General features: G+C 41.9%; 1 protein-coding gene across 1 annotated transcript; it reads left to right on the top strand.

The window, feature by feature from the left end:
- Positions 1-90,402: 90,402 nt before the first annotated feature.
- Positions 90,403-214,572, top strand: CREB5 (cAMP responsive element binding protein 5). Its single transcript, XM_090287072.1, has 7 exons — positions 90,403-90,453; positions 118,835-118,961; positions 124,517-124,627; positions 200,929-201,252; positions 205,212-205,439; positions 212,933-213,041; positions 214,001-214,572. Exons 1-7 carry the CDS (start codon positions 90,407-90,409, stop codon positions 214,162-214,164), a joined length of 1,110 nt encoding a protein of 369 aa, XP_090143198.1. The 5' UTR covers positions 90,403-90,406; the 3' UTR covers positions 214,165-214,572.
- The last annotated feature ends 73,786 nt before the right edge of the window (positions 214,573-288,358 follow it).

Below are 288,358 nucleotides of genomic sequence, written 5' to 3'. Positions count from 1 at the left end.
TGTTGCTATGAAAACCTCTCAGAGAGGAGGTTAACTTTGTTACACAGGTCAGGGAAGATCTTCCAGAGAAACTTTGGAAGCTGGGGGTATCACAACAGCTTTAAGGATGGTATTGGATGGTGTTGTGTATGTGTATGCATGTATGTGTGTGAGATATATATACATCTCCAATCAATGATCTAATTTGAAATAAACTTTAAGTAGTTCAATTTCTTTTGGCTCATACCTCATGTCCCATGGCATACACATTTTCTTTGGGGGGGGGGCTTCTATTTCTATCTTACACTCTATATAGCAAGCACCCAGCTGTGCAAAAAGGATAAATCACTTTTAACTTCAGCCAAAGTCTGAGCAGAAAAGAGCCCTCCTCTTTCTCCTTTTCAGCCCTTCCCACCAACATGGTGTTAATTTCAAAGCTGGTGATGAAGATTGAACGTGGAAAAGGGTCTGGCTTATGGCTCTTTCTTTTGGCAGCAGCAACTTGGGGAATAATTTAGAGATCACATTTCAGACCCATTTTGCACACCATCAAAGTGAAGGGGATGGGAACCGATGCTTTTGAAATTAGAGGGCCAGGCCAGTCTTCCTGTGACTCCAGTTGAAGTTCTCTGGCGTCACAAGTTCAGCAGACGGATATCATACGCCCACCTCTGGTATGGTGTTCGGGGTTCCTTGGGAAATATGATCCTTGACCTCACTTTCATCATGCCTACCACAGCGCTGTAGGCCAAGACCTCCTAAATCACCCGGGGGACCTAAATGTGGGGATTTCAGGGACCCCTCCCAAAGTCTTTCAGCCTAGAAGGTTCTTCTCAGAGATGATATGGTGTACTTTTTATGAGATTGTGGTGTGTGGTGGCAGCTCCATAGAATATGATGAGTGAATATTCCCTCAAATGAAACACAATGAGTGAGTGCGCCCCAAAATCACCTTTACTAAATATTTGTGCAGCCAGGCCAATGGGGACCAAGATAAAGGCTAATTATTTCAAAAGTCAGAGATGCTCTGAATGAAACAAACTGAAATTTGACTCATTCCAAAGGAAGGAGAAGAAAGGCGCCAACAACCACAAATACCTTAGAACTGAATCTCCCGCATTGCATATATTGGGAGAAAAGTATGCCCAAGCTGCAACTTATTTCCATAACAGCACTATGAGATCCAAAAGAACTGAATCACTGATGCTTAGAAGCATCTCAGTTTGTCACTCTGAACAGTTCATATTAAATTATTGAAAGGAGAATGCACTAGAATAGTCTCTTTCCATTTTTCTATACAAAGAAAACAAGTTCCTTTTGCCATATGTGAACTCTTTTGAATGGGTTAAGGGCATGAACTTGTAGCCAGATAGACCTGGGTCTAAGTTTCGGCCCGACTGAGTGCTATAGCGTGCCCAACTGTTATGTGACCTTGGCCTTGCTTACCTTCTCCATGCCTCAGCTACATCACCCCTGAAGTGTGGATAATAGCAATCAACACGCAGAGCTCTCATCAGAAATAAATGAGGTAATACATATGTAAAGTATATAGCATTGTGTACCTTATACAGATGCAAAGGTATTAACTATTATCATTGCTCTTGTTTAACTATTATTATTGCTCTTGTTACTAGCAGCACATGATAGTGATTTTCGAGAGTGAAAAGAATCCAGTTTGTCTAATTACTTGTGAGCCTTGGGGTCAAAATAGGACCACATGATATTGGTCAAAACACATTCACTGCTTAACTTTGCACTGGGACCAAGCCCATGATTTAGTATAAAATTTGAAATGCTTGATATTCTAGCTTGAACTCAAGAGTGTGGCTAATGGATATTCAAACCTTCCTGAGGCAAACTTAGAAATTACTGACTCCACTCTCTTCTTGGCAGGATAAGCAGTGCAGGTCTTTCCTTTCCCAGCTACAAAATGCACGTTGACAGGACAATCCTGGAACCCAAGGGTTGGATCAGTACGAGTTGCAGGAGGCCTCCCATTTGATCCTCTGTTATTGCTTTCTGATGAAGTGTAGACATTTGACCACCAGAAAGGGGCATTCTCTCAGGAGCAATACAGGAGGAGAGCACACCTCTTCGCAAATGGAAAGCCAATCTTTTGGTCCTGCTTACTCTACTACAACAGTTTTCAGATGTCCATTGGAGACTTCGAATGATGTGACATTTCTAGTGTACTATCCACCAATAAAATGTGATAACAGCGGCCTTGGGAATGCTTAGAGAGACTTGATTCCAGGTCAGGAAAGATAAATCGTGGATCTGGAAGGCCTGGCCTAGGTGAAAGTCATATTTCATGCAAATAATCCCTGAAAGGATCCAATGTCAGTTTGGATGCTTCTTTTAATTTAGTGTAGAACCAGATTGAAGGGGAGTGGATAACCTATCCTTAGTGCCACCCTAGGACCTCATTAACGTCTTCCTCAACTCTGGGGCCTCCTCAGCCTCCTGACTTTGGGAACCTGATGAGCCACAGCCTGGCTGAATCTCTCTGGTTCTGCTTGAGGTGGGTTCCAGCCCATATGAGAGTAAGAATGGCCTACAAGGCATGCTAGTTTGACCACCTTCCACTGGAGGGAAAGAGATGAGACTTGTTCACTACATTTGAATTCTAAGAAGGTGGGAATACAGACCTGGAATTATCCATCTTTGGCAAACAAAGGTTGATTTCCTATCGAAGGGAAAGGGAAGAAAGGAAGGTAGGACTAAGATTAATTTATTTATAAAGTTAGCTCTTAAATATGTTATCTCATTTAAGAGAAGAAGATGTGTGAAAAAGATGGGTAACCATTCTGGGGGCTAGAAGGATCTTTCGTATGTGGTGGGAAGCTTTAAAGCTACCCTTGAGCAGCATTAGACACTTGGCCTGTGAATTATTTCTGTGATCATTAGACTTAATTGAAGAATTATAACAACTTCTCATGATGCATTTGGCCATTCCTTGCGTCCCGGGTTAATTAGCACTGACAAGTCCATTAAGCTAGTGTAATATCACTCACCCCTAACCCAGAACTAGTGATTGAGCATCTTTGGGCCAAACTCCTTCTTTACCTCACTCTATCCATCATTACTTTATCTAAATACTGCTCTGTTGAGTTGGTCTTGCGCAATTTGCATTCTGGGTGGATGACCTGATGGTGTGAAGCTCAATGCAGGTATAACCGGTGAGTTTCTCCTACAGAGTTTAAAGGGAGTGTTCGTTTAAAGAAGGCCAAGATTATTTTTGTGCTCTGTGGTATATTTTAATGGAAGGAAGTTTTGTTATTTTTTATAAATGAGGTAAGTGAGGGGTACTTCACTTTTTTATTTCTTGTTTGTTTGTTTGTTTGTTTTTGTTGGTACTTTAAGTAACCTAGGAAAGGCAAAATGAGACTCATAGCTTTTCTGACTCAGTAGTGTCTGATACACAACCTCAACCCTCCTCCTGTTTCATTGGCTGACAGATTTTGATGTGAATTTTCTGTAAGAAAAAGAAACTTGCTTTTGTACAGTAAATTACAGAGATTAGAAACATACCCTTTTCTTAAAATTGTGTTGGCAATTTGATCTGTGGGAAGTGATTGAAGCTCCAACTTTGAACTAAATTACTGTAGCTTAAGTCTTTCAAAGTTCCATTTTAAGTTCATTTGAAGTATATACAGGAAAGAGAGAGAGAGAGGGATTGAGATTGTAATGAATATGTTATATTATCTCAGGTCTTATTTGGGATTTTCTTTCTTAAACAATGCTAATTATAAAAGATGTGAAAATAAGCTTATGAATATATATTCTTAGGTTTTAGCCTTACCCACTCATTAAAACTTAATCTATGAGAATGTCTGGAAATAGTAAAATAATTTTACAAGATTATATTTTCAAGCGTTTTAATCTGCTATTAATATGAGACTGTATATTGGGGAGATGAAGGCAATACGTTCACAAAATCTTTTACAGATACCTCATTTAGCTGAAGTAGACACCCCATTTCATAGCAGAGCATCTATAAATGATGGATCCCAAAGTGCATAATGAAAGATGTCCATAGCTCTGCACTATTGCAAATCAGTAAAATTCTGAAATCTATTTCTATCTTACAAATAAGGAAACTTTGGTTCTTACAGTTCCAGGTCAGTCCCAGTTTTTTAAAACAATTGTTTTAGCTAGAACTTTATTCCTTCATCATGATATTGCCCTTGTCAGCCATCTAACAAGTCAGGAATATTTAGTCAAGGCCTGGATATGAGACTCACACAATGACCTTTAAGATACCTGTTGTCCATTCATCTGTGAGCTGACCTGCCTTTAGAGAAATGCCACCTGTGACTTGATTTCTGCTTCTTGTGACGTTCACGGGGGATCAATAATTGAGTTACTAAAAAGAATCATGCCAGGTAGAGAGGGCGGGGCCTGAGGTGTCTGTGGCATAGGCGTGGGCTTTGGTGAGGAGTATTGGTGGCACTTCTGTGGTAGTGACTCCCAACCCCTTCCTTCCTTTCTTCCCACCTCCGGTTCCACACCCCTGTCTCTTACATCCCTGAGTCCCTAGACCTGCCTCGTATCCTCTCTTCCTTAACACTCGTCTCTCCCTAACGTCCCAAAGGTGCACTGGTCTTTTGGAAAGAAAATCTTATTTGAATCCAGGAACAGGAAGTGGAGGGGCAGGGCAAAAACGATCTTGTCATATCCTCAACGTGTCTAGCCAAGCGCTCAGGCACAGGCCTTAACATTAATCAAAGCAGCCGTGTGAAGATCAGACATGGGCCTCGTGAGTAATTTCATATAGGCAAAGTCTTTTTAGCATGGTTTTCCTGAGACTCCCTTTTGAGATAAAACTCACTGTAACAGGCAAGTGCCTGTGTTTGTTTAATTTAATTACATGAGAACCAAGAATGGTAGGGAGAGGATGGAAGGAGAAAGAGATGGCTAATGCACAATTTATGTGAGAGAGAAAATTTTGCAGGCCAGATGTCTTTTGAAGCTTTTTGTTTGCTTCAAGATTTGGTGGGAGGCAAAGGCAAACTTTTCCCATTATTTACCTTCTACTGTAAATGAAATGTAAAATGTGGAAGAATTGTACCACCAATAATGTCCTTGTATAAAAGCTGAGGCTGTGAGGGACAGAAATGGGAGCTATCAAAAAAATATTTTCAATCTGTATTCTAGGGTCTTAAAATATGTGCTCTCCTGCTTGGTAACCACACAGACAAATAAATAGCTCAACCCAAATTAATATGTTTCAGCTAAGAGTTGTAACGGCCTCTTCGCCCCTGCCCCCCCCCCCCAACTCTTTAGGCCTTCGGGGTTTCTGTAAAAGGTTGTTTTAACCAAGATGAGTTTCATGTTCTTTCATTTCCCTCTGTCCACTTTCTAGTTGGGACTATTCAGTCCACAACAAGGCACCTGAAGGAAGGGAATGTGTAAACTCCCAAGAATAGGTTATCTCTCTTCAAATAATTGCCATGTTGGATTTAATCTCGGGAGAACTTTGGGCCTTCCTTCGTCTCTCTCTCTTTTCAGGGGAAGCGGGGAGTGAAACCTACATGTACATAGTATTAACTTCAGTAGACTCTTTCTATTTTAGTGTATGGGGATGGGTGTGTAAAATAACAATTGCTCTAGAAACATAAGATAACAAGAGAAAAAGAGTGGAAGTAGGAACAATGCAGAACAAAAATGGGAGGAGTGGTCTGAAAATGAAGAGCATTTAGCCAACCAGACCAGCTGGGACACACTCTTTGAAGGGGGGCAAAGTTGGTGGGAGCACAGTGTTAAAGGCACAGGTGCTAGAACCAGACCCTGTGTGACCAAGAAAAAGGCAACTCAACCACTCTGGGCCTCAGTTTCCTCATCTGTGAAATGGTAATAATGATAGATGCAATTCCAAAGGATATTTATAACTGTATTGTGTAAAGGAGTTAACACACAAGCATTGGGCACATGGCAAGTGCTTACCATATGTTTGCTATTACGTGTGGTGTCTTAAGAGCTTAAAATGACAGAAAAGGAAAAACTACACTTAGAACTTTTAATTGCAGCGGGAATGTTTCAGTGTATAAAATGGCTGGAAAGTTAGGCCAGGCAGATCAAAATCACTCAGGAGCCTTGGAAATTGTTAATTCTTCTGTGTGGAAAAAAAAAAAAAAAGATCTCACTTAAATTTCTGGGCTCTATGGAGGCCCTTGAAGCATCTACTGCAGTTAAATTACCAAGTAAAAGTCTAGAATAAAAAAATGTGTGTTTGTGAAGAAAGTTTTTGCTGGAGGCTTTTTTAAAGTACAATAAAATTAGGGCATATTAAGAACTTTATTTTTTTTAAAGACTTTATTTATTTATTTTTAGAGAGAGGGGAAGGGAGGGAGAAAGAGGGGGAGAGATACGTCAATGTGTGGTTGCCTCTCACACACCCCCAACTGGGGACCTGGCCCACAACTCAGGCATGTGCACTGACTGGGAATCGAACTGACGACCTTTAAGTTCAGAGGCCGGTGCTCCATCCACTGAGTCACACCAGCCAGAGCTATTAAGAACTTTAGATGTTGACCAAAAGGTAAAACCCATATTGAATGTATATTACTATGTAATCAATTTGTGAATGGATTATGGTATGGCATATTTTCTTCCAGTAAAGAAAATCTTTTCTTTTTATGCTACTAATTTGATCTGTGTCAGAATGTAAAAACTTGGACTGTTTAAAAATGCAGGTATGTTTCCAAATGGAGAAGCTTGAGGTGGCCATGAAGGGTAGCATGAATAAATCCCTACAGGGATGGACCAGTTCTGTGTCTCGATTGTTGTAGCGACTACACAAATCTACACAAATTAAGTTTCACAGAACTAAACACGTACACACACATATAGGCACACATAAAATGAATGCACGTGAAATTGGTGAAATAAGCTCTGTGGATTGTACCGATGTTCATTCTCTGGTTTTGATATATTACAATAATTAAGCAAGATGTTACCATTGGAGGAAACTGGATGACGAGTACACAGCACCTCCCTGTACACTTATATGTAGCTTTTTGTGAATCTATAATTATTTCAAAATGAAAACTTGAAAAATCACAGATATGCTTATTTTGAATTGAATTTTAAATTAGTTGATTTCCACAATCTGACAACAAGATAACATAAGTTCCTTTCAGGCACTCATGATAATCAATTAAAAGACTGACTGCTCTTCGAATGTGAGCAACTTCATCTTACCCCCAAATTCATAAATTCACAATATTCCATTGCTACCAGATGACGTTTCAATGACAGAAACCTTTATGTGTAATTTGTGAGCTCTAAGACACATGCAGCATAATTTTTCCACAGCCTTTGAGAACTTCGCCTACAGGAACTAATATGCTTTTGTTTTGATCACCGCCTATCTTCGGAGGCCTTGTGATCACATTTAAAGAGGAATCGGCAGTCACTCATCAGAATCCTTGTTCCATGTAGTACCAGTGCCCTTATCACTATTCCTGTGACCTTCCTATCTCAACCAGATGCAGACAGGGAGGCAATGCATTTGGCGTATAGCAGACTCTTCAGCACTTGAGCACCCCAACCAGGTGGAAGCTGTCTCAAAGAAGGTCTTTGTTAGCAGTGGCTGCTAATGAGCAATGACTGCAGTCTGAATGTGTGTGACATCCTGGTGTGGGAGTATTTAGCTTGTAGATCTTCCAACGAGTGTGTTGTTTTTGAGGAATAACAACTAATTTGTCTGAAACCCTTTTATGACCATCTTTTAGATTTAGATTTTTTTTTTTTCCCTTCTGCTTCAAAACCTGGAAAACTTACTGAACATGCTGCTTTATGTCCCTGTGTTTTAGTTTGTTAGTTGGTTGATTGGTTAGTTAGCTGGTAAGTTACAGCCAGCTGTGCTTTTAGGTTAGGAAATAGAATGTGGAAGATTTTGCTGTAGACTTAAGGGTCTTTAGAAAAGTTGTAAATGTATTCACAGAGGTCTCTCCATTGTTGATGTGAGGAAGAATGTGTCCTCAGGAGATCTGTGGCTGAGAGCTAGATTGTTTCACAAGCTCAAGAGCGGTGCTTACATAAGAATAAGAATACGTGCAATGGACAGTATTTAGAGAGATGGCATGCATAAAAAAGTGGTAATCCTCCACACTTTGGGGACACAAAGTAGTCAAACCACTTCATGTGACTCTTTCTCTTATCTCAATCCAGGTAGGGTGGGAACAGCCTCCACTGACATTTTTTTAAGCAAAAAATGAAGGAGACTAGAGGGGTCTTGACTTTTTGATGGTCTTCACCACAAAAAAATGAGAAATCAAGGGCTAGTCACAAAATTTTTATTTTGGTGCTCTTTTGACTAGAGCCCATTGCCTCTGCGCAGACCCTTGATACCAAAGAAATATGACAAATCTTGTCTCTCCTTTATATTGACTTTAGATATTTGAAATTATCTATGTTTATGGTGAGACCTGGATTTATTTTTTGCCATTAGATGCTTATGTAAGTGAGATATTAGCACTGAGAAATGTCAGTGAAGGGATCATATTTATGGCCATTAATCTTTTGAATATAATGGTTTAAAAAGCTTATTTATAAACCTTTTTTTCCTGTAGAACTACATAGAATAAGGCAAGAATACCTACTCAGTAATGCCTTACCACTCAGAGAAATGAAGTCTTTCTTCTTTTAAACATTCATTCTACTTTAGAGGACTTCTGGTCAAGATGGTGACGTAGGCAAACATGGCTCACCTCCTCGCACAACCGCATCACAATTACCACTAAACTATAGAACAACCATCGCTCAGAACTGTCAGAAATTGAGTTGAATGGAAGTCCAACAAAAATGGAACTGAAGAAATCACATCCATCCAGACAGGTAGGAGGGGTGGAGTTGTGGAATGGGCTTGTCCCACGTCCACGTGTGGTGGATAAAACTTTGGGAGGGATACCTCAGGAGCGAGGAGTCCCAGCCCCACACCAGTTCGCCCAGCCCAGGACTGCAGAGCCAGGAAGATAAGCCCCCATAACTTCTGGCTGTAAAAACCGCTGGGTTTGAGGCAGTGAAAGGAACTACTGGAGCCCCAAGCAGTTCCTCTTAAAGAGCTCACATGTGTTTTACTCAGGCTCACCCCCTCTGAGCTCCAGCACCAGGATGGCACTTGAAAGGCACCTATGGCGTACGGGGAGGAACTCAAGTGTCTAGCATCAGGGCAAGAGCTGGGGGACAGCTTTCTTCTGGACAGAAAGGCAGAGAGAGGCCTTTGTTCCATTTCCTAGGCCCCCCACCCCCCACAGAACCAGCAGGTGGGTGCCATATCTGAGACTCCAACCTAGCTCACATGGTTTGCTCCACCCTGGGGAACCCCTGAGGCTCTGCCCCACCCAAATTAGAGCCCTCCCAGGCTGTTAACAGTGGCTTTTACATATGAATGACTGGTCTCAGCTCTGGCTTCATATTTTCCTAAATCTTCTCAAACAAGCAAGAACCAACCTCAGTGAGCCTCCAGCCCTTGTACCCCTGGCGAAGAGGCCCGAGGCCTGGCACTGGCGGAAGTTAGCTTTGGATCAGTTTGGCTTTACCTGGGAGTCTCCAAGCCCAGCACAAGTAGCAGCCATCTCAGATTGCTAGGTAGCGCATGTTAGGTGGATCCAGGCAGAACACAGATGGTAGTTGAGCCTGTCCTACACCACCCAGGAAACTCCAGAGTCTGTTTTCCCAGTGGACAGCTACAGACCATGTCGGAGCACCACCACCCTGCCCCTGCATAGCTGATCCTCCACGGAGGGCGGAGGTTGGTGGTCAGTGGTCACAGTCAGTCCTTGCAGCTGACGGGCCTGGGTAAATTCCTCCCATTGACCTGCCAACAGCAATCAAGGCTCAAATGAGGAGACAGAAACATGGCCCAAATGGAAGAATAGAGCAAAACTTGAAAAGAAAACTAAACAAAATGGAGATGAGCAATCTATCAGATACAGATTTCAAAATACTAGTTATAAGGACGCTCATGGAACTTGGTGAGGACCTCAACAGCATAAAAAAGATCCAGGCAGAAATGAAGGATACACTAATAGAAAGAGAGAACAATTTATAGGGAATCAACAGTAGAGTGGATGAAGCCAAGAATCGAATCGGTGATATGCAACATAAGGAAGCAAAAAACAACCAATCAAAATAACAAGAAGGAAATATAATTAAAAAAATGAGGATAGTGTAAGGAGCCTCTGGGATAACTTCAAGTATACCAACATTCATATCTTACAGGTACTAGAAGTAAGAGTGTAAGAGCAAGAAATTGGAAATCTATTTGAAAAAACAATGAAAGAAAATGTCCCTAATTTGGTGAAGGAAGTAGATATGCAAGTCCAGGAAGCACAGAGAGTCCCAAACAAGATGGAGTCCCAAACAACACCAAGATACATCATAATTAAAAAGCCAAAGGTTAAAGATAAAGAGAGAACCTTCAAAGCAGCAAGAGAAAAGCAGTTAATTACCTACAGGGGAGTCCCCATAAGACTGTCAGTTGATTTCTCAAAAGAAACTCTGCAGGCTAAAAGGGATTGGCAGGAAGTATTCAAAGTCATGAAAAGCAGAGACCTACAGCCAAGATTGCTCTTCTTAGCAAAGCTATCATTTGGAATTGGAGGGCAGATAAAGAGCTTTCCAGACAAGAAAAAGCTAAAGGCATTTATCATCACAAAACCTTTATTATATGAAATATTAAAGGGACTTATTTAAGAAAAAGAAGAAGGTCAAAACTATGAACAATAAAATGGCAATAAATAGAAATCTATCAACAATTGAATAAAAAAAACCAAACTAAGCAAACAAAATGAACAGAGACAGAATCTTGGATTCAAAGAACGTTTTGATGGTTGTCAGATGGGAGGGGGATTTGGGGGAATGGGTGAGGAAGTGAGGGCATTAAGAAGTACTAATGGGTAGTCACAGAACAGCCATGGGGATGTAAAGTACAGCGCAGGAAATGGAGTAGCCAAAGAACATATATGCATGACCCATGGACATGAACAATGGTATAGGATTGCCTGAGGGAGTGAGGGGTACTAAGTGGAGGAGGACAAAGGGGGAAAAATTGGGACAACTGTAACAGCATAATTAATAAAATATAATTTAAGCAATAAAAAAAAACTGATAAATACAAACAAAAAAATAAACATTCATTCTACTTTAGAAGTTTGATCAACCTACTCATTGGTTCTTTCATTGGTCAGATAATCTCTCCACTCAAGGAAGTATTGCCCTGTCTAAGCCAGAATGCAGCAAATAATATCTCCTTAAATGATAGCATAATAAAGAATAAAAACAAGAAGATGATAAGAGTCATGAGCACAGCCATCTCTGTCTTTCTTCCTGACATACATCATGCCTGTTAGTTGTCTTCTATTTTGTGCCTTAGATTTTTGTTTTCATTTATTACAATACCAATAGATTAAAACAGTCTGATTGTTAGGATACCTATGACAAACATTACTCTTAAATAAATTATTTTAAACTAATTTATCCCTTTGCTTTATTTTTAAAAATTATAAAAATTGATTTATTACTTTCATTATATTCCAGGCTCTGGAAAAATTACTATATTCTCTTCCAATCATTATGTGACAGCAGCTTGAAGAAAAATAGAACCAGGAGCTTATGTTTCTATGAAGGCAGGGCACAGAACAATTTATGACTTTTCTCATTAAAAAAAAAAGTTCAGTCACACAGGAAGGTCTGAAAGGACATCAGGAAACAGATTCACCTAATGATTTTGATAATTTGGATCCTTCTGACCCTGGGATGCTTTATATAGAGAGTAACAGGCCCATGAAAAACTGGATATCACACAACCAAAAATAACCTTGCCTGATCCTAAGAAGGAAAAGAAAGTATTAATGTTTGGTGTGAAGTGGGTTGGCAAGTGACAATTTCTAATATGTAACCCCCCCCCCCAAATTCTACTTTGAGTGAGAAGAATATTGTTAAATTCAGGGATGAGTAATCTATATAGCTTTGTACTTTTGTGCTTCGCACAAATCCTTCTAGATATTATGAGAAATCCCCTCTCTACCCCCAATTTCATGTCAGGCATTTATCTTGCATTTATCTTTTTGGCCAAAGGCATAACACTTAAAGGCGTGGGCAGTAAAGAGGATCCAAAGGGTCTTCTTGTCTATTTTTGGCCTTCATGCTTGGAATTCCCTTATTCCAAAAATACCTTTTTGGGGAAACCCAAACAATGTGCTAAAATTAATACCCCAAAAGGAAATGAACTGGAATTGACCTTTGCTGCTTCCTGCTCCTTGTTTCCTGCTATTTTAGCGACTTTCTCAAAAATGGCACTCGTCCATCTCTGGTCTTGCTATCAGTATTGAAGCTGATTTCCTGGCCACGAGACACAGGAGTGAGGGGCACAGGGCTTTGAGCAAAATGGGGTGGGGGCGGCGGGCTTGCAAAATGAGATTAGAGGTGCCAGATACAGAAGAATGCATTTGGTATGATTCTATGTCCATGAAATTCTAGACCAGGCAAAATGCTATGTACAGAGAGCAAGTCAGTGGAGGCTCAGGAAGTAACAGGAGAAAACTTTTCAGATGATGAAAATGTCTCAGATCCTGATTGTGTTTGTGGTGACACAGATGTAGACACTTGCCAAAACTCAAAGACTGTCCACTTGAAATGGATATATTTTATGATATGTAATTTATGTCTCAGTAAAGTCCCTTTAAAAACTGTGATTAGAATACAATTTGAAAAGCATTATTGCCAACTACCTGCTTGTCCTTTAATCTTCAGTGCAGAGGAAATGACAATATTTGGAGATATTTTGATAGCAGCAACCTACTTTTTACAGTTCATAAGGTAAAAATGTCCATACAATCCCACTAAGAGATCATTTGTCTCACAAAGCAGGGCTCTACTTAATTAGAGATGTTTACATTCTGTTCTTCAAGATATTCCTTACCTGTGGGTAGAACTATTATTTTGACTTAAAAATTGATGTGTTAATTTCACTATAGCCCTGCTAAGAAAGTATGAATAATTGCCTAATGAGTTACCCCCATGTCCTCTTGGTTCAAATCCCACACACCTTTGTATGAGCTTCCTGACAGACATCTTTGGTGTACCTGCCTGGCGTTGGTGCAAGAACAGCCACTCACCCCTGGAAAAGGCCCTCAGCAGATAAAAGTGACCAATATTAATTTGCCCTCTGTTTCTTGGTTACAAAATGCTCCTAATCAGAGCTGGTTCCCGGTAAGCTGTTCAAACTTTGTTAGGGATAGCATGGCTTTTTCTTGTCTGTACGCCCCTTTTGCTCTGTCTCTTTTTAAATAATGGTCTCAAGAATACCATCTGACATTACTCATATAAGGTGGTCAGAAACAAAGATTTATCTGGTAACAAATTTAATGAGTCTTTGAAAAACTGGATTATGATGTCTCTAGTTAGACTTTAGAGACAAATACAAAAATTGTGATTTTCTGATGATCTTTTAAGACCCATTTCAGAGAGATTCGAGCTCAGTGGTAACCCTTTAGTATGTAAAATATCTGCGCTTCAAAAGAGTATCTACACCCCCATGTTCATTGCAGCTTTATTTATAGTAGCCAAGAGGTGGAAACCACCTAAGGGTCCATTGAAAGACGATGTATAAGATGTGATCTACATACAAACGGTGGAATATTATTCAGCCACAGCAAAGAAGGAACCCCTGCCATTTGCGAGAACATGGATGAGCCTTGAGAGCATTATGCTGAGTGAAATAAGTCAGACAGAGAAAGACAAATAGTATATGATGTCACTTACAAATACAATCTAAAAAATATCTCATAGATACAGAGAATTAATGGCAGAGGCGGGGTAGGGATCAGAGTGGATGAGGGCGGCCAAAATAAGTGAAGGTGGTAAATAAATAAATATATATATATATAAAATATAGGAGCTTTAAGATAAAAGCAATCCACAGTATAAAATGTGGGGACACAAGACTAAATGCAAGGGGAAATAGGGAGGAGGAAGACCTTGCACAGTGGGAGCAAAGCTGTGTGTACACCTGTGCACTGGGGCCGTATGAGGCCTCTCGGGGACTGAAAAGTACAAGCGAGTGTCTTAACAGGCTGAATTCACCTTGCTGCCAGATGAGAAAACTGCATCCATTTCAACTGCTGTTTATGGATCTGAAAAATCCTAAACCAGGTAGGACCTCAGAGTCTTAACACAGTGCACAACTCTGAGTTAGTTAGTATAGGACCAAACTCTGGAATGATGGCGCATTGGAAGGAAAGAGGCTTAAGGCCTTTTTATTGGTAAAACCATGAAATGATAAGGCCACTGAGTTAACCAGTGCCCATAGTTTGTTTTTTTCTTTTTAATCATGTACATATTTGAAAAGATATTCTGACAATAAAAAAGCCAGACTTGAAATTTGGATTGCGTTTAGAGCTCACAGCAGTACAGTTAAACTGAATTTCTCTTCCTCCCCCCCGCCCCGGCTTCCTTTGTTTGCCCCCAGACTTTGTCCTTTGAAACAAACACTGAACAGCACAGGACATTGTATTTCCTGGGTAATGTCACTGGCTGTGAGCTTTGTTTATTAGTCATGACATTAGGGCACCAAGAAATCTTATATGGCTTCCTCCTGACCATACAGATTTCTCACACACATGAACGGACACACACTCACACTCCTGCTCCTCTTGCCCTTAGCTTTGCTCTGTGTCTTTTCTCACTCCTTAAGAGAAGGCAGGACAAGGAATATTTTTCCTCCTTATGTGTGCTCACAGATTTTATACATTTCCGTTTTCTTTCGGTTGTGGTATTTTTTATAGCAGTGGGAATAGGAGAGTGTAGATGGAAAGATAGGACTTCAGCAGTAAATTGCTAGAAAGATCCTTTTGGCAATAACAGAAAACCTATATTCTCGTTATTCTTTAAAACAAAGGGGGCGAATGTTAATGGGGGAACAGTATGTCAGTGAAACTGCTAACTAGCCTATGGTCAGAGCCAGGCAGAATTTGGTTGTTCAGGATGCTACTCTAAAAGTTTTTTTTACATCTATGCCAGTTTTCCTGCCTCCCAGGCTCCTGCCTGTCCTCCCTCCCCTACATCCCAGCACATTGGACAGCCTCAAATCCAGGGAAGGCATAAGGACTGATATAGATAACCCTAAAAGTATTTTGGAAAATCAGATTTCATTGTTCACTCCTTCAGAAATCATTACTGCTTTTCTCAAAGCCAGGGCTCTGAAGTTTCTCAGGGTGTAGGGCAGCTTGATGGTCTGACATATGATGATAAATGAGGAATCTTTAAGTCAGTAAGTTTAGTAATGGGGACTGTCGGTTATATGGAAGCTGAACTATTATCTGTCTCAAATGTGAGAAAAATAGGAGTTCTGCACTTCTTGAATTGCCTACCTTAATTTCAAAGGGGGATTTTGAAATTATTAGCATAACATTAATCAATAGCAATTAACCAGAGTTTGTTCATCATCTATGGCCTACTTGTATTTCCTGCTGTATCTGTAGTTATAATAACTGAAGCATAGAACTCCTCTTGGATCTTACCATCTAAAGCAGGAAGTCAGAGGTGTGACTTTAAATAGTCATACAGATACATTTTTTTTCTAAAAATGTAGTCCTGAGATAGTTCTGCAACCATGGTCAGTGGTATGCAGCAATAATTTGAATTAGCGCCATCATTCTTGAGTAGTAAGTTATGTGTTTAATTTTTGAGAAATGCGCGCTCTCCTGACTCATGCATTTTAGACGTGGCTTTTGAATTTCTAACCCCTGGCTGCATCCACTTCTAGGTTCCTGAGCTCTAGGAGCACATTTTCAGTAGAATTTGCTCTTGGGTTGTGGTTGAGCCTAAAGTGCTTTCTCCATCCTTTGCATAATGTATAGGATGGGCTTATGCACGCAAAGAGGCCAGGTACCCCTGTTACATTTAGCAAGTGCCCATTTAGAATAATATTTACTGGATGAGTGCAGTGCCTGGGTGGCATACAAAATGTATCACTGTCCCTTAGCCTAATGAAACAGGTAGGTTTTTTATTTTATTTTATTTTATTATTATTTTTTCAATGTAGAATTTTTATTTTGTTTTTCACAGTTGTCCCATTTTCCCCCCATTGCTCCCCTCCACCCAGCCCACCCCTTCTCCCACAATCATACCCTCCACCCCGACTGGCCATGTCCATGAGTCATTTATGCATGTTCTTAGGTAGTTTTTAAATAGAACAATCCCCTTGCATTCGGTTTTGTCCTTCGTTTAGGAAGGGCTGTACGGCAGGATCTTCCCTTTCCTCCCGTCATGACCCCATTCAATGAGCTAGTTTTCTCCTTTTGTTTCACATCTGTCAGGACCCACAGCTGCCTTGTTGAGTTTGGTGCCCTAGGGATTGTGGCAGTAGTTTGGTTTCCTGCGGGCAACAGTGGGTGCTGAGCTGTGAAGGCTGGGTGCTTGTTGGCCGAAGCCCACAGCCGTCCTGCGCACCAGGCGGTGGCTGACCGGGCTCCGGCCCCAGTGCCAGGGAGAGAGATGGCAGAGATGGGCACGTGGGGTCAGAGGAGGCAGGAAGAAAGGTCAGCTCCCGGACTGTGGATTGTCTGAGGTTACCGCTGCGAAGGGGCCCTTGCGGGGCTGGAACCTGTGCCCCTAGTGTCAGACCACGTTGATTGGAATGGCTAGAATGGCTAAGTGTTAACATTGTTCTAAGAGATGGAAACCTTCCAAGGGCGTCTTAGAGGACCTCTGGGCTGCTTCTTCTTCACTGGTGTCCCAAGGTTGTAACTCCTTCTGTCAGGTCTTCAGCTCTGTCCTTCCAGACACTGCACCCGTGTTTACGTGAATGTTTCAGTGCTGTAGCAGTGTCTCCTGTGCATTAGTTTGGGGTTTCTTTCTGCGTCCCGCTCTGCCAGCCGAGTGAACAGGGGAGCTGGCAGCAAGGGGAAGGGGCAGGGGGCAGGGGCAGCCCTGTGGTGAAAGGCATGCTCGGAGGTATCTGGCTTTGGGTTTGTACAGAAGTTGATAGCGTTCGGCTTAGTGACCACAATTCAATTATAAGCACCGCACAGCCATTCTGAGCGACTCTATTCTTGCCAAAAACTGCCGTGTAAAGGCGGCTGCATTTTTGTTAGCCTTGCCTGATGGATTTTTAAGTATATTAACCACATACAGTCACATGAAGGGGAAAATTTACTGCCTAAACAGAGGGACCTAAATCCCCCAGGCTAAATAAACCCAATGAAAACACAAGAACTGCATTTACAGGCCTCCCGAAGATAAGAATTCAACCTCTAAAAAGGTTCCTTCAAATGAAAAATGGATGGCTGAGCTGCTAATGGCCCAGTAACCAGGAATTTAACTCTTCCCTAATGTGCAAGGACCTCGGGTCAGCTCTAGCATCGTGGGATGCATGATTTGTACCCCACGTTTCTGCACAGTTCTGGGCCTGGATGGCCCAGCGGTGGCCTTGGAGAGTTAGCACCCACCTTGGAGGACGTCTTGGCTGTTGTGTTGCCTGTTTCTTTGTGTGTGTGTGTGTGTGTGTGTGTGTGTGTATGTGCATGTAAAAGAGTGTTGTTATACATGTGTGATTCTGTGGGCCAAGTAGGGAGGAGTGTGTCCCAACTTTTCTCAGTTAAAATTTGGCTGAGATGAGAGACTAAAGGAAGCAGCCTTCTCCTTACACCTAGAGAGAGATATAAATCTTCCTCTTAAGTTAGAGAGAGAGTTAGGTTGCTAAGCATTTACCTAGTGGAACTGCTCCTGTGTGTGTTTCTCTGCAGAAAGAGGTTCTCCATTAGGGTAAATGTGAGGCAATATGTCTCCCCCACCTTCTGGTGGTATTGAGGGTCCCCAGAGCTCATCACCAATAAATCCTGCCACTATATTAAGGACAAGTTACTAGGATGTCCATGAATTAACCTGCACATGGATTCATGTGTTCATTATAAATCATTGGAATATTATTTAAAAATAAATATGGTGGGTAGGGAGAGGGGTTAACTACTAAGGGGGTGAGGGAAGTTTTTGGGGTGGTGAAATTCTTCTATATCTTGGTTCTATATCAATCAATCAGTCAATCAATATTTCTTGCACTTGTCCCCTGTCTGCTTTGTCAGCCAGTGAGCCATTTATTTTTTTATTTTTTTCATTTTTTTATTGTTGTTCTATTACCATTGCAGTGAGCCATTTAGACAATGCCACCCTTTCAAAGGAAGGACACCACGTAGTCAGACCTACCTATGAGTTCATGGTACTACTAAAGCTATTCCAGAAGAAGCAGAGATGGTGTGTATTTCCTTCTGGGGCAGATGATATAACCTTCCAGGTAGTGATGCCCTTATATGGTTAGCACAGGTAGGGAAATACCTAGCTTCATACTGACTCACCAAGTAAAGAATCATTTCTCTGAGTGAGTCAGAATCACAACTATGTCCTGAACAGTCTCCTATATCCTGCATTGTTGAAAGCACCAATCAAGGTGTCGGCTGCAGACCTTGCTGGCCCGCTGTGGATACACCACCAACCTGCTGCTCTCTCATTTCCTGGCAGGATCCTGTTAAATGCAAGCCCTCTAGCTCACTCCATCACATAGCCAGTTAGAAATAGGAGATCCTTATTTAAATGGGTGCTCTACTAATGTTGCCACTTATTTAGTTAGAGGTAAACTTAATAATTGCCAAATAAAATGCTTCAGTGTTAAGTGTATTTCTGGACATTGGGAGAGGAGGGCTGTGTGTGTGTGTGTGTGTGTGTAAGGATACAGAGTTAAAACAGACTTGGGCAATGTAAAATACCACAGAAAGTAGGGGTTTCCAAGGAAAACATGGGGAAATGCTGTATGAGAATCTAATGTATGCCATAGCTTTTAAAAGGAAACATTAATAGCGAAACATGCCCTCAAAGGGCAAGCCAGTAATAAATTTCATGTCAGAAATTACCTGTCAGTGGGATTATGTTAAATAATGTTGAATTGTTATTAGTCGGAGGGGAAAGAGGAGAGCAACTTTCTCAAAAATGTTCAAAGAGTGTAATGTTTCACATACAAATTCCAATATTGTTTAATGGGATTTCTGTACTTAACCCTTCTCGTAGATGTATTGAAAAATCTGGCCATTTCAGTTCATTCCCCAAATGCAATCATTATAGGAAAAGAAGCTGAACTCTTTCTGTGTAGGAATTCAGAATTACCCAGAGGGCCAGTGTCTCTTCTTAGATGTCCCTCGTTGAACATCCTCATTGGTAAAGATTGGCCTGCCCACTGGAGCTACCAAGGAAAATGCCATCACTTCTATGCCTTAGCAAAGCAGCGATGAAATAGTGGAAGCCCCACTATTTTGAGCATTTTGATTGTTTTGACCAAATAACTAAAAGTGTAGCTTTTCCCTTATAAAAAGGTCCCTTGCAGTACATTGGGTCTGCAACTGAGGACTCCCATGGAGCCAGGGCCCGGAGTCCTGCCCGCGATGCAGAGAAGATGAAGGACTAAGGAGAATGTTGTGTGAAACACAGCTGAGGCTTAAATGTGTGCCAGTGCATGGTCCTGAGCCCTTTCCGAAGGGCCTTTCATGACTCATAGGTGTCAGATCATCAAGCCATTATTCCCAGAAGGAAAGATCACTCTCATTTGGTGTGAACTGAATGAAGAACTATTGCTGCATTGGATTTGGGCTTTTGAAGGGCAAAGTTAGTGGTAAGCGGTGGGATCGCTTCATGTACTTTGATTTAACTTGTTGATGACTGGTTATTACCTGTCCTGAATCCCTGTTGGAAATTATTATATTTGATGACATATTTCATTTCATGACATTTGGACAAGGTCTTGCCAGGGAGTGTCTGCACAAGTGCATTAGGCATTTGTGGAAATTTATATTTCTTCAGGCTGTCAAATCTCAATTTTTGTAATGACCCCAGAAGTCATTTACACATGGTCTTGGGGTGCTTTAGAGTCATAGATGACCTTTCCAAAGTGCAAGTCAGTGCATCCTTTCAGGGGCAGCTTGCAGTCCTGAGAGGCTTCTCACCAACCTGGAGCGTTTGGATCTGCTTCAGGAATGCTATGCCTTGGGGGTAGGTGTAATGGTGTTTTAAAGCTTGTTCAGGTGCAGCTATTTGTGCTATCCATTTGGGATTGGATCTCATGGTTATGGAATGATCTTTTCATTACATTGCAAAATATATAGCTTTACAACGCCCTGTTATAAGTTAGTTAAAATAGACAGAGTATAGGCTGCTGTTGTCACCCATGCTTAGATAGAGGCCACTACTCAGTCAGTGAAATCATGCATTTCCCATGAGACACGACCTTTGCCACCACCAGGTCCCCTATCCTGCTCTAGTTTAGCTTCAGTGAAAACAGGTTAGATAACTCTTGTTGTCATTTGTGAGAGATTCCTCATGCCTCATGTCCCACTCATAATGAGAGTCCCTTAAATTTGCAAAAGCTTCTTACCTTCATGTGAAATCTATTTATGGCATTTAGCCTTTCTTTAACAGCTGAAGAAAATATCTTTTGTTACAATTGTGAACAAAACTTCTTAAGAATTTTTTATTATGAAAAATTCCAAACAGAGATTAGTCTCTGAACATGGAGGCAGTCACCTTGCCAGAGCATTGTGAGACTTCCTTGTCTTATTTCCCCATAGTGCCCCATGGTGACTACCTAAGGCTCTTCCCCACACAGTTTACAGGTGCCTTTTCTACAATAGGCCATGCTACTAAGACAGAGAGTCAAAGCAGCTCTACCTAATACATGGAATCAAAAACAGGGAGGCTGCCAAATTGAGGAGATAAAGAAATGTGACCCAAATGAAAGAACAGAACTAAACCACAGAAAAAGAACTAAATGAAATGGAGATAACCAACCTATCAGATGCAGAGTTCAAAACATTGGTGATCAGGATGCTCAAAGAACTCACTGAGTATGGCAATAATACTAAGTGAAATAAAGAAAAATCTACAGGGACCCAACAGTGAAGAGGAGGAAGTATGGATTCAAATCAACAAGGAACATAAAGAAGAAATAAGCATTCAACCATAACAGTAAGAAGAAACAAGAATTAAAAAGAAAAAAAAAAAAGAATGAGTTTCTTATAAGCTGTTAGGGAAGAAGCCTCTGGGACATCTCCAAACATACTAACATCCAAATTATAAGGGTGCCAGAAGGAGAAGAGGAGGAGCAAGGAATTGAAAACTTACTTTAAAAAATAATGAAAGAAAACTTCCCTAATTTGGTGAAGGAAATAGACATGCAAGTCCAGGAAGCACAGAGAGTCCCAAACAAGCTAGACTCAAAGAGGACCACACTAAGACACATCATAATTAAAAGGCCAAAGGTTAAAAATAAAGAGAGACTCTTAAAAGCAACAAGAGAAAAGCAGAGACTTTCCTACAAAGGGGTACCTATAAAACTATCAGCAGATTTCTCAGAAGAAACTTTGCAGCAAGAAGGTACTGGCAAGAAGTATTCAGAGGGATGAAAAGCAAGGACCTACAACCTAGATTACCCTATCCAGCAAAGCTATCATTTGAAATGGAAGGGCAGATAAAGTGCTTCCCAGACAAGGTAAAGCTAAAGGAGTTCATCATCACCAAGCCATTATTATAGGAAATGTTGAAGGGACTTATTTAAGATAAAGAATATGAAAACTATGAACATTAAAATGACAACAAACTCACAACTATCAACAACTGAATCTAAAATATAAAAACAAAAACAAACTAAGCAAATAAGCAGAACAGGAACAGAATCACAGGTATGGAAATCATTTGAAGGGTTACCATCTGGGAGAGGGGAGGGGTAAGATGGGAGAAATGTGAAGGGATTAAGAAGCGTAATTGGTAGGAACAAAATAGACAGGGGGATGTTAAGAATAGTATAGGAAATGGAGAAGCCAAGAACTTATATGCATGATCCATGGACATGAGCTAGGGGGAAGGGATTGCTGGAGGAAAAGAGGCACTGGGCAGAAGAGGGAAAATTGGGACAACTGTAATAGCATAATCAATAAAATATAATTTAGGAAAAGAAAAAAGAAATGTGGGCTCTGCTTTCTCAATGGATGAGCCTTGTACCCCACTCTGGATACAGGTATTAAAAGTGGCTCAGGTCAAGGGGATAAATAGGGGAGAAAAACAGAAAACAGAATCCCCAAATCCACCACTTGTATCACACTGGCTTGTGACAGAGACAGCATGAAAAAAAGTCAACAGTTCTTGCCTCTGAAAATGAGGAGCAAATAGGGGCTTCCCTTTATCACAGTTTCACCCAGGATTTAATCACAGAAGGTGCTGCTGCTCCCCTGGCACTTAATGCTTTAATAATAGGAGTAGTTCCTGACAGGAGATGTTATGAAACAAGCTTCAGAGTAATAGGGGAGAAGAAGAGCAATTCTCCATTCAACCAATCCTGAGCCTTTTTTGGAGGTCATGAAGTTCTCACTTCCAATTAATTATCACCAACAAATATTTATTTATTCACTTGATGAATATTCATTGAGTGGCTCCTTTGAGCAGCATGCGGTAGAGGTGTCACCATGACCCAGGTAACAAGAAGCGCTTCCTTATAAGCTGCCAGGGCAGAGACAGTTGGCACAATTCATTATGAAACAAGGCAAACTTTGATGGCACTAAATGTACACAAATGAAAGCTTTGCGAGCATCTGGTAGAAGGAGATTAGTTCTAGGTGGAGGACTGAGAGGCAGCTTAGTAAAGGGGATGGCTTTGAAGTTCAGCAATGGAAAGCTGGGTAGAAACTCACCAGGAGAAGCCAGCAGGGAGGGGACAGTCAGAGGGACACACAGGGAGCCAGGAAAGAGCTTGGGGAACAGCTGTCCCCACTTGGCATTCCTGTCTGTGCCCTCCTTAAAGACTTCAGAGTTTAGAATCAATGTGTGTGTCACCGGGTAAGATCATGATGCTAAAGAAAGATACTTTTCAAGTTTTTCTCATTTATATCAACTGTATTCCTAATAGCATGTCACCTCAAACTCTGGAGAACTCAGTTGTATTCTATTTCTGACCCTGCATCAACACATCTGTTTCTCAGTTGAAGCTCTGATTTTTAAACTGATGTTGCCCCAGGCAACCCTGCATAGACACCCACACAGTAAGTGGGTGTCCCAGTTTTCAAGCTCCAGGGAAGCCTGCAGGACTGGAAGAGCTCTCCAATCCTAGATCTATCCATAGATATAGCCCCATGCAGCTGGGACAGGCATCCCTTCCTGAGAGGTGGAGGCCCACCAGCCTTGAGCAAGCTCCCACCGCTGGTAGACAACACCGCCAGTCCCTTGTCTCTTGCCTAACACGCTGCTACTGGGCTTAGCCTAGAGATCAGAATATAATAAATGATGTTCTTTCTCACTTGATTTGATGAGAAAGGAGAAATCCTTACAATAGAAGGTGGGTATAGTTCAGACATTACAACTTTTTCTTCAAGTCATCCTCTAGATCATTATATGATTTATAAAGATCTTTTAAAAGCAGGATCTAATTTGGTTCTTTTTATCATTTTATTTTATTTTTAAAAAAAATTCTTTATTAAATGTATTGGCGTGACATTGGTAAATAAAACTATACAGATTTCATGTGTACAGTTCTAAAGTACATCATCTGTATATTGCAGTGTGTGCCACCCAAAGTCAGGTCTCCTTCTGTCACCATATATTCGGCCCCCCTTATCCTCTTCCTTTTTCCTCCACCTCCCTTCCTCTCTTGTAACCACCATGCCATTGTCTGTGTCTGTGAGGGCTTGTTTGTTTGTTTGTTGCTTTCTGTTTTATGCGTCACACGTGAGTGAAATTGTATGGTTCTCGTTTGATTCCATCTGACTTTATTTCTCTTAGCGTGATACTTTCAAGATCCGTTCATGTTGTCACAAATGGCAGTGTTTCTTTTTAAAAAAATTTTTTATGGCTGAGTATTCTTTTACCAGGTTTCTCATTATTCTCACTTCATAGGTAAAGAAATTGAAGGGCTCATTTGTTAAGATCATAAAAATAACCGCTCTCATTGGTCACGTTGCCAAGTCCTATTTTAAATACTTTACATTTATCTTGCTAAAGGCCCTATATTGTCCTATGAGGTAGATTATTGTCATCACCATTTTGAAAACAGGCACAGAGAAGTTACATAATTTGCAGGAAGACCCACAGCTACTAAATTGTAGAGGTGGGATTTGAATCCAGCCAATGTGGCTCCACAGTTGCGTGAGATGGTCCATAGCTTAGGTCTGGAGGTGAAGGGTTATGCAAATCTGCCACTCGCCCAGACAAGAGGATGTCTAGATATCACAAGGAATGCTTTCAATGGCAAATGTCTCTGCTGGGCAAATGCCTTTTCTCTCATTGGCCTACTATAACTGGGCTGGATTTTTTTCTAGAAGATTTTATTTATTTTTAGAGAGAGGGGAAGGGAGGGAGAAACAGAGAGATATAATCATCAATGTGTGGTTGCCTCTCACACGCCCCCACCTGGGGACCTGGCCCTGCAACCCAGGCATGTGCCCTGACCGGGAATCGAACCAGAGACCCTTTGGTTTGCAGGCTGGCACTCAATCCACTGAGCCACACCAGCCTGGGCTGGGCTGGGTTTTTAAGAGAGCTATTGAGGACATTGTTTGATGTCTTTCTCATTCTCCATTGAGACAGACACCATCCTCTTCAGTGAGAAAAACACACATCTAGTTAGACCTACCCATGTTACTCCAGGATGACAATGAAGCAAACCTTGGGGACAAGAAGGCTTTTCCAAGTCTTGTGGGGAGCAGAGGATCATGGGAAAAAAGAATTGAATGCAGTGACAAAAAACCTGGGTTGTAGTTACATGCTAAAGTTGTAATCTTGGGCTAGTTGCTGTACCTTTCTGAGCCTTAACTGTATTAAATAGTGACCCGTCTTACTATTTCATGTTCAAAAAATTATAAACATTACTGTGAAATCTGTAGCACGCCATACAGATGTAATGGGTTATTATTGTTCTTTGTAGTTTCCAGCCAGTGGTTACTTTTGTCAACGCTCATCCTCATGCCTCAATGCAAGAGACTTTCTAGCAATGAGATTTGACAACAGTTTCTAAACTTCTGCATAAATTGGGTGCCATTATAGTAAGATGGACTTGATTTAGCCAAGATTCTCAAAGCAATAACATTTAAGATGGTATAATAACTCATTCCTTACAATTTGAGCCAGCACTATATTTAATCTGTATAGAGAAGAAAACAATTTTGCAATATTGTTGGCTTTTCTGAAAAGAACAGTATTCTCTGTTGCATATTGAAGGATTTTCTCCTTTTTAAAGACTGAATAATATTTCATGCTATGCATAGGCTACATTTTCTTAATTCCTTCATCTGTTGATGGACGTTTAGGTGGTTCCAACATCTAGGCTAGTGTGAATAATGCTGCCATGGATGTAAGAGTGCTAATATCTCTTTGAGATCCTGATTTCCATTTTTTAAAATAAATACCCAGAAATGGAATTCTTGAATTATAAGGTAGGTTTTCTTTTTCTTTTCTTTTTTTTTCTTTTTTGAGGAACATTCATACTGTTTCTATTATAACTGCATTCTAATCAGCAACCTGTAAGGTTCCAATTTCTTCACAGCCTCCCCAACACTTCTCTCTTTTCTTTTCTTTTTTAATAAATGCCATCCTGACAGGTGTGAGGTGATATCTCATTGTGGTTCTGATTTGCGTTTCCCTGATGGCTTGTGATGTTGAGATTTTTCATATACCTGTTGGCCATGCAGACATTATACTAAGTGAAATAGGCCAGTCACAGAAAGATGAATACTTCTGATTCTACTTATGTGAACTACCTAAAATAGTAGAATTCAGAGAATCAAAAGTGGAATGGTAGTTACCAGGGGCCAGGGGAGGGGAAATGAGGAGTTACTAATCAATGAGCAAGACCAATAAGCTCTAGAGGGCTGTACAATATAGTACATATAGACAATAATAATGTGTAATAAAGTGTAATATATAATAATGTGTAATTAAGTATAACACATTTAAAATTTGTTAAGAGCATAGGTGTCATGCTATATGTTTTTATAACAATCGAGTAAGGATTTTTAAAATGGTTCTTAAAATTGGGAAGGTCTGACCCTGATTCTAATTATGTTACAATATGGCTATTCAGAGCATCCTCGCAGAATCAGTCAGTTCTTAAGACTGATAGGATATAAGCCTAATAGTATATTTTTGAATTAGATATAGCATTGGCTAGTGACTTTTTGATAATGCTTAAATAAGAGGTAACTGGATAGGAAGATAAAAGGTATTAGCATGGTAAATTATTTTATACACATTTATCAATAACAGGACCCTAGCACCTTACTAGGTGAATTCCTAAATAGTTGTTTTTCTTACATCATTTGTAGGATAGGATGGTCTCACCTACTCCAGACTTGGATCTCCAGGAAGCCTTCATCTTAAGCTACATCCTACTTCATAACAAATAGATCGTGATATAATATTGTTGAACTGACGAGTTTGCTTAAATTGTTTGATTTAAACAATAAATAAAAGTTGTCTCCATCAAACCTATAGTTGGAAGCCAATCAGTGAAAGACTTAAAAACGAATAGCTCGGTGACGTAGTCAGTGCCAGATTGCTGATTTATTCTGTTATTGAGGTAACAGAAATAGAAGGAAACAACTCTTTGGAAATGTCAGAAGGAGCTCATCCAGGACCCTTATTAGCTGATGTTGTTGGGGTCTTTGTTTTGGAGCCATCTGATGAGAAAAGCTCTCCTGTAAGGAATCTCTTTTATTTCTTTAGTAATTGAATCCACTTGGAGACGGTGGCCCCATTTATACCAAGTGCCTCAGTGAATAGTGCTTCATGGGGATTCTGTTATCAAAGGGAGCATTACAGAGTCTCTGTTCCTGTGAGGTCACACCTACCAGGGCCATGTCCTGGTATCTCCAGCTCTTAGCATGGGCCTTGTGCCTAATGAAAGAGCTAATTGTCTCTGGAAAGAATTTTCTTAGGTGATGAAGTTATTTAAAGAGTAATTAGTCCCTAGATACAATTTGTATTAGGCCTTAAAGATATACTAGGAAATGCCTATACCCTTTACTTTTCCATGCCTGGCCCCAGGCTCCTCCCATTTTGACCCTTGTATTGGCATCCAGAGCCATTGTGGTCAAAGGGAAGGAGGTTACAGGTTGACCTGAATTCAGTGATAAGCCTGTCCAGCCAACCACTTTAGAGTCAAGAGGTGTCTATACAGATTATCATGCCTTCTGCCCCAGAAACGCCATTAGCAAAGGGAAAATCAAATGAAAAAATAAAAATAAAAATCAGCCTGTGATCCAGTTGGTATGGAAGATAAAGGAGTGCTTGCTGGCATTAACATTTTACAAAACCAGTGAGAAGTCCCTGAAATGAATTTCCCTTAAACCTAGTCCCAAATTTGGAATTGAATGCTGATCGAAAAAAGTTATGTTAAATCTCTACTTCCAAAATAATTTAAGAGTGACACAGAGATTTCCACATGCCTAATATGGCAGCATCTCCCGAGGGCCATAGAACTGAGCGGCCTTGGAATTGTGCAGTTGACTGGGGCAGCCCCTGGAGATGTCCAGGCCAGGACCATCATGAGGTGCTATCTGGTCCTGGCTGGCCCTGGGGAGTTAAGGATCACAGGGAACCCTCCCACTCTGATAGAGTAACATTTGCTGGGTCACGTGCTGTGTAAAATATTATTGGCATGTGGGGTTCCTGAAAAATGTTGAGAGTCAGAAAGTTTGGGTTGTGATAGTCATGAGCGAAGGAAAGTATTTACAATGTCCCTTTTGTCCCAAAATAGATTTTAACCACTATACAACCACAATGGAATGTGTCCATTCATTTCTAAATGGGTCGTCTCCTACCCCCCTGTTTAGGTCATAGCTATTTCTAGACTTTCATGTGACAGGACCTTCACAGACCAAATTCAGTTGTGTCACCTTCTGAACAAAGTGGGCGCATGTGCTGTGGTTTTCCCCTGTTTATTTTGTCTTGTTCTGTTTTACACAGCCTCTATCACTAGCCTCCCAATCAAGGTCAGTAGATTGAATCCAACCCCATTTGTTGAAAAGAGTGATAAATTCATGCCAGCCCCATGATCTCACCCCCCTGAGTAGCAGAATGTGTCCGTGGTGTGCTGTGAAGTCAGCCTTCCAGATGCAAAGGTCCTGTGTGACCCTGAAACCACACCTGAAGGACAGGATGGTGTCGTCATACCAGCATACACTCTGACTGCAACTTAATGTATGAAGGACATGTATCCAGAGGTGAAAAGAAAATGAAAAGGACTGATTTATTGCTTTCACTGAGGAAGAGCCTGTAATCCAGATAAACTGTATCAATGGAAAAGACTCATCCAAACGCCAACATGGAATTTCCGAATACTTGTTGCTAATGTGCTATCGAGTAGATGGTTGGGAAGTCTCAGGTGGATTCTAATTGTACAAGGGCCAGAAAAGATCCTATTACAGTGGCGGAGGTCAGTGATTAACATTGTGATATGAAGTCATATTCCTTGCAATGCAGCCCTCACAGTGTGCCGGGTTTGAGATCTGTGTACAGGCAATGTTGACATGTTCGCCTGTGAGTGAAACCCGGGCGCAGAGAGTGGCAAATTCCCCTCATCACAATGTGAATTCTTATACATGTACACGCATTCTCTGTCTCTGTCTCTCTCTGTCTCTCTTTCACACACACACACACACACACACACACACACACACACGCACATACACATCCTTCCTCCCTCCAGTCATATGACTCCTTAAAGATGTTTATTATATCAGCCATGCAGGAGGGGAAATAAAACCCTAACCAACATGTAGCCAAACTATAGCTATCAGAAATTCCCGCTAACACAGCTATTTACAAGACTCTGAAGACATGTTCTAGCAATGAAGGGGCACCCAAGGGGCAGGACACTGCACCATCCTATAGCTGTTGGGGCTGAGGAGAGCAGAACTATAGCTGATGTTTCTTAAGTTTTTTTTTGTTCTGAGCACTTTATATACATTATCTTATTTAATCCTCAATCAGCCTCCTCAGGTAGGGACCGTATTTATTTCCATTTTATGAGTGAGGAAACTGAGCCTCAGAGATGTTAAATGATTTATTGATGGTCACACAAATCAACTCCAAACCACTGTGCAATGCAAGTCCAAATACTCTCAGCTGCTTCTCTGTAGGAGAATGTATGGAATGGCAACTCGTTCCTTTGCATCGAATACACTGCCTACTTATGTACCTGTGACCATGGATGTGTCTGTGATATGTTTGGGCCTGAGCGTGCATTCACAGATGGACATGCATGTTCTCACACTGGTGTCCTGTTTCCAAATGTTTTGACTTTATGGTAGCCTATGGTCACATTCTGATATTTTTAGCCAGAGTTATAATAAAAGAATCTTTATGTTTCGAAATAGCTTTATAGATCAAACTCTGCACAATCTGAAATGCCACTTGTGTTTGGTGAGGGTTAAATGGTTGTCTTGAGCCAGTGCTTAGTTCACATTCTATAAATGGCTCTTACTCCTTGATCTGACTCACTGTATGTATTACAGCAAAGTCACTTACAGATCAATTTATTTTTAGAATCTTAAAGAAACAGATTCTACAGGGAGTGTTTGTTTCTGACCACAGGCTAGTGTGAGTGAAAACATATCTCAGTAATGAACTTTCTTTCCATTTCATTCCACTGCCCACGGCTCTCTGTTAGTGATAGGTCTTTGCATGTTGTGTTAAAATGTTTTGAATTATTTATAAATAGCAGAATTTTATGTCAATATCTTACATAGTAAAGGAGTTTTGTAGTGTGTTAGTGGGAGACTCTTTGGAATTTTAAGTAAAATAGTAAGTTAGAAAACAATAAACACAACTGATATTCATAAAGGCGAAAAGATTATTACCTGTTGCCTATCTTGCAATATTGCAATAGAAATGTTGTTTAAGATCAAAACCTAGAAATCTGATAAGAACAAGGATGATGATGATGGTGGTGATGGTGGTGTGATGACCACCACTGCCATTAGCGGAGATTTTGGATCCATCCATTAAATAAACATGGCATGCTGCCCTCTGCAGGCATTCAGTCTAAAGCAGATCATATTAAATTTGTACAACAAGATAAGGCATTCTGAAATACACGGACAAATACATAAATGCAAATTGAATCCTGAGGCCCGTTAGAGACATAAAACCTTTATACTCTGGAGGTCTAATTTGTGTGAACTCTGGAGCCAGAGAAGCAGAAATTTAGTAACTCATTTATTTTGATTTACTCTTCTAAGTTTTTGAGTATGTATATCTGAGACCAGTGATAGAAGCAGGAAAGAACAGCTAGGAATCCGTGGACCTGTTTTCTGTTTACATTTGTAAAAGCTAATTGTTCTTCAGTTTGACTAATACAAATATATATATATATATATATATATTTATAAATAAATATATATATTTGCTAACAGATGTTTAATGAACAATTAATAAATAATGATAGGTTTGAAAATCTCAACATTTTTGCAGTTCAAAAAGGTTGGATTTTATACCAAGATGTTTAGATACTAAACCAACAAAGCTTTGTACAGAAAAGATTGTCTACCTGGTTTCTTTCTCCCCTCTACCTCTGCCTTACCCCAGTCAATACGCTTGTTATTTTAGTGCCTAAGTTGAACATTTTCCTCAGTTCACTCTTTGCTCTTCCTTGCTGGGATATGAGCCATCACAGGAAAAACCACTGGGCAAAGAGTCTGAAGAACTGATTTCTTGTACACACTTTCCACCCCGGAGTTTACTGTGAATTAGTTTGGCCTAATCTACTTTGAACCACTCTTAATTTTATTTCTCCCTAATGATGGTCTGAGAGCCCATGGCCCCGACTCTCTGGGATTTCATGCATGAGCCAACAAGTGCACGGCGCAGAGGTGATGAGCGCCGGCTTCAGGACGACCCTGGGCCCGTGCCCGGCTCCCCTCCCTTACCTGCTGGGTGACTGTGGCCTGCTACACAATGACTCGGAGCCACAGTTCCCCATCAGCAAGATGGGGACACTAGTATCCACCTCCTAGGAGTTTGGGGAAGAGTTAAACATACGGTGTAGGACAAGGCACCTTATAAGCACCACTGCGTTCTGTTCTCCTGACTGCCACGTAAGGTGGAGACAGTTATTACCCCCATTTTTCAGATGAAGGAGAATTTGCTGCTGAATCCAAATTACAGGGCTAGTACGTGCAGAGCTGGATTCAAGGTCAGGCCCAGGCCATTTTTTGACCATGGTGTCGTCCGGTCAGATATCTCTATCCACTGTCTTTACACATGCTGATATGAAAGTGAAGAGGATGAGTCCCACTCCATTCTTTAAGACGGCTCCCTCCCCCATCATTCTAGTTTCTTGCCAGACATTGGTACCTCCAATTACAAGAGGTACCGGGAGTCCATCTTGGCTACCTACACTCTCGGTGCTTGGTGGACATGGAGGGAAACACAAGAAAATTCACTCTTCCCTGTGGTTCTCAGAGTTGACTTATATAGTCAAAAAGGAGATCCTTGTCAATGGCCAGAATTAAAATCCCAAAGCACAGTCAGCCAAAACCTCATCCAGATGCGAGTGTGTGGTCACTGGACGTGCATTTCTGTTTGCTGAATTCCATACAGCCAAGGCAACTGCCTTGCCTCGCTGAAGATCCACAGGGGAAAAAAGTTATGTGCACGAGTACAGAAAACCACGCAAGCGGCGTTTTCCCTCTTCAGCAGGAATGCCCGACCCAGCAGTGTTTATTCCGTGGCCTCTGTCCATCGAAAACGTGCCATTGGTCCTCACGTGGGAAAAACGGACCCAGGGCCTTCTTCCAGGAGGCTCGTTTTGTTCAAATGACATGGCGTCAGAGAATAAGCTATTTCAATAAAAACAATTTTGTGGAATTATAAAAGTATGTGCATTCTAGGGAAGTAACTACTGTTACAGTCTTTTGGGCTCTTGTCAAACTAAGAATGTATATAAATTGCTGTTAAGTACCATACGCTGCTTTTCTTCACCTAATTTTTTATATCCTCTGGGGAAAGTTTACAATAATGATATCCTAACAGACAATATTGTCTTTTTACTTTATGGTATGTTCACTCTTTGGGGTGCGTTATCTGATAGTTAAACTCTATATTAGCCATCATAGAACAGTGTAATTCATTATTTTCTGTACAGCCTTATTACAGGTTGCTAGAATAAGTGTATGAGAAATGACACTTGTTTTGCCTTAAAATGTCACTTCTTGTTAAACTCTCCACTGGCTTTACCTTTACTGCTATTTGAGTCGTATGGTTTCTAATTTTTTAAAAAATGTGGAATAATTGAAGTATGAAAGAGTTCACATTTCAAGTAAAAATTTCATAGTATTCTCTTACAGCTGCACAAGCTAAGACTCCGAGTGCTTCCTATGCGCCAGGCCTTGCTCCAAGCATTCTGTGTGTTAACGCATCAACCCGTACAACAAGGTGCATTACTTGCATTACTGTTATCATGCCTGATTTTATGAACAGGAAAATCAAGGCATGAGAGAGGCTAAGTAACCTTCCTGTGGTGACATAGCTACCAAGTGCTGTTTCTGGGATTTCAACCCAAGGGTATGGGCCCAGCATCTGCTCTCTTAATCCCTCCCCTTTAGTGCCACTTCAAACCATGGGGGAATGCATAGAATCATTTTATTGCTTTTAAAGGAAATTTACTTACTCTTTGAAATGAGTAAAAAATAGATTGTTATCTTTAGCCAGAGAGTGAGGCAGAACCTATTCAAGAAGGGATCTCAACAATAAGCAAGAACTGGTACTTTCTTGGGGTCTGTTGAAAGGCTTGGTTAGGGAGGCTGAATGTCTTACTCCCCCTAGTGTTCAGAAAGGGTGCCTAGGGGGGCCTTAATCAGATCTGGGGAGAGGGGCCCCAGGAAGGCTCATTTCCTTTCTGTTCCTATGCTTGAGCAATGAAAAGCAGCCGGAACGTGATCCAGGAGTTGCTTTCCTCATCTGGTTTTGCTCTCAGGGCTTACAATAAGTTAGAAACAACCCAGCCTCCAATTGCAACCCTTGACGCTCAAAGTTATTAAAATTTCTAATTTCCGAAAATTTCTCCTGTCCCCCACTTCTATTCGTCCTGCCACGCCCCTGGCCTTCTGCCTGGGCATCTGGTTTTCTATAATTAGCCTGTCTTCTGCCCTGGCTGCTGGGCATTTGTTTCTCAGCCTCCATCACAGTTGCCTTGTTCTTGCCAGCTTGGAGGTTCTGATAGCCAACATTTGGTGGAGAAGATGTAAGATCACCTTGAATTTTCAAGTCAACTTGAACTTCAATTCTTTGTATTAGATTAAATGTCACTCAGATTACTCGTTTCAAAAATGGCTTAACCGTGGCTCCCTGTGGCCCTTTCTTGGGGAGCTTTAAAAGAAAAACACCAGTGCTCGGGCCCACCTCCAGAAAGTTTGAATCATTTCTTCTGGGGTGGAGCCCAGGCATCAGCATTTTTCCTAATGTGAGGTCATAGTTGAGAAACACTGGGCTAATTTAATCTTTTGGCTTAAATCTGAATGCCGAGACCCTGAAAAGCCTTGGCTCAGAAATACATAAAATTCATTGAAATGACCAATTATAGTTCCCATGCTCTTGAAATGTGAAAAGAGATTTTTTTCCATATAGTTACGGTCATCCCCAGATTTAAGGGAAAGGATGAAGTTCATGGTACATTTGAAGTGCTCACCCCCGCCCCCGCCTCAAGGCCTTCTCTGGCCACATCTTTTGTAAGTGTCCATAGTAGTAGTTCATGGCTGAGATGTTTCAGCTTATCTTCAGCTTGAGACAAACCAGGGTAATCACCAGAAATCATTTTCATGACAGTGCCTAGCGCACACTAGGGTTCGAGAAATCAAAATTTGTATGAGGCTCAGTACAAAGTACTACTGTTACTGTGTGAGTTTGGAGGGAGGTCTGGTTCCTCATCTGTAACATATATGTAGTGATGCTTGCCAAACAGGATTGTTTGTGGATTCAATGACACCATTTATATGAAAGCTCTCCGTCTACCTGCTTCAGACAGCAGTGACTCCTTTCCTTCCCTCTCCTCCCCTATGACCTGAAAACGTCCCATTTCAAAGGGGGGACTTTCTCTCATTCTATTATTACTATGATTTCAGCCTTCATATCAACTTTGTCTTTCAGAGGTGTCCATGTGGATGGCTCTCATTTATCTCCTCTGTAAGACCCTAAAGCCAGACAGTGTTAGGGGACTTCTGTGGTCTGCACTCTTAGCACATGCTATAGGATCACACAGATTTCCTAAACTTGCCTGTCCGTTGACCAAAACCTGTTACTAGCAGAGCGGCCACAGCAACCCACCACGCCTGCTTATTGCCTGCCCCCTGCCTGGTCACCTCTCATAGTTGGGATATGCCCCAGCAGGCTTAGCATCTGTCACTCTGCTTGGCCCCCAAAACCTTCCAGAAGGTGTTTCGGCACCCACGGGAAATAAACAGGCTCCTCCAGGACCCTAGAGGACATGGCCAGGCAATCTGCATTTCAAGGGATAAGAGAAGGAGACAACTGTAGAGAAAGTCTGGATGTGATGTTCTCTGAGTTCACACTTTCCTCTGTCCAGTTCTGTGTCACATCCTGCAGGAGGATGGCCAGGTAGCGTGGAGATTAGGGGTTGTGGTGGCCAAGGAATAGACTCATGGGGTCAAACAGAAGCACCCGAGAAATGGGACATGCTGTGCTGTATGCTAGTGCTTTTAACATAATATTTCCCTAACTTTTCTAGGGAAACTCTTTTAGGCACGTCCTCTGCTGTGATCATTCATTCAGCAAGCATTGACGCGGTCCCTATCACGGGCCTGGCACGCGACTGTTACTTGAGAAGCAGGAAGGAAAGAAGTCCTGACTCATGGAGTACAGTTTGGTTGTTGGGGAGGGAGATCGTTAAACAGGCATTGGCCATTGATAGATTTAACTACATTAAAAACAATCAAATTTTTTTTAAAAAACCTAAAATTTAAGCCAAACTTCCAATTCCTCTTTTTTCTCATGTCCACCCCTTTTCCTTCTCAATTAGTGGGTAGTGTCTGAGAGCCCAGACTTCTAAGTCAGACTTTGTGTTTAAACAGTGGGTTCACTACTGACTACCTGTGTGATCTTGGGCTAAATGATACCTCAGTTTACTTCTTTGAAAATTAACATAATAAAAATACACACTGTTGAGGCTGACCAATTAATGGAGGGGATTACCCATGTAAAATCCTTGGAGAAGTGTTTAGCACATAGGAAGCATCCAACTAAGGTTAGATGACCAGAGTTAGTCTATCAGAGTTTGTAAGAAAGAGCGGCTGAGGTTGGACACACACAGGCAGGCCCTAGAGAGAAATCCAAGTGACTAATTTATTGTCCCATTCTCCTTCCATCTCCTCCCTTCCCTTAGAGAATTGTTCTGGAATCATGCACCCGGCGTACAGGTCAGCCAAGCTGTTCAGAGGCTGTTGGTTCCTGAACTCTTCTCTGGCCTCTATAGACACAGCAGAGAGAGTTTGGGGCCACCGGTAAATAACTGCGTCACAGTGGAGCAGGCAGCGGGCAAACGGAGTATCTTTGCTTCAAAAGGTAGCAGGACGGTCAGGGGTTGAACGATCTCTGCCGCTTCCAGAAAACTCATTGGTCGTCTAGAGTTAGGAAGGGCCCTTGAAACATAGGGCCGCAACCTTCTCCTTTTGAGATAACTTTTGCTTCCTAGGAGTCACAAGTCTTTTCAAAGCTTTGACCCTCCCTGATTCAGATCTCCTGAACAACTCTTTCAGCTTTGGATGAGGAACGGATGTGTCTAATAAATTGCAAAAGTTAATCTTTGTCAGAGACATTCTTAATGTGTAAAGGCTCTTTGCTATGCCAAGTTTCTACCTTCACTCAGAGACAGACCCACGAGCATAGATTGGAAAAGATGGACTTCTACAATGCATTCAGAAAACACGGGCTCCCAAGTTTAGAAGGACCCTCAGAGGTCTCCCAGTCCACCCTTCCCATCCACTGGATAACTTCCAAAAAGTCCCAAGAGGTGCCTTCCCAGCTTCTGCCCGAGCCACCCTGTGATACCTTGACCTCGCTAGCTCCTACAGCACTCTGTTTCTGAGATGGCTACTGGGACAGCCTGAATTGGTAGAAAGCAATATTTCTGGGCAATCAGTTATGGTTTGTTGTTGTTGTTATTTTGGAATTTCTACCCGTAGGACTTAGTTCTCCTCATTTGCTATAATGCTAAGCTCATGTATCCCTTCTCCCGAATGATACATATCTGAGGTCTCTTGAATTTTCTCCTTTTCAGACCAAACATCACAGTTTGATTTTTTTTTTTTTTTTTTTTGGTCTTGACTCTCTAGCACCAGCCAAGCTGTGAGATAACAAATGTTGCTCACTTTTAAAACCAGCTGATTAATTACCTATTCCTAACAGCAGCTTCCAAAAAATGAGAATTCTACATTTCTGTTCAGTCTGTTTAAAAATCTTATTTTCAAATCTGTGTTTTTTGGAAACTCAAGAACACTTGAAACCGAGTGCTGAAAAAACATGTGTTTCTCATTTTCACCTGACATATTGCATTTTAAGGCATCGTGCTGGGTGTGCAGCAGCTGAAAACTTTGAAAAAATGTAACCACTCACAACTGTAGTGATACAGGGACACATGGAGAAGCAAAAGGGTCAGTGCATAAAGAAGTTGGTTTATAGCTTGGAAATTGTAATCACTGGATTAAAAGCTTACCATCTAAGGACAATAGCATGTCTAAGAGTCTCAAAATATACCAAATATATTTTCGACCATTTTTCTTCTTGATTGCCACCCTGCTAGCTGAGAGTGACTTTTTGCACACAGGAGAGGTATGTCTATAGGTTCCTTCAGTATTGATTGAACACTTATGAAGTACTTTCCTTATATTCTAGACCAAGTTTGGTATCAATACAATGAGGTATGTATGATTATCTTCTCCATGTTATAGAAGAGGAAACTAAGCACAAACATTAATAACTTACCCAAAGTTATTCAGCTAGTAAGTGGTCTCAGTGGGGTTCGGACCAGAGATCTGGCCCCAAATTACATAATCTCAACTGCCACTCAGCACCAACACTGGGACGCAGAGATGTACGGAAACCTTTCAACTCAGTTCAGCTGCTGAGTATATCTTGGGTAGTACTGTCGGTTCTTCTTCCCTGTGGTCGAGATTTCAGGATGTGGATTCCAAAGGTCATCTGCTCTTGCCTGCCTCTAAGACTACCGTAGCCCAGTTCCAATGTGTGGGCTTGGCCTGTACACATCCAAAACCATTCTCTGACACGAGATGGGCACACTACAATTCAACTGGATTCTGATTCTACCTGGAGGTAGCATCAGCTTCCCCAGGTTAAGGGTTCAGTCCCACAAGACTATCCCCCTTCACCCCCTGAGACCCCTGTCAAAAGTCCCGGTTGTCATCCGTGCTTCTGGCCAACTAGCTGTAGTTCGGAAGTCCCAAGGACCCCCTCCTTGGATTCTGTTAATTTGCTAGAGTGGCTCACTGAGCTAAGGAAGACATTTTTACTTACTAGATTATTGGTTTATTATAAAAGGGTATAACTCAGAAGCAGCCAGATAGAAGAGATGCATAGGGCAAGGTATGGGGAAAGGGTGCAGACCTTCCATGCTCTTTCCATGTGCATTATACTCCTCCAACGTCCATGTCTTACCAATCGGGAAGCGTTCCAAATGCTCTCCTTTTAGGTTTTATGGGAGCTTCGTTACATAGACTAAATTGATTAAATCATTGGCCACTGGTCATTGATTCAACCTCTAGCCCCTCTTTCCACGCCAGAGGTTGCAGTTGTGGCTGAGGTTCCAACCCTCTAATCGGATGGTTGGTTCTTCTGGCTTCCAGCTCCATCCTAGATAGGATACAAATGTCACCTCATTAAATTGACAAAAGACAGCTTAGGAAATTCCAAGGATGTTAGGAGCTCTGCCATAAATAAAGACAAAGACCAAATATACATTTCTTATTATAAGTCACAGTATCACAGCCTCCCATTGGGATACTTAAAAACCTCACATCTCTCTCTAGTGCCCTTGGCAGCCATCTGTGAGTTGCTTTCTATGCGGTGTGCCCTAAAACCAAGCATTAGAAGCCCTGAGTTAGAGTCCCAGCTCTGGGCCAGTCATTCAGCACCTTGGGATTCAATGTCTTCATTTGTAAAAGAAGTCCACCTTCCAGATTTGTGGGAAGGATTCTTTTACTCAACAAGTGTTGGGCATCTAGTATGTGCCAAGCACCTGGTGAAGCTTTGGGTGTCTGTTGATAAATAAAGTAAACATAGGTGCTGCCTTTCTGTACAGCCTGCAGTCAGGTGGGGAAAGTAGGCAAGAAATAAGGAAACACACATATAATTGCAAGTTGGGATAAGGATTCTGAAGGAAATGAAAGACCGCGGTCTTGGGAAATTCATTGGGTGGGAGCCCCTGCTTAGGTAAGGAAGGCAGGGATGGTCTCTACGAGGAGAATGTACCCAAAACATGAGGCGGCCTCTGTCAAGTGAAGAGAATTTTAGGCCTAGGAATGGCATTATTAGGGCTCTGAGCTGGGAAATAGGATTAAATGAAAATGTATCATATATGTGCCTAAGGAGACATTGTCAACCACAATAGGCCAACACACAGGTTTAAAAACTTCTGTTGCAAATGAAAAATGGCATTGACCACTTGCAAAATACAGCTTCAACCATATTCTTCCCATATGAGTCAAGATTAACATTCCTACCCAGTGAAGTTGTTCCACTTCCACAAGATAACAGCCTTTATCCCTCTGCACCAAAATTTTAGGTGCCTGGACTGAACAAACACAAGCGGTAATGTTTTCCTTGATTTCCATCATCTACCAAGGAGCAGAACTTCCTCCCTCTCTCACTTATCCATTTCCTCTACCTCCTGTCCTTGCAGATTGGGCAACAATTTCTAAAAGTTTCCTGAAGTTGACTGATGACAGGACATGGGTGTCTGAACTGCCCGGCTAAAGCCGGGATGAGATGTTGAAAAAGGAGCAATGAGGGTCCTTCTCTGATTCTTCACTCTCTCTCTCTCTCCTGCTGGTGCCTTGATTTGGAGGCGACCATCACCTTCCTTAAACATCTCTCTCGTGTGTGAAGAACAACCAGAATGCTGAAGCAGGAACTGCCTATTGTGATCGTTTCTATTGGAGGATGAGGGATGCCACGACTTGCTTCTGTGTAGTGTTTCTTACACAGGAGACACAAGAGGTCTTAGCAACAATGTTGTTAAGGGAGAATTTTCTGCCCAACTTCCTGAAGGTTAGCCAGCCCCGACCCGTCCCCTGTGACATCACCCATTGTCATTTTTCTCACAACATTTTTCTTTCTCTGAAATAATCTTTATTTTTTGTTTATTATCCACCTCCCCCATTACAAGGTAAGCAATCTAAATTCCAGGTGCTCCTATGTTCTGTTTACCTCATGTCCCCAGTTTTTAGAATAGTATCTGTCATATGGTAGGTACTCAATGCCTGATTGACGAATGTACCAGTAGATCAAATTATAGTAATGAGAGTTGACACTTCCATTGCACCCATCAACTTCTAGGCTCTTCTCCAAGCACTTTAAACATAGTTATATAAACCTTATGATAAACACGTGATGCAGGCATCAGGAATATTCTTATTTGCAGATGAGTAAATAAGGCAGAGAGAAATGAAGTAATTTGCCCAACTAATAAGCGAAATAACTAGGATTCAAACTCAGACTCTCTGGCTCTATACTCTGTACTTTTATTTTCTGCACTAATATTCTATAGAACATGTCCCTCTTCCAAAAGAAATACTGATGACACTAAAACAAAATAAATAAAACTCTTTTCCAACAAAATTGTTTTCCATAAATGAGTTTAACCAAAGGATTCTATCTTGTGCATACCTGTGTGTGTGTGTGTGTGTGTGTGTGTGTGTGTGTGTGTGCATGCATGTGTGTGTGTGTATAAAGAAAAGAAATGTAGAAAATTGGCCAGGGTGAATAGTCTTTTAGCCTGAATGCTTTGATTACTTTTGCTTCTACCTCCATCTCACACCTAGAAAAGTACTTTTGAGGACACCTGAAAAGAAAGTAAAGAGTGAGTTGGGAACTTTCTGGCATTCTTTTGATTTGCTGGCCACTTTGTGTATAGTTAGCTCTGGATCTAACAAGGAAAATGACAATGACAATGGTGGGGATTCCTGGTAGAAGGAACAGGGAAGGGGGGTTATGAATACATGGGCTTCATGAGCTTGTCCAAAGAAATAAATATATAGGCAGTGGCCAAATGTCTCTCTCTGGGTTCCCATAATCAGGCATCTTCAAATCTAAATGATATAAGAATCTAGCCTGGCTCTTGTTGAGCAGCACAAATCTGTGCTGACTATAAAATGAGACCAAATCTCTAAGTCACTGTTATCTGAAGCCAGGAGTCTGGCTCTTAAACAAAAAAGTGGAAAGAAAATCGATGAGTCTGAAACTTTAGCTTGTCTTCTTGGCTGTCTGATCAGTTAAGATTCCCAGAATCAAAAGTAAAGTGAAAGTAATTGATAACACTTTGAGCCTCATTTTTTCTCAGAGATTGGCAGTGTTTTATAAGTGTGATCTTGGCATTTCTCATTATAACCTTATAAATGGCAGACAGATTTCCACACGAATTTTATTCAAGCTTTAATCTATCTGTCTTGGAACAGACTGGCATCTCTTGGCTCCAAAAGGGGTTTTATTTTTTTAAAAAAATGTTATTTTTACCCAAAGCTTTAATCATGTCATTTCCCTTTCAGACCTGTTAAACAGATAAAAATATATACTCCTGAATTAAATTAAACTGATATTTCATGATAGGAAGGGCAAAAATATGTCCATATATCTCCATTATATGCTTCACTCTCTTCTTAAGGAAAAATATTTTAAGGTGTATATTGTTACATCATTTTGACAATTTTTATTTTAAAATTTATTATGTTTATCATGTCATTCATTGCTCAAAACCCTTAGATGGCCCCATGCTTCCTAATGTCTGACTTTTAAGGATTTCCTGAGCCCTCTCCAGTGTATGCTGCCTTATTGCCTCAGTTGTCAAACTGGTTCTCCTCAGCGACTCATGTCTAGAGCTTCAAACTGAGGTTCAGCTCTCTTTTCTTCCATAAACCAAAATTCTACTACTACCCATCCATCATCAAGCTTTGCATTCTTTCCTGACTTTCTAGCTCTGTTCCATTTTTTTTTCTGAACTCTTAGAAGAATTTAGCTTATATCTCTAATATCCTTTTTTAATTTTATGTTTTTATTTTTTTCATGTTCATGCATGTTACTATTGTATTTTCAAGGAGGTATTAACAATGGAGGGTAGAACACTGTATCAGTTAGGAATGCATTTGCATGCAAGTGAGAAAAACACATCAAAAAGGGGTTTTTGTTTCAATGGAATAAGAAATACTTGACATGTACTTGAACAGGTAGACCAATTTTGATGGAGCTTTCGGTCCTTTTTTATCATCATAGAAAGGTCCCTAGAATGTTTGGCTTAGTTGACAAGCTGCAGAAGCAAGACAGGTTAGCCATTTAAAAATCATCCACTCCCCAGTGCAGTCAACAATGTTCTCTCTGTCTGTCACCTATCTACCTGCCATCTTCCTATATTTATTTTGGTTTAGGGTTGGTGATTTGGGGACCCATTTATTTCAGTTTTCCACTGGACAAGGTCTCCGTTAATGTTGAGACTGGTTTCTTCACCTTTTTTCCTGGGCCTCGTTACCTTCCAGAATGGCATGTGCCAGTTATCATGGAGCCTCCTGAACTCTGGCAGCTCACCTGAGAATTCTGAATTGCTTGCTCTCCAGCCATACCATTGCTGTGTGGGGCTCAGACCCGTGAGCTGAGCTTTCTCAAGAGATGAACAAAGCATGTCCAGCAGCTCACCCTCTGAGCATCGCAAAGGAACCAGATCAAATCAGCACATAGTTATTGAGCAACAAAAACACAGGCTTGCAGAATTGGATGAAACCTTAGAGATCATCTCTTCTAATTTCCTCCTTTTAAAAAAATGTTTAATGGGCTGGTTTTTGAATTTCATATTTTATTCTTGTTAAATGAGCAAATAAATTCACACACAATATACCTCATTTGACAAAAGAGGAAAATGAAGGGCTGGATCACACAGCTAGTGGCCAGAAACCATGTTTATGCTTCTTCTTCTTCTTCTTCTTCTTTTTTTTTTATGTTTGTGCTCGTAGCTCATGCCCTCTGCTCCTTGGAGGGACCATGTCTGAGGTTCTCTGCTGGGGGGATGAGGGATACAGAGCAGTAATAGTAATAGCTTTCATCTGTGGAATGTGTTTAGAGCATTTTCACATGTGACCATCATCACATATGAAAGGATCGTCAAGGATTATACACCACATTACTGATTATTTTATCATCTTTCTCTGACTTGCTTTTTCTTCTGTATTCCTTGACTCCGTGAAGGCAATACCATACACCTGGTCACTGTTTGTTTGTTTGTTTGTTTGTTTTGTGTGTGTGTAGCCCTTATTTCTGCTATGCTGAAATAATTTGTTTAGATATAATTATTTGTTTAAGATCTCTTCTCCTAGACTATAAATTCGATGATGGCAGGTATTATACTGCCTGTTATTTCCCCAATTAGTTTTTGAATGAGTAAATCACCATAGTCATCCTCGACTCTGTGCTTTCAACTATATCCAACAACCTGGCAATTTGTGTTCTAGATATTATTTACCTACTTTGAAAGTGTCACACTTGACTATTCATTTTCATTCCTGCTCTATCTTCATTCAGTTCTTCATCACCCTTGCTCTAAGTGGTCCCTCTCATCTAACCTCCAAAGTCCTGCAGCTAGAGTTACTTTTCTCAAAGGCACATTTGATCATATGATGCTTCTTAGCCTAGAATATCTCCAGCTGCAATGGGGTCTTAAAACTTATTCACTCATTCACTCCAGAAATAGTTCTGAAACGCTATCACTTGCTAGGCGCTGTACAAGGGGCCTCCTTTGTCGAGACCGGTACAACTGTTTGCTCTCAAGGAGCTTATAGACTAGCAAGGAAGACTGAAAACAAACAAGAATACAAAACTTAAATATATAATTACAATTTGTGATGGCTGTCATTAGGAAGGAAACAAGCAGGGTGCTGACAGGGAGACTAATGGTGGAGGGCAAAGGAGGAGGGAGAGAAAGATGATTTTGAAGAGTTAGGTAAGAAACACTTATCTGAAAAGCGACATTTCAGATGATACCCCAAGAGGATCAGAAAGAATTATCTATGTGAAGACACAGAGGGAAAAACATTCATCCAGAAAGAACAGTGGGAGGAAAGAGATCCCTTTTCTATCTTAAAGAAAGATATCCAGCATACATATATCAATATATGTTATTTTATATATTATGTATGTCATATATATGATCTATATGCAGAGCTGGTTGTTAGGAGACCACATATTCTTTCTGTCTTCATCTAAAATAAGAGAGACTACACCAATGTAACTTGATATTATTACAACTTCCATTAATAACAATATACTCCACATAGCCTTTAGAGATGAATCCACTTTATTTATAAATAACATAAAACTGATCATCTACCAAGGACATTTTCTATTTACATAGTAAATCAGAAAACAAAGCCTGAAATGGAAGTTAGATCATAATCAGAGAGTGCTTTGCTCACTTTTTCTCCAAAATTCAGAGAGGTGAAATGTCCATGTCCTTTTATTTTTTGCCCTGATTATGTATTGTACACAAGAAAAATGAGTATATCTACTTATGTGAAGTTCATTTGGGCCACACCTTTGGAAAGCATTTTCAATGGAAGAGATGGAACTGGGGACCTGTAGCATCCACATCTATCCTGGTAGCCTTCAGGCTGTGGTCCATGGCTGCTTCAGAGCATTCGTGCGCCTGGCATTGAAAAAAATGACTCAGCATAATGATTCCAACTTCTCCTGACATTCATCTAGGGTCTGATGAGTTTCTTGACCTCAGTCTCATCTCTGTTTGGTCTTTCATATTTTCTAGAATCCAGTATTCTGATGCAAGCATGGGTGTCTTCTTAAAACAAATTAGGATACAACAAAACAAAATTTCTTAAAATACAGGTGCTGGGTTAAAATAGCAACAGGCATTCACTTTTGAAAAGGGGGTAAGCATTTCGGTAGGTTTAATTTTGTATCCTGAGAGATATGAGCTAAAGGAAGAGAAATATTATGGTCTACCTCAACTATATACTTTGATTTCTCAAAGACGAGCAATAAACATATACCTAAATTCAGTAAGAGAGAATCCATATTTCAGTTTTTTATGGTAGACGAGTGACTTGAAAAAAAGCATTCATCACTGCTCACTGCCAGCTTCTCACCAGAACTTGACTAATGCAGGCTGGGTGTTAAACATGAACTCAAAAACGACACAAAACCTTATCTGCCGCTCATCAAAAGCAGATGACAAAGAATCCTGATGTCCTGTCTTATCTGCTATTATGAGAACCTCATTCTCCACTAAGTTTGAACTCACAAAGGCAAGAGTTTGTGATAAACATGGTTCTTTTGACATTTAAAGGCATTTCAACCCCGAGACCAGCAGCAGTGCTGTGGAGTCGAAATAGACGCCTCTCGATCCTGCTGGAAGCCACAGAAACTCTCAGCTGGCCATATGGAGTCTTCATGTACTCACTGCTGCAAAAATTTGAGACACACACACACACACACACACACACACACCCATAAAAGTGGAATATAAACCCACTGTACTTCACATTCCCCTCTGCTCTGGATAAAACCTGGGCCGTACCGTCTCAGCTCTGAGGAGAATCTGGTTGAAAATATTAACCTCAGTGATTACCTGTGCTCAAGCATCCTAGGCAGGCAACCATGCTGTCTTGTCTGATGAGCTCAGCCCAAACGGTGAGGCTCTCGATAATCAATCAGGAACATGAACCACCGAGCTGAATTCTCCACCCAACCTGCACACCGCTGCCCCCCAGGCCCCGAAAACGTGATGAACAGCCGCCTCTGGCTGACACTACTTACACGTTTTCCGTGTTTACCACATGAGCTCAGGGACAGCACCTCTGGAGCTTTTGACTTTGATCACATATGGACTAAGAGAACGCCGAAACTCTGGTATTGGTGAAAAGTTTACCAAACATCTTTCAAAACAGCAACAATTTCAGAAACAACAATTTCACAACTACCTCAAACTACAGATTATTCGTTTCTTCTTTTTTGGGGGGGGGAATGCTCCTTTTACATTAATTCTATCAAATGACTACTTGTAACATAATTGGATTGAGAAAAATTAGGCTGAGAGCATTTTTAAATTTTATGGTGATCATAAGGGAGAACCATGAATGTAACTTTCATACGGGAAGCTCCGTAATTAAAAGTGGCTACGAAATGTGAGCTGGCCACATGCTGGAAGAAAATGAGCCTTGAATCTGGGAATGTGACGGGGCAGCATTTTAAAATTATACACCTCCTGTAAATGCACGGAACTCATGTCTCCCCTTCTTTAAGATGATAATTCCTACCTAGCTCCCCAGAGCAAGACCCCCTTCCATGGTATACTGAGAGGAAATGATTTCCTCACCTTTAGTTCATTGGTCATTGTAGCAGCGTAGCCACGAGGAGTTTTAATACCTAGTTCTCTGTTTCTTTGGTGCCCCATTGATAGTGCTTCAGAATCAAGTCTTATTCTCAAGCACATTTTGCTACTTGTCCTGATTCTAAATCTATGGCATAGCTGAGGTCCCTTTCAGAATGTTGGCTTTTTCCAGAGGGTCGATGCATGCCATTCTGAAAGATATTACCCAAAGCTACTCCTTCCACTTCCATATCAAGTCCGGGGCTGAAATTCCATTATGAGAGAAGGCTCTTTCTGGCCTGGAAGGATCCCTGGTGGAAATGCAGTGTTCCCAGGAGCTGACAGCCTTGAGTAATGTAGGTTAATACCCTAAAGGAGGTTACTCGTCCCTGGTTACTCCCATAGAACTCAGGGCCCAATGAGGAGTAAATTCTAAGGGAACAACCCAGACGCTGGGTTTGAAGCGCCATGGTAAACAGCCCCCACCAAGTAATGGCTGGAGAGACATCTTTCGGTATGGAAGATGGGGCTAAAATTTAAAAGAGAAAAATGTGGACTCAAGAAATATTGGACGTAGACAGTCCCCTCGGAAGTTCATTGTTCAGATAAAGAACCTGGGACTCGAAGGAGTTTAGAGAGTAGCTGACATGGAACCTCTCTGCTGGGTCAGACCAACAGCCAGGTCTCTTGATTCTAACCCATCCTCTTCCCACTCTGCCAGAAGGGACCTATCCTCAGGCCTGGCAGGGGTGGAGGAGCACAGACATTTATTTCTGGGAAAATAAAGTGTACTTTGGATCTCCCACATTTCTAGCTACCGCATTTTCTCTAGGAGAACGGAAATGGTGAGTTTGACTAAAATAAGAAAAGATTTTATAAATTCAGCTTAGCAAAGAGTATTGTCACCTACTTGGTTTTGTCCCAGATATCCTAAATCCTTTAGCATTTCTCTTTTGTTTTTAACTTTCTGCTTTTCTGACCTCCAGTTCCTACACCACTGGGTTTTATGGACGGATCATGGAAACCAGAAACACACACAGCAAACACATCTGCCCACTGGGTAAAAAGAAAAACATGTGTGTGCATGTGTGCATGTGTGTATGTGTTCCTGTGTGTACATGCCATGATGGGAAGCAAGCTCAAGAAGAACACCCAAATTATTGAGTTGCCCCACAAATAACTGGGTGCACGATGGCCTTTATGCAACCCAGCAATCGTGCTGGAACCCTAAATTAGAGTCTTCATAGTTCTTTGTTGCCTTTGTTTTAAGCTCAACACCCCCCCCTTTTTTTTTTTTGCTATAAAAAAATAAATCTGAAAACAATAAGTCTTGTTCATTGACATAAACCGGCTGTCGATTCCTTGTGGGACCTACGCTGATAAAAACCAGGGGAAAACTATTTTATTTGCAATGTAAAGAATTTTAGCCTGTGGAGGTTTTTTTCAGTTCAACAGCAGTATAAAGGTAGGGACAGCAACCAAATAAGCTGTTAAAATCTGTATCCCCCTACCCCCACCCTTCTCCCAGTCCCAAGAGACATAATTAAAACTCCAGAAAGTGAGAAGCTATTACTAATACTAACATAACTATTTAGTGCAACAGAATCATGCATTTACCAACTTCATTTTTTAAATAGTTCAAGCTGAACTTTATTTTGCTATTTCATATACAAGAGCCTTTTCTCCATGTAAGCGCTTTAATATGGTTTGCCAATCGGTCTATTAATATTTGTCCAGGAGTAGACATGTTGGCCAATAATGGGACCACACTTATTAGAGCCACTAGGCACACTTCAGACGTGAACTTCACTCCTCCTGTTGAAAACGTTCTAATTGAAGGCTCATATATTAGCCTCAACCCAATTCTGTTAAGGGAGAGATTTGTAGTTCTAGTTGACTAAACTGTCTTCTGGGAGATTTTGGTACGCCGTTGGAATAGAGATACGAGCATATATAATTAGTAGCATTTTTGTTGAGGTGGATGAAAACAAGCTTACCTAAATCTTGGTCCAAAATATATATAGGTCTTGTTCAATATTTCCCAGAAAAAGATGGGAAAGGGAGGAGATGTTAACCCTGATTTTTCGTGTTGGTGGACAATTATCGAGGGATCGACTTCTTCCTTCTTACACACATATGCATGCTCACATGCACATGTGCACATGCTCACCCCAGCTTGGCTGGTCCCCAGTGATCTAGACACCTCAGAGGAAGCCTGTTTTTTTCAAGTTTCAACACTCAATTGTTAGGTTCTGAAGGCTTGCAGCAGCAACTGCATTGAACTTTTAGACTTCATAAGCTTTTTCTCTCACTTGGTTTGTGTAATATCGTGAGTAGATCACAGAATCCAGCAATGTCACAGATCTGCCTCTGGGACCAGCTCTCCTGGGATTTTCTAAAAACACTTGCAAATCTCCGAAGGCAATCTTTCAGCTGATTTTAGGGCATATTTGTCCAGGGGCACTGAAAGGGCTGTAGCATGAGGGTGGGACTTCTAGGTGTCTTCGTGTATTTGCCGCATCTATTCCATTCCACATGTTCTATTTTCCCTTCATTTATGGTGTCTCCCTGGTTCTCATAGTGATCTTCAGCCATCCCACACACACACATCTTCAGACAACACTCTGTCTAAATTGAATGGAACCGTAATGACCTTAGAAAAGTTAGTTAAGTCCTCTTGGTCTGTATTTGTGTACCTGTAATGGGGGATAAAGTACCTACTTTAACAGGTGTTGCAAGACTAAATGAGATAATCCAAGTAACGAGGCTGGAAAGTGCCTTGCACATAGTAGGAATCCAAGAAGTATTAGGTTTGGCCATCATCATCCTTACTTTGAGCTAGAAGTGAATCTTCATAAGAAAGCAGTCCATATAATGCAGCACAGGTCTTGGGATGAGTGTATTGTTGATGGATGTGACTCGCATGCAGCCTTGGGCTGAGTGATGGTTGCTCATCTTTTTTCAGAAGATAGAATCCCTTTCCTGAATGCCTTTTCCTCAGACTTTCCAAATTCCACCAGAGAAAGTATTTCCAGCTTACCTATGGGAATTTTGTATTATTCATATGTGGACCCATTTGATCAATGGAATTGATTCTCTTCCCGTTCCCCACAAATTCCACCCTGCTGCCAACTTCGAAACTAAAGACATCATATGTGAATGAACCTAGGTGAGAGGGGGAGAAGGAAGTCAAAAGACTAAAACTTACAATCCAATTTGAAATGTTACTGGCAGATATTACTGCTGGTTAAAAAGGAAAGATAAATAAAGGCAGATGAATTCTAGTATACCTATCTGCATCTAAAATTTCTATCTGTTAAGGTTGAAAGATTGAGTGCCTATTGATTGGCATTATTAGAGTTTTCTTCCCCCCCCAAAACGAGTAGTATTGTAGTCCCACCAATATCACTTTGAACCAGTTTTTCTGGATTGCTCTTCTTTGTGAGTGATGACCAGTGACACTTAGCACTCAAAATCTAGGAAGTGTTTATGCTTATTATAACACAGACTCATGAAGAGCTGTGGGGTTGGGGTGGAGGGACACTTCCAAAAGTCCATGGCCAACTCTCTATTTTCAAATGGAAGATCTCCAGGGCCCTTTTTTCAAGATGGGGATATCCAGATCAAGCTCTGCTTCTACCCTAGGTGCTGCCCCTCGCCTCTTGAGTCATGCAGCTAGGTTTTGGCCTGGCCTTTGAATGAGCAACAAAGAGTGCAACCTAGAAGGGGTTGAAGCCATGCAAAGGTGGGCGGCTTTAAAAATAATTTTCTCGTCTTACCCTACAAACTGTAGGTCTCCTGAGATTTTAATTACTACTGAGATGAAATCCTAATTACCTTTGAATCTTCATAAGGGAGAAGAAACGACCAAAAATGTTATCGCCCTGGATACTAGCACAAAACTATCATTCTTCTTTCTGAGAAAGCTTGTGGAGTGTCTAGTTGGCCTGTAGGTTTTGGATAGAACTGGTTGTTAATGTGACATGATGCTGCGGCCAGTCAGGCTGATCTTTCTGAGCCTAGAATTTGTGTTGGGTATATATAACATGCTTGTAAGTGCCTCAGCTTAGGCAGATTTTAAAACATGGAAATGTGCGGAGAGAGAAAAGAGGGGAGAGGGAGCAAGAGAGAGAATGTTTGTTTGTTAAAGATTTTATTTATTTTTTAGGGAGAAGGGAAGGGAAGAGGAAAGAGAGTGAGAGAAATATCAATATGTGAAAGAACATTGATTGGTTGCCCTTCACATACCCCCAGCTGGGGACCTGGTCCACAACCCTGGCATGTGCCCTGAAAGGTAATCGAACCAGTGACTCCTAAGTTCACAAGCCAGCAATCCACCCACTGAGCCACAACAGCCAGGGCTATTTATTCTTTTTTTAAATTAAATGTATTAGGGTGACAATGCTTAATAAGATTACACATGTTTCAAGTGTACAGTTCTGTGCTACATCATCTGTATATTGCATTGTGTACCCACCGCCCAAAGTCAAATCTTCTTCCATCACCATATACTTGACCCCCTTTGCCCGTTACAAGCCCCCCACCCTCTTCCCTCTGGTAACCACTGTACCGTTGTCTGTGTCCATGAGTTTTTGTTTGTTTTGTTCGTTCTTTTCATTTGTTGCTTTCAGTTTTATATCCCACATATGAGTGAAAGTGTATGATTCTTGACTTTTTCAGCCTGATTTGTTTCACTTAGCATGATATTCTCAAGGTCCATCCATGCTGTCACACGTGGCAGTATTTCATCTTTTCTAATGGCTGCGTAGTAGTATTTTGTTGTGTATAGGAGCACATCTTCTTTGTCATCTAGTGAAGGACACTTCCATTGTTTCCATGTCTTGAGGAGAATATTTACTCTTATTTACGATTGTTTGGAGAGTTTGTTTACTAATTATCAGAGGGAGACTGAGATGCCACACAATCAGTTTCTGTGATGTTCACGTGAACCAGGAAACTGACAGATGTGCAAATGAGGCTGCTTCTGTTTGGGGAAAAATGTCTTTGCCAGGGAGTTAGGGAAACCCCAAATTCCCAATGGGATGAAAAATCCTTCCAACCTTGTTTTCCATGAGCAATATTTCAATCCAGAGGTCTCAGGAAAAGTGACAGGAAGTATTTTGAAGTCCTACTTTATCTTCCAAAGCCGTCCCCACTTGCACAGACCCCAGAATGGCGGTGTTACCGGTGCAAAGGCCACCCTTGGAGTGCCTCTCGGATCAGGATTATTTCATGTGTTTTGAAGAGAGATAGTGCCAGTTACTATGATAGCATTAACTAAGGACAACAGAGAACAAAGCTTTTAAAGTTAGAAGAAAGAAGTCTTTCAGAGAGGGAAGAATGTTTTTGACACAGAACCTGAAGGGCAGATTGGAAATCCCACTAAATTTGAAATGTGTTTTCTTTATGTTCTTGTCTTTCTTTGTAGGCTGAAATAACCCTTGTACAAGCAAGATATTTTTTAATTGGACTGCCATATTATTTATTTTACAATTAATAGCAATCATAAAAATTTTAAAAAGTAGTCCCTGATACAAGAACAATGGTAACAATAACAATATCCTTTGCATCTGGGTTTGTTTGTTTTTTTAAACAAAAACAACTGGATTAACCTTTAAAAGTTGTTTCTAGAATGTGGACATAATATACGTGATGTGTCAGTGGAGGTTCTTGGTGGTGAGAAGAAAAAATTCACTCCTATTATCTTAAACAGAAAGAATTTACTCAAAGGCTATTTGGCTCCCAGAATTAGCCAAAGGCCGTAAGGTATCAGCTGTATAAAGTGGGCACAGATCCGAGTAGCTTCAGACGGCTTAGAAAGCCGGCTGCAGAAACAGCCTGGCCAGGATTCCGCAGCCACTGCCCCTGGGCACTGCCCCCGTCGCCCCCGGACACCAGCGCAGACACGGCACGTGGGACTCAGTGTGCCCTTCCTTGCTGTCACTCTGCAGAACCGCAGACTAGGGTGGAGCATTCGATTGACCCAGCCTGCGTTGTGTGCTCCCCTAAGACCTTATTCAACGGGACTTCTCAGAAAAGAGGAAGGTAGGTTGGATGCTGGATTCCTCCCTAACATAGCATATGTTGACCATAGGTGGTATGATTAAAATTACTTTACTAATTCCTGGTGCCACACACGGGAGATGGAAGGCTTAAAGGGAAAAGCATCCTAGCCTGTTAGCAGAGGACAGTGTTTTCTAATGCATTGTTAGTGCTTATCCTTCAAAAAATTTGTAATTTTATTCTGAAGCACTAAAGAGCTAAGTTGGTCAGGATAATTCTTAACTGCTATAAATAAATCAAGAAATTGACAGTCATAACTGCTTGTCTTCCTGTTTTGTTTTTTTCATCTATTGTGGTCCAGTAAAACTTTCTGCAGTTGATGGAAATGCGGCTGTTGAGCAATTGGAATGTGGTCCACGAAACCAAGGAACTGAATTTTTAGCTTTATTTAATTTCACTCAATTTAAGTTTAGAAATAAATAGCCTCATGTAGCTGCCAGATACTGGATATAGCAGATCTAGATGAAATCTTGTGAAAATCACATCTTCGTAGTACAGAACTGGAAGGGATATTTGAGATTCCTGTAGCAAGTTATACGTTTGTTATTTTTAACATAAAGTATGTTGAATTCAAGGTATTTATGTTTATACCTGATGAGGGGGGCTCGGAGGATATAAGATCGTTCTCAGTGGTAAGGTAAAAGACACTCAGGATCACAAAGAGCTTATGTTCGGAAAGGAGCACAAAGTAGCACCAAAATGTGTGGTTTCTCTTAATAGTATTTAACCTGAAGAGGAGAAGGATGATGGGATTTGACCCTAGAAAAGGAATGTCTGACTCGGTTCACAAACAAGGACCCTGACATGGGGACAGTCAACGAGACATGTTGCCCTCAAAGCTGCACCTTTTGAGGTATAAGAGAAATAAGATGATAACTTTGAAGAAATGCTGTTAAATATTTGGTTATCAAGAGTTATAAAATATTGCTATAAGTGCATATAGTAAACTTGGGGACCCCTTATTAAACAAAAATAGGAAGCTTGAAATTTCTCTCTCTCTCTTTTGTTTTTGTTTTTTGTCCTCCTTCTAATTAAAACTATACCTTGAAGACTTTAAAAAAAAATCTTCACCCAAGGACATGCTTATTGATTTTAGAGGGGAAAGGAGGGAGAGAGAGGGCGAGAAACGTTGATGTGAGAGAGAAATATCAATTGATCACCTCTTGTCACCCCAACCAGCGGCCAAATCCACAACCGTGGCATGTGTGCTCACCGAGAATTGAACCTTTCGGGTTACGGGATGATGCTCCAACCAACTGAGCCACACCAACCACGGCTGTATCTCAAAGACCGTTGATGTACCAATAAAGTGTCTGTGCTTTGGGAGTCTAAACAGAGCACTGTTAGTTGACCAGCAACCTCAGGAAGTTGCACCACCAGAGAGGAACATGCTGGTTTTCAGCAGGTATGCAGAAGGCTTGCAGGGCTTTCCCCGGAAGACATGGATGTGAGGGTGGCTTCACATAGGTGGCCAAAGGTGCACTGTGTACAAAGCAGGTGGCTGAAATCTCTGTGATTCTTGGCCACCAGTAAGGTTTTCCAGGGAAAGGAAGCCACCAACAAGCCTTTCTTTAACCTAGAACAAGGGTTGGTAGAACACAGCCCAGGGCCAGATTCAGCCTGCCACCTGTTCTTGGATGGCTCACAGCTAAGAAGAGTTTTACACGTTTAAACAATTGGAGAAAACAGAAGAAGAATGATATATTGTGACATGTAAAATTTACATGAAATTCCAACTTTGGTGTCCACACATAAAGTTGTCTTAGAAGACAGGCATGCCCATTCATTGACATAATGTCTATGGCTGCAGAGTAGGGGAGTTGCCCTGGAGACCATATGGCCATATGCTGGTAAAGATGTCACTTTACAGAAGGAGTTTGCCAACGCTGACCTTGGAGATGGCACGAAGTGTGGGTCATCCTCCCAGCTCCCAGGGAGTATTCACCCCCTTGGAATGTACTTGACTCACAGCAGAAGGGTTAACTTAGCCTTTTTATTTAAGACTTTTTTTCCACCATCCTATCACTATGCCATCATCTTTTTGAGGATTACACCATGTCGTATCTCTTATATTCTCTGTAGTGCCTTACAGATAGAAGGTGATCAATAGTTATTGTAGTGCCTTACAGATAGAAGGTGATCAATAGTTATTGGGTGAATGAATGATTAAATGAATGAAATAATCAATGAGAGGAAGGAAGGAAAGAAGGAAGGAAGGAAAGAAGGAAGGAAGGAAGGAAGGAAGGAAGGAAGGAAGGAAGGAAGGTTTGGAAAAAACACTTACCTTTACATTATTAGCTCATATGAAAAATCAGTATTATTATACTGTCATGAAATAATGAGCTAGTTAGCTAATTACTAGAAAACAGGACAATATTAAGAACAGTAAAATGTAGCAGAAGAAGCTCTCTTATACAAAAACCATCTAACCGTTCCCTTTTGAAACATGCTGACAGCCACGATCCATAAAGTGTGCAAAACCAGGAAGGAACTTCCTTTGGCTCCATTTACATCTGCGTCCACCAGCTGAGCTGTGCACCAACCAACAGCCCCAGTGGCTGCCTGTGGCAGTGGTGCTTGACACTGAAAATACACAACCCAAATTAAATGCTTGAACAATTCTATGACCAGAGTAAAGTAGGGAGAGAAAGTAGCATTTGCCAAGTACCTTCCCTGAGCCAGGTGTTGACTTGGGCATTTCATACACAGCTAGAGACCCAGTTTCTCTGGAGCAAGGTCGTCTGTCATGCACATTTACTGTAAATTGTATGTACTTGTAGCCACTGAGTGGGCCCATAGCCTAGCTGATCTGCTCGTGTTTTACTGTCTTCATAAGCAGTATTGATTGCCTTGGTCAAATCAATTGTGTGGCCATTTCCATTTACACATCATTTAGCTGCCTGAACTGATTGCTCCTGCCAGGCCCCAGATGTGCTGTTTCAATCATGGAGATCCAGGTAGTCTCAAATCCTTCAAGTGGAAAGCTAGAACATCAAAACACCAGGCTCTGAAGCATTAGCCTAGCATATTTTTTTCTATAGGAAACTAATGTCAGGATTTTATAGGAAACAAATCATCAGAAGGCGTTTTTGTTTCAGAATACAAAATAAATCAGAAATTTCTGGAACACATATTTCTTAAAAACAAAGAAAAGAATGTCACTTTGGCCCAGGCTGGGAAGCTCAGTTGGTTGGAGTGTTGCCTGGATATGCCAAGGTTGAGGGTTCATTCCCCAGTCAAGGCACCTACAAGAAGCAGCCAATGCATAAATAGGTAGAACAACAAATTGATCTCTCTCTCTCCCTCCCTCTCTCTCTCTCTCTCTCTCTCTGTCTCCCTCCCTCCCTCCCTCTCTCTTTCTCTAAAATCAATAAATAAAATATTTTTAAAACACGAAAAGAATATCACCAATTGTTTTCCAGACTAATTACGCATTCACCTAGAGTGATAAACACCTTTGGTAGCAGATGGCTCTTTAGATCTCAAATTCAGTTATCTTTTTTTCAAAAAGAGAAAACAGGGTGACTTAATCATCTTTGATTATTGGGTGCTGGCATATTTGGGCTGAGGTTTTCTGATGTGTTTACTTGGTTCACATAAAGATGGCAAGGGTCTACGGCCTAGAAATGCTAAGTGCCATGCTAAATGGGAACAAAACCCCTTTTACAAGTTATTTTCAGTAGTGGCAGGAATCCAGGGTTGGCAGTGGGGGCACAGGGAGAATGGGAATATAAAGACAGCTTATTGCTGGAGGACGTGATTTTGCTTTTACTGTTTTGTGTTTTTTTTTTTTTTTTTCAATTAGTAGCAAAAGCAGGTTTGTACTTCCTGCAAATTAACCTGTAAAACAAACATATGTTTTAACAAATATACTTTAGCATGGGGCCAGGTAAATTTTATTGAAAAATCACAGTAGTGACTAAAGGTCGATGTAGAAGAATACTACTGTTGTCGTCTTTTTCGAATGTGGTAGAAATTATACTAAAAATAACACAACAGACAGTAACTGCATTCTTGGGGGAAAGGGCAAGGGCAGAGAAAAGAGTGTTTCCCAGGGAGTACGTTCACATAGTGGCCTCATTAAATGCCTTCTTAATATCATAGCAGTGTACGTGTAGCAACATACAATCAGCCCTCTGTATCCATGGGTTCTGTATCCACGGATCCAAACAACCACGGATAGAAAATATTTGGGAAAAATAGTATGTGGCTGCTGATGAGTGCTATGTAGTTAAGGCTCAAATGGTAGTGTCTCTACTGAACGTGTACGGACTTTTTTTTTCTTTCCTTGTCTTTATTTCCTAAATAATACAGTACGGGCAATTACTGACATTGTATTTATATTGTATTGAGTATTTTAAGTAATCTAGAGATGAGTTAAAGTAAATGGGAGGATGCACATACATTCTATATAAATACTACACGTTTTTTAAAAAAAAACTATGTTATTTATTTGTTTTTAGAGACAGGGGCAGGGAGTGAGAAATAGAGGGAGAGAAACATTGATATGAGAGAGAAGCATCAATGAGTTGCTTCCCGTATGTGCTCTGACCGAGGATTGAACCCACAACCCTGTCATGTGTCCTGACCGGGAGCTGAACCAGCAACCGTTGCCCAATGAACTGCAGAATGATGCTCAATGAACTGAGCCACAATGGTCAGGGCAATGCTACCCCCCCCCCCCCCACTATAAAGGACTTGAGCATCACTGGATTTTGATATCCTTGGGGGTCCTGGAACTGATCCCCCGAGGATACCAAGGGACAACTGCATACAGGAAGCCCTAAGTGAACTTGAGACACCAGTTTGGAAGACTTCTGGCCTTTCTGTTTCTGTTTCAGCCTTTTCTGCTCCTCTTTCACCCGCCAGGCACCAGACCGAAGCTTTCGCCGAACTCTCTTTCCTGCCGTCAAGACCTACCTGTTCAACGTGCTGTTCGCATTAGGGGCTGTCCTGGAGTTTGTTCCTTTGTCAGAGGGCTACGCCTGTCTCTTGTGCTTTCAGTCTTTCAGACTTTTAATTCACTGTTCTTTTTTTCTTTTAGTTAATGATTCAACTTTTTATTTATTTATTTGCTTATGTACTTACTTAGTTAAATCTTTATTTTTCCTCATTATCATTTAGTCCCCTTACAGCTCCCCCACCCCCCAGCAATCACCACACTGTTGCCCATGAATCCTTTTTCCTTTTTATTAATCCCTCGGTCCCCTCGCTGCCTCCCCCCCCCCCCCGCCCCTCCGCTGGCACCCTGCTCTGTGTGGTACGTACGGTGGAGAAGGTATTGTACTACATGGGGACCCTAAGTGCTGAGTTCCAGCTCTGGCTCCGTTCCTGATACCTGTCTGAGCCTCACGGCCTCATTTGTAAAACAGGATAAATAACATTTGACTGACTTGCTCTTGGTGGTCAAAAGCGAAAGACATGGCCATTATTGTTATGCAAATTGGTAAAAGTAAGCAAATTATGTACTTTGGCTATGGAGTAATCTCTCGCCCCTGAAATATTAAGGCAATTTATCTTAAAGGTAAAGTTAGAGCAAACTATATTTCAAAGTGTTTATTAATTTCTCATATCTGATGTTTTAAATCATAACTTTTCTAATCTTTATAGCAGTTATTACATTTAGAATAACAGGATAACATTTCATAATTCATAATTTTATTCCTCATGGGAAAGCTACCATTTTCACGTTGTTTTTAAGCTGTAATGGAGATGTTTTCACATTATGATTTTAAAGAAGTTTATTCTAGTAATCTAAACTCTTAAGGGTTCTAATTTTATAAACGTCAGGAACATGACTGTTTATAGAAAGCAGATATAGAAGGGAGAGTATTATTTTGTGATCTAGTTAAGATAGCATTGTATTGAGAACCGTGGTTTAGTGAAAAGAGGCGTATTTACAGCTATTCTGTCTTCCTATACTTTCTATGCGGTCCCTCTATTTTCTTTGAGCCTTAGTTTCCCCATCTATAAAATGGGAATAATAATCTCTTGCAGTACTGTTGTAAGGGTTAGTGAGAATGCATGCAAGGTGCCTTGTACACAGACAAGATGCTCAGTCAGCTGCCATCCCATAACCATCGGTATACCCACAGCCATCTGAGAATGAACTCTCAGCCTTAGATGCCCGTTGCCTAATGGGATGATCATATGGAATGATCATATGGGATTCCTATGACACAGCCCAAAGATGTAGTTTCATCGCAGGCGGTCACGGAAGTACAGGGAAAATCTGATTCAATCACGACTGGTGTCCAGCTGCCTTTGCATAGATGCCCAAAGAGTAAAAACCATGGTGATGAATATTTCAGACTCAATCCTGTTTCTTCCAGTTGTGAACATCTTTTTCAATGACACTTGGTATGGCCTTGGGCTCTATATGCCCCCAGACATGAGAGCAACTAAAATTAGGATTCAACTAAAATTGGGAAGCAACTAAAATAGGAAAATAAGTAACCCGATGTATTTAATTTGGCAGGAGTTGGAGTAATTAGGTTGGATAATTTCCATGCAAAATGTTAACATCAAATAAAAAGTATTTCTTTTAAGCAAAAGATGTGAGGGTACCATTTTCACAACAATTCTTACACTGGAAGAGCCACCTGTAAATAATTAGAGTTACCATGGGAAAAGTAGAACTGGGTGTTTCCACGTCTGTGAACACGTGCCATTTTTCCCTTTGAGGCACTTTGGGATGATGGGATTTTTGAGGTGCCAGGGATTTTCCTGGGAACAGAAATAATCCTGTAACTTGTCAGCGTGTTGACGTGGCCTGCCCTTTCCGATTTCTAGCATGAAGACAAGTAGTGTTTTATTTAGCTTGACTGAGCAGGGGTGAAAACATTCATTATACATTTATTTTATTTCTTGAGAAGGAGCTACTTCCATGAGAGTCACTTCCTGATTTGATTTACACTTGGGGGAAATTTGAGTTTCCCGCTCATCCAGGAGAATACGATAAACACCACCTCACAGTTTTTTGTCAGGCAGGTACGGAGAGGTTTTTCCATAACAACTACCTGTGAATGAATCTGTAGGCTGTTCAAAAGATTCTTTTTCAGAACGCAGTAAAAATTACATTCCAGTGCAAACTGCACTACCCAAAGGACCTGTAGAAGCCGTGGTGTGCTGGGAGATCAGCGTCCTGCTGGGGAAACTCCTGATTCACAGGGTTTCCTGATTTTCCGTGCTCCTGCCATGGTCCATTTCAACCTACCAACAGTCTGAGGACCTGCTTCCCGGATTCCTGAATATTTAACAGTTGACTCTCGCAAAGCTGTTACACTGGCTTTAGCACACCACACACAGCCTTTAGAGTGACTTTTCAAACCTCCAGCCCTGACCGTATGAATTTCTTTTGGCTCCAAGATGAAACTGACAGGTGCCTGTCACTTGAGGAGCCTGTAGATTTTTTCCCATGTCCTGGCCTTTTCTTCATGGTTTAAAGCCGTCTTTCATTTTCAGTAGCCAATATACATGACACCTGTGAAGTTTCAGACACAATAGACCTCCAGTGAAGACATGGATTCATACAAATAAAAGATCCTCTCTCTATCCAAACAGTTAAAAATCTAAGATATACTATAGCACGCATTCCCTCGGCAATTAGCCACGGCTTGCCGCTCAGAGGAGTCAGTGCGACTCCCCTCTCTTCTAGCTCTCAGCCTGCTGTGGAGTTTTGCTGACACCACTCGAAGAGCTGGGCTTCTAAATGCTGCCTGCCTGTCAGTGGCTGGCAAAGTGATTTAATTCTTTTATGTATGTAATACAGTAAAGCGCTTAGAGGCTTGCAAATGGCGCTGCTTAAATCAATACATAATGATTTATTACATATTGTGGAGCGCTTATAAATATATTATGAAGCACTGGAGCACAGCAGCCACATCCCCAGGTGGGAGCCATCCATGCTCTTCCTTCTTCATTCTGCAGCTGGGATGTCGTGTGACCCTGGATAATTCATTTGCCTTCATCGGAGCACTTTGCTTTGCACATTTGGAGAACGGTCACCAGTGGTAGGTGGCAGGTGGTTTAGAGACACAGGTGGTGTGTGGCATAGCATTCCTCATTTCCAGAGTCAGTGCAGTAATACAGCTTGGGCTCTCGATTCTTACGAGCAACTAAAAAGAAATCACTCTCATGTATTTCCATCTAATCATTCCTTCCTTTGCTATACAGAAGGTAATGTGCTGTGTTAAAATCAGATGATAATCAGAGTAGCATGATGTATAAATAATCCAAACTCTGGGGCCAAAATATAAAATGGAGAATAATGTCCCAATTAAGCAGATTGCGATATGCACCACACATACCTTCACAGGCTGTCAGTGCATGCTCCTGACCTTCTCTCCCAGGAATAGGGGTTGGGGGGGAGGGGGCGGAGGATCCGGGGAGACCTTTCTAAGAAAGTACGTCTCTGCTCAGTCAGTGCTTTCACTCATCTCGGGGTCTTACAAAGGGAAATTATTGCCCTTTTATTCCAGGACCCTTTATTTGTAAGGCCTTCCTCCTTGATTATCATCACCAATTTTCTGACCTTCTCCATTTGCATTATAAGGTGATTTTAACTCCTTTTTCAGTATACTCTTCTCTGTTTGAAAAGTATTATAAAACAGACAACTCATGGACAACATGAGACTACTGTGGAGGGAAGAAAAATAGAGGAAAAGGAGATTTCTAGAGAATTCTAAATCATGGGATGCATCGCCTACATTTCCATGTAGACACGATCCCAAGCGCACCTAATTGCTTCTGAGAACACACCTGTCCCATCTGTGAGGCACCAACGCCGTTACCCACACCTGCCATACCTACAAAGGGTCTTGAGTGTATGGCGAATGTGGTTGTAAACAAAAAAAAATTGTGCAAGGATTGGAGAAATAGGTGACCAATTCAAAGTTCCAAAGAGATGTCTCTGAACAATTGGTTGCCAAATATGACCTGTCAGGTCAGGAGGAATTCAGAAACAAGCCAGCGCCTGCTTTGAAAACTCTCTCTGGTGGCATTACAGCTGAGTCGATCCTTAGTTCTCTTTGTCTCTGCGATTCTATTCCTCACTTACCCCCTCCCCACCCCTTGGCCTACACTTAAAAAAGCATATTGCTCCAAAGCTCTCTATTCTAGTCATTGTGTCTCCTTTGTAAAGTAGTGGAACCAATCAGCTATCCTGAGCCAGCTGCTTAGATATATGCCAGCCTGGCTCATTATAGTACACTCATAAACTCATTCATAGAAGCATTCTGCAGGATGTTTTTACTGCTTTACTGTGTGCATACATCTCTTTGTTTGCACACAGAGAACACTGATTAAACAAAATGATGAGCTGCTGGTTCCATTTCTTGCCTGCTCACCCAGCAGGCACATTATAGTCTATTTTGGGTTACTCTTGCATAAACAACATATTAGTGACCGTGAGCATCATTCGCGCCACACCTTTGTCTTCCTTAATGCAGAGCGTGAAATATGAATGAATGCACCGATAAGCATGACTTGCACGCCGGGGATACTTATGGCTCCAGACAAATGATAGGATGAGTTTTTAATTGCTTTTTGGAGCCATTTCTTCCATGCGAGCCCCAGACTCTAGTTTTGCAAAGAATAAAGGTAAAATTTCCAAAGTCAAAGAATGCAGTCCATTTCAGAATCAACTTTATGGCTGCATAAAACCAGGAAGAAATAGAATTACAGTCAAAATAATAGCTCCTGCCTTGGCTGGGTAGCTCAGTTGGTTAGAGCGTCGTCCCAATACACCAAGGTTGTGGGTTCAATCCCCAGTCAGGGCACATACAAGAATCAACCGATGAATGCATAAATAAGTGGAACAACAAATCAATGTTTCCCTCTATATCTAAAAATCAATCAATAAATTAAAACAACATAACAACAACAACAAAAACCTCCTCTCTACCTCTGCCCATGACCTGATTTGAGCGTTTGCTTTGTTTTAATGGCTTCTTTTGTTAGATTTACTTTTATTTGTAGTTTCGCATGGGGTAGAGGTGCTTAGCCCTGGTGGAAGAGGCGGGAGTTTCTGCTCTGTTCATACAGTGATTATCTTCAGTCCCAGAGAAGCCAGTCCTCGCAGCCGCCCCGGGGAGCTCAGGCACCCCTGAATAAAGCAGGTCTGCCCTCACACACACAGAAACGGGAGGGACACTCTCAAATAGGCAGCTCATGGGGCCTGGCCCAGCGGCCCACCAGCAGTGTGTGGTGTTCCCGGGAGGGCGCAGCCTGGCTTTCTCAGGCTCTGAGCCGATTAAAGCAAGGGGTGATGGGAAGGCCATGTTGAGTCTTTCGTTTGGGGAGGGGGATGAGTAAAGGGCTGACAGCTGCTGCACAACTGGAGACAAACATGGCAGAGAGAGGGGCCTCCTGCTGCAGGGAGAAAAGAGCAGCACAAAGATACACTAGAGGCTCTCAGCACTAGACAGATGCTTTCTCAGCAGTCCCTCTGTTGGCTAGATCTGTAATCTGTAAGTGTAAATATGTACGTATATGCACTAAATATGATATACTTGTCATACTTTATAATAAGGTTTCATGTTTAGGGGGGGCTCCAAAATGAGGGTGAACCTTTTATTGGTATCCTACTTCCACGCACTGAACTCCTGACTCATTCCTGCCACAAATGGGACCTACTCAATAAGTGTACCAGGAGGATGGAATTTTTCCTGTTTATTAGGCACGCGTGAGTAAAGCCTTGGCAGGCAATTATTTCATATCTGGAAAGTCCCCCTCAACAGCTGGAGTCAGTTCCTGTGGCCCTTCAGGAGATGGAAATGGTGTTCCGATGTAAAAGCCTGATATGACGTTGGATATGTTAAGTGAAAGATGGCAAACTGGACTCCAGTAGAGGCAACAAGGCACTTCTCCCATGAGGGAGGGAGTTTAAGGTGTCAGCTGCAGAACACTTTTCCCAAATGCATTTCAGAAGCTTTTTAATTCTTCTCTTTCAATATGCTGTGACACTGCCCTAGAGCTAGATATGACTTGCATGCAAAGAGCCTAAAGCCTTTGACTAGACATCTTATTGTTAATCCTCATGGTATCCTTTGACAGAAGGAGCTAGAAACCAAGTTATATAAATACATATCATTTTGTGACAACATATTTCGCAATTATTTTTAGTTTTTAAGCTGCCTTCTGATTTAATCACACAAACAATCTGTTTCCACATAGATTAGACTAAATTGAGTTAAATTTCAGTTTGATTCTGATATCTCTAATCAGTGATGAGCTTAGTTGAAAATACAAAAATGCAATCCAAATACAGTAGTTCAAGATGGCAAACCAAGTGCATATACCTACCTCTCTTTGCAGTGAGAATATATACATATATGAATACATATATTCGCATATGAGTAAAACTATATAACTACTGGGAAATGACAAAGGGTACTATAATTGGATTGGAAATTTTGAGGATTTTCTAGAAGATATGATCAGAACAGAGGAGAAAAGGTAGAGGAAACTACTGCCCAGGGTCTCTCAACCATGCTCTAAATGTCAAGCCAGCAATTCCAAAGAACAGGGGTGGCCTTGGGACAAAAACTCATTGAAGAACTGCATTTCAGTGAGTTGAGTTTATTGGGGCTTTCCCTTCTCCTGTGTCAATGGTGGTTTATGCTCTTAATGATAATACCAAAAATGTATTCTGCATAGACTAATATAGCTGTTATGGCTTATAGCATATCTCTACAAATAAAGAGAAAATTTTATGTCATTAAGCAGAAGGAAAAAATTCCTGTTTACCAATGAAAGAATGAGATTTAGAATGGCCTCAAACTTCTCATCAGCAACACTAGTTACCAAAACAAACAAACAGAAAACAGTTTTTCTTTAAAAAAAAAATGAGGAAAAATTATTTTGAGCCTAAAATTCCATACCCAGCCAAACTATCATTTATTCATTTAACAATTTTTGTATGCCTAGTATGTGTTAGACATTCTATTATTCAAAAGAGATATAATGGTGAGCAAAAACAGAGTTAGTCTTTGTCCTGTTAGAATTGATACTCCAATTGGGAAAGTAGAGATAAATTCTCACTCAAATGCATAATTATAAACAGGTATAAATTCTATCATCTCGTACTACCCACACTGACTTGCATACAAAGTATTATTTTGCTAAAGACAGAAATTTACAGTGAAATTCATGGATAACTTCGTTTAACCTAATGTTTCCTAAATGTATTTCACTATAGAACCATGTCTTCTCCACTCCTTCCCCCCTCCTCTTCTTCTTCCCATTGTATTCTTCAATTAAGATTCTGTGGAACTCATGTTCCCTCCCCCATCCCCCCATCCCCAACACACTCTCTGGGAAGTTCTGGACTCCAGAGGAAAAAGCCATCCTCCTTGGCTCTGCCTACAAAGCTTTTTCCCAGTCTGACCTCAGCTTACTTTCCCCACTTTTTCTCTCCCCATATACCTTGCCCTTGGCCAATCTCCACTGCTTGCCAGGCCTTGAACATGCCCACCATTTGGGCAACTCCTTGTCTTCATCAGTGCTGTTTTCTCTAAATGCCTTTCAGCACTCACTCACTGAGCACCAGTGGAGTCTTGGCTATAGGCTGAACCTGGGGGGGAAAGGAGGGGGGCGATCAGAAGCGTGAAAGATAAAAACATGGATCTTATTATTGCCTGATTCTGGTATTTTCCTCCCTAACTTCCAAACCCCAGTTCAGATGTTGCCTCTTCAGTAAAGCCTTCTTTATTGCTTCCTTCCTCCTCAACCCTCACTCCCAGTGGCCCTTCTGACATGTCATACCGTGCTCCCATAGCGTTCATTATATGATAACTGTGTGTGACTTACACATATCACTTTTGCTGGATACTCAGTGCTTCTTGAATTCATGTACTAAATGGGAATAAAGATTTTCCCATAAATATTCTCTTTTTGGTGTCCCCACCCACCCTCCCCACCCTTCTGGCTTCCATGGAACCCATATTCTTGGAAAGTGCTTCTCCCTCTTTCTGCATGAAAGCAAAGTTTTCTCCACTCTATCCCTTTGCTCTTGGCTGTTTTCACATCTGCCAGCATAAATTACTTTCTAGGTTTGGACAGACAAAACTTCATAAATAAAACGAACGCTCTGTCTTTATTGAAGCAGAGTCACAGAATTCATTAAAGCGCTGCTATTTTCTGAATTTTATTTTTCTCTTAAGTAACAATAGTAGGTTGACTTTTCAAGTTCATTTTCTTTTTAGTTTCAAGACACACTCATTTACCTGCCCCTGTAATGGGGATTTTGCTTGGGTCATTACCTTCCCTTGCATTTATACAGATTTTGAAATCTACTGTATTATTTTTAAGGGGAAGAACATGAGGATTTGCTAGGAAAGTTGCAGACAAATTGTAAACATTATAAATGACCGTTGCTTTTCCTGTAACAATAGGCAAAGAAGCCAGGTGTGAAGGAAACTGACATGCTGCACTTGGGCAGAAGCCTCATGTAACAGGGAAACAGTTCCTTGTTTGGAGCCATTTCCTGTGCGTGTGTTTCATATTAGGTCTGTGTGTGCCAGCCCCCAGGGACAACATGGTTGCCCCTTACTGAACAGCAGGGAATCAGGCTGCCCTTACAGCTGCGCAGGCCTCCTGATCATCTACATAACATAATAAAATCACTGCGCTGGGAGACCAGAGGGAGCAAGCAGAAGAAAAGCCAGGTCAGTCCTCTGATGGCCTGGTGAGTGCAAATGGTGCCTTATTGCTGCAGGTCAGCCCCCAACTTGATTGAAAAGGTGAGGAAAAAACCTAACGTGGTTTAGACAAGATATCCAAGGAGCCTGGACTTTTATGAGGCGGTGACCTCCTGAGCACCTCAGAAAGCTCTCAAGGTGGGTGACTTCACCAGGTGGCTTTGCCACAGCTTCGTAGCTCAGTATTTCACTTCGCAGAGAGGAGTTCCAAACACCAAGTGGGCTAAGCACGCGCTCCTGCTTGCCTCGGCAGGAAATGGCGGTGGTTAATCTTGGCCCGCGGAAGCCTGCGCAGCGCTGGGTTGTTGATTTTTGCTCCCCACCGCAGGTCTTTGGGGGCCAAACCAGAAAGCTGACTTGTCATCTCTCTCTGAAGTTTGATTTAAGCACTTACCTTCAACTGATGACCCTTCCACACCCACACACACATATATTGAATACAACACACACACACACACACACACACACACACACACACACACACACACACACACACACACACACACACACACACACACACACACACACACACACACACACACACACACACACACACACACCCACCCACCCACCCCTGATGGGCTGACCAAAGAATGTGCTGGGATGTGTGTTAAAAGGCTTCTCTGGAGCGTTCCATCATAGACAGGCTCCGTTTCTGTCTCTCTTGGGGAGGATAATGAAGGGATGAGAGAGTCTTTGCTTTATGAGTGAGCCATTATCTGCTTACTTTGCTTAACTCTCAGGTTTACTATTTTAATCCTCCTGACGACCGCAAAGGAAGATTTAAGTGAGAGATTCACAATTTCTTCTATTACTAAAATCTGCTTCTTATGTGTATCAATATAGTGGATGTGATATTATCTGAAGGAATATCTCTCCCCTTGTGTGTGAAGCCTAAAAGAGTCTCTAAGTCAAGACGAGACCATAAATCTCTGGTTTAAGTTTCCATTTTTACATTTTCCAATAGGAGCCATCTCTGACTTTTAGATGGAGGTATTGGAGACTGAAAACCTGTGGTCCAATTGTGATTGAATTTCTCTTCCACACATTTCTGGTATTTATTTTTCTTCTAGAAACATAATGATTCTAATATTTTCTGTTTATGAGTTCCGTTATTCTACCCACTTCTCTCATTTGCTCATAATAAGTGTGTTCTTCTACACCTTGTCTTGTTTCCTGGTTTTGTTTTTCTTTGTGCTTTGCATGACTATTTCATTGAACGAGGGCTTGGTAATCACTCTTCCTCCCCAAGTGCAGGCTACAGTCTTTTAGGGGGAGAATGTCTACAGTGTTTCTCGCGCTTAGCCTGTAGAAGAATGACCTAGAACGCAATTACACAGATTCCTGGGCTCCACCTTCAGAGATGCTGATTTGCAGGTCTGGAGTGGGGCCCAAGTATTTGCCTTTCTAGCAAGTTCCCAGGCAATGCTAATGCTGCTGGTCCTGGCCCATCAATTAAGAGCTGTATGGCCACAGAAACCCATCGTACGGGACTTTTTGCTTACTTAGCTTCTAGTATCTTCTTTTTTGGAGGGCTATCAACCTAGTCATGAAAAACAAGCTGAACCCGTCATCCTGTTGATAGAGGTAGAATTAACATTCTTGTTTCCCAGCTCTGCATCAAATCAAGGAGCATTTAGTTAATTCAACCCTTCAAGTATAATTTTAAATTTCAGATTTCAAATCTTTTTCAGTTTAAATTCCTTATAGGACTTTTAAAAATAGTTTTGTCTATGGAAAGATGAAACTACTACCAGTTGTTTTATTTTTCTCCCCTCTTTTCTGCATCCCTCTTATTTTTCCTCCCTCCCTCCATCACTCCCTCCTCCCTTTCTTCCTTCCTCTGAGGATGAGGATTTAAGTAAATGAATTTTCCGATTCGATTCTTCTGATGCCTCTTGTGCCTGCCATCTTTCCATCATCCTCATTACTGTGTTCTGAGGGCGAGAGTAGCAATTGAGTTGGAAAACATGATGCCTGTGTATTTAACATTTTCTCAAATGTGATAATTGGTGATTTTCTTGAGGCTTGCCACAGAAGGCTATTTCTGCATGCAGTTTGTTTTTGTATTCCAAAGATTCCACCAAGAGGCATAAAAGATTAGGAACAGATCTCCTTCAGTGTACATTAATGCTTTTCCATAGCAAAAGAGACAGCCCTTTCAGGTGGGTGAGAACGGGGGCAATTAACACCATGGAAGAGCAGAAAGGAAAAGAAAAGAGAGTTTTGGAGGTAGAATATTCTCCTCAGAAGTCATAGAACAGGTACAAATAATGAGATTTCTGAAAGAGAGAGACCTGGCTAAGTATTATGTCAGGAAAGCTTGTGCTCTCAGGCTATTAAATATTATCCAGCTCTTCCTGACTGTCATATTTCAAACCTACAGGGACACTGTAGAAAGTGCAAGTGGTAATCTTGTCTTTGCCCAAAAGACTAGGAAGACGAAAGCTGGGAAAGATCAGAGAACATACTGGGCTGGGGTGAGATAGAGCGGTTATCTCATTTTACTTGGGAATCTTCATGAAACGCTATCTTGACCTCTACTGCTGGATAATGAATTTCAGTGAAGGGAATTGGGGAAGAAGTGAGGAAGCGTTTTGGTGGGGAGCACTGGGGTGGAGGAGAATGGGGGCCAATGGTCAGCATTTCCTACATGTCCTTGAGCCCAGCTGAAAGGACCGGGCAGGGTTGTGTTAAACCCGATTGGAAAACTCTGCTTAATACATTAAAGAAACAACTTGCAGAAACATCTACCTCCCTTCCTTCCTCCCCCAAACAGTAATAAGTCCAAATTGCTAATAAAACATAAAAACTCAAAAAGATGTTGTGCATGGGCCATTTTCCTGAGCTGGTTATTTTTTATGTCACTTTTCCCACAGCTGTGAGCATGCTATAACTATCAACTTACCAAATGCCCCAGTTTAAATGCAACTTAAAAGAATGTATTTAGGAACTTTATAAAGAAGGTAGAGGGAAAAAACAGACAAGCAAGCCCTATCAATTTTTTTTTTCTTCTGGTAAGAGAACAATTTGGGAAGGACCTCAGGGTGCTGCAGAAACGGCTTGAAATAGTGGTTGAGATAACAAATAGAAGAGCCATTCTTCTTGCAAAGCTGGTTTTCAAAGGTTTTGTTCAACCAGAGTGGAAAGCAAGACGGAAGTGTCTGGTGGAATCTCACGCAGGTTCCTGTGGGCATAACCTAACTTCCGAGGTTGACCTAGCCAAGTAGAATTAAGAGGCAAGTCTGAAGCACAAGGAAGAACCAAGTGTTTGTTTCTTACACCTTCAACGTACACAAAATCCCACGTAAAGGTCATTCCACCCATGGTGGATCAAATGGTCTAAACTGCCTAAGGAAATTTAATTTTTATGGTTTTTTTTTCCCTTTCATTTCCATCTCTCTCTCAAAAAATAAAAATAAAATAAACATTCTTATTTAGAAACGTGTGAACGTTGTTACGAGGGGCGATTGCCAAAACCTCGGGTAATAAAAAATGAACACATGCCGTGAAGATGAAACTTGCATGTTATACCCAGAATTAGAAATTGAGCTTCATCCCTGGCTCGGCAGCATCATTCAAGCTACAAACACCTTAGGGATATTGAATGTTCTGTGCCCACCCCTTATAAACGTATATGACTCAATATCCCCAATGAGTAATATGGCTGGCGGCCATACCACCTTCATCTAAGTTCTCATAAGCTGAACAGGGCTGGGCTAGGTCGGTGTTCTTATGGGAGACCTCCAAAGAAACCCTGGAGGCGTCAGCGATGATTCACTGGGCAGTACCCTGCCTTGAGTGAGTCCCAAATCACTTTCGTTTCCTGGTGTTAACGGGTCCTTTATGTATGCAGGTGCAGCTCTTTTGAGAATCAGTCCAAAGCCTATTTGCTTAAAAAAAAAAAAAAAAGATTTTAAAAATTTGAAGTAAAAGTTGGCAGTGGTAAGGGTGGACCGAAAGAAATGGAGTGGGGAACGGAGGGAGCAGCAGAAAGCGAAGAGTAGTGATCCCTTGCAGGCCAAGTCCCATTTCAAGAAACACACAGCGATACCCCCAATTTTTGACAGTGTTGGGACCTGGTTATCAGACATTTTGCTTGGGTTGGGTCATCATAGAATTTTAATATGAAGCGTGAAACAGGATTGATGCTCTTGGGATCCTATAGAAAGTTCTGACTTGCCTCTGGATAACCTGCTCTAAACAAATCCAGAAGATGCGCACAGCCCCATCGAGATGTTGTCCGAGGCACTGGGTGGGTCCACGCAGTCCCAGGGGACACACTGCAGTGTCTGCCACAGCCGTCGGGGATACTAGTCCTCAGCGTGTGTTCTTGAAAACGCTTACTCTGCCTTCTGGCTGCTTGAAACTGCCATCAAATTTTGTTGTTGGCAAGTGAAATGCTGCTATGCTGCTCTGTAGAAGCTGCTGTTTTGAGAACATTAAACTGCTTTTTTTACTATTATATTTTATTGTTTATGCCATTACAGTTCTCCCAATTTTTCCCCTCCCCCCCACTCCCTCGGGCTATCCCCATACCGTTGCCCATGTCCATGGGTCATGCGTATATGTTCTTTGACTACTCCATTCCCTATGCGGTACTCCACATCGCTATGGCTGTTCTGTAACTACCAATTTGTGAGTGTTAAAATCTTAAAGATAGAGGCTGTCTTGAGGTTTTTGGAGTAAAAAGGACTTTTTAATGTGCACGAAGAACTGTAGGCATATTTCCTTTCTTCAATGAAATATGCTTAGGCTGCTTCTATTCATATTAAAGCAAGGATATGAATATATCTGCCTAAATATTTTCTTTGGGATTGGAATTATTTTCTAAGTAAATCCCATTGGATGATGTAAAAACAAAAAACAAAAAACAATGAAGAAAGAAAAGAAAAAAGATGAAACCAGTTAATTTAAAAAAAACTTCAGTGTTACATAAAAGAAAAATTTGTTCTGTTTATTTGTAAACTTGTAATATATTTCTAAGTTTGAAAATAAAATAAACATTTTCCATACAATTAGTTTTGAAGTTATACCCAGCCTGTCTCCCTAAAGTGACAAAGCAGGGAAACAAAAACAAATATCTCTTCAATGAACTTGAAATTAGTCCACATTTATATTTTTACTTGAGGGATGTGTTAGACTTTTAAAAACCTACAAGTAGTAAATATTCAGCTCTTACTAATAGACTTGCTTCTAAACTTTTGCTTTGCCTTAAAAAAAAAATAACACAGTATATAAGATAATTAAAGGTTTAAAAGCTGTACACCTGCCTTTTACTCACGCTGTTAATGCATAGTCACATATAGAAATCAAACTTTTCCATAAAATTCTCTCTAGTCAGATTACATCACATTTTTGTTTTGTTTTGTTTTTCACATTTCAATTTTTATTAAAAACTCTCCTTGTTTCAGAATACATTGTGAAGATATGTAAAGAAAATTCATGAAGTTTCCCTTCCTGAGTCTCATGCATGATCTCACTTTATACTGATCTCAATTTTTATTAAGTTTCTTTGCTAACTGAATGCTAAAAGATGTATAAGAAAACTAATAAAAAGCGTATCACATCTTTCCATTTGCAAAAAGAAACGATCAGTGTTCTGCATTCCAATATGAGGGTAACGTCATACATTCCTTTCCATTGTCTGGGTTTTGAAAACATCTCTGGATGTCAAACTTATTTATTTTTTAGTAATCATTTCTCTTATCAATCTGTAACTGCACAACGTTCTATTGTAATTATGCAAATATGAAAACATAATTATAAAAGTGCGAAACAATTGCTGTAGTCAGTGGTACATGTATGGTTTCCCCTAAAGTGTCCCTACAAAAGAAAAAATTACCTGTTATAATCTTTACTATAGTAAGGAAAGGAGGGAAGAAAAAAAACAAGTTAAAACAAAAAGTTTACAAAGAGTTAGGTTTTCCTCTGAACAGAGTTTGCGTGAAAACAGGTTTTATTCCAGAATGTTAGAGATAGGAAATCATGAGTTGTTTTTATAATATTTTTATGATAGAATTTCAGCCTATATGAGAATCAAATTATATTGTTATGCCTCAAGCATCCCAAGGCATTGGGTTTTCACCAGTGGCTGAGATTGTGAAGTTTCTTTTCAAATTCACTACCTCGGGGCTCCTGTTACCTCACTATTTGGGGGGTCAGGGCCTTTTTTCTTACTGACTCTCAGCTGTCCTGGCTACTCTGATGTCCGAGTGGTGATACTCTTCCCAGTGTGCAGCACAAAACATGCACCAATACTGTGCACCGGCCATTCTTAGGCAAGAAAGAACATTCTGACTTGAGGAACCAGGAATGCTTCTTGAACTAGAAAACACTTGATCTGAGCCTGAAAGAATGGATAGAATCATGAGCCCCAGAAGCCATTACAGGTAGAGGGAACATCGTGAACAAAGTTATAAATGTAGAACAGATCAGGATGTATTGAGAGAAAGCGGACATGCCTCGTTTGGCTCAGGCCAAACTGTATAGGATACACGTTGATGAGCAGCGACAGGTGATTCTAAAGCTATAGGATGCAACCAAATAACTGAGGAACATACACTTAGATTCACAGTGGAGAGCTTGTTTTTGACCAAGGGAATCAAATTATAAAAGCCCCATTATGGTAGTGTCCTGGAAAAGAAAGAAATTAGGGAAAAAACCGATGAAGTCTGTAGTTTGGTTAATAGCATTACACCAACGGCAGTTTCTCAGTTTTGATAAATGTGCCGAGAGGAAATTATGATGTGAATGATAGGGGAAGCTCAGTGGGGGGCATGGGAAGGCTCTGTGCTATTTTTGCAACTCTTCTGAAAATCAGAACTTATTTCAAAATAAAAAGAAGCAACAGCACAACACCACGGTGGGCCTTCATCTGCCACGCGGGACCTTTGCATCAGGGGTGTTTGGGGACGATGTGACCGTGGCCACAAGCCCCGCTCTGAGACAGAACTAACTGTAGGCTCTAGAGGTCTGTTTCCTGTGTCAAGAATCTTTGTTTCTGTCCTTTCTCCTGCTCCGAGGGTCTGCTGCTTTTTGTGCAGCCCGTAAAGATGTCCCTTTCCTCTGGAAGCCGAGGGCCACCCTGGGGACCCATGCATTGGGCGTGACGTGGCGTGCAGCTCCCTGGGGCTTCTTTTCTTGCTTGCTTGCTTTTTTCCTTTGAAATGTTTTTTTATTAAATGTATTGGGGTAACATTGGTAAATAAAATTATGTAGGTTTCACATGTACATTCTATGATATATCATCTGCACATTGCATCGTGTGATCACCCCCCACCCAAAGTCAAATCTGTCACCATGTTTGAGCCTCTCTACTCTTTCCTCTCATAATCACCATACTGTTGTCTGTGTGTGTGTTGTTCTTTGCTTTTTTTTTTTTTTTTTTTCTTGTTCGGTTTTGTTACTTTTCACTTTGTAGCCCACATATGAATGAAATCATATGGTTCTTGTCTTTTTCTATCTGACTTTGTTCGCTTAGTGTGATAGTCTAAAGATCCATCCATGTTCTCACAAATGGCAGCATTTTGTCTTTTCTATCATATGTATGGACCACAGCTTCTTTATCCAATTATCTCACTTTCTGTACCAGTTCTTCCGCTGTCCCCTTCCAGCCTGATGTCTTTCTGAATGCTCTCTGCTGCATGGATAGAAAGTAAGACATTTTTAAAGTCACTTAGCATGCAATTTGAGAAGTGCTTATTTGAGTTTACTGCCTGTTAATAGGTAGGTGATTTTAAGTGTATCCCTCTGTTAACCATGTATCTGAGTTTGGGATTCTAGGGGCTACTATGTTTTAGTCACTGGAAATATTTTCTATAGTCATTAATGCAGACGAAGAGAAGCTGGCAGTTTATCCAAAAACAACATAAGCTTATTGCGTCCATGAATACTTGTATACAAAGATCAGGGCATGAGGACATATGTAGCTTATATGAAGTCATTGTCTAGTTTGTTTTTGATTCCACATGTCTCCCATAAGCCATCTAAAAAGCCTGAGGGTACAGATCAATACAAGCCCTGGCTGGTGTGGCTCAGTGGATGGAGTGCCAGCCTGCGAACCACAAGGTTGCCAGTTTGGTTCCTGGTCAGGGCATGTGCCTGGGTTGTGGGCCTGAGAGGCAACCAAGGAATGCACCTCTCTCAGATCGGTGTTTCTCTCCCTCTCCTTCTCCCTCCCTTCCCCTCTTCCTAAATAAATAAATAAAATCTTTAAAAAACAACAATAGAAGTTCACTACTATAGAAATAATGTGTGCATTTTTACAGAGTGTTGCATGCATTATTTCTACCAGTCTATGGCAGCCTGCTTTGTTGATGAAATTATAATTACATTTTCCACAACAGTGTATCATCCAAAAATGTGTGTGCAATTGCTTGAGTGACATTTATTGTGAAATGAATTCAGACACTTCCTATTTAGAAATATGTTTCCTGCTCTCTGTGATCTCTTCTCAAAAAGCCGAGGTTCTCTTACAATTTGCTTTAGCATAAGCATAATTTGGATACCCTGGGCCCATCTTAGATGTGGTCAGCTTCAATCAGACGAGAGCAATCACAATTTTTCAGATTGGCAGAGGAGAAACAAGAAGCTTGGGGCCTTTTTCTCCACCTCAAGCCCTGCTTCTCACATTCCGGGAGCCCTTGGATAGCTCAGTGGCCAGTCGGCATGGCAGGGCTCAAACCAGAGAGAGAACCCGGGGAAGGGGAACTGAGCCTGGCAGTTCTTCTTTGCTTTGTTTAACAGCAGCCCCAGAGGAAAAGCAACAAGGTGTGGTGAGTTGGAGTGTGAACACACCACTCCACCAGCCTGGGTTTGTGAAGGGGCTGCTAGCTGACAGCCGTGTGACCTTGGGCAAGTTCCTTTACCTCTCTGAACTTTTGTTTCTTCATCTGTAAAAGAAGGATAAGAGGTACAGCCAGGTTTGCTTTTAAAATTTAGTGAGATGTTGCAGATTAGCTCTTAGCACATTACTTGGCATTTAGTAAGGACTTACTAATTAACTTTTATTTTATAATAATTATTATTGCACTTCCTATTTTTGGCTACCTCAAAAGTTTAACTATGTACCTCACACCACTGAACATACACTTAAAAAATGAAAATGGTAAATTTTATGTTATATATATCTTACCACAATAAACAAACATAATGAAAGAAAGAAAGGAAGGAAGGAAGAGAGAGAGAGAAAAAGAAAGAAAGAAAGAGAGAAAGAAAGGAAGGAAGAAAAGAAAAGAAATCCAACCATCCCAGCCAACCAAGTACTAAAATCGCCCTCCAAAATGAAACAACACATTCAGGAGACCAAACAAAAAGAAAAATATATTACTGAAAAATCACTGGACTACAGGATGTCAAAAGACCTGGGATCTAGTTAACAACTCTCTATTCTTGACCAAGTCATTTCACCTTCCTGACCTCAGCTTTCTCCTTGGGAAAAGTTCTAGGAGGATTAGATGAGGTAACAGCAGATTGCTTCGTATCGCATATAAATTGGCATAATTGTGGCCAGAGTCCCTACTGCTTTTTATCCCCATCTAAGGACAGACCCAGGATGTTGTAGGAAAAGTGTCCTGTTCATAATGCATTTATTTGGTTACAAAAACATCAGGGCATTTAATAATGTCCTAGGAAATAGGCTCTGACCAACTGTGATTGATAAGACTGGCTGGCTCGACTCCGTCAAGGGGAAATGCCCTGGGCCCAGCTGTTGTTCAGTGGGTCATTTCCATCATCCCTCAGCTGACATCTTGTTCAGGACTCAGCCTCCACCCCCAGGAGACCGAAGCCAAGGAGGGATTCTGGAAAGTCACTGAATGAGACTCTGTCCGCAATCCAGACATCCCAGCCTTCCCGGAGTGTAACAGAAAGAGCCCTGAAGGACACATAGAGTGCCTGGGGTGATTTTAAGCAAATGACAACTTTTTGGTACCTCGGCTTTCTCACCTGTAAAATCAGGAAAGTTGGATTTAAAAATCTTCATGGTCTAATATACTCTATGAAGTTGTGGTAACAAACTACCACATTTCTCGCACTATAAGATGCACCTGACCATAGGACACATCTAGGTTTAGAGGAGGAGAACAAGAAAAAAAAAATTCTGAACCAAATGGTGTACTAAAATATTTAATAAAATATAACAGAATAATATTTCAACCATGGAAAGTGAACAGCAGCCAATAACGGTATTAAGACCCATCATCATTGTCATTAACAAATGAGGAGAGACTTTAAGGTTCAAGCACTCCTCCAGTTTTTTGGGAACCCAGGTCAGGTAATACACATCTTGTCTGTGACGTAGTATTTGCTCCATAAGATGTACAGACATTTCCCCTCACTTTGGGGTGGGGGGTGGGGGGGTAGTGCGTCTTATGGAGCGAAAAATATGGTAATTTGAAAATTTTAGGATATTTTTCTGCTTGGCCCCCCCAAATTTAAAATAACCATTATAGCACTTGGCTTTATGAATTACCTTGGCTCCCTGCACCCCATCACCCGTCCACCTCCCCCCATACCTTTCATCTCTTGCCCTTTGTAAGATAGTATGGGCCATGGATGGCGGTGTGGGGGGGGCGGCGGGGGGGCAAATGTATTTAGGTCCAATGCCACTACTGCTTAGGAAGAGCTGGATTTACCTAGAACCATATAAGGACTTTCATTAAAACATCCACAATTTAGCCTTCAAATTTTAAAATGTATTATTTGTTTTTTTAAATTTGTGATAGTGTATTTCTCATCTCTCCGTTTTTTAAATTTTAGTTTAAATCCAGCCCTCCCCGGCCTAATACATGGATAGCATCCGACATTCCAAAGGGACCGTCCCATTTGTAAAAACTGTCCCAGGATACCTTTTTTCTCTAGAAAACATCTGCTAGAAAAAGCTCTTCCAATCTTTTGAGCAGCTCACATTCCCAAACCGCCCTGAGACCACCTCAAAATGGGAAATGTCCTAGCACTATTAAAATCACATGCATTAGTAAAGTTTGTGGTTTAAAAATATAATTTAAGGTTTTCTTTTTAATCTTTCTCCCTAGCCTTTGAGACAAATGAAGGTCTCCAACTAATGCCCATGGATAATTTCAATTTTATCATTTCTGCTATATCCCCCCAAATGGTAATGACTAAAGCAGAAGTCCTGATTGACAGGAAGTTTGTCTCTTTGTCTCAGGGTGTCAGAGTCATGTTTAAACTACTCCACGAACAACAATTGTAAAAGGAAATGTGGCCTGGCAGAGAGTATCGAAAAGCTTTTCGGCCCACGTAGAATTTTTTTAGAGCACCTTATCTTTTGTTGCTTGAAACAAAATCTTCAAATTTTCTGCATTACAGTAATTCTTTCTTAATACTGACAACCATGGGGAAAAGGGACGCGGTGTCTGCGGGAAGGTGGTAGGGAGAAGGAGGTCTATTTTCTTATTCTGCCGAGTCTCCCTTGCCTTTTCATCTTTTCCTAGGCAGAGCACAGCTACAGGAATGACTGAATAGGTGATTTTGAACAAATTCGTACTTATTGGTCATCTGAAGTGACTGTTGTAGTTACACTGACTTCCAGGACTCTCCCCTGCCTCCTTCCTGGTTTGTCTCACACCTCATTAGCTAATCCTCCTCTGCCCACTTACTTAAGTATCCTGCATGACTCAGTTCTGAGACTCCCCCAGTCTGTAGACAGTCAATCAAAATTGATTCCCGATGGATATCTTCAAGTCTGACCGCCCCCCACCCCTGTACTGAGCTCAGATGTCCCCACCCCTCTGCCTTCTTGATTTCTCCAACTGCACGTCACTCAGCGTCCCCAAGTTAACTTGTCCAAAGCAAACGTCTTGATCTGCAAACCCGCCTGCTTCATCACAGTGAATTGAGCAACAGCATTTACCCGCTTGATCTGGTCAAAAATGCAGATTCCTCTTTGATTCCTACTCTTCCTCGCTCCTGGGGCCAGCTCAAGTGGTGCTGATGGCTTTATGTCAGTCTGTCCTGGCTCTGTCCTCCTCTCACCCACGTTTTCTGCTGCCAGCCTGGCGCCTCCATCGCCACTCATCCAGAGTGTTGCAAAATCTCTTCATTGTTCCCCAAACCCGAACTCTTACTCTCCGACTATCCATGCAACAGTTAATGCAATGTCTTCAAAATAAAACTCAGATTATGATAGTCCCTTCTTTAGATTTTCCTGTGGGTTCTCTTGGCCTTAAAATGAAGTAGAAACTCTTGCTGTGGCCTGCATGACCCCTGCCTACTTCTCCTAGGTTAGCTCTTTCCCTCCTCCTCCTCCTTCGGCCCATGGCTGTCTTTCCACGCAGGGAACACACAAGTTCTTTCCTGCCTTAGGGCATTTATCCAGGTTGCCCCCTCTGCACATCTGTACTTCCACGTCTACACTCACCCCTCTGCCATTATTCAGTTCTCAGGTAGACGGTCATCTCTGCAGGGGAGTTGCCTGAAGACCTCATCCAGAAAGCTTCACCACATCGAACATTCCATCCCGTCCTTGTGCTTTATCTTCTTTGTAGCAGTGATCACTATCTGCAGTTATTTATTTGCTTGTTTACTTGTTTATCATCTCTTTCAACCCATCAGAATGCTGTCTTCCTGAGGCCTGAAACCTTTTGTTTTCTGCTGTTTCTCTGAAACCAAGAACCAAAAGTACAGCAGTATCCTCTTACCAAACCATTTCCAACCCATCTTCTGTCCCAGTGTCTCCAATGCCACCACCACGAGACCTTATAACTCGGCTTTTACAGTGGAGCAAATGTGCCTTTATCAGCGAAAATCTTTCGATTCATGACTTGAAACCAGTTAAGAACAAAAGCGCGTCAGGAAATGTAGAGAGAGGTATCAAAAGGGGAGACAAGAAAAAACAAAAGGATCTCACTTTTGCTGAGGTTGGACCAGGCCAAGAGATGTTAAGTAACACGAAATAGCCTTTGTTAAAATAACAGAAATTTTGACAAATTAAAATGGAGCTGCCCCAGACTGAGTTATGGGGCCTTCTGCACTCAAACAAATCTAACCTTGCAAAACTGTGTTACCCTATACAACTGTGCATCATGCGTACTGTTTCAGTTTGGGATAAGGTGCACATGCGCTCAACCATACCACAGCGTCAGAGCTGAGACAGAGAAGACCCTAGTTTGCCTATGAGAAGCCACCAAGAAGGACATTTCCCCATCCCCCCACCCCCCACTAAATGAAAAAGACAATTTGCTGGCAATGATAGATTATTTGTTTCTAAAGGTATCCAGGACCTTAAAGAGGATTGCAATCCCAAAACTTTCAAAAATTAGAGCCATTAATAATGATCAATTCTCTTCATTCTCTAAATCTCGGAGGCTTCTGCCTTCTGTCAGCACAGACCTTCTCAGAGTAAATAGATGTAAGAAGCTTCAGTAAGTGTCACAATAAAACGAACGTAATGGCCCCTGGCTTGAAGAGTAGCAAGGGACGAAAGACATGCTTACAAGGCCTCTTGGCTTTTGTCACCTCCATCACTATTTCTCATGTTCATCGCCCTTTATCTCTTACGTCATTGCTACCTCCTGTTGCAACATTATTTTCCCAGACATTCGGCACCTACTAAGGTTTTCCCTTTTGTCTGTTCCCTGGGCTTGTGTGTGGTGTCTGTTTTAATAGCTGTTAATATGACAGAAAGTTGGTCAAACAGAAATTATACAAGGACTATCATTGTAATTCAGACACTTAATTCCCACTTAGTAGCTGCAGCCCTTGATGACTCACAGGCCAAGATCCTCATTCCCCTTCATCGGTCACTCTTGTTTTGGGGCCTGTGGATGGACTGCCACTTCCTCTTCTCCAGTGTTTATGGCACTTTACAATGTCAACAGTAAATGACTGATGAAAAACTTTTGGAGTATTCATTGTAGAAAGTGATGGGGACTGGAGAAGGGGACCCTATGTATAATTCTGTAGCATTTGTATTGTGCAGAACCAAGACCACTGTCTGATGTTTAACTAAAGTTCTAGAAGATAGCCAAGTTATACCAAAGGTGTGGTGGGTTGGGCCCATGCAATTCACTCTTGAATTCCCACTGATATTTTTTTCCTCTTCCTGAAACGACCACCCCCCGCCCCATGCCGTGGCTGTCACATTAGGAGACTGGGAATGTTGCAAAGTAAACATCTGGAAGCATTGATAGTAAACATAGGAGAGAAATGCCTTGCTAAATCAGCCACAGGTCAGGAAATGCTATCTTATCAGGGGTCCTGGAGACCATAATTCCAAAGACTGTTTAGATGGTGTCATGTTACTGCGAACACGTATGCTTTATTTCCATCTATTGAAGACGTCTTGTTTTAGAAAAGCCACTAGAGCCCATTTTTAAAGATTTGATCATTTTAGGGCAGGTAATTTTACTTTTTACCTTAAAAATAAGAGGTGAAAGAAAATAAAGCTCCCAGAGCCTGAACAGAAGGGAAAATACACATGTATTTATATTTGTTTTCTTTTTCTTATTTAATCTGTAAGTAATATTGCTATGGCCACAGGATGACCAAGTAGCATTCGGTTTTTCTTGAAGTTTGGTCTGTAGATCATTGGCATCAAAATCTCTAGGGAGTTGTTAAAAAATACATATACTTGCACCCCACTTTGACAGTTATGATTTTTGTGGTAGTACCTGGAAATATGCATTTTAATCTCTCCTCTGGAGATTCTTAGGTACACTGAGTCTAAAATCCACTGAGCTAGAAAATATCCTAGGTCTGCGGGGCCAGGAGTCAGCCTTCGAGGCATTAAGATTCGCCTACATGTGTCTGCTTTCCTTTACCTGTAAATGGCCGGAGCTTGAAGTTTAATACAAAGAGAACATGTTTTTGGTTTTTTTCTTGCGGATTTTTAAGCTGGGGTTTATGGTGAAAAGGAGGGTTCATGGTTTTCATGAGATTCTCAAGGAGGAGTGTTGCTCAAGAAAGGTATGTTCTCACACAGCTTAAAAGCGTGGTTCCCGTGGCGGTGGTTACTAAGAGAAAGGAACTGGGTGTTCGGATGGGCCCAGATGGTGCCTGATACTTCCCTTCCTTTCCATTGCTGCTCAGCCCCGAGGAATTCTAAAGAATGAGAAATCTGGGATTCCTTACTCCCAAACCAAAAGACCCCTTGGACATCATACTGTTTCCCCTCTCATAGCATTGGAGAGGAACAAGACTAAGTTATTTATAATTCATGCAGGAGGACACTTCTAGAAAGGCAGAAACGGGTGCCAAGCCGCAGGAAAGTGTCCCTAGGACCCCGCTTTCGCCGTTCCCAGCTGACTCGCAGCCCGAGGCAGGATTAGCTGCACCTTCCTGTCGGGGATTCTGGGGTGAGCTCCACTATCGCCATCCTGCACAGGCCTGAGGGGCACTGCACAATGTGGAAGTGGGTTTGGAAACCAAAATATGAGGTCAGCAGTTTTCTCTTTCATTTATGCTCTCTTATCAAAACCAACTTTTTAACTCGGGGGCTCTCTTAATAAAAACAGAGATAAGTTCATTTGGAAGGCCCGGGAGTTTCATGTTTGGGTTTTTGCTTTTTGTTTAAATTCCTCTCCTCCCTTCCAGGCAACATGCTGGAGGGCTGGGTCCCCGTGCAGAGCCCCGGAATAATCCGTGGGGGTGAACTTCTCTGCTCCCAGGGAGGGCCGGGGTCACCTTTAAACACACACAGAGCCCTCCCGCTAGACTCGCTGTAAAAAAGCAAAGAAATCACAAATATAATTCCTGAGTGTCAGTCCTCCTTTTCAGTTCTAATGCCCTCGAAGCCTCTTCAGAGTCATTCTGACTTTTGTAGTTATTTTAATTTAAAAATGTTTAACAATCAAAACAGCAGGTGGAGTATATTTGCAGGACTACCAATTAAAGATGCAAGTACTCTTTTCTTCAGAAAGCCCTTTTGAGTAAGTGCAAGGTATTTGTGGGCAAATATTCAGAAAAGGGACACCCAATGGTTCGAATGTGTAATATGTGAAAAGATAAGTAATCTGGACATGAATTCTCAGTCAACGATCATAAGGATCTGGCAAGACACACATTTTTCTCCATGAGAGATGGGGAGACCCATCAAGAAAAAAGGAACCCTGAAACCAGCAGCATGAGGGCATGAGGACAGCCACAGGAATGGCCTCTGCATTGTTGGTTCAAGGTGTGACCCCTGACAAGATTTCAGGGTGTGACAGGAGGTGGTGAAGGCCAGGGGAGGGGTGTGAGCCCAGCAACACCATTTTATTGTTACCGAGCAAAGTGGGGGCTCATTCACAAGGCACCTCGGTGTATGAACAACAATTAGTGTTGAGCAAAACAGGTCTTTATTGACAATATTCCAACCTTGGGTGTGGGGGGAGGGGGCTGTGAGCACTCCTGCTCAGAGCCCTGTTCTCCCATGAGACCCAGCACTTCCCTTGCTCCCCAAAAGGCTATAAGCTAAAAAGAAGTTCAGTAGTTCCACATCCCTTACCTGTCAGCTCTCTCCTTCAGGGTCTGGGGCATGTTGTCTTCTGCCTCCGTTTAACAGTCCAGGAAAGTAGGTGCCGTGTTGCACTGGATCATGGTCAAGTCCAGGAAAGGCACAAGTCCTAAGAGAGTGTCCTCTTTTTATGTCCTGATGAAACTGGAAAAGCCGGTGTTCGCGCTGCCTGCCACATACCAGACCCAATAAGCAGAATTGGGGACTGAATCTTTATGGGCGCTTTATTCAGATGGTCCGCTGTCTGAGAAGACGAGGGTTTGTACTCTAACATATCTTCTTAAATTCCATTACCAATGTACCCTTTCTATAAGGAGACTAAAAGTGTAGGTAAGGGGGTTGGAATACAGGGAAAAAGTTAATCAGATAAAAGCTGCAGCATTCTTTCATCCGAGTCCTGGGCTGTGTCCTTTGTGTCCTGGGCGGAGGTCTTTATTGTTGCCCTGGGCAGTCTGGGCGGTGATTGTCTCACCCTGGATCCCAATGACTCAGATAACATCTTGAATTGCCTGCAGTCCTCCTGAGGCACAAATGTGGGACTGCTTATGCTCTCCTGGAGTCAAGGTGGGTCAGACCTCGAGTTCCTGAAACAACAGCTTTTACATACATTGATTACTAAGCTTATTAGCTGTTACCTGAAGCTAAAATTTTCCTACATTCAAGTCCCCCATCACCAAGTTCCAAGAGTCCACATAGAGTCCCGGTCTGCAAGGCCGAGTCGTTGGTGGCTTCGGAGTCAGCCGGAGTGGGCACCATCGAAGCAGCAGCCTGCCGGCTTTCTTACTGGCCCAGGCCGTGTGGCCGAATTCTGACTGCAAATGGCATGGCTGCTGCTTCCCACAGGGCTGCTACGACCCCCTGACCCATCACGCTCCTTCCGTCGTGCTTCTTCTCATGGCGGGGGCCCTTCTTCATCCTTCCAAACCACATGGCCCCCTCCCTTATGGCACTCCCCCCTCCTCATGGCTGGCCGCCCTAATTTTAAATGCTGACCCAGAGCACCATACCTCATTGTTGTGAAAAGTATCTTAAGCTGTACCCAGCGGAGCTTCCCTTCAGGAAAGGCTGGGGCTATCACCTTGTCAAAGTACCTGAAACCAGATCATCCGCCCTTTTACCTGGGTCATAGCAAATCACCCTGCCCAGGCTCTGTAGCTTCAGCGTCATCGCAAGATGTCGATTCAACACGGGAGGAGATGGATACGATGTCACTCCCGAGTCGGACTGCACAGCCATTCTCGGCGGTGCAGATAGACTCTTGGGAAGCTACACCATCGTCTCTCGAGACGGACGGCTGCCGACGACCGACGGAGCAAAGCTATTATCTAGCTACCAGCCTGCCGTAGATATGCAAAGTACCTTAAAAGCTGTATTATCTCCTTCCCCCATCCCTAAAACCATGGACTGTGGGGACTTTTGGGGAACCCCCCACCACCACCAATTACATTGTCACCTGAGAGGGGCGACCTTTTATTTGTTTGATGTTATTGCCATAAAAAGGCTCTTCTTTTCTGCTTCTACTCCAGCCCTCCTCCTTTGGAAAATCCCTCTGATAGGAAGCAGGAAGCTCCTAAGACTCACACCACCTGTCCTGATTGCCGGGGCCCAGAACGCTACCTGCTTCTGGACACACAGTTTAACCCAGGCCACCAGGGCCAGCTGGCCTAGGGAAGGTGTTAGTGCACTGATACAAAAGGGTGAGGTGACATGGTCACATCCCTGACTTCGGCATTAGATCACTTTTAGTTCAAGTCTCAGCTCCACTGGGACATTAAGGCACATTACCAAATTCCCTGAGTCAGTTTCTTTATCCATAAAATGGGGGTAAGGAAAGCGTCTATTTCATAGTGTTACTGAAAATGTTACAGTGTGCAGGTCTCCAAAAATCCCCAGAGCCTGTGGGTTGGGGGATGGGGAAAAGGGAACAGCTTTTATGATGCCTTTGCATAACTATGGCTAGTAGCTAGTGTCTTAGTTATGCAAATAGGTTTGGTTCTTCCAAAGCCCCAAAGAGATGGGAGGGGTTTTGACCATGGAATGGTGCAAAAGGAGTGTACAGAGCCTGTGCAAGGTTCTGTGAATGGTCAGAACTGGTTACCACACCCACTGTGTCACAGGATGCAGTCAGGGATTTACAAATACGTGGCAGGCATTTTGGAGAGGAGGAGAGGAGATCCATGCGGTTTGCAAGGAGAGCAGAGAAGAACTATATTCGGCCTTGAAAGGGAGAGAAGAACTCCATGCTGCTTTGAAAGGGAGGAGACCATGCAGCTTTGAAAGGGTAGAGAGAAAACTATGCGTGATCCAGTGCAACATGGCACATGTTTTCCTGGTCTGTTATACGGAGGCAGATGACATCGTACCCCAGATCCTGAAAGACAGAGCTGACAGTAAGGGATGGGGAACTTCTGGGCATGTTTTTGGCTTCTAGACTTTTGGGGAGCAAGGCAAGTGCTGGGTCCCGTGGGAGAACAGGGCCCTGAGCTGAAGTGCTCACTGCCCTCCCCACGTTGGAACACTGTAAATAAAGACCTGTTTTCCTCAACACTAGCTGTTGGGTTTTACACCAGAAAAAAAGGCGCCACGTGAAAGAACCCCCTTTTGCTCTGTAACAAAAATATTAAAAGAATTAATGTCTCTGAGACATCTAACACAATGCAGAGCATAGAATATGTGCTCAAAAAATGTTGGTTAATGATGACAAATACTGGCATGTACACACATATATGTAAACATACATGTATATCCATGTATGCATGCATTATTATATATGCCATTAAGATTGATATGATAGCTACATAACATAGGGGGGTCAATTTCCACAAATTCTAATATAGAGGATAGAGAAGGCCATGCTCTTGGTATTTCACATAAGCAACGACTCTTGGGGGAGGAATAGAATGACTAGGTAATGGACGTGAAATTGAGATGGTAAGACTGACGAACGTGATACTTCCAAGGAAAAGTCCCATCTGTCACAGGTATCACCTCCTTCCCCCCAGCTGGCCAAGTAGACCCAGAGCACCTCCCAGTGTTATTTTACTAGTTTGGTGAGTGCTCACAAGTTCACAGCAAGTAGCAAGTCTTCACCACCCAGCTCAGGGCCTGGACTGGGAGAGACAGGGAGGCGCCCACAGCCCAACATCTAAGGAAGCGCTCAGTCTCAGGAGGGTGGAATTGCACAGCCCTGAGAGTGAGCACCTCCTTAAATTTTGCACCCTAGGTGCCCCATTTATTTTGCCTTAAGACTTTTTCAGTCACCACATGGTGTCTAGAGCGACAGTGGGAATCTGGCAGATTACCTCGCAGCTGCGGTTGCCCACAGAGCCTGCGGTAGAGGCTCCTTCTCTCCTTCATCAGTGGCCTACCTCTCCCGAGAGGAAGTGCCCCTCAGCCAGCCCCATTCAGATTCAGTGCCATGTCCTGGCTCCACGCACCGGCAGCAGTCCTGTGGCTACTCCTGCCTACCGATACTTGAACCTCCTGTGGTCCCCCATTTTTTGTGATTTTCTCTTTGTAGTCCCAGTCCTGAGTTGTGGGACCACCGGTTAGAACTAACACAGGCATTGCTTGGGGGGTGAATACATCCCATTGGGAGGCCTCAGAACCATGCGACAGGTACCCCCACCAATAGGGGAAGGTCAGTTCTTCACATCTCAAGTTTCAACTCCCCTGGCTGCTTCATGTAGTAAGCTGGCGAAAATCCTGTAGCACCAGCTGCTCTGAGAACCTCAGGGTCCTCTCTCAGGAGCCACTGCCATCCGGACCCAGGAGAAGGGGGACAAGAGGAATCTAAGGCCCTTCAAGGAGAAATGGCATGGAGAAGGGATGGAGAAGGCCAGCCAGATCTCCTAGGACATTTTTCTTATTCCAGCTCTCCAGGATGTTTCAGATCTTAAGCCACTGAAAAGGTGTGCATAAGAATGCAAAAGGGAAAAAAAAAATACTTTTAGGAGGAAAATTATTTAGAGAAGACTGAGCAGTCTGTGTTGCCACCACTTCAGGGTCAGCCACATTTCTTGAGGAACTACTGTGTGTTGGTCAGGTGCTTGCTAGGTGGGAGGAATGCTGAAAGGGGTAAGTCCAGTCTCTGCCCTGAAGAAGCTAAGGACTCCTGAGGAAGAGAGGCATGGAAATAGGTACCTCCCACAGCTGGCTTGTTGCTGGGACAGAATCTGGTCCAGAGTGCCATGGGAGTCCTAAGAAATGGACACTCCTATCCCAACCTGGTCGTCCAACAAAGCCTTCATGGAGGAGGTAATGCCTGAGCTGAGGAGGGTATTCATTCATTCACACATTTATTTATTCCACAATATTCATTGAGGTCAACTGCCTTTCAGACACTGTGATAAGTTTGAGTGACATAATGACATGCATATTTTCAAGACAGAAGTTAGAGGGAAAAAAAAAAAAAACCCATTGCAGACAGAATCAGTGATGATGTTTTAGGACTGATCAAAGGTTCTTATAACTTCCCAATACCTACCCGTAAGGTTTCTTGATGCCTCCGTCATTAGAAAGTCATTCCTTTGTCTGAGTCACATTCAACATGGCCACTTCAGAACATCACAAACAGGTTTTGACATAGGAAAGGCCAGCAAGTCACCTGAGGGTACTTGGTGTCAGGGCTGGGCTGCAGGAGCTGCAGTAGGTACAGGAGAGAGGTAACGAAAGGCTGACACTCCCTCCATTACACCCTGGGAGTGGCTGCTGGGAGCTGCCCTTAGCAGGCCCAGCCATCTGAAGCTGCTAACCTCACACAGTCCAGGCTGTACCCTGTTTTGGGTGCCCCCAGACAGCCCCCGGCTGCTGTCCACTGTGAAAACACAGGACACCCAAGCTGAAGGGAATGCTGCATGACAGCACGTGGGGTGCAGCGGTCTGTGACCGGAAGGGTCGCTGGAAGCAATTTGCAGAGGAGGCCTTAGAAAACCACCTGGCTGGTTATTGTAAATTAAAAAAGGAAGAGATGCCACTTTTTTTCTGAATAATTTTTAATACTAGGTTTATGGAGGGGTACATGTGATAGTCATTACAGCTTATTTAACTCTGAAATTATCTAGCCCCTCCAACTCCACTGGGACTGTGGGAATCACGGGTTAAATTTTAAAAACAATGTCTGAAAGAAGATGATATGCTGTTCCTTGAGGAGAATAAATTCAAATCCAAACGAAAAAAAATTGGCTCTCTCTAGGAAGGACGGTTAGTGTGTCTTAGACTTGCCATGTGTTCCCACAGCGTTTGAGCTCAGACATGCGCCTCTGGCGGGCCCTGAGTGTCCTTTAGTTGGCTGGGGAGCGCTGCAGCCCTGCAGCCCACGTTGTGCCTTTTCTGGTGGGTTGTTTTGGAGACGGTCCAAATGTGTTCTGAACTCTGAGCTCAGCTCTCAGAGGGTTCCACTTCTCCGGGGCCTAACATTTCATCAGGAGCTGAGAGTATGTGCGTGAGTTACACTGAACAGCTGCGCGGTACCCACCACCCTGTCCCCAAGGATGACACGTTCTGAAAGGAGGGTGTTGCAAGCATTCCTGAGTGAGCCAGCTAATCTGGAGGCCTTGCCTGTTGGCTGGGGGCTACTCCTAAGAAGGATCCCGCTGGAATTACAGCATCTTACAACTCCTATCTGCAAAGACCCCTTCTTCAGAAGGGCAGTTAGGACTTGGAGGGGGCTGTGGGGGGAGAGGTGATGGGAGGGCCGAATGGGTGAAAAGGAAGCTCTTGAGTTGGAGGGGAATTTCCTTTTGGGAACAGGATATTCTCTATCATTAGCTGCTCACAGGAAGGAAAATGGGAAAGCAGTGTTTTTTTTTCAAATGGGGAGAAAACCAGCAGCCAGGGAGAATGCCTGATTTGGGATGGTAGGATGGTGCTTATGCTCCGACCGGGGAGTGCACATGTCAATACTCAGACCCCTTGGAACTCTGAAATTGATTCTAATTCAGGCCAGCACTCTGAAAAAGTTTTATTGGAATGTCACTGTGTCCCGGCACCCTGTTGGCTTAATGGCATCATCATCGGGTACCGAGCCCTTGTCTGGCTGGGTTCTAGAAACACGGAACCCATTGGCCACTTCACTCCCTGATCAGAGGCACACTCCCCACCTTGGAACCTCTCACCTCCTCCTCCTTCTGGAGAAGGCAAAGATGCTGGTGTGTCCCCTGCATGGTCTGTGCCAGCTGTGGTCAAAGATGTCATCTCCTTTGTTACTTTCCAAGGAAGATGCAGGAAAAATGCCATTCTAAAAGGGTTCCTTTTACCTACTTCATTAAAAAAAAAGAAAAAAACCGGGGACGGGGGTGGTGGTGGTGGGGTACTATCTCGCAATTTGACCTAGCCCCTGTGACTTGGTCCAAGAAAAATCCTAGAAAGAGCATTTTCCCATTGAGGTTACAGGACAATGTCAGCTTGAAAAACTTGGCCGCATATGCATTTCGATTTGCCTCAAATAATAACATAAAGAAAACATTTCCGTATGAAAACGAAGGCAAGTGGTGAGGAGCGAAGAAGAGAAAGTGAAAGTCCTGAGCTTCCCATTCATCCGCATGACCAAGGGCTCCTGTAAAAAGGGGAACATCATTTGGATAAAAATCCCGTCAACCTGCCTGGAAGTGGGAAGGCTCGCAGGAGTGAAGGGAGATTTTGTTTTATTTATCCCCTGCATCAGGAGGAAAATCAATAGTTGCCTGGCGAGTCAGCCGTAAGTGAGTTATACAGGCCCCTGACATGGTGGACCCAACTTTATAACAACACATTTGCTGCTGTCAAGCCTCGGCTTCAGTGGCGCCAGCTGTAATTACGGCTGATCACCTCTAATTCAGAGCTGCCTGCCTTGATAAAGGTGTCACTGGTGCAACGGTGGCATCAGCATCAATTGGGGATGTCACGCTCCAGGGCAGACTGCTGGAGCAAGCTCTTCCCCACCCCAGGGTCAGCCAGAACCTCCTGTTGAACCCTTCACCTTGAGTGTTGATATTCCCTGAAGCCGTGATTTAAATTCCAAGGGACACAGATGAACAGCTCTGTCCCCTGGCAGCAGTATCTTTAATAAGTGAAGAGATTTCTCTAAAGCAGAGTTTAGAGGTGCGGATTGTCTCTGCGGGCCATGTGTGAAGAGACAAATGTCTGTATCACCGATGCCGGTCACTGGGCCCAAAAGCAATGAGATACAACAGAAGGTGCCAAAGGGCTAGTCTTGTTTAAGGATAAATAAATAGATTGCAGCCCCATACCTTTCTTCTGCTTTTGTGGTGTTAAAAAAAAAAATTCCAGTGAACTTCCTATTTTTAAAAATTATTTTAAAAAAACGAAGTCAAAAAGGGAGACTGAAAAACAGCCAGGAGTCTGGGCTGTTGCAGGGCACGTCCTGAGCAGCAGAGGTGTGATGTGAGGGGTGAAGTTCCACAGTGGAAAGGACTTCACTGTCGCTGGTGAAGGGTAATGTTTGACTGGCCACCCCCAACACCCCAGGCTGTTTTCCTCACCCTGTAATTTAAAAAGAGACACACAAACTGTTTGTTCTCCCTGCGTCCTTTTCAACTCCTGGCCAGAGACACAGCAGCAGCACCCCGGGCAAGTGAAGGGACAGATGGGTCGTCTTCATCTGAAGGGGGGGACATAGTTTAACTCCCTCTTCTGTGGAGGACATGCTGGAGGGAGGAGTGCTAAGCTCAGGAAGACAAACTTCGTGCCTGGCCGCGGGGGTCCTTTTCCCTTCCGCACCAGCATGGGCCGGCGGAGAAGTAACTGACTTCCCGGTTCCAGGTGGCTCCAGAGGCAGGCAGGCAGGCGCGTGTTTGGCCCAGAAGTGGGCTTGCCCTGGTTGGGGGGAAGGAGGGGGATCAGATGCAAGAACTCTCTGGAGGCTTGGTGACTGGCATTCGGCAACAGAAAATCCCATCCAGCTCCAGGAAAACAAAACAAAACAAAAACAAAAACAAAAACAACAGCAAAAACACCAAACAGCCCTGAGCTCAGCCTGGACCAATCACCTGTCTTAGCTCCCCGGTCCACTGCGGCCTTCCAGCCTGCTGCCTTCCCCCCGACCTCTACGTGTGTCTCCAGGGCTATTGCTCTTTCTCCAAACACACGGGCATTTTTTGTTTGAGCAGTCATTTAAAAAAAAAAAAAGATTTTTTTTTTATCGGAACCTGTGTGCCAGCAGAACTGCCGGTCGCAGTCTGAGCGCGAGGCAGCTGCTGGGCCAACCCTGGGCGGCACTGTTTCCCCCTCTGTTTACACGTTTCTAAGGGCAATTGCACCGGGAACGCTCTCGGAGTCTGGAACTCGGCCTGGGGCTGTTTTGGTTACATTGAAGTTTTTGCTTCAGTTCTGCCAGATTTAAATGGTGACTTCACCAGCACTGAGCTAAAAGGGAGAAGGGGGAGGAGGGCGAGCCCAGCAGAAAGAGAGCGAGCAAGCGAGCGAGCGGAGGGAGAGAGCCAGCGCTCGGCGCTAGAGAAGGGCCAGCACATTACATCATCGCTTGGCCTGGAATCAAGTGGGAAGGATATGACTCACTCAGGCTAGTTAAGCTTTGGCTCAAATTCTACACACACTCATTCCAGAGCTCTCATGTTCTGCACCTCAGGAGGGAATTCAGCCTCAGTGATGTCCATGAGGTTTGTTTTTAATTTTATTTTCTTTTTTTTTTCTGGTTTTATACATTTTTGGGGGGCCCCCCGACTGCCTTCTTGTCCTGAGTCTTCATCCTTCTCCTCCTCTTCCTTCTCCCCTTTCTGCCCCGTCTTTGTTTCTCTTCTGCCTTCTCCTCGTTCCCCCAGCCCCTCCGCTGCTCCTCGGGTCCGAAGAGGCATTTCTTTTCACTCTGATAAGAGTTTTTGTTCTAGTCCTGCGACCTGAATGAGTCGAAGCGGGGCCGGGTTGGGGAAAACAGGCAGAGCCAGGCGGAGAGACAGGAGCGGAGAGGCCGCAGAGAGAAAGCGCAGCGAGAAAGCAAACTCGGGCGAAGTTTCTTCGCCGCGGTGTCGCTCCTAATCGGAGGAGACAGGGAGAGAGTTAAAACGCAGGAACCAATCGCTTGAATGGTGATGTAATGCAAGAACCGCAGGGTAGTTAAGTAATGTGAGAGCAGGGGGGTCAGGGTTGCAAAGCATTTACCTGCTCTCAAGGGGTTTTCAGTTTATTATCAATTGCAGTGACTGTAACTGGCTTCAGACTGCAATCTCTAATTATTCACAGACGCCCCCTTTTTATCTTTTATTATTAAAAGTAAAACTCTATTATGAAATTTTAAAAGTGATATTATGATATCATCACAGCTGTGTATTATTTTCCACCAGGATTCCCTCTCTCTCACTCCCTCTCTCTCTCTCTCTTTCTTAAATGTCTCAGAACGGTTGTCTTTTCATAGAAGGTCAAAGTGGAGTGACAGTAGGAGCTGGGAGTGGGTGGCTTTTTGAGTGGAACCGGTGAATTGCAAATGCCTGGAAAACTATATGGTGTGCTGAGCTGTTGCATTTATTATTCAGAATGCACTGTAGGTTTTTTAAATTAAGTAACCTGATGACCCTCAGAAGTACCTGCAGCCTTTCACCTAGCATTTCAACTAATGTTCACAGCAACTGTGCAGTTTGCTTGAGAGTTTTAACTTTCTGTTGTTTCACGTGACAATCAACTTAATCCAGGGCTGTCTTAAAGACTTTCAAGTTCTCGAATTAATTTTAAAAGGCCCTGCCACAGTTGTGGCAGGGATGACGACCACTTCTTGGCTGATGTGTCTAGAAAGAGCAAGTTAATATAGTGAGAAAGGAATTTGTATGAACTACATGGAGAGAGAGGCAAAGAGTGTTGTTCCTGATGCTGTAAGGATCTAGTGTACCCAGAAAGAGAGACTTTTACAGTTTGAAAATTATAACCACATTTCTGTGTGTTTCATGAAACGTGTTTAGTACTGGGATGTGCTGCCTGGGCTGAGTGCTTTCTGAAGCCATCCAGCATTACTAGATAGTTATAAACTGAAACTCCCTGCAATCAGGGAGCCAGCCCACTAAGAGCAAGACCCCTGACTTATGGCTACTTCAAAACTTCCGGGGCTCCTTGAGTCTTGATCATCATACAGCTGGCTGCAGATGGAGGCAAGGGGCACATACCAAAAAGGTGCTTATGTGTGTTTTTTTTTTTTAATTTAATGCATGTTTGAAATATAATTAATCATGACTTTTTATGGGTCTTCTCTCCTTTTTGGGGGAAGAGGTGGAAGGGGAGGGTTAGCCAGAGGTACTTTTTGGAAGACACAGCATGGTGTAGTGGAGGTCAAGAGGCTTGAGTGTCAATCCTGATGACCTTGAGCAAGTCACTGAAACCATCTGGACACTATTTTAAAATGTAGCAGCAGACAAGGTGGGATGTAAGCCCCTCCCCCACACATGGGACCAATCTGAGATGATCTCTCAAGTCCCTTTCAGCTGGAGAGTGCTGTGTCTGTGTTCTGTACAAGTATTGCTAAAAGGCATTGGTCACAGTTTTTCAGAGAAAAGTACACTTGAAATCAAGGTAAATTAGTGCCGTAAAAGAAATGAATGGGCAGGGGAAAAAGAACATGTCTTTCCCCAACTTCGAAGGTCAATTTTGGGTTTTGCGTGAAGATTTCTCTTGTGGTGAGATTCTTAGTTTTCAAATGCTACCTGTAAGGAGTCCTCAAATGAAAGATGGTGGTCTTGGTGAGTCTGTCAAAAGAGTGCCAGAAAAAGGGACCGTTTTACTTACCTATCCAGTCAACTTTTCTGAAAGACCCCACATGTCCCTCAGATGCATGAAATAGTGCCAAAAACTCAGGGGGCATTTATGCTTCAGTCGCTCGTTTGATGCAGAACAGTAATTGTAATGAACTTATTCCCCCAAAGGTTGCATGACTCCTTGATATGTTTCTGTAATTTTAACATAAACTTGACTTTTTGGATGCGATTGAAGGCGACATTGTAAAACCTTCAAAGAACATGAAAGGCAAAACTATATGGGCTTTTTAGAAAGATAATTTTTCCAAACAATATCCCTATTCTTCTTCAGCCAAATTCCAGGGTAGTAGCCTTATTGTAAAGCATGTATTTATGGACTCAGCTTAATTGTGCATAGGGAAGAACCACAGTTATGCCTCTCTAGGGGGAGAGGGGTTACCCAGAACTGAAACAAAACAAGTGATGAAGGTTATTAGTCATTGGGCAAAGTTTGATGAGTGCCAAGGTGCACTTGGGACTCTTTAGGAATCAAGAGACCATGGTTTCTTTTTTTAGAGCATTACAGTTTATGTGGACTTGGCTTTGACTTGCCCTCCCATCATCAGAAATGTCCTGCTTGTGACAGACAGAGAGGCAGGCCAGGCAGGAGCGTGAGCCTAAGGCAGACTTCTGTTACCCCACTTCATTCCCATGGTAACCCTGAGGGGTGAGAATCATTAGCTCCACAGTTTGTTGATGGTTTTGTTATGTTCTGAGTTTTTGTTTTGATTATTGCTTTTTTTTTTAATCCTCACTTGAGGATTTGTTTAGTGATTTTAAGAGAGAGAGAGGGAGAGAGAGAGATAGGATGTGAGAAACATCGATCAGTTGCCTTTCATATGTGCCCTAACTGGGAATCCAATCTGCAACCTAGGCATGTGCCCTGACCTGCACCATTTTTTGGTGCACAGGATGACTCTCCAACTGATCCACAGAGACCAGGGCAATTATTGTTGTTTTTTGGTTGAATTTTTAATTGAGATAAGTGTAGTCGTACATGCAGTTATAAGAAATAATACAGAGAGATCCCATATACCCTTTAACCAGTTTCTCTTGATAGTAACAACTTGCAAAACTACAGTACAATATCACAACCAGTGTACTGCCATTGATACAACCCACTGCTCTTATTCAGCTTTTTCCAGCTTTACTTGTACTTATTTGTATGTGTGTGTGTGTGTTGTTTTTATCAATGTGAAAACTGAGGATCAGACTTGCCCTAGTTCACACAAACTCTAACTCCTTATGTCCAGTCCACACTAGGTCTAGCTCGCAGTCATTGACCAACTTGCCATCAATGTCATGACTGTCAGGGATCTGATGGCTGTGCTTGTCAGTGGGGAACCTTGGTGCCGTTTTCCATGTTTTATGTGCCCTTGGGGACGTGGCCTGAGTGTCAGCTTTGCTCTCCATAGGGGGTCTCTGAAGCCATGCCTCACCTGTTAGCAGGTGAAGGGGGAGGCAGAGCTTCGATGGCACAAGAGAAGGGACACAGATCTGTTTCTTCCATATGCCAGGCACAAAGCAGAGAAATGTCACCTGGCCCACGCTTAACCGTAAGCTAGTGCTGAACTCAGCGTTCTTCCTCTTGCCCCCTCCCCCATTTCTCCCTGGTGGACACACCTGTGGCATGAAGAAGAGGGTGACACCAGGAAAGCAGGCATCTATTGATCAGATATGAGTGGGGTCTCCTGGCTTTGAGGGTCAAAAGGCCTGGGCTGAAATTAGTCTTCCACTTACTAGTTGTGTGACTTTGGCGCAAACCCCATCACCTCCCTGTGCCATAGTTTCTATCTTTGTGATATGAGGACAACCATACCCACCACGTGCCGTTGTGAGGGGTGGATTTGCACATTAAGGCCCCTGGCTTACGGCGCGATCACAGGAACTAAGGCTTAGCTGCTGCCATCATGAGGATGACGGGACTGGATCCTCCTGGCAGAAGTCTCTGCTGCAGGTGACTGACGTCAGACTCTAAGGGGGCCTCCTGTTCAAGTGTCACTCCAGCTTCTGCCTTCTCCAGACTCTCTTCTCTTATTATGCCTTCTTTTATTCAGAAAATCAAGCAGGTCTGAGATTACGTCCGGTACTAGAAACAGAAGTAAAAGTGCCATTCAGATTAAAGGAGGGGTGAGAACTAGTCCTGTTAAAACCTGCCAAATTTCCAGTGACCTGAGTGGAGGGAGAGATGCAGACAATGCAGGCTGGAGAAAGGACCCTCGCATCCCCATTCATGCTCAGCCGTGGCTTTGTGAATGGGGAAATGAAGTGAAATGGAGATGAGTGAGTTCGGTCGTGAGAACTGGATTCCATTCCTGGCTTGACTGAAAGTTTATATTTGGAATAGCATATGTGTGTAACACGTATCTTTAGTTGGGTAAGGCTATCTTTGAAGCTTGCTGCTTTGTCTTGTGTGTCTCTGCTGGTGGCAAAAATGGCGTTTTAGAGGTTGAAGAGGAGGGGACTTCCAAGGTGGCAAGTGGGAAAGTATGATGATGGTGAAGTTGGTGGAATTATATAACAGCCTTGGGCCCAAGACATATTAATTGGTCAATTCTAAGATCACCAAGCCTGAGCTAGAAAGAGCCACTAACTAGGCTGCCTCAAGCTGCATGGTGGGAATGTTGTCTCACTTTGAACTTAGTGGGCCTTGGCCAGGAAGGCCAGAGGAAGGGGCAGAAATTCACATGGACTTGGCAATGAGCACTACTGTGTGTCTTACAGAAAGTAGCATGCGCAAATCTGAAACTGCATTAAAAAAAAATATATAAGCACTAGGCGAAACAGGCTTCTCCTTACCGTTCTCCTTTTATTTCACTTTCATGGGTCTCAGACCTTCAAAGGGGACTCCTTTTGCATGGAATTGCAGAAAGATTTATGTACAAGGACCCAAGGGACTGGTTCTGGTGTGGAGGTGTGGGGAATGGCTGAGAGGAGGAAGGAAAATGGGTGGCATTGATAAATGTGGGCCAGGCCAGCAAAATTCTGTGGCCCGAATTTCAGTGTGTGATTTTTCAACAGACTTGGCTAGTCTGTTGAAAATGCCTGCTGTAAGGCTTGACGCTTTCCAAGGTGTGTATTTCATGAGTTGGGGTTGCTACAACGGCGGTTCGTGACTCTTTCCATCCTCGAAAACTGAAATTGACTTGTCTTAGCGCTCCAAAGTCCACTGCATAATGCACATACACTTTATAACAAGCCCATACATCTTTTCTTCCTGTACCTACCCTGGCAGGAGAGCTTATTTAATGATTGATGAAGCACCGCTGCACCCAAGAAGAATTAATCAATAGTTTAAATCACCGTGGAGAAGGTGACAGTAGTTATACAATAGCCAAGACTCATCAACGATCAGCCGTCTTCCTTCCCTCTGCATGATACCAAACACTGAATCCTGCCTTATTATTTTTTTTCTTTGCTGTCTGGAATGACTGAAATAGAACTGGATGTGTCCAAAAAAAAAGCCAAGTCTGGAGAAAACAATAGTAAGGCTAAAAAGAATGCCAAGGTATCTATTAACGTAGGGGTCCCCAACCTCCAGGCTGTGGACTGGAACCGGTCTGGGCCTGTTACGACCTGGGCCGCCCAGCAGGAGGGGAACTGGAATGTAATGTACTTGAATCATCCCAAAACCACCCCACCCCCCACCCCCCAGGTCCATGGAAAAATTGTCTTCCATGAAACCGGTCCCTGGTGCCAAAAAGGTTGGGGACCGCTGTATTAATGCATAGACTCAATCACTTACCTTAATGGGAGGTGGGAAATGGATCCAAGAGGCTGTGTTGTGTAAGCTGGAATGACTACCGTGAGTTACTGTGTGTTAAGAGCCTATGAACTTTTTTTTCTTTGAAATCAAGGATCTTTAAAGAATTTTAAAGAACCGAAGTCATGTTGAACTAGACTCATGTGCTGCCATGGCAGAGAGGCCAGCTGGGCCTCTTATAGCCTTGTGGGCCTGGAAACCCACTGGGATCTGCTGCTCTGCCCTCCTTGGGGCCTATATCACTGCTAAGGGAAGGTCTGCAAAGCAGGCGCCTTTGCAGAGGTGAAGGCTGTTTGTTTGAAATCAGGATGGCCCTTGTGATGGTACCCTGAGTCATTTGGAGTGCGACACATCTGTGTTCACACTCTGGCTTTGCTACTTGCTAGCTGTGTGAGTTTTGACATTCTGCTGAAAGTTCCTAAGTCTCAGTTACTTTCCCTTGGAAATGGGAAATGGGATCCCGGATAAAGAACTATAATGCACTTAGCATAGTAAATGTTAGTTATCTAATCACGGGACCAGGTGACTTTGGGGGAAAATTTGGGGCATCGATAACGTAGAAATACTGTCACTTAGCAGTTTCTTCCCAGAAAGGTAAACTGAGTCACAGAGTGAGCATGAGATTGTAAGCAGGAGGAAAGGAGAGGAGAGAATCATAACACTGGCTCTCTATTATGTGACCATCTCTTCATTGGCCAGAAAATGAAGTTCAAGTTCTCACTTGAAAGCAGTTTATCTCAAGCGCCAACAAGAGCCGGGGTGTTTTTATTCCCACCCCTCAGTTGAGGTATCGATTTCTTTTTCAGATGGCATAAAAGTTTTTTTTTTGCATCTGCTTCTTTGCGACTTTCTTATTTATCGTGACACTTAGCTCAGCAGCACTCTGCAATAAAGGGCCGATCCCCTTTAATTCCTCTGGACTTAATCATCATAATAGCAATTGTAATAAACCCATTTAGTATAAACGAGGATGTAAATTGCTCTCGTGCTGCATTTTCACCGTCAGCTTGGCTCTCACCAGCATCCACCCTCGTAAGGGTCACGCAGGGGGCCTCTCTGGCCAAATTATTGTCCTTGACTCAGCTCTTTCCTTAGCTCAGTGCAGGGCTGCCTTGTTGCCATTTCCTTCCGTCCAGGGCAAGGAGGAAGCTCCAGTGTCCAGATCACAAGGCATGCCATTGGGTTTGGCTTGGCCCTCACCATCCAGCACTTCCTTAGCAGTTGAATAATAATCCCATAATCCTAAAAGCACGGAGCGGCAGGAACTTTAGAGATACCTCAGTCCAACCCATTCATTTTACAGATTCGGAAATTGAGGCCACCCGAAGCTGGGACGAATTATCCGGCATCATAAAGCTATTTGGTGGCACTGAGGAGCACTTTTCTGTTCTGCCAGATTATTGAATTTCCTGGTGCCGGGAACTCCATCATTCTTGCCCAGGCTTATGCTTCTCAGTCCTCTTTCTAAGTTCTAGCTCCAGGGGCCAGTGGGGTGAGGCAAGTACAGGGAAAGACTTTGATGTGCAGGAGCTCAGAACAGCGACCAACCAGCGAGCTGAGAAGCTGGAGTCATTCAAAGACTGTGCTGTGCAAAGACTCCACCCTCTGGTCTGCAGGGAGGGCCGGGGAGGCCAACCGGTCGGCTTGCTTGCTGCCTCCAGCGTAAAGCTCCCTGGTATCTAGTTAGGGGGTGGGGTGTGCAGGGCCATCGAGGAGATGGGGTAACCGGCCAGGTGCAGACTCTCCCAGCTTCCCACTACTCTCTGCATTCCTGCCTCTCCAGCACCAGCCCTCCATCCCCTGAGCGCATGTCTGATGGGGACAGAGCTCGGAAGCCGCCCCAGAACCAGCACCCACCCACCTGCAGGATGTGACCTCTGAGCCCTGAAAGTTGCTGCTTCCTCCCTCTTCCTCCCTACCTAGGGAACGGTTTTAGGCCACAATTCCCAACACGGCCCTACTTTGCACTTGAATCCCAAAGAGACTCAGACACTTTGTGACCACAGAAAAGTTGTCACTTCATTACGATTCCGAAGAGAGAGAGCCAAGGGTAATTAATTCATAGTTGTTTTCATGACTTTGCATCCTTTCCCGCTGAGACAGCTTTCGGCTGCTAACTCACACCAGCCGACTCTGATATCTAACAGTGAGTTGGGGGCCACACTTTTCACACGGCTTTATCCCAAGGTTCTTCACGGCCAGGGAATCCAGTTCATCTTCCCGCAGCAGTTGTCCCGGTGCTGTGCTCCTTGGCATCCCCAGAGTCTCCTAAGCGTCACTGTGTAGAGGTGAACCATTGTGCCTCCCGACCTCGAAAGGATGTTTCGAACTAATTAATGATTGTTAGGTGCTTGGAAGATGCACTTTGGAAATATGCTGGTGCTGGTGTGTCTTGGTCTTCCCCTGCACAGTTGCACTCTATGCCAGTTGGAAAACTATTCTTGCCATTTGTAAATTATATTGAGATGGCTACAACTCTCTTTTCTCAGCTAGATATCTGTCCCCTCCCCCTTTTCTTCCCCAGCACACATTTTTTTGGGAGAGGGTCCATTTCTCCCAATCTGTATCTTAAGCCACCTTTGGTAAATGGGCTAGTGATTTGTAAGATTTCCTCCACAGTGTGGGAAGGGTCAAGTTGGGTCTTTCTGCCCACATGGTCTTTCATAAGGCAGTTTGAAAACTGCTATTGGCTGAATTACCAGTAAAAGAAACATGGTGTTCTGTATGGTAAAGTGGTTTTGAAACTTCTTTCCGATATGAAAAACAGTGAGAAATACATTTTATATCACAGCCCAATATAATCATATGTGTATGTTTACATGTATGTGTATAGTTTGATGAAACAATACTTAATCTTTACTCTGTATACTGTACTTGGATAGCTTACATTCTATTCATTTTTCTAAAATAGTAGTCAGGCCAGATTAAACTGATCTCACTAATTTCTCACTATCATACCCACTAATGAATTGTAGCCAGACTTTGAAGAGCTGGCATAGTAGAAAGGTCACTGGAATGCTGGACAGGGGTCAGGAAACCTGGGTCACGTGGCCAGCTCTGTTCCAATGCTAAGATCTCTTCCCCAGCCCTCGGTGTTCTCGTATAAAAGTAAGGTATTTGTTTTCCAACTGAGTTTACCTTCAGAATACTTTATTCAAAATCCTCTTGTGTGTGGAAAACTGAGCCCTGTCTGGCCTATAGGTCTTTCCTTAACCCATGCCTGCTCCCACTCAGGAGACCTTGTAACACAATCCAAAAATTACTAGGAAGTTCACAAGTCCCTTCTAGTCCTGGCGTTCAATGATTATTTTATTTCCTCGGTAATAGATTTATCTGATGAAATACATCATGTTTTACTGCCATTGATTTGGGGCTAGGATTCGCAATTGGGAATCTCCAGAACCCATGGGAATGTTTGCTCTGAGACCATAGCTCGCAGCTGCTCAGCTTGTCCTTAGTCTTCACGGGACGTGGCCTTCAGGGAAAGGGTTTGAAAGGCCCTAGGTAGGTGCTTGAGCAGGCGGACATGTGAGGACGTTTATTTATGTCATTGTGTCTGCTGTTTCTTGCCTCCTGCATTCAGCAGGTTCTTGATATTTTAACACAGCTCGAATCATTTGGCTTACAGCTGGTAAAATGCAATTTTCTGGTTCTCAGAAAGAAAGGCTTTTTAGACGTATAAAAAGAGAAGCTCATAAGACTTCTTGAACATCAAATAGCTCTTACAAAACACCATTTTGATGAGTTAAGTGTAAATGAATCAGAAACATACGGATTAAATTTCCCTTGAAAGACACATGGGTTTAAGAATTAAGGGGGGAAAGTGCTTGGCAAGATGGATTTCAGGTTTTTGCCAAACCTCAAAATGTTTGAAAAATGGTTTGAGGCATTTTTACTGAACACAAAATGCCACGAAGTTCACCCATCCCAGACATAATAGCGGATCTTTCTGACAACAACTTTATGACAAGAAAAAAGGTCTGGGAGGCTTAGCCATTTTCTCAATTCTCCTTCCATAACTGCCCCCCAAGCCCCCCCAAAAACCATGTATAGCGCTAACAGAATGGTCTGATTGACAAACTAGTTTCAAGCCAGGCAATTATCAGAAAATAACCCCACAACTTAAAAACACTTGGGCTTTTTTCCCCCCATACTACCCAGAGTCAATTATACCATTTTCTAAGTGGAATAATACACTCTGGGGATCTGCAGTATTTGCTATATTTTGTTCACTGGGGTCTTGAGCAATGCACGGTTATTCTGGTCATTTGTAGGTACTACAATGCCAGCTTCTTTGGAGATGGAAAAAAATGTTCACTGAAAGCAAGCAGATGAGAGGGAAATAGCCACTCGTTTATTAAGACAGCCCCAGTGTGGAAATGCGCTACATTACAAGGGCAAGGCATGAGCTGAGGTTTTCAAGTTGCTGGGAATGCTTGGGAAACTTGAATTCCGTTATAGCTCCTTATTTCATAAGCTATATTAGAACCTCTCCACCCTTGAGAATGCTTGCTGGCATGAGGACACTTGGGAGCAACATATTCAGGACACATGGACTGATTATCTTCTGAGAGTTGTGTATCTGTGTATTAAATGCCCTCTGGTTCTTTTTCTCTGCTTTTTCCTGACAAAAGCCGGCCGACGCTTCCACAGCCTCATTTTTCATCTGCAGAAGCACAGGAGTGGGTTTGGCGCTGGCCACATGCAACCAGGGAGGGAAAGAGCCTGGTGAGAAGGGTTGGTTGGGCTGGGCCGTTCGCCCTGTGACGATCCCTTGTCTCGTGTCCCTGTTTCATTTTCATAGTTTAGCCAGGATGACCAAGGTTTGCTTGCCTGCTTCCTTCCTTCCTTCCTTCCTTTCTTCCCTTCCTTTCTTTTCCTCTGAAAGCAAGGGTGCATTTAGTGACAGCCAATATTGATTTAGAAACTAGGAGACAACAGTGTATGCGTATTTTGCAAAAGGTTTCAAGTCAGTGTCAACCAAAAAAAAAAAAAGAAAGCAACCTTTAAGTCTATATGTTTTCACTCTCTGCTGAAAGTAATGGGGAAATCTACTTACTATCTTGTTAGTGCAGCATCTCACATAATACTTTGAGGTAGGACTTTCCAGGAACCATAATTAATTTCTTGCAAAAGGAGTACCCAAAGGGGAGAGGTAAAGTCATAAGAAACACAGAAAACTACTTTCGATACTTCCAACAAAAACACTACATAGCAGTGGTTGTTAAATATACTCCCGCCCTCAACTCATGTCTATGTATATTTATTGAGCTCAAAGTAAGAAATAAATAAAACTAAAAATACTGGAGAGAAAACTCAGTTATACAACTTTCTGTCTTGGAAAAGACTTTAGAATCAGAAAAAGTAGGGGCAAATTCTGGCTTCATTTTTACCCTTTCCAGTGCAGTTTAAGATAGGATAATAGGGCCAAGAAGAGCTCCTTTGATTCTACAAAATGCTGAACCCCAGCCCAGAGCTCCCAGTGCCTCCCTCCCACTTACCCTGCATCTCTCTCTCCCTTTTATTGCAACACCCTGTAAATCCAAAAGGATCACATTTGTGCAGTAGAGTCTATCAAAAGGTTCTCCTAGTTTGTAGCTCAGCCTCCTACAGGAAACACTGGAAAATGAGTGTTAAAAGTCTAAATGGATGTGGTTACCAATTTGGCAACTCTAAGGGTATTGGCATGCATGCGTGGATGCATGTCAGATAGCACGTATTTCTAGGTAGGGAGGGTTATCATCTCATGTTAAACTATGAACAGCAGTAACAGATGGTTAACTCAGCTTGGAGCCCCTACCACCATCCCCTGTCCCTCACACACACACACATGCATGAACACACATGCACACATGCAATGCAGGGCTATCTTCTCATCTTCCCTGGAGCAATTCTGTATCTCCTCTTCTAAGACCCTCCCCTGAAACCCCCAGGGGATTAGATGTCACTTTGGGGTTGGGAGGATGGCTTGGGATTCTTCCATAACACTCTCCCCTGACTCTCTCATGCCTGTCCGTTTCCCCGAATAGATCATGAATTTCTTGACTCCCAGTACAGTTCCTGAAACATAGCAGGAGCTGAGTAAATGTTTAAAAAAATAAACTTAAAAAATAATTTCAGTTATGTTTCTGTTGGATCGAATTTTGATTGAAGCCACAAAAAAGTAGGTGGGGCTGAAATTACCCTTCCAAGGGCCCCTGGGCCCCTAGTCCTCATGGGAAATTTGAGGAGTAAAATGTAGTGGAGTTTTTGCTCAGATGAGCTCCCTGCTTGATTTCAACTTTCTACCCCTAACCTATGTTTATCTTGATGGTCTTATTTATATCTATTTCCTTTTGATAAAAATAGAAGCTCAAAAAAGTGAATTTACCACACGAGGGATGGTACTTTTGACTTGTGCCTGAGTTCACAGATATAGTTAACATGCTGCTTTGTGTGTGGACGGCCAGCTAGATGCTTATTTTCTGAGTCATCTGACTTCTGAGTTTTCACTTTTTTAAGAGTATAATTAAGACAGGTTCCCAAGGATTAAAAAAAAAAAAAAATTAACCGTGAGTAAAGCAGACAGTCTATATGTTGAGACCCATATAAGGAGATTTGTGGGCACCCGCCCAAATTGAGAGAAGCATTAAGAGCTATTCAAAACCTACTGAAATGTCAACACACTTTTGAAAAGGGTCCATTAGGGATGCAAATGTATGGTTCCCTGATTATGATAAGCACTGGAAAGAAAACAGTGAAACCCATTAGAAGGTTTTGAGAACTTGGTTTTGAAGAGTGGGAAAGGCAACTCTGGTTTCTGCGAGGGCTGGGCTTCATTTCTTTCCCTATCTCTTCTCTGGGTTCAGAACCAACAATTGTGATCTAAATGGCTCTAAAAATTCCTCTGTTTTTGGACAGGTCAATTAACTCATCTGTAAATGGGCCAGCTTTGAAATGCCATTCATGTCAGATAAAATTCATTTTAATAAGATTCATTCTCTGGATTACAAACTGCAACTTGTTTGTGTAAAGATTTGACATTAGAAACTCACTTCAGGCTTTTGATGTGTTTTAGTTTTTTCTTGCTGGGGTTTTTTCTATAAAAGTCTAATTGTAACTTAAAATCTGTAATTTTTACTATATAGTCTTATACAAATCAGCTCATATGAGAGGTATATTTCTATTAATAATAATTTAGGGCTTTTCTGTGAAGGTAACTGATTCATCTAATAGAAGAACACCTTTAATTCTGGCTGTGTTGGTTTATTCACACATGATGTCGAAAGATATTCATAGTGCTGGATAAATTAGGGCATAATTTTTGTGTAATCACTCTCAATATAAAAAAAAATAATTGATTTTTCCATTTTCCTTGATCTGGGAGGAATTGTATCAATTTCCAGGACGTCATAAAACAAAATATTTAAAGTATGTTTCAAATAAAAAATAAAAAAAAAACCAGAAATACTTAACTTAATAAAGATGTGGAATTCATTTATGAAGAAAAACACTGGCTGTGGACCAATAGGCCAACGCGATTGCCAGGAGTCTGCAGCAGACAGTTAGTTATTCTTGTACGTCCACTCTGCCCCATCACCCCTGAGCCATTCCATATTAAGAAAATGAATTCTCTCAGCCAGACTGGACTTTGAAATCATTGATTTTGTTTACTTTGTTTTTGAGTGAAAAAACAGAAGGTCTTTTTTTTCAATTTTCCGCCTTATAAGGAAAACGGTCCAAGGCACTTGTAACTCTTGCTCTTCGGGCCCTATTTTAACTAAAAAGGCTTGCCTGGCATATGTATTTGATGCTTGGAAATCTTACATAAAAGTTATGCTTTTTGACCTTTCTGGAGAGCTTCAACCATTGAAGCTGTTGGCAAAATGAAAATCACTGAACTATCAGAAGAACAATTTTGAGTGCTTCAGCATTAACTTAAAACAAAAATTGTACGTCCTGAAATGAACATTTCCATGTGGCATTTTTGCTCTTGTACTCATCAGGAAAAGAATCCTCAGGCTTCAGAAAGACGGTTCTATCACTGAAAGCACGTAGGCAGATATTGCTTGTGCTCATATTGGATCAATCCTCTTAACTTCCAGAATCCCTTCCAATTATGTTATGGTATTCTCTATTCTCCTCCATCTCAATGGAGTAGAATATTCCAAAAAGTAAGCACAGATTTTTCCAGTAGTCAAAAGGAATCCAAATGACCTTACCTCTGGCAGTCAAAAGACACATAGACCCTCTGTCATCAGGGTGCTCCAAGTTTACTGGGAGAGCCTGACTCGAAGTAAATAATCACACCTAGAAACATATCATTAGAAATAGTGTAAAGGAAAAGTACATGGAGCTACATGATCCTCTGTATTAGAGACAGCTCTAAGTTAGGGGTCAGAGACAATTTTGAGAAAGTGACATTAAACCGAGGCTTAAAAGATGAGTAAGAGTTGGGCAACAGAAGAGCAGAAGGATAAGCATTTCAGGCAAAAGCAATGGCATGTATTAAGGCCCTGGTGTATGAGAGAGCTTGACACATTTTAGGAAATGAATGAAAGCCAAGTGGATGGAACATCCCCAGTCAGGTGGGAGAGTGCTACTACAGACATCAAAGAGGCAGAACATTTCAAGGATGAGTTTATTAAGTACTATATGCTAAGGAAAGTCATGGAAGAATGTTGACCACTGAAATGCCATGATTAGATTGTTGTTTCAGTAAGATCATTCTGGCTGTGATGCAGAGGTTGGATTGGAGAGGAGCAGACTGGAGATAGAAACTGTTGGAAGAACCAAGTGAGAGAAGATAATGTTTTGGACCAGGATCTTGGCAGTGGGGCTGGAGCCAAGTGGATGGATTCCAGGTCTATTTTGGGATGGAGTGGATAGAACTTGGTGAATGATTGGCAGTCAGGGATGAAGGATATCAAAGTTAATACCTGAATTCTACTGATTCATTACACACACACACACTGAGATTTATTATAAGGAATTGGTTTGCACAAATTAGGGAGGCTGAGAAATCCCATGATCTGCTGTGTGCCAGCTGGAGACCTAGGAAAGCTGGTGGTGCAAATTTCAGTCCATGTCCGAAGGCCTGAGAACCAGGAACTCCGTGATGTAGGTCCCATCCCAGGACCCAGTCTAGGGGCAGAAGAAGGATGATATCTCAGGTCAATCAGTCAGTCAGGCAGAGAAAGAATTCAATCCTCCTCCCCCTTTTGTTCTGTTCAGGACCTCAACAGGTTGGATGAGGCCCACACACCTTGCGGAGGGCAGTCTGCTTTCCTCATTTCACCAAATCAGATGGTAATCTCTTACAGAAACATCCTCACAGACATACCTAGAAATAATGTTTAACCAGTTATCTGGACATCCTGTGTTTCAGCATGCTGACACATAAAATGAACTATCTCAAGCACCACAGCCAGGACCATCCATAGCGCTCAGCATAGGCACTTGGGGAATGTTATCTTAGCTCGTAGCAGGTACAGTCAGGTGACATTTACCACTCAGTGGTGAAAATGTTTTTCCTGGCTGCTCACCAGTTTGGAGTTCTGTTCTTCTCAGAATGCTCACTGTAGACCCAGTCCTAATGGGGCTGATGGCACCCTACTTAAAAGACAGAACTGCTTATTCAGGGACCTGAACTACCTCTCCTCAAAGACGTTATTCTGTTTAATAACAAATGACTAACTCTAGGGCCCAGGAGAGTGAAACCTTTAGTTCATGCTAATTAAAAGGATCATTGTTCATATGCGAGAAGGAATTGCCTTCCCCCCTACCCCTCTGGACTCCCGGTTCCTGCCCTACTTTACTAAATGTTACCTGTACTCAGGGACCTTTGGAGCCTGCCTTTGTTCAGGGAAAGGGACTGTCCAAGAGAGGCCAGTGATGAATTACCCATTTGTCCCCAGCTTTGAGGAAGCTCATAACTGACACGCTGCTTTCCTCCAATAAATAGTTCTTGGCCTTTCCATAAGTCAGGTTACTCACTCTTGATCATATCTAATCATACAACTTTAGGGTGGGGAAGATCCTTGAAATCCGTTCACTCAGCCACTTTATCTGACACATGACGAAACAGAAACTATGAGGTCACGAGGACATGGCCGGAGATCACCCGGCAAAGCAGTGGCTGGGGCAGTGATGCTTTTGTGGGGGTGTTCGAATTCAAAGCCATGTGGTGAAGGGCTCAGTTACTTCTCTTTTTGTGATCTTCAGATCAATACACCCTTAGAAAGTACACGCAGGCCTTCTCTTCTGGTTTCAGGGGCCTGAGGAGAAACCACGCTGTCATCACAGACCAGCGAAGGGGTTTCTCAGGGACTAGTCAGCTCCCATGAGCCAAGTGTAATGTGCATGTCCTTTAAGTGTACTGCCAGTCACTTGCCATTCCTGTTCTACTAGAGACTTCTTGTCAATAGCTAAAATTGACATTTACTGCCACCGTAACCCTACCACAAATTGAAATCAGACCCTAAGTTCCTCCGGGGAAGATGTTTATAAGCTGTAGGAAGACATCTGAAATGATACCAAATTACACTTTAAACTTGAAACCCCAAATACCACTGTCTGGGGAATAATACGGGAAACTGAGCAAGTCACTCTCTGTGGCAAAATGCAAGGCCACCAGGGAAGGGAAAGTGCCTCAGAAGAGAAGTTTCCTATGTAAACCCCAGTGTGGCTTTTAACTAATCACATCAGGCTAAATAAAATTTTTTTCAGAATGAACATAAAGGAAAAAATCAGCCCTTTCAGACTTCATGCCTTCAAAGAACAGATGTGGATGCCCCGGTTGTACTTACAGACACACCAAGAAGAAGGTTGAAAAAGTATAATAAAACAGGTCTATCAAAATACAAACCTAGGGTCCAAGGTTTGACTCAGCTAATACAGGCAAAAGTATGTTTCGGACCAAAAGTTTTTATATTACTTTTACCTGTTACCATGTATATGTCTGTGGTTGTGTGTAGTGGGTGTGTCTCTGCACAGCGTGTGGCTACCATCTCAACCTCAGAACCGAATGAGAGACCCAAGTCGGTTGACAGGGAAGCTCTGCTCTGTGGCTGGGCTTGTGTATCCAGGCCATGAGTTGCCCTGGAAAGAGCAAAGCCTGGTTGAAAAGCCCTTTGAGAGCCTTGGATGCAAAGTTCCTAGTAAATGCCAAGTATCATTATTATGAACTTTATTGCTATTATTTTATTAAGTGTTTCAGATGAATATCAATTTAGTTTCATGATAAGTGCTCCTGCCAACTAGGAGAACTTGAAAAGTAGCTCCAGAAAGTTTGCACAAGGAGGACACTCAAGTTTCCTAGAAACTCTGCCCCTCCCCCAAGCCCTCTTGCTCAAATCTATTATAAGTTGAGCGTCCCTTCAGGATAGTCTTTCAAGTTATCATGACCCTTAAAAAGAGACCTGTCATGGGTGCATCATGGGCCCACTGCTGCCAGGAAATGAGAGACTGTGTACAAGTGAGGCAGTCTCAGTAAGTCATTCAACAAACCTCTCGGAGTCAGGGACTAGCCTGGCTCAGAGAAATTGAAGCAGGTGTTCCTGAGAAGATGATATACCAGGATATAGCAGGGCTCTCAGTAATGGAAACGACCCTCAGGTCCCACCAGGAGGTTGGATGTTTGGGGCTCTCTCCCCCAAGGTGCTCCACCTTGAAATTTAGAACAATGTAGCTTTACTTTGGATTTTGAAAGGACACTGGCAATAATTTTATTTTCTGAAATAGATTGTCTCTTGACTAGAACACACATTGATCATTGTCCAAGGGCCTAGCACACACAAAATAGTATCTTTTTATATGATTATCAGACCATCCTCATGCCAAACCCACCAAGTGGGTATTACAGCCCTGTTTTGGTCATTGAGAAATCAGAAATGTTAAATGACTTGCCCAGATCACACACTCACAGTCCACGGCAGACCCATTGGGCAGCCCAAAGCCTACCCCTTGTCAGCCACATGAGGCTGCTTTATTCCATTTGCTGGTTAATGACAGCAGCCAGCATTATCTCCATCATTTCTACCAGCCACTGTGATAGGAATAAGTGAAAATAATAGACCTAATTTAGGAGTAGGAGAGGTATGCCAGTTTCTCCTCCTCCTCCCTGGAAACCATGCCAGGCAGGGACAATTCTGTTTTTTAAGAGCCTAATAAGAGGAAATTTCAAAACCTCATTTAATTGTTTTACACTCTTCATCCTAGGGAGGTATTCTTCTAACTGAAATACCATATGCTGCTGGGTTTTTTTTTTTTTTTAAATAATAATTTATTTGTTTATTTATTTATTTTTAGAGAGAGGGGAAAGGAGAAAGAGAGGGAGAGAAACATCACTGTGTGGTTGCCTCTCACTCGCGTCCACAACTGGGGACCTGACGTGCAACCTAGTCATGTGCCCTGACTGGGAATCGAACCAGTGACACTTGGCTCGCAGGCCTACGCTCAATCCACTGAGCCCCAGCAGCCAGGGCTGCTGTTTTGTTATTGTTATTATTCTGCTTCAGTTGTGCTTGAAAGTAACTGGTCACCATTCTCTGAATACAGTGATTTATAAACTTGACGGTCATTATCAACAACTTCTAGTCTTCTTGTTCCTTTTTACTTTCCCTCTTAGGTCTTCCTTTGTGGCCTTGGAGTATTTTTCTGCTTGTCTTTGGGACCTTCTCAAGTTCTCCATACGTCCCTTCCTCCCTTCCCCCATGATGTTCAGCCTGTGCTATTTAGCTCTTCCCGACAAGGATTTCTTTGGGATCTCACACCCCAGCCTATGGTTTTTGGTGGTTTGATTACAGCTGTGGTTTGCAGCTCTCTATTAGGTTGTAACCAAGTGAGGAGATTGCCAAGCCCTGTTTGTGTTGCCTTGGAGTACAAGTTACCCTCTCAGCATTTCTTCTGTTCCTTTATCGTTAAGAACAAAACTTCAGAAACTGAGCTTTTAGCAGCCCAAGGTTGCATAGTCTATGCACGTTGGCAGAGTTGCCCTAAGCCACTCTTTTCTCATGTTGACACATCCCTCTTCTGCCAGTGTATTTGTGGAGCTAATCATTTCTAACGCCACCCCCTAAAGAGCTGAAAAAGCCCTGGCTGGTGTGGCTCAGTGAATTGAGCACTGGCCTGTGAACCAAAAGGTCGCTGGTTCGATTCCCATTCAGGGCACATGCCTGGGTTGCAGGCCAGGTCCCCAGTTGGGGGTTGTGCAAAAGGCAACCACACATTGATGTTTCTCTCCCTCTCTTCCTCCCTCCCCTCTCTCTAAAAATAAATAAATAATCTTAAAAAAAAAAAAGCGCAGAAATAATACTGGTGAGTGGTTGGGTAGAGAGAATCATAAATTTGGTCTCCCAGGAGAGGGAGCCTGCCTGGAGATTCCAGAAGTTAGATAAAGGCATTAGTGAGGCTGCCCTGGTGGGGAGCATTGCAAAATGCACAGGATGAGTGAAGGTTGCCTGGCTGGTATGGGCGTCCCGTGGCCTGGACAACTCGACACATGAAATGAACCATCCCAGGCACCACAGCCAGGACCATCCGTAGCACTCAGCATAGGCACTTGGGGAATGTTATCTTAGCTCGTAAGCAGGTAGGGTCAGGTGGCATTTACCACTCAGCGGTGAAAATGTTTTTCCTGGCCGCTCACCAGTTTGGAGTTCTGTTCTTCTCAGAATGCTCACTGTAGACCCAGTCCTAATGGGGCTGATGGCACCCTACTTAAAAGACAGAACTGCTTATTCAGGGACCTGAACTACCTCTCCTCAAAGACATTATTCTGTTTAATAACAAATGAATAACTCTAGAGCCCAGGAGAGTGAAACCTTTAGTTCATGCTAATTAAAAGGATCATTGTTTGTAGGTGAGAAGAAACTGTCCCCTCCTACCCCTCTGCTGTTTGTGCTGAAGTCTTTTGCAGTTTGAGCTGCAAAATTAAGCTGTGTATTTGAAACATAGGTATTTGGAGATTGTGTTGGGTGTGGATTCCACCACAAATTACTCGTTAAAACCCCATGACTGACAAGCTGAAAGTCCAGAAGACACCAAAATAGAATTGCTGACAGAGTTAGGGGGTTGTGTCTGCAAGCGCAGAGTGCTCTGTACCTCTACAGAACATCCAGGCCAGTGTGTTGGTGAATGTTTTCATGAATTATTCATCTATGGTGAATGAATGTAAGCAGCAATCACATGTAAATGACAAGGCTCATAATCAGTGGGCTACTTATTTGTCCTTATGAAGCAAGGAGGAAGCTTATTAACAACTCACCAACAGGAAGAGATTTTACATAGAGATATGTCTCTATCAAGAATTTTTTTATACACATGTAGCCAGGTGCAAGTCATTTATTTGAGCCTGGCTTCAAATTCGTCTTTTATTGTACGTCTTTTGATCTGCATTTACTTTCCTTTTCTAAGGCTAACTTTATGAATAATTGATGCAACCGAGAAGTTATTGGCTAATTGGAAAGCCATCTCTTCACGTCTTTAAGTCTGACCCAGGGCTCAAGCCAAACTCTTCAGGCATTTAGGGTCTCTTATAAGAGGTCTTCATAAAGAACCTTTAGCTCTTTACAAGGAAAAAAATATCAGCTTCTAACAGTAGCGCACATCAGAAACAAACCGTGTTTCTGGTTAACTTAAACGAGTCAGGCTGACAGCAGGGCAAATTCAGATTCATGGCTCAGAAATCAGTCATTAAAGATGAGAAAAAAAAGAGACTGATTTAATAGGCACAACAGAATGGCCATAAAAGCACTTCTCCCCTCCTACCACCGCTCTCTCTGCCGCACACGTGAGTGACAGCTCCTCTGCCTGGCTAGGGGCAGCGTCTCCGCTGTAAACCCCGCACCGGCCCCAGCAGGGCGCAGTTCCGCGAGCTGTGTCCCATTGGACTACTCCTGTCTCCCTCGCGGCCCAGCTCTCCTGGAAGGAAAAAGAAGTTCCATTTCCAAGCCATCAGCCACTACATCTATAAACTAAAGGCATCGGTAGCACAAAACCGATTTTAAAAGGGGCCCAAATGTATCTCGTGTGGTAAATTAAGTCTCTGACACCCCTGGTGATAATGATTCCTTGTCCATATCGATAAATCGGTGAAAAGCAAAAACGAGATGTTTAGCTGACTGGTGTGGGTGCACCTGGTACCTCCGAGCCCAGAGCTCTGAACATGATAAAGTGCAACCTTATTGCAGGGCAGGTGTCCAGTTTTTAAAACATTACAGAGACTGGAGACAGATGAGCATTCCTGAGTTATTTTTGGTGTTTTCTTATGAAATGCCTAAAACCTCATTTCAAATGGAAATTAATTTAATTGGTGCAAAAAGAAATGAGTCTAGAACTTATCAGAAGGCTCGAGTTTAATCTACGGGGCACTCATTAAAAAATACATATTACTTTGGGGGTGACCATTTATGCTTTTCAGGGACAGAAGTGGGTTATATCAGACTGTTAAGGTAAATTGGAGTTTCACTTATGACTCACACACAAGTAAGTTCTTCTTGTTTAGTTCACAGAGATAACTTAGTAACCGCTGTTCTTGCAATGTCTGTGGCTGGATGAAGAGGCCCTTGATATCTTTGTTTTCATAAAGTCAAGAAATATTCAGTAAACACCTACGTACTATGCCCTTTCTTACATTTTAGAAATGGCAAACAACTTAAATATCATTTCTGACTTATAAAGTTTATTGTCTAGTTGGAAGCAGAGACATTTTTTTTTAAATCGCTGGAAACCATTGAGTAATTATAACTAGGAAGCCGAGATGGTACACGCCACAAGACCATGAAACACATCTGCTTTGTTGATCATCATAGTGTCACCCACTGGATATTTGTAAGTTAATTTTTATGCAAGTGGCCTAAATTGCTCAACCAGTTTTCTGCTCTGAAATGAGAGTGGACAGAGCCTAACCTGTCCCCATATTTGGTACATCATTGATTTTTTTATTGATTCATTGATTGGATAAGTGATGATCAATGTTACTGGAGAAAAGTATAGGCTGCACTGAGACCATGCCAAAGAAAGCCCTGGCCTAGTGTGGTGCCCCAGAGAAGGTGGTGAGGGTGACATGTGTCCAAGGCTGTGTCTGGGAGGGAGACGGCACTACCATGAAGTTGGGAGGAAGTCACTAAGGCTTGTGTATGGAGCCCAGGACCATGAGCTGAGAGGAGAGGGAGAGGGGATTGAGACAGTGAGGGCCCAGAGGGTGCACGGCCTTGGAGCAAGGTCAAGTTCTATCACAAGGAGATGGCCTTACTGGTATCTCGTGTGAGCTGGAGCATTTGCCGTTTTCATTGGCGGTTTTACTAGTTTTTTGGACTGGATGGGGCCTAGGGGACAAGTCAGAGGTTAGGATGCAGATCTTCAGCACCCCTAAGTGTCTGTGTTACCAAAGGAAAAGGGGGCAGAGACGATTCTGGCCAAGACTGCAGATCTTTGGCAGAGGTCCTCCCTTGCATGGAAGAAAGCTTTGAAAGAGATAATACACATTTTAATTGAATTCTGCTGATATTCTGGTGCTTTTTTTCAGCTAAATATTTCTACTTCTTTGTCTTAAATTTCTCATTTGTTAAAAAGAGGAAATATTGTGTTTGCCATCCAACTTCAGGAACTTGACAGTGAGGCTGTGCAGACCTATGAGTTCATTCAAAAAAAAAGATACGGGTAACATGATGTCTTTTAAAATATGGGTCAGATAGGCTTCTTGTTTACCCAGTTATTGCTTCTGTTGGAATTTCGTTATTGTTTTCAGGAAAAACAAGATCCTGAGAACTGATCTCTGGGGAACTAGTTTGGTTCCTTTTTGAGAAAATATTTATAAGGATCCTTTCTGAGGAATAATGTGAAGCCATTTTGAAATTCTGTAAAATTTTGGGTGAGAAGAGTCCATTTGCCTCTGGGGAAGCAAAAGTTGATGGTTTTTAAAAAGAAATATCTCCTATACGCAAGGAGTTTGAGGCATTTTTATGTTTGTTAGGTTGTAGTTCTTTAATTAAAGCTAAGGATTGGTGTTCTGTAGGGTCCCAGCCCTAGGCCATAATTTCTTGTTTGAAGTTCAGTGATTAATCTGCTATTTGATCTGTGTTTCAGGATAATAATGCTAACAAAAACAACTAATTTTATTGAACATATTCACTATATTTAACATGTGGTAACTCACAATGCCATGAGCTAAATAGCTCTATCATCTCCTTTTACAGTTGAAGGAACTAAGGCACAGAGAGGCTAAGTAACATGCCCAAGGTCACACAGCTAGTAAGTGACAGAGCTGAGATTGCACCTTGGCAGGCTATTTCCTGAGCCTATGTTCCTCACTACCCCATTTTACAATGTCATTATGACCCATGGAAATAATTAGCTCCATTGTCTTTCCATTTCACATTCCACTTGATTATCCTGACAACTTGCTTTCTTTACAAAAGTAGGAGGTTTTAGATTCCTCTTCGGAGAAAAATGAGTAAACAAGCACTTCTCATTACAAACTGCCTTCTATAAAGATTTAAGAGTTTGTATTCCGCCTTTGACTCTTCAGTCTCCCCACGCCAGCCGGAAACTAGTCTCCCAGGTGAGACCACAGCACTTCATGTAAGAAGGTGTGAAGGAGGCATACAGTTCTTTTCCTTGGCAAATACAAAGCTAGCATGGGCAATAAGCTTTCTCCAGCCTATGTGTGAAATGATGTCGTATTTAAATGAGAAAGAAGTGTGGGCCCCATGGGATGCCCTGGGTCCTTTTATCCCAACTTCTCTCACCTTTTAGGGACACCTTCTATTTGGGATTTATTCACATTTCAAATGTCATCTTGATGTTCGAAAGTAAGTGATTTCCTGGCTCGATCTTGTTTAATATAGACACTGACCCCCTACTCTGAGCCAGGTGCTGGGTTAACCACTGTGGATATAGCAGTGAGCAGTGACGAAAATCTTTATCACCACGGAACAGATAAGTCTTGCTAGATTAAGAACATCTCGTTTTCATTTCAAGCCCTAGAATCTGAATTTTAGAGTTTCCAGGGACTTCTAGGTGGCCTATCGTGTGAACCATTCATTAAAGAGATGAGGAAACAGAGCCCTGAGCCTGAAGAAGTTGCTTCCCAGCATCAGAAACCAGGAGCAATGGCATCTGGCTCTCCTGCCCCAAGCCCACTCTTCTTTTCATTTTCTTGCTGTGAAGCTTTTCTTATTCTGCTCCCCACCCCCACCCCACCCATCCAAGTCCTTTTGTTTTGTTTTGTTTTGTTTTTCATTCTGCTCCAGGTTTCTTAGATGTCTATTGTCTGATTTTGATGCTAACGTTGATCTTCTCATTTTCTGACCTAATTTTTTTTCATCGCTTGCTTCTTCCCTTTGCCTGATGTCATACCGGGCCAGTCTGTCTGTCCTGAGCATTTAATAGCTGTCATGGATCTTGTGAAGACCTGGGGAAGGAGAGCAGTCTGCTATGACCCTCCTGAGACCTTCCAAACAAAAGCACTCTCCCTTAGCTCCTTAAAGATACCCGGGCTTGTCCAAGGGCAAGGAAGACCGGCAGACACAGCCCTTGCTTTCCAGACACCCCTAGACTGGAAAACATCCTTTGGGGTGGGGGTGGGGGGAACAGGGACATGAAATCGCTTGCTGGGGCACCTAGTGTTCTGTTAATAAGGACAGTGAAAACACCGTCTGTCATCCTTGACATTTTAATTGAAAGAAAAGCTTACATAGATTTCAGCCGTAAGCAGTATGTTTATACAAGTGTATGAAGAGGGGATAATCTGTCACATTGGAAAACTAGTGCTACGGGACTCAGTTTAGTAAGCGAACAATCCAACGTGAGCTCACACATCTTACCTGTGCCATGCCTCAATAATTTTTAGTAGAAATACTTTACCTAGAGGCATATGGTTATTAAAAAGGAGGCTTGGCTTGCTCAAAGTCTGGAATTATTAGCTCATGGCAACAAGCCTGCACTGGAGAAAAACTGTCGGGTCTTTGTTTTCAAAACTTTGCTGCAATTTGCCATCCTATTTTCGGAGTCTCACTGATGTGTTGTTTGGGAAGTACTTTTTTTTTTTTTTTCCTTTTTAAAGGAAGAAAACATAATTTTCACATGGATGAGTGACTTCTCATGTTAGCTCTATTGTGGAATGTTGCTACTTCATTAGAAAGTCCAGAGGGCAGTGTAAATATCAAAGGAAAGGGACTGTGAATTTATTTTAGTATTAAAGAAATCAATAATTTAGTGATGGGGTCCATCAAGGTGTGATGGGGGAAACTCTCTTTTGCAAGTTGGGTAGAAGTTCTGCTTCTTTTGATGTCCCGTCTGACCCTGGGCCAATTTAAATGTTTCTGAATTCAGCTTACTCCTGAGCAAAATGGGAGTGATATGCCTCACCTACCACATTGCATTGTTTCAAGTCACATGAAGGTGAAAATATTTTGAAAAATATGAAGCAGTTTATAAGTGCAATATAAAATGTTTGATGCAAGTGCAAGGTATTAAATAATAATTATTTTTATATACACAAGGGGAATTAATTAATGCAATTATTCCCATACTGCTTTTGGCTTCAGTGATCTGACTATTCTGGACAAATGATTATTTCCTGGGCCAAGCTACATAATTACTTCAGTGATGGATAGACGCAGCTTTTTTTTTTCTTTCAGTTTTTGTAGTTTTAAAAGCCCAAGCAAGAAGCCTACAAAACTCTATTAGTTTTGTAGGTGGGGTTGGGGAATTATTTACAGAATCTGTATAAAACAATAATCCAAAATTATTTAGAATCCAAGCATCCAGGGTTCTTAAATAACCATTTTCCCCTTCAAGTATACACTGCTAATTGCTCTGATTGGCATGATTAGGTAATTATTATTATAATCCCAAGGGAACCCAGTACCTTGAAAGCCTTTCTTAATTAATGGAGGAATACTTGATATTTTAAAAACTAGTAGATTTATGCACATGTGGAAATGACTGACCTAATAAGAACATTGAATTAAATGAAACATACCATTCCCCAATTATTCTATACCACTGGGAGTTTTCCATAGTCTTGGGAAGAATGAAAATTCGTTTCAAATTTAATTACTTTAGCATCTTCATTCACATCACCATTAGGTTGTTTAATTGATTTCTTGTTAAAAAAAGAACCCATTGTTAAACTTATAACCAGATTTTCATTAATATATCATGTTGGAAACAAAAATGTAAATGATGATAATATGTTGCTCTTTGTTCATGAGGATGATATTGTCAATCAACATCATAAAAAAATGTAGTTGTCTTTCCTATAACAGTTTTTGCTTGTCCTTAATGGTCTGTAATGGAAATGTGATTCTTCATGGTGTCTAGCAGAACAGACATATGGAGAAGGCTTTATGTGTGTATGCATAGATGTGTACATAGTTGTATACACATCTATTTACCTGGATGGATATATAGATCTATAGATGAAAGGGTGAACCAATGGCTGGATGATTTGTAGGGCTACTCAATGAATCCTTCTCATTATGAAACTGCAGCATTCAGATTATTGATCTTGTCTTTAGAAGAACTGAAAATTACTAAGCACGATATAGTTTATACACAGCCATTTTATTTTCTGCAAACATCTCAGTTCTGTAAACAAAACGTTAAGACTGGAGAACATGAAACAAACATTGTCTGTTGATTGAGCCACATGGTACACCTGTCTGACTCGAGGTGTCTGCCTCTGACTCAGATAAAACTTTAAGACTCTGACATTACAGGCTGCTACAGAATTCTGGCACACTTGAAACTAGGAGCTGCCTAGGACTGTAAATGCCAAAGGGCTTTCAAAGGCCCTATTTGTCCTCACTGTTAATCCATATTCCAAAGGTCCCCAGGGCGCATGTCAAGAAATGACCAAGTATGATACTTCATTTGGTTTCCTGAAAACATTCATCTCATTGTTACAAGCTATTTATTACACTGGCCTGTCTGTGTAACTACTCGTACACACATTCTATTTTTAAAAACTGGGTGTAATTTGTGTCTATCTATGCAAACTGCATAAAAGCTTTATATTCTTTCATATTTTCATATATATGACTTCCTAAACATAAATATTGACTCATTCATGGCTAATCTTTTTCTGATATGTGTGGCTCTGATTAGCTAGCGCTGTTTCCAAAGGAGCTGTCAGGAAAAAAAGGGGGCAAACTTAATCTTCTTTGGGATTGTAACAGCCCTTGGAAGAAAGAGGGTTTGGGCCTCTTTCTCCATCTCAGGCTCCCACTCATGCACAAGTCACCCACGGGAGGCAAAGGAGCTCCAAAGAGGAGGTGTCTCCTGCTGCTCAGATGGGGTTCTGGATGGGGCTCTCCCTGAAGCGCGGGAGGCATCTGCCTGCACAGATTGTCTCTATCTGCAGCCCTAAGAGGAGAAATTTTCTTTTTTTTTTTTTTTTTTTTAAAGAAAAGGCGTTAAGTTTGTTAGCAATAGTTTCTATCCTGGTGTTCGGGATAAGATGGTTTAACATTTCCAGTGCCGAGGTCCTGAGGCGTGTTTGCTGCCTTGTTTGTTGTTAGGTCTTTAACTTAGTGGCTTGACATTTACGCAGCCCCCCCAGAGCAAAAGCATCAGGAGACTGAGAATTTAGCCAAGGAGGTCACTTGTTTGCCATTTTTTAATAAACACAAATAATTCCCTTTTTCCCTCAGCCCCCTATTCCCTGGCTCATTAAATCTATTTAAGGCCCTTCAGATTTTTTTCTGGCCAATTGAAGCAAAAACTCAAACTATGTACGCCCCCGAGGAACGTGCGCTTACCCAAGTCCTGCGGGTCAGGCCAAAATCAGTTTCTGTCAAACAGCCTAACACCTCAAGTTATTATGAAGCGAGGGGTTGGAAAACGGGGGCAGGGCTCCGGACGCGCCTGGGGAAAGGCTGGCTACAGAGCCAGCCGTGAACACAACCCAGCTGCCTTCATTTGTGTCCTGGCTTTCGTTATTTTTGTTGTTGTTGTTGTTTGTTTGTTTTCCATTCGCAGCGGAAAAGAGTGAACAAGTCAAAATAGATTTTTATTGGGCATTTATGAATGAAGCTGGCGCTGCAAATCCAGATAGTGAAAATGTATCCAGAGCAAAGCCAGGCAGGCTTCCGGGCAGAGGTGTGGGAGAGTGTGGATAAAACACATGTACACACATTTCAGGCTCTAAGGTCCTCCAGAGGGGAGGGACTTCCCAGTCACCACAGGATTTCACCACCATGTCTCTTTGCTAAGATGAGGGGGGGGTTTGAAGATTTATCAGCTTGTTGTCTATTGAACATCAGTTAGGGAACAGAGGTCAGGAAATGAAATGGAATTTGATGTATTAACTAGGAAGCAGCAAAGGAAGCCAGACTTTTGTTTTATTTGTTATGATTTCCCCAATATCCTCAATTACGTGGCTCCCATCAGAGGATCTGATCTGCTGCACATATAATGGTGTTGTTCCCTCTGGATCTGGTCACAGGGAAACAGGCAGTGACACCCCAACCCAGGGCATCAGGAATGATATTTGCTGTTCTTTTTCTTTGTCCACAGGCCTGTCCCAGGCTCTCTATCTTCCCTGCTACACATCCACAACAGACAGAGACAGCCCATGCCAGCCTCCATGCCTGGGACCCTGCCTAACCCTACGATGCCGGGATCTTCCGCCGTCCTGATGCCAGTGAGTGCTTCTCACGTCCTCCGAGTCTTGCCCCATTTGAAAAGTAAAAGGAAAGCTGAGCTGGGAAGAAAGCGGCTTCTTCTGGATGGGGTTGCACTGGGGGCCAGTTGGCTTCCAGTGCCCCGTTGTCCGTCCCTAGGCATCTTGTTGGCTTTCCCCGTCCTTCACTGCTTCCCTAGTGAGGCACGGGCACATCTTCCTACGGGGCACAGGTGACCTGGCCGCACCCAGCGGACGGAGTTTGTTCAGGGTCACAGTTGGACGACTCCTGCCAAGTCTACACTGGGCTATTTGCAGGGTGTCCTTAAACTGACAGTGAGTGGTCTAGCCAGGGCTCGGAGTAACAGTAATAAACATAATAACAGTGGTACATATAACTTTAACATACATTCATGCATATCATATTCTATCAATTATTCTAACAGCATTTGTGCGGTGCTTCTCATGTGTTAGTCAATGTCTAGGCACTTTATTAACACATGAGACACTCCTAAGAGGTAGTACTAATACTACCCCCATTTAAAAAAAAATTTATTTATCTTTAGAGAGAGGGGAAGGGAGGGAGAAAGAGAAGGAGAGAAACATCAATGTGTGGTTGCCTCTCATGTGCCCTCGAGGGCGCCCCCAGCCGGGGGACTTGGCCCGCAACCCAGGCATGTGCCCTGACTGGGAATCAAACTAGTGACCTTTTGATTCTCAGGCCAGCACTCAGTCCACTGAGCCACACCAGCCAGGGCCTACCCCATTTTTGAAATGAGCAAAGTGAGGCAAGGAACTTGTCGGAGACGCAGAGCCGCTGAGATTTGAACCCAGGCATCCTGGCTCCAGAGCTCACTCTCTCAACCTCTACCTGATAGGTACATTCCCTCCTTTCTCAAAACAATCCTCTGAAGTATATGCTGTTTTTATTCCCATTTTACAGATGAGGAAACTGAGTCACTTGGCTAAGGTCACAGAGCCAGTAGGTGATGGAGTCAGGATTGAAATCCAGGTAGTCTAACTCCCGAGTCTACCCTCACCATTATATTTTCCTGCCCCTCTTTGAAAGCAACAGATGGTCACAGATGGGAGATACAGATTATTCCAGAGCAGACTGTGCTCTCCTTCCATGGGATCCCCTGCCTGTACTTCTTCATCCTCCCTGACACTGTGCGTTGGTGGACATTTGGTGGCTGGTGTTACAGGGCCACAAGAGTTCTCAAAAAATCCTAGAGGCGTATAACAATTCTATTAAAACCCTCCTGCGCCAATATCAGCAGTGCCTTGCAGAGCAGTTTAGCGTTTTAAAGAATTGTCTACTTCTGTTATTTCATTTTGTTATCACTGTAAACCTGTGGGAATATGAAAGTCTAATTATTGACATACTCATTTTATGGGTGTAGCGCTGAAGAGTCAGAAGGGGAAGGGATTGTCTCATGCTATACAGCTCGTGAGTGAACAGCAGTGACTGGGACCCACGTCTAAGCTCACAGAGCAGCTCAGATTTTGGCAGGCTGAGCAGTTTGCTCCTTTACCTGAGTGGAGGCAGGGGAATGACCCGAGTTCAGAGAAACGGACTTGCCTGCTATAGATATCGGGCAGTTCAGGCTAGGAACAGTCTGCAAAATTGGGCTGGATGAGCTGGCTGACTTCACCTGTGTTGCTCAGCGTAAACCCCTTCCGAGGGAAGAACACAGCACCGTCAATGTCATTACCCCAGGTTTTTTTCAACCCAAGTAACTGCGTGAAGACGTCTACCACCAGCTGCCTTCATTTCGGCTCCAAATTCCTCCTGTCCAAAAGCAGTCTTCTCTTGGAAATGTGATGCATTGTTCAGAAAAATATCACTGCAGTAACATTTTTTTTTTCCCATTTGACTAAACTGTGTCCCAATCCCAGGGACAAGGGTGGCACACTCGGGATGAAAGGCCCAGAGAAGGGTGATTGGCACTTGTTTCCTGCTTCTCTGGATTGTACCACATCCCTTCATCATATAACGTGACCTCTTGCCTCTGCTTCAGAATAGAAACAAAGGATCAGGTGCGTGGCACAGAGCCATGTAGAAAAAAGTCAGGGAAGCTTCCCGCACAGCAGTTCCCAACCCCACGCCAATGACATGTTCAGCTGCCACATCCATAGTGTCAGTCTAGAGCAGGGATCCTCAACCAGGGGCAATAGTAGGCAGTGTCTGGAGACACTTGGCTTTCACAGCTGAGGGGAGCGCAACTGGCATCTAGTGAGTGAAGGAGAGGGATGCTGTTAAACATTCTGCAGCGCACAGGGTGCCCCCAAATTGCCAATAGCGCTGAGGTCAAGAAACTGAGGTCCAGAGTGACACCGATGTAACTAATTAAAATAAATACAAAATCTCTAAAAAGCATATCCTAGAAGTTATAGGCCCTCGCAATCTGGGCCTTTTCCTCTTTATTATGAAGTCACCAGCTCCTACACTGACATGCTGGCATGTCAAGTGTGCTCTTGTCCCAGAGTTCCTGCCCCAGGTGACCATGATTCCCTGGGTATAAAAGAGAGTCTCTGTCTGTCAGGGAAGAGGTGATTCTTACCTGATTTGTAGCACAGGCTGTTATGCCACATGTTTCACGAAGCCTGAGGTCTGACACAAAATGATGTATTTGTCCATTTATTCATTTCACAGACTTCTGCTGCGCACCTTCTGTGGGCCGACTCCCACGTTAGATGCTGGGGTATGGTGAGGAACCAGGCAGGCGCCTGGATATCTCTGAATCGCGATATCCTATCTTAGAAATCAAATGCTTAAGTAATTTGTGTATAGGAGCATCCATTTATTATTACAAAAGCCCCATGAAGTGCAGACATTTCAGCTCTTGTTTGCCAGTTTGTTTCCAGGGAAAAGAAGCAGCTCAAAAACAAACAAACAAACAAACAAACAAACAAACAAACAAAAAACAAAGAACGTGAACTCCTTTACCTGGATGTTCTATGTACAGGGCTAAATGCACTTTACGTTCAGCAAAGCCACTCCCGTCTTCTGATCCCTTATCCCAGTCAACCCATCAGAGCCACGCTCATGGTGCAGAGCCTTATTAGTATGAAGCACCAAATAGTTGTTTTAAAGAGGCTCTTGCTGACCCCCTATAATTATTTAGAGGGGAATGTGCAATTTTTTTAGATAGAGGAGTCAGCCTGTTTTCAATACTCTGCTTAATTGGTGAGTCACAGGGTAGAAATAGTCACAGACTGTAATTTTTCTGCAAAGGGGAAGCTCGCCGACTGTGGGCGTGGCAGCTGCGAGCCGGCCATCGCACGCAGTGCCCTGGGGGCCCGGAGCTTGGGACCCTCCCGACAACCACCTGTGCTTCCTAGTGGACACCCTCCTCCCTCAGAAAACTGAGAACAAAAGCTCACCTGGACTTGATGTCCCCCCAGGAGAAGGTCACCAATCGGAAAAAGGGGTCAAATGCTACATCAGCTGTCCTACCCCGCAGCCTCTGCGAGTGGGAGTTATCAGTAATAAGCATTTTTCAGAGCAATCTTCTTCATGACTTAAGAGTTAGAGTGCGCAGATGTAGTTAATGGCACTATTTTATCATGATTTAAAAAAAATAATTAAAAAAATTAAAATCCTTAGCTGCCTAGAGATTTGAGTGTGTTTTGTTTTATCGAATTGGTCAGGCCTCAAACGGTTTTGCAGGCAGGAACACTCTAGCACGAACAGAAAATTCTTTCAATAGTTTCTTTTGAAACAGGTTGACTTATCCATTCACCATTCACGGTACGTAACAGACAAACTAGTTCAGTGTCATAATCACTCCCTGCTCCTGGGGTGGGCACAGCAGGAATTATAGTCATAGAAGCCCAACAATGGGAAGGACATCAAAGGGTCATTTAGATCAACCGCCGCTCTTAACGCTCCTCTGAGAGAGCTCCCTCAGGGACCAAGAGCTCTGGATTTTCCAAGACTACCTAGACTAACTCTGAGCAGAAACCTGCTTCCCTAAAATCTCCGACCATCACGCTCCTTCCCATCTCTTGGCAAATGGGAAAATCTCTTGCAGTGAAGAATACCCCTAGAAATATCTCATTATTTTCTGTGTAATTTCAGTATAAAATAGGGGTTGGGGCAAAAGTAGGTTTACACTTGTTTGTATGGAAAATAATGCAGTAATTAATAATAATAAAAGAATAAGCTCGGAATTTCGCATACTCGCAACCGTAAACCTACTTTTGCCCTATCCTGTATAGTATTTGCTTTCTTTTGGTTCTTTGAAAAGTGCTGATTTTCTACTGAACAGAAAATATGCATCAAACACATTCTTCCATGACTGAAATAGAGACTTTGAAACTGGAAAAGCCAGTGTTCGCGCTGCCTGTCACCTACCAGATCCAAGAAGCAGAGGCAGGGACTGAATCTTTATGGGTGCTTTATTCAGATGGTCGGCCATCTGAGAACACAGCGGGTTTGTGCCCTAACAGACCATCTTAAATTCCATTACAAACACGCTCTTTTTGTAAGCAGAAGAGAAGTGTAGGTGAGGGGGTTGGAATTCAGCAAAAAAGGTTAATCAGATAAAAGCTGCAGCATTCTCTCATCTGTGTCCTGGGCTGTGGGCTTTATGTCCTGGGCAGTGGCCATCTCACCCTGGGGTATAAAGATAATGGCTCAGATGCCATCTTGATGGCTTGCAGTCCCCCTGGGGCACAAAGGTGGAAATGCTTATGGTCTCCTAGAGTCAAGGTGGGTCATACCTCTACTTCCTGAAACAATAACATTTTACGTACATTGATCACCAAGCGTATTAGCTGTTAAAATTTCCAACATTTGAGTCCCCCATCAATTTTGCTGTATTTAGTTTTTAACAGGGACACCCTGGAGACAAAAATGCCAGAACCCACTGCAGATATTTGAAGGATGTTAATTCTAGACACAATGGCGGGTCAGCAGGACAATGTGGGATCCATTGATCATGTCATACCAAACCCTCAGCTGCGTTCTTCACCTCCCCAAAGGCCTAGCGCCACTGTGAGGTCTAAAACTGTCACTGTGTAGGGTCATGACTAGGCTAACAGGGAGGAAGACATGTGCCAGTTCCCTGGGCTGGATCATTCCAGTTGTGTGTATGAGTCCGGACAGCAGACCGACCCACCAATGACACTTTTTAAATTAATTTTATGTTTTACTTACAGCTAAAATAATTCATGTTTCTGTATAAAATTTAGGGAGGGGATAAAATGCCACAGATAACCTGAGATAACCATTTGGTGTATTATATATCTGTACAGCATTTTTCTATGCATATGTTATTCTTTACAGCTATAAAAATCAGCATAATTCATGGTAGTGGGAGTGCCTTGCAAAAGGGGAAGTGTTCCATACTTTTGTTTGGAAGCGATCTACATGACAACATAGTTCTCTTTGGCTCGAGGAATCTTCTATAGAATGCGTAGCTTTGGGCGACTCTTTGATGTGGTTGGTTCAAGGCTTACCCTTCACCAAACCACAGGCTTTCTCCACAGCGATTCATGACACACAGCTTTGTCTATGGCCTAAGCGGCCTTTCCCACACTCCTGACTCTGTTGCTTTCCTTCCTTTTAGATGGAGAGACAAATGTCAGTGAACTCCAACCTCCTGGGAATGCAAGGTCCAACTCTCAGCAACCCCTGTGCTTCTCCTCAAGTCCAGCCGATGCATTCGGAAGCCAAAATGGTAAATTACACTTATAATCTCCCTTCTGTTATTTCCTGACTTTTCCTTTTGATTTCTACTCTGACTTCCACATTTGGGTCAAGTCAGGTAGACGGCTGTCTTTGTTTTGGTGAACGAGTCTTCCTGTGGAGAGGCAGTGCAGAGCCTCGCTCTTTTTTTGAGGATATTGGTTACTGAACCTTGAAGTAGATGGTTATGTAACAAGCATCGGATCAACACGTGGCCTTAGTGAAAGGGACACACAGAAGTTTGGGGGGATCCACAGGAGTTGAAGTGGAATATACCCAAGAATGTGTATATTTGCTCATAACCTGAAACTAAAAATAATCCAGAGTTTCTCTTCTTCAAGGTGGTCGCTATTTCAATGCCATTCTTCCTGTTCCCATATCCATGAAAATATACATGTTATTTTAAGCACACACTATTATGGAAATAATTTTGCATTTTTGTTATAGTTGTCAGCTATGACCTTGATTGGAAAGGATCAGAGCCTTGTTTTCTCTCAGGATAACTGAAACACATGATTCCAGGTGACAACCTTCAGTGACTTTTAAAATATGAGGCTCATTTACAGTAAGGTTATCCTTCCCAATCACAGTGGTAGATTCATGCTTTTATGTTCTAGTAAATATTAAGAAAAAGCCATGCCTGTCCAACTTTACAATATAAAGTGCTGTAAATTTGCTGCTTCTATTTAGTGAAGTTGCTTGAGATACGTCACTCGATTTGTGTAGAGTTAAAATCTAACACCACAGTTAGGCAGGTATCAGACGACAAGAAAATACACCGCAGCAGAGGTTTTACTCTCCGCTACTGAAGGACCGCTTTTGCTAGATGTGGACATGTAGTCGGTTTGCTCGCTGACAGCGTCAGGGACCGTGTTTGGTGGCCGGTGTGAGGGTGTGCTTGACAGTTACGGAACTTCGCCACCAAAACCCAGTGAGTTCATTTTCAACGGCAGCAAGATTTCTATTTTTTCTTTTCTTTCTTCTTCTTCTTCTTCTCCTTCTTCTTCTTCTTTTTTTTCTAAATGGCTTTGGTCACTTTCTTTTGGAAACTTCACTCATTTCACTTTCAGCATCTTGACCCAAGGAAGCGACTGAACTCCCAGTGTTGGCTCCTCTGGCAAATAAAATCTGTGGTCAAGAGAGGTTCTCTTTGCTGTGCCACAGTCCCTGTGATGTGCCAAATGGCACCAACATCTTCAGCAAAGCTTGTTAAATCTTTTTGGAATCGGCAAATATTTTTCAACTCAAGCTTTGCAGCGCCAAACCAAATACTTGCTGGCAGGGTATAGTTCAAACTGGCATCTGTTTTGGAGACCAGAGTAATGCCATTTACTTTTTTTTTTTTTTAAGGAAAATAAAAAATGAACTGTGAAGGTACTTAAGAAAAAAACAAAATTAAGTTATTCATGTGTATGAATAAGTGTTCTGGTCCAAGCATCAGATGCTACGCCCCCAGATGGATTATTTCTGAATCGTCTTGTTGGTTCAGGTTCTGTATCCTTTTGGAGGGACCTCCCAGACACACTTGAGGTGGATTCTAAAACACACTTCCAAACCAAATTTCCCTGCCAATTGATTTTCACTGGGTTTTATGCTGCCACTTGACTCAAAGTGTCCTGCCCCTCTTCTTGCTGGCAAAGAAGGGAAAAGCTTTCCAAAGGGAGTACAGGCTTATAACTACTTATATGTATGAAATAAAAACATACGGTATGGCAAATTAATAGCAAATAATATCAGCTGGCGGCAAAAGGGAATTGGTCTGTACTTACAAAAATAGTGTTACCCACAAATGTTTGTTGAGTTAAATTCACTGAGCAAGCACACTGCTCTGCTGATTCATGTTCTAAGTGAATAAATATTTCCAGGCAAATGAACTCTATAATGGAGTTGGGGCTTAGGGAACACAGCTATTCTGTCTACCCCAGGCTTCCACACGTAATCTCGTTATTGCCAATAGGTTTACCCCAAGGGGAAAATGGTAGCATCGGCCACTTGTATTTTGGAGGAATAGCATTTACTTAGTAGCTTGCAAACATGTTAGGTAAGTGACTTTTAGTACATTACTCAGCATCTCTATTCTTATTCTGCTCGCACTGTTCACTGGAGAAATCAGTAATTGCCATCTACTAACTGCACAGTATTTTCTAGCAGCTTTGGGTTACTTAGATGAAAAGCTTTTATGAAATACAAAGTAGCAAAGAAAAAAAAAAAATCTATGATTTTCATGTCAGCCAGAGCCGCTCCAGACTATGGGCTTTTTTGATCGATGCCTGATTTTCTCCCTGTGTAAGACTGGAATGGATTCCAGATTTCAACTAAGACTCTTGTTTCACTGTTTTCAAGGACTTTTCCAAAGGTCACACATGGGCTATTGTGATGAACGCACTCTGTGGGGTGTGTTCTCAGAGCACGCGAGAAACCAGAGAGGTGCCGCCCACATCCCCGACACTGCAACCCGTTCTGCTGGGGACGGTGGTGTTCATTTCACACTCCCTGTTGGCCATTGACAAAAGGCACGGTCCTGAATCTCTGGCGAAACTCAGAGGTCTGGGGGTTGGACAAGAGCTTGAGACAGGATTGCTTTAAGTGAACGATTCTGTTAGAAGCTGTCTGACTAGTGACTGCTTAGTAGAATATATCCACGTTCCTTGCCCCAAATCTGTCATTTCTATTGTGGGAGAGGGCAAAATCATTGTCCCCAGTAAGTACTACAGCACATTAATCTGGGACGTCCTAAATCAAGGAGCACATGTGTTCTTCTTTTTACTTAATAATGTACATTAGTATCAAACAGTCACTTCAGTGTATTGTAGCCACATCTGTCCAAGCTGGTTTTCTCATAATTCTGGCAGATTATAATTTAGTTTTATGGAATGTTGTTCTGAAGAAGTAAGCCAACAGACATATGGCTTCATAAATTTACAAGTGAGTGCATGCATATTGGATTTCATTTGGGGGACAGAGCAGACTCAGATCTGTGAGAGCCTTCCCTCTTTCTAACCACCCAAACCGCAGGCTGTTCCCCCCGATTCCTAGGGTCAATGTGTGCCTTCCATGAGAATGGGGCCTGCTGGAGAGGAGGCTCACGGGATACCCGGTGGACATCTTGAACATCCAGAGGGGAAAGGGAAGAAAGGAGGGAGGTGGACACAGAGAACTGAAAAAGGAGGAGAAGACGGAGACAGAATGGGTAGGGGGAGTACCAACCAGACAGAGACACACTTCCAGCCTCTGCTGGGTACAGCTGATTCTGAAATGTTGTAGATTGTGTTCATTTGTATTTTTGAAAATTATGCGAGCCGTGAAACATGTGTTCTTTTGTTTTTGTTTTAAAGAAAACCGTACTAGGGTTGAAAGCTGAAAGTGTGGGAAACTTGTCCGTATACCTAGTGAGACCTGTCTCCTTAATGATGAGGCGACTGTTACCATATTGAATGAAACTGACTAACATGAAGGATGGCATAGAAACATCTATTCAGAGAGAACTCTGGCCACTCTGGCCAGATTTCACCTTGAATTTGGGCAGGGTTAGTGTAGCCTAGCGGGTATTTGATACTAGGGAGAAGGTATGTACAGCAGCTGTCACCGATTTCATCCTCAGGATGGCACCATGACATGGATGTTATCACCATTTTACAGCTGGGGCATCTGAGGCTCCGAGTAGTTGGAAAACTGGCCCCACAACACGTCACTTAGCAAAGGCTAATGTCTCAGACTCCAGTGACAACGCTTTTTCATCAACACATTTATCCTTTAGACAAAAATATCCTCTAGCTTCCAGATATCAGTAACCAGCAGATTAAATCACATTCTTTGGGGTTAATTTATGTTTATATACAAAAGGGAGACAAGAAAGGCCAAGACATTGCAGACCTGCAGATAACCTGGAAAGGATGAGGAGTGGTTGGTACTATGGAACGTCCTCCCCTGGGTTTAACCAGTGCTCTGTGGCCTCTCGGACTGGTCCAGCTTTTCTTCCTCTTTCTCCAAACCTATTTTTATTCATATTTTCCACTTGACTGACTGGAAACTCCTTGAAGGTAATTCTTGAATTGCATGAGCTCTATGTACTGAGAAAGGCCCAATGCATGGGAACTGAATTCGATCGAGTTGGGCTGGATTAAAATTATAGGAAGGAACCAAACCCTAGCCATGAAAATGGGGGTAGGATGGAGTGGATAGGGAACAAGGACCGGGCTGAGAAGGAGAGGATAAAAGTAGATAAATGCTAAGCTGAGTAATTGGCATGTAAAGAGTAGCTGGCTACATCAGTTTCCTTTGAAAGATATCTAGAAACAGCACCTATCATATTTTTTCCTTGAGAGAAGTTGGAATATCATTGCCCTCCCAAGAATTGAGAGCGATCAATATGCTGTTTCTTCCATGGTGGTGAACTGGTTCTGCTGTATTTGATCCTCAAGTGTGAATAGTTCATCCACAGTTAGGTACCATTTACCGAGTGCATACATAACTATATGTATTAATGACTGTAAGAAATTACAAAGATTGGCGAGTCGGGGTTTTTTAGAGATGGAGGGTGCTTATTAGAGACCTCGCCCGAATTCCTTCTTTTACAAATGAGCACCCCAAAGCCTGGTAAAGATTTAGGGAGATCAAGCCATCACTGAAACACAAAGCTGGGCTCCCAACTCAGGCCTTCGTTCTTCTGCCTAGAATTATGCTTTTTCCAAATCAGCTGTGCTGATAAATTATGAACAGCGCCTTTTTTTCCTTGGCTCTGGTTTCCCCCTGGCAGATTGGCAGACAAGAGCTGGGGTGGTAGAGTGAGCAATCGTGGTTAAATCTCCACTTTGTTTTGAATGTCAACCTGGGTGTGTTTGTGTTTGCCTTTCCCTCCCTAATTATCGAGCTGGATAGCTGTTTGCCTGCAGTGCCCTGGGCCACCCACTGTCCCACAGATAAATCACAGAGAAGCCTGGCTCCATACGGAGTTGCCTGGAAAGTTTATACACATGAAAAGACAGTCTCCAGGTAACATCTCTCCGGCACTCTTGAGAAATGCACTTCTGCGATCTGCCTGTTTGCTTTAAGCATCCCAGGTTCACTTCCTTAAAGTGCAGGAATAAAAAAATAAAAAATTAAAAAGCTGAATGAATAGGCTGTCTGCTTCTCAGAAGCTTTGTGGTGAGGCAGGAAGTACTGTTGACTTTAAAGAAGCTCTCGTTAATTTTTAAATTGTGCCAGCAGCCATGCGTCCCTAGAGCCAAAACACAATGATATGATGAACCAAGGTGACTACTTATTTTCAGAATTTTCCTGCCTCGCTGCTGTGAAAAACCCCTGTCCAATATGCAGATAAGTAGGAACTATGTAGGAGTTCATGACAATAACAACAATAAAAATCTATGTTCTCACTAATGTGTATGAGGGATCTAATTTTTAAAGACAATTCACCTTCTTAAAACGCCCTGTCAGGAAATAGTAGTTGTTAACATTAATCAAGCACTTGTATATGTGGCAGAGTCTGTGTTAAGCCTCTTGCAATATATTATCTTACTCAATCCTCAGCAATCTGATGAGGGAGGCACTGTGCTGAATCTCGCTTTACAACTGAATAAGCTGCTGAGAGGCTGGGTAACTTGTGAGGATGCAAGATGGGAAAGATGGTGCCGCAGTGTGAGCCCAGGCGCTGGGCCCTTGGTCCTGGCCCTACGCCGTAATGTGTTGCCAGCAATGGGGATGATCATCCTCTGAGTTTATATTAGCAGAGCACTTTCCAAATCACAGAGCACTTTCATATACATTGTCTTGTTGGAGCCTCATAGCAACCCAGTAGCGTCAACAGGGGAATATTACTGTCCTCATCTTACAGACACAGAGAGGGTAATTGGCTTTTCCTGTGTCATCCAGTGGCATAACCAGGCCCTGCGCCCAAGTCTTCTTTGATTTTTGCCTTGTTTCTACTATATCAGACTGTCTCTGGCGTCCCCATGCTAATTTACTCGGAATAAACGTAGGTCCCAAGCCTCAAATTAATAGCCCAGGTCCAGACATCTATTAGCTTATGCCTATTAGATTCTCTAGTTCTTATCCACTAACCACTGGACAGAAGGCTGATCCCGATTTCTGTGTGGCCAAAACAAGTGCTGAATTTGAGCTTAGTGGTTGTTATTGAAGATCTGAAGCAACAACACTACTATAAGAACCAATAGAAGCTCCAGCTCCTTAATGTTGGCGGGAAGTATAACCTTCCAGATGCCATTGCTGCCTTGCCCATTTAAACTGTAGAAAGTTTAATTTAGAATTATATTGTACTATTTTTAAATAAAATGTAAATGATTAGCTTATGAGATCATTAACCAGAGCTAGCAGCTGTTGGTTTGCATTTCTATAGAACAGAATAAATTCCAACTCAATTTGTATTCCATATGTGGATCATAACTCCAAATACATGGGATTATACATTTAATGTATTTGTTTTGAAAATGAGAATTTAAGAGGTTATCAACTGCCTGTGAATCACCAAAATCCAAAGGTGATCCATAGGCAATTGGTAGGCACGAAAGGAGCTTGGGAATTATTTTGGCAAAATCCTTTCCTTTGCGAAACAAAGACCTAAAGCTCAACTCAATAACTTGTCCAAGGTCACGTAGCTAATTAGCAGAAGAGGGGGAATTAGAACCCACATTTTGGGTTTCAAGTGTAAAGAACTTTACTCTCCATGCGATCGCTAGTCGAGAATTTATAGGAAAGTCATCTGTTAGTTGCTGTGACAGTGAACTTTCTAAAGGGGAGTTTCCTGAAGTATTTTTCTGCAGTTTGGTTAGTGAGGCAAAGTACCTGGGGTAGAAGTTGGTCAATCAGTTTTTTTTTTCTTCTTTTACATCAACTGGGAATTGAAACTAATCATCAGGTTGCCCGAAGTAATGGGCCCAATTCTCTATAATTCTTACCGAGACTTGGGGATCTTGACATGAGACCACTAAGTTATTCTTATTTGTTATCCAGAGTGTGGGTGCACGCTGAGTATTTTAGCTCTTGGCACCTGGCACAAGCTGCCTTGATTTTGCCTGCGACCAAGCAAAACTAGACTTGTCACGTCTCCTCGCTGTTTGTTTTGGGGCAGCACAGTTCTTACGTGGCTTTTGGAGATCTGTGTTGTGCTGGTGTGGAGTGGTGGCTGAGCCCACTGCTCACACACACGGGGGTATCGACATATCCCTGACCGTCCCGTCTCTGCATCCGCATCAGCGAGTCCTCACACACACTCACAGATTCTCCTAGGACTCATTGTCTTCCCAGTTTTCTCTCTTTCTCTTTCTGCCAGTATCCGCCCTGTTTTGGTAACCATGGCAATAGGTGAAACACAATCCCAATATTTGCTCGCTGCCTCTGTCATCCAGCCTAGCACGCGCATTGCCTTGTCTTGTTTTTGTGTTTGTTTAATGTTCCCAAGCCTGAAGTCAGATGCACTTGGGCAAGGACACCGCAGATGGTCTGATTCGGAACAGCCCCTCAGACAGCTTTCAGGCGTGTCTTCTCAGCGTGTTTATGTACGTGTGTGCCTGTGTGCGTCCCTGTCTGCTCCAGAGCACTGTGCAAATAAGTTCAGCTTGTGTCATAAAAGAAAGAAAATTCACAGATCTAGTTACAGGGAAGTTCTGCTTTGGAGAGATAGATTTTGGTCATTTTCTTGGAATTTATGTAGCTTACACTCTCCCAGATTTTTGCCAGCACAACTAATAAAGAAAGTTTGCTTTGTACTTGGTGATGATGGCTTTGCCTTGATTTGGTTTTTTATGTGGGAAGGTCAGAAGATCTGTCAGAAAATGTGTGCCTTGTGGAGGATGGAAGGCAGGGCAGTGGGGCAGATAAAGGAGGCAAAGTTTTTCTAAAGATGGGGCATTATTTTCTTAAAAAATAAAAAGGAGAATCCAGTCTTCAAGTCCAAAACTTGCAAAGAATATCTTTTCCCTTCGTATCCTTTTAAAATTGTCTTTTTTTAAATCCCCTGTTAGTTTGAAAAACTAGGTTGTATATTTGCCTTCGTATGAATAAGACGGATCATTAGATTCTCAGAATAGTTAAGTCCCAAACATTAAAAATAAACAGCAAGAATTTATATTTGAAAACAATATTTGCAATCACTAGAAAAGACGTGTTTAAGGAAGATAAGGTTTTCATCCAACTGTGGCCTTGGAGCCTAGAGATTAAAAGTGCAACCAAAGAGGCAAGTAACCTGATTTCAGTAGAGCCAGGATCTGAAGTTCAAGAGAGAGCAGGAGCACACTTGGGTAGAATTTCAGAGTTGGCAAGTATTTCACTTGCACCTTTTCCTGGCGCATCCTCTTCCTTTTGGGCATGTGCCCATGTTTCCATGGTCCTCGAGGCTTCAGCCTGGTCCTGTGTCGCTTCCAGCCTCTTCTGCTCCTCTCAGCTCGGCACGTCTTGGTCACTCTTCAAAAGTCCATCACAGGAGCCTGGCACCTCCTGGGGGCTTTTTGCTCTCTGAGGCTGCCTCGCCTATCCTATCCTATTTCCTCTGCCTCTGCAAACTACATTCCTTTTTCTCGAGACTCAGCTCAAATGCACCTTTCCTGTGAAGTCTTCTCACATTCCTTAGTTAGATAGCAGCCACACCTTCGGCTAGGGTAGACTCCAGGTGTGCCTTTATCATCTCTTCCCTGTAGAGCTTTATTATATGCTGTCTGTGTACCTGCCTCACTACTAGCCTGTGAACAGAGGCCAACCTAATTCCACTCCATGTCCCTAGATTGGTTCTCTCCAGCACTTTCTATGCTCCTGATAAATGTTCGTTGATAGAATGAAGGAAGGGAAGTCTAATAAGCTAATTTAGATGAAGATGTTACTGTGACTTAATATGTCACCCTACACTGTGGGCTTCTTTGTTTTGTTTTGAAGTTCTAGGGATAAGGTAGAATTTAAGTCACATGATTGATTCACCAATGGTAGAATTTCAGGACACATGACAAGTGGGTGGGAAAGAGATATTTGAGCAGGTGAGAATCCTTCCCACAATTTCCCAGATCCCTGCTCTGGCACCTGGGGGCTCTGCCAGCCACAGCCAAGTGCAGCTCTGCCGAGAATCCCTGCAGAAGACATCTGGGCCCTTGCTGTGGCCCCATTTGAAGATTAAATGGTTTTATCTGAAGGCGTCTGATACTTCAACGCTGAGGTTCTTTTGGTGCAGACCCAAGACTTGACACTTTTTAAAACATACATAAGTTTAGGATTCTGATGTAGTTTCAGTTCAAAATTCATACACAGCTGACCCTTGAATAAGGCAGGAATTGGAGGTACCAACACCGCCATAGTGTCGAAAATCCATGTATAACTTAAGTTGGCCCTCCGCATAGGTGGATTCTGAACCGCGACGGAGAATACTGTTTTCGATCTGAGGTTCGTTGAACTTGAGGATGTGAAACCCAGGGATATGGAGGGTTGACTGTATATTTAATGAAAAAAAGTTGTGTATAAGTGGACCTGCATAATTCAAACTTGTGTTGTTCAAGAGTAAGCTTGATAGTGGCAGACTATGAGGGATACGTTAAACTGAAAAAAAAATTTTGTCCTTTTTTTCTGTTCATATTGTAATATATCAAAATTAGGTTTTTACTAAATATACAGTTTATATCCTGCTTTTGCAAAGTTTCATGTGATATTATGAGTACTTTGCCGTATCATTAAATATCTTTTGAAAGCATTTTAATAATTGTATAATTTATCCTATGGGTCTCACATAAATATTTAACTGTTTCTTATTTATATTTCTTGATATTTAAATTTTCTGTACTGGAAATAACCCACTCAGTATAAAAAAATAAACAAAAATTGATCTGAAATTATTGAATTACATCTTTGATTATTTCCTTTAGGATAGATTCCCAAAATTAGAATGATCAGTTCTAAGAGAATAAACATTTTAAAGACTTTGTATATATGCTGCCAAATTGCTTAAAATTTGTACTAACTTTAATTCCTGCCTGTAATATAGAAGGATATCTATCTTATAGCTTTTTCAGAAGCATTAAGCATTATCCTTTTTTAACAAAATCTTTACCAGTTTTTGTTTGCATTTCTTACACTGTGGGAAATATGCACATCTTTTTTCATATTTTTTGGCCACTTAATTTTTTTCTTTGATACATTTCTATACTTTAAGGCAATTTTTCTTAATTGGGTTGGTGGTATTGGAATCCAGGGAGCAAATGATAACAGGGAGGTAGCCTCCCCTCTCCTGCATTTTTCAAATTCTTATTAATTAGTGGGCTTTACTGCCTTACTTTACTAATTACATGTTTGTTTCTAAGACTGATGCATACCTTAAAATAATTTAGGCTTTTAGTATTTGTTTTATTTTGTTTATATGACTTTCACTTAGAGCACAGTGTTTTGTAGGTTTTAAAAAAAATCTCTTTAAGCTTTCTTTTATAGTTTTTCAACTTATTTATTTCAAAAATATTAGCTTCTCTAGGAATATAAATATTGCTGTTCCACAGCTACTGTGTTTTCTAGCCTAGTCTTTGTTTACTTAAATATACACCTGAGTATCTTAAATAAACTGCAGATACGATTGTGCCTTTCACAATTACCTGAGGTAGGATTTACACGGATCCTGCTCTTATCCCATTTATGAGAAATCAACCTCTATTTTTATGTCACTGGTCACTATGTAAATATATGGGCTTATATTGATCAAATGTATCATTACTGGTAGTTAAATGTTGCTGAGTCCGTTCTGAAGTGAGGAAGTTAAACAGGAAACATAAAACAGCTGAAGTCCCATGGGATCATATTGTTGTTGTCATGCGCCATTGAGTCGGTGCCGGCTCCTGCTGACCCCAGCCACGAGTGATGTCCACAATGTCCTGTTTTCAACAGCCCTGCCCAGCTCTTGTACACCCGTGCCTGCAGCTTCTTTTATGGAGTCGGTCCAGCTCATATTTGGTCTCCTCTTTTCCTGCTGCCTTCCGTTTTTCCCAGCGTTGTTGTCTTTTCCAAAGAACCCTGCCTTCTCACGATGGGCCATTAATGTAGTAATATTTTAAAGTTCAGCGAGTCTTCTGTTAACTGTAACCTCCTCACTAGTAGTGCCTAGGTTCTCTGAGGGGAGGGATCTGAAACCTAGCACATCGTTGGCACAAAATATCTCTTTGTCAAATTAATGAACATAAGCAATGAATTATATGATATTATCAAAGATGCATTGAGTGCAGGTCATGGGCCATGTTGCCCTGTAATTTCCATGTACTGAAAATGCAGTGAGGAACTGCATGTAACTTACTTAGACGAGGCCTTTACATGCATTATTTATGTCATCCTCACAACTATCCTGTGAGGTCACTATTCCTGTTTTTACAGGCAAGAAAACTGATGTACAGAGGATCGTGTCCAGGATCACTCAGCCTGCAAATGGCAGACTGCCGATGTGAGCCCAGCTCTGGGATCTGACCCGTCCGTGCTGGGGCCTTGCTTTGGCAACTTAAAAACAGCATGGTGGCTGGATCCCAGTAGGATAGGAGTGGAAGCATGGAAGCAATGACAATCACTTGGCAAATATTTATCATTAGCATCAACTCTGCACTAGGCCTCCTTTCTATTTTTTCTAAACTCTGACTCAAGGATATGTTTACTTATATTAGAGAGAGAGGAAGGGGCTATCTAGAGCTGTATAGCAGACATAGTTCAAAAAATGTGCCCCAGTGGAAGTTCAGATTTAATATAGGTCATGAAATATGAGGGTTATCTTCTAATATTTGAAACCTTGAATATTAAATTGGAAAATACCAAGTCTCTGTGTCTTTAACAATAATGTTAATAATGACTGCTAGCTCATATGTTAAGATATACAAAGCATTTTCACACCTTTCACATAGACTATCAGGTTACCCTCTTACGGGAGCCATCGCTGTCACCTGGAATTAAGAATAAGGTGGGGTGTTTTTGCTTTGTTTTGTTCTCTTGAGAAGCAAAATAAAGCATTGATTGAGAACAGAGACCAGAGAAGCAGCCTGTCTTCAAATCCTAACCACACGACCTGGTTGCTTGGCCTCTCTGTTCCTCCCTTCCACATCTATAGAATGGAGATAATGGCGGGGCCTCTCTTAAAGAGTTATTTTGCAGATTAAATGAGGGAAGAATAGGGAAACCATTTGGCATAGTACCTGTCCCTCTACAAGGTCTGTCCGGAAGGTATCCATATTTTTTATGAAAAAGAGACATTTATTGAAGAAGATACATGATACAAGAAGTTTCGTTCATGCTTCAGCCCCCTTCAGAGTAGGCACCTTGGGACCTCACACAGTTCTCGCAGTCACCATCAGCTACCCTGTCATATTTTCCTGAATCTCATCAAAGACGATTTTAGTTTTGGGAAAAGCCAGGAGTCACAGGGTGCTTAATGTGGGCTGTAGGGGGATTGGGACACTTGGGTGATTTGGTGTTTCATCAAAAAACTCTGCATGAGATGTGATGCATGAGTGGGCGTGTTGTTGTGATGAAGCTGCCGGTCGCCGGTCGCCCACAGCTGCGGCCTTTTGAATCTTCTGAATAGTTTCCATGGAGCAGTGTTCAAGCTTAACATAAAATTCGATGCAGATTCATTGCTCTACTCAGACATTTTGAATGCGGCGGCCACACAGTACACATGCTCACTCAATGGCACCTACAACCCCCACTGACTAGTACAGTGAAGTTGTCATTGTTCACACATGCGCATTCCAATCCTCTCCCCTTGGCTGCCAGGTTACATGGATGTTGTGCAAACCATTCTAGTTATACTAAGAATGGCTGGACTTTATCCGGATAGGCCTCGTATATATATTTAAAATATTTCTTTCCTGCTTTAAAGTATACTTCTCTTTCTTTCATGGGTTTAACTCATTATGTTTAAAACATACTTGTATGGATGTAATACATAGCATAAACAATAGAGTAAATAATATTGTAATAACTTTGTATGGTGACAGATGGTTACTAGACTTATAGTGGTGATCATGTCGTAAGGTATTTAAAAGTCAAATCACTGTGTTGTACACCTAAAACCAATATAGTATTGTATGACAATTATTACAAAGAACACACATATACAAAGTTCATAGTCTGATAGAAGAGAAAATTGAGACTAAGAGAGATTAAGTACCTTACCTTTGATCAATGCATTAAATTGCTATGCTCTTTATAGAGACTTGGATATAGAAACCCAGGGGAGTTATACAGCTGTTGCTTTGAATTCACCAATTCATTGAAATATATAAAAATAAAAATGACTTTTAAAAAGTTTTTAAGTAATTAAAAACATTTAAAAATAGTGTTAAGTACAGCATATTTTAAAATTTCATATATTGTTATTGTTTTACAGTTTGTTAGTTCACAAACGTATAAAAAAATATGAAGCCATTTTATGACATTAAATATTTTAAAGTTAAAAATTAGGGCTAAAATTACACAAAAGACCAAAGGCTTACTAAGGGATGTGTATATTAAATTCCATTGCCTAAAATAGACGTTTACCATGTCTGTACAAATTACTTTAAATTATACAAATATTTGGACTATGTCTAGCCATGAGACTCAGCAATGTACCCTAAAATGTCACAAGCAGTGCCATGCCAACATTTGGCATTTATTTTTTTTCCAAAACATCCAGGATCATTATTAGTTTCAATGAGAGCTTCCCTTATGCTCTGCAAGTGAGCTTGGAAGAAATGCTAGTGACGGAGGGAAAGAGCTCCCCAGGACCTTGGGTGGAGGTGGTCGTCTCTGGGACACAGTAAAGAAGGCTCTTTGCCAACATACCCTTTGGAACAACCATACCCGTGATAACAGAGTGTGAAGACTTGATTATTTTCAAGCCTGATGAATGAGCCCAGCTGTTCTGTAGACCAGTATGGGGTGTGTGAGAACATGGGATCAACAGCAAAAGCATGTTTATCTCACTCCATCATTGTAGTGAACTTTATCTCCTGGGAATTTTTTTAAAGAGCAAGTCTGGACAGAGTCATGGTTTAAAGACCAAGGGTCTATAAGTGAGTTGTTCCTAAGTCCCAATTATGCAAAGATAGGGCATGCATTTGTAGGGAAAGATAAGCTAAAGAGCCATGCAGGCTCCTTAGACAGATAATTTGTCACATCACTACCATTAATCTGTTAGTTCCCACTTACTTTGCTCCAAAAGATCTGTTTTGTAGATTTATTACATATGGAGAAATGTCTCTACCAGTCCACTGAGCTACCAGTTCATTTATTCATCCTTTCATTGAGAAATTCTTATCGAGTGTCTCTAAAATGCCAGTATTATACTTGGTTTGGGGGGATAAAACTGTACATAACTCAAGCCTTTACGAACTCACAGTCCAAAGAGGAAATCAGATAAATAAATAGACAACTAAGTGTGTCATAATAAATGTTACAATCAAGACAAACACGAAGTAGCCTTCATGGTGATGGTGATGAGACCCTCTGCGCGGCTTTTCAGGGAGACATCTCCAATGCGTTGAGTTCTTATGCTCTCTAACACAGTAGCTACTGCCTACTTGTGACCATTTAAATGTTAAATTCATTAACATAAAATACTATTTAAAATTAAGTTCTGAGTTGCACTAGTCACGTTTTGAGTGCTCAGTAGGCACATGGGGCCAGTGGTTACCATACTGGACAGCAGAGATAAGGAACATTTTCATCATCACAGAAATTTTTATGTAGCAGCACCGGCCTAAGCAGGTTGGAAGAATGGGAGGGGAAGACTTTCCAGGGAGAATGCACAGAGTGAGCCACAGCCTGGTGATGCTGGGGAAGAAGTTGCATTAAAAAGCTAATTTTATAATTTATTTTTAAAATAGGTTTACAAGTATTGGGTTGGCCAAAAAGTGTGTTTGTTTTTTTTCCATAAGATGGCCCTAGAAGCACTTAGTTGTCTTTAACTTCATTCAGAACAATTTTCATAGACTGTATTGTGACAGCTGTCATATCAGTGTGCATTTAAAAAACACTTATCAAAATTGGAGAATTTCTGTGTAGCCATTTTAATATTGAAGATGGAAGAAAATATGCAACATTTTCAGCATGTTGTGCTCTATTTTTTCAAGAAAGGTGAAAATGCAACTCAAATGCAAAAAAAATAAAAAAGATTTCTGCAGTGTATGGAGAATGTGCTGTGACTGATCAAACATGTCGAAAGTGGTTTTGAGAAGTTTTGTGCTGGAGATTTCTCTCTGGATGATGCCCCACGGTCAGGTAGCCCAGTTGATATTGATAGCAATCAAATCGAGACATTAACTGAGAACAGTCAACATTATACCATGTGGGAGATAGCCAACATAACCATCATATCTAAATCAGTAAAGTTATTGATGAAAATAAAAAAAAAAACATGTCTTATTTTATGGAAAAAAACTAAACAAACTTTTTGGCCAACCCAATATGTATTAAAGAAGCATTTATTGTTTATGCTGCAACTGTGGGTTTTCCAAAGATGGCTAAGACATAGTGTCAGCCTCTAGGTAACTTACATTTATATGGGAAGGTAGAAGTCATAAAAACTTACCAAGTAACTATTTTGAGTATGGAGGAGAGCCTGATTATTGCGTGTTGGGAAGAGAATCATAGAGTCAGGCCAGACTTCAGTCTTTAAGAAGTTGTTGCTTTTGATCTGGGTCCTGAAGAGCTGTTAGGATTCATAAAAGGAGGTCGAGTTAAATTCCTTACCTTGGTTAAAAAAACATTTAAGTTTCACAAAGTTCTTCCAGAGTTAGGGTCCAGCAAGCAATGGAGAAGCTGAGGGCTCTCCCCACTGGCATATTCATTAATGTCTTTCTACTGAGACTGGCATTTATACAATGGGGAGCTTATTTGGCTGTGCCAACTTACATGGAATAGCCCCCTTTTAAATGGTGTTAGCGTGGATTAGTTGAGGGAAACTTGAGCCAGATCTTGTTTGCATTAGGTGGCTGAAAAAAAGGATTGGGGAGGGGGCTATTAAGGATTATGCAAATCACTGGCTGATATGTAGGCTGGAAACTGCAGACTTTTTGTAAATGCAGCTTTTACATGCCAATAGGTGAGGGAATTTCTAGGCGTTATGGGGCAGATGACTTAGGCAGATCCAATAAAAATATCAGTAAATGATTTTATGTGTATATGAATTTTGTTCTCTGAATTGTACAATCAGATCTTATAAAACTTATCTCTGGCCATTTATTGCCTGAAGTTACAGATAAAGACACTTACTTCCCTTTTCTGTTTGGTATTTTCCCTCTGCTGGAAGTGTCTACAAAGTTCAGTTGAGGTCTTGCTTATCACAAAAGCCACTTGGGCTTCCATTTCTAGGATTATGATGTACTTTGTTGTTAGGGAAACAGCAATCACAGAAATTTGTTTGAAGGAATTCATTTAGGAAGAGGATTCCAGGGAGTGACAGAGAAAGTTCTCCTTAACAAAAACTATTCTCAAGTGTGCTGAGACTCAGGTTGAGATCAGGTCTTTAGAAATTGTGTAAAATGGGGAGCAAAATCAAGGGAAAACCAATTTTGCAGATCATTATTTAAAATCCCCTTTATCATGTGATAACCCAAGCTTGCCAATTAATTCATCCCTTCCCAATTAATTCTATGTGTCTAATTCTTTAGAAAACAAAAGACAATTGGAAAGGACATGCATGATTTGGGAAAAAAGGAGAATTTTTTTTTTCCATTATCACTTGGTATGTAATTTCTAAAATGTAGTTTGATATTTATTCAGGCAAAAGGAATTCCAAAGGACAAAATTTGTGCTTTGAGCTTCTTAAGACTTAAGAACACATTAGGAACATATTACCTGGCCATACAGTGGATTTTTTACACACGTGTTAAATTAACTGATTTCTACCTGACTCAAGGTTGTTTAGTTACCGAAAGTGCTGTGGGGCTGAGCATGTTTCAAAGGGTTGACGGTGTTGCCTGTCAGACTCCAAGGTGGGTCTTCTGCCAACAATCCTATTAAAGGCAGACCTGACCCTCACGCAGGAGTGGTGTTCTCAAAATGTGTTTAAAAGTCAGTCATTCAGAACTCAACACACAGTTTTCTCACAAGGAAGGTCAGAGATGTTACTTTCCCAGGGCTGCCCACAAAGGCCTTTTTATTCCACAATGTATCTGAAAGAGGCCGTGTACATGTGTTGAGAGGAGAATGAGTCCTATGGGACAGGACTCCCCTACCACCATCCCTGGGGACAGCACTATTTGTGTGCTCCGGAGGCTGCCACCTGGGCTTCAGTGGGAAGAAAAGGAAACATGTTTCTCTCTGAGGGGAGCATATCCCTGGTACAGCCTTTTGCAATGTGAACCTTTTGATCAGTCAAGATGTATTACTTTTTAAAAAGACGGCTCAGTGCCTCTGCAGTTAGGAATGTTTTGAACTGACTCTTCTTTTATTACCGTGAGCTGCATTATGGCTGTTCCACACCATTCCTGGGTTTAGGAACCAGAGGAAAGCCAGTTATTGGACCATCAAAATCAATGTCCCTGGGATTCGTCATTAGCAAAGGCGTGCATCTCCTACCAGCTTAAGATATTGACATTTTCATAGCCCCTAAAAATAGCCACAGTGTGCTGTTCTCACAGTCGATTGCTATATTGTAACTTTGTGATGTTGGAGCGATTGATTGATTGATTGAGTCTTCTCAGCATCAAAACCAGAGACAGGAGTGATAGAGATGACCTAGAGAAAGATTAAATCTTCCCCCTGCAAGGGCCGAACTAATCAAAGTGATTCTGTAAGCTTATTTCATCTTAGAGAACAAGCCCTTTATCTTTAATAACACCAATATTTTCTAACATTTTTGTCCACCTGAAAACTGTATCTGTGGTTTCTTAAAACATGGCACTACCCTTCCGACCCTCATTCACCTCTAATGATATACTTGAGAAATTTTCAGCCAATATCACAGACTATTGCTTTTTCTTGCTTTGTTTTTCCTGTATGAGAATTGAGACTTGGATGACAGTGTAGACCCTAAGGTACTATGTCTTGTTGTCCATGGTGATCAAGGCTATATATTTTTTAATCCTCATCTGAGAATGTGTTTTTATTGATTTTAAAGAGAGAGGAAAAGGGAGAGAGAGAGAGAAATACTGATGTGAGAGAAACATCTATTGGTTGCCTTTTGTACACATCGCACCAGGAATCGAACCCTCAGCCTAGGTATGTGCCCTGACCTGGGACCAAAGCCACAACCTTTTGGTGTATGGGACAATGCTCCAATGAACTGAGCCACCCAGCCAGGGCAATCAAGGCTATTTAAAAAAAAAAAATTAAAACAATTAAAAATCAGAGAAGTGGACATAAGAACACGTATGAAACCGTTTCTGCATTGGCTTGTTAGAGCTGCAGTAACAAAACACCACAGACTGGGCAGCTTAAACAAGGGAAACATAATGTCTTACCATTCTAGGGTATAGAAGCCCAAGAGTAAGGTGTCAGCAGGGTTAGTTCCTTTGGAGAACTCCGGGGACAGCCTCTCCCCTTGGTTTGTCGCCGGCCGCCTTCTCCCTGTGTCTTCACATGGTCTTCCTCTGTGTGTTTGTGTCCCAATCTCTGATTCTTACAAGGACAACAGTCACATTGGATTAGAGCCCACCCATATGGCTTACTTTTACTTTAATTACCTTGTTAAAGGCCCTTCCTCCAAATATAGTCACGATCGGAGGTACTAGGGGTTAGGACTTCAACAGGAATCGGCCAGGGATGGGGTGGTGAGAACTCAGCCTGTAATAGTTTCCAAAAGTACTATGAAAATTATTGAAATCTCACAATCTTAACCAAAACCCTGGCCAGGACCATGTGATATGCCTTTGCAAAATCATATCTTAAATTCCAGTGGAAGTTCCTTGGGAATCTGTAAGGCCTCACAGTGCTTGGTTGGCCTCTCCAATGAATAACCCTCCCTTGACAAAGGGTCGCTTACAGATTGGTTCACTTATGAATCTTGAAAGCAGGGTGAAGACTAGGGTGAGACAAGAGAGGTGCCGGGTACAAAGTTAAGAAATCACTCACTCGCAGGGATATGCAAGGGGTATCTTTGCACCAGTGCATTCGCATGCATCTGAGAATGAGTGTCCCCTAAAGTCTTGTGCCCTGGGTATCTCTCTTTCTTACACTAATCTCATCATTTCTTCCGAGGAAGATGAAAACTGTCCTTTTGTCATATTTGCATAGCTCTCTCAACCACGTTCTGGCCAACACCTAGTGTTTAAGTGTTCTCCGAAGTAGACTAAATGTGTGATTGTTAACAGGGGGTTCTTAACAGGGTGGTGAGCAGGCTCCTTAGTCCTTAAGTTGTCCTTAGCCACGGCCACCTAACCAGGAATAGATTTTTGAGGTCCATGTGCCATATCTCTTCATTCATAGCCCAACGGGACACTTGCTTTTATTTGGCCATGTTCTCAGCCACGTGCTTGAGGGCCTAGAGAATGGCACGGAATTTGGGAAGCAGATCAGTGCCCTTCTGCATGAGTCAATGCCGAGGCTGAGATAGGCTGAGGCCTTTGGTATCGTGTCAGGGCCATGAGCCTCCCCAAAGCTTCCAGCTGTATTCTGAGAGCTGAGAAAGAGCAGGCACACCCTCATCCTGCGCGGCTGTGGCCTCTGCCGTGACCTTAAGCCCGTTTCTCCTGTGGCTGAGCAGAGCCCCACGGGCCAGAGCAGGCGGCTGCTCTAGCAGCTGGCTTGGAGCTGCACAGACGTGAGAGAGCTTCCCTTCTCGCCCCTTGCAGCGACTGATCTGACAGGTGGCATGATTAGTGAAGCAATGAACTCTGTTCTTTCCTAATCCACCAGCGGGGACAGCTTGAAGGATCAACAGATTAACAGTGGCCTGTCACACAGGACACCTTGGCTCCCCACTTTTGCCTAAGAACATTCCTTCCCTCCTCTGAGAGCTCGGTATGGGCGGGGGTGGCGGTGGGCCCAGCTCCGTGTTAGCTAGCTCAGGGCCTTGACGTGGAATTGCTGAGCCTGACGTCCTATTTCCCTGGTCTGAAGAGAAGAGAAAACCGTCTCGCCCCTGCCATCTGACTCTTAAAAATGCATTGTAGAATTTCCTTTAGAAGCTGGTCTCTAAGGAGATACAAAGCTAATTTTACAATGGGCCCCTTTTTACAGTGTTACATAAGAAGTTTCCCCATTAATATTGGCAAAACGAAATTTTCTAGCAACCCGAGTGGAAAGAAAGCTCAGTTACAAGGGCAGTTTTCATTCCCTCACTCCATGGAGAGCAACAAGAACTGTGTTCAGCGTGGCATCCGTCTGTGGTTGCCCATTGTAACACCATGAAGACGACTTGCGTGTGTCTTGCAGAGAAATTACATAATCTGACACCTTGCTGCTCAGAGTGGGGTCCCTGAATTCTCAGCATGAACGTCACCTGGGAGCTGGTGGCACATGCAGGATGTACGCCTCGCCTGGCTCCCTAAATGTAAACCTGCGTTTGGATAAGATCCTCCGGTGATTCTTAGGCACGTTAAGTTGTGAGGTGCTCTGATCTAGGTAACCCCCTGAACCTGCGGAGATTCTAGCCCAAGACAGGAAAATTTGCATCACCCGCTCTACTCAAAAGCTGCTAATTAGCTTAAGCGGTTGCGTGACAGATGATGTTTTCTCCCTGTCAGGTCCTTTTGTAGTTGTCCCTGACTTATCCAATCTTTTTAAAACCCCTTCAGTTTCTAATGAAGCTTAATTGATTAGCTCTATTTGTGAAAAGCTCAGGCCCTAGTAAGTACACACTCCCACTGGGTACACAGCTAAATAGTTTATGAGGTAATTCGTATTTTAATGTCTTTCCTAATGAGCCCTTTCAGTAATGAAATTCCCCCGAGAAAACACGTTCCTGGTTCACAGACGTTTCTTAGGATTCTAGGGTGGGGAGGCTGATGGATGGAACGAGAAGCTTTAGACTCCCGTGTAGAACAGAGTTTCAGTTCTAAACAAGTGCCCCCCCCCAAAAAACTAAAGTAAAGCTTTTTTATACATTATTTTCTAAGCTCCTACCTTCTCAATCATTTTCCTTATTAAAAACAAGACTTTTTTTTTTTTTTTTTTTCTGGACGCACTTCCGGAAGTCTTTGCCTCAGCTGTAAATAAACATGAGGGCTGCCAGTGTGTGTCATCTTATGTAAGCAAGAGGGACAGATGAAGAGGAAGAGAAAGAGGGACACACACACATAAACACACACACACACACCCCTGCCTGTGTGTGCACTCAGTTCCCTGGTCAGTGACTTGATGGTCTCTCATTGTCTATATTTTAAGTATTCTCAGCAGCATCGCTTCTATAATAGATGATGCATACATCAATCACTCCTCATTACGGCTAAAGCCAAAATGAATCCCATCACGAGAAAGAAGCATTTGGATCTGCAAAGTGGCTGAGCAACCAGGCAGTTATCTGCAGCATGGCAGGATTCTGTCCGAAGGGCGTTAGTTACTCCCAGTTGCCTTGATGTGAGGGAACAACATCATGCAGTTCTGCTGGCAGCTGTCTGGAACCTGTCCTGGTGACGAGACTCACCTTCCTTCTTCCAAGGCTGAGCAGAGAGAAGATATACACACTTGGAACTCTCACTTGAAGCCGGACACCCAAGGCGAGGAGGACCGACCCCAGCGCATTTTCTTCCACTTTCTTCCTGTGAGGAGGTTCAGGCACCGCTGGGCTAGCCTGGCTGACACACTGCCTGTGGCCTGTCCTATAAATGATGGAGAGGCAGAGCTTGACCCTACTTTGCAGAAACAAAGATGAAAGCCTCGCAGCCTGTAAAGGACAGTGAAAAACAGCCTTTGTTTGCCAGTTTTGCCCTTTGATTTGTTAATAGCATCCCTCCCTGAAGGAACAAGCTTTCTTAGCGGGATGTGAGTGATGAAGACCCTGTTCGTTGTCAGAAAGGCCCCTCTAGAATCACTGTTCACGTGTGGTGTGGTATCTGTTTCCATAGGAGAAAAGCCAGAACAATATGACAGGGTCGATGAATGTATTCAAGTTGGGCCTGTAGCCATGTGGTTGACTTCTGATTATGATTTGTTACCTGATGGCATTGGATAAGAAGGATAAAAAGTAATGACTTAATAGACGATGTTTTGATAACATGTCTGTAGGTCACCTGAACAGGGTCAATGAAGAGCTAGCAGAAGGGTAGTGTTTTGTCTCGTTTTCCTACAGGCCTGGTTGCCATCATCTATGCAAATTGAAATCTATACAAGCCAAAGAGAGTGATAAAGCCCTAGGTTTGTAGGCATCTTGGGTTTTTTATGAATGAGGCAAACAAGTAGCTGTGTTGGACGCCTTTAGCACCCAAGTTATAACTCCGGTTGTCATCGTGGGAAAGAACAATTTGTGGGTCGGGAAAAATCTCTTTACTCAAAGCCAGACTTGGCAATCTTGAGGGCAGAGGCTGTATTCTGCATGTGACCCTATTAAAACTATTAAAAATAGAGAGAAGGCATCCTAGCCAAGGAAGACAAGTTACTAGAGCTCAGTGTTGTGAAACGAGGGATCTGAGTTCTGGAGAAGATTCTTCAAATGCCCTGAGCAGGTTTTGTGGAGGCCACTTCATGCTTGAGAAGTGAGACTTCGTTATCCACAGGACAAATGAGGCTAGAACTTGGCACTGGAGCATATTGTTTCCTTTGAGCGGGGAAGCCTCTGCTCAAAGAGGTTGACTTACTACGGGGTGGCAGCAAGGAAAAGAAACCCGCCTGTGACCCAGCCCATGATTAGGACTCTAGAACACGTCATAGGTCTTGGCCCTGGGGACAGTGAGCTCGTGCGTCTCTGAGGATCTTCCTGGCGAGGAACTAAATGAAAGAAGGGAAGAAAGATCCCAGTGCAATTTTTCTTCTCGTTCCACAGCTGGCTTTTGTGCAGGGACAGAGAAAACAACTGAAGGGCAGGTGGCCGTGGTTTTTTGTTGTTGTTGTTTGTTTTACTTTTTTTTTTTTTTTTAATTGTTTCATTTCACAGTGAGGATTTAATGCTCTTAAAGTTCACATGTTTCTACTGAAGCTACCTTAAGCCAACTGCGTCTATCCTTGAGGAAGAAAGTTGGGAGGGGGACTTTGTGAGCAGAATCCAAGCCTGGCCTTTTAAGGCATATGCTCTAGCTCCTTATTCTCTGGGTATTTTGGCATCTGCGAAAGCCACAGCCTCAATGCAGAGTGGTAATTTCAGCAACTTCTCCAAACAGCACTCTGGGTGAGACAAGTCAGCTCCTTCCCATTTACTTATGAGTTAATTGGCATTTAAACTTAAGTCTTCAGGCCAGTGATTTATTTTAATAATATGTTAGCCCCATGGCAGGCCCATGACTTCATAGCTGCCTCAGTGGAGAAAGGGCACACCGCCCTGATGGGTGTCTGAGTGCCGCATGTGGCTGGTTTACAAGACGCTCCTCTGATCTGAGTCACTCTCGCCTCCTCCACTCCAAGCCCCATTGGGTGGCACCTAACTGTTGGAGGGTCAGCCTACTTAAAGGGACAGTTAAAGGGTGTTGGTTGAACACAACTAACTTGGAGAAAATTATTCTTAACCAAGAAATTGTTGGATATGCAAATTATGAGGCAGTTTGTACACTGGCCAAAGTTGATCTGTTTCCATATGTTCACTGTATGTTGCCTTTGTTAAAACAGAAGACCGTAGATGCTTGTTTTAAATTAGTCTTTATTATTTCGTGTTCTATCAGATGTTGTGCATTTTACAGGTCTCTTTATAACAATGTTCATAAGATGGAATCAGCTGATTTTTCAAGGCAATCTTTAAGGTTATTTCTGTTTATTAGGTTGCTAGGGGCACCTAATACATCAGTATGAGTAGAAGAAATGTTTAATACAGTTGCCAGATTTTTATGCAAGATAAATAGTTTGACATGTCCCAGAAGTAGAATCCAATTGGCCAAGAAGTTGGCTAAGTTGAAATTTGACATCATTCTTGGCAACTAATTTTTTTAAATATGCACAATATTGAAGTATACTGTATCTTTTCTAGATATAATATTAGACCCAAAATATAACTTTTAATAATAAATCAGTACTTGCAAATGATCAAGTATATTTCCTTGGTCATAGCAATAGACATTTCCAGTGGAAATAAACATTTTCCCTTAGTGTTTTTAAAATGAGAATATATGTAGTATACGTGTATGTTACAGAGCACCATGCTATAGCAAGTACCTGTGAACCCACCACCCAGCCCCAGAGCCAGATCATCACTTCTCTACGTGTGTGTTCTTCCATATTCCATCTTTCTGCCTTACCCTGGAGGCCACCACTATTCTAAAATTGGAGCTCATTGTTTCTTAGCATTTTTTCTTTAAATTATTTTTTAGAGGAGAAAGGAGGGAATAAGAGAGGGAGAAACATTGATCAGTTGCCTTTTGTGTGCGCCCTGACCAGGTACCAAACCTGCAACCCAGGTATGTGCCCTGACTGGGAATGGGACTGGTGACCTTTTGGTTTGCAGAATGATGCTTGACCAACTGAGCCACATTGGCCAGGGCTCTTAGAATTAAAAAGATAGTTTTATCATTCATACATGAGGGTTTTTTTAAAAAATAAAAATAATACAGTGTTTAATTTTGCTTGGTTTTAAGCTGTGTGTAAAATAGTACCTTGTTTGGAGTTGGCTTGCTTTTTCTACTCCACATTACAAATTTCTGACAAGAAAACTCATGAATTTTATTTTAAAGACAAGAATGACTATATGTTAACCATTTTAAACTGATAGCATGGGTATTTGATATAAAAGAAATATAAAAAGTACATTTTGAACTTTAATGTAAGATATGTCATTCTTTCTTATCAGACTTAGAGATGCTTGCAGTTTCCATTCTTACTATATTTTAATTAGTAAAAGGGCTTAAAGCATATGAATTATCTTATTTTGATGTTTCTGCAATATGATAATGAAACCCAGAGAAGATATCTTTTCCATAATACATTTACACCTAATGAACAGGCAATAATTATCAAATTAAATATTCATTTTAAATATGTAATTGAAATGCCATGAGTTGAAATCCAATTTTTATGGAATAAACTTATCAGGTAATAATATTTCAGGTTTCCATCAGTTTTCAGGACTGTGCTAAACATAGACCTAATTGTCTCTATGGAAGCTTTCAATTATCCATACAGATTTTGAAAAATTTTAGCTGTAGAAATGGAACACTTAATGATCTCATCAAGAATTAAATGGTATGCCCCTGGATGAAAGATTTTGGTTTAGATTCTCCAGGTGCCTCACAAATATCAAGGCAATTTTTTTTAACCTTTCTTATTAGTCAACAAAGAAAGTGATTTGGCTGCCCACAGCCTGGGAAGTGCCAGGCAGCCCAAGTGAACTGTGCCTGGGCAGGGAGGATGGGGTAGAGGGGAGAGACGTCCCTTCTCCTCTGTGTATATTTATTAACTAAGATGCCTTTCTCAGCATTCTAAAAAAGGCATGACACCGTTTGAAGGGATAGTCATGATTATCTTTTGGTACACAGTGGTTTTCTTCTCAGTCATGGAGTTATGTGTGATCTGCAAACATCCAGAAGGATCCAGTGCCTTCCAGATAAGACTTGCCTCCTTATGTGAAATTTCAGTATCTTCCAGGTGCATCTTATTCTTTTTTTCATTATTAATGTTGTAACTTTTTATTCTGAAACAATTTTTGACTTACAGAAAAGTTGCAGAAATAGTACAGAGTGCTCAGGTACCCTTCACCCAGCTTTTCTTAATGTTAACATCTTCTATAATCATAGTAATTGTCAAAACCGGAAATTAACGTGGGTACAATGCTCTTAGCCAAACTACAGACTGTATTCAGATGTCCCCATTTTTTCCCATGAGTGTATAAATGTTTCCACTTGGGAGCTCACATTGCATTTGGTTGTCATGTCTTCCTAGTCACACCACACCTATGAGAGTTTCTCGGTCTTGCATGATCTTGACATTTTTAAATGTCAATTATTTTATGGCGTCTTCCCCAGTTTGTGTTAGCCTGCTGTTTTCTCCTGATTATCGGGTCACACGTGTTTTAGAAGAATACCCTAGAGGTGATATGCCCTTTTTAGTGTCTCGTGTCAGGGGATACAGGATGATGATAAACCTTATTGCTGATGATATTAACCTTGATCGCTCGGTTAAGGTGACACCTGTCAGGTTTCTCCACTGTAAAGTTACTATCTTTCCCTTTGTGATTAGTGAATACCCTAGGAGAAAAATTTGATACTAAGGTACACCCTGTTGTAAGAAAAATTGTCACATAGAAATCTGAGCTTGTGAAATAAATACTGATGTAATTTCTCCCATTAGCAAAGGAATTCTTCACTTTTTCAAAGGATTCACCCCAGGATTTCATTTTAAATAGCAATCTCAGTTCTAGTATACTTAAAATATTGTATAACTCATCTTATAAATGTTGACAGTTATACAACTTTTTGAAGCAATGACTTCTACATTGTCTTCTTTAGGGTAACATATGTCTTCTCAAATAATGCATGAATATATTCTCATACCCTGTGCAGTTAGAAAAATAAGAATTTCCCATATCTGGCAGGCCATTCAAAGAAGAAACTAGAGCTTATCTTTTACTCTTTGTCCTTTTCTAAAGGGATTTTATTGATTTATTGTTAGAAATAGGAGGTTAGGAAAAAATATAATTTTTGGTGGGAAATGTTTCGAGAGATGCTGTTTTATAACATATTTAATAACAAAGTAAATAGGCCAAGAGGATGCCAGCTGTGTGTCATATGTGATTGCACTTTCTGGAAAACAAGTTGGCAAATTAAAACAAGCCCTTGAAGGGTATTAGCCATGAGGATGTCTATATCCTTCATTTGCACGTGAAAGAATCGGTCCTAAGAAAATAATTGCAGTCCTAGGCAGAAATTTATGTTCAAGGATATTCACTGAAGTTGCTATTATAAAGAATTGGGGATGTAATTGGGGAAATTGGAAATAATGTAAATGCCCAACAATAAGAAAGTAGTAGATTGTTGTACAACAATTAAAATCATATTTTCCAACAACAAATAACATCATGAGAAAATGCTCAGGTGATCATAATACTGTATATACTATGTAGAAAAAATAGAAATATTGCTGTCCCTAATATCTCTCTCTGTCTCTCTCTGTCTCTCTCACACACACACACACACACACACACACACGTGCGCATGCGATCGGTAGTAATATGTCAGAAAGTTATCATTAGGTGCTGGAATCATATTACATGGGTTTTATTCTTTATATTTATTTGTTTTCCAATTCTAGGCTTCTTTAATTAACATGAGAAAGATATTCTTGAGAAATTAAAATTAGCAGTAATTCCTTTGGGGAGAGGGATTCTTTGAAACCTCTTTCCAATCTCTCTTTTCAACCCATTGTAGGTTACAATTTTCAGAGCAATTAAAAGGCATGCATTCTCTGAGTTTATCCTAAATATTTATGTGTATACATATTTACGCCCACATTCAGAGAGAGCCATAATGCACTGCTTGGTAAATAAAATAAATAAAAATTTAAAATTAGATCTGTATTTTGAGAAAAAAAATTTAATGTCTAGATTTTCTATTGTTGACTGTGTAGGAGTAAATAGAAAATCTATGGGATCTACAGACTGTGATATAAGATAGGAGGAGAGAAGGGTAACCCTACCAGTGGATTCAGTTTTTCAGAAAGAAAAAGATAAGAGGAGATATTTTTTCAATTATTCTTTTTAAAATTAGTCTTTAATATTGAACTTATTTAAAAAAATACCTTGTTCGGTCCCATCAAACTGCAGAAAGCCAAATATCTAGCTTTCGCTTTTAATCAAACAGGCTAAATACTCATGTTTATGAGACTAAATGAAACTTTTGTGCGCAGCGTTCCACTCCATCTGCATGAATAGTAGCATTGTGGCAGGGTGAGGTCACTGCAGAAGGGAAAGTGAGGTAAGAACACAGCTGAATCTACAGGCTTCTCTGCTACGGGGTGCACCAGCTCTTTCTTAAAGCCACAGAGCCGCCGTTCTCACAGCAAAGGCCCCCGGTTTGCTTGCGGGGGCCATCACACCAGCACCGCTTGCCTGTGTGTAGTGACGCACCGTGTGTCATGAACAATTCAAGTGTTGCGGGAGAGAGCCGGAGGTGTAAGGAAGAGCGTGTGACCAGACCCGTGGCCGTGTCTAGTCTCTGCTCCTTTGAGGGGCCACCTGAGTCACCTGCTCTCAAAGGGAAAGACAGTGCTTCCGTATCTGTCCTGCTCAGCCACAAGACCCAGGAGGGACCTCTGCTGTAGCTATGTGACCCCACTGCGGGGTGTCCCCCTCCGAGGCAGCGCAGGCTGACATTCCGAGCTAAGTCGCCAGAAGACGGGATGAAGATCCATGTCAGTTCATATTCGACCTACAGCTCCTACTACCTTAGAGGAGTAAGTCGGTTGCCAAGAGCATGCTGGCAGGTAGCCCCTTGACAGCACCATCTTTATTAGAGCTGTGAGAACTTGAAAAAACAAAACCAAACAAAAAACTCCTTTTTATTTTCCCAACAAGCTCTCCAAGCTTTTTACCTCCTGCTTTACAATGAAGAGGGATCCCTCACTTTCCACTTGGCATCAAGCAGCATCCAATTTAAATAATAAGATATTAAAAGATACAGATGCCATGTCTTTGCTTGTATCTGCCTCGTTAGGTGCCGTGATACCAAGAAGAAGAACAGCTTTTCAAAGCAGTCCAGGAAAACTGTCTCACCTGAGGTGTGAGCTTATAAATGCCCGTTACATAAAAAGGTAGCCCCACCAAAACCTAAACCGTAGGACAAGGTAAGGTTGATTCTGTAAAATGGCCATGTCCTGTAGATTGCATTTCACGAATCGGTTCTGGGGAACTTACTGTTGGCTAGGCTAGGCATTGGAGGGGGAGGGTCCACATGACCTATGCCCTGGAGAATTTTACAGCCCCTGTAAGTGGGAGAGCAGGAAGTTTAATTATGCAAAATAGTTGATGACCAGTGTACCACATGCATGCTACAAAGAGGAAGCGCTATGGGAAGTTAGGAAAGGAAAGCGTGCTTCTGGGCTTGGTGGACTTGGAGAGAAGACCTGGTAGAGAAAGCAGAAAATGAACAGGTCATTGAAGGAGAAAAAGCACTTGGCTCCTTCAGTTGAGGAAAAAGGTATGAAGATAGAGGTAGTGTCATCATATTTATATCAGCTGCTCAAGATACAAACTCTTGAATAGGTGAATCAAATGGCAGGTGACCAACTCCGTGTCCAGGGGTCACGGCAGACCTGGGAGCTGAGACCCATTGTGTGACAGATGGGAGGTCCAGTTGGCAGGGAAGCTGGATGCCAGCCAGACCATGGCGGCACTGGAGTCCCAGCCTGAGGAAGTGGTCATTATCTCTGAGGCAATAATGAGTCACTGAGGATCGTGAGTAAGGAGGGACATGATAAAATCAGTTTTGGGGGGGAGACGAATCTGGCAGTGATGTGCCAGAAGCAGATATCAGCTAATAACAAGAAAAGAACCCACTAAATTAGAACCGTTCCCAGTACCACTTTGGGCAATGTTGCACAATGATTAAACAGTGAACTCGGCTCATTTCTGCTGACGGCTGCGGACTGCCGATCCTGATAACTGCTCCCTACAAAAAAGCATGAAATGAATGCTGCCAGCGAAAGACCAACCTAGTACTCAGGTAGCCTCTCTGTTCCATCAGTCTCTGAAGTGTTCCAGAGATCTCCAAGTCCATTAATGCATTCATTCATTTAGCAAGCATTTGTTCAGACCTGCTGTGCACTGGGCACCGTGATGGGCCCTTGGGGTATAAAAATCATGAAACACCTAATATGTTCTTCTCAAGAACATATATCTAATTGCTGTAGATATTTTGTACAGAACATAGGAATGTGCAGAAGCCCAGAATTTATAGCACATACGGCACCACTGTATGCAAACCCTCCTTCCTTGAGCGATGTCCCTATCTGTTGGTAAGCACTCACTGGCCTTGTAGAGGGTTACTCTGTGACCCTGCATATAAGACAGAAGTGTGCTGGAAGACGAGTCTGGTCACAGGAAGGGCCTGTGGCTCCCTCTCTCCATTAGTAAAAGTAAATGGTGCCTCAGTACCCCTTGCCTTTCAGTGGCATGGAAATCTGCTTATTTTGCACTTAGAAAGGATTACTTTCCAGAAATTTTAACTGTGAACCCAAACTTCTCTGACCAGCATGACTCCTGCTGGCATTCTCCAGGATGGCTCCTCCTACAGCAGCACAGTGATTTCTAGTATCAGCCACAACCATGCACTTTGAAATGGGCAAAAGCCTTAGCTAATGTTCAGAGACATTAGTTGGGAGTTGACAGCAGTTTTCAGAGAGAGAAAGAGAGAGAGAGGTCAATCAACTATCCTTGCATCGTGTTTAAATTGCTGGTTACAAGAATTCAATACATAGTTTTACGGATAATTAGTTCAGGCGTTTAGCTTTCTAGCATTGTATAATCAACCACTGAGAAATAAATTTTGACAGTCTGCAATATGTTGTTTACAGGTACCAAGGTAAACACAGTTAATACCCATCCCGTTGCATTATTGCCAGTTATCAATGAGCCATGCTAATTTTTTTAACATACCGTTATAGTGTTTTTTTAAGCCAGGCTTTAAAAATATTAGCACACTGAATTGTTATAACAATCTTATGAGATATTTACTAATACCATCCTTATTTTATAGAAGAGGAAACCGAGACCCAGAAAGGTTACATAGCTTGTACAAAAGCTCACAGTTAGTAAGTAGCAGAACTGACATTAAACCCAGGAGTTTCACTACTAGAGTTCATTCCTTTACCTACTATGTCGCCATAATCACAGGCAGCAATATGGGGAAAGGAATATATAGTGTAATAGTATGAGTAGGGAGAGTAACCAGTGGTGATAGTACTAATAAGAGGAGTTTTGTAGTAGTAGGATTATAGTAATAGCCTGGCAACAGCAACAGCTGTAGTAATGGTAGTAGTAGTGGTAGCACTGTGATAGTACTGGAATACAGTAGTGATAGAAGTAGCAGTAGCAGTAATAGCAGTAGTGGTAGTAGTTGTTGTGGTCATGGTGATGGTAGTATTATAGTATTGTAGTTATAGTAGTAATAGTAGTTAACAGCAGCAGTAGTAGCAGTAGCTGTAGCAGTAGCAGTGGTGCTGTAGTATAGTATTGTAGTATTAGTGGTAATAGTAGCAGTAGTTGTAGTAGTAGTGGTGGTGGTGTAGGGTAGTGTAGTTGGTAGTATTAATGCTAGTAGCAGCAATAGTTATAGTAGCATTGGTAGTGGTGTAGTATAGTATTTACGTAGTATTGGTAGTTGTAGTAGCAGCAGCAGTAGTTGTAGTAGTAGTGGTGTAGTGATGGTGTAGTGTAGTGTTTTATTATTAGCATTAGTAGCAGTAGTTGTAGTAGCAGTGGGGGTGGGGTGTAGTGTAGTGTTGTGCTATTAGCATTAGTAGCAGTAGTTGTAGTAGTAGTAGTGGTGGGGCTGGGGGTGTAGTGTAGTGTTGTATTAGTAGCATTAGTAGCAGTAGTTGTAGTAGTAGTAGCGGTGGGGGTGGGGGTGTAGTGTAGTGTTGTATTATTAAAATTAGTAGTACTAGTAGCCATCATTGTCTCTGCCACCCTTTCCGAGATGAGGGTATTGAGGCTTAGGAAGGCCTAATAACTAGTCAATGTCAGAACAGGATTTGTGCCCGTGTGTATCTGAGTCCTTTGCTGTCTCTCAGGATGAACACAGAGGATCATAGCTGTTTCTGTAGCCAGTAGAAGTCACTGCTGAGATGCACTTACGCCAATTCGGCAGCCGTCCGTCTCGAGAGACGATGGTGTAGCTTCTTAAGTGTCTATCTGCACCGCCGAGAATGGCTGTGCAGTCCGACTCGGGAGTGACACGGCATCTGTCTCCTCCTGTGTTGAATTGACATCTTGCGATGACACTGGAGTGTCCTCTCCAGTGGAGCTGAAGCTACAGAGCCTGGGCAGGGTGATATGGAGGGTCTGCTGTTGCCCATGCATCAGACCCCCCCTCTCTTCGCAGCTGAAGTGTCCAAGGGAAAGACGGAGTCGATACAGCTTGGCTTCAGGTGCGCCGCAGGAGTTGCCGGTGTTGACTACAACGTCAAACCGCCTTAGGGACTCCGGCTCCGGATTTTCTGTCGGGGTTTACTCCCTTAGCCTTTCCCCTGAAGAGGTATGCCGCAAGGCAGCGGAGGTTTTTTGGAGTCAGAGTTTTCCTTCTCTGATGTACCCTGACTGGAAGATCGAACCAGCGACACTTAGCTCGCAGGCCGACGCTCAATCCACTGAGCTAAACCAGCCAGGGCGCACTTACGCCAATTATAGCATGGTCATTGGTTTGGCAATGCTGCCTTAACTTATGTGGTGCTTGAATGGTTTTGTTATGGTCGTTATCCTTGGTTGAATCTGTCATGTTCAAGCTAACAGTTTGTTGGGGTGTAGCTGAGAAGTGTGAGGGCCAGTATGTGAAGAGAAGGGAAAAGCCAGTCAAATTAGTTGTGACAGAACTAACTTGTCAATTCAGGGAGGCAGACAACCCAGTAGCCTCCTGTAGACAGCGCTGGGTCTGAGCCACCAGTCAGGTCCTATGAAATCCCCACCCCCCAGCCCGGCCACTTAGAGCAGTAAAGACTGATTAAACATGTTTATATGTAATTTGAAAATGGTTCTTTCAGGAAATGTGTGGTTCTTTAAAGTCATTTTAAAACCTGAGATCTTACTTTAGTTTATTTATATTCTAGCCAAAAAGAGCCCAAAGTTGAGCACAGAGTCCCATGATATATGGCGTCCTCCAGGAGAATTGTCAGAACTGGTTTATATAGTTTTACTCTATCAATATAGCCTTTCACAGCTCCTAATTAGTTTTGTTGGTTGACTTACAGAGAAGTGTATTTAAAGCGAGACGTCAGTAATTCCGCCAAGCATTAATGAAAAGCACACACTGTCAGGAGGCCCGTGGAAGAGCAGATGGTTCCGTCCTGACACCCCAGTTTCTACTGAGGGTGATAACTATTTCTCTTGTAGAAAAGACTCCCATAGAAACTTCTGGAGATTATTCAGACCATGGATATGTGTGTTCATGTGAGTGCGTGCACATATACATATTTTTTCCTTAAATAAAGCAAGATTAGCAATAAATAAAGATTAATTGAGCTTTTGGAATACCTATTCAGTATACTTCTGTTAACATACATGCCACAGAGATTGTACTAGAAACTCAGCTGAGTTTGGGCTAAGGTACTGTATATCTTGCCAAGAAGAAAGGAAATCGCTCCAAAATAAAGAGAAGAAGCAATAAAATATAAATTTACCCAATTTTGACATTTGCTTTTTGCCAGATATGTGAAATCTGACTTTGGTTATTTATACTTACACAGGATTTCTTAGAATAATGTATTTGAAGAGTGCTGTCTCAGAATTTCAATCGCCAGAGCAGATGCATAGTAGACTTTTGCGGTTTTTACAGTAGATATGTGCCGTCTAGCAGAAATTATGGATGCACAATTAGACTTCTACAATGTACACAGTCATGCAGATCAAACTGCGTTCCTTAAATGAGGGCTTAGTTTTCTTTATTTCCTGCTGAGTTTACTGAGTGGAGCACTGGCTGCCAGCATTTCTAGCTAAGTCCATTTGCTGCAAAACCATTTCCATTCATTGGTGCTCAGGCCAGGTCACGGGGACCGCTTGCCTTTGGCTAGACAGTGCAAAACAGGAGGGTCCCATGGTATCACTCCAGCTTGTCTGTGTTGCTGCAGCTCTGTCAGTGACCACGCCACTTCTCAGAATGCATGATGTGCTCAGGTTTATGTTTGTCTGTGGTATGCCACGGTTGTTTATTATGTGGAAGAAACAGAAAGCTTGCCAATCCACATCCCTAATGCGAGTCTGACTAATGACATCAGCAGTAAACTAGAATTTAGCGTCTAACCACATGCAAATAGGTCTCAGGCTGCTGGTAATGCCATGATGTCAACCCTGATGCCCCCCTTCATTAGCTGATGTGCTTTTCAGGGTTGATGCCAAGAGAAAGAATTTGGTTTTGTTTTCCTAATGCACAAAAAATGTTTTGAACAATAGGAATACTTCTCTATCAACAGTTCTCTGGCTTTTTGATTTCCCAACTCTGTTAATTACACCCTCTGAGTCTGTATTTCCAGGTCTTTATTAGAACACAACATTACCTACAGGAGAGTTGATTTTTAAATCAGATTGGGTTTCCACACACACCTCTCTCTCCCCTCCCTGGAGTCTCCGTTGGCATCTGCATGTGGCAGCAAAACCAGATCAAATTATTCTGCACTTCTGCGGCATGACTGCAGGTTAAGACAGTAGCCTAACCAGTGCAGAGAGATGTTTACAAGGTCCTACTAATGATACCACCTTGAAGATCCGAGGGAATGATTCAGACCTGCCAAAGGTTTTGCTGCAGCCAATGCTGTCTCTGCATGTTTGTGTTCATCTGATGGGCAGTCTTGCCATAACGTATGTCGGGCATATATTATCATTTGTGGCTGTCTCTTTGTGAATCAGCGTTTACCTTGTCGGTAGACTGTTCTGCCATGTGCAACCAAACTATTTATTAAAAAGCATTTCATTCCAAAATAGAACATTGACTTATGAAAATGTATGTGCCCCTTCAGGACAGATCCATGCTTAGAGACAAGAAGAAGTGATAAAAGAATAGATGGTTTTTTAAAAAAGAAGAAAGAAGGGAAACCTACATACGACTGGCTTTCATCTTAATGCCCCTGTAAGCCTCCATGGCTGTTTTCTTTTCATATAAACAAATACAAATGAAATTGTTGCTGAATATATGAGAGAAATTTAATTAGGTGTAATAATAGTGCTCTTCATTTTCAAAGCACTTTACAAATGCTAACTAATTAATCTTCCCTGATATTTCCAAATGGCTGGAACGTATATTATCCTTGTGCTTAGTGTAGCACATCCAGGGTGCTCAGCTCACAGGAAGACCCTCGGAGACTCTGTCTACATACACATCCTCCTGTTCCCCACATGTAAAACCAAGTGGATATTGTCATGTTGGTAACTGACACAGAACAGACCAGTGTAAAATTGACAGGGTTAGAAAAAGAGACAAAAGAAATGGATTCTAAAATCCAGAAATTCAGAATACATTGGTGTATTTCTGATGATCTCAAGTTCAAGAGGAGGAAAAAAATGAAGATGAAAAGAAATATTTTCATATACAGTTGTTGACTTAGGTTGGAAATATGTTCCTCTGAGCAGGGAAGAGCTTGGACGAGGCTGCAGATACAGTTCCCCATTCGATGTTAACCAGTGGTGAGCCGTCATTCATTCATTCATTGCTTCCTACAGCTTTAGTGCTTCATTTAGCATTAGAGCCGAGAGATGTAATAAATCTGTTAGAGACTCTTGGCTGTAATCACTAATCAGTAAAAATACAGAGTCCCAGAGGATCTTACTTATAAAGTTGCTCACCATAAATGTGAGGCTTGTTTGTTACTTTCACAGAGCTTGCCTGAGGACGGTACAGATTGTCAGGAACTTTAAACAAAGTGGGAATTGTACCAGAAAGAGGCCTCACTTTGCTTATGTGTCTTCATCAGCCCCAGAGCTTCCTGAGGGTAATCATATCAGAAATTCTCTTTTGCTTTCCTGTGAGCCTTTCCAGGTGATCAATTCTGCTCTGTAACATAAAAATATGCATGCCTGGCCAGGCAGCTTAATTGGTGGAGTGTCATCCCATATACCAAAAGTTTGCAGGTTTGATTCCTGGTAGGGCACATACCTAGGTTGCAGGTTCAGTCCCCAGTCGGGGAGCATATGGGAGGCAACTGATTGATGTTTCACTCCCACATCAATGTTTCTCTCTCTCTCTCTCTTAAGTCAATTATCATATCCTTGGGTGAGGATTAAAAGAAAAACAAAAACAAAATCTCAAAATCCTGTTTGCTCTACAACCATGAAAATCCTTTCTGTGGATCTGTACATCCTTAGTATTTAATTGACAGTTATTCAAGTTCTGAAGTGTGCATGCATTATACAAACAGATCTATCCCTGTGGTAGAGTAAAATAAGAGCTATTGCAAAGAGAGTCCCTTTTCTTTCTATAATTTGCTTTTCAAGACAGGCCGCTTCTTATTATGAGCTTGGAATTGGAGAAAATTTTAGTTTTTAGGAATATGAAAATCTGGGGCTTATTGATTTTTTTAAGTTTATTTTCTTGATTATGTTGTTACAGTAATCCCAATTTTTTCCTTTTGCTCCCCTTTGCCAAGTAACCCACTTCCTTCCAGCAATCCCACCCCCCTTAGTTCATGTCCATGGATCATGCATATACGTTCTGTGGCTTCACCCTTTCCTATATATTCTTAACTTCCCCCTTGTCTATTTTGTACCAACTGATTATGCTTCTTAATCTCTGCATCATTTTCCCATTTCTTCTCCTTCCCCCTCCCAGCTGATAACCCTCCAAATGATCCCCATACCTATGATTCTGTTCCTATTCTAGTTTGCTTAGTTGGATTTGTTTTTATTTTTTAGATTCAGTTTTTGATAGTTATGTTTGTTGTCATTTTAATGTTCATAATTTTGATATTTTTCTTAAGTAAGTCCCTTTGACATTTCATATAATAATAGCTTGGTGATGATGAACTCCTTTAGTTTTACCTTGTCTGGGAAGCACTTCATCTGCCCTTCCATTCCAACTGATAGCTGTGCTGGATAGAGTAATCTTGGTTGTAGGTCCTTGCTTTTCATTGCCTTGAATACTTCTTGTCAGTCCCTTCTTGCCTGAAAAGTTTCTTTTGAGAAATCAGCTGATAGTTTTATAGGCACCCTTTTGTAGGTAACTCTCTGCTTTTCTCTTGCTGCTTTTAAGATTCTTTGTCTTTAACCTTTGGCATTTTAATTATGATATGTCTTGATGTGGTTCTTTTTGGGTCTACTTGTTTGGTACTCTCTCTGCTTCCTGGACTTGTATGTTTATTTCCTTCACCAAATTTAGGGAGCTTTCCTTCATTATTTTCTCACATAAGTTTTCAATTTCTTGCTCTTCCTCTTCTCCTTCTGGCACCCCTATGGTTTGGATGTTGGCATGTTTAAAGTTGTCTCAAATGTTCCTAAGCCTCTCCTCCTTCTTTTCAATTCTTGTGTCCTCATTCTGTACTGGTTGACTGTTTTTTTCTTCCTTACACTCCAAATCATTGATTTGAACCCCAGTTTCCTTCCCTTTGGCATTGGTTTTGTGTGGATTTTCCTTTGTTTCATTTAGCACAGCCTTCACTTCTTCCCTTATGTGTTTGTCATACTCCAGCATATCTGTCAAGCCTGTAAGCATCTTTATCACCAATGTTTTGAACTCTGCATCTGTTAGGTTGGCTATCTCCTCGTCACAGTTCTTCCACTGGAACCTTGATCTGTTCCCCCTTTTGGGCCACACTTCTCTGTCTCCTCATCTTGAAAGGCTCCTGTGTTTGTTTGCCTCTGTGTCTTAGGTAGAGCTGTCGCACCTGTTACATTTTAAGGGACGGAATCTTAGGGATTCGTCAGTACAGGGCGACCCATTTCCACGTTGTGGCACTGTATGTGGGGGAGGGGTCTGAGAGGCAACAATGCTGCTTGCTCAGTATTCACCCCTTTTCCAGGTACTTCTTCCACTTTGTATGGGACTGGCACCTCTTTAGCTGTTGCCCTGGCTGTCGTTCCCAGAGTGGATGGGTCTGCGGATGTTCTAGGACTGTGGGGGCCTTTTAAAGAAGCAGACTCTGCTGAGAGACTGGCAGTTTCTTCCTCCATCCCAGCCCTCACTAGATTGCACAGTCAAAAGCAATGAGGCTTTATTTTCCCTGGTGCTTAGACCGTGAGCTGCGTGGTCTGGTCTGGTGCTGGGAATGCTCCCCAGGTGTCCCTTCTGACTTTTTAAAACATGTGACTGCACTTTCTGCTGGCCTGCCGCTGCTGCCACTGCTGCCACCTCCACACCGAATCTTCTCCACCCTGGCTCTGCCCCCCCTACCTGTCTGGATGAGTATTTCTTCTTTATATCTTTGTTTGTTGGATTTTCTTGCAGCTCGATTTTCTGGAACTTCTGGTTGTCTCTAGTTTTGAGGTAGTTGTATTCCTTCTTAGTTGTGGAGGGAGATGCCGCGTGTCTGTCTAGGTCTCCATCTTGGCCGGAAGTCAGGGCTTATTGCTTTGATATTGTCAAGAAACCTGTGACATTTCCCATTAAACACCCTCTACCCCCAACCCACCATTATCCTACCACACTCGAAGCTTGAAAAGCTGGTCCTGCTACAAGGCATCGCTTTTTCCCTGTGCTGGGCCACTTTATAGCACAGATTGGTAATAAGAAGGGCCCTCAAATATATTTTCACTGGATTTTAAATATTCCTAAAATTATTCTGCTCTTATTCTGGGGTTTTGGTGATTGATAACAGACATTTTTGTTAGAAATGTTTCCTGAATTTTTTTCTTATTTCTAAGAGCATGATATAGTTATTTTATGTGGGGAGGGTAGTATAGAGATACAATTCATGTCACTGAGGAAGTTTCCTTCAGTGCTCATTCGATGGATATAAAACAATTTTTCTAATGACCTACTTTTACCCCTAAGTTTGCTAACATTTTCTTATGTTATTCCTTATTTTAAAAATTTCAACCAAACTATAAATAAGGTCATGTTAACATTATAACAAATTATGAAATGTTATCCACAACCCAGAGCCGAAATGCAGGGATGGTCCTGAGTTTCTTTTAAGAAAACTGACCTAGAAATTTATGCTTCTTGTTGACCATTAGCCAGTTGGGTTTTGTATGGCAAACACAACACTTTGCCAAGCTGTAAAATTCATGATGTTTAAGAGAAAGATCAAAACTAAAACGAGAGGGTTTATATGTGTAAATATTAGCTTAGTGCAAATATTCCCGTTGGATGGTCTTTGACCATTTGATTCCGGTGGGTTAAAAGGGAGTCTGAGCTCTAATTTATTTGTTTTCTATTTTCAGAGTATGCTTTTCCACTTTTTAAAACTCTTTGCCAATATTACCAGTTTGCAAAGCTGCTATCTTCCTGAGAAATTAATGTTTTTTTTCTCAATGGATGGACTATTAGATTTTAAAACTTAAGTTCATTTTACATGTTTTAAGAAGTAACAGGATTTCTTTCATTTTTTTCCCCCTAGCATCTAGATGTAAGTGTTGCTAGTAATTTCTGTTTCTGTTGCTGCCAATAATTTGCTTCTGTGGATAATGAGATTTAGAAGGGTCACTTATACTCTGTTGATGTCACATCAATCATTTTTAGTCACCTCAGTGTCTTATCTGACCAAACACATTTTGCCTTCCCATAGTCTTTCATAGATATGTCTATTATGAAGTTTAGTCAAACTCTCTGCTTATTATAGCCATGAAATATCAAAAATATTGGTCATTGAAATGGTGACAAAGATGAACTTGTTATTTTACTGTTATTTATGTGAGTGATGTTTTCACTCTTTTGCATTGTAAAATATTTGAAAGGGGCCCCAAACAGACTTTCTTCCAAACTAGCCTTTGGATATTTCATCTGCGGAAGTCACTTGTGTCATGATGGGAACTGTAAAAAGCAGAGACGGTTATGGGGATATTTACATCGCCTAACTGGTCTGGTTTTCTTGAATGCAATTTGAGTCTTTTATTAAAGGTTAGTAGCATAAGTTTATTTTCTAGATGTTTTCTTCTTGTACAAACCCAGCACTTCAAAAGTGAGAATATTTATTCAAGATTCTTTACCAAAATTTCATTGAAAACAACATAAATGCATTTTAGGTGTGCAGTTAAATACTTAGCTGTTCTTCCTTCCTTTGGGTACTTGTCACTCAAGCAGAGCGAATGCCACCAAGTCACGTTTGCCCAGTCCATACCCATGTGTAGACATGTATATTTCTCTCTCCTATGGAGCCATGACATAAGGAGACAGGGAAGGCAAAAAGGAAGGGAAACAGAAACAAAAGCAACCAAACAAGAGGGTCAGCATGAGCGAGAAAGAGGGAGAAAAAGACTAGTTGAGACGTGAATGGCTTAAGAAGGGAACTAACTCCCTTCTTTGCCTGTTGCTTTTACAGCAGAAAATCTATTTCTCATAAATTGCACCAGATCTCAAACCCAGCAGTATTTATGGTGGGCTCACAGTAAGGTCCCTGTAGAGCACAAATGGGGTAAGAATAGAGCCTGTTTCCCCTTCTGGCCACCACTCTGCTTCAGGCCCTCTCTGCCCAGTGTGCAGACTGCCGAAGCCAGTGGCTGCGTGCAGGTCCATTTGGGAATGACCTGCAAGGCTTCACTGAATCTAATCTCAGAAGTTTTCTTTGGGCAGCACAGCAGGAAAAAGCAAGGGTTGGAAATCAGACTAACGTGAGCTTAACACCTTGGATGAAATACTTAGACTTGGAGCCACGGTGTTCCAGAGTGTAAGTGGGAAGTCCTAACATACCAAAGGAAAAAAATAAATGGGATATTTGTATGTTCATTAGCATATGCCTAGTGCATAATAAGAGCTCATTAAATATTGTTTATTAGTTTAACAACTGTGCTCTATTTTTTCATATTATAAACCATCTCTTTAAAGTTACTTCAAAATCATTTGACTAAATAAATGAGAAACTAAACACAGTCTAATGAAAAGAAGAAAAAGCGATGCTTCACATCCTGGTTTCTAAAAAAATTTTCCCACTTGGTTCTCAGTGAGGGACTGAAACAAACCTCTTGAACCCAGTTCCCCTGTTGTCTAGCTTCCTCCCTACATTTCAGGAGACGTTGAACTGGTTCCTGTACAACTAATGTTTGAGAAAGCAGGAGTGGGAATGTCCAGGTTTTAGCCATAAGACTGAAGACTCCCCGTCATGCCGTGGCTGCTTACTGAGCTGGAGACCTGGGAAGGGTTCTCAGGGGTTCCTAAGCCTCCGTCAGACTCCCAGTCAGCCCAGACTTCCAAGTCTCCTCACCTCCTAGTTTCCACTGGAAAACGGAGGGACGGCCATGCCTCTTCATCAATGGAAGGTTTCCGTGTATAAGATAGCCCTTGGAGACAGGGTGATTATCCTGCTTTGAACCGCTATGAAGCGTGAAGGAAGTACAAGCCGTCTGTGCGCCTGTTTAAGCACAGGGCCCGAACACTGTTTCTGGACTGGTGTCCAGTTCTGCTGCGTCTGTTGTGACAAAGCGTCATATACGCTTGGACTGAAACTGCGTGCCAGGAGAAAAACTCGGGAAAGACAGCTGCTCAAGGCTCTAGGTGTTGTCTTCATTTCATGACTTAATTTTTATAAAATTAAAGTGGCTTAATTTAGGATTTATGTACCGAAGTAACTTAGCCATTTTAAAATTCTTCTTGCCCTCGTGTATGAATTTTTAATTTAGTTTCATTGTGATTAGGTGAACCAGTCTTAGCTATAAGCGCTATGTCACTGACAAGTCAGAGAGCATGGGAGAGAGAGAGAGAGAGAGAGAGAGAGAGAGAGAGAGAGAGAGAGAGAGAGAGAGAGAGAGAGAGAGAATGGAAATTCTGAGATGGTCAGCCAGGCTCTCTCTGGTTGCTGTTTTCATAACATTGTGTTCTTTGCTTGAGCTTTGCTCTGTCCTTTCAGGAATCCTCCTGTTATTAAATATCTTAACAAACCTGGGTTCATTTTGAACTTGGCAGTGGTTCTGATTAGAGATGTTGCAAAATAACCATTCCGTTCAGGATGGCCCTAAAGACTCAGACTTTCCCAGAGCAGTCAGAATGGACAGGGCACAGGCTAATGAATGTTTCTGGTGTTTCCGACCTTTAACCCCGGGATGGAGGGAGGAGAGGCACACTGCAAATTGGCAAACACCCTTTCTGCCACACTCTGTGGCTTTGTCTGAGTAACAGAAAGTTACTTCCAAATTATGAAGCTGTGAAGCATCTGTATCTACCTAGCCCTGCTTGAAAGCTGCCAGCTAGGGGACAGAAGCAGCCCCTGTTGCCTAAAGCCTCTTCAACCTGAAGCAGCTCCTTAAAGCTCCGTCCTTTTATGAGCCATCTAAAATTTAATCCCTGCTTAAGGGATTTTGCATCCATTCAGGTGGCCTATAAGACATTAAAGTTTAATCTCACTGTAAAAAGAAAAAATTAAAATTTGAAGAAAGGTTCTTTAGAGAAACAATCCAAGTAGCCTTAAAGCATTGGAGAATTGGTCAATTGAGATTCTAATAAGGGTAAACAATGCTATTATTTATACAATTTTGGGATTTTGCACATGTTAGATTTATTTGGTAAAAATGCAGAACTAAATTTGAGTGGGGGCTTCGTAGTATGGGGAGGAAGAGTTTGAGGGGCATGGTCTAGAATTTGGGTGTGTGTGAAGTGCCCTTGTAGGAGGGAGGCACTCTTCTTCCCTGTTCTCAGAAGGGAAAGAGGAAAAGTGAGTAAAGAAAAAGACTCTTGAGAGAAGTAAGAGGGTGTGGAGATGGAGAAGTTTCCAGAAGGTGACTGGTGGAAATCGGAAGCACTTAACAGCCCCTGTGTTAGTCTCCCCCTTCTTGGGCAGACTTCTACGTCCCCAGAATGGGTCAAGTATCAAAACACCATGTTGCATGAAGTAGGAGTAAAGGAATCCCAACATCTAATCTGAGATGTAGTAATTACCCTTGGTATTTGAAAATTTGCAGTGTGGGAAAAGAGTTAGCGTTGCAGAAAGATAGATCTTCCCCCGGGGTGAAATAGATTGCTGTTTAGTCAGTGAGCTTTTCTGGATCAGAGGGTAAAATGAAAACCCTCTGAGGATACTTTGTGTGGGTTTGGGGGAGAGGGATGCCATCGGAAAATCTCTAGTTTTAGTCCTTCTATGAATAAGTTAAGGTCTTTAAGCAGTCACTTTTGGACTAGTATCAAGAGAATCCTACGAACACTGAAATTTGGTCGTAAGCACCAATCTAGTCCCACCATTTACGACATCACATAGAGAAATTGCTCCCACCCTAATGAGTTAACCATGTTGGCCAAGTTCCCAGAAAGAGACAGTTTCAACCGGTTGATAAGATCTGAGTTGGGCAGCTTTCACTGAGAAGACTCTTCAGCCAGTCTCATCCCTCTCCTCAGGCAAAAGCAAGACCTTTCTTATTCTTCCAGACCATTCAGAAGACCTTGTCTTATAAATAAGTAAGCGTTGACCGCTACCCATAAATGCTTGGTTGTAAATTAAGTCCTCTAGTACTCTTAAGAAAAAAAAAAGCAAACACATCTATCTTTGTTCTCAATGCTGAAGGATTAACATGCAGAAAGTTCAGGATGTAGTAAAAAAAGACATTTATCCTTTTTTTCTTTTTTCATTTTCTTTTACGGAAACTCAGTCAGATAAATTAGTTTTGTTTTGACCAGGCCTGCAGCTGTAATCTCATTCCATGGGCACCTTGCTAGCTTATGAACCTCCTATGCATATAAAGGACATGTCCTGGAACCTCAATGCACATGTCCTGTTGCATCTATGAAGTAATTAACTGTACACTCAGAGGCATGCAATGAGGCTTCGAAGGTAACTCCTGATAGAGGGTGACTGGGGAAGGTTCCTTGGGTACCCAACTGAAATGTAATTTCTTGGACCCCTTGGGGACAATTGGAGTATGACCATAGCCAAAATGAAGAGATCCATTACTTGGTTCAATAGGACAACTTAGGAAGCTAGAAATTGGGATCAGATTGTTAGGGATAAAGAAGCCAGTGACTCTCAAACCAGTAGGAGATAATTAACAGATGAATCATGGAAAAGGGGCGAAGAAATGACATCCCCCAGCTCCTCACACATATCTCTGGGATCTATAAGAGGAAGACTGTCATCACCAAACACAGAGAAATGAGAAGATGTAGCTAGATAACTTTGCAAATAAATTGGAGATAGACCTATAACTAGATTACCCTTAGTTAATCACACCCTGAGTTAAGTAGTTAATTGCATTAGATTATGAACCCGGATTAACTAGTAATGGAGAAACAGGGGAGAAGGAGAGGGGAGGGGGAGCTAATCTCGTTAGTATAAAACTAGTTTTCTTTGTCTACTTCGGTGCGCATGCCCCTGGCTGGTGGTGCACCTGACTCTCCAGACTCGTGAATAAATGCCTCACTTTGCTGCTGAAGTCCTGTGTCCCAGTGTTTTATTGTGAGCATTTCTCACAAGATTTACGGTATGAATAGGATCACTGGAACATTCTTCCAGCTTTAACGTCAAGCCTTTTCATTACCACAGAAGAAGGAGATTATTTCCAACGCTGAAATTAGGCCAGTCATTGACAGGAGTTCTGTACACCTGTGCCTAGAGCGAGCTCCTGCTGGCCCATGACCGACACGCAACCTGAGCTCAGAAGGGAGAAGGGCCCCCACAGCAACATCTCCTACAGCCCTTTTCTTGCACAAGATGGAAAATTATGTATAGGAGGTGAGAGCTGTGAAACAGTGAGTGGTGAGGAAGGGCAGCTGGTGAAGAGGAGGAGAGAGGAGTCAACACAAATAGGCTCCTCCTGCAACTTGGTTGGTTGTCTTGCCTGTAAGAGCCGAACTGTGGCTACTTCGAGGCACCAGCCCACACACACGAAGCTTTCTTGGGCATCTGTGGAAACCCTTTGCCTGGTGTACTAGAGCATCTTCTAGTTGCTAGTAAGATTAACCCCCACCGCCCAAGTTGGGAGTTGGAAAGAGAAACACCCAAAACCAGAGCATTCACACATCCTCTTGCAGTCCTGCCCAAGAACATCTTCATTAGCCAACCTTCCTGAATAAAGTACAAGAAGGAATCGGGGATGAGGTAGATTGTTGGGTATTTTAGAACTTTCATTATGATCCTTTTAAAAAATTTGTAAGCCTACTTACTGTTTTGGTTTCCATAACCAGAAAAATAACTAAGAAAAAGAAGAGAAAACCCAGTGACGGTGAAGACAGTCACATCATTGATGACGCTGTGAGTTGATAATTTACTGGTGGTTTTTTGCCAGTGGACAAAATGTAGGCAAGCTTTAAACCATGAATTGCAACATCAGCAGTACTTTTTTCTTTCCCCCACTAACTGGGATGTTTCCTCTTATGTTAGGGGGGAAAAAAAAAACCCAAAGCATTATGCATACTTTACATCCCTGTAACTATTCTGTAACTACCAATTTGACCTTCTTAGTTTGTTCACCCTTTTCACCCATCTCCTCAACCTTCCTCCTGTCTGGCAACCATCAAAATGTTTTCTGTACCTTTGAGTCTGTTTCTGTTCTGCTTGTTGATTAATTTTGTTTTTAAATTTAGTTGTTGATAGATATTTATTTATTATTGTTTTATTGTTCATATTTTTTCTTTTCTTTTCCCGCCTTTTTCTTCTTAAAGAAGATCGTCTAACATTCAATGTAATACTGGTTTGGTGGTGATGAACTCCTTTAGCTTTTTCTTGTCTGGGAAGCTCTTTATATGACCTTTGATTCTAAATGATAGCTTTGCTGGATAATATTATAATAACTATGGATGGTGTCAGATGGGGATGAGATTTACCAGAATGATCATTTAGTAAGTTATATAATGTCTAATTAGTGGGTTGTACACTTGAAGCTAATAGAATATTGTATATCAACTGTAATTGAAAAGTAAAATATCATTTAAAGTCAAAAAATAAAAAAACTAAATTAAAAAAAAAAAAAAACATGGAATAACAGCAGGGCCAAAAAGAAAAGCTTTTGTTATGGATTAGTTTCTGTCTTTGAATAAATCACACTACTTCTCTATACTGAAATCCTTGTCTTTGCTCTCTAAGGGCGTTTCGATGACTTGAGCTCTAAGGCCCCATGGGTTCTGTGAGCAGAAAGAAAAAGGGGGGTTTCTTTTAGGAGAGGAATACGAGGCATGCAATTCCATGTTCATAACCCCCAGAATTTTTTAAGGGAAATATTCAGTCAGTGACTATTGACTTATCAAGGGAGCCATCCTAGAATAGGGGATTCTCCTCCCAAGTGAACCTCAGCAAGGTCTTCCTCCTATTCGGGCCCACTTTCATCTTTAATGTGAAGGTAATGACACCCACCGCAGAGAGTCGTGTGAGTGCATGAGTTGATTTTTATCAGGCCCCCAGCGCACGTTAGAAGCAGCGCAAGCCCTTCGCACATCCTCGTCTCTTTGTTTGGGCATTTTCATCTATAGCTCTAACCCTTCCATAAACTTCCAAGTGTATTTTTTCATGGCAAGTGCCTGAAACAAAAAAGGATCTGTACTGAGGCCCAGACCTGGCACTTCATAATGTTTAAAGCATCGGCTGCCAATTTGCCACGCCGGTAATATCTGATTTACAGTTCCCTATGGGTGGGTGGGTGCGTGAGTGGGAAGGTGGGTCCGATCTCTCAGGAGAAGACATTTTTCTTCCTTATAAATTTCTTCTTTGCTCATTAAAAAAAAAGGGGGGGGGGTTGAGTAACTGTGCTTCATGGAGTCTGAGAACATCCCAACCCTCCCCAGCATGGCTGGTTTGTGAGTCTCTATGTTTCCCTGGCAATAAATTTCTCATCAGGGGCAAGTCGTTTTTTTCTTCCTGGCAAAAACTAGACAGCCAAGGGCAGTTCTCATTCTGAAACTCGCCCACTTTCTTGGGCAACCACCTACCTTTGGCTGCCTAGCCTAGACTGTTAGTTTCACTTATAAAAATCCACTTCCTCAGAAAGCAGACACTGGTGGAGTTTCCTGAATTTGACTGAATCTCTCTTTAGAGATACGCACTCCACTTTAGACACTAGGGCCTGTGGGCTCAGGTTTAGAAAATGCTTAAGTTGACAGACACAGAATGTTGGAAGCTGCGTCAAAACCGAATGGGGAGCAGGGTGCGCATGAGGGGCCAGGGGAGAGTGAAGTCAAACCCACCAGCAGAGGCTGTGAGCTCAGGATCTGTGAGGCTGACTCCTCAGGGGCAGGTGTGTCCTATACAGAACGTACCCCATACCTGAAACTACTGATTGTCCCTCCAAATACTTAAAAAGAAAGGAGCGAAAATTGCTCTGAACAAAGGGAGCACAGGAAGGTAAATTCTCTTTTAAAGATACTTTCAAACTAAATATAGTAAAACTCTCAATGATAGGTTTCATACAGCAAAGCAATAAAGCCTTTATAGGACACTATCATTCTTTTTTTTTAATAAATTAACTAATAGCTAGAGAGACTAAAAGACTTGTCCAAGCTCACTCAGATTGAAGATAAGAGAGCCTGGCTTTCCTAGGCAAGTCTTCCTTCTTCTGTGAGTCATCACAGAGCACAATCGAGTATGGGGAGCACCTGGATTTAAAAGTGACCCTTGTGATTGGCTCTCATCGACTACTTTACAAGCCAATGATCATAGGCAGCTTTCTTAACTTCATGGATCTCAATTTCATTGTTACAAAATGGACCACGTACTATCTAATGTACGGGTTATTGTAAGGACTAAACAAGTAATTGCAAGGTCATGTTATAAAGAGTTTTAGAAATTTGTTGTTTCAAGCATCTCAATTCCTCCTTTAAGGCTGCATTCTGGCCTTTCCTTTTTAATACCTTATTAATACTTCCTTAACTAGCTTGGTTCCCCAAAAGGAATCATCTTAAGACTATTTGTGTTGAACCCTATCTACCCCTAGTGTCATTCTTTCATGCAGGAAAAAAAAAAAGTTAGAACTTAATTTTAAATGCTGTAGCCTAATAGAATATATAATATATATTTACCCTTAATTAGAAAAGTAAAATAAGCCAAAGGAACCCAGCAAAGTAACTTTTCCTTCTAAGGTTTAAGCATAAATACCTAAAGGTTGTGCCCAGTTAGAGAGCTATTTTTATCAATTACTACTCTAAAAAGTTTTTACCAACTGAAGCTATTCCAAATAACTGGTAAACCAAAGCAGAGGTGGGCAAACTGTTTCTACAACATAGCCCAATGATCAATATTTCTGCCTCTGTGGGCCACGTGGCGTCTGTAACTAGCCACATCTACCATTGTATCTCAAAAGCAGCCAGAGACAATACATGATCGAACAGGCATGGTTGTGTTCCAATAAAACTTTATTTACAAAGTCAGACAGCTGGCCAGATTTGGCGCAAGGGCTATCGTTTGTCAGCCTGTGTCTTACAGAAACCTGTAGCTTTCCCTGGTTTCCCTCCTTAGAGTCATTTTAATTGACGCCCCATTCCCCTGCGCTCACACAATTTCATCTGGGATGGCTCCACCCAGGTGAGTGACTTCAGGGACTTAGGGGACACAAATTCAGAGCTAAGTTTTAATGAGGGAAGGCAGCCCGTAAGAGCCTTAGTCACCTAATCTTTCCCTAGCATCTTTCATTTCAGTTCCCATGCCACGGCTTTACAATATAGAGGTGGATGGGGAATGTTTTCCAACATGAAGATTTAAGCTGGAATATTGCCCAGGTCATTTATCTCGTATTTCCCTCTACTTAGAGGTTGTTCATTAACTGATAGACTTGGAGGGGAGAGTTTCCTATTCTTCGACTACTGAGGAACTCCTTCATCTTTTTCTTTTTAACTAAAAGTTCTTCAGTATGAGGGTTTTTTGTCCTTGTTGTTGTTTTTCAAATGTTGACTTAGTTTCCATTTCATAGTTGCTGTCAAGGCTGGAGGGTTTTATGTGTTTTATCAATAAGTTGCTTTCACGCTTTAGACTTCTAACTGATGGCAGAACCAGAAGCTGCTGCGGGTAGTAATGGAGACGAAGCTGAAACAATAAATAACTCAGGTCTTATCCCTTCTTGGCATTCACTTTGTCAGGCCCCTGTCAGTTCACTCACTCAGGCCTTCATTCCCCAGACTATAAACAGTATTATTAGAGGCCAAATATCATGCAAAGTCGCCTCTGGGTGCTTCTGAAAGGCAACCTTTCTCTCGGCTTCTCTTCAAAGACCCTGCGTGTTCTTCCCAGAATTCTACCTTTACAGTATGGACATTTGTGATGCCGAGACCTACTCTTGCCATACGGTATTACATAATTATTTTCCCTTTAGGTGTAATTACAGAATTGCCAACCCCTGCGACTCTGTTTTGCATTATTTCACACGTATTTTCTAGTTTTGATTTAGGTCTCTGCGTGGTATGCCATAAATCAGCGGAGTGGGGGTGGGTAATGAAAGCACATCAAAACGCAGCTCCCACTGCTATAGAATGTTACTCAAGTGACACTCCATAATTCAAATACTGCGAACCACGGGGCAGCCAGAGCTGGGCACTGCGACAGTACGAGTTGTTTTTGTTAATAGAGATGAAATTATGGGTGTAACTAGCTGGCAGTCCTCAAACAGAATTCAGCAAACTGTTTACTCAGCTGTCCGCAGGCAACAACTTAATACTTGTGGATAAAATTATTCTCCCACCATCTCCCAAGTGGTATGGTCCAGGGATCCCAATTTGTTCTCACTATGAAAAAGAAAGAACAAGCCCGCAACTCTCCAAACACAGGCTGAGACTCTGTTATGTTTTGTTTTTAACGTGTCAGGCTTTTGGCACCGCAATTTCTGAAAATCTCCTTGTCCTTTGTGTTCTGCGGTTCAAAAATTTATAAGAAGTTGAGCTCTAAAATGCTTTGTGTGGCTTAAAGAAACCCTGTGGTCCCTAATGCTAAAACCTTGGTTTTTTTTCCTTTACTTAGACTATTCCCTTGACCCACAATGCCTTCTCCCTCCTCTCTGCCTGTCAAAATCAAGCATCCTTTTAGGCCTAGCTCAGGCACCTCCCCCTGGAAGTCTTCCCTTATCTCCAGGACTTGCCCATTAGATACTGACTTATGAATTTTTCTCTAACCCAATTTAGAAAAGTATCAGGCACTGCTTAAGATATACATAACTGTATTTAAAAAATGATACAATAATCACCAATTTGCCTACCGCATATAGTTCAGAAGCCCCTGAGGATTAGAAGAACCAGTATCTTTGGTATTTATTATTCCCATGGATATCCTCATATAATATATATTACATGTTATATGTTTATCTCTATATATTTAAATAGATAAATACATAATATGCAAATATTAAGCAATATTTAATATTAAGGGATATATAGTTTTAATAATATAGAGTAACTTATTTATTTTTTAAATAAAGAAGAAAAAAAAGAAAAAAATAATATAGAGTAATTTAGTATATTTTAAGCTTTATATAAATGTTTTTATGCTATATGTATTCTACAACCTGATAATTTGTGGTCACATTTTTATTTATCAGATTTATCATGTTGATTCTTGTAGTGCATTCACTTCCACCACTATATGGTATTCCATCACCAAAATTTATTTATTATTTTGTTGGTGCACGTTTAAGGTGTTTTCATCTGAGCCAATAAAATTTTAAAATCCCTGTTATGACACTGATATTGAATCTCATGGTCATTTGCCTGTGTATTTTCTACCCTCTATGAGATCAAAGGTTTCCTGGGCAGAGGCCACATTCTGTTCATCTTTATACTTACTGCAATGCCCACAAGAGTCCTGTGAACTCAGGAGGTGATCCACAGATGTTTGTTGTTTCGAACTGAATCCCTACAGGAGAGCCAGCACATATCATCACCTTTTTACAAATGGGGAAACTGATACTGTGTCCCTGTCCCTGAGCACAGCTTCAAAGTGACATCTTTTGATTCCCTTAGCTGGGAAGTCAAGTGGTGCTGTCTTAAAAACTGTCCTCGCTGGCTAGGGAAGACCAGAAGTGTGCTTTTTAATTTCTATGTTTCCATTTAAATGCAGTCATAAAACTGAACTTTTTAGCCCAGAAATTGAAACCTCTTAAAAGAAGTTTTAAATTATATTAACTCTGCTTTTCATTTGGAGGAACTGCATCTCAGAATAAGAAAGCTGATGATAGAATTAAAAACAAATTTTTAAACTGAGATATAATTCATATAGCATAAAGCTTGCCTTTGAAAATGTACTGCTGAGTGGTTTTAGTGTGTTTACAGTGTTATACAACCGTAGACACTGTAATGTCAAGACATTTTTTATCATCCCCAAAAGAAATCCCATAGTAGTCGCTCCTCCTTCCCCGGCTCAGTCCCTGCTGACGACTAATCTGCTTTCTGTTTCTGTAGATTTGCTTGTTTTGGATATTTCATATCAATGAAATCATACAGTATGTGGCTTTTTTGTGACTGGCTTCTTTCCCTTACATAATGTTTTCAAGGCTCCTCCACGTCGCATCATGTAGCAGCACTTCATTCCTTTTTGCTGCTGAGTAATATTCCGTTCTAGGGCTACATCACATTTTATTCATCCATTGATCTGCTGAGGGACATTTGCCTTGTTTCACTTCTTTATTTTTAAATTGAATTTATTGGGGTGACATTGGTTAATAAAATCAGATAGGTTTTATCAATAAAATTCTATAATACATCACCTATATACTGTATTGTGTGTTCATCCCCCCAAGTGAAGTTGTTTTACTTCTTGGCTATTGTGAATAATGTTGCTTTGAACCTTCATGTCCAGGATTTTGTGTATATGCATGTTTTCTCTTCCTCTGGTTATATACCTACAAGCAGAATCACTGGTAATATCGTAACTCTATGTTAATTTTTTGAAGAGCTGCCAAACTGTTTTCCAAAACAACTGCACCATTTTACATAAGTAGATTCCTCTAAGGAATCAGACTCCAAAGATGTTCCTAGCCTAATTGTAATCACTGTGGCCCCCAATTTAATGTGCTGAATTTTCTTTTTGTCTTTACTTTTTTTGTAGCGTTCTGAATTTTAAAACAATGTTGGCACTCACTGTACTATTCCCTGATTCTTAGATTTCTTGGATAATATTATACTTGCTCTTCCATTTGTGAATGAAATTGTCTTATTCCAGGTTGCATTTACACATTCACTTCAGTTTGATACAGTTTCATTGGCGTGAAAAACCTTTATAGTAATTTACCTTCCATGCTTAGTGGAATAAAAAGATTAGTGGAAAAATACCCCCTGGTTTAAAAATAGAAAAATTTTCATGTAACTACATTGCAGTAACAGTGTAGGTGAAAGAAAGGAAAAAAAGGACAGTGTGATGTCCTGCATGTACCTTTGCAAAACAATTAGAACAAGGACAAATTAATCTTCCATTCAGATGTTTGTCCATCACAAAGTCTGGGACTTATGAATCATCTCTGTTTGGGAGGCTTTTTTAATTGCATAAATATGAACCTTTATACTGTTTCTTCTAAATTTTTTGATGCTTGGCTAATTTTGAAAATCTATTTTTTTCTGATTGAAAGATAGTATATATTAAAAAATACATTTTAGGAAATGCAGAGAAAAGGTAGGAGAAAATAAAAATAAATGAAAGTAAGTAGCCTGTAACCCAATTACTCAGAAGTGACTACTGTCAATAGAATATTTTCTTTTGGTCTTTTCTCTAAGCATAAATATTCTTTGAAAACATGATTTCTCTGGTTGAATGACATGTCTTCATACAAATGTAGCGTGATTTATGGGACCATCCCCTGAAGGAGAATGGTTTATTGATCTTTTCTGTATTGTTTGTTGATGTTTCCACACTGAATTGTGAATACCTTTAACTTGTTTTAACATTATGGTGGGAAAGATGGCCCAGGCTCACAGGGCCTACCTACTCTTCCCAGAGAAAGAATGGGAAACAAGATTCCATAGGAAAATACTGAGAACGTGTAGGAATTAGAAAAACATCTTTAGGTAAACAGAGTTTTCCAGTTGTATTATAATTTCATGTCCAATTAATAAAAAGTTACATCATATTTGTCTCTAATAGTGACAAGGCAATTGTTTTTGACTTAAAAGTAGAGGATTATGGTAACTGTGCATAGAAAGAGGCCAAATAACACTTTAAGGACTTCTGGCACATTAAATATATAGGGATAAGAAATTCCTCCTCCACCTTTTAAGATCTGACTATGAGTTATTATCAGAACTGCTTATTGTTACAAGCCTGTGATTCTTGATCATGTTGGAGATATAACAACGGTTAGATTTTTAGAAAATCTTCCTACTTTTTTTTTATGAAATCCATTTACAGCTTCTCATACAAGTAATAGAGAGTATGAATATAAAATGAATTCAAATTACGTTTATCATTATCATTTTGGGAAACTCCTTGAGGAAATGGAAAATGTCCTAGTATATTGCCAAACACAACAAAAATGACTGGGCGTAGAGAGTAAAGATCACTATTATAATTAATTAATACAATCCTGAATAATAAATATTCTTTGAGTAATTAAATAGGACTGAAAAAGAAAGTTAAAAAAATAAACTTACTTCAAAATACCAACTACTTTTTTTCCTCCACTTCCTCCTCATGAGTCAGATATATCAAATATGTTTTGACTTTATGTTAGGGTTTAATAACATTTTTATAGATTTTAAAACATCTTATTCGTTCGAAACTGAGGAAACCAATTGCTTTTACCGTTGTTGTCAAATACCGGCCCCGCCAAGACAGATTTCTTCCCTCTCGATGCAGTTACAATCTTATAAAGAGCGCCTGGTGACTCAGAAAATTCCATGCATCAATTTTCCAAATTGGATTTTATGTGATTAAAAATAAATTTAAATCAAACAGAGACTTTGGTGTGCTTCTGAGAATTCTCATGTCAGGAGTTGGCAAGTATCGACCATGTGTAGGTGTATGTGTGCTCGCTAAATACTGTGTGAGCATTTAGGACCTTATTTGAAAAGTTCTTTCCTGGAAGAAGAGTAAAGGGTACTGTTTTGGAACACAGCCGGCCATACCCAGCTCTGCTTCAGAGGAAAAGAAAGGGGGCTGGTAAACATGAAGAAAATCCATGGTTTAAAAATGAAGGAAATAGGATCAGTGGACTTGTTATCCTGGGATATTTGGTTAACTGGAATGGTCTGTTTCGCAGAACTCTTCTTAGGTAAAGAAGGTGTTTTCTTAGGGCACAGATAATGCATCTTTCTAAATTATACTGACGCCCTCCTCCAGGCCTGCTTACTCCAACTGCCATCAACTGGCGGCAGGGACCATGTTTTCCTTTTCATAGATGAAATCGACCAAAGGCAAAACCTGTTTTTGGTTAGCAAGAGAGAAGGGAAGACCTAGGTAGGTAATAAACATCGGGGGTCACTTTAAATAAGTAAGGAGACTTGGCAGTTGAACAGAGGAAGAGAAGAAGCTCATACTGTTACTTAGACGAGCTCAGCCTGTTAGAAACTTGGAATTTGTACCCTCAAACTGCCTCGTAAGATCTAGCTGAGCACCGCCTGGCTGTGACTCACCTTCCCGGCCACCCTCAGTGCTGTCAGTCTCTGCCTCCTCTGACACTTTCTGTCCCTTCCACTAATTTGGCGCTTATGACTTTGCCTTTGGTGTGTATACTTTTTATTCCTCAAACTAGACAGTAAGTTTCTCGAGGGTAGGAGCCAGGTCTTCTGCTCCACGCACCGTCAAGTCTATGATTAGCTTCTACGTCCTGGGCCAGGAAACTGCAGTCTGCAGCATGACACTTATGCCTTTAAGCGTAGGAGATGAAGAAGCTGAATGTCAAGTGCATTATCCAGACAATCCCCTGCCCGCGGTTGGTGTACTCTGCCTGCACCACAGAAAGCACGCCTTTCCCATTCTTAACAGAGCGAATAGCCTTTACTAAGTAATAGAGAGGCATTCCACAACTCAAAGCATGATTAATGCTGTATGAAAATAATCCTAAATCACACCTATTTAGATCACCTGTCCTTGGGGTCGAGTGGTTCCTTCCACTGTTTGTTGAAATACGAAGCATATATCCAACAGCATTCAGTAGCTGCAGCCTAGTTTTCCCCTTTTGCACTGTAGTTTGTATTTATGATGGCAGAGTAGAAAAGAATATTAAAACTCTCTTAGCCAAAATAATGCCACATTCTGAATGCATATGGAATTGGATCTTAAGGGGTAGAATTGGGCTATTTCTGTAACATTGACCTCGGAAGGGAAGGAATATTCTTTCCTGCCAGTGTATCTCCAAATATTTTACATCCTAAAGTAGGCACAGATCAGCTTTGTGGTAACATATGGGAGGCCAGAGTGTAGTTGGGTGACCTTCTGAGGGGCAGGTGCCCTGGAGAATCCAGAGACAGTAATGAATGAAGCCATTTGGAGAGATCAGTGGCCTTTGATTCTCCAGCATTCAGCAAAGCAGATGGGATGCTCATTCTTCAGGGAAAATGAAAGAGAAATCTTGAAAAAACCCTAATTTGCCTGATTTATATCAAGATCATGTCTCATTTGCACAAAGCTGGTCAATAGACTATAATGAAAAAAATGAAGAATTTCTAAAATGTCAATATGTGGTCTTAACAAGTCTGTATTAGTGAAGTGATCTGGCAGTGTTTTCATTTCCAAAGGAATCGGGGTTGAAATGTAAAATCTCTGTTCAGGCATAAGAACCTTCTAGAAACAAACTCCAGAAGTCAATCTGAGCAATCTGTTTGTGGAAGGTCAAACAATATTCAGGGAGAAATCAATCACAGCCTTTCCTGCCAAATGTGAGAAGCCAGATCTTCAGTACTGAGGTGGCGTCCATAGAATGTAAAGGTATTTCCCTCCCTTTATAGAATATTTCTCTTACTTATAAAAGTGCAACTTATTACTTGAAATAGAGAGGTTGACCATGATAGGTACAAAGAAAGGGTATGGATTATTTGGGGAAACTTCCTGTCAGTCAGATAAGAAATTGCATAAGGATTGATTTTTCTTTCTAGAAATATATTTGTGCTTAGATTGCTTGAGCAGAGGGTCTGGACTTTTCTACGATTTTAAGGCTGAAAAGTGAACCTTAGAAGCTAAACGATGACTAGGAATGTTGCTGATTTCAAAAAAATACATTAGGTTTCAACAATGTGAAATTTTAAATGGAGCAGTTTTTCCTACATAAGAATAAACTTCCTGACCCAAAAGAGATGTGTATGCATACACTTTTGCTGGAAACACAGTAAAAATGTTTTACACATAAGACTGCTGAAGAAATTTTTTAAGGGTATAGCACATTAAAGAAATGTTAGTATAATCATTATGTTGGCCTTGTCATCTCCAGATAAAATTATCACACAAAACCTGTAAAGCCCCATGTTGATAGACATACCATCAGCAGCAGAAGGTGAAACAGCGCGCCTCGCTGGAAATCTTGAACACATATGAAAAATAGGAGAAAACCCAAAGTGAGGTAAAATACATTCATTTTAAAATTAATTATTTTTACTTAAGTTGATCTGAAAATAAAAAGAAGAAATGAAAAAAATACTAGTGCGTCCCCACATATAACTTCCTTCCCATTTTTTGAGGGCAGAAACTCCCAAACAGTCACAACCGATGAGGCGAAAGATATTAATATGAAAATGGGATTTAATTCCTTTTGATTTTATTCAGCTCAATAGACATTTTTTAGGTATGGGAAAGCAAGTATTGGAAATATTGTCGAGATGATAATTAAGAATTCGCTATTTCTTGGGGCACTGTGGAAATTAGCAAATTGTCGAGGGAGGAGCAAAGTTCAACAAACCAATGACTAAGCCAACGGTGAAGGGAGGAGGGAACAGCGAGTCTCGGCCGCAGGTTGTGTGGAACAGACAGGCGAAAGGCATCACGGTGTGGTAGCGCCACTGTGAGCTCTGCCACACCCACTGACCTTTGCACCCGGGATTTGGTTTCATTCTCAAACTTGGTGCTGCATGCCCAAGAGAAGGAAGGAAGGAAAGAGGCGAGAAAGGGAAGAGAGAGATGATCTGGCAGTTCCAGAAAGTGGGGGAAACCCTTGCCCCCATACACTCAGTGACTGCTACGGAACAATGAAAGGCTCTAACACTTAGTGTGATGTAGAGAAGCTCGCGTGATACACCCCCAGAATACTGACATTCTGCAGAATACTCAGGTGTCTCCCTGGCAGAAGGCTCACAAATCACATCTCCTCTATTATGCACTGTCCCCACTGAAGTGGCTGGATTGGTCTTTTCATTGGCACCATGTGCATTATCACATTTGTTGCTCGATTAACCAGAATATTTATCACATTCTTATATTACGAATCCTCTCCCCCATTTTCTTATCTGCAATATTCCTTATTTCAAATTACACATGGAAAACAGCATGCTGATCCAAATATTATCTTTCTTCCAGTTTATAAAGCACATTTGTAAGGCTAATGAGGTAAATTTTTATATTCTGAATCAAAACAAAATCAAATGTATGTATTCCATTGCGTTCTTATGATGAGGATATTTTGAAATGAAACCATAAAATGGTGGCTAGCTCCCCCCCACCTTTTTTTCTACTGACCCCTGCAGGGTTAGCTGGGAATGTGTGGTCCGAGTCATTGGGCATTGGGCTTGGACCAGCTGAGATCAGGGTTGGAGGGGCAGCTGCAGTGAGATGAGGGGGCCTGGGGAGACCCTGGGTGCATCGTTTAAAATCTCCACGTTAGCTGGTTCATGGTAAAAAGGGCAAATTTTATCCACCACACGAGGATCCAATATCACCAGTCACATCAGGAAAAGCACCGCAGACAGAGCTTGGCACCAAGCAGCAGTTCATAAACCTCGCATGGATTTTCTTGACTAAGCCACTTACTGAATGAATGATTTCTCTGACCCCGGGCAACGCTGGCCTGGACAGACTGCCGAGACACTGGCAGCCCTGCGTGTCAGGAACCACCAATGAACACAAAAACAACAAAAGCAGCAACCAAAACAAGTCTGGAAAGGACACGGGATTGTCTCTGAAAGTGGCCCCTGAATGGGCGACAAACGCTAACGACTTGTCATCACTCAGATGACTTTGTCCTGTGTGGAGCATCTTCCCATCCTTGTATTTCATTACAATTGATGGGCTATCTCCTCACGTACCAGGCGTTCGGGGTAAACACAGCGAGTGGGCACGACACTCCAAGCCTTGGGGGGTAAGAAGGGGAAGAATGCCTGTCTCCACTCGCCTGCAGGGGCTGCCAGAGACAGCCTGACACGGGCATCCTTTGGCCTTCTCACCGCCCCTGCTAACCCAGCCCTGATAAATAAGCCCGCTAATTGAATTAATAAACAACTCTTTCTTATTTTTTTTTTTTTTTTTACAGCCAGCTGGCGTGCCATCAAAATGTGTGATAAATTATCTGTCACTGCTTTAACCGCAGCAGGGGAAAGTGGAAAAATTAGCCACTTCAGCCCTTTCTCACTGCTCCCAACCCTCCTGCTCAGTGTGCTTAGCTGTAGGACCTGTGCCCCTCCCTGAGGCCCAGGACAGAGTTGCTGTGGGCGGAGAAATGTTCTTGGCTGCCCGATGATGGGTCCTGAAGCCCCAGCACTGTGGTGGGAGGCTAACATTCCACGCCGGCCTGTGGGAACGTGGGGCCTGTGTGCCACCCCGGCAGCACCGCTCGGGTCTGAGCCTGTGGCGGAAGCCCACCAGATTCTCATTATGGTCGGAGGGCGTGATGTGGTTCACAAATGGAGTGTTGTGATGTCTGTCTTTTTCTTTTTCTTCTTTTCTTGATGGCTCCACCCCTACATGCCAAACAGCTCTGGGGCCTTTCTGGAATGAATGCTTACCAGAGTCTTAGGGAACAGAAGTGGCAGCCTGGTGCCCCCGGTCCACTTTTCACTCATTTTTACACCTTAGCAACTTTCTTCAGTGTCTTTTCTTTGTAGCCTAAGCCCAGATTTCAAGTCTCTTGTTAAAAATATTGAGTTGACACGCCATTCTTTAGGGCAGTTCAGCAGAATCATGCAACCTGTAAAAGGCCTGGACAACTTAAGAAGACTTTCCATCATTCATTTTTCTGCTGGTCCCTAGTGCAGTTTCTCAAAGCTGGAAAAATAAACAGTCACCGTCAGGATAAACCCCTGGGTGGACGCCATTAGGGTTTTCTGTGTCCTCTCGCCCTGTCACGGGCGGTTCACCCGAGCTGGGAAGCGTCTGGGTTGTGTCTCCCAGTTTAACACCGTAATTCTCTTAGAAGTGCTTTCATTTTAGGATGTTACATTGTGTGGTAATATACAAACCATTCACAGGGAACCATCCGGAACTGGCGACAGCTGTACATCAGGAAAATACAGGGGTTCTTGATCAGTTTGATTCATGGGCTTCCAAATACTTAACACTTCCAAGGAGTTTTTTATTGTCTATTCAGAGCAAAACCTTAATCCACTACCATTAGATGGGGTTACTTGGAAATAGGATAATATGATGGCTAATTTTTTGATCTTTCAGGAAAACAGAGTTCTCTGGTTGAACTTCCTGTAATTGGTAAAGTCAGACCTTGACCATTAATTATCCAGGAAAAAATGGGGACCGTGCTCCTTGTTAATATTTGATTATATTCTTATAGTAGAATGTTTACTGCAGGTCTTTTTGCTGCTTTTGTTGGCATTTTCAGTCCTGGCTGTGCTTGGGCTCTTTGTGGATCCAACAGCTTCTTAATGTGGGTGGGGGTGGGGTGGTGGAAAGAGGAATTAAAGCAATTCGGAACCCACAATGTGAAGTATTATGCTTTGAAACTCCAGGACATTCACACCTCTGTGGAACAGTAACTGGCTGCCCTGAAGAATGCACTTGGCCCTGGCTGGGTAGCTCAGTTGGTTAGAGCATCATCCAGACAGACCAAGGTTGTGGGTTTGATCCCCAGTCAGGGCACATACAAGAATCAACCAATGAATACATAAATAAATGGAACAACAAATTAATGTTTCTCTCTCTTTCACGCTCAAATAAATAAAATAAAATAAACACATTGTAAAAAAATAAAATAAAATAAAAAAGAATGCACTTGAACTCCATAGGACAGAATCCAAAAATTCCAACAAGAATTCTGTTTAAAGGGCCATAGGAAAATCTCAGAGCAGGCTTCTGCATTATTTCTGGGACCTGCTCATATGCCTTGGTACCATCCCTTCTCTTTTCCCCTTTCTTCATCCTATACACACACACGCTTCCTTCACCATGAGGCAGATCCAATGGTGTAGGAAGACAGACAGTGATAGTTTCAAGGAGAATATTAATGATAGTGTCAAAAGACTTGTATGAAGCTTCATGACTGCCCATTTTAAGTGCCTTTCCCCAGCCCTTTCAAAGAAAATGAGCAACAGAACATGAAACAAAAGATTCAATCTTAAATTTTGCTTTGATGTAAACGTGTATTTATTTTACAGAAGATCTGAGGGGAGAGAGGAATAAGGGAAAGTTATGTAGATACTTTGATTTCCATAATTTCAGGCGCCCCCTGATGAAATTCTTTATAGACAGAAGGTAGCATAGGGTTGGGAGGGAAGTCCCCCTCCCCACTCTTATTGACTAAATAAATGCTGAGTCTATCGACCAAACAGGTTTATGAGAATGTTAAATGGAATCTCTGGATTGGGGTTGGTTAGTTGAAAGCCTAAATGTTAAATTCATGACCTAGTGCGGGTTCCACCATTGTTGCTTGCCTGCAAGCAAGTGGAGTGTATACCTCCTCTCTCACATATAGGCCAACTTCCATGTTCAAATCTAGTAGGTTACTGAGAAGACAATGTCAGGGCTGAAGCTTTACGTAGTTCCCTTTAAATATCTTCACAGGACTGAAATTATTTGAAAGATAACGGGATTCAATCCAATAACCGTTTTAAGAAAACCAGAGGATGAAAACAGAGAGAAGTACCCCGGCTGCCATTAGTAAAAGACAGCATGTCCTTGTCAACACTCCCCCAAAGGTTGGGATTTTCCCTGGCCTCCTAGGTTGGCAGGTTCTCCCAGGAGCACCCATCTCCAGCTGAGGTGCCTGCAGGTTTAACAAACTCTGCCCCTGATGCCCCCATGGCGTAGTGGCTCCTGACTAGAAGTAGCCCAACCCCAGAACACATTGACTCAGTGCCACGGAAAATACACAGCACATGGGCCATTAGCACATTCAGATGTCATCTCTGTTTCTTATTTAATGTTCATGATACAGCTGAGTCTCAGACTAGTTTCTAGGGTAGCAGAGGAAACCTGGACTGGCAGTCAGGAATCATGGATTCTAACTCATCTTCAACCCTGGCCTTTAATTTCACTGCCCCTCAGTTTTTTATTCTGTGAAGTCAATCTTAATAAACAAATAAATTTTAACCTGTGTTTTGGTCCAGGTGGGCTTCAAAACTTTTCCAGTTATTAGGAGCTATGTTATAGAAAATAAATTCTCAGTATTGTTATTACCGCTGCCATTCCTGAGCCAGAGTGAGTTGATAAATTTCATTAAGGACAGGGAATAAAATGTCATACAGAAAATATTTAGTAATTTACTGGGATTTTGATACCGGCCCATTTCAATACCCACATCACAACAGTCTTGTGGTGTCCCCTTCAAAGTAATAAAAATAAGTAATTGATTGATAAATGCCAATTAGTCATGGTTTAGTTAACCTGGGTGTCAGGGCAAGGCAGAGTTTCTCAACCTTGGCATAGTTGACGTTTTGAGCTGGGTAAGTCTTTGTTGTGAGTAGCTGTTCTGCACATTTTAGGATGTTTAGCAGCATCTCTAGGCTCCACCCCAAGAGTCCAGTGACACACCCTCCAAGCTGTAACAGCCAGTAATGTCTCCAGATATTGCAGATGTCCCCTGGGGGTCAAAACCACCCTCCGTTGAGAGCAGCTGAGTTAAACCATGACTAAAAGTTCCAGTTTAGGCCAGAGTTATCGACATACATTTGATGCATTTCAATCTAAAAATTCTAGTTAGCCCCAGAGCCCCAGAAGTATCTAACTCAGGTGAGAGCGCTCCAACCTTGATCTAAAGATCTCCTGAGAAATAGCCCATTTAATCTGTAATGTCACAGCACCTCACAGGCAATGGGATCTACTAGATTTCCTGTTTGGGGTGGGGGGGGAGAGAAGCAGTGTAGTCTTTGTATTTCTTACTGTGCACAGAGTAAATGCTCAGTGAATGTATAATGAAAGAATGAACAGCTTCCCCCAAACATCAAGGAGTGCAAAGTAAGGAGCTGCCATGCTCAGCCAGTCAGTTTAGATCATCTTTATCCTACAGAAGAAGGAAATGAAGCAAGTGTTTGCCAGTTGGAAGCACAGAAGGAATCTTTGGGAGGAAGGCTGCCATTAGCCTAGCTGAAGTGGAGCCAGGTTGAAAACTCTTCTGGTTAAAAAAAAAAAAAAAATGTCATGGAACATTTAATGACCAGCCTTAGTGCCTCAGAGCTCAAGCTATATATCGCCCACGCTTCCCAAGAGTAAAAGATTCAGTTCTTTTAAAAGTCTTATGTATTCCTCAATTGGCATATATTTTGGCAACATGGGATGTGGAAATCTCACATGTGCATCTGACATGTTAATCTGTCTAAATGATAGCCTCACCCTTTTTTCCTAATGTATTTAAAGAGTATGACTTTAAATTGTATTTGAAATGTCTCGCTCAGTTGTCCTGACAACCTTATTTTTTTTTAGAATAAACAGAACCCACCTATATCTGTCGCGAGCATCACAGGCACTGCCTTGAGTTTGTTTCCATGTTCGATGTTTTATAGGTATTCTTTGAACCAGCATTGAAACTCAGAATAATATTAAATCTAAATTCACCAATCACTTAATGCCATCGTTGGGTCTGATACATGAGACTTGTGGATTTCAGCTGGTATCATTTCATAACCGTTAAGTTCTAAAATGACCACAGTTGATTTCACATAAAGATGTTTGCCTCTGACCTGGGGAGTTATACTCATTTAGAAGGAAATCTACAAAGCTGGGGATCTTCCAGCCCCATTGGAGTGTCTCAGTTTTAAAATAGATCAGCTTTCCCAACAGGTTCATTTATTGTGTTTGAATGGCACCTGCTTTGGAAACACCACCCCTTAGTAGCACAAGGATAAAGGTCCTTTCTTGTGGTATGCTTTTGATAATATACTTAATGAAATGACAACTGATGTTAAAGAGATCTGAATTCTAAGATCAAAACTAAGCAAAGAGAAGTGGAATGGAAAGGGGGGGGGCTTACTCTCTTTGCACATGAAACCAAGACCCCAAATTAGGATTCAACATGAAGAGTAACTGTTATTTCAGAAGGTAGATTAATATAGTAATAAGTACCAGTGTAATCAGCATGAATCATGAATACACACTCCTGGAGTCCCTGATTTTTATCTTGTGACACAAACTCTCTCTTTAAGTGAAAAACTGAGACTACTTTAAAAATGTTAACACCGAGGAAGATAGAAGAAAGAGATTTAAAAGGATGAGGGACTGCCCTTTTCATCCACTTTCCCTCTGTCGGCGTCTCTCAGGCTTCCATTGAAGAAGACCAAGGGAAGCAATGTTGTACTTACAGTGATCCCTCACTTATCGTGGGTATTACGTTCTAGACCCCCTCGCAACAGGTGAAAATCCACGAAGTAGGAACCTTACATTTGTTTTAGTATTTACTGTACAGTACCGCAAAATACCACGATATAGCAAAAAATCTGCAATAAATAATTAAATACAATATTTTTAAAAATCCCGCGATGCAGTGAGGCCATGATAAGTGAACCGCGATATAGAGAGGGACTACTGTATACCCAGATTGAATGTTAGACTTTGAAAAGATTGATCAAAAGCAACCTTAGATATATTTTCTGTTGTTGAAATCTGACTTAAAAGACTTTTTTCCTCTGTAGGGAAAATAGGGTTGGTTAGAGGAGTATAATAGTTACTTCTTTGTTTGTTTACAGTGAATTTTCGTATCCTTCCTATTTCTAGAAAGGATTTTGAGCTGCTAAATTATAGAAATCAATGCAGTGCATTTGAAAGTATAGTCCTCCCTAAATAGCGAATTTTACCCACCTGTCATAAGTTGGCCACTCACAGCTGTCCTCCCTGGCAAAGCGTACAATATGTGGTGTCCCACTGAGAAAGCTCAATAATGTATACTTTCCACAGGGGATGGGCTTCAGAAGGAACTCAATGGATACTTTTGAGAAGAAGAAAAGAAAGAAAGGGGGAAAGAGTAGCAGGCAAAGCAACCCATCGCCTGCTTTCTAAAGATTCCCACTCAATGGGCTTGCTCCCATCAGCTACTCAGACCCCAGCCGAGTGGGGTGAACCCTTGGGAGGAAATGTCTCAATGTGTACCAAGCTGCTACGTGTGCCTTGCAGGAGAAGCCGATGACCCTTCCCCTGGTCAGCTGCCCTGCCCCCACGTGGAGTCCGCAGCCTCAAGCATGCTCTGTAAACCTGATGCCATTCTGAAAGTCGGGCTGGATGCTGGGTGGAACGTGTCACAGAGAGGGGAGAACAACTCCCCATCGCTGGCTCTGCCATCACTATTTCCACTTGGCTGAGCAGCTGACACACTTGGTTAACCATTTTGTTAGCCTCTGGTTAACCACGCATGGTTTGAAACCCTTACAGAAGCGGGGCAATGTCTATATACAATGTTATTCATGTAAAAAGGAAAAAGAAAAAGAAAAACAACCTTACAGTATGCAATTTCTTTCTTATCTGCCGCACCAAATCCAGACTTTCTCTTGCTGGCCTCTGGGGAAAGGAAGAAACCACTTGATATTACCCTTTGGTAATGAATTTATCTGGAAACCAGGGTGGAGTGAACCATTCTCTTAAAAAGGGAATTGAGCTTTTCTTGAGTTCAGAATACTTTGACTCAGCCTTGTATTCACTTCTCTTTTAGAATGAACCTAATCATTTATTGTTAATTAATAAGTACAAATATCTGAGCCCATGTGTAGAGAGCATGGTTTTCACCCCCTTCCTGAGCTGACTTGCTTTTCAAACTCTTGTTACTCTCCCATACGTGGTCTTCCCTTCCTCTTGTCGGTTTGCTCTCTTCCTTCCTTCTTGCCTTCTCCACCACGGTCCGTATTACCCACCTTCTTTCTTCTAACCAAGCAGGCTCTCAGACTGCACCACAACCAACATCAAGTTCACGTCTCTTCTCTGCACCGGCTCCCAAGCGGGTGACTTGACATTTCTGCACAGGAATTTCCTGTGTCTCTGAAATATGGGGAATGCTCTTCATCGCCAACTTCAGAGGCTTCCTACCTGCCAAGCGCTTTGCTCTCTCTAGAAGGCAGGTACTGATTTAGGGCAAGCCACCATATTCTAGTCAGTTCCCGGTGAGCAGCTGCTTAAGCAAAATCTGGAGACAGAAAAGAAATGGCTTGAACAGGCAAAGAAGACAGGCCATGAAAATGATATCCTAAGTGTGTTAGAAGATAAATTCTTAGGCAGGCCATTTTCAATTAATAAATCAACCAGAAAGCTTTCTGTTTGGCATTTTTAGAATGGTACTCGGTTGCGACAATGTGATTTAAAGAGACGGTTGCACGTTCCACACCCCACTGCTCCCATTACTTGCGCTGCCGGCAGTAAAATCGTAGTTTTAGACCTCTGGTTCATTGAATTGTTTGCCATGGAAACAGTAGAAACTGAAAGGCTAAAAGATAGCTTAGCAAGGGCCTGTAATTCCACTCTGAAAAATGTGCCAAATAGTTAATGTATTCTGTTGGCAATAGCTCCTGAAACAAACCAACCAACCAACCAACAACAACAAAAAAAAACTTCAAAGAAAGCTCTGAAACTAATAAAGAGGAGAGAATACTTATATTCTTCAATGCCTCGTCATTAATGGCATTTTTAAAATGCATGTGAGAACCAACAGGATTTGGAGGCACATCAGCTCAAAAAGAATTTGTTACTCATTTTTCTCTTGAAAATGCTCTGCACCGTCATCTCCTTGGACATAATCCAGAAGTTCTCCTTTCTATACACAAGCTTCCAGATTCTTCATAATTCATAAGTTATAAATGGCTCCTCTTGGAAATGTCTTAAATATAGACATGCAGGATTAAAAAAAAAAAAGGTTTTCTTCTGGCTTCCCCAAGCACAGCCCTATTCTCCCTGTGTGGTTCGCCTAAAATCCCAAAGATTGTGCTGTTGATAGAAGCCTTTATTCATGATGATGCTCCTTCATCCTGAGTCCCTCACAGGTTTTTCCTGCTTGGTGAGACCAGGCAGTTCACACGTGGCAGCAGGGAGTCTCAAAGTGCTGAGAGCCTAGGGACTATTTATAGATGTACTGAGTGCTGTCTCAGAGCTGCTGAGTTCAACACCATATAATCTGGACCACTTACAGTCAGATCTGGAACTCTACTTGAACCGGACCGTAGATCCATCACAGCAAGTTGATCTCGCTATTGGTCCAATTATTGCAAATTAGAATTTGTTATAAGCTCTCTCTCTCCTGCCCCCAGGGCTCCTCCCACCTGCACTCCTCCCAATCAGTGTTGATACACTCTGGGGGACTCAAGCAGGGGTCAGATGCAGAGGCAAAGGAGACGGGAAACCAGAATATACCATTACCATTTTACCAATGAAAACACCAAGATTGATCACATACAGAGCGTGCTAGATAGATAGGGATATGGATGCCAACGGGCAGGACAACTTACGTTTCATTCAGTCTACTACCCATAGTGACAGAGAAACACCTGGACGTTTCTTTATACTTTAATAAGTTTAAGGCCCCTTGGCCAGGCACCTAATGTCTCTAACAGAGACACACTGGCACATGTCTCAGTATCTCCCAACACCTGGAACGAAGCTGGAAGCTGACCATGTGGAACAGCTGTGTTGGCCAGGTCTCCCAGGATGAAGCAGAGTGAGTCCAGGGACGTCTTTCTTCCAATCACCAGAGAGGGCCTCTGGTCAGACTTTCAGATCCAGAGGGTTGAGCATCTGAGTTACTGAGAGGTGTCTTCCGGGGAGAGAGCAGGGGTGGGGTGGTAGGGCTAACTGCACACAGCTGCCCTCAGGATGTGTGGGGAAGGACCCGCTGGAGGACTGGTGATGTGGTGGTGACCCGCTGCTCTTCCCTGCCTGAGGCATTATAGTGGCATTATCTGTTGGGATGGTCACCAAGGACTGCTGGGCATTAAAAGGGGTACAATTTATGTTGTTAAAGTTGCCCCGTGTAGCAGTGAGGAGCAATCCTTTCCATCGCTATTTATTGCAACCCCCCCCCCTTTTTTTTTGCCAAATAATTATGTCACCCAACTCGAGAAGGGTCCTGGGATGCACATGAAGAGTGAAGTTTGCTATGGGAACTTGAACTCTTGAGTTTCCTGACTTCTGTGCAATTAAAACTCCCAACTTAATGTTGCATTAGCATGGATTTTCCATAGTGAGTTATAAATGCAAAGTTCTATGTTTCATATATATTTTTCTAACATATGTTACTGCCTATGTTTCTGATTAAAAGCTCGTCCAAAATAAAATAACAAAGGATTACTTTTTTCCAATAGAACTTTCTTCTTCTATAAAAGCTGGAAATAAGCCCTCACCTAAAATTACCCAGGCTTGCAGGTGCTGGGGTTTTGGGGGGTGAGGAGTGTTTGCTACTTAGACAAAGGGCATTATTCTCCCTGCAACCACCACCAGAAGGTGTTCTTTCTGTGGAGAAAATTATAGGCCTGTGCTTCAAAGACATTCCATGGTTCGGCACCACTCCTGGAGACTTGCAGGCGGCAGGCAGGCAGGCAATCAACAAATATTTATTCTAAGCCACTGTGTATTCAGCACCTTTAAATTGCCAGGGAAACCAGCCAGAAGGATATAATATCTGCTAGGGCCAAGTTAGTACGAAGCCATCCCATAGAGCTTAAGGAGTTCCATGGCCAGAAAGGAACAGGGGACCCTAAAACGACTAATGTGGCAATATCTCACCTGGGTGTGAAGATATTGATAGAATAACCAAATGAAACCCAATAAAAGACTGTTTAACTGAAAGCCGATGCTTCATCGGTGCCATGACCCTGATTCTTTCTTTTTTAGATCTCCCTTAACAGACACACGTAGTTCCAAACCCAGCCCCGCCCCTACACACTACTTCTACCACCACCACCATTAATTGAACTCACTAGTTGGATCAATTTATCAAATGTTTAAAAAATAATAAATACTTTTTTAGAAGTAGCCAGGCAAACATGCCAACACGTATGCATATGGGATGTTCATTGCTGTGTGATCACAGGGGGGAAAAATGGTAATGGCATGTATGTCCATCAGTTGAGAGCCAGAATACTCCCCTAGAGAAAATCCAATACCTGTTAGAGATGATGTTGTGGTCTTTGGGGTGGGGGCAGGGACGTGGGGACATGACCTTGTGTGGCGCACACCATGGCTGGTGCAGAGGTGAGCAGGACTCTCGCTCTCTGGCATTAAGTTCTCTAATCCGGTTTTATTGATGCAGCTGCAGAGTCACATCAGCTGTTTGGACACGTGCACCAGCCACATAATGGCGCTTTACAAAGTCACATGAAACCCCGGCATTCTCTCTTAGGTGTATAATTGTCAAGCTCCATCTCCCCTAAGCTGCCTTTGGACATACTGATGTTTGACGTGTTGCATTTTCTTGTTTCTGTTTATCAAGCCTAAGATGTTACACTGATCCCTGTTATAGTTCTCTTATTAGATTCCTTGCTCCAAGTCTGCCAAGGTCTTTCTGAATGCTGATTCTTCATCTGGTATGCTAACACTCTCAACTGACTTTGTATCATCCAAGTTGATGGCTATGGCTTCTGCCTTTTGTCTTTAGTTCTAAGCCAGCAGTAAGATGGTAGAGTTGTAGGAAAAGTGGTACCTTGACAGTTCTAATTTAAGCAAGGACGAGAACTGGGTTTTTGATTCACTCTCCCATTGTCCACCTGTGAGTATAACTTCTAAAGTAAGGTAAAGCAGACCCACGTACTAGGTTATATGTTCAACTTTGGTTGTAAACAGCAAAAAAACAAAACAAAACAACCCACAGACAAATCTTAGCAATTTCTTTGCCAACCACTTCCATATTCATAACTAAGTCATATATGAGTTACAGTTCTGCAAGAATGAGTCTTCAATTTATTCTTGTTTAATGAAGAAATTCACGAATGCACACTTACAGGATGATCTCAGTGACCACTGCCTTGCATCTCTTCAACTCAGTGACTGTCTTTTATAATTCTGCAGGATGGTGAGCATTTTAAGAGGCTATACATTTTAGTGAATTTCAGAACAAACTGTTCTGAGCACAGGAGCTAAGTTTTAGTTCTACTGTAATACAGCTTTAGATTCCTGCATAAATAAACCACTTGGCTCTGTATGCCTTAACCTACCTAACAAAATGAGGGCAGGATTCTGAGCTCCCAATTCCATCAGGGAAAAGGTCTGAGTCGATGTCTGCTAAGAGGCAGGAATCTGTTGGAGAAGGGAGTTGTGTGGATGTCTGAAATAAAGAAGTCATTGTTTTGGAGAACTTCAGAAGACGAACAGGAGACTTGGAGTAAGAAGTCTGGCTTTAGAAGCCTGGCTCTACCACCTTGAACTTGATTCCTCCTCTATGAAGTAAGGAAACATAATGGGGGGATATGAAACTATAAACCAAAAGGATATACAGAGTAATTAGTGGGACAGAGTGGAGTTGTTTCATAGGTGAAGGGTAATACCAGTTTCTTATGAAACATAAAAAAAATGAGATATTGAAAATCTTTTTCTCTTGGCAAGCTCCATTCATGCCATGAGCCCTATACAGGTGTATCATTTTTAAAATCTTTTGTGCCATATTTTTACTGTACCCTTTTATGTGTATAGATATATAAATATCATTGTACACAACTGCACACAGTATTCCGTACAGTAACATGCTGTACAGGTTTGTAACCTAGCCCCAGCAGGCTATACCATATAGCCTAGGTAGGTAGTAGGTCTGGGTAAGTGCTAAGATGTTTGCGCAACAATTAAATCACCTAACAACACATTTTCCAGAACATATCCACCTCATTAAGCAATGCATGACTGTACTTAAATTGTGAAACCATCAGAGCTGAGCTACATCATGAAAGTTTTGAAAGGAGCATATTTTATTCCAAGTGATTAAGCTAGGTGTGATTTTAGTTATCTTAATAATGATCATGAAATAAATGTGGAGTTTAAGATCCACTATGCCGTCAGAGTTACACAGTTATTCTCAGCGGACGTCCTGAAGCCCGGATGTGAATCTGGGCATTAAAACTATTTTTACCTTGGCAAAATGAAGCTCCAAGTTCATGTAACTGGCCCATAGCACCATGCGACTGCTCTCGTTCTGCTCATCTCTTATCTCTGCTCAAGTTTGGGAAGCATTTTAGGACCTAAACTGGCCACGTATAATTATAAAACTCAGCGGATAGATATTACTTACTTATTTTACTAACTCAGAGGCTTATTTTAAGAATCCTTGACACCCGGTGTAAGTCAGGAGTCATTGATATTGCTAATACACCTCCAGTGAAGGCTTCCGGTCTCACGTCATTGACCACGTGGACCATTCAGAGGCCTGTGCTTACCACCTCACCGATCAGCTATGTTTGAGCAGAGAAAGAAAGAAGAAATTACATTTACAGCAGCGCTTTGGGGAGGCCACTGATAGCAATTGTTTTATATTCGAAAGGAAATACGAATACAGCTTCTGTCCTGTTTTCCCATAGACAGCATCTTACTTGTCAACTCAGCAACACTACGTTTTGATATTAACACGTTTTTTTCCTGAAACAAAAGTCAATAGCCATTTTTAATTAAAACCTTTCTAGAATGCATGCTCCAGCCTCCCCCACACCCAACCCCACCCTCACCCAATTTCAAATAATGTTGACTTCAGCTTGGCTTTCAGAGTCTGTAAAGCATAAGCAATCGACTGCACTGAAGCTGGAGACGAAATGTCTTTACAGTTCCACAAATGTTTCTAATTGGCAAGAACCAATTGTTAATGAAAGATAAATTGACTGGGGCGGATGTGTGTGGGCGTGTCATGTGTGCGTGGGCGTGTCATGTGTGCGTGTGCTCACGCAGGCCCACATGTTTGTACCCCTGTGGCTGTCATGGCGTGAGATTGTACCTGGGCTTCCCACCACGGGCCCTGGTGCAAAACTCCGCTAAACTGGAGATTAAAAAGCATCTGGGGCTGAGGCTGAGCTATCACGGCAGCAGCCAGACACAGTACGGGATGAAGCTGATGGCTGGTTTCTTACCAGGACTCAGATCCCAGGCAGCAGGCCCACCCTCCCATCGAGAACAGTGAACACGGAGCTGGTAAAATACACAGAAAATGAAAATGACCCCTATTGACTGAAACCAGCTGTGTCCGGCTTCTCGCTGTCTCTCCTGATTTGCTCTCTGAAATAAATGGATCTGGTAGAGGAGCACAGAAAGCAAACAGAATCAGTTTTCTCTTTCCTGCAGTCACACCTCAGTTATAACCTTGGTTTTTATAGCTGAAAAATATATGTTTATTTGCTCATTAATTTCCCTCTCTCTCCCTTGCCTTTTCTTGACATTGGGTAGAATGTTATTTAAAACAAGACACAGCTCAGCTTCAAAAAGAAAAATCATTCTGCAAAATACAGCTTGGATTCATTTACTGTTCATTTATCATCTCTAGGAGAGTAGGGTACAAGTATCTAAATTTGGTATATTTTAATGCTTTACAGCGCAGTGACTTGTTGGCACCAGGATACAGGGAAGTGGTAGGCTCTCTAGGACTCTGAAAAGTGCCCCAAACTCTTCAGAAAGGACGTGGAGTATATTAAATGTAGCACATGCAGAGCAGCTCGATTCTCATTTATCTTCATCACTTTCCTTCAAAGCTGATGCAGGCTGGTGTTTGGAGGGTGGACTGAACCCAAAGTCCTGAGATTCTTTAAGGGGTGCTTGAAAATCTTCATTTGAACACTTAAGTTTTTTTTTTTTTTTCTTCTCCTGCTTTGAAAAAGCTTTGGTTTTATATGTCTCCCATTTCCTTGGTGTAGTGGGCAAATAAATAATGATATGCCTAATTCAATGCCCAGCAAATATTTGTTGAGTGAATAGTTAAATGGAATGTTATAAGCCTGACTAGGATTATTGTCTTGGCGTGAAATGTGCAAGAATAGACTTGAGGCAATCAAGTAATTTCCCTTAACAGTACAAGCTAATTATTTGAGAGATGAAGATCTGGTACATAGTATTTATTTGTCAGGCTCCATTTGCTCCTAATTAAAGGTGGAAAAGTTGTTTGTTGCATTAAAGGGTTGACACAGTGACCCCACTCCTAAACATCTTTTCAATTTTCCATGCCATTTTTTCAGAGAAAATATATCAAGATGAAGTTAATGTGCATTCCTTTTATTTATTTATGTTTTTTTCTATTATTATATTTTAGAGGGCAGGCAGGGTGTAGAGTGGGGAGCTCTCTAACAGTGTACTTTCACGGCCCAGCTGCCTGCGTGACTTCTGTAGTTGACTGTGCTTACATTAGTTGATTAATAAAATCATCCTCCCATACAAATATAACCTGCATTGATCAAAGATGAAAATGTGCACGCTCATCCTAAGCCTGAGAAAATGTCTTCCATTCATTCATTCATTTATTCATGCCCAAAATATGAATTCAGAGCCTAATTCATCAGGCTCTGTGCTAAAGCTGTGAATTTAACACTGAGCAAACCCCACTGTGGTTCCTGCCCTCATGAAGCTTACAGTCCGGGATGGTTGGGGGATATTAATTGAGTAATCACTCCCAAAATCATAACTACAACTTGAATTTTAAAAAGAAGAATATGGCTGTACTGGGACCACATAACAACAGGGACTGATTTACACCAGGAGACCAGGGAGAATTTTACTAAGGAGGAGTCTGAATCTGAGGGCAATAGAATGTCTGGAGAAAGGGAAAGGGCATTCCAGGCAAGAAGACTATCAAATACGAAGCCTGTGTGGCCTGTGTGGGAAGAGCAAGAGGTGATGGGAAGGCAGACCACACACTGCAGTGCCTATACATAGGCCACATCAAGGGCTTTGACCTTCATCCTATTAGCATTAGAAAGATGTGGAACAAACAGTCATATATCCAAGAGTTAAAAAGCGAGGGCAGAGAGAAGGGATCTTATCAGATCTGTGTTTGAGGGGGAATATAAATACATCTACTCTTTCTTCACAAATATAACAAGGGAGTCAATCATGCTAAGCCCTAGGTTATTCTTTGGTGCATTTGAGCTTCCTGGAAATTCTTACCATCCACCCTTCCCTCTGCCAAGTTTCAGCAAGACTGTATCGGGCTCTCTCGCTGTGTGCTGAGCAGCACACGTACAGCCTACTGCTAGACCATGCAGCAAAGGCATCTGGTCTTGCCAACTTTTCTAGCCCCTTCTCTTATTTCTGCCTTTCCTTTTGATGATGGGGAGGTGGCGTAACACAGTTTATTCCTGTTCTTGGCGAAGTATGTATGGCATGCCTTCCGGCCCCTCTCTCCTCGCCAGTAGTGTGGACTTGGCACAGGGCTAAGCCTCTCTTTCAGCCGTGCAGGGTTGTTCTGAGGATTAGGTGACTTAATACTTGTAAGAGACGGAATGAGGAGTGGCACGTAGTGAGTGCTCAATTAATGCCAGCCATTGTTATTAGCCTTCGCTGACACAGATAGGTGTCAGAGATACAGTGTTAAGGTGAAAAAACACAAGATACAAAACTACGTATCCTAAGAGGGGCTTGCACAAGTGCATTCTCGTAAATGCTAAGGAAATTTCTGAGACTACACGGTGCTTACATTTAAGTCATGGGACCGGGGCTTAGAGAGAGAATGGTAGGCAGGTGACTACTTTTGTACCTCAGAGTTATTATTTTGTTTTGTTTTTACTATATAGCTGTATTTTTTCCTAATAATAAATTTACAAGGACTATTTTTAAAAGTCCATTAATATTATCCAACATGTCAGTTTAAAAAAACATAATGATTTCATTATCATCTTTTTTCATAATTTTGTTCACTATTAAGTTTGGAGCTATCATTTAGAAACTTTTCTTGGAGTAAACGTGTGTGTGTGTGTGTGTGTGTGTGTGTATATATATATATATATATATATATATATATGAAACCCAGCAATTCATTTGATTTTCACCTCTTTTGTTTATGTTATACTCAACCAAAGCTTTAAAAATCCCATGCTGTTATGATCCCACTGCTATGAAATGATTCTCCTCGCTCTTCTACCCCTACATGTGCGTACAGAGAGTTGTCAGGAATGCTGTTCTCCCACCAAATATAAACAAAGTATTCGGTTCACTTGTTGCTGACTTCATTGTACTTTTAAGCATTGCTTCAATGTTTTATAATGAGCATTTTTAGAAAAACAATGAAATCATTTCTAAAAATTGGAGGTGAGGAGTATTAGTTCATTAGTAATAACCACAATATCTAGCATCCACTCTTCGTTAGCAATTCAGGAAAAACAGCGTCTTCAGGGTTATCATGACCAAGGTCAGGGGTTATTGCTCATGAAAAGGAGGCAAGTGGATTCAGAGGTTACTGAATTAGGGTGTAGGAAATGTTTTCAATAATTATCTATTACTAACATATAGGTCTGTCAAGCCTCACCTCCCTTGTCCTTTTTTTTTTTTTTTTTTCTTGGCAAGTGGAGGCTCATTTTGTTTAACTAGAGATTTCGATGACTATAATTGGTGTTTATCAATAGTTTCCTCTGACCAGTTGAGAATCATTAATTTTGTACAGGGCCAGAGCACGGCTGTTGCTTGGATCATTTAAATGCAGCTCTTCCTTTTCACAGAGATTACACACCACTGTCACCAATCAGATAAGAACACAAATCAGGAGGGAACTTTAGCTCCCGAGTAAATACTTCATGAAGCCAATGGGAGCTTGCCAACTAGACTGTCATCTCAGCAGAAGATACATTTCCAAGGAGGAACTGTATGGTACAGTACTCAGGCCATGGGGCCCCTCAGGACATGATGATAAATGCCTGTGTACGAGGAAAAACAATCTTGAAGAAACTGCAATTAAGCTGATTAACAACTGATTTTTTAAAATCAGGGCCAGGAAATGATGGGTCATGGCCCATGACCAAATTTGCACAGCACAGAAGTTAACGATGGTTTCTACGTTTTTTTAATGATTCTTAAAACTCAAATGTAGAATAGCATTCCAGGTCATGTGAAAATTCTCTGAAATTCAAAGTTCCTGTCTCTAAATAATGTTGTATTGGAACACAGCATGCTCATTTGTTTACACACCGTCTACAGCTGCTTGTGCACTCCAAGGGTGAGCTGAGTTGTCATGATGGGAGACCATAAGTCATACAATGAAGAAAATATGTACTTCCTGACACTTTTTAGAGAAAGTTTGCTGACCCCTCCTTACTTGTGCGCATGTCTGTTTGCTTGGTAAGAGAGAATGCTTTTGTGTTAGAAGTAGACCTGTGGACGTGGCCGCCAGAGAAGCTGTGTTCCTTTACTTTCCTCCCTTCCTTCCCGAAGTCAGAAGAAAGTTATTGTGTGAGAAAAATTAGATGATCAGGAGGGACTATGAGTCTCATCGTGGTAACAAATGGAAGAGACCTACATATTGCCTCCAAAAGCTGTGGATTATAATCTACTTTGAAGTCTTTAAATAACATTAATAGTTCCTGTATTTCAAAACTTTGTAGTTACGTACTCTTCGTGTCTGAGAAATCTTTTTAAAGGCAAAATTCTTTTATTCTTGTGACTTTTACAAAATACAGAGCCCTATCAGATAGCCCCTTTGTTCAGTGGCATATCTGCTGCATGGGCAACAGCAGACCCTCCATATCACCCTGCCCAGGCTCTGTAGCTTCAGCTTCACTGGAGAGGACACTCCAGCGTCATCACAAGATGTCGATTCAACACGGGAGGAGACAGATACCGTGTCACTCCCGAGTTGGACTGCACAGCCATTCTCGGCGGTGCAGATAGACTCTTAAGAAGCTACACCATCGTCTCTCGAGGCTCTGTAGCTTCAGCTTCACTGGAGAGGACACTCCAGCGTCATCGCAAGATGTCGATTCAAAACGGGAGGAGACAGATACCGTGTCACTCCCGAGTCCGACTGCACAACCATTCTCAGCGGTGCAGATAGACACTTAAGAAGCTACACCATCATCTCTCGAGACGGACGGCTGCCGACAGATTATCATATTGAATGGTTTTATTTGGGTTTTACTTGTATTTGGCTGTTGATAGGATATGATTAACAGTTGGACAATAGGAAATACCTTTCATGAGAATATCTAAATCTTGACAGGGTTTCTGCTCATTTGCTGTGACACTTACGTTAGTGAACACTTATGGCTGGCCTTGACCCTCATACCTACCATAGTGTATATGAAAATATGAAATTAATGTAAGAGTCATACTGCTCCAAGTAAAACAATGTTAACACGAGCACCATAAAATATGACAGAACTGGAAATGTAAGTCGTTTTGACTCAGAGTCCCCACCGTGTACATGACTGACCCCGGCGGTCCCCTCTTGTTCTGTCATTGCAGAGGCTGAAGGCTGCGCTGACTCACCACCCTGCGGCCATGTCAAATGGGAATATGAACACCATGGGACACATGATGGAGATGATGGGCTCTCGGCAGGACCAGACGCCGCACCATCACATGCACTCACACCCGCATCAGCACCAGACGCTGCCGGCCCATCACCCCTACCCGCACCAGCACCAGCACCCAGCACACCACCCCCACCCTCAGCCCCACCACCAGCAGAACCACCCACACCATCACTCCCACTCCCACCTCCATGCACACCCAGCACACCACCAGACCTCGCCACACCCACCGCTGCACTCCGGCAACCAAGCACAGGTAGACCTTTTCTTGATCTCTTTCCCCTTCCCGTTAACAGCGCGAGCTCAAATGGGGGTGGGGGGAGGGGAACGGGTCACTGGCTGAATTCTTGTTTGACCGGCTCAGGTGTTCTGTCTGACACCCTGGGGAGCTCTGTTCATTTCCTAGGAGGTAACAGTCACCCATAAGATCCTACCCGATCATGGCTTCTACAAGTACTATGGTAAATTTCAGGGCTTTAGAGACAAATGTAAACTTCAAGTCTTTAGGGACAAATGTAAACTTCAAGTCCTCCAAAATCCATTTTCGCAGTGTTTTACAAAATTAACCCTAAAAATGTATTATCAGTGTGAGGATTGGAAGAATTTAAGCAAGAGAAGAAAGATATGACTAAAAAATGAGAAAAACAGGTTAATGCTAACTGTGATTCTAGCTGAGGTGCTTCATAACATAATAGAGACTCAATTTTGTCTCCTGTAAAATGGAAGTTAAAATGGGCCATATTTTAGGTAACACTAAATGTTTAAGATCCAAAGAGTAACACTTCCCAGCAGGCGAAGAGGCTGGGTAATGACTGTCAGGGCATAAGGTGCTGTGTAAATGGTGCAGAGACGTGACTCATCCCGCCCAATGTGAAACGCGTTGGAGGGAGCAGACGAGAGCCAAGCTCTGCAGATCATCAGTTCAAGAGAAAGGCCAAATCCCAGGGGCGGGGAGTCACCGGGGAGCGGCTAGAAAGAAAGCCAGCATTGAGACTCAGCTGAAAGAGGGTTGGGGGACCAGGCAGACGTTATGTCACCCACCCCAAGAAGAGAGGCGGGTCCGTGTACCCGAGTGAGTTTTAGTAAGCGGATGAAGGGTATGTTTAGGAGCATGGTTAGCCGAGACACTTTGGATCTCTAAGCAGGATGACCTCTGGCAGTCCCCCTCCACCCATTCCGCACTGCCAGCTTCCAACCAACTGGGTCAGAGCCGTGTCCGAAGCTCGGGCCCGCCAAGTGACACTTGTTCATCGTCTGCCTCTGGACCTCGCATCGGGCAGCTTCTTGAGCTCTTGAGCCCCCTTCCCTAACACACACCAAACCCGGATAGCCATCCCTAAATGGGACGTCCACAAGCAACTCCTAGTAGATAAGCTATCCAGTAGATAAAGTTAGTGGCTAGATAAGCTTACGTTTTCAAAGGTCCATAGAGGTGTTCTGTGTAGCAAATAACAGTGCAGGCTTTGGAGTGAGAAAATTCATTCTCCTTCCATCTTACTTCCTCCTATGTGAGCGGTCAGATTACATTCCCTAAGCCTCAGTCTTTCCATCTGCAAAATGGGGTAATGATAGACTAAGCTCATAGAATCTTCGGAGCATTTAGTAAGCAAATGTCTATGAAGCCCTCAGCACGGTTTTCATTACATGTTGGCGATGATTAATTCTAAACCCACAGAATGCAATAGAAGTTTAGCAAGAGTGTAGCAATAAAATGCTATTCGAAACACCTTTTTAGTCAAATGCCATAGTGAGAAGTGTATTTAGAAGGGAGGAAGAAAAGTATAAAGTCCAAGATAGGCAAATAGGGTCACATGTGTAGTTACGTTTTAAGGAGAAGGATAAGAGCAAGCTTTGGCTGCTGTGGTGTACAAGTTCATTCACAGACATCACAGTTCTTTGGATATAAAAGCCATTCGTTAACTAGTTATCAGTTAGCCAATTGCTCTCCATTTCAAGTAAGTAGCCAATTGTATATGCAATTAGTTCATTGCTATTATAATTAGCTGCATAAACAGTTGCTTCTTTTATCCTATACTTAAAAAAAAAAAAACAAATGCCCAGGTTGGTCTTGTTAAAATTTAAACAACATCATTTAGATGGTATTGAAAATACCATTCTTAAACTGTATTACCTTGATTGCTTACTGAGAGCTTGTCATGTTGCATAATCATATGATTATCAGGATAGTAGGAATAGAAGTTTATTAAGGTCTTTCCAGTGCTGAGAGTTGAAGATGACTTGAAATATTTTTTTTTTTTTTTGAAATCACAATCCTTCTTATTGGTCAAAAATTTTCAGTTCCATTTAAAAAATAAAATGATAAGGAGCAATAATTACCAGGACACAAATTCTGGTCTTAAGGTTGCATTTGCAATTTTTCCCAGCTCCTTGTAGTTCTCTTGCATAGAAGGATGTGATTTTGCACCCTGATGTCACTCCTTGGCCACAAGGAATTTCTCTTAGGTATGGCGCACCTTGAACCCTGACCCCAGACCGAATCGGAAACCACCGTTATGACTTAGCCCTTTGGGTGAGGCACAGGAAGAGTGTCAGAGAATAAAGGTCGGTCAAGGTTAGAGTGGGAGAACACACTATTGAAAAGAGACTCCTGCCATGGAGATTAGAACCCAGTTTTGCTTGAGAGTCTTGTCTAGGGCTTGCAATGAGAGAGCACAATTTCACAAAATAAAATGGCAACTGCAAAAGAGACAAGTTAGCGCGTTCCTGCCTAATGCTTTACGTTGCCCTAGTAGTTAGCTCAGAAGTTAGCAACTGAATGACAAGAGCTAAACCTTTTCCAAGAACAGGGATTATGTCTTTGCATCCACCCTCTCCGGTAAGACCTTAAGCAACTTATTTTGTTATTCCTTGGTGATGTGGAGGAAAAGAATTTCCGATAAAAAGTTTTAGAAAAGGTCTTTGCTTTAAATAAAATTACTTAGAGGCAGTACAGCCTCAAGCCTGAGCCTTTTGCTTTCACAGTTAGTCATATGGAGTGTAGGATTAAAATGGATCTCCAGCAGTCAGCTGATGGCAACCATTATCAGCACAATTACAGCCCTGATTGATGTCACTCACAGGGGTGGGATGTAGTAGGAAAGGTTGCTGGACTTCATTTTAAAAACATTTTGCCTGTTATTTCAGCAGGTTAAATGTCTCTTGAAAGGCAGCTTTATAGATATTACAGCCGTAAGCCTGAGTGACTGAGAAATCGGGGTGGGGGGGGAGTGTGGGGCACCCTTTATTGAGAATGAAGAGGAGGAGTGATGAAGAGAGCATTGGTGTGAAGCCACATGAAGAGTATGAAGGGCACTCACAGAAATGTCACCAGGTGCTGTGGGAATGAAGCTGTATCTGTGGGGGTCTCCCAAGCCTGAGATGTGGCTGAGCCCCATGCAGATCTCACCAGGAATCCATAAGCATAGTAAGAGCGTTGCCACTCCCAGGATTTCCTTACGAAGTAAGTAAGCAGGAAGCACAGCGTCCCTCCCTGTCACACCGCACCGTGTGGGACAGGAACAGTGCTGTTGCGGGCACCCGAGGCCTCCACTCCCTGCTCCCCAGTCACCTAGAAAGGCCTCCTCTGACTCCCTCTGCTGTAGTCAACCCAGGCAATGGTGAAAACAGGATTTCACCCGTGTCCGGGGCTTCACCCAGCTCTCTTGAGGGGCGTCACCTTGGCGACATATCCCAGAGGTGTGTTCAAAGAACAGTTTTAACACCGTTAGAATGACGAGAACTCACAATCTGACCAGACAGATGCGTTTTCTGCCGAAGGCAGAAGACTCGTCAATACTGTGACAATACCCTGACCTCTTGGTGCTCACTCGCGGCCACACAGGGCCACTTTAAAATATAATATGCACCTTCAATAAAACTTCTTTAACATCCGAAGGAGGAAAATAAACATTTTCTCTGCTTACATTCAGCCAATGCCCGTAGGGAAAAATCAAAGTGATTCTCTTTTCACAAGTCATTCTTGTATCTCCCCCAAATATCCTGGAACATAGCTCAGCAGATGCTTGGTTGTCTTTTTTTACTTTTTTTTAATGAGCTCACGTGGTGGCATCGCTACTTCATTCTTAGAAAACACGTCGGAGATGCTTCCTAAAGCCATAGGCTCCTCCCTGCTTGTATTTCAACAGGGCTCGGGCTTCTTCCCTCACCCAGCGTGTTCCCTGCCCGACCTGTCGCCTTCCTTCTCGTTGCCGGCAGGTCTCACCAGCCACACAGCAGATGCAGCCCACCCAGACAATACAGCCGCCGCAGCCCACCGGCGGGCGCCGGCGAAGGGTGGTGGATGAGGATCCAGATGAGAGGAGGAGGAAATTTCTGGAACGGAACCGGGCAGCTGCCACCCGCTGCAGACAGAAGAGGAAGGTCTGGGTGATGTCACTGGAAAAGAAAGCTGAAGAACTCACCCAGACGAACATGCAGCTTCAGGTGCAGGCCCCTGCCTCTCTCCCTCTGGGACTCCGGGGCCCCGTGTACCACTGGCGTTCCCTGTTGGCCTAAGCGCTCAATACCGTACATTAGCCTGCAGAGCACTCCTCCAGTGTTATTCATTCGGGGACGCCCTACAAAACCAAACGAGCCACTCAGTTTTAGATCAAACTGCCTGCAAAGCTCTGAGGAGGGAGACCCTGTCCAAATAAGTCACAGAGCTGGGAGCCCCTGCTTCGGAGGGGCATACTCTGGTTCAGCAATTACTGGCTGTGTTTACCCTCTCTGCTCTCAGTTTCCTCATCTGTAAAATGGGAATAAGAACCCTGTCGAGTTGATGGGAGGGAGGAACAAAGGAACTAATGTTACAAAGCGGTTTGCCTGGTGCCTGGTGCATAATACGTTTTCAACGGAAAGGCAGCCCTTGACATTCCCTGGGTGGGAGGGGGGTGCTCTGGCTTACACATTATCTATATTTTTGTTTAATGAAGGAAAGGAAAGTTCATGTTTATTTCCTTGCTCTGTAGAAAAAGGCATGTTTCTATCTCATTTTCAAACTTGAGAATTGAATCTTGCATGACTCGTGCTTCCCATGGGTGGCTCCGTTGGGGATGTTTTATAAAAGGCCACTCTGAGGAGTGTTTTGAGAGAAGGGGAGGAAACTCCAGCACTTGGGCCTTCTGTAGCAGACTTCCTGCTGTAGAAATGATGCGGTTCAGTGCATTCATTCGAACACAAAAGGGGTGCACAGTTCACCAGCAGGGAAGAGAAAGCACTAGATCGATATGTGGTAAGCAGTCCAGGGATGGAGCCGCCGATTACAGCCCAGTGCTCCCAGGAGCAGAGAGAAAGGCTAAAGAAGATGGAAGGGGAGAAGGATTGCCCCAAAGAGGCAACAGCCATTTCTCAGTAGTTCACAGGTCTCTGTCACCCGGTTCTCTGTGCATCCTTAGAAAGGACCCATGAGGGTACCAAACCCCCCAAACCTTTGCATGTTCATTTTCATTAATGGAAATGACCTTGGAGCATCCCGTGTACAAAATGAAAATATACAAAGAAAGTCTGAACATCATAATATACAGATGTTCACTTCCCCCCTAAATTTATAGTTCTTAATGTAATAGACATGAGAAAGAAACTGAGAAACATATATAGGAAGTGAGAGGGAAATAAGATAATAATTCCTCCTACTAACTCATGTGCCCCATGAGGGTGGGGGCTGTGTCCCATAGTATCGTGTCTAGTTAGCATGGTGAGTTTATGCGCTCAGCATCTGTTGAATAAATGAATGAGTTCCCCATCTGGGGTGTCCCAAGAACTAGCTACTTGACCACTTGGCAAGAATGCGTTTGAAGGGAGTCAAGCCACAGTGGGATGGCTGGACTTAAACACCTCGAAAGTGACCCCAGCGTGAACGTCTGTAATTCTAGAATCTGGCAGGCACAGTGGTGTAGTGGTGTTGGAGGAGCTTTTAGGTAGAACATGGATAAACACTTAATAGTCATAGGACTCATTTTTATTTTGATGTGTATTGAAAAATGTCATTAGAACCTCAAACCTTCAATTTCAGAAATCCTATTGGGAAGGATGAGACTAAATCATTACAAAACGAGTTAATTTGAGCAAACACGAAAAGTAAATAAAAGTTCTGGTGCATGTGGACCTAGTAAACATTACAGCCATGATTCTGCCCTGATGGACGGGTGGGAATTCCTTGAATTTGCCACCAGTTCTGAGGTCTGCAGGAAGACCATGAAAATGTGCAGATTTTCTCAGTCTTAGCACTGTTGACTTTTGGGACCCATACTTCTTTGTTGTACCCTGTTCATCGTATATATCTAGTGGTATACTTCACCTCTACCCACTAGATATCAGTAGCACCCTCTACCCCCCCCCCCACCATGTGTGACAACCAAAAAGTCTCCAGATATTGCCAAATGTCCTCTGTGAGGCAATATCATCCCTGGTTGAAAACCACTTCCTCAGATGAAGGAGCCAGCTATCATATATCAGATGCCAACAACTGTTTAAATCAGTTTCAGCTAAAACAAGTCCTTGCAGAATGGCTCCAGCACATTGACTATGGCCCTGAGCATGGAGGAGTCACAGCAGAGAGCCAGGAAAAGTAAAGATGCCGGTTGACCTTGAGGTCAGATGTGTCCATGACTTGGCAATATGCATGTATATTATTGCTCTTACAAAATAGATACGAGACCCTAATCTATAATTTTGTTGTTGTTGCTTCTTGTATGCTCCCCGACCGAACTGGGGACTGAACCCACAACCCCGGCACGTGCCCTGACTGGGAACCAAACTGGCAACCTTTCACTTTGTGGGACGATGCCCAACCATCTAAGCCACACTGGTTAGGGCCTAATCTACGAACTTTTACATTTCTTTAGGGTCAGAATGACTAGCAAAAAGAAATACTAGAATTCAAGCCCCTGGAGATCTGGGGAAAAGTCCTATTAGAGCCATTCAGCAGGCACCAATATGTTTGTTTGTTAGAACAGTGCCTGAGGAAGGGATCATCTCTGAAAAGACTAAATTGTTGACGTTTTCCAACCACTGCTTTGCTTAGAGGGACAGAAACCACACCGTCGCATGTTCTCTGTGATGGTGAGCTCTCTGCTTCACACCCCGTGATGCTGGACAGGGTAGAGATTCTGCTACCTCTGAGTGACCCTTTCCCTCTCACTGGACCTTTGTCAGAAGAAAAAGGTGTCTCTCTTGACGCTGGTTCACTGAGCCAAATTTTAAGTAAACAGAAATGGAAGGTGCTAAGCTAACAAACTCCAGCCAAACGGAATATCCAAGGTCTGGATGGCCAGCTGCCACTTTTGAGTTGTTTTCCAGCATAGAACCTTTTCGTTAGGTTGCAGAGTTTCAGATTGGAAAAATCAGACCTAAGAAAACAAAGTCAAACTCCCAGACTTCATTTCCTTGTCTCGTAACACATCTCTGCCCAAGAGGCCAGCGCAGGTATAAGAATTGGGGAGAGAGAGTAGAAACCACCCCATCTAACATTTTATGTAAGGAGAAACTAAGAGTCAGGGGGATGTGAGGAGTCTTCCCGAAAGTCACACAACCAGGACATAGCAGGATGAGGACCCAAGCAAGCCTTCTCTTGACCTAACCCTCTTGCTCTGTGACCTTTCATTCTAGAAAGTTCTTTAACTAAAGAACTCCACATTCTTTTCTCTGACAAAGTAGCGAAGATCAGCTCTAAATTCATCCACTGCTGATGTGGGGCTCGGTGAGTGGATTGTTTGTGTTCAATGGATGATATGGAAATCATCTGGTCACCCACAGAAATAATTGCTTTTCTTTTTTAGTACAAAGACACATGGCCTAAGTCGCTGCTGAAATTTTAGACACATGAGCCCAGGTTTGGGACTTGGCAAGAGAATAAGCCAGATGGGAACTGTTGCTTGACAAATTCAAAGTCCTTTGTTTCGGAATGAACCAAACCTGGCCTCTTGCTAATCTACAAAAAGAAGTGGGGGAGAGGCAGGGGCCCCCCTTTTTTGGCACAGACTTATTGTTTGCATCAAAAAGCATTCTGGGTTTATCATATTAACAAAGTGATATTCTCCAAACCAGAAACTGCTAGTGTAGCTCTGAGGGACTTCTTGGAGTGCTTACTTAACGTATGTTATTGTAGTATTGAATGTCTCTATACGGGCCGCTACTTCATCCCAAGGCAACCTCAGGGGTTTAAAAACAGATTAATCCAGCCGCATCTCATCTACTCTCTTATAGGCTATTGAAATGGCTGTTTTAGTTAGTAGCAAACCCAAACCAGCTTAGAAAAATGAAGGGCTGCTTTCAGCAGGAGAATCAACACTGATTATTACTACTTTGTTTTCTCCAAGTACTTTTATATGAAGACCTCAAACTATTATTACCTACACAGGGGAGTAAAAAAATAAAAAAAATAAAAATGGTGATTTGCCTCAATTCATAAAGCGAGGTAACTGAGAATAAGAAAATGCCCCCAGAAGTCCTGGTTTTTATTTCCCCGGTAGAGCCGCAGGCCACATTTGATGTCTTTCATGCATTGGGAAGCATTTACTATCGGTTGTTCTCTTCCCAAATGAATTCAAGGTGATTCTACTTACGTTACCTTGAAAAGGATTTTTATTGAAAATATAGTCTGGTGTTTGTGCACTTCCTACATCAGTTAGTCTATCAATATGGGATCTTCAGGGTGATGACGCACATGCGCGGCACACGGTCCCTCCTGCTTTCTTTCCTGGGGCAGCCCTTCTTGCCATTTCTCAACCCCGAGGCTCCGTCACAGAAGCCGACGAAGGCTCTCTACACACTCAGCAATATGGGCATATACATATGGACACCAAATTTTATGCTAAATGAAACTAGAAATGTTGCTTTGGAATCTGTCCTGATGAGATTTGGAAGCAGCGGAGGTACTAGAACTGGTTCCCTTAGAAATATGAGACTTAAAATATAAGCATATTTGAGAATAACAAAGGTAGTTAACTAATGAGAAAAAAAAAAATCAAGATCGAGTCCTTCATTAGATTATTAGGTAATTAACTTTGTCAATGGAAAGTGACACAGAAACACTCATAGAACAAAAACTACCTTGCTGGAACGAACTAGAGAACTAGTTCTCTAGTTCTTCTTGTACTTGGTTGGTGAGGCAACTTGGGAAGCCAAACCCTATTATTCTCAACTCTCAGTTCAGAGTTCCTTTTCTGCTGGAAACTTGTCCCATGAATTTCTGTTGTTTCTGTGGCCATTAGACTTTAATTTAGTCCTTATCAGCATCACAGGTCTGTGTCTGTGAGCTAAACAAGAGACTGGGTGTTTTTCTCTACTGATAATAGTACTTGGCCTTCACTTTCCAACCATAACATAGCTGAATAACATAATTACTAACACATTACATTAGGAAATATGTGCACATGCACACATTAAATGATGGCCAGTTGTCTTGGTACTTTCCAGATTCCCACGTTTTTACAGACCCTCACAACTCCTAGGGCCTCGGTTCCTATACTTAACAACATATTGATTTATTGATCAAGTGCTTTGCTCTCCACAGACAAAGACACCACTCAAGTCATCTGTTCTATATGGGTTTTGATTATAGGCCAGGAAATCACATATGCTGTTCATAGTGGTGACTGGTCCTGTTTTACTGTGGCCTCTCGTGGAAGCAGAAGGTTTATTGTAAAATGGTTTGGGTGTGGCAAGTATTATGGGCAGTTAGCTCCTTGCAACTGCAGAAGCCCAAAGAATGGAATTCACAGTGTTTTCTTAAGGAAGGGGCAAAGAACACTTTGTGCCTGGGAAGTCGAACACTGCCTAGGAAAGGTGACTGCCCAGGACATCACAGGGGAAGAAAGGGAGACCAAAATCAACCTTTCCAAGGCAGCCACGAAGTGTAATTTTTTCTTTCTTCCCGGAGCATAAGAAAGCAAGAGAATCTCGTTGTTTTGTTTGAAATACTTGCCTTATTTGTTGTTTCCTAGGCCACAGAAAAAAAAAAGTGTGGCTGGATTCACTAAACATTGGAGCGTGACTCCTTTTCCTAAGTACTGGGATCCGTATTATCTGCAGCTGAGAGTTTCTTCTTAGGGGACAGGTACCCAGCAGTTGTGATTTCAGAAAGGTGTTGCTTCTATAGTCCACGTGCAAACAACATGACATTTATTTTGCAGCCAAACTCAATTCACACATCTAGTTTTCATTTGCTCCTTTTTAGTTTTGTGTTTGTTTGTTCGTTTGTTTTGTGTTTAACCTGGAGTTGCCTTCTATATAATGGTCTAAAAGTAACTTTCTGTACACATGCTATTTTAAGCAGAGGGGTAGCTGGCAAAATCAGAGAGGAAAGAGTTAGTGTTTAAGGCTAAAATAAATTATCCCATAAATAAAAGTTGCCCCACTAACCCCGGATTTGACAAGGGTCACTTTTGGCTTTGACAGGGTCCCTTGTCAATCACACTTGTTTTGAGGTCGGAGGTGCAAGTCACCTTCCTGATTTTTCTATACAGTTAAGTGATTTATTCATTAATAATACTAATTTCTCAAATAGGTCTTTTTTTATTTTGCAATGTTTGGAAGAGAAAGAGAAAAGCTCCAGTGATGAGATTTTTCTTATTTTGCTATTTATGTTACTCAACATTTGATTGCTTATAATATACTTTGCAAATGAATGTGGTAATGGGAGGTATTGTTTAAAACAAGTTTCAAGAATTTTTAATTACTTCTAGAATCCCAAACTTACTTTTCTAGGTGATAAATACATGCCTGAAAAGCCAAGTTCATATTGAAAGTGTAGATACAACTTAATGACAGCAATATTCTAACACCCTTTTCTGTGTGCATGTTTCTTTAAGGTCACCTGCAAGTATAATGCCTGACAGCCACACACAAGCACAGGCCAGAGAGAGGGTGTTATGTATCACAACTGTAAAATGGCTTATTTGAGATAGGGCTGTGTTTATAGCTTACTTTTATCAAGTGGAAGCACCTTGGAACCAACCATCTATTCTAAGTTTATATTTGTAGAGAATGGTGCCAAGTACATTATTCTATAAAGCCATGAACTTATCTTTGTGAATTACTACATTAAGTGGAGAGTCGAGACACTTATTTAAGGGAATACGAAAAGTGCACATGCATACAATCCACACACCCTGCCACTGCAGGAGGAAAAGTTTCTAGACTGAAAATAAGCAAACTACTTACTGAATCCATGACCTTAATTCTATCATGGCCCAAAACTTCATTGCCTGTGCTTCATCCCACCAGCAGAGGACCAATATTTATGCCACATGCTTCCCTGCCTTCTGCTAAGTGGGTGTCAGACAGGGGGATGTACTCGAGCTGTAGCCCATATGGAACTTAAGGGAAATAGGATGATAGGTGAGTCAGTCTATTGTGAGGACATTTCAGTTTGAAGCCCCACAATTCTCCCCTTTGACTCACATTCATCTTCTCATATTGAATGTCCACCTGCGCTTATCACACAGTATAAATACAAGCTAAAGTCCAGTGAGTGCTTAGTATGTGCTAGGCATTGTTCTGGGGTCTATTGTCTCATTTGATCTTCACAACAACTGGAAGAACCTTGTACTGTTTTTATCCCCATCTTATAAACAACGTTGCTGGAGCTCAGCTGGGTTACGTTACCTGCCTAGAGTAGTTACTCGGAGTGTAGAGCGGAGCTTCCCACCCACGTAACCTGGTCCCAGAGTCCCCCACCCAAATGGTACGCTCTGTACTTTCAACAGGAACCAATTTTTGAGCTAAAACCTAGTCTCTTCAGAAAGCCCCTGATAAATGTGAGGGATCAAATTGAAGGCAAGCTACACATTTTCAGGCGAATCCTGTTAAATGATATTCTCAGTGCCATTCCGAAGTAACAGAAACATTCGCCAGTTTCATTGGGGAAAGTGTGCCAGGCCTTAGGTTTGTATTCGCTGGTCTTCTCAACGTGGCTTTGGTATGTCTCTTTCCAGAATGAAGTGTCCATGTTGAAAAATGAGGTGGCGCAGCTGAAACAGTTGTTGTTAACACATAAAGACTGCCCCATAACAGCCATGCAGAAAGAATCGCAAGGATATCTAAGTAAGTCACTGACTTTTTTTTTTTTTTTTTTTTTTTTTTTTGCTTTTTTTAGTGTTCAATTTTTTTGCCTCTAATTTTGTATTGGATTTGACTGAAAGAGCAAAAGTAAAATGTAGATTGTACACCCAGGCAGATAGCATACTAGAACTCTGGATGGCTGCCAGACTTTTCCACCAGGGGGAATCTTCTTTTCTGACCCCTATTCATCACCATGCCTACCGCCTCCTGATAATATATGGCTAGATTTTTCTCTGGCATTTCACATTGTAAAATCTTACCAAATTCCAGTTCTGCAGCCCATAGAAAAATGGCCTTCTGGAGCCCAGTTAGCAGTGGGCTAGCTAGCGGTCTTCCAGAGAAATCCATGGGCCGGGAAACAAGCATTGGGTGACACACGCAGCGCCTCAGGATACGCTGCATGTTATTCACGGGGCTGAAAAACCGGCGACCTTGTCTCAGTTTATAAACACACAAAGTGGATCCCTTTTTTAGACCCCAATTTCTGCACCTGGAATGTCAATATGTTGGTTAAATGTTAGTTAACTAGAGGTTGGTGGGAGGAGTGGGGACTCATGGCTGAAGGTCAATTTATTTTCAAATAATTTTTTAGATTGAGCAACACAGATGCTCCCACCACATGTGAGTATTTTTCCACATTTGATATATGGATGGCTATTTGAAAATACAAGACGGGGAAGTTCACATACCAAGACTCAAACACATCGAATCATTCTGGGGGTGTAGAAAGCATGGCTTTGCTTGTAGCTATAAACTGGGAAGGCATAGCTTTGTGACTATGGTTGAAAGTTTTGAAATTACCTCCCCCCCCTACCCCAGGAGAAAAATGTGTGAACACTCTTCTATTTCTAGTGAACACCTAGTAGTGTTTTTCTGAGTAGTCCACAAGCCCACCCAAGGAAGAGCTATATTGGCGTGTGTGTATGTGTGTTTGTTCCTAGGTCCGGAGAGCAGCCCTCCTGCCAGCCCCGTCCCCGCCTGTTCTCAGCAGCAGGTCATCCAGCATAATACCATCACGACGTCCTCGGCGGTCAGCGAGGTGGTAGGAAGCTCCACCCTCAGCCAGCTCACGACTCACAGAACAGACCTGAATCCCATTCTCTAAAAATCAGGGCTCACACCTCGCCGCCAAGAAGAGCTGCCGCGTTCCATGCGTCCTTTCTTTGAAGGGCATTTTTAGAATTAACTCAGACCTGGAAGACTCCTCAGTTCTTCAAAGACTCGCTTTCATTTTTATAGTTATTATGGAAATGTTGTCTTTTATACTTAGTTATATAAGAAAAAAGGGAGTTATGCAATTAATAGCTATCAGCTTGGGAAATGCTTTGGTGCTTTTCTCCAGTTTTCTGGTACCGGTTACTTGTTTATAAACTGAACTCTTTCTGTATATAGTCATGGTTCCATTCTGATCAGCCCCACCCTTTGCCTGAGACATTGAGTCTTGTTCCGCTGCAGCTTTTAGCCAAAATGAAGCATACCTAGATGTCAGCCGGAGCAGGGCACCTGGGTGAGACGTCTGATGGCATCATCACGCATGTTGAGCTTGTGCTGTGTTGTCACCAGAATGCCAGATAAACACAGAGCCTTTTCCACAGCTTTGCTTCTCTCACTATAAACAAATGTTAAGATCCACTGATGTCCAAATAAAACCACCAGGCATCTCCCATCCCTCCTGCTCCCCTCGGTCCACCTCCTCGAATGCCCGGTTTCTCTCTCCGTTTCCCCTCTTTCCTGGGCTCCCTGTTTACTCTTCATTTTTACCTCCTTCTGTTTTATGTCCCCCCTTTAGTATTGCATGTAAAGAAGGAAATAATATTTAAAGAAAAAATAAAACCAAACCTCAGAAATGTGGACCTGGCCAGTGCTTCCCATGCCCTTGACCCACAGCTGGAGTTCATTCCACCTTGCTTTGTACAAAATCGTAACCAGGAGATGCTTAATGTGCCTGATTTAATGTTTTTATTAATCAGAGAAAATAAAATGGGGCTTAGCCGCAGGGGAAGCACTGTTGAATGCCAGCTGTGGAGACACCAGGGAAGGGTGCCATGTAAGCCTCCATCGTGAACGTCCAGGTTAAGATGTGAGGCTAAAACATCACACCCTCAAATTCCAACTGGCTTCATATGGCCTGTCCGTAATGTCGAAACTTCATGTACTACATAATAATTCAGAAGGGCTCTATTCACTACACAGACTACATTGTTCGATCATCAGCTGCTAATAGCCTAAGATTTATTGTTGTTGTTGTTTTTTCCTTGAGCCTATGGAACCAGCTCTGCTGTTCTGGTGGGTGAAAGTAGATGAGCTGCCGGAGGAACAAAGGGAAGGAAAACCTAGTGCTCCATTGGGGTGCATTCAGCCCTCCCACGGCAGTTAAAGAAAGGACCCCATGGACACGGCTACTCCGCTCTCCCGAATGATTCTGATTTACATTTTCAACTTCCACGGGCTTGCCCATTATAAAAAGCAGATAGTTCCAAACCACAGTTGTGCCTCCTTGAAACAAGCCATTCTACTGTGCTAATGTTTTAATATCACATCTCACAAATAACCAGGCTAATGTTTCTCTTTAACAGTCTAGACAGGTGCCGGTGTTTCATCTCCATTTGAATGCTTGACCTCCTAACATGAGTGTGTGTGTGTGTGTGTGTGTGTGTTCATGGGATTTAAAGGAATAGTATTTTACAAAAAGTGTAGCTTTTATAAGAGTTCAGAAAAGGGAAGGATTTTTTTTTTTCTCTCAGTATAGTGTAAGAATCTATTTTGGAGGAAAAAAAGAAAATATAAGAGTCGTGAAGCATGATTTTTATAACAAGTTTCAGTTTTATCTACTAACTTACTTTTTAAATCAATATTTATCAACAACCTTTTCATGTATGCAGTGCTTTCAGAAAGTTTTGAGTATCCAGTGAAGCTCATGACTTGGATATATGGTCTAAAAATCAAAACAAAAAAACAAAAAACAAAAAACAAAAAAAAAAAAAATGAAAAGAGAAAAAAGAAAAAATGCAAACAAAAAGAATTTTCTATTATATTTTAGACAAACATATCATTTTTAAGTATTTTAAATACTGAATTCAAATTTGTTTTGTTTTGTTTTGTTCCTTGTTTTGAATCCCAGCAGTAGCAGCTGAATGGTTTAACCTAACCAGCTTCCCAAGAAATGTTTAAGAGTTAGCTAGAAAAGACATTGACACTCTTATCTCTATATTGAAATGAAAAATAATTTTTCATAACTTCTGCCTAGGACCGTGTGTCCCCCTATAAAAGAAAAAGAACTCATTGAAATATTTGTTCGGGGTTTTTGTCATTTTTATTTTATTTTTTGCTTTAAGTAAACAAAAACTTTTCTTTCTTTACTGCATGCATAGCACTTAATGAAATGGATTTTTTAAAAATCCACTGGTAATACCAGAATGTCCAGGGAGTGGGATGTCACTAAAATTATGGTTTCCTTTACTGCTGTTCCACCTCTTGATTGAAATATTTAGTTGTTAAACCCAAAGCCTCTGCAGTTAAGGACTTGCCTGAGTTTTCTTAATTCAGCAACTTGACAGCTTGACTGATGTGCATTATATATAGCTCAATTATGTCTGTTCTTTATGCTAAGTAGGCAAACCAACCGCACACGTTAGCAGTTAGCAAACGGGCCTCAATGTATAATTAGAATAAACTGTCTTCTTGTTATACTCGGGGCCTTTAGGTATGTTCATTAGCAGTGTGGAAATACAGTCAATGGAAGATGCCAGTTAATCCTCAGAGCTCGAAATCCCAAACAGGCTCATTGGTCAGATCCAACACGCAGCTTATTAATATTATTTTCCTTGAAGGCCCAGCTTTTTCCAAACCATGGACTAATCAGTCCTTGCTCTTGCCCTGTACTTTTTACCAATCTGGGAAGACACCTTTCTACCCCATCCTTCTCTCCCACTGAATAACGGGCCTCCGTCTACGTTCATGAATCAGCTGGGACGACCTTCAGAGCACCACCCCTGAGGGCTCTGTAGAGCTGCCCTCCTCATTCCCAAGGGGTACTTTATGGGCAGCATCTGCCTCTGAAGTCACGGCCAATCTCCCTGGCAATTTCTCCCTGATGGTGTTTTCGCCGGCTGAATCCTCCCCTAAACTGAAGCATCTACATCTTAATCGTTTTTCCTTAAGACACTTCCTGACGTCGGCTGGGACAAGTATGGTGAAAATCCTAGCCGTGGGTGAATGCACGGTGTTAGGTCAGAAGTCTTCCCTCTACCTTCCCATTCATCCTCCTCTCCCATCTCCATGTCCGTCGTCCAGGTACACACATCTCCACCTGAACGCGGCTGGTGGGCGCCGGTCTGTGCCGTCCCTGCGTGCCTTGTTGGAATGAGGGTGACTTACTAGGTAGGAGCAAATGCTCTTTGGGGCCTATTCGGTCAATGAAATCAAACGTGGTGCAAGTTCTAAATAGAGAGGCATCGAGGGTGAATGTTCTGTTGGCTGTTACCTGTTAGTGACGTAAATGTTAGCGTGTTGGTTGAGTTGGTCATTGAAATCATAAACCAGCTGTGGTAACAGACCAGCCTTTGGCTGGGGAGTGGGGGTGGGTTAAGCTTCAGTCACTGCTATAAAACTAGCCTTCCAGTTAGGATAGAATGTGCTTCTTTCTGGTTAATAAAAATCATCTAAGAAAATATATATGTATGTATGTGTGTATACAGTGGAATTCAAGGACCAAAGCAAAATTTGAACAGGAATCTATTAATTTAGAATTTTATAAGATATTTATTAATAAATGTTATTTTAAACATTCCATTTGAACAGTATTCTTCTGTAGGATCTACTTGTTTTTAAAGTATTAGTTCATAATAAACTAGTCGTGTGTATCTTCATTTTTCAGGGTTTCAAATGGCTGTTCTCCATCATTTGATGGAAATGTTTGCTTAGATCTCTTTGCATAGAAACTTCAAGGACTTTTGTTGCTCTGTGAGTTATTTTTTAATCTGTGTTCTGAACAGCTTTAAAAAATTTTTTTTTCCATGTTTAAAGTAAGTTCTTTCCTTTAAGGAGCCGAGTTCAGCTCAAAGGAATCAGTAACTATAACTGGAACACTTTCTTGTCAAAGTGTAAAAACCACTTCATCTCTGCATCTCTCCACCCGACCCCAGCCTCCTAGAGTGCGTGGCACTGTTCAGCTTTTTCGTGCTTTTTGTCCTTCTCAAACAATGCGCAGCAGCGTCAAGCCATTCAAGCTCCATCATGCAAGTCTGTCTGAGAAGGAAAAGGAAACAACCCATTTAAATTTGAATAAAAAACTGTGCCTATTCGAACAGTAGCAGTTTAGAACCTCTTTTCTGCTTAAAATAATTTATATTTTAAAATTGCACTTTAGCTTTTTTGATCTCTTTCTCTTGTTCTCTTTCGAGCCTCCTCCCATCCCCCAGCTTGCCTTCCCTCTCCCCTCTCCACTGTTCCCAATTCCTTCGAGGCTCTGAGCTGCATTGTTTAAAATACTTTACAGAATATTTGCACCAGGTACATTTGCGTGCGGTCCTCAGTAGCCCAGCGAAGACGTGTTTCTCACATCAGCCTAGAAGAAGCCTGCTACGAGAATGCCCAGGAGAAGAGCCAGTTTATACTCTATAGCCCTTTATTGATAGCATGTTTTTTAAAAATATATATTATTATGCAACAGATGTCAGGCAGCAGCTAAGCTACACTTAAGAATTTTCTCTTATTCTTCGAACCAAAGTGTCCTGAATGAGCCAGGAGACTTATTCTTTCGTGCATCATGGTGCGCGATGGACTGTTATCCCAGCCGTGGTCTCTCTGAGGCTGCTGAAATAACAGTGGCCCTGTCTAGTTCATTCCTAGGTCTCAAAAATATGATGTTGCCTTGTAACAAAATTAGGGACAGCGCCTCTATTTCACAATTACAGTCTAAGGAAAGACAGAAAGACACTGAAGCAATAAACTTATAAGTAAACTCAAATACCAAAACAAATGAAAAGAAAAAGAGACTTTAGCTCATCGTATTGTGAACATAAAAAAGTGTATGTCCATTCAAAATATTTTACTATTTCTCGGAGTTCCTCAGTGATGGAATGCTTATAGCCAAATTGCTTAAAGAGTGTTTATATATTTTTTCCTTATAAATGGTCTATTTTTAAATAAAAACTATTTAACCACAAGTTGAAGAGGGGGGTAAGGCCAAATTGCCAGCATTTGTTAAAAGATTAATATTCCTAAGTGGCACTCTGATACCTTTCCCAGCTTATCATCAGAGGGGAATTAATAATTAGCAACTATTATATTTAGACCAACTTCCGGTATCTAACTCATTAGAAGCCAGGATTTAGAAAGCTCTTCTTAAGCCATTTAAGATTTTCTTACATTGAGTTTCATATTATAGAACTTTGTAGACATTTTTTTTTTAAAGGATCGTGTTAGCCTCAGGACAGAGAATGTGGAACCCAAATAAAGTAGCTTTAAATACGTCATTGAAGTCTTATGCACACTAAGCTCACTAGACTAGTTTGCACCTTTAGAATACCCAATGCTGTGGACACTACAGGAAGTCATGAAAGGTATCACAGTGTCCACATGGAGGGGGGTCAGAGAAAGGACCCTTTCCAACTAGCCAGCCAGTAAAAGATTAAAAAGACCTATCTACCCTCTTTTACCCTCTTTCCTTCTATGTTCTGCTAAATCACACCTGCCTCAGAGAGAGAGGAATTCTCTGCCTTTGAGGTTTGTCTTGAAGAAAAGATAAGCTTTGAAATGTTCTCCCTAGAGAGGACACGGGGTTTGGGATCTTCTGGAAAGGCCTGGAAAAATGGCTCAGTTCAAACACAATATTCCAGGACAACTGGAATATAAATATTGTCCAAAAATAGAACTAAAAGAAATAAGTTTAGCATTGTACAAAGTAAGTGTTAACTAATGAAATCCGCGCCCCCCCCCAAAAAAAGGTGCTGTCACTTTAAGGTCTGGACTGGGGGGGGTTGCTTGTCATTGTAAACAGCAAAGCATTTGTGTTTGTTTGTCTATTTGTAAAGCAACCACCTTCCTTACTGGAAGGAGAAAACATTTTGGGGTACATACCTGTAAATATTTGCCGCAGCATTTAATGTGTTTAATTTTATGTTAAGCTTTTTGTTGCATAGTGAACACATTATCGTTACCAATGGACAATGAGTTCATTAAGACTGTTCAACTAGATCAGATTTTTACATCTCTTTCTAGCAAGAAGAGACAGATTTTGTGCATTTGTACAAATGTTAATAATATCACTGCAATTCCAGTATAATAAAGCACTCAAATGCAAATAACGTACGTACCTTTGTATGATGACATTTGGGTTTGGGGATGACAGCATCTGTTCTATACATGGTCTCATTCATGCTTTGTAAGCCAAGACTTACTCTTTCAGGGTCACCATTATCTAGGGACAAAAGAAGGTAAGGTTTCTTTTTCCCAGATCATCATGACACTTTCACTTCCTCTTCCACCCAACTTCCTAACTGAAGTACTAGCCTGACCCACTCACCAGTGGGTTGGGCCATACAACTAAACTTCACTTTGGGGCTAGTAGATTTTAACAGTCAAAAAATGGAGGCAGCCTAAATTCATGTTCAAGTTATGTTTAGGACCCAAGAATCACAGGCTAGCTACTCAGGCAACCAGATCTGGGAGTTCTTTGCTTGACTTCCACAGAGGAACTTCTCCAAAGAAGTCCTAAGGATGGTCTTAGTCCCTTTGTGCATGCACGTTTCTAGGTATCTACCTGCCTTCCCTCCTCTTCCTTTCTTCCTTCCTCTTCTTTGTTCTTATATAATTTTTTCAGTCACTCTCCTCTTTCTCTTACACTAAATATCTGATCCATCATTGCCGCCAGAATCCAGACATCATTTTTCATCAATTTTACTGTTACAGTTCCGTCCAAACTACCAGCATCTCTCACCTGAATTATTGCAACATTCTCCTAACTGGCAGCCAAAGGAAGCCTTTGAAAATGAATGTCAGACCCTGTCCCTCTACTGCTAAAACCCTACAAGGACTTCTCTCCTCATGTAGAGCAAAATCAAAGTTCTTACTACCAAGTTCCATAAGGGGGTGCCTGACCACCCCCACCATGTCAATCCCCTGAGCTTATCTTCTATCATTTTTCTTCCCCCTCACACCTCCTGTGCTCCAGTAATATTTTTGAGGTTCCTCAAATGTCCCTTGCACCACCCACCTGAATGCCTTTTCGCATGCTGTTTGTTCCTCTGCCCGGAATATTTCCCCCCCAAATGTCAGCATAGCTCATCTGTCTTCCTCTCAGTTAATCCTTCTCTGACCAACCTATATGAAATTACATCTCCCTCACTCTTCACTCTCATCTGCCTTGCCCAGTCTATGTTTTCTACAGCATTCACCACCATCTATCCTAACATAATTTATATTGAGTTGTTTTTCTGTCTGTCCCCTCCAAGTAGAATGTAAGCTCCACAAGAGCAAGGACATCTTCTAATTCGTTCACCCTGGTGACCTGAGAACCAGAACAGCGGATACACAATGGGCACACAATAAACATTTGTGGAATGGATGACCTGTCATATCCTTTCTGTTTTCTTCTTTGTTCCCAGAACATTTCAACCCATTCCCCTGCTCCTGTGGCCATAGCAGTCACATTTTATAACCAAGTACCAGGACATGTCATCTGACACGTAGCATGACAGTGAGACAGCATATCTGAAATTGGGACACATTGGGGGCTGACAGCAGGGGGCAAAGAGGAGGAAAATGGGCAACATCCGTAACAGTGTCAACAAATAAATAAATATTTAAAAAAGGAACTGGGACAGAAACAACAATTTGGGGTGCAGGCTGGAAATGATTGCTGTTCTAATGGCAAACCCATCTGTTACCTTTACATTTAGACCACTGAGTACACTCACAGCCCCCAAGAGAGCCTTTCTAATGCCCATCCCACACTCATTTGCAATTTCAAAGCCATTATTATTGGTTAAAAAAAATTGTCATGAGCCCACATTTATCGTTTGGAGATAGACAACTCCCATCCTTACCCCGTCCTCCTACTTGTGTGTTGCTGGAGCTTCACAATGTTCCTCTATCTCACACTTGCTATTGCGGTCGGTTACAGGATCACATTTTAATTTTGCATTACATAGTTTCTTATCCAATGAAAATAGTTTTGATCAAGATAACCTGCTTTGTGGTTTGAAATTTAAGTGCCTTCATTATGAGATCATAAAAGTATGGAGAATGATGGGCCCCCTTTTAAAAGTAATTGAATACAAGACACCGTGTGAGAACTGTTCCCGTGGTAGTAATGCTGACTTCATCAAAACAAGCATGAAAATTCGGCTGCAAAAGATGAAAAATACTGATTTTAAAAATATAAAGAGAGTTAAGAGTCTGGGTTTAGATTTTCATGCTTCAGAAGCTACTGCCTTTTGGCAACTGTAGATGGTTGGATGAATTATAACATTTGATAAACAGTCTTTTAACTAGTTAGACCTAGCAAAACATCATTATCATCATCATTATTATTGAAAATAGTTATACTTAAACTTGGAAATTAAGTCATGAAGCATTTTGTAACTGCTAAGTTTCATCTTCAATGTTGTCAGATACCATCTTCGCTCATATCGTATCTCCTTGTACCAATGGGAGGCTGAATCATAGCAATTGTCGGGAATCTTGCATGTATCTCTTGAAACCAGCATTACTACAATACAGACCCACTGGGCTATAAAAGGTCTCCCATAAGACACTTGTACTTTCTCAGAAAAAGATCTGCTTCCATGTTTCTTTAAATGAATAAAAAAAAAGAAAGATCCTGCATTTACAACATATTCTAATCTCTCAATACTCTCTTTATATTGATATATTTATTTTTAAATTTTTGTTGAATTCACTGGGGTGACATTGGTTGATAAAAGTATATAGGTATCAAGTGTACAATTCTTTAATCCATCATCTAGCAAGACACTGTGAATATGTAAACATGATTATTTATGTTACATTTACATAGAAGTCCTTGATCACCTTAAATTTTGTATTATCGAGGGCTCTGCCTTCCCCTCACTTTTCTATCTTTGATTTAATTTGTCAGGCATTCATTTAGCACCTATTGGGTGCTAGTACTCTGGAGGGCACAAAGGTGATTTAACCTAGTGCCAACCTAGGGTGCAGGAAGGACAATGATGTGCCGAGACTGGATGGACGGAAGGCCAGGATCGTGTGGGATATGTTGTGGGGTGGGGATGTGTCTAGTGTGGTAGGACATGAAGAGGAGTGAAGGAAAGCGAAGTGAGATGGCAGGGGTCTAAGGATTGTAACCCTTAAGCTGCAGACAACAAGAAACCAAGCTTTTGAGGTCAGAGAGTCGTCTGAGAAATAGCGATGTTCTAAAGGTTTCCAGTTTGTGTAGGGCTTTCACACATTCCCATTCATGTGTCCCTCAGTTTTCAGCAAATTAATTATGAATGGGTCCCAAGAAAGGTGCAGAGGACCTTTCCCCCATTTAGAGGAGCGGGACAGAATGCAAGCTCTGGAATCAAACTGCTGGGAGGCATCGCTTGGCACCACGGCTTCCTAGCTGTTTGACCTTGAGCAAGGTCTTGAACCTCTCTATGCCTCAGTTTCCTTGGATACAAAATGGGGATAATAATAGCATCTACTTCATAGGATTGCTGTAGGGATTAAATGAAAAAAAAATATGACCGTATATATATCTTGAAAATGATACGCGATGTATAAGTTCTCAAAATACCTTTTTATTGCCTTGTAATATTATTTTAATCTCAGAATTATTACTACTCATAGATATTCTCTATATATTACATTTATACTGCTTTGCATACATATGCATGCATGCATATATAATTTACCCCACTAGATTTAAGAATCATGCCTCAGTGTCAACTATAACACTTGGCATACAGTGGCCATTTCATATGTATTAGTTGAATGAATGAATGAACTGTGGATGAGATGATACCATTCATTCACCAAGCATTTTCATTTTCCTCCTGGCCAATCACAGGGGACCCCCTTTTCTAGCCAGCTATATCTAGGTGGAATCATGTGACATGTGATGGCCAAAGGAAAGTGCTCTGGCTCCTGAAACCTCTGGGAGGTCCTCCAGACTCTCTCTTCACTCCCCTGATGAGGCTCTTGCGGCGGATTCTGAGGCCCTGGGGGATGAAGAAGGAGCATTTGAAAGTTGCCTGGATCCCTGAGTCACTGCATGTAGGACAGACAGATGACCAGGAGAGACCAGAAATACCCATGTTGGAGTTCCTAAAAACAAGAAGTAGACTTGCATTTTGTTAATCCACTGAGGCGTTTTCTAGCATCAGTTAACCTAGTTTGACTAATGCAAACTGAAGGAAGGTTGAAGAAAAGAAAGACGGAGAGAGGAAGGAAGGTAAGGAGGAGGTAGGCAGGCAGGCACGTTTGCTTTCATGCTTTTGTTTAACAGGAATTAGAAGTAATAGCAAAGTAGGATTTAGAACCCAGGAACCTTCAGAGAGCAGCCAGTTCAGCTCTCATCCTGTAGTAAGGTCTCAGAGGCCCAATATGGTTAAATGATTCGTTCAAGGTCACGCAGCCGAAACTGGACACCAGGTATACTGATTTCTAGGCCGATGTTGTGTTTTGTTTCCCTTGGCCCCATTGGTTTCCTATTTTGTTTTCCCTAGAAAGTGAATATATATTACTGTTCTCCAAATTGAGATCATAAGAATAGCAAAGTAAGGAAATTCTTTTTTAAAATATAATTCTCTTTTATAATAAAACAAGAAAGCAAGAGGGCATTTACACCTCAAAGGTAAATTCAAACTGATTACACATTGATTTTCTTTTTTTCTTTTTTTTTTTTTTTCAGTTCATTCAAATGAAAATCTTCCAACCTTGTCCTAGTTCCGTGGCCTAATTTGTGTGTGTGGGTAGGCAGCTTGCCTCTCAAATCCCAGGCACATTGAATCAGGAGGTGCGGTCACTACAATGGTCTCTAAACCCAAAAACTGTGCATTAAACATTAATGACAGGCAACTTCTTGACTAAACCAAAATAGTATCAGCTAAGAAGAGATTGAAATATTTAGATTCACAGGAGAGAATTTCCAAATCCATCCCCCAAAGTCACTTAGTTTTACTTATTTATTTTTAACAGTGTTAAAGCTCTTCTGAACAGTGAAGTATAGAGCAAATTCATCAGGGACAATAAAAACAGAAATTGTAAATGAACAAAGCATGAAGAACCTTATCTTAGGTGCACAAGTCCCATGAATCTGTACAATGAACTTGACATTCATATTTCTAGGCCCTACTGTCACTGACAGTCCCACCTGACAAATTAATCTCTCAAGGCCTTGCCTGATGCATCTGTAAAATCAGAACAGTGTATATCTTCTGAGGTGTCTCAGCGATATTACCAATTCACAGTGCAGAGGGAAATGTGCGAGGACTTCAGACCAAGAAACTTGAACTTCCCCTGTGCTAGTTACAAAACACAATCACTGAATATGTTGACTGTAGCAAAAGGCCACGAAGGTTGCAAATGCCATGGAAGTAGCTAGGTCTATTTTTGTCCAACATGGATGCTGAAAACCTGAGAGTCGGGGATTCTGAATGGATCTAGAGGGAGAAACCTTCCCTGATAGTCCTGATTCTTGCAACATCATTGATGCCAGAGCAGCAATGTGCCATCCATTGCTGGGTCACTGCTCAGTAGAACAAGCGATGTCAGTCTTCACCTAAACTCATTCCCCTTTTACCCAAGTTTTTCTCCTGGGTTACAAACAAGCTGAGCACCCAGACTGGTATCCTTCTCAGTGCCCTAACTACGTAAGGTGCTCAATAAAAACGTATTCATCTGCACTGACCAGCAGCTTATGGGGGTTGTAGATACATCAGGCATTGAAAAGGACTGAAACTGTGCAAATAATTTAAGATGGCATGTCCTGGAAAAAGAATGACCAGATAGCATTTATTTCCTAGACTGGGGACTATGGGTGATTCAAAGACATTCATGGGAGTCAGTACCTGCTCTGTACTTTTTCATCTTTGTGGCCCAGGATCAACGGGAAGGTCCAGAAAACTAAAGTTGACCACCAGAAACCAGGTAATAAGATTCATTTGAAAAATGAAGGCAGACTAACAATTTAGCACAGGAAAATGTAATCTATCTTAGAGAGAGATTTGAACAATAGCAAAGGAGAGCATTGCTAAGTGATAACCAGATACAAACGGGGCAGTATCAGCATCACTTAAACAAAGGGAGAGAAACATAACTCCCAGGGCTTCCTTTGCAGCAATAGTTATGCAAACCAAGCACACATTTGATGGGGTGGCTGTAAGATAAGAGGATCAATCAGAAGAAAGCAATGTGATGCCCTAAGGCTTCACCCTGCCAGTCTGCACTGCTGCACGCCTTAGAAGCCAGCCCAGGTGATCATGGTCCTGGGGGCTGGTTAGAAATGCAGAATTCAGGCCCCACCCCAGAACTAATGAACCAGAACCTGCATTTTAATAAGAGCCTCAGGTTATTGCCAAGCAGTTGAAGCCTGAAAAACACTCCTTTAGGTAGACCTTCTCCACCACGTGACCTTGGTTTAGAGAACTTGGTCGTGAAAGAAAGCAATAGGGAGAGAACTCAAGGGTTTAAGAAGACCTTATGTATTCACTGGTGCAGGTACATGTTTCATGCACTCATGAACACACAGCCTCCACTGCTTATTTCTAATTCAGCCTTTCCCCCTTTTTTTTACCGCTCCCCACCTCGACACTCACCTCAGGCCTTCCTCTTGTCTGATAACACTGCTGATTCTAACTCAGGCCTTCAGTCTACATCAAGGGGAAATATTACCTATATTGAATGCCTACTTTCAATTTTTGCTAAAGCAGCAACCTCACTCGGCTGATAAGAGAACCCATAAATAAGAATTTCAGCATTAGCTGGTGTAGTTCAGTGGATCGGGTGCTAGCCTGTGAACCAGAGGGTCGCCAGTTTGATTCCCAGTCAGGACACATGTCTGGGTTGTGGGCCAGGGTCCTCAGCTGGGGGTCATGCGAGAGGCAACCCCACATTGATGTTTCTTTCCCTCTCTTTCTCCCTCCCTTTTCATCTCTCTAAAAATAAATTTTAAAAATCTTAAATAAATAATAATAATAATTTCAATATTTGATTAGCCCTTCTCAGGGGAATAGAATCCAACTTTGAGGTTACATCACTCTACCTTTTTTTTTTACACTTATTTATTTGTTTAAACTGAATTATACTTGACTTATAACACTGTGTAAATTTAAGGTCTATAACATGTTGACTCTTTTACATATTGTAATGATTGCCGTTGTAACCATAGTATTATGTCACATAGTTATATTTTGTGTGTGTATGGTGGGAATAATTAAGATCCAGTCTCTTAGCAAGTTTGATGATTAGAATAGTGTTGTTTATATTCACTATACCATGCATTATGTCTCCAGGACTTATTTATCTGCAAATTGCAAGTTTGTGCCCTTAAACAACATCTCTGATATCTCCCCCACTTCCCAGCCCTTGGTAACCACTATTTTATTCTCTGTTTTTAACTGTTTAGTTTGTATTATATTTTATGCACAAGTGATATCATATTTTCACTTAGCACAATGTCTCAAGGTCCATCCATGTTGTTGCAAATACTCTACCACTTACTCTGCATAAATGCACTTGGGAAAACTCTACTTTCTCATAGAGATCAGGTAGTTTTCTGATTAATAGAAAATGGGAACAGATTTTATTATTTTTAGTCGGTCAGCCAACATGAGAGAAAACCCTCCATTGAGTTCACGGGGTTGTTTAGAGCTGCCAAGGGACATTAGAGATCCCCGGATTCAGCAGTTCTGTGAGTATGGCCCTGGGACCAGCTGCAGCATCACCTGGGAACCTGAAGGAAATGCAAAATCTCAGGCCCCACCTGAGGCTTTTTAAACCGGAAACTCTGGGATTGAGAACCAGTGATCTGTGTCTCCCGGGGCCCTCCCCGTGATTCTGACTCCCACTCGAATGTTAAAATTACTGATTTAATTTAAGAACAAATTGATTCATCAGGAAGGCACATCAGGCCAAGGGAGCCAAGGGACTTTCATAGAAAAAAACTGGAGCTTACTATCGGTGAGTGTTTCCAACTAGAATCAGGACTCACCCTCAGCACCAGTTTAGTTAACAGGAAAACCTGAGGAGTTCCGTCATTCAAAGAATCGGTAGAAATACCTGTTTCCTATGGATATTTTAGTTGGCCGGAAGTATTGCAATATTTATATGAGAACATTTTCAAAGCAGACACTGTTTTATAACCAGCTAGCAGCCTAGAAAAGATCTAAAAGCACCCCGGCAACTTCTCTGAGGGTGTCGCCTCTCTCCTTTTAAGGTTTAAGAAAACGTTCTGCTCCTGGGTCATTTCATTTTATTCTTGTTAACTTAGAGTTTCAGATTAAAAAACACTTAATAATCACATAGAGTGGCTCTTCTGCACCTTATAGTGCATCCAGCCCTTTCAGCTAATGGATAGATTTCCACTCCCCTTCCAAGTGTTCACTTATCATGAGAAGCCTTTGAACTCCATTTTGGTATGCAAACAGCCAAATCATGCACTCAGCCCGTGCCTGGCTCCCCAGAGCCGGGGGACGGCAGAGACGCAGGTCGGGACTCGTGATTTTTATGTTCAGGAGTCGATTATACTAGCTGAGGGAGAGGCACTTAAGTAAAGTGCCCTGTGCTTTAATAGCTGTCTTTACGATGCAGGGAAAGCCAGCATCTTACTACCTGCAGTCTTGTTATCAAGTTAATCAAATGTTTAATATCCGAATGTGTATTAAACTTATGTCACTTAGTACAGGCCAAGACCCTTCTTCCTCCCTCCTAGTCTATTCTGCAGGCCATACAATGCTATGTTATAAAAACTACCCTTTAAATCCAATAAAATATTTAAGACATGTGTCCTGATAGTGTTATGTAAGCAAATACCACGAAAAGCCAACCATTAGTGAACCTGATCGGGCCAATCTTCAAGGGCTCGGAAAACAGTCTAGCCGTGGCTGCCATGCAGATACGCAAGGAGAGATTCCAAAGGCGCAGACTCCCGCGAGCGCAGAGCCCAGACACCCCATAGACGTCTTGAAAAGCAATTCTCTAATTTAATTGTCTCTTATTAGTTTAATTACATTCAAGAGGCACTGAATCTAGGTGACTTTACTTAAAGATTCAATATTTGTGCTTGTAGCATTGAAATCCTAGGAAAAGGCAGGCGATGTCGAATTCAGGGCAAAGGTGATATATAATACATATGCATGCAGGTGTGCTTCCTCTTATATTTCTCCTTATTAGGGAGAAGTCCTGAAACAATTAGGTTAGTGTTCTTTTTTTCAGCAAAAGAACTATAAGTCACGCTAACGGGAACTCGGAGGATTGGAGGATCATTTTATGAGACCTTTTTTTCCACTGATGAACTGCCTCCTTAATGAGCCATTCAACCCCCTGGATTCACTGATGGCTTCTAGAAAGATAACTCCCGAGTCTATAACATCCATTCTAATTACCCTTATGATTTCCTGACCCCAACTCCCCAGTACTATTGGCACTCCGTATTTGTCTGAGTCCTTGGTTGTGTCCCATTCCCCAGTTCAGTGCCTGCACACGCTCAATAACAATTTGCTATGGGCATTAATAAATGAACACATAGACATGCAAACTTGCTCCTTTTCCTTGTTCCCCATCTCAGGCCAGCTTGGCACCCTGGAGCCTATGCACATCTTGTCCATGCCTTCACCCCCTTCTCTAACCCCCAACTCTAATTAGTTAGCAAACGCTGGCAATGTCGCCTTCATAATAAAACTTGAATCTACCTCCTCTTAACCATGGCCACTTTCTTTTCACAGAATCTCATTATCTCTGAGCGTGTTACGGCAATACCCTGCTTCCTGGTCTCCCTGCTCCCCCTCATGTCTTGTGTCTCCCTAACTGCCAAACCGGGTCTTTTTTAAAGCACAGATCTTTTCTCCCTCTCTCCTTCCCTCCTTCTCTTCCTCTCCGCTCCCTCGTGCACACAAATGGTCTCTCTCACACACACACACACACACTCCCACCCCAACTCCTACACCTTCAATTGCTCTTCATTGTGTACCCAGCACCGTCCAGGTTTAGGAACCCAATGCCTCCAGGTAAGGTCCCACGGTGTCACTGCAAACTATCTTCCTCTTCCACGTGTCTGCATCCTCTCTATCCCCTGCCCTACCCTCATGTGCTCCCCACCCTCCCAGTGATGCCCTTCCCCCCACATGGCCCGCCCCTTCTCCCTGGATGACCGACACACAGTTCCCTCTGCCAGGCATCTTTCCACTGACCCCTCCGCCCTGAGTGAGCCTGGGAAGCCCGCTCCTCCTCCAAGCCTGGGCCCCCGGCCTGTTCTTCCACAGAGCCTTTCCAAGAGGCTGCCGATTAAAACGCAGACACTCCTTTCCACTGCCCTCATAGCGTTTTAACCGCAGGCTATCACGGCACGTCACAACGCGCCTCGTATCGATGCTCCTATGACTAGATTATCACTGGATTACGGCACTATGGTGCTTCGTGCCAATGTTTCTGCCTTTGTCTCTCTCCCACTAGATGAGGGCATTCATGGGGTTGGTATTGCAGCTTCCTCATTTCTCACTTCTATAATAATATCAGATATACACACCCCTCCACCCCCCTACACACACACTTAGTCCTGACTCAAAAGAAAAATCCTACCTATGAGCTCTGATGCCCATGTGCAAGAATATTTTGTCTAAGGATGTGCAGCCTGTGGTCTTACCTTGTCTCGTATAATTTCTTCAGGCAATGAGGAAAAGAGTCACGTGAGGAGCACGCAACTTACAAGTTCCCTGGAAAGCGAGTCTAGATTGAAGTGCACAGCACAGCTGCCCGCCATTGTGGTGGTAGTGTGCCCTGAGGTGGCGCTGGAAGAGCCACTCCTCCGGGAATCCAGCAGAACTCACTGGCCCCAGACCACATGGATGTGCTCCTGCAATAGCCACACCAGACTTCCTGCTTGGCATTCAACCCTGGAGGTGCTACTACCAGCCCTTTGATCCGGCAGGTCACTTCTTCCCAAATCAGCCATTTTCTAGCCCTTGGCCATGGTGCTAATCATCTTTACCAGGTAAGCCTGTGACATGGCACAGAGGTTGGCGGGAGCTTCCTAAATCTCCTATTAGATCGGACCCTCCTGCAATCCCACAGGTGCCGGGCACAGGGTACCCTGCTCAGAGCCGATTGCCAACGCGCCCTTGCGACCTGGGCATTCTCATCTGTTTCCCATCTGCAAGCACCAACTTTTGTCTCCATTTCCCTCGATTAAGCAAATAAGCTCTTCATTCTAGACAGCCAGCAAATCTCAAAGATGATAAACTGCTGAAATGTGATTAGAACACCAAAAAATTACATTAAAATCCTCTGAGCAAAAAAATGTCATCCAGCCAAAAGGAAAGAGATAGCTACTGGAGAGCTGAATATGGAATTTAAAAATTACTAATTATAAGGCCCAAAATATTTGCTTCCATATTATCCCAACTCCTATCTTGAGGTGGAGAAAATTGTTTTTCTTCTAGATCATTTCCTCCTTGGAGCTTGTACTTGGCAGCCAGAGTAGTTATAGCCCTCTGATTGGTAAGAGCTGTTGAAGAAAAGGTTTAATTAAATTCTATTTTCTGGAAATAAAAAGGCTCATTAGCTACTATTTACCGCTCCTCTACTTCTCTCCTAGCAATGGTGTTATCAGTTGAAGAAGGTGTAGGTTCGGTTCACTCCCAATTCCAAGTAGGAAGAAGTCTTCCTGGCCTATCTTTAGGTTTTTCTTTTATTGGTACAATGTATTTAGAAAAAAAATTTTACAAGAAAAATACTATATAATACGACCTAGACTTGAGATGTATTGGAGTAATTCCATGTTTTAAGCAGCTTCTCCCCCTCTCCATACACACACACACATACATATTTATATTTATACATATATGCCTCTTCTATATGTGTGCGTATCTATGTATACACTCATGTACATATATGTCATTACTTTTAAGTCTCCTAGATGCTCCAGAAGTAGCAAATGTTTAGTCCAGTGCAACTCAGGAGGATTTGGGAGCCGCCCGTGCCAGTGGCCTGGTTCATAGCGGGAACCCATGGGGTCCATTTTGAACGGCAGGCACATCCATGTGTGAGCTGTCACCAGGGCTGAGGCAGTGAGAAGGGTGGTAAAAGGGGGACAGCTGAAACTGCTTCTCCCGCTTCCCATGCTCCCTCATCCCCGCCTCTGCTCTGAAAACACGGCTGTCCTTCCTGCTCCCGCAGAACGCAACACCCACGAGGCAGACCGTGAATTCATCTCTAGTTTGTGCTCACTCATGTGAACCACCATGAATGAACATCCAAGGCCAAGCTCCTGGTAGCAGGGTGACATTTAGTAGGTCCATCCACACAATTCAATGGAGTCTAAAAAGAAGAATGCTTTATTAAAAATTATAGAGATAAACAAGAGATAGCTCCCGCCTCAACTCATAGCCCCTCCGTGAGACGGACAGGTGCCCGTGAAGAGGCAGGACCTGACCCACGTGCCTGGTGGGCTTCACAGAGGAGGGGATGTGTGAACGGAGGCGACCTGCATGGAGAGTCCCAGGGGAACAGACTCCAAAGGAGCAGGATTTATGACAGAAATGGAGCTTTGGATATGAGACTGGAAAACAAAGGCTTCATCGGTTATATTTTACTAACAACAAAAACATTCTTAAGCAGAGCTTTTAGACTGTTCCTTACTGTAACAGATCACACTGTAAACCTGAGAACAGTATCTCCCATCTGACCTTGGCCATCTCCCAATAAGAGGAAGGGTCTATGTCCCTTGAATGTGGGTGGGCTCTGTGACTACTTTCACCAGGAGAATTCCATGAGAGTAACACCAAGATTATTCTGTGCAGAAGGCTTCACTGACCTGGCTGCTTTTACTTCTTCTCCCTTGAAAGCCAGCCCCCACATAAGAAGCGTACCTATCCTGAGACCACTATGCTGTAAAACAAGCAAACAAACCAAAAAGCCATAGGGTGAGTCCCCGGAGGATGAGATGCCACATGGAGAGAGAAGAGCATCGGGAGAAAGAAGCAGAAGAAAACAGCCACCATGACCACAGGGCACAGAGGCCCCTGACACATGAAGGAAGACACAGCGTGGAAAGGCTCCTCCAGCCTCAGCTGACATCATGTGCGTCCGAATGTCTGACCCACACAATTGTGAGCTAAATAGAATGGTCAGTTCCAGACACTGAGTTTGGGTTAGTTTGTGCAGTAAAACACTTGCCAAAGCATGGGGGGCCCGCAGAGGGGGGCTGATGCTAAGGGAAATAGAATCCTAACGGGACTTAAGGTGTCATCTTGGGAGCCCATCAATATTGACATAAAAGCGAGCTGTAAGTCCCTTTGTGTTCTTTTCTACTTTGTGTGTACCTCCATTTCATTTCTGGAACTAATCTGCCTTTTCAGTAGGTCAAAGGCAAACAATATAGCAGTTCATAATATTCCCTCCTAATGCTTGAAAGATTTTTTGTGGAAGCTACAGAAGCTACCAGGCTGTTACCTTCCAGGTCCCCAGCCCGTAAGCAAGGAGCTGTTTGCGTTAGCTTGTCAGATAATGGAGAGAACACTTCTGTCCATTTCTCATCTTTGCTGTGAACTCCAAAGCTGCGCTCCCTCTCGGATTAATAGTGACTGAGGTCTTCATCACTCATGTGACCGCAGGAGCATGACTACCTGCTCAGAAGGCTTTTTAAACCTCCCAGAGAATAATGTAGTATTTCAGTGCCCTGTAGGGAAAGTCACTCAAATTTTTATGCACAGCTAACATGAAAGAGGGAAAAAAAATCTGCTAAGAGCATTGAGTTTTGCATTAGAGAGGGAATATTTTAGTCTTAGAGACAGCCAAGTTGGCTAGAATCACTTGCTTTGTGACTATGGGCCCACACCTCCCACCGAAAACTGACGTGATTTCCAAAATGCAATTAACTCACCCGATGCATCAGGAATACAGTAAGGTATAGTGAACAGTTCGACCCTATTTCTCTCGCCCCTGCCCCAGCTTGGAGTCCTGGACTCGTCGAGTCTGATTTCATTCCACTTGGTAATTAGAAAATGGTGAGGCTAATCAAGAAACTTGTCATCAGGCAGGACCTTTGTGAAATGGCTCTCTAATTAGCCATTTCATATTTTTGTTATTTCTTTTGCAATTCATGTTAAAAATATGTTCCGTGGATGCCAGCCCGCTAGAATGCAAGGAGCCCTTGTCACTCAGCAGTAATCCAGTGAAATAATAAATAACTCCATCGGTCCTTTCCTCCACTCCTGAGGCCATGCAGCCAGGCTCCCCATACCGGTCACTGTGTGGGGGGCATGGAGTGGTCTCAATGAGCAGAAAAGTCATCTTGCCCTCCCAGGAGCCTTCTTGCTGTGAAGAGAGAAGGATTGTGGGTATGTCTCCTGTATCTGAGGTCACCCAAGGACTGGGTGTAAAAAGCTGTCTTCTCTAACATGCTGTTATCACCGGCAGCCTATCTCTTGAGTGAAATTTCAGGAATGGAGATTCCTAGGGGAAAGATGCCATTTCATCCACTAAAGCCAGATCTGCTGGAACCGGGAGGCAACAGCTTCCATCTGGGGAACAGCTTGGACCAGGACCTTGTGTTCCGTCAGCTTGTAATAGGTGGGGTCCACTCACAGGCCCTCGCCAAGATTTCAGCCGGCTCCCAGCCCCGCCCTGGCCCACATTCATCGTCCTTGCTGAGCATCTCAGGAAAGAAACAGTAACTTCCCCTAAGAGGCTCACCCTTCCTCATCTGCGTTAGAAAAACAGCAGAGAACTATCAAAAAAAATATGACAGAGAAACTTATTGTTCAGGCAACCCTGGGCTATAGTCATAATGCTGATAATGCTCCAAAAGTGTCTTAGGAGCCAGGTGGCCTGTGGAAAGAGATGGGGGCTGGCAGAAAGGCACAGGGCAAAAAGAGTTCCAGCTCAGATGGCTGACCAGATTTTAATTTAAGACCAAGGGTTCTAATCCAGCCTATCACCAGATATGTCAATGAAATAAGAAAAGTCCATGGTGGCATTAGGGACATGCAGAAGCACTCCTGTTCTTTCTAGAACCTTCTGTACTCAATGGACAGAGCTGCGATTAGATTCACACCTCCCTTTTTTTGTAACCTCCTTAGCAAATAATCTTCTGAGAGTGGGTCTCAGACATTTTTGACTTCACAGATTTCTAGATAATGTCAGTCTCCGGGTCTAGCGGCCATCAGTGAATGACAGTGGAGACTGCCACTAACAAATCACATCATGTGTGACAGGTGATGGCAGAAAGGGTAAGCGGTCCTGCTGTTGCTGCAGAACCCCAGGGGAGAAGGCAAAGAACAGAGGCGGTCAGAGAAATGTTCTAGCTGTTTATTTTTCTGTGTGCTTTCTTGATTTTTTAAGCAGTAGTTTTGTGATGTGGACTTCCACAAGCATTGATCCTTCTTTCAAGTCCCTTATAGGGGTCACAGATCATTTCTGGGAATTTACGTCTGTCACCTATAAACACAGAGCACAGAACAAATTTTTCATAACTTTTCTTAAACTTGGTCAGTGATTCCTGTGATTGATTTTAGAAAGAGGTCTTTTTCTTACAGCAGTGTGAGGTTTCCTTGAAATCTTAAGCGGTCAGTGTTTTCTGATTGTTTCACGTTAAGTGTGTGCTAGACACTCCGCTTCCCTTACAGGCAGGATGGGTTATTCCCAGACGTATGCGGAATGCAAGCAGAGCCCAAGTGTCTCATGACTTCCTCTCCCGACACTCCACGCATCAGTTAAAGAACCCGAATTTCCAGTAGAACTATTCATCTTAGGGAGAAGGTCGTTGGCACAATGCAGGAAGGCAGAATCATGTGTGATCACATATGACCTCTGGATCGTCTGCATGGAGTTTTTTAACTTGGTCCTTTCAAGGGAGAGATGAAGCACAAAGTTAGTTTTTAAATTGTGTTTCTTCACACCAAGAAACAAACAAACAAACAAACCCTGACAACAACATAAATGGTTAGTTACAGAAAGTTGGTTAATGTTGACATAATAATATGGGTTAAGACTCTAAAGCCTTCTAAAATGATAGCTTCTGTATTTATCCATATCAAAAGATGCTCATGATACATTGGTAAGTGAAAGTTTAGGTTGGACTGTGTAGTATAAAGGCATATTTGGGTTTTTGAGCGGTCCATGTACATCCAGAGAAAAGTGTCTGGACAACCATGTCAAAATAGACTATACGTCACAATGGCAACAGTGCTTATCTCTGAGTGCTGGGCAGAATTATGAGGGATATTTATTTTCTTCAGTCTTTTTTATGGTAGAACTTTATCAGACTATCTATTATTTTGAATTAAAATGTTATTTTCAATTAAAATATATTTTTTCAAATGTGGATTTTTAGCACCTTTTAAACTGTGTTAGCGCATTCTGTCATTCAATACCGATGATCCTGGGGAGGCTAGAAAGATGTCTGGCCTCAGAAACCCTTTTACAGGAGAAGACAGAGCAAAATACAATAGCACAGGTGACAAAGACATGATGCAGTCATCAGGGAGTGACTAGAGCACGTACCCAAACACACTCAACCTAAAGAGTTTTTGGAAATGTTCTGGAAACATTTTAATTCAAACCCCCCACAAATTCTGAATTTATAAAAAGTATTTTGGAGCTGACTGGAAGTTATCTTTTGAAAGTCATATTAAGAAACAATAAGTAAACTTGATTACATGGAAACTGGTTTAACTTTCCTAAAAGACCCACTAAACTGTGCCTTTTAGGGGCCAAACTGCATCTTTCTTATTCTTTGTGTGTGCCCACTCTGTGCAGTGCCAGACACATCATAGGTGCTTAATAAAAGGGTTTTAAACAATTATTATTATATTATACATTATATTGCTATAATGCATATAATACATTCCTTGTATGCAAATAGGTGATTTCTTACGAATGGAAATTATCAATAGTTATTCAGACAAACCCACTTAGAAGTTAACACCGAAAAGGGTTCTTTTTATACTGAAAGGCAATACAGCTGCATTTATTCAGGCTTTGAATTCATTGTTTTTCCTTGATTAACCTACAAGAGTAACAGGTTACATCATTTTGGATTTAATTAATAAAATTTAAACTGGTAGTAGAATGTTAAATGAGTAATAATCAAATACATTTCACCTGAAAATTGAGATCCTTTTATGTCGTTTGCTTCCTTTGACTGCTGATTATCTGGTTAGACGGGAACATTCTCTTTTCACCAGAATCAAACCAAACAATTCTAACATGAAGGGCCTTTTGTTTTTTTGTTTGGCAAAGTATTCCTACAGTGATAACATTCTTTTCAAGCACAGCTTCATAATTAGTATTGTTTGCTGTTGCCATTGAACTACATTCATTATATAAAGCCATCAACTTTGCAAAGAAAAAACATTTGGGTGCCACAAAGGATGAGATGACATTCGCAATTTTACTGTCAGCCAACAGTGATGATATTCAATGAGAAAGAAGAGTCATGTGTGTGTCTCACGCACACAGAGTTGGCCATAGAAGAGGAATATTATGAAAGAAAGATAATGAGGCAGAATAGAGAGTGTCCTAGGACTGTGACCAGTTTTGAGAAAGAGAGAAGGGAGGATTTACTTCCCTAAATAATATTCATTATAAATAAGGTAGCGGAAAAGGAGAACAGGTAATATCCTAAAGCAGAGGCTTTCTGTGCCCCCAATTCTTCTCCCTTTTCCCCGCTGCTCTGTCTTCTTGTGCCCCCTTCCCATCTCCCACAGACACACGCACACACGTGCACACACGCATACATGCATGCAAACACACACAACATTATGGTAGCTAGGAGTTTCTCAAAATACAATAATAGTAATAAAAGTGAAGATATTCACTGCCCTCCATTCTAAGAAGAGGCTGAAATTGTGTACTAGGGAAGTCTAGATTCAGACCCCTGGCTCCAGCTCATTGTGTGAAGTCAGAGGTCTGTCCCCTGTGAGATACAGAGTGACTCGTCACTGAGGAAGCAGCCAGTGGTGTAACTACTCACATCTTGATTTTGGATTTAAACATCAACAATTGAAGGAAAATGTTGCCCTTCTTGAACTAAAAAATCATAAATGGGCCCTGGCTGCTGTGGCTCAGTGGATTGAGCATTGGCCTGCGAGCCAAGTGTCGCTGGTTCGATTCCCAGTCAGGGCACATGACTACGTTGCACGTCAGGTCCCCAGTTGGGGGCACGAGTGAGAGGCAGCCACACAGTGATGTTTCTCTCCCTCTCTTTCTCCTTTCCCCTCTCTCTAAAAATAAAATAAATAAATAAACAAACAATAGATAAATAAATAATTTTTAAAAATAAAGATGACTATGATGATTTCTCAAAAAAAGATAAAAAAGAAGAATTATAAATGGGAAAGGAAAAACAAGAAGGCCCTTCCAAAACTGGAGTCTTGTATATACTTTTCACGTTAACTGATAACGTCCAAATGAATAGCTAAACATTGGATGAAGATTAATCCAAAAATTCTAAGAAATGAAATTGTTTACATTTTGGTTATGTTTAAAAGTATTGATATTTTTTGTGTGTTCATTTATTTATATATATTTTACACAGTCAAGTCAGGGAATGCCAGCACAATCTCTAATATCCCTGGAACATTTCATTAGGATAAAACACCCTTTCTTTGTATTTGAATTCACTTTTGGAGGGGACTGGGGGGTGGGAGAAAGAAAGGGTAAGATTCTCACCTCAGAGAATGGCAGTGTTTCACAGATGCTTTCTGCTGCGCTTTCAGGCAGTTTACTTTAAAGTGTATGTGGATAGGCTTGTAAAAATAAAGAATATTCAATCTGACCATTAAAAATATGTACGTGGGAGAGATTTTTTTAGACTCTACCTTTCCACACCTAATAACTCACCCTTCAAGCCTCCATGTCTGTACTTATCAAGGTTGGGAACGATATTTTTTTCCCAATTATTTAAAAGTCTTCATTGTAGTTACTTCCTCTGGAACAGACCTCCTCTTTCATTAGGAATATTTATGGGAAATAATATATTTGTACAGTTGAAAGCATCACCTGTTTTGCTAAGTCAGTTCTCGTCTGAATGCAAATAGACTGTTAGAGGGTTTACGTGAGAACACTTGCTAATGGAAAGTACTAATCAAAACTTTTCTACGGCAGTAAATGTTTATATTTTTTAACCACTGGATTCCAATTAAATGTATTCAATATAGCATAGCTTTGATTAAAAAAAAAGTTTAAAAGAGATTATGTATACAGCACTGTGGAAAACAAGGCAGGTGAGGTATGCAGGCACTTGTACGCTCTTAATAGAAGTCTTTACCTGAAGGTAAAACCCAATAAAGTGTACCCTATAATGTGCTATGGGCTCTGTTGATTTACCTGGGTTACCCCGTCAGCAGAAATCAGCTTTACCAGGTACAAACTATGCTTATATATTTAGTGCATATAAAATACATATAAAAGATCCTTTTTTCTTTTTATAAAGAAGTACTGAATTTCATTAGGGCACATTTTTTTTTTCTTTAAAAAGTTCTTTGTTAACCATGGGATATACTGATTGCAAATAAAGGAAGTTATGGCACTGTGCTGATGTTTATAAAGGAAGGGAAACTCCCTCATATGAACCTACAGACTCAATGAAAAAAAAAAAAAACTAGCTTAAATACAAGGTTTGACTTTACTCAAATATACATTAGTAACATCTTTCAAAGACTCTCCTTGCTTTCACTGATATATAAATATTTTCCTAAATGACTCAAAAAAGATGTTATTTTATTTTATTGAAGTCTTTGAGGAGAGGTCTGGGAGTAGGTGTCTGAAAATTATTATTTTTGGGGGGGGGGAGAATCCTAATTTTTCCTCATCTGAAAATATTTAAACACAACATCTTTGCACATTTCCCGTAAAAATTTCACAGTCCTTTCATAGGTGGGATTCTTTCCCCCACATTTGAGTTTCAGGATTAGTTGCAGTCTTTAAAAAAATATTTAATTCTCTTTGCTCTGTGACTTAATGAATCTAGGTTGAGTTTCTTTAGGAAATATAAGAAGCTTCTTGACAACTGAGAAGTCTCCCAGACACTCATTCCTGTCAAAGTTCTCCAAAACCACACGTAAGCCGAGGCCACGGAGGTGCCTCCATCAGACAAGGAAAGAAGAACAGGGTTTCGCTCCCTGACCTCGGCTACATTCGAGTGAGAAATGTGTTTATGGCTCAGTCTCAGCGAGTGTTTAAATGTCCCAATTGTGCAAATCAGGAGTGCGGCAGCCATTCTTTGTCATCTCCGACGTCGGATCTACTCGAGTGCTCTCGTTCACCGTCCACCTTTGAGCCGTGCAAAAAGCCAGGCCCGCTATTATTTTTAATAATGCCGTTGCATTAAAACGTTGGTTGAAGTCCTCTAGTGATTTTTCTTTCCCTCAAAATCTATATTGCTTTTAAAAGCATTTCATTAAGAGTCTGCGTTTTTAAGGAAGAGGAGAGAGAAGGTGGGTGGCATTAGTCAATTGCGACAGACACCCCCTTTAATCTATAGATTAAAAAAAAAAAAAAAAAAAAAAAACCCTACAGGAATGACCTGCCTCTTTGCTTTGGGCCCCTGACTTTTTCAGAGGTTAGGGCAGCTAATGCGAGGGGCTGCTAAATGGGGAAGAAATGCAGATTCAGGCTGAAGATTCAGCCATTCAGCCATTCACCGAAGGCGAAGCTGCGCTGGCACCTCTCCTGCAGCCTGGGGGTTCTGTGCGCACCCACGGTGGTCTCAGACGGGGAGCTGAGCCAGGTGACTTTCTCCGGGGACAGCGGGCCTTCCTACATCCTCAGCACCGAGACAAGTCGTCCACGGGTTTCAGGAGTAGGAGGTAGGGGCCGATAGTATCGACAAGTGAGGCACAATATACCACTCCTGGTGGTCCCTCCTCCCATGTCCGGGGGCCACCACCTCCCTCCCCAGCATGCGCTCCTCCCACCCCTTACGAAAGAAAGCGAATCTACTAGATCTTTATCCCAGGAGTCCCATATGGCCATCCCTGAAACGTGCACATAAGGGTGGCAGCCTTGAAAAGGGTCTTGGGGAAGGGGAGGCACTCGTGCCCCTGGGGGGCCGGGGGGGGGGGGCGCGCGGGGGAGCTGCCCCAGAGTCACTGTAGCAGCACCTGCTCAGCTCCCGCTTGAGTCCTGCGGCGTTTTGCTCAGCTCGGGCGCCCTCTGGCGCCACTATGGAGAAATTCACCCGGCTCGGAAGCCATAGAGGAAAATCCGGAGCAGCGCTGTCCGGCACTGTGGCTTTGGCCGTGAAGGAAAAAGTAAGGTGGGCTGCCGCTTCTGGTCGTCTGCCACCTACCAAAAGCATTAAATGGCTCTTCTTCAGCGTGTCAAGGTTGCAGAACCTCAGGTTAGACACCAATGACCTTCCCCAAAACAGACTTTTGTGCGACCCCAAAGGGAGAGCAAGAAGGTCACACGACTTCCAGCCATGCCCCACTACACACACACACACACACACACACACACACACACATACACTTTAAGTAAAAGAGATTATATTGGATAATCTGAGTGGGCCTGACTTAATAAACTGGAAGCCCCTAAAAGCCCGGCTGAGACTTCCCAGAGGAGGAGGGGAAAAGGATACATACATAATACACACATACGTGCATGCATGCATGCATACATACATAAGGTCTCTGGTTAAACCCTAGCTGATACAACTCACATGGCCAGCTATGGCCAAACCAGAAAATATATCAAGGAAATTCAGAGTGCCAGAAGGTCCTACCCCAGCCCCTCCCTACTCTCAGTCAGGAGATATTTTCTGAATGTCTGCCAGCGGTAGCACACGGCACTGCGCTCCGGAGATACAACCAGGGACAGAGCTGACAGGGTTTCTCCCCTTATTTGGGCTTCAGTGCCTGCTACTAAGTGAGGTGGGTGAATGAGAAGCGTGGGCTGCCGTGGCTTGTGATGGTCCCTCACGCGTGCATACCCCGTTCTAAAGGGCAACTTGGGACGTTCCGAAATTGGACCCGAAGCTGGCGTTAGTAAGTGGTTCGCTGTGGTTACTGGTGGCCTGCTCAGAGCTCTGCAAAGGTACAGGAGAAGGGGGAGCCAGTGAGGAGAACCAGATGGCAGTCTTTGCCTTGAGGGCCCCTGATCTATCACCACTAAAGGTAAAGTGCTCATGTGTCCCATTGCCAAGCGTTCTGAGTCATCCGCCCCCCACAGCGCATTTTCTCTTCACTTACTGTTTCTATATATGGCAAAGGTGGGCCCCTTACTGACTATGGATCACAACTGGGGAATGTTGGCAAAAGCCAACTCAACCTGCCTAAGAAGAGGGAGACTCCTCTCTAGATTCATCAGCAGAACCACTGGTCCTTGACCAAAAATGGGAAGCCCCCCAAAAGACCTCATTTCCTTTTTAGCATCTTCTACCCCTGCCTTAAGGCTCAGGCCTAGGCCACGATGGCAGTCACCCAGTGCATTTCAATTCAACAAACGTTTAATGTGTTCCCCTACCTGTAAGTCCACCCTCTACACTCTGGTGCCCTGAAATAGCTTCTGTAACCACCATTGGCCTGCAAATAGATTGCTGTATTTAGTGATCACTTTCATGGGCATCCTATTGACTTCTGCATGGTTTTTAATTTTGGGGGTAATTTTCTGCTTGCTATTCATATCCTTCTTGATGTTGCCTTCTGTTAGTCTGTTGCTTCTTCTCAGCCCTCTTCGGAAAAATATTCTTCTCACCCCAATCCTCATAATTATAAAGCAGGCATATTTGAGGGCTCTGTATTAGTTACACTGTTGTCTTAATCTGTTACTCTCTCTTCCCAAGAGATGAACCACATACACTGATAACCCCATATCTGCATCTCTGGCTTGGACCTCTCTCTTGCACCCATGTGTTCTGTTGCTGGGGACACTTGGGAATACCCTGAGCACCGCTTCACCAAAAGACCTCATCATCTTCTTTCCCTCACTTCTAGTGTGTTGCTCATCCTGAAAGCCGTACCTGGGTTAATTGTGCCAAGAACCATGTCCACCCAGAAGCCCACGCCAGGAACGCAAGAGTCATTCCAGATTTCCTCTCGCTTACCTTGCCCATCTAATTGGTATGAACTAAGTTTTACCGGTTCATTGCAAAACATCACTGGTCTCCACTCCTCTTACCCACCCCCACTGTAGGTGCCTTAGTCTAGTCCCCACAGATCTCACACCAGGGGCAAATCGCCTTCTAATGATAGCTTGCCAGAGGGAAGTAAATAAAGGGATGAGTAAATAATTGTTGAACAATTATAGGCATGGATGGTTCCATACCCACTAGGCCTGTGGACCATCCTTCATTACATTAGAATGCAATCTCTTATAATTTTGCCTGATTGACATACAGTGCTTTTAGAGGCATTTGATTCTAATAAGTTACTCCTGTTCTCTAGAACTGTTACCTTTGATCAGTGGTTTTCTACATTGACTGCACATTGGAATCAACTGGGGAGATGTTAGAGTGCTAATATCCTGATTCTGCTCCCAGCAATTCAGACTTAAGGGGTGTGAGATGCCCCCTGGGTACTGGGTTGTTAGAAGTTTCCAAGTATAATACTTACAACATACAGAGAGGCTGGGAGCCTCTATTACATCCTCTTCTGGGGCATAGCAGCATCAGCAGCATCATTACCAGAGCTGACATTTGTTGAGCACTTACTTACCACTTACTACTGGCGTACATTATTTTTTTCCTCCCCACAACCAGAGTATTTTTATTATCTCTATTTTACAGATGAAGAGTGACATTCAGAGGGCTCAAGGAACTCCGCCCAAGGTCAGATAGCCCCTGGGCCTTGCTGTTCTCCTTGCACCACCAGTTCCTATGTGAGTTCCATCCCTTAACTGGGCTATGGCTCCTACAAAGCCCAGGATTAATACAAGTTCAAATACCCCTAAAGACAGGCATGGTAGCCTCGCATTACCAGTTCTCCCTAAACCCCTGAGCTTTACCTGCTAACCTTGCTTTTTTGAGTCATTTGCTAAAACTTGCCATCAACTCCTTGCCTGAGCTGCTGCCAGAGTCCCTGCCTCTGCCCACCACACCCTCTTTGACTGCAGGAATTATCTCTCTCAACAACATCCTCTGGCACTCCGTTCCTCCCTCCTTTCTCCTGCTGGACTGCTTTTTCCATTGCTCTCTGTCTCTTGTTCTCCTGAGACTGAGCTGGGATGGTACCATTCCACTATGGAAGGCTTGCCATGGAAGATCATGCTTCTGCCTCTTTGTTCCCCTTCTGCTCAATATTTATAAGCTAGTTCCAGTATTTACTCTGTATATGGATTTCTTTATGGGTGCAATACATACGCTTTCAACGCTAGTGTTCCGGCAGCAGGATTTTACTGTAGGAGCAACCAGCATATATCATCTTGGACTCATAAAACATTGCAGTTCAAAGGGATCTTGGAGATCACCCAGTTGAGGGTACTGCTATAACAAAGGAACTCAGAATTGAGATCTGTGGCCTGGCCTCAGTGGCCAAGCCATGGATAGTGAGGACGCTAATGTCAAACTTTGGGAAAACGGCACTCTGAGTTATGCAGCCAATTGCCTACGATAACATAAAAGACAATAATAACGTGGGCTCCAGGGGAAGAGGTCGCTGTGGCCTACGTGTGATAAGGTGTTAAAAGAAAGAGATGAGCTCCTAAAAGAAATGGCTGGCTTTCAAGCAGAAAAACAAAGGAAATACATTCCAGGAATTTGAGATCTGATCAAGTTGGTCAAGGGAACATTTCTTGATTCCTGAAAGTACTGAAAACACATTGAGCAACAAAGACCCAAAGCAACTCAGACGGGAAAAAGTAAGTCTAATTGCGGGGCAATTGATAAAACTGGATAAAGACTCAGGGCAAAATGCTATGGAAGTAGCTTTCCCACCAAAGCAGATGGCGCCACGAAGTGGAAACATGGAGCACCTTGGAAGTAAGGAAGCAAGGAAATAAAGATTAGATCCTTTCTCTGAAAGAACTGTGGGTGTGGTTGCTGGCTCAGAGGATTGACTGGAAGCAGATAGGTGAGAAAGCCCTTGTGAGTTTGAAAGAGAATATTTGGGACTTAATTCTTGGCAAGCAGGAAATAACTGAGAATCTCATGCGCCTCTCTAGAAGGGCATGTTCTCCAACACTCACCTCATGCTTGACCAATGAAAATAATGAAAAGGAAGAAACTTCCAGAGGTGGGACCGAATACTGTAGAGAATCCCAGACACTGTTATTGACCAGAGACTGTGGTGTGTCTCAGTATTATCTTTTCCAACAGGGAATGTATTTTGTGGTTGTCCTGTCACTGTATCTTTATCGAATATTGGGTGTGGAGGGAGGAGGGTAGATAACCTGTCATTTTAGTTCACAGGTCTCTGGACCACGATGACCTTCATCCTGACCTGACACAGACACTACATATAGCACATCCCCTGGAGATGCTGGACCTAGAACTGGGTGCAATGACTACATGGGAATTGAGATCATTCGTTGTTTTATGTATTCAAGGATGGACTGTTGCAGAGATAGTTTCCACTCACCAAATAGTCATGTCTCCCCCATATTGCAATCCCCTTGCAATTACTCAGTCTTATGGGCAGTTCTGGCTAGTGGGCTCTGATCCGAAAGTGTTTGTCACTTCTGGGTCAAAGCATTTAGAAGCTGGTGTGTGAACTGCCAGCTCTCTCTTCTGCTGTGTGGCTGGGAAGCTATTTATTGTGATGACATCAGCATAACAAAGCAATCGAGACTGCTGGATTGCCACACGGAGAAGAGGTGCCAGGAGAGGGACCCAGAATGCACTGCACTTTGTGTAAGTAAATATCTTTGTTGTGTTACACCATTGCGGTGTTGAGGGTATTTGTTACTGCAGCCTTGCCTTGCCTAGCACAGCCTATCTAATGCAATGACTTTGACTTCTGGTATGTCGTGCTGTTACCTACATGATCGTAAGGCCCGGGGAGCTGGAGCAGGCCCCTTTATTAATCTTTCCAGAGAGATAGACCGAGTAATGAGCTGACCCTGGAGTGCCACTCAGAAAATCATTAACCCGGCAAGAGGAATGGATTTCATTACTCTGAAGGCCCAGCACATAAATTCTGGTGTGTGAGGCCTCTGTCATTCACCCACTCTGTGATGTTTATGGAGCTTCTACCATGCACCAAATGTTTACAGGCTCTGGAGTTGCAGTGGCTGAGACAGATAGCTTCTCTGGTCTCGTGGCCTGACATTCTGACTGGGGACAACCAAGGAACAAAAAGAACAAGTAAGCTCATTTCAGAGAGTGGGTAACTGCTACTACGAAAATAATTGGGGCAATGGGGTCGTGGGCGAGTGGACGGTCAGGGCAGATCTCTATGAAGATGTGATAGTTAAGCTGAGACTCTGATAAACGGAACTGGCCCTGTGAAAATCTGGAGATGGAACTTCCAGACAGAGCAAATGAAGTCCTGAGGTGGACGAGTTCTTATTTGGAGGGTTTCAGTTTTCAGGTGGACAGAAGTCTGGTTTGGCTGGAAGGCTGTGCATGAAGAAGACAGAGAATGGGATCAGGAGAGTTGATAGGGGATCATCTAGGGCCCTTTAAGCTATCACAAGGTGTTTGGGCTTTATCTTGCAGGCAATGGGAAGCCGTTAGATGATCCTAAGGAGGGATTTGACTAGAGCAGTGGCAGCAGCTTAGGTGAGAAAAGATGGGGCTTCTAAGAAGGTAGATGATCACAGGAATATGATGGAGAAACAAGCTTCACAGCTGGTTTGGTTGTTACAAATGAGAACGAGAGAGAAAGGAGTCAGGAGCAACTAGGTTTTCGGCTTGAGTAACTGAATAGTAGCGGCATTTACAGAGACGGGAAGGCTTAGAGAAGCCTGGATGGGGGGCATCGGGGAGGGTGCAATGTCAAGAATCCTCAGTTATAGATGCCATTACACATTTCCATGACTATAGCAGAGAAGCAGGTGGGGTTTCAGGATGAGGTTTGGCCTGGAGATATAAATTTGGGTCCTCTCCGTTTATAAATGTTATTTAGCGTCAAGGAACCAGATGAGCTCACTTAGGGAGAGAGTGTAAATACAGAAGAGGTCCTAAGACTGGGGTCTGGGATCCAACATCCATCTACAGGTCAGGGAGGGGAGGAGCTGTTCTTCCAGAACACCAAGACCTTTTCCACTCCAAAGGGCTGTTTGCTTTTTAAAACATGTCCTGAGACATATAGATTTTTCCACATATCTTAGTAATAAATGTTACATCAGAGTCTCCTGTGAGTTTTAAGTCACACATGTCACCGTGAGGAAGCAGCTGCGTAGCTGAGGGTCAGAAAACTCTGGAAGCTTTCAACCACTTTGCCACTCACAAGGGATGTGGCAAGAATAAGTCACAGGTTCTGGAGGCCTCACTTTCCTCCTCTGTAACTTAGAAGTAATGATGCCTCCTCACGGGTTGTTGTCAGAATTAAAGAAGGCCGTGGATGTGAATGTGTTTCATACACTCCACAGCTGCTCTGTCCCCTACAATAGCCACTAGTCTCATGTGGCCATTAAAATTGAAATTGAGTCCTGGCTGCTGTGGCTTAATGGATTGAGCATCGGCCTGCGAACCAAGTGTCGCTGGTTCGATTCTCAGTCAGGGCACATGACTAGGTTGCACATCAGGTCCCCAGTTGGGAGTACAAGTGAGAGGCAACCACACAGTGATGTTTCTCTCCTTCTCTTTCTCCTTTCCCCTCTCTCTAAAAATAAATAAATAAACAAACGAATTAATTAATTTTTTTAAAAATCGAAATTGAATTAAATTGAATACTCAGTTTTTCAAGATGAAAAAGACACAATGAGTAAATGCAACAAGGGATCCTGATTGGATCCTGGGGGGAAAAAAGACAGTAGTGAAAACACTGGGGTATCTGCACCAAGCCTGTAGGTTAGTTAATAATATTGTTCCAAAGCTGAAAAAAGGTCACATGGTGATGTGAGTGGTTACTATCAGGAGAAGCTAGGGAAAGGATACACAGGCAACTCTCTGTACTTGCACAAAACAAAATGAAAGAGAACTCAGTTTCTCTGTCACACTAGCCACATTTCGAGTGCTCATTAGTCACATCAACAGTGCTCACATGGACCATTTCCCTCACGGTAGAGAGCTGTGTTGGACAGTATTGCCTACAGTATTAAACAGTTGAGTGGTTTTGGCACACGGCACCACACCTCAAAATGATTTCCATGGGAGAAAGTCAGTGGCTTTAATGAAAGAATTAAAGTTGTGTGTAGAAATATCAAAATCCAGTCTGCTCCTGCAAATTAACTGTATTAGTTTAGACTAGCTTCTCCTCTAACATAGGACAGGGTTAAACCAATGATCTTTAAAATACATTTTCCATCTAACAATCTATGGATCCTGGACAGATAATAGTAGGAGGACGTGGCTCATTATCTCGGGAGCCTACAGAGAAGGTGCTCCTGTGCAAAATTTAAATATGCAGAGGGAGGGGGCAGGCCCAGTGTCGGTCATTCAGCCCCACTACTGATGCTAATGAAAAAGAAAGACCCTAAAACATACCCTCCTCGTCTGAGAGACTGCACACACGGGAGATAACACAGAGGAATCAACAGGAAGTTATTTGCTTTAATGTTAGAAGCATCTCACTTTATGCTAAGTTTTTGTTCATGCCTCCCAATTGATTTTTCTTCGATTTTTTTTTGGGGGGGGGTCCTCATTTTATTTTTCCCACCAAACCTCCCACTAATTTCCTTGTATAAAGTATATTTCTGCAGTCATTTAGTCTTAGAAGCTGCTTGAAGTCGTCATCCGTACGTTTTTTGATCCCGGGCTATGAGACCTTGCTTTCAGAAACAGCCAAGTACAAGGAGGTTCCGAACAGAGGACACTGGGTTCGAGGCAAAAAGAGGTGCTCCGGTGGTTTCTCTTTGGTGACATTTTTCCTAGCTTTCCCCCCAGGTTTTCGTTGTCCCCTTTTATGAAGGCCATCTGAAGGAGAGGACTCTGTGAAGACAAGGCAAGAGGTCAAGTTTATCCTCCCTCTGAATGCCGCAGAACAGATGCCTCTTCGGAGCTAGAACATAAAGAGACAGGCGTAGCTGCTTTGTTTTCTCTAGGAGCTGCGTGTTAGGTCTTAACCGCTTAGCCCCCCTCCAGTGGCCCAACCCTGCAGCGCGGTCATTAATCCTTCCTTCCCTCTCCTTCCTCAGTAACCTCTAAGTGGTAGCCAGAGGAAAAATACCTCTGACTGCCTCCTCTTAACCTGTCTCAATTTAGTGCTCAGGTCCTTATGCCTCCCAATATAAAAAGTGAAATACCTCAGGTCAGACTCTGTAAGGCTTACAAAACACTACGACCAAGGAAGTTAGTGACTATTGATTTGTCTCCTCTCCATTCCCTAGTGAGCAGTCAGTAACGATCATATGCTGTCCTAACGAAGCACTTTCCATCTGAAGACACTGAAGACGAGGCACGGGTATTAACCCATCTATTTCCACCACGGTGGTTGACATTAAGAAATGGTACTTTCCTATCTGCTATTTCTAGAGAAGAAACGAAAGAATATGTTACTGTCGGGAGGAAGATAATTTGGTGCCTAAGTAGAATGTGCCTAAGTGCGAAGTTCCCTTCTCATAGGATCGCCCTGAAATATAGACCACAGTTAATTATTTTAATTTTTCATCAGGTGTAATCGTTCTATCTAAAGTCCTGACTACTCTTTGTTTACTTATTTTCTTTGTTTTCCATAAGTTCAATGATTAGAATTCTTGGCTAAAAATAAAAGAAATTCTTTCTGGCAAATTTAAGCCAAAGGGAGTCTCACACCACAGACTTCCAGGGAGATTTACCAACAGATGGGGCAGCCAGGAAAGAGGGAATGCCCACCACAAATACAACCCATCTATACTGATGCACAGTCATTCATTTTATAGATTAAAATAAGCATAACCTGAATGCATAACTGTGGAACTTTTAAAAAATTAATCTATTTAAATGACTGGCCTACTCTCTCTGTGTTTGTGTGCGTTCATCAGAAAAGATATACGTAGTGATTGATAGTCATCATTGTCTTGCATTTAACAGAGGTTAAAGGGACCAAGACAGAATTAGGTGTGAGGCCTCTGAAACTCCTGGCTGCTGGATACCTTTACACGGGATACAGAGACTCCCCATGGTTTAAAGGAGCAGAACCTTTCCTGGCCAGGGCCAAGGGCACTTAACCCACTGGAAAGGAGAGGCCAATGGGTGAGCATTAAGATGAAAAACCCACAACTGGAGAAAGCCTTTTCGTTCCTCTAACTGTTCCTGCTGTCTCAGGGCCTTTGAACTAACTAGCTCTTCCTTTAGCCTAGAAGATTATTGCTTGCTCCAGAATCCACAAAGCTCCTTCCAGGCCTCGCTCTGGTCTCTGCCCCATCAAAGAGGTCTTTGTCAGCCACTCTGTTTAAAATAACACCGTCTATACGGTTTTCTTCTCATCCTGATATATCTTTTCTACATAGCTCTGGCACCAGCTTGTATATGAAATATTTATTTACAAATATAAAACTCAAGAGCTCAGAGTCCACTGCTGTGTCCCTAGCCCTGAGCACAGTTCCTGGTAGATGCTTAAGAAATATATTTTTTTGAATGAATGAACTATGAACTCATCCTTGCATCATTACATGGGTTTGGTTTACACTGAACAATTCTCTTGTGTTTGGGATGTAATTATATGGACCTTCCCTGCTTTTGTAAAATGTGTAGATATAACATATAGTCCTTCTCTCTCTCTCTGCTGTTGCTATACTTCCTTCTACTCAGCCTCTCCCCCACCCTCCCAGCACACTTTCAAACCTGGCCTTCAATGACTTATTTCTGCATTATGCATTCCTTCAACAAACATTGATTGGCTATTCACTGTGTCCTAGGGACAATGTTAGGTGCTGGGGATTTGATGGCAAAGCAAAAAGAAAAGAAACAATCTCTGCCACCAAGAAAGGTGTGGTCTAGTGAAGAAGCCAGGAGTTAATTTTTAAAACTCACAAACAGATGGAAACTTTCCACTTGATGGCGGCTGCCAAGAGAGGCAGGAGTGCTGTATGTGCCATTCATAGGGGGAGAGCTGGTCAGGGAGTTCAGGGAAGACTTCACCTCTGAGGAGGTAAAGGCCCCTCCCGTGGGGAGGAGGGCCTCGATGGGGTCAAGAAAGGTGACAGGCCAGCATGGCTGCAGAAGAAGGCAGAAACAGATCATGCCAGACCTGAGAAGTGACACTGAGGACTTTAGCCATTTCCTGAGATCTGAAGAGCTGAGAGACTCCATGGGAGGGTTTCAGTGAGTAGGTAGGACAGGAACAAGAAAGGGTGTGGGAGAGAACCATTATCACACTGTGTAGAAAATTAAGTGGGTCCAGTATAGACACTGGGATTCATTTTTACAGAAAGCCCCATTTGCTATGGAAATGAAAATTTACATGTTAGAAACATCAGTGGTTCCTGCCAAAGGCTCTAAAAGAATGAAATGTATTCACAAAATAGCTTCGTTGAACTATCTTTCTGACCACAATCAGTGGGTCCCTGGATAATCCCAAATCAACCCATTGAATGCTACTATTCTCAAATAATAACGGAGCATTTTCTTCAATGATTAAAATTTGTTTTCTATGATTCAAACATGGCAGACGGGGAAGACACTCACCTGCCATAGGCTTCTTCCAGGCGTCAGCTCTGCCTCATGAGGTTTGTAACGAAAGGCTCTGGGTTTCGTTGATCTGGACAGATCCCCTGGCCAAGTTCATTGCTAGCATTAACAGTAGTAAATGAAACCATTAGTTTTACTACATAGCACAAGGGCACTTAGCATCTTCCACGTAAGGGAGCTGTCTATTCCTCTCTGAAATAGTTTAGGAAAATAAAATATGTTCTTCTGTGTCAGACTCATTTAAGTATATTTACATGTATTTATTGAACTTTAAAGCTCTTTAAGGGATAAAAGGGCTCATCCTTATGTTTCCTCCTGCACTGGTGATCCATTGCTAAATCAATCTGAAAGAGATAATGGGTATGGAAGAAAAAGAGGCAGAATTAGGAAGTGAAAAGAGGGAAGTATCGTGGCACACGGGCAGCATTGAAAAACTGGGTTCTTAGGGACTCAGATACAGAAAACAAACTGATGGTTGCTGGGTGGGAGGGAGAATGGGGGCTGGGTGAAGAAGGTGAAGGAAGAAGTAGAATTGTTTGTTATCAGTCACGGGGGTGTAAGTACAGCACAGGGAACGTAGTCAATAATATTGTAGTAACTGGGTGTGGAGCCAGGTGGGGACTAAAATTATTGGGGGGACACTCTATAAATTACACAGGTGTTTAACCAGCATGCTATACACCTAAAACTCATATAAAGTAATATTGCATGGTAACTGTAATTGAAAAAGTAAAAATTAAAACCTAGTTTATTAATACTCTCTCAGAGGTTTTTATGGTTTATGTGCCTATACTTTTATTTCTTCAGGAAAAAAAAAGGAGGCCCTGGCTGTTGTGGCCCAGTGTTTTGGGCATCGTCCCACAAAGCAAAAAGTCGTTGGTTCAGTTCCCAGTTGGGGCACATGCCTGGTTGGGGACGTGCAAGAGGCAGCCAATTGATGTTTCTCTCCCTGTTTTTCTCCCTCCCTTCCCCTCTCTCTAAAACTAAGTAAAGAAAATCTTTTAAAAAGTTTTAAAAAAGAAAAAAGGAAAAAGGGGCTGAGTGTGGGGTTGTGGAAGCCTGGAGAAAGGGAGACAAGATGATACACACTCTCTTTTCGGGGACGCCTCTTTCTGCTCCCCAAAGTCCTCTATGCAAACTGAAGATACAACGAACACGAAAACCAGAGCCCCAAGCGTCTCCACAGTGGTGTGTGTGTCCTTTGATGGCTGACTTAGTTACTATCTAACATTTTCTTAATCCGGGCAGTTTTTAATCTGACATCCAGGAACCTGCCCCTGTATTTTCTCCTCCACTAATGATGTTTCTGGAACTAACGTATACTCTGGAAATTGGATCTCTTCATTCACAGAGGGCATGCTGAGTTTGATTTATCCGCGTACCCGCTGGGATAACTTTTGTGCTTAGATGTCAAAGAAATTCTCTGTCTCCTTCTAAACCATTAATTTTATCATTATGGAAATAGCTTCCATAATTGATCAAGCTTTGTCAACTGAGTTTGACAGACTATTAAAACACTTCTGAAGATTTGTAGTCTCAAGTTCCTATCTCTTGGGGCTTGATTAAAACACACACACACATATTTTTTTTCTCTCTTAAATGTCAGTGGGGGAAATCTTTGTGATGAGATTATTGTAACAGTGATCAGGAATCAGTTGCCTCCAGTCCTGGCCAAGTCATGTTACTATTCATAAAACGGAATAAGCCATTCATCTTTTCTCACTAGCTGAGAAACTTGAAGCTTTGCCATAAATAGGAAGAGGACCATCCTGTAAGAGGCACCCTGTTGTGAAGTCTAGAGTATCTGCTTTTTTAATGAAACTTTTTTTATTTTGAGATATTTGTAGAATAACATGTGTTTGTAAGAAATAATAGAAATACCATGTGCCCTGTACCCAGTTGCCTCCAATCATATCATCTTGCAAAAGCTATAGAACAATATTTCAACCAGACCATTAACATTGATGTTATTCAGATTTCCTCTGCTTTACTGGTGGTCATTAATAGGTGAGTGTTATGTGTGTGTGTGTGTGAGTTCCATTCAGTTTTATCGCATGTACATATTTGCGTATTCACCACCAGAATCAAGATATAGAACAGCCCCGACATACGAAGATCCCCCCCGTCACTTATAATCATACCACCTCCCTCCTTCTCCCTGCACCACAGAGTATCTGCTTTTCTTTGAGTTTTTTTGAACTTTCCTGCATCATAAAAAGAAATCAAATTATGAAAGTGATTTTCATTCAATAGAAGAATTTGAGCTTTCAGGAAAACATGTCCCCAGACACAGCCCAGTGGCAGATGCACCCAGACCTTGATTTCTGAGCATGGGTTCAGTCCTCACTCCTCCACCTGGCTGGACACCTCTGTGCAGGGACGGCCTTGTACAAATGTGTGCTTTGGCTTTGCAGTCAAGGTGAAAACAGTGATAAGAAGGAAGGCATTATGTGTTAGTAAGATTCATGTTTTGCAAAATTCTGTAGAAATGGTGGATTTTTCAGATAAATCAGAAGTTGTTCCCAATGTCAGGATTTGTTCGTTCGTTTGTTTGTTTGAAAAGTTATGAGTGGTACATCCAATGTACGTGTTCTATTTAGAACTAAGACAGCATCGCTCTCTGTATTAACCAATCTTATACTTAGGTGAATATGAACCATGGTAATGTCTAAAATTCTTTTTTTTATTTTTAATATAGCAAGTCAGCTCCAGTTTCTGTCCTCTGCAAGGATATCCATTACAAGCTGAGATTTTAAAAATATATATAAACTCCCAGGCTGACACTTCCCATCTGCTACTGTAGGCATTTTTTCCCATCTGATACAAAATGCCAGCAAGTAAGTCCTCAAAGCCAGCCCAATGGCTCAATAAAATATGGTCTTCTTGTCACCCTTAGTGCTTAAATCATTTGTTGTCAAGCTGGGTGGCTTTCAGAGTTGACATTTACTGCTGTTTGCTGCAAAAGAGTTTATAGCCTCAAGGAGAGGGCCAGGACTGTCATTAGCTCTGCCAACTAGGAGAACAAAGGCCTTGGTTAATTCTTTGTGATTCTATTGCTGTCCTTCGGTTCTTAAGACAGATGGTTTTTAAATAATGGATTTTCAACAAGAGGCACTCATGAAATGTTTACTCAGGGGTTCCAGTAGCCTCATGCATATACAGATGCTAAAATGCATGCAAAGAAAACTTAAAAAATTCTTTATCTTCTTTTTCCAAAGTCTCCAGGTTAAATTCATCATGAGTAGGCCATCTACACTGAGGAATTTATATCAGTCGTAGGAATGAATTTAAAGCTTTCAAAGACCCAGTTCAACGAAGATGTATCCATGGCTTTATATACTTATAGCGCTATGACAATTGCTTTGGTGGACACCAAAATGAATTTCTTTCCTCTAAAAGGAAGAAACTAACATTTATCAAGCACTCGTAGGAGCCAAGCATTTCATCTGTTTCATTTCATGCTATTCACATGACATTTCCATGATGTGGGTACTATGATTTCCACATCAGGAAACAGAAGCCCTGTCAGGTTGAGGAGTTTGCCCAGGTCTCACAGCCAATAAGAGGCAGTGCTGAGATTCAAGCCAGGTATATCTGACTCTGAATCCACATTACACCCTTTAACTGGCAAGGAAGGGGATAAATGAAGTATGGAAATATGAAAATGCAAGTATACACAAAACTTGAATTCACCGCAGATTTTAGTCAATTGTGTAATAATTAACATGGACATTGTGATAATCTTTCAGTGAGATGCTCATTGTCCCAGCTCCTAGGAGTACCGGTGACATGACATCTTTAGCTATCAGCCCCTTCAGGGACTGTCCCATCTGCTGAGAGCCACCTCGTCCAAAGTCACACCCTTTCTGGGAAGCCCACACCCACTGGCTGATTGACATGTAAGTAGAAGTTTGGCCATCTTGTCTCAAATTGGGGGACCTTTTAGAGACCACTGTGGCTCATCTGTTGGCTAAATCTATTGTTGAGGCTTCATGGAAGCTCTTGCTCCCCCCCTCTTCTGTAGATGTTGACATGCTAAACTCAGGCTCAGAGGTCGCTTCCCAGAGAACACAACCCATGACAGTTGGGTAGATCTAGAAACTCTTCCCAGGAAACTTGGTGTTTGAAGTAGGAATTGGGTGACAAGTATAATTTCAATAGGACAATAGTGATGCAGTTATTGCTAGAAAGGTAATGTGACCTTGCCATTGAAGTCTTTGCACAGAGATGTGACCTGAAGCAGGCTGTACCTTAGGGAAAGGGTGTGGTCATTCACGAGGACAAATGCTGGAGATGGGGGCAGAAGACTGGGAGGCCAATGAGGAGCCAGGGGCCAAGCAAGTTCCATGGATAGAGCATTATATTTTCTAGCAGAAAACTTAATTTTGAGTCCTGGCTCTGCCACTTACTATTTATGTGATCTTTGGAAGTCACTTAAGCCCTCCAGCCTCGATTCCTTCCTCTCCCAACTAAGATAGTGTTAGCAATGTGAAAGGGCTGGGAGCTCATGAAGCCTTACACACACACACACACACACACACACACACACACACACACACCTTCCTGTAAATCCCCAAACAAATGCAAGCTTTAGTTATTTATTTGTAGAGACAAAGAAGGCTAGCCTAGAGCAGGGACTGGCAAACTGCAGCCCTCCACGACATTCAAGCGTCCTGTTTTAGTAAATAAATTGTTACTGGAACACATCCCTGCCGATTCATTTCGCTGTTGTCTATGACTGCTTTCAAGCTAGAGTGGCAGAGATGAGTTCTTGTGATAGGGACCCTACGACCCTGCAAGACCCAAAACATCTACTATCTGCCCCTATCCATAAAAAGGGTGCCACCCCCGACCCTGCTTATCAGAAGTAAAAAAGAGGTGACTGATGGAAGAGGCAGGCCAGAGTCAAATCTGTAAGACCCCCTAACTTCTTGGACTTAGGGAGATCAAGTGAGAGAGAGAAAGGACCCGTAACACTGAGATGTCTGGCCCAGGTCCCAGCCAGAGTGGCATTGTCATTAACCGCACAGAAGAAATTAGGAAGAGCACTTTCACTTAATGGCTGCTTTCATTCTGGACATTCTGCGTTTCCAGGGCTGGTAAACATGTTCAACAGGAGGGTGGAAATCTGACCCTGGTACTTGGGAAAAGGCTCAGGGGTGAAGTTTTGGCTTTTGGAACAATGTACATAGACCTGAAAAAATGAACGAAAATTGGTGGTTCTGAAGGCAGTAAAATGTTGACTTTCATCTTCCACTTTTAAATAGATGGAGTCCTGTCTCAGATTTGAGTTGTTTTCCAAAGACGTGATGTTTAAAATAAGAGCGTTCACGTAAGGCTTGGCTGACCATTATTATACTAAGTAGAAAATGAGAAACTGGCAGTGAAGTTTGATTGTTGTTAGAAAGGAAATATTTTAGAACCAGGCAAAGACTCCCCTGCGTGGAGGGCATTGGCGACATTACTGGTCACTAAGCAACATATGAAACCCCCCTCATGTCCCAAGTGATGTGTGTCCTGTGAGACAGTAACTGGTTTTCTACACATCAAAGGATTGCACGGTCCAACAACTTTGGAGAAAACCAGGTTAAGGAAACGTAAAGCTTCCCTTATTATAAAACTTCTCCGAGCCTTGAATCTCTTAATGAGCACTGGGAACTCCCAGAAGGAAGACACAGTAAACAGATAAGAAAATTGGAGCTTAAGAAGTACAAATTGCCAGTTATAAAAACAGTCACGGGGTTGTGAAGCATAGGGAATACAGTCAAGAACATTATAATCACTATGTCTGGTGTCAGATGGGTACTAGACTTATTGAGGTGATGACTTCCTAACGTATATAAATGTCTAACCACTATGTTGTACACCTGAAATGAATACTCTATTGGATGTCAAATGTCATTGAAAAACAAATGAAAAACAAAAGAAAACTGGGCTTACAGCAGGACCTTGCCTGGGACAGAAGAGCTCTTGGGAAGCAAAGCCAGGAATCAAGTTCACAAACTCTGCTTCAGTGCTTGTGGCAGCTACACTCTCCTACTGATGCTGCTGCTGAGGGACAATGGTGGGGGGGGAGAGGAAAAGTGCCATTACTGCCAAGTGGTCCTCGTGGTACTTGATACCCTTTGGAAAACTATGGTAATCCTTAGACCAGTGTTCCAGTCACTTGGTGACAAAACAACGCTGTGTCAACCACTCAAAACTCAGTGACATACAATAATAAGCACTTATCCTGTTGCACCATATGCAGGTTGGCTGGGGCGGCTTTGCTGATCTCATTGGGGTTCGGTTCCAGCCTGCAGGTTCAGATCAGGTCTGCTCGATGGAGCGCTCATCTGTCTGAGGTGAGCAGGCTGCCGTTGGCATAGTTCATCGAGTCACCGGCCTGCCCCCTAGTAAAAGGACAGGGGTCTCCCCCATCTCTGGTGGGAAGAACTGCACAGTCACATGGCAAAAGCTGTGGATATGGGGAAGAGTGAGGAAATGGAACTAATTATCCAATCTTCCATGACGCATGTGTGAAATTCAGCTCAAGAGCATGTCATAAAGGGTTTAGTCTTTCTGTTTAAATAATCCACAGAACACTGGCACCATGAATTCAAGTTCAGTCAATGTAGTATATGACAATCCGTCGGCAGCCGTCCGTCTCGAGAGACGATGGTGTAGCTTCTTAAGAGTCTATCTGCACCCCCGAGAATGGTTGTGCAGTCCGACTCGGGAGTGACACGGTATCTGTCTCCTCCCGTGTTGAATCGACATCTTGCGATGACGCTGGAGTGTCCTCTCCAGTGAAGCTGAAGCTACAGAGCCTGGGCAGGGTGATATGGAGGGTCTGCTGTTGCCCATGCAGCAGACCCCCCCTCTCTTCGCAGCTGAAGGGTCCAAGGGAAAGACGGAGTCAATACAGCTTGGCTTCAGGTGCGCCGCAGGAGTTGCCGGTGTTGACTACAACGTCAAACCGCCTTAGGGACTCCGGCTCCGGATTTTCTGTCGGGGTTTACTCCCTTAGCCTTTCCCCTGAAGAGGTATGCCGCAAGGCAGCGGAGGTTTTTTGGAGTCAGAGTTTTCCTTCTCTGATGTGCCCTGACTGGAAGATCGAACCAGCGACACTTAGCTCGCAGGCTGACGCTCAATCCACTGAGCCAAACCAGCCAGGGCGCTGGTAATAGAATTGTATTAATCATATCCCTTCTTATTCTGAATCTACCCAAGCCTGGGTAAATAAGGTATAGACTCTAAGGGACTAGCTTGAAGGGTTTACTAAATACAAGTCCCTTTGTGATCCCTTCGCCTGGGCAGCAGAACTGCTCACCTGGCCTGTCAGCTAATGGTTCTCTGGGTCTGGCCATGCTCAGGGTCTGCTGTCCAAGCTCTTCAACTGGGCCAGTGGGACAAAGGGCTCAAAAATGGGGTTCTGATCTTAGGAGGACTGGACCCAAGCCGGGGTATTTATGAGAATCTCTGAGCCTGTCAGGACTGTCTGGGCCAAGAGTCCAAGGCTGGGGACAAGGATTCAGAGAGAAAGGTGGGCAAAGGACACCTAGTAGAATGAAGGAGTTCTGGAGGCAGAAACTGCGAGAAGATATAAGGAAAGAGAGCGAGCTTTCTGTGGACACTCTGTGGCCTAATTCTCAGAAAGGGAAGAGACCGTATCTGTAAAAGCTGTAGGGTTCTTTGATGACAATGATGAGGATGAATATGGTGATGATGAGAATAAAGAAGAAATATGTAATACGTGAAAAAGACTGTATGTAACATTTATAAACTTTGAAGCATAGCCAAAAAACGACAGCTATGACTTCATCACTCAACTGAAAAACCAGTGTATTATAGCATCTATCTGTTTGCTCAACTTCCTTCCTGGGGGAAACCATTATTGAAATGTTGTGTTTATCATTTGTTTGCTTAAAAAAAATTATATCTTATATGTGCATTCTTGAACAAACAGGATACAATGCTCAGTTTTCCAGGCATTTAAGTTTTATAAAAATGGCATCATGTTACATGTAATCTCCTGCACTTTGTCATGATTATGTTGCTGCAATTTGTTCGTGGTTTTAAGTCACTGTAGCTCATTTATTTTTCACTGCCCCACAATATACTTTATTAGGAATATACCACGGTTTATTTATTCATCCTGTTCATAAACATTTTCGGCTGTTCCATTTTTGCTCTTATGAACAATTCCATTCTCAGTGAATTTGTATGTGTCTCCAGATATGCATGTCCAAGAGTTTCTCTGGAATATGTAATTCAAATGGAATTTCTGGTCTATAAGCTTTTCAACTGTTGTTTGCAATTTTATTCCAAAGTAGTTGTATCAGGGTATAAGCCACTTGCAGAGTATGAGAGTTTGCACATTTTTACCAACGTTGTATACTGTCGGACTTCTGAAGTTTTGACAATCAAGCACATAGAAAACTAATCCCATTATAATTTTTGACTGATTTTGTTTTTTAGAGAAAAAGAGGAAGGGGGATAGAGAGAGAGAGCATGAGAGAGAGAGAAAGAGAGAGAGAGAGAGAGAGAGAGAGAGAGAGAGAGAGAGAGAGAGAGAGAGAGAGAGAGAGATTTGGCCAGGACTCCATTATAATTTTAATTTGTATTTCCTGATTATGAATGAGGCTGATTGTCTTTTCACAATTTAATTCATCACGTTTCCCTTTCAGTGAAATGCTTATTTCTCTTGTTTATTTTATTGTATTAGTTTTTTTTCTTATTGATTTATTACAGTTCATTGTAAGTACTGATTTTAATCTCTTGCCAATTATGTGTAGCTCAGGTATTTGTTCCCATTGTGTGGCTTGTCTTTTCACTCCTTTTATAGTGTGTGTGTGTCTCTCTCTCTTTTTTTCGTCTTCTTCACCCAAGGATATGTTTATTGATTTCAGAGAAAGAAGGAGAGAGAGAGAGCGATACATCAATGTGAGAGAGAACAATCCATTGATGCCTCCTGTACACGTCCTGACTGGGGATCGAACCCACAGTCTTTTGGTGTATGGGATCATGCTCCCACCGGCTCAGCCATCTGCCCAGGGCTATGATGTTTTTTGATAAACAGAAATTCTCAGTTTCAAGGAAGTCAAATGTATCAAGATTTTCATGTGTCTTCTTAAAGGGATTTATTCCTGCCCCAAGTTCATGAAGATATTCTCTTCATTTGTCTTCTGAAGTATTAACATTTTACTCTGAACATTTAATATTTAGCCTGTTGGGAATATTTTTTCCCTGTGGTGTGATGTAGGAATCCACCTGAAATTTCTTCCATATGGATAACCCATTATCTCAACACATTTAATGATAGTGACACCCTGCCTATCTACCTCCTTAGTTATCTGCAAAGGCCACCTCTTCAAAGTAGAGAGGTTGCCTGATGCATAGGGGATCTTAGCCGGCCCTCTGCTCTGTCACATCGATCAGTAGGGCTTTCCCTGGACTCTAACTGAACCACCTCAGTTACTCTGACTGTATAAGTTTTGGTAACTGCTAGGGACTCCTGGTAACTAGGTTACAACTAGATTTTGAGGAAAAGAATGAGCTTCAAACATTCTAATTAAGAGAATAAGAGAAAAAAAATGTTAAATATTTTAGCCCGTTGTCTACTTAAAATAATATCTGTTATCTAACTTCTGCTCCTTACAGCTAGACTAAGAATGTTGTTATTGCAAATGTACCTTAGGTATTCCAGTCGGTGTATATACTCCACTTTTAGGTAAGCAAACTATTATTATCTTAAGCACAAATAATTCAGACTTCCCAGCAATTCAGATGAAGGTGGTGACATTAGATTTTTTTTTTTTTTTTTTTTTGCTCCAAGGCATCAGATGAGATATGGTGCCAAAACCATCAGCCCTTTCTGCTCCCTTAGAAAAAGAATTCTCAGTAAAGTGTTACTTTTGTGGTCATTATGAAATAGCCCTAATGCAAACACGTCTTTGCATTTCTCCAGTGTTATTTATATAGAGCTCCATGTTTGTAAAGCTAAGACAAGGTGACTGGATGAACTTGGAGTTTTGGGGGGAAGGGTCCTTAGGGGCTCTACTATAAACTTGCTTTGCTCTCTATGGACCACACATTTATAACTCACTCTGTATAAACAGCACAAATCTTTTGAGCATTTTCCTTCCAGTGAGTGTTAAATAAATTCTTTTCAGTGACACCGACTCCCTAGGCTGTTTATTTGGACTTCCTCACTGGAGATACAGTCATTCAAATGGAACCATCTATTAAATATTGTGTCCTGGGTGTGTTGGAAGTCTTGTTTTGTTGAATGGAGTTTTATATTCCCTATAGGAAGGTGCAGAGAGAGACAGAGTACCTCATGGTTCAGTTCAGTACCTGAGAGAATACATAAAATATGACCCTAGACTTGCTAAGTGTGTATCTATTTAAATGCATATTTTTAAAAAATTTGAAAATTGTTTTACGAAGAAATGTTAAATTTGCAAAGAATTGGCAATATACATTTAAATATCACCTGCTTGAGAGAGCATGCTTGTGGTTCACCAACTGACATCAATAGGAGAAAATGAATAGAAATAAGAAGAATGAAACACAGGCAGGAAATATGAGGGAGACCGCCCCCAAACCTAAATTATCCCCTGGAGGGCGGGTCCCATAAAGTACAGGGTTCCCCTGATAGGTGAGTGTTCTAGGAACCGATCTGTATCAGTGGACTAGCTGGCGTTGTTGTGAGAGGCTGCATTCGGCTTCGGTGAATATATTTTGAAGACTCTTGCAATGTGTTTGTCTAATTCATGATGGGTGATTTATGAGCGAGTGCACCTGCCCACTGCGCTGAGTGATCAGCAGTTTTTGACCAAAAACAGCATGACCCCATGCCCCCCCCTCCTTATTCACCTGATCTCACTCCAAATGACTTGTTTCCCAGATGAAAAACGTCCTCAAAGGGAAATATTTTGCTGATGTAGAAGAGGAGAAACAAAAAATGGCAGAAGCACTAAAAGGGATCAGAATCAATAAGTTCAAAAACTGTTTTGAGCAGTGGAAAGGAAAACCTCTTGATTGGGTGTATTGTATCTAGTAGAGAATACTTTGAAGGTGACTGACATTTAGACATGTAAGAATAAATACACATTTTTTTATAATAAGTTCTGGCTTTATTTGGGTCCCCCCTCATATATCCAGGAAGAGAGATACCGTAATCAAAAAAGAAATGAAACCAATAATGAAAAGCTTCTTCCATAGCAAATTTAAGTGTTAAAATTATAGAGAGATGATTTCTCAGGAATTTGGGCCTGAGCAGGAGAATAGTGTGACTTCTCTAGAAGAGCACTAGCTGTGTTTTCCGAGGCAGGAAAACGGTCCCAGTTAATGAGCTACGTGGAGGCGGGGGGAGAGGTAGTAAAAGGAAATTTGATTTTTGCTATGGTTACTAATTGACAGGAGCTCAGAATCCATCCTCCAGAGGTGGTGCTTCCCACCTTCCTCTCTTCCCTGTCACCCAGGTTCCTGCAGTTCCTATAAACTGTCCTCTCTCTACTTGTAAAACCTTTCAGGGCACACTTCTCTGGGTGCCCTGCCACCTAGGAAAACCTCTTCATTCAGGAGTCTCTTAACAACACAATCTGTACATTGAGAAGCACTTTGGCCACAGTAAATTAAAATAAAATTTTATCAAGAGAAAATAAGTATATTTTAAAAAAAATTACATCTATATTTACATCAGATGAGTACTGCGATGGAGAACCGATGGTGAAGCTATAGCAAAAAAATCCTTCCATGTCATCTATAGTTTTTATATTAATAGGGTTGCAAGATTTAGCAAATAAAACCACAGGATGACCAGTTAAATAAATTGCATGTAAATAACTAATTGTTCTTTTAGTATAGGTATGTTCTGCTAATTCAGCAAGGAGGGAGTATGATACAGAGAGATCTGATTAAGATCACTGGGGAGAAGTAGGAGGGGCTGTAGGAGGAGGTTGCCAAGGCAATGGAAGGCAGTCCAGCACGGGATTGGCTGAGAAGCTGAAGGCTCCAGAGCCAATGGAAATAAAAAGAGGGCTGGAGCTTTGTCTCGGGAGGTTTCCTGGCAACTGAATTGGCTCTGGCTCTGGCATTGGCTCTGGCTCAGAGGCTTGTCTTCCTCGAGGACGCCTGGATGATCATGCAGCAGCTGCCTGCGTTTCCCAACAGACGGTATTTTGGTTCCTTCCCAGGAACTCTGGGCACAGCCTAGGATTGGGCTAGCCTAGCAGAGGGTGGCAGGTTTATTCTCTGGCTGTTCTAGAGGAAGAGGTTCTGAGACAGAAGCCTGCCATTTTTCCAGAATTGTATAGTTTTTGTATGTTATGTTGCTTAAGTTTGTAAACTAATCCTATAGAAATAAAATAACTAGAAACAGGGGAAAAGCTAGGAGGACTCAGGTGTTAGAGTTTAGCCTTAATTGATAGGCTTAAGTGATGAAAGCTGTGATTTAACAGGCTTAAGTGGCTGCTTTGGAACAAAAACTCCTTTCCTTTATCACCAAACCTTTGCCTCTGGGATTTTGCCTAGAGCAGCGGTTCTCAACATGGGTTGGGACCCCTTTGGGGATCCAACGACGCTTTCACAGGGGTCGCCTAAGACCATCAGAAAACACATATATAATTACATATTGTTCTTGTGATTAATCACTATGCTTTAAATGTGTTCAATTTGTAACAATGAAAATACATCCTGCATATCACATATTTACATTATGATTCATAACAGTAGCAAAATTACAGTTATGAAGTAGCAACAAAAATAATTTTATGGTTTGGGGGCCACCACAACATGAGGAACTGTATTAAAGGGTCGCGGCATTAGGGAGGTTGAGAACCACTGGCCTAGAGAGTCGTGGTGGGCCAAAGGGCCCCAATTGCTGCTCAGTAACAGACTGATGTGGCTCAAATGCCATTGTGACTTATGTAAGCAAACCAAAATCTAACTCCGTACATGCCTCAAGGTTATAAAACTAAAACGATAAGGATAACCTATCAGAGCAGCCATCTGGGCTTTAAGGTAGAGCCAGGCCATAGTTTCCTTGCTTTGCTTCCATCTTTTCTGCATAAAAGGCTCACCAGGCTTCTCTTGGAGAAAAACTACTAACCACTTCTGGTTTGGTGTTGCCTAATTTAAGTGGACATTTGCTCATAAACTCTTAAAATTTTTAATAAACCTCAGTTAAACTTTTAACAGTTCCATGCAGTATTTAGGACATACACCAAAAAAAGAAAAAAAAAAAAAAAAGAGTATTCGTAGTTTATAGTTTATCTCAAGTTCAAATTTAACAGGGCATCCTGTATTTTATTTGGCAACTGTAAGCTACAAAATCTTTTATAAGTAGCTCAAATTAAACTGCGTACAGTGATCCCTCACTTATCGCAGGTATTCCATTCTAGACCCCCCGCAATAGGTGAAAATCCGCAAAATAGGAACCCTTACATATGCTTTAGTATTTACTGTACAGTACCGCAAAATCCTTCCATATAGCAAAAAATCTGCAATAAATAATTAAATATAATATTTTTTTAAATCCCACGACACAGTGAGGCCGCAATAAGTGAGCTGCGATACAGAGAGGGGCTACTGTATTTTTGCCTTCCCCACCTCCCCACCCCCAATTACTTCAGAAAGCCTTGAAAGGTAATGTGTATCTTCCACGGGGTTTTCTCCGTGAGAAAAAAAAAATCCCCTTTTTATCTGCCTCTCCCTTGCATATTCTATGCACCTTGGCCGCGTCCCAAATCGCTGTTCTCTATCCTGAGCAAATTCAAAGCCGGCCTTCTGGGTTTCCTTTCCTATTTTCCCCTGCCCTCTCTCTTCCCCTCTTCCCACAGTGGATCTCTTTGCTTTTTTCTTCGCTCACCCCAGGGTGTACAGATTCTTGCAGTCCCTTTCAGTTTTACTCTCACCCTTTACTCTGCAGGGTGGAACGAATGCCTGAAAACCCAGCAGAACAAAAAAGGCGAGGCACAAGCAATACCATAAAGAACTATAATATCTTTGTGCATCTCATACCCACTCGGGTCCTTTCGGTGTGTTCTCAGCTCTCAGAAATAGGCCCTTTTCACCTTCTCTCTCCTGGCCATTTGGGACGTCCCCAAGTCACCTTGTCTATTGTAGGGATTACCAGAGATGCCATGGGATTCCTCTTTATGACAATTAGTGCAGCTCATCTGGACCACAGATTGCCACCAAGGATAAGCTTCTCGATTTGGGATTTCATCCTTCAAAGGGCTGACCCTCTCTTGAGGTTAGGTCACCTCTGAGTGTCCATGAGTCCCCATGTAGGTTCCTGGTTAGACCTCCCGGTAAGGTGTGTAACAATAGCAATGACAGCAGAGGTCCTTGTCTCATTTTCTATCACACAGCATAAGCTTCAATGTTTGACAGCAGTTGAAAAGTTCCTTTCAATTCCTAGTTTGCTTAGACTTTTCTTTCATCACAAATAGAGGTTTATTCTAATTCTTTTTCTGCAGCTATTGAGATGATCACTTGAGAGTTCTTCGTTCTGATAATGTGATGAATTACATAGATTTACAAACATTAAACCAACCTTGTATTCCCTAAAAAGTGGTCCTAAGGGATTATTGCTGGATTTGTTTTCTAATAATTTGTTGGAGATTTTCAGAATCTATGCTTATGAGAGAGATGAGCCTATGATTTTCTTTCCTTGTAATATTCTTTCACAGGTTTTTGTTATGAAGGTTTGTTGTCCTCATAACATGAGCTGGAATTTATTTCCTTTTTTTCAATTCTCTGGAGGAATTTATACAAAATTGGTATTATTTCTCCCTTAAATGCTTGAGATTTTCTGTAGAAATGCTCCTTTTTCATTCCTGATTTGGGTTGTCTCACCAAAGGAGTGGGCTGGTCTTTTCAACAAGCCAACTTTTCACTTTCTTGATCTTTTTTCTTGTATCTATTTTTCTTTTATTATACTGGTTCTACTGGTGTCTTTATTATTGCTTTCCATTTCTTTGCTGTGCTGAGGTCCACTTTTTCTCATAGTAAGATAGCTATGTTAGTTTTTATTACTTTAATGTGCACCTTTTATATCCTTTTCCATCCTTTCATTTTCAATATTTCTGTTTCCTTTATATTTAAGGTGAGTCTCCTGTAAGTAACATATGTTTGGGTTTTGTTTTATTATTCACTAACAAGGTTTATCTTCTATTTGGAGTTTTAAATATTTTTTTTGTACTTACCAATATATTTTAGTTTAAATCTGCTACCTTGCCATTTGTCTTTTCCCACCTGTTATTTGTCCTTTTTATTTTTCATTTTCTTGCCATCTTTGGTTTAATGTTTAATTATTTCTTTTCCCTCTTCTAATAGCATGTAAGTAATATTTTATTATCCTTGTCCTCTAGCCAAGGTCAGTCTGTTAAAGAATATCTAAATTGTCTCTTTAACATTTTATCAATGACAATTTTAAAAGGACAAACTCAGCAACACCCCTAAATGATTCATACCAGAAAACATTTAGCTATGAAATATGAGTTCATATTAGACTTCAGACAGAAAAGTCCTCCCAGTAAATGTTGGGCTATAGAGATTTATATTCTTATTTCTGGACAATCAGTATACCTTACTGAAAATTTATAATTAAGACTTATTACAGTTAAAAAATTTAATACCAGGAACCACTGGCTGAAGTCCTCTAGTTAAAAAGAAAAAAAGTACAAAAAATGAAAGGGTTGAGTTTTCCAGGAAAAAGAAGATTGTAAAGATGGAGTTTACTTGGAAACTGGAGGACATCTGGGGACCCTTGAAATCTGGTCTCCCATGTGTCACCCCATGGCACACCCCAAGCCTGCTCTTTTATTGGGGAGGTCTGTGGATATCCCAGTCCACTGCCTGTTTTCCTTGATGGCCTAAGAAGTGAATTGCCATGGGAATCCTTAGCTCCTTCGGAGTTTAATGACCATGAGTATAAATGGTGACGTGGCAAGTGTGCCATTGGAAACTATCTACCCCCCAGGGAAGTTAGACCTTAGAGCAAAGGTGCTTCCCGGTTGCCTCTGGCTCTTTTTCTACCCGTACCAGAGAAGCGCCTGCCAGAAGCTGGAAGGGCCTTGAGATGAGGTGTGATTCCCGCGTCATGGAGCCCCCGCGCAGACTTCCTTTGGGTGTGCCCCACATCTGCAGGAAAGTTTTATGACCTCTAAGGGAGAAACTCAAACTAACCTACCTCCAAGATTGGAGAAGCTTGTTTTTGGTTTTGCTCCACACGCCTCTTTTCTTTCCTTTCTCCCAGCCTGTCTTCTTTCCTTCCTTCCTACCTTTTTACCCTGTCCGCACCTTTTCGTTCTCTCGTTCTTAACCTGTTTTTTTTTTTTTTTTTTTCTTTGACCTAAACCTCTTAAGCTTTTCAAACCAGGCCCCGCCCTGGCCCGAGGTACATATAGAATAAGCATGATTTTCCCTTGGACAGCTTTCATATTCTGACACTTTGATATTTGAACAGCCAGCCCTCTGGAGTCTGTTCTCCATTCTCCAGGCTGATGTGGTTCCCATTACCCTCTGGCCAGATGTCTTCCCGTTTTCATTCCCCTGATGGGCAGTTTCCTTTCCCCCTTTGTGCATCTAGAGAGCAGAGAAGAATATATTTAGTGTCACCCTGCTGGTTACTTCATTGAATTCTCAGGGCTTGCTCCATTATTAGCAGAAGAAAAATATTAACAGTCTATGGCTGGATTGAAAGCTAGTATAAATTATATAGTGTGTTGGTTGCAGAAATGAGGTTTACAGTGGGCAAAGATTCTAATTGGAGATTACAAAGCATAATGAAAAAGGTTTTAACTGTGTTGTTAATATTGTAATTTATTCGTTGAGGCTTGGCTTGTGACTGATGCGTTCATAAGCACAGGCTTGGTCCATGTCCCTCCTCTGCTCTGTGAATCTGGTGATGAGAAACTTCAAATTGTCTCCAGAAAATCATGAATAACATCAATTTGAAATATATGGGGCATTAGTTAGGGCCATAAAGGCTAATCTGCTGGAACAAAGAGATGCTCCCAATACAGTGGCTTAAATAAGACTGAATTGTATTTTTTCTCACATAAATAGACAGTTCTGCTCCCCAAATCCATTGAGGGACTTAGACTCATTTCCTCTTGCTGCTCTGCTATCCTTAAAATGTCTTTGTCTAAATGATCAAAACTGGGTTGTTGCTTTGCCTGGTTTTAAACCCTTTGGAAAGAGGAAGAGAGGAACTCGCAGGCAAGCAAATCTCTTTCGGACAAGTGAGGTGGAACTTGTTCACATCACTAAAGCTTACATTTCATTGGCAAAAAATAACCACATTGCTATTCCTAAATGTGGAAGAGGCTGGGAAATTTAGTCTCCAGGTGGGAAGCCATGTTCCCAGGGAGAAAAGAAGGATATAAATTTAGAGAGATAAATAGTGGTCTGTAACAGGCCCTCCGAGACAGTAAATCTAGAACCAATGCTAATTATCATTTGCTCTTTAAGACATTATAGTATCATGGTTAAATGCTCTAGCTCAGGAGACAGAAAGCCATGAGTTCTAGTTGTGAGGCCATAAGCAGGTGACTTAACTTCCTTAAAACCTCAGTTTTTTCAACTGTAAAATGGAAATATAATGGAACTTACATTAAAGATTATATGAAGTATACAAGTGTTCACATGGTAAGTATTCAATAAACGTTTCCTTGATTTAGTTTCCCAAAGGGAGGTCATCCCATGAAGAGCATCTTTGTTTCAGCACAATTGATTTAACAAGAGTGTACCTTAAAAAAGACGTCAGGATAGTAGCTATTAATTTATCAGATATTTCTGCGCCTTGGATGACATGGACATAGCAATAGTCCTTTTCTCATTGAATTTGAAGGAATCAATGAAACATATTTTTCAAGAGCTTAACTTCCTCTATAGCATATAGTAAGCAATTGATATATCTCTCTCTTAATATTATACAAGGTAAATGCCAACTATTGTTACCAGCGATGTGATGGGAATACAAAAGAAGAAATAATTAGCTCTGATCTGAGGGAGAGGAAAAGTGCACTGAGGAGAGCCCAAAACTGTGTATTGGTTTCCTGTCAAGGTATTTGCTGATTCCTAAGATGTATATGTGAGGGGTGAAATTTACAAAAGTAAACCAAAAGTACTTGCTAAGTAGAGATTTTAACAGTTTTATAGTACAATACTAGGAAGACAAAATTGGGGCTCAGAGTCTACATAAAGGTGTCTCCAATGATTTTTAGCTGAAAACTCTGAAAGTTATATACCTTAAAAGTAAGGGCAAAAGAAAACTAAACAGTCCTCAACTGGATCAGGGTGACTTTTTTATATGTTATATGCTTGCCAAAAAAAAAAATTAATTGCCACGTTCAGCAAAATATCTAGATCCTCTACAAAAAATCATGTATATGATCTTTCCTATTTATAACAATACTAACAGGCATTTTACTAAGATAATGAACAAGACAAGGATGACCACTATCTCTTGTATTCAGCATTGTACTAAATTTATAAGCCAATACAATCAGATACGATAAATCAGAGGTATAAAATGGGTAAAGATAGAGTAAAATGATCTCTATTTGGAGATAAAATAATAATATACTAGCAAAGCCTTAGAGAATCAATGATGAAAGTAACTCAAACAGTAAAACAACTCAGTAAGGTAGCAGGATATAAAATTAACATGAAATATCAATAGCTTTCATATACAGAAACAATGAAAAGTTAGGAGATATAATGGCAGAGAAAACTTTATTTACAATAGAATGCAAAAAGCTTAAATACTTATGAATAAATTTAATAATAAATGTGTAAAACCCATACAAGAAAAATGTTAATAAACACATGAAAGACTAAAAAGTAGAAAGATATCTTCTGTTTCCCTAAGTAAATTTACACATGCAATGCGATCCCAATAAAAATACCGAAAAGCCATTTTATGGAGTTAAGTTGATACCAAAGTTTATATGGAAAAACAAACATGAAGAAATAGCCAGGAAACACTAAAAAAATATTTATGAGGGGGGACTAGCAGACACTAAAACATACTATAAAGTTTCTATAATTAAAACAGTGTGGTACTGGCACAAGGCCAGTAAACTAGAACAGAAAATCCAGAAATAAACTCAAATACATATGAAAATTTAGTATATAATAAGGGTGGCATCTGAAACCACTGGAATAAAGATGGACTTTTAAAATAAATAACATTGGACAACTGAGTAGCCATTTGGAAAAAGATAAAATTAAATCCATATCTCATATTATACATAAGAATAAACTCAAAATGGTCTAGGGATATAAATTTAAAATGAAACCATACATTACTAGAAATTTATATGGGTGAATTCTTTGTTAGTCTTAATGTAGTAAAGGTTTCCTAACTATTACTAAAAATCCAGAGGCAATACAAGAAGAGATGGAAATAAAATTAACTAATAACATTTAAAAGGTTTTGCATGACAAAAACCCAACATTTTTAAAAATCCAAAAGACAATTGACAAACTGTGAGAAAATATTTGCAACAAATGCCACGGAAAAAGGCCCAATGTCCCTAATATATAAACAATGCCTAAAACATTGTAAATAAAGGTATTGGTATTTTACAGTACATTACAGCTTGAATTCATTAATGTGCATAATGTTTTTAAGGGGAGTGGCCAGTATTATGCATGATACTTTCATATGGGGGAAAAGGGACAGAAATATTAGAAAATCAGCCTAAGCCACACAAAAGACTAAATTAGCTTCTATCAACAGCCCTGCATTTCCCCAGCTAACACCTCTCTCTGCGAGCCCGCCCTCCTCCCTGGCCACACTCTCACCTCCAAGTCTTTGTTTTCCATTCCCTTCCAGCAGGACAACCTCTCTTTTCTGATTATCCCACCACAACTCCTGGGCACCTCCTCCCTGCCCCAGAAATCACAGCTCAAACCCCACCTCTTTTAGACAGTTCTACAATCCTGACCCTGTTATCCTCCATGACACTTTTTTTTTTTTTTTAAATGTCGGTTGCAAATTGATGTGTTCATCTCCTGAGAATGTTCCTGTTTGTTGACACTCAAAGCTTTCCTCCCCAACTATACTCCCCCTTGTGGCAGTTTCTACAGGAAGAAAACTGATAGGAATTAGAAAAACATAAATCTTAGCTGAACAGAGGGTGGTCTGAAAAGCCACACTCGAGGAACAAACCGTACGATTATTTTCACTCGTATCTAAACTATGGCAGGTATGATAAGGAGGGAGTGCTACACTGGGAATCTCAGCTCCGTCGAGGGCAAGGGCACATGTTCAGGCGATAGAGACTGGAGTTTTGCCAGGCTGGGCTTCCAGATCACCGGGGTAATCTGCCCCGCTGCAGTTCAGAGCCGCCGGGCAAGTAGGGCTTAACTCCCAGCCAATTCTCAAGAGTTAGCTTCAAGGCCAACTGCTGCCCCACCCTCCTCACTGGCAGGTGGGCGTGGAGAGTAGCCGGCAAGACAGCAATTCCCCTCATCAAAGCCTTGCCCTGCCAGCCCTGCCTTTCTTTCGTCCCCTTCCCCAAGGACGCCTCCTTAGAAAAGGCTGGGAGGTGCCCTCCATCTGCTCTGAGTTTCACACCGGAACACCATTCTGCCGGTTGATCGGAGCATCGCTTCACGCGCCCAGTAACAGCGAGCATCTCAGAGGAGAGAGATTGAATTAGGGCTGCTCGGGACTCAGTGAGATTGAAATTTCAAAAACACCCCACAGTGATAAATGGTTATGAATTCTGTTTTGTGTGACCCCAAACTCAAATTTCGCTTGTACCTGTGTTCAGGTGTCATTTTATGAAGTTATTAAGCAATTTAGTAATTTAAGTAATTAAGCTATTTAAGTAATTAAAAAATTCATTCCCATTGTAAAATATTCAAGCAAGTATAAGTACATATACAAAGCAAAACATAAAATTCATCCTTTATCTGCTCCTCTTCCCTTCATCCTGGCCCATTTCCACTCCCTTCCCTAAAGCAAAAGCAACCACTTTCAACACTGGGGTGTATACCCTTGTAATTCTCTCTTCAAATATACACATATTATTATGTACCTATATCGCTTTCTCTTTCTTCTTTTTACATTAATGGAATATACTACAGTAGTCCCTCTCTATATCACGGTTCACTTATCACGGCCTCACTGTATTACAGGATTTTTAAAAACATATTCAATTATGTATCGCAGATTTTTCGCTATATCGCGGGATTTTGCGGTACTGTATACGAATGCTGTTAAAGTTACGTAGGTTTAAGAGTGTAGAATATGTTTAAGAACATGAGTAGTGTTTATAAAAGTGTGGAAAAGGTTAATAAGGGACTGGGAACAGTTTATAAGTGTGTGGGAAGCGTTTATAAAGCCTTAAAATATATATAAATGCTAAAATAAATGTAAGGTTCCTACTTCGTGGATTTCACCTATTGCGGGGGCATCTAGAATGTAATATCCAAGAAAAGTGAGGGAATAGTGTATACACTTATACACTGTGACTTTTGTCACTGAATATTTTGAAAATCTTTCCTCAGTCTACTTCATTCTTATTAATGGCTGTATAGTATTCCATAGCCTGAACTTAGCATAACCACTTTCCTGTTTTGCCTTTGCACTTTCCTATTACGGCTGAATTTTGGCTCCTAACCTCCAATAGCTCGGAATGTGACTATATTTAGAGATCAGGTCTTCAAAGAGAAAATTAAGATTAAAAAAGTTTATTAGAGAGGGTCCTAATCCAATATGACTGGGATTAGAATTCAGATACACACAAAAGAAAGATCATGTAATGACACAGAAAGAAGACAGCCATCTAAAGGGAAGAGGCCTTACGAGAAGCCAACCCTGCTACCACCTTGATCTTGGACTTCTAGCCTCCAGAAATGTGAGGAAATAAATCACTCTCTCTCTCAGGTATTTTGTTATGGCAGCACCAGCAACCTAATACACCAACTTTTCGCAGCTGCATAGGCCACTCTAGGGAAAAACTTTGCGAAGGCTTGCCCACGCATATTTCTGCAGACATGTGGTTATTTCTTTAGGCCACATTACTAGAAAAGGAGTCCTGAGTTAAAGCATATAATGAACTGTTAATTTTGATAGGTATTGTCAATTGCCTTCCAAAAAGTTTTCATTAGTGTTTTCTCCATATTTGCCAATCCTTCACATGTAGATCTTTTCTGTTTTGTGAAGATTTGATGATGAATAAAGTTTGGTATTTCATTGTTTTATTTGATTACTAATAAAGCTCAGAATTCTTAAGTTTTATTGCACATTTATAGTACTTCTGGCGTGACTTAATCGATTGTTTCCTGTGTTCATTTTCTGATGGCTTCTGGATCATTTTTTATTGATTAGTAGTCATGCTCTAAATAATTTTGAATATGAATATTTTTTCTATTATATATTATAAAACTGTTTCCTCCAAGGTTTTTGCATAATTTTAAATTTAATTTATAATGTCACACAGAAACTTTTTATTTTTTAATCAGGGATCTGAATTTTATATATTGTTTATTAAGGCCTTTACTTTCTCAAGATTATAGTGAAAGTATGTCCTATAGTTTCTTCTGGTAGTTCTTTGGGTTTGTTTTCACTATACAATATTTCCTCACTTAACGCAGGTATTACGTTCTAGACCACCCCGCAATAGATGAAAATCTGCAAAGTAGGAACCTTACATTTATTTTAGTATTTATATATATTTTAAGGCTTTGTAAACCCTTCCTACATACTTATAAATCATTCCCAGTCCCTTATTAACCTTTCCCACTCCCTTATTAACCTTTTCCACACTTTTATAAACATTACTCATGTTCTTAAACATATTCTGCACTCTTAAACCTACGTAACTTTAACAACATATGTATAGAGTACTGCAAAATCCCACGATACAGTATAACATATTAAGCCATCTGAAATCTATTTAATTTCCTGGTGTCAAGTGGGAGTCTAGCATTATTGTTTTCCAAATGGCAAGTCAATTATCCCACATTTATTTAAATAGGCATACTTTATTTGAAAGATTATAATTTAAAAAATTCCTGTGTATATATGCATGCTTTCTATTCTACTCCTTTGAGCTAGTCTTATACAAATGCATTGATTTAATTACTATATCTTTATGGTATATGGATAACTAATAGAAAAATATTCTTCCCTTTGTTCCAAATTTTTCAAAAATTGCTTATCAATTCCTTCATATTTTCTCTTCCAAATTTCTAGACTCTTCCTACTATGTATTATAAAAAGATCTTTATGGAAATTTAATTGGAATTGCATTGAATCTTTAGGTTAATTTGGGAGGACAATTGCCAGTTTTACAATTGATTTTTTCTGCTTAAAAACATATTTTTTTTGTCTTTTTAATGGTTTTTAGTACAATTTTATTATTTTCTTTTTGAAAGCTTTGCATATTTTTGGTTGCATCTCTACTTAGGTATTTATTGTATATTTCAAGTTGGTGTTTTGAATGAGATGCTTTTCCCCCCAATGCAACAATGTACAAAAAAGGATGATAAATTTTTCTATCTTGGTCATTATTTGGCTATTTTATTGATCTTTTTTGATTCAGCTGCTTTTTAAAGTAGATACCTGTATGAGTTTGCTAGGTCTGCTACAGTAAAAATACCGCAGGTCGGACAGCTTAAACAACGAAGATTTATTTTCTCTAGTTCTGGGGGCGAGAAGTCTGAGATCAAGGTGTTCCGCAGCCTTGGGTGTGGGGGCCTCTCACTGTGTCGCTGGCAGGTGGCTGCCTTCTCCCTGTGTCCTCACATGTCTCTGGTGTCTGTGTGTGTCCACATTTCCTGTTCTTATAAGAACACCAGTTACATTGGATTATGGTCCATCTTAAAAACCTCATTTTTACCTTGCTCACCTCTTTAAAAACCTTATCTCCGAATGCGATGATGTCCTGAGGGTCAAGACTTCGACATAAATTTTGGAGGACACAGTTCAGCCCATAATAACAACCATATCTGCAAACAGTGGCAATTTTGTTTCTTGTGTTACTACATTGAAAAACTCAAATACAGTGTTGAATTATGCAGTAGTAATGGACATCCGTTCTTTGGTCCCAGTTTTAATAGTAATACTTCTAATGTTTCACTACTCAGTAGGATGTTTGCTCTTGTTTTCTGGTAGGTCATCTTTATTAGGTTGAGCATCTTGGTCACTGATAGTTTCCTAAAAGTTTTTGTTGTTGTTTTTGTTTTTGCGGTTTCGTTAGTTGTTTCTTTTATTGTTTTAATTTTTTTGTAGAGCTTGTATTTGGAGTTGAGTTTGACGTTTTTCCCCACTTCTCCACTCTGATTTTAATTTAGCTTTTTAAAAACTTCAGCCACCACTTGGAGACACAATGGAGAGAGGTTAGACGCAGCGTTAAGGTCTCTTTTCAATCCCATGTTTCTTTTTCAGTTTTATCCTCAACAAATTATTTCATTTATGAGTACATCTTTGGACTTTATTCCAAAGATGTATTTAACAAATGCAGGGTTTTATACAACCTGAAAGGTAGGCAATAGCACTGCCAAGAGTGAAGATCAGACCACAAATATTCTCTAAACCATAAAATAGAAAACATTCTGTCACCAGGCTGGGTCACTACATCATTACTTAATCTTTAAACTTCTACTAACTTTCTCATATTTTTACCAACGTATCCCCTGACAAAAGCAGGTTGAACTCAATCAAAGGCGGAAATTCCAGGGCGTGCCAAACTTGCCGGCAGAAATCAGAGGGGGACCCAAGCTCCACCACCACGCAGCCTGTTTCCCCAGAAAAATCCAAGATGGCACCTGAAACCCCTTCCCAAAAGACCTTCTGACAAACTTTTCTTCTTCAGTGTACTATTAATCACACGCAGGGCAGAGATTTAACATTAAAATGAGACATGAGATGTATGGCTAGGCATGTTCCAAGCATGTTTAGGAACTGTACATCCTCCCTTGAAAATCTGAGAACTCTCCACTCTTCCTTGGGAATCTCTAGCCCTGAGCCCACTTAACTTCCCACCTCTCCACCCCCACCAGGCCCTTTAATACTTTCCTAATTCCCCAGAATCAGAGCATTTGATTATCCTTCTTTACTCTTTGGCCAAGAAATGAAGTTTTGACTTGCTCCACCAAATACCATCTCGTCCTGTTGATGAGAGTATCACTGAGTAGACCAACCACAATTTGGGGTCCCTGACCTGCCGGGGTCGGTGACAATCCATTTATACTCTTCCTGCCTCCATGTACACCATGTCTCCCAGTCACCCTTTTGGCTTCTCTAATAGGTATACAGGAAGTCCTACATGTACAGTAAGGTCACTTTTAACATAGAAGTGGGAAAGCCTAAAGAGAAAACTGTGCTCCTCAGTGTCATCACAAGTCCCTAGTGACAATGCTGTGAGTCTACACTCATTGGGAGCCTCTTCGTTCAGTTCAGCACTGCTCAGACTGCCAGGGAACTCACAATGAGTAAGACACAGGGCTCCCAGTCCACTTTTTGAACCAGTCTCCTAATGCCGGTTTGTTATATCGTCCCTCAGATTCTAATTTGTTGGCAGTGCTCATATAAGTCCAGATAGCTCTTAATTGCAAATAATTCTGGAGCTTCTTGGCAATGCAGAACTAATTGAAGTAAGAGAAAAGCAAGTATACTTATATAATGAATAATATTAAGACCCAGGGGGCATTTAGAAAATGGAAAAAAGGAGTGGGTTAATTTTGAACCATTTTCAATTTCCATACCAGTCATTACCCACATTAGTGGATTTATTATGTTCTTTTTCTTTCCCTAATAAGAGCCTTGTAAAATTCAGCATATCATCAGGCAACCTAATAATTACTGTATTTAGGGGCAAATGTTAGATCCTCGACAGAAACCATTTATTATGTACCATTCCCTAAAGTTTGACTGAATGGTCGTTTTTCTGCTTCCTCATTAATAATCATAATAAGTAAACTGCAAAAAAGAACAGAAGGAAAGAACCCAGCAAATCAAAACTTAGAAAACGGGAAAGGTCAGAGCAATAAAGCATCCTGCCATTACTCACAGGCCGTGTGAGATATTAGAGTTATGATTCTTAATTTTCATGACCAAAATTCTAAAGGGAATGAAAATGGCACCAAATGAATCCATTCAATTAATGTGGAAGCCCAGATGGAAAAAGAGCAAAATAAATAATCCCTGAATCTGCCTTTTACCAACTCAAGTCCAAAATTGTAGGCCTCCCTGGAGCTTAAGAACCACAAAACAAAGGCTTAATGTGACCAATGATTTGAGTGTTTGCTGACCTTTTGTCCTTTAAACTCTGTGGAACAACCAGAAAAACATTCCGTGATGAAGCGGCTCTTGGTGAAGTGTCCTGGGCGAATCTTCTAATACGCACAACCCAGGATTTGAGATGCAGAAACAACTCCACCTGACGATTCTTTTTAGAAGCGTCTTTTGCTTCTCTGGATGGGTCTCAAAGGTTTTCTTGCTGATTTTCCAAGAATGCATTATTCATTTACTAAACTTGCCCCTTGCTTCATCACAAAGACGTTCGAGATACCTAAACCCCAACGCAAGGCAATTACGCATCAAGAAAATATTTTTGAGCTACCAAATAATATTTTGGTTGCCAGCTGAAAATGCCTCTGCACAGACAAATCTAAGAGCCTGCCCTGGAAGATATTTGCATCCCCCCCCCCCCCCCCCCCGCCTTTCTGTTTTCTGATCCAAATGTGAAACCAATAGCTTTGTTCCCATTCTGTGTTGGTTTTTTTCCCTTTCTCCTAAAATCTGAGCATTTTGAGTGGGTGTTTAAAGACACCTTCTTCAAGTATTCCCTAAGGCTAAAGCAACGAGAACTCACTCTCTGTTTTTGAAAAGTTAGAACAGTTGGAAACTTTTGAACAAGCACTTCGTGCCAACGCTGCCCTTGATCTTCTCTTTACGGTACATGGGTTTACACTTTGCGAGCCAGATCCAGTCCCAAGGGACCTCTGCAGGAGAACACAGGAAGAAATGCCCCTCCCCCCAACACCATGTCTGCAGAAAGTATTTTCCAGCCAGAATGCATAAACCATTGAGAATATCTCCCATGGAGTCGGCTCCAGGGAAGACAATCTATTACCCTCCAGGCATTTGGCCGGGGTTGGAAGGACTGGGGAGCCCCGTCTCCCGGGATGCCAATGAGAGTTACACTTGAAAATCTTTCAAAAGCCAGATCCTGGACACAGTTTTTCTCCCCACAGGTTTTGTGTTTCTCAAAAAGCAACTTAAGAAGAGATAGAGAACAGGAATGTAAATCACGACCTTTAAGAAAATATATAAATCAAAAGAATGAATAAATGCCTCTTATTTGCATAGCCTCTTGAAAGGGTTGCATTAGCTAGATGGAAACCCACGTGCGCGGTTTCATAAACCGGTCCCCACGCTGGCCAAATAAAATTGGCCTCTCCAATGACCCTCAAATTGAACACTTCAAAGTGACGCACAGCATTACTTTTATTATAATCACAGTGTTTGACGGCAATCCAGAGCAAGGCAGTGAAAAGCAGGACTGGAGTTAATGTTTTCGTAGAAACAAAGTGCGAAGGTTCGCTCACGGATGCTGAGCGTCAGCACATTTTTAGCAAAAGGATGGCAGTGAGGCCGTCTTAAGAGCTGATGTTAAAAACTGAAATCCATTCTGTAAAAGACAGGCCTTATGTATTTTTTTTAAAGCCCAAAGCCATGCAGCTAAAGGGTAATAAAAATTGTATATAAGAACATTATAGTGGTTAGATTGTTCCCAAGAACGTTTTGTCCAGGATTTTGTATGTATCTGTATACATTTGGAATATGTATACAGATATATATATATATATCTATAGAAAAAGTCCACCCAAAGCTATTGGAACTTTTCAGATTTCAGAGTGGAGAAAATCAACAGTTTGATAGAAAATAGTCATCTGAAAGCATGCTGTTCACACAACATGAAATGTAAGTGGAATACAAATACTTGAAGATACTTAACCATAATCAAAAAAAAAAAAAAAATCAAAGCAGAGAAAAATAAAATAAAAAAGAACGTTTTCTCCACCTGATTGTTGATTCCATCAGTTTGACAATATTCATCATCATAAAAAAAAAAAATGTATATATCCTTTGCTCGAGAAAGTCCACTTCTAGGGGTTTGTGAATAGCGATGCTTGTACTCATATAAAAGACAAGGATGTTTGCACCAGCAAGTTTTTAATATGAGAAAACAACCTAAATGTTGAAGACCGGCTACATTAGATCGGGTGCACCCAATGATGCAAACCTTGGGGCACTGCTCCATGTAATGAGGTAACCAGGAAATACATACTGACTTGGAAAGATCTGCTAAGTGTAAGGACAACGTGTTAAGAGTTTTTTTTTGTTGTTTTTTTTTTTTGTTTTTTAAGTATGGTCATATTCTCCCCTTTGTGCAAAAAAAGAAAAAAAAGAGAAAGATACAAGAGACATGTATACAAATATTTATATGCTTGCATATGCATAGAAAAGTTCTAGAGGGATATATAAGAACTAATTAATAATGGTTGCCCCAGGGAATGGGATTGTAATGTGTGTTGGATTATATGCTTTTTTGTAAAGTTTAAAATATTTTATCATATCATATATGTATATATTTCATATATGGATACATATATTCCAGAAAAAGTGCAGAGATGGGCAGGTGGCTCTGAACTTGGAAACAGGACCATTACCATGGTGCTCTGGTTTGAGTGGCTGGAAAACAATAAGACCCTCAGGGGACAGCTTGGACAGGAGGATGAGCTGTCCTCCGGGAGGCTACAAGGGGACACAGTCATGCATGCATTGTGCTCCTGGAAAGCCTTTCATAGCAGAAGTTGTCCTAGATCTCACTTTTAAAAAATATATAGTCTCCACGCTGTCCATTCCATTCCCAGGACTAATTTATCTTATGACTGGAAGTTTGTCCCTCTGATCACTTTTACCCATTTCGCTCAGCCCTTACCTCTGTTCTCTGTATCTGTGAATCCAGGTTTTTTAGATTCCACGTGTAAGTGAGGTTATCCAGCATTTGCCTTACTCTGTCTGACCTTACCTTTTTAACTGACATCCTGGGCATTCAGAAAGAACTTCCATGTTTAAAATCCTGTTCAAAGTAGTAAGTATATTGATTCAAACAAAGTAAATGTTTTACCAGCTCTTCTCAATGAAAGTATTTATTTCAACAGATATATTTACCAAAAACAAAAACAAAACAAACAAACAGAAAAACTTGCTTTGTAGGCCATATTTCCATGAACTTCCACAAATACTTGCAAATGTTTGTTGCTTTTAATCAACTTCATCAAGGTCTATGAATGCCTCCTATGTGTGTAACTTGGAAGACTATATTAAAAGAGGAAGGAGAATTGACAATTAATAGACAGTATTGTTATAGATTTTCATTTCTAAGCCAGCATTTGATGAAACACTGGACTATGATTTTCCATTGAAAATCTGTTGTCAATGTTATTATGAAGAAATGATCTATTCATCCAAATGTCAATCGCTGGCAGACTTGGCCATCTACCCTACATAACTGCATTTAGAAATACTAGCCATGACAAGGAAAAAAGGCTGAAGAGCAATAGAGCTATCTCAAAGCCATGAAAGCTGCAGGGTGCAGCTCATATTTGTTCATTAAATTAACAGAGAAAGGAATGCGATGGAACAAGGAGGAGAGAGAATACAAGAGCATTAAGAATATCTCTGGGCTTCTAGAGACTCTTGATTTCTTTACAACACTCCCAAAGAAGCCAACTCGGATGCAGGATGGGAGGGTCATCTGGCTGCAAGCCCACCCATAGTCAGGGTCGATTCTATGGTTCTGTTTTCAAGCTTTGACCTTCCAAACTGGAGGGCAATTGTCCTTTTGTTCTGGATATAAGTAGGGTGGCTAAATGGTCAGGTTGACCAAGATGGTCCTAGTTCACTCTTGGGGTTTCTAATGTCATATATTTCACTCTCAAACATGTCCTAGTTTGGATGATAAATGATACAATCACCCTAACATGAGTGCATTAAAGTGGAGAGTGAGGGGATGGAGCCCCTTGAATTGCAGCTGCTAGGATGAAAACACTTTGACTACCTTCTTAAAACACTAAGTAATTGATGGGGAATTTAAAAATTAATGATGAAAATAAACTGGATTTCTTTGCAGTTACCACTCTTCATGTTTCAGAAAAGAGAAACCCTTTGTTCTCTGTTGTTTATCTAACCTATAGCATGGAAAACACACTGCAGTGTATTTAAGTCCTAAACTTCTAAGATAGTCCCTAATGATCGCCCCTCCTGATATTTATGAACTTGAGTGTCCTCATAAAGCCTCTTCTCCTTGGCTGAACCAAGTGACTTGCTTCTAACCAATAGAACATGGGACAGGTGATGAGGGGAATATTGTGGTTCAGTTACCAAAGACCATGACTTCCACTTTGCTAGCAGACTGCCTTCCTTCCTGGTTTTGATGAAACAAACTGGACATTGAAGAGACCCACGTGACAAGAGACTAGGGAGGGTCTCCAGCCAACAGCCGGAGAGAAAGTGAAGTCCTCAGTCCAACAAACTTAAGGATCTGAATTTTGCCAACAACCACGCGAATGAGCTTTGAAAGGGGGCTCTTCCCCAGGTGAGATTTCAGGTGAGGCCCCAGCCCTGGCCGACACCTTGATTGTAGCCTCGGGAGGTGACCGTGCAGCAGATCAACCAGCTAAGCTGGGCGAGATGCCTGATGCGCAGAAAACGCGAGATAATATGTTGTTTCAGGCTGCTGGATTTGGGGGTAATTTGTGACCTACATAACTATTAGATTCTGTGTGATGTCAGGAAAACCATTTAACTCCTCTAGGTCTCCATTTTCTCTTCCGCCTGGTATGAAGTAGGGCTGAATAAACGTGGCCCAAATTGATGTGACACAGAGATCGGACCAGATCATTTCTAAGGTTCCTCTTACTGCAAAAACTCGACAACGTTTTGCTTGGAAAGTGAGACAATGATCATCAGCAGATTTTAAACACCCCTTGTACTCCTTTTCCTTTGATGCTACTTTTTGGGGGGTAGGGGGTATTTTAAATTTGCCTCAAATTTAGATTTGCTTTTAAAAGAACGTCAAAACAGATGTCCCTTGTTTGAAACTTTTCCTCGCCAACCTTTCCTGTTATAAAATATTCTTACCGGGCGTCTGCGCAGCCTGGCTGAGGACCTCTGCGGACCCCAGCGCTGTCTTTCATACAGAGGACCATGTGCCCCGTGGCTGTTGGAGTGGCCACGTGTGTGCTTTATGATGGCTGTCTCACTGGGCTCCAGAGCAACGCCTGGCTCTCGTTTGAGATATAAGGGTGGCTCAGCCTGGCCAGAGCGAGGGACACATTTCATTTCACCTTCCTCTGAGTTCACTGGCAGAAGCTTTTTATAAAGTTTACAGGTCATTTCCAAGAATCTCTGCTACTAAAATATCACAGGTCAGGTCTGGGCTAACCCTGCTTTCCTGAGGATTAAGCTTTGCTCCATTGTGGGTCAAAACAGTATTTCACAGGCTGCAGTGAGTGTCGGGGATGCTAAAACCACTCTCGTGGTTTTGACGTGACACTTTAAAAATCTTTCTCGAAATTTCTTTTAACGTTTAAAACAATTATTTCCTCTTCTAGAAAGTCATTTAAACAGAGAAATAAATATGCCACCATCCCAGCGCCACCCTGGGCTGGGACCCATGCATGCACTTGGCTGCCAACAGTCAAACAGGGAGCAAAACTCAGCCTGCGGCTGGCACCGAGCACCCAGGGTCAGAGCGCAGAGCAAATGTTCAGACTTGGCATTTGTTTTCTTGTATTTACATGTGAATATTCCAGGTTTACGGGATGACTCATTGACCCATCAGATTATAAATAAAGTACTGTTTTTAAAAAATTTAGAAGACTATCTTCATGACCTAGGGGTAGGCAAAGATTTCTTAAATATAAACATGCTGCAAAAAATCACTAATCAGAAAGGGAAGAAAACCAGTGGATGCCACAACAATTAAGAATTTCAGTTCCCTAGAAGACACCACTATGAGCGTGAAAAGGTAACTTGCAGAGCAGGAAGAGATTATTTGCAATAATGCCTCTTTGCAAAAGGTTTATTCAGGAGCATATCTGAAGCATTTCTATAAATTAAAAAGACAGACAACCCAATAGTAAAATGGACCAAAGCCTCAACAGCCACTTCACATGGACGATATCCAACTGGCAAATAAGCATATGAAAAAAGGTGTTCCGTCTCTTTAGGCACCAGGGAGATTCAAGCGGAAACCACCAGGAGCTACCGCTGCACACCTGCCAGAACGACTAGAAGTAAATGGACAACCTACGGGCAATACTCAGGGCTGCGGAGCAGCTCAAGCTTCAGTTCACTGCTGCTGGGGTGGAACGGGTATGACCACCGGAGAAAAGCACCTGGTGCGGTCCAGCAGATCTGAGCACCAGCATCAATGGCCTAGCGTTACCATCTCATTTTATTATCACACTGAACTGAATATACGTGCACTCCAAAGACAGATATAAGAATGTTCTTAGCAGCACTACGCAAGTGCCCCCAAACGGAAACAACCTAGATGCGCATGATCATAAAATGGATAAGTGTTGGTAGTTCATAGAACAGCTTTCCATTTGGCAATGAGGGTTGTCAGTGTGTTATTTCTACAGGCAAGCACATGAATGAAGACTATAAGCATAATGATGAACGAGGACGTCAAACAGAGACCAGGACGAGCTGGGTAATTTCATCTACACAAGCCACAAAAAGCAGGCCACACTGGTCTTTGGTGGTAGGACGTCACGTTAGTGTTTATCTTTGGTGTGGTGCCATGGTGAGGAGGGGGCCTGATGGGACCTTGTGGGGGTGATGTTCCATTGCTTGATCTGGGGACCCGTGGCACGAAGGTGTTCACCACCAAAAGTTCCTGAAATTAAACATTCTCATTTCCCTATGTTATGTTCTACTGCAATCTAAACTTATAAAATGTTAAGCAAATGATAGGCAGTTTTTTCAAGTAAATACAAACTAAAAGTAAGCAGAGGTACCATAGGATCAGGAAAAGCCATTTCATGGCATGAAGAGTCATGCAAACCAAAGGATGCCATTTTGTATTGGCAACAGGTCAGTCTGCCTGATGCCCCTAAGGAGCTAGCATCACATCGTATTAAGCAAAATATCTGAAGCATTTGTTGCTGGGTGTAGGTGACGCATATGCCATGTCGATGCCATTTATAAACACGTGCCTAGCTGATCATGGCAGGGACTGTCCACAACTTGAACTTCCTCTCACGGAGGCTAATTGTGTTTGCCCCCTCCTCAGTCGAAAAACCTATAACCTAATATGGCTTTGTTTTCATGAGGACCACCGAGCCTAGCTCCTTAATGGCAGGTCTAACGTGCGGACCCTCTCTGGGGCTGGCATTTCATCCTCATGCATTTGGGAGGAGAGGTAACAGCAGAGCTGAGGCTGCATCAGATGGGCCGCTGGCAGCGTTGATTCTTCCCCCAGGCCGTCACTGATCGCGATTCCTGTGTGCCTACTTTGTAAAGCTTGTTGCTTTTAGACCTTGATGATCCACTCGTGACCACATGTACCTAGAGGGAAGGCTGGTCCTAAAGAGAATCTCTAGTCTTCGAATTGGCCCATCCATTCCCCAGCGCATGAAACTTGGTGGACTCAGCACCACGGCCTGCCTTCCGTGTAGGAACACTGGGCAGAAACAGAAATGCCAGCGTCTCCGCTTTGATGGGCACTTGGCCTGATTTTCTTGTGCTGTCTGGGGAAGGAAATCTGGAGGGTGGTACCTCCACCAACGCACCGCTCTTGTTTATTTTCCTTTCAAGTCTCCTTCTGAGGCCAAGACGTTGGTGAGATGAATAGTCCGTTTATTGCCCTGGATTAGGACATCCTGGTCTGTCATTGCGCAATGTGTTTTTTATGTGTGAACTTGGATACTAAAAATGGGGGGTGGGGTGACACAGACAGCCAGTGGGGGTGAATGAACTTAGATCAAGACTGATTTAAAAGACAAGGGGGCCATAGGAGACCCAAACCTGAGTAGCAGTGGGCCATGGCTGTAAGAAAATAAACAATTCCGGAATAAAATATGTCGAGGATAGCACCGGGACGCATTAAATAAAGCTGACATCATTGAATCAGTTGGGGTTCGCTTGTGATCTCCACAGCCAAAGGAGAACCTGTAAATACAGTGAAGAGTCACAGGGGTTGTTAACTGATGTTGTCAAGTGAAAAGGAACCACTGCCATAAAAAATGTATAGTGACACCCACCTGCCCAGCTGCCATTCTAAGAGAACAAAACATAAGTGCAAATGCCCTAAGTGGGGAGGAGGCCCAATTGTGCTGTTAACCACTTACACTTGAACATGAGTCTTACAGAGCCATCCACTGAGCCCAGTTCAACAGGGGAGAAATGGGGGACGCGTCAGGGCCCCATAGGGAGAAGTTGGGATTGGGGTCAAGATCCAGGCAGACGGTAAATGGAGACCACTGAAAATTCACAACGAACACTTCTGGAGGACTAAAGACCAACAGTGGCTGCCTTGCCTCACACTCAGGATAAAGGAACGATCCAGAACGTGTGCCTCATCTTCCCTTGTAATCGATGAACAACAGCTGAAGTTTATCTAAAAGCCAGTCAAACAGGGACACCTTTTCTCGTCTTAATAGGCCTATAGCTGTTGTTTCTCCTGAACTACTGATGAGCTTGTGTCTTAGGGACTGTGACTCCCGGAACTGGCCATGTTTCTTCTTTGTTTCAATTGCTAGCAAATTGCAAATGAAATTTACACTCTTACCAAAAGTTTTGCAGAACTTCATTTTTCAGTTGTGTGTTTTGTGACTTTTCTAACGTCTATTTTATGTCCCTATCTTTTTCTCCCTTTTCCTTATCCCTTGTACCTATGTTTATGTGTATAATTTTGTATTTTATGTAGATTTCAAAAACCACTGAATATTTTGACACAAATGCCTGGTAGAAATAAATGATGCCAGAGTGACTTTTAATATTTCTGGCTTATAAAGTATTATTTGCCTCATTGTGTCAACTTTGTAAAAAGAAAAATAAAGGACATTTTTAAAACAAGGTCCACAAATACAGAAATAATGAAATTGGAACTTAGAAGAAAGATTCCAAATGTCTTGCTCTAATTGCTGGTTCACACTCTTCAGCAGATAATAAAAATATTTTAGATCTGTGGTCAAGGAAGCTCCTCCATTTCAGCTGGAGGAGCAAGACAATACCATGGAATTGATTCAAATTCTACCAAAACCAACATATAAAGCTATACACATTAAAGTTCTAAATAATAAAATAAATCACAACATTTCCTAACCCGTCGTCCTATTTGCAGGGCATGGTATGTTTCCGATGGGTATATGTTTGGTTCTTTTTAAAAATCTGTGTATTTTAATTAAGATTGTTTTATTAAGAAAGAAATCTCTCACACTGATCCACCACTACCAGTGCACTCCCCTATAATGTAAGTAATAAATGGCATGTCCATAGCATGTTCACACAGAAAAGAAATACCAAGTTTGTGTTAAGACATGAACAAATGGTAATGTAAAAGGCAAAAATGTTTATTCTCTTGACCTCCCCATCTTAATCCCCAGAGGTTACGATTATTAACACTGGTGTCCATCCTTCCAGAATTTTCCATGTGCATATTTACACCCAAGCGGGTGTATATCCCTAGATAGGTGATGCATATGAGAAAGAGAAGCTTTCCATTGTAAATGGATCCAATGAACACACCACAGCTTGTCTACCCTTTTGGTAGTTTGTTTAACAATTTTCAAGGGTTGTTCCCTGTTGATTTAACAGTTAAAATGGGAAAACAGACAGTAGCCATGTCAGCCCATGGTTAGCACCCATCATTTTGTAGGTATTGCATCTTGAAGCTGGGCACATGAGTGGACATGAATTCACATCTCTCTCTCTCTCTCTCTCTCTCTCTCTCTCTCTCTCTCTCTCTCGCTCTCTCTCTTCGACAGCAGGGATTTAACGAGAACAAAGATGGCCGAACTTCCTTGGTCACATACCAGCGGCTTCAGGTTTGCCGGACTGAACACTCCCCAACGGGCATCCTGGAGCTTGTGTTTGTGTTGTGTGACCTGCCGTTGGGTCAGCTCCGACTCCCGGTGACCCTATGAATGACTAATGTCTGCAATGTCCAGCCCTCAACAGCCCCGCTCAGCTCCTGCAGACTCATGCTTGTGGTTTCTTTTACGGAGTCAGTCTACCTGCTATTTGGTCTTTCTCTTTTCATGATGCCTCTACTTTTCCCAGAATAACTGTCTTTACCAGAGAATCCTGCTTTCTGACAATGTGCCCAAAGTTAGACAGTTTCAGTATTGTCATTTTTGCCTTCTGCTACGTTTAGACTGAATTTGCTCTGGAACCTACTTGTTCATATTCCTGTAGAGCTCTCCTCCAATA

Source organism: Furipterus horrens, unplaced genomic scaffold, assembly GCF_987537825.1.
Source record: "Furipterus horrens unplaced genomic scaffold, mFurHor1.1.pri manual_scaffold_9, whole genome shotgun sequence".
Taxonomy (NCBI): domain Eukaryota; kingdom Metazoa; phylum Chordata; class Mammalia; order Chiroptera; family Furipteridae; genus Furipterus; species Furipterus horrens.
This window is presented reverse-complemented; position numbering and strand designations above follow the sequence as displayed.

Excerpts from the sequence above, each read along its gene's own strand:
- CREB5 (XM_090287072.1), top strand. The coding sequence starts at position 90,407 with ATGTTCTGCACCTCAGGAGGGAATTCAGCCTCAGTGATGTCCATGAG. Across the intron at positions 201,253-205,211 it reads ACTCCGGCAACCAAGCACAG|GTCTCACCAGCCACACAGCA; the intron begins GTAGACCTTTTC and ends CGTTGCCGGCAG. Across the intron at positions 213,042-214,000 it reads AGAATCGCAAGGATATCTAA|GTCCGGAGAGCAGCCCTCCT; the intron begins GTAAGTCACTGA and ends GTTTGTTCCTAG.